Source organism: Lissotriton vulgaris, chromosome 3_2 (assembly GCF_964263255.1).
Source record: "Lissotriton vulgaris chromosome 3_2, aLisVul1.2, whole genome shotgun sequence".
NCBI classification, from domain to species: domain Eukaryota; kingdom Metazoa; phylum Chordata; class Amphibia; order Caudata; family Salamandridae; genus Lissotriton; species Lissotriton vulgaris.
The window spans coordinates 269,514,443-269,802,800 of record NC_141690.1 but is presented as its reverse complement, the minus strand read 5'-3'; the positions used below and the strand labels follow the sequence as shown (position 1 = coordinate 269,802,800).

At 45.7% G+C, this 288,358-nt stretch overlaps 1 protein-coding gene across 1 annotated transcript; it reads right to left on the bottom strand.

Moving 5' to 3' along the window:
- Positions 1-19,325: 19,325 nt before the first annotated feature.
- LOC147725659 (vomeronasal type-2 receptor 26-like) lies at positions 19,326-20,207 on the bottom strand. The gene has a single exon (XM_086964339.1). It carries the CDS (start codon positions 20,205-20,207, stop codon positions 19,326-19,328), a length of 882 nt encoding a protein of 293 aa, XP_086820465.1.
- Between the last annotated feature and the right edge of the window lie 268,151 nt (positions 20,208-288,358).

The following is a 288,358-nucleotide window of genomic DNA, read 5'->3' as shown; positions in this document are numbered from 1 at the left end:
TTTCGGCGTAATCCAAATTATATGTTCTGCCAACATTTAAAAATCCCAATACAGATTGAAAGTTTTTCATAGATTTAGGAGGTTGGAGCATCGCACACTTTTCTAAAAAGTTAAATGCAAGGTGTGATAGCTCGTATCCCAAAAATAGGATATTGATGTTGACTATTTTCGATTTTTTAAAGTTGAATTTGTAGCCCTCAGAGGCAAACCCCATAATTATGTTGCTCACTCTGGTCAAGTGATCCTGTAAATAATCATCTGTCAGATAAATATCATCTACATAGGACAACACCTCTTCATTCAAATTCTGCAGTAACTCTGACACCCTAGCGGAAAACATCCCGGGGCTATTCTTATACCCTTGGGGGAGACGACAAAATTGACCTGAGAGCCTAGCGCTGAAAATGTTAAATATCTGCTTTCAGGAGCTATATTTTGCAGAAGAATCCATTTGAGATATCTAGTGTTGTTTTGTGTTTTTTCCGCACAATGTTATTCATCAATGCAGCATTGTGTGCATTCTGTACTGCAAATGTCTTTGAGCATGTGTTCAGATGTCGGTAGTCTAAAACTAGACAATATGAAATATCGAGTTTCATTACAGGAAACAAAGGATTATTCATTGAGGAGGTGCACGTTTCCATAACACCCTGGTATTCAAGTTGATCTAAGATCCTATCTGACCTGCTTTTTAATTTCTGGTTTTATTGGGTACTGTCCCTGTGGAGGTGGGGTCGTTTTTACTGGGATTACATAGTGTGGTGAGTCAGCATCGCATCCCACCCAACATGGTTGCAATATCGGGCCGGAGCAAGGGCTACCACCCACTCCTGCGCATATGTGTGCTTTAAATATATTGGAACGTGGTCAGAAAAAGCTGGTAAAATTACTGTTTCTCCCTTTGATCAATCCCTAACAATTTCAGGTGGCCAATCTTTTTCAGCTAAAAGGATGTCATAGCTGTAGGTTCTCCCAAAAGTGACCTTTAACTTTTCTGGGTTTGTCCCCCTCCATTTGGAGTGTTATTTCATGTAACCAATTTGGAATACTTACCCTTGTGTCTGTTGTTTCCACCGTGATATGCTCATTCAACTCCGCTGTCAGCAGAAATTCCATCAGGTTCTGGCGAGCTATTGTTACTTCTGATGCGCTGTCTACCATCATCAGAGGCTATTCCCCGTTCAGAAGTTATTCCTCAGAATTCTGGACAAGTCTAACTTTAACAAAGCAAGATCGCGTTCCCGAGCAGAAAACAAAATTATATCATCAGGAAGTCAGTCCAAGAAAATGTCTGTACAAATCTTGTATTGTAATATGTTCCTTTATTTTCTCATCCTCTTCAAAGCCATGGACATTTTAAAAGTGGCTCATGACAGCAAATAGGCGTAGCTGGTATAGCCGAGATGTAGCCAACACGTGTTTCGTCTTCTGTATATCGCCCATCGACTTCCTCAGGGCTACAATAACAACAATAAGAAACATACAATCAGATGATGTTCAGTGTTATTTGTGCACAGATGAATATTATTTAGGTATCAATCAACTAGACATTAAGATTGTCTAGCGCAAGCAAAGTCCATAAAGGGCCTTAAGAAAAATAGAGGAGAAGACCACCAAGAGATCCACCAAGTGAAGAGAAAGGATCTAAAAGAGTGCAGAAGACAATAAATGCAGAGAAGTTGTAAAATTAGAAATGAAATAAAAAGTGCCAATTAACCCGTTCCTTGCAGCCGTGGGCCAACGGCCGTCGCGAGCACTACCTCCGTAGTGCTGCGCACATCCGTTGGCCGACGCGGCCCCTGCCCGCGCAAGAAATCACCAGCACTGCGGCGGAATTTACGCCACGGTTAACGGGTTAAGGATCAAGTAGTCTAGTCAGGCAAAAGGTATAATATCAATCCAATCGAACTGTTGTGCACATATTTGGGCCCTTTGTGGACTTTACTTTGCTAGAGAATCTTAACGTCTAGTTGGTTGCTACCTAAATAATAATAATCTGCAGACAAATAACACTGAACATCATCTGAGTGTATCTTTCTTATTGTTGTTATTGTAGCCCTGAGGAAGTCGATGGGCGATATACCCAAGATGAAACACGTGTTGGCTACATTTCGGCTATACAAGCTACACCTATTTGCTGTCCTGAGCCACTTGTAAAATATCTATGGCTTTGAACAGGATGAGAAAATAAAGAAGAATATTAAAATACAAGATTTGGACTGACATTTTCTTGGACTGACTTCCTGATGATATACATTTGATTTCTGCTCGGGAACTGTATATTGCTTTGTAATCTGCTCTTTGTGTACCTTTGGTCACAAAGGAATTTTGGATATGTGGGTGGCCGTTTCCCAGCTGTTCCCTCGAGCACCCCCCAGATACTATTGGTATTCTGATTATGATAATGGTATTGCACAAGGACTGACCTAGCCACACTCCAAAGTTACAATGTCTAACTTCAAAACCTGTTACTTTCTTCTTTTTAAATTGAGAATTTGGTTTAGGCTTCGCTTCTTTTTTGAAGTATAACCTGAATTGTGTGGCTTGTCTCTGGACTTTGTACGCTCTTCTTGTCTGTGTTTTGACCGTCCTTCCCTTTCGGAGTTTCTTGGTGAACCCTGATAGGAACGAGAGGAACGTGTGTCAGTATTCTGAGACCTGTCATATTTTCAATGTTGTCTCTATTCCTAAGGTTGTATCTCGTTTCAGAGGGCTCCTGTTGAGGAGACCCACTCCTGCATTGAGATATATTCTTTTGTTTATTATTGTTATTATCCCATTTCTTCTTGGAAGAATCAGGTGCTTACTTGGAGATATCCTTTTCAGGACCACCAATGAGTTGAGGTTTTGTTGCTCTAGGTCCCACACTATCTCTACCTAATTCAGAATAGGTGTCTGTGATAATTTTAGGAAATTCATGTTCCTGTTGTAAAGGAGTGAAATCCCTCAGGCGTTGGCGTATTGCCACTGCTGCTTCCGCCTCTTTTATATTTGCTAATAATATAGCGGATAACTAGGCAAAATTACCCAATAATATTATCCCTAAGTTCAGAGGAGGTTCTGCTCCATACTCAGTTTGTATTTGTCTTAATACATCTGGTATTACTGCTAATGAAGGGATACCATGAGTTCTGGTATATATGTCAGCAAAAACTGTACCCTAAGTGGTACAATCCTGTATCTGGGGAGTTATACTCATTGGCAAGCAGATTGTTAGCATTCTGTCTTTTCTTGAGGGCTTGTGTGTGGATATACTGCCTCTAGCTATGTAATTTTCTGAACTATCCAGAATGGCATTTGCTCAGGTTTAGTGGGCATTTTTCCCATAACTGCGTATAGCTGTTGTGGTGTCATTTTATTTGTAGATCTCTGAATTTGACTTGTTTGTGTAGTTCTTGTTGGCTGAAGTGTGAGTGTTCTCATCACAAACTGTGTCAGGTTTCTGTAAAGTTTTATTATTTCTTTATGAAGTGGACATATGTCTGTCAATGGCATTGAGTGAATGTCTGGATGTGGTGTGTAAGCTGCTAGGACAGGCCAAGTGGCTCCATCTCTTCCTAGCAGACCTAGTCTTACTTTGTCTTTTGTGAGGGGGAGGGCTGCTTAAAAACAGTTTATGTGCTCCAGGTAGACTCGTAATCAGGCCCTATGTAGTTGCATGATGTATTGCATTGGCAAATGTACACCCTGAATTGATTATTCTGACACAAACAAATGTTTAATTGCTATGCTAAATGTTATCTTTTAAAATAACTAGAAACTATAATAATCTATCTATCTATCTATCTGTCTATCTATCTATCTATCTAGCTATCTATCTATCTGTCTATCTATCTGTTTATCTATCTATCTTGTTGGGAAGCTTTTTAATCAAGAATTATCTAGACAAAGAACTTTCTGTCTGCTTCCAAATGACTTAAAGTTGCTACAGGTCAAAACCCTATGCTTGGGTTGGCCTTTGAAAATAGGGTCAAGTTTTGGACTTTCAGAGTGCTTTGCATTGGCATCTAGTAAGGGCACTAATAAAGTTTTCTTAGGGCTGCTTTAACTATTGTGGTGTCTGTAACAATCCACCAGTTCTTTGAAAAAATAAAACCAATATATTCACCCCACCATGGGGTTGAAGTGCACAGCATCCCAGTAAATGTAGTTCCTTTTAGTCTATCTCCATCCAATGGTAATCCATTAATATTGATTCTTCTTCTCCTGGAATGAGTTACTCTATAGCATGCATTTGAAATTTAGACTGGTCAGCTAATGTCAGTATATTCCAGAAAGAGAAATGAACAAAAACCACAGATAATACATTCCTAAAAGACATTGTAAACAGTATACATGTACACAAAAGGATTGTACTTAGCAAATGTGGAAGCCACAGACAGGTAATAAAACACATTGACACAGTAATTTCCTTTTTTGATAAATAATTACATACTTTTGTTGATAACTTTTAGTTACTTCATGAGCCTAGTGTCTGGAAAAAATATCAGATAAAAAATATTGTGTTGCAGAAATATTGTGGCAAAAATATTGGGCTCTCCTATATATCAGAGACAGGAATATGGAAGGTATAAATAGCGTTTTCAGTGTTGTTTATACTATTGATGTAAAATATCGATGTACTAAGTATCGTTGGATAAAATATGATTTTATAATGCAAAATAGTATGTAATATATTGTTATTCTATGTGTTTACATTTGTTTAATATGTTTTAATTTTAGAAATATTTGTATTTAATAAGTTGTTATAAATTGGACATTTTGATTGTTTTCATTTTTTTATGATTTGAAATTTTCTTTTAGTAGCAAGTTGTTAGATTAATGGGGGATAAGGGTGAGAATATTTTTAAAACATGTATCATATAATTTATAAGTAATATTTTTTCACATATGCAATTTTTAAATTAATTTGAATATACACATTTGGGGACTCATTACGTTGTCGGGCGGAAAGCCTCCTCCTGACACTCGGAATCTCCTCGACCTTGTTGGAGCTCTTCCGACCTAATCGTTCAGTTTACATTCCAACTGCCTGATTACGATGTTTGCGGCTGGATATAACTGTGTGGTCATTCCAAATCGATTCCGAGTTACTCGCGCAGAGTCTGTGTCAGGACAGTGTTTCCGCCGTCGGGATGTCGATTTCCAACAGCCTTTCTGCATCTGCTTGTCCGACACGGAAAGGCTGTCGGAAAGTGACTTTGGGGGCCCTGGCAGACCCCACTAGCCCACACGGCCTGTGGTTGATGGCTGAGTGGGTACCTTGGGGACCCCATGTAAAACCCTGCACTGTGTGGCAGGCACCATAGGGTGCAGGGTTTTACACACACACCCCATTTCCTCATAAGAGCCTGTCTTACGGCCGGTTGTCAGGTGTAACACAAGCTCCAATAGGAAACAATAGGAATCCGACCGAACAGTGTCAGATCGCATCGTAATCCGGCGGTCGTACCCGCCAGCCGCAAGTTGTCGGTCCTGAACCTGAGATGGTGTCAGTAGGAGGCTTTCCATCCGACATCATAATGAGCCCCTCAATGTGAAATTACACAGAGAGTCAGACTTCCACCGTTCAACTCAGAACCCACAGAGATCAGCTGCGAATTGCCCCAGGGATTCTCCGTCAGCCCACCCTCTTCAATATCTACATGGCCCCTCTTGCAGCCATCGTCAGAAGCCACAGACTCATCATTGTCTCCTAAGCCAATGACACACAGCTGATTCTCTCCCTCACAGATGTGTTCACAGCCGCCAAGAGCAAATTCAACAACGGGACGAAGGCAGTCGCAACCTGGATGAAGGACAGGTGCCTCAAGCTCAACTCAGACAAGACCGAAGTCCTCATCTTGGTCTCCACCTGGGAAAACTCCTGCTGGCCCAAGGGCTCAGAATGCCCTTGGGCCAGCAGGAAGTGGGTTTGCAGAGAAGTGGAGAAAGGGGGCAGAGCCTACGGCGCGTTGCCAGCTTTTGTTTTGTTATTTTTTGAGGGAGGGGGACAGTGTGGCGCCCCTTCCCTTGACCATGCTGGGCCCTGGGGACACCATCACCCAGGGCCTGACCCTTTAAAAAAAATTCTATTAGAAAATGGGAGTGGGCCTGCTCACAGGCCACACACAAAATCTTGCCATCATCCTTGACTCCTCCCTCTCAATAAATCGCCAAATCAACGCCCTCTCATCCTCCTGCTTGCACTCACTCCCACTGCTACGTAAGATCTTGAAGTGGATCTGCAATTAGTCCAGAAAAAAGGTCACCCATGTGCTTGTCAGGTTGTAGATACTTTATAGTTAGGCTCAAGTGTCATTCATACAAAACCAGAGAAATTCAGCCTTTATAGTTAGTGAGCTAACTATATCTTGCGCCCCACAATGCACTGCTCATAACCTCACATATTACATCACTCATGACATGTTCAGTGACATCACGATGACATCATTCAGTGACTATGACTGTTTTTAAACAGTTAAATATATATACAAATGTGTATTGTTGATTCAGAGAGTGTATGAGTGCCTGTATGAATGAATTAACTGACTGTATAAGTGAATGATTAGGTTTTCAGTGAATATGGGTATGGGATTGGTTGTGTGAATGTTTGTATCAATCTGTCAGTGGGTGTCTAAGTGGCAATATGGGTGTGTGCGTGGGTATGTGAGTGGCTGTGTCGGTGATTGATTGTTTGTCTGAGTACCTGTATAGGTGTCTGAGCATCTGTGTGGGTGGTTGAGGCTGTGTGTGACTGCCTGCATGGACGAGTGAGTGAGTGAGTCAGTGGCTGTATGGGTTACTAAGTACATCTGTAAGGAGCTGTATGGGTTACTGAGTGTGTGTATAGATGTGTCAGTGATTGAATCAATGTATTCTTGGTATATGGGTAAGTAGCTGCATATGTGATAGGCAGTATAGGTGAGTGTTAAAGTGTATGAGTGACTGTATGTGTGAGTGAGCAGTTGTGAGACTGACTGTATGGATGAGTGTGTGCTTGTGTCATTGACTGTATGGGTGAGTGAGTATGTGCTGGCATCTGTATGACTAAGTGAGTGGGTGTGTGTATAACTGTATAGGTAAGTAAGTAGCAATATTATTGACTCTATGGGTAAGTGAGTAGGTATGTGAGTTCCCTTATGGGTGACTGGCAGTGTGTAAGTGTCTATATTGATGTATGAGTGGAGGTATTAGTAGCTGTATTAGTGAAAGAGTTGGTGTATGAGTGGCAGTATGGGTGACTGAGTGGGTGTGTCTGTGTAGACCTATACATCAGTGAGTGGGAGTGTAAATACTGGTATAGATGTGTCAATGGTTTTGAGAATAGTGGTGTGGAAGTTGGAGTGGGTATATGAAAGGTTATATTGAGGTGTGAGTGTGAGCATCAGAGAATCTGTAAACAATATAACCAGTAATGTCATCTTTGGTTTTGTACGAATGACACCTGAGCCTAACTATACCATCTCTGTAACTTTTGGCTATTTTAGTGAATTTCTATGTTGCTTTTATTCCATTTATAACTATAATGTCCCTGTAACCTTTGTTTTTGTTCAGTAAATTTCTATGGTTATTTAACGAGTAGTCATGTTTGCAGAATGGTGGAGAAAGGGGCTGGACCTCCGACCAGATCTCACAAGTCCCGCTGTGTAGGACTTACAAGGCGTACCAGGAAGGTTTCTTAGCCCCAAGGTCCCTTGGGAGTAACATGGGCTTCATGTCCGAACCACTAGTGCACCAAAAGCTGCATTTGCAGAGTGGTGGCAAAAGGGGTCGTGGCCGCCTCCGAAGACCTCTTAGCCATTCCTCTGTGTAGGACTTATTGGGGATAACAGGAGAGGTAGTTGGCCCCCAAAGACGTAATTGGGGGCCAACTACCCCTCCAGTTACCTCCAGCAAGTCCAACATAGTGGGTTTGTTGAGAGGTTTTCTGTGGCCACACCCCCTTTCTCCACAAGTCTGCAAACACACCTCCTGGCACACTACTAGTTGAGGTATGAAGTCCCCTTTGCTCTTGAGGGTCTTAGAGGACAACTAGCCCTCCTGTTACCTCCAGTAACACCAATACAGGTAGATTGCTGAGAGGTCGTCAAAGGCCAGGCCCCCTTTCTCCACCAATCTGAAAACATGCCTCCTAGCGCACTACTCATTGGGGAAGAAGTCAACTTTAGTCCTGAGGCCCTCAGGAGCCAAGGGGACCATATCCCTCCACCAGCAGTGCACTGAGAGGCATGTGTGCAGAGTGGTGGGGAAAGGGGGCATGGCCTCTGACCAACTCTCACCAATCCCACTCTGTGGGACTTACTGGAGGTAACAGGAGTTCTTGTTGGACCCTAAGGAGCCTCAGAAGTGAAGGGAAGGGGATTTCATCACCCAACCAGGAGCATGCCAGGAAGTGGGTTTGCAGAGAAGTGGAGAAAGGGGGCAGAGCTACGGCGTGTTGCCAGCTTTTGTTTTGTTATTTTTTGAGGGAGGGGGACCGTGTGGCCCTCCTTCCCTGGACCATGTTGGGCCCCGGGGACACCATCACCCAGGGCCTGACCCTTTAAAAAAACTTTTTATTAGAAAATGGGAGTGGGTCCGCTGCTGACATGCAGCTCCCTGTGTGTAAAAGCAAAGTGTACTCCTCTTTGATCAAGTGAGAGCAAAGTGCTCTTGCTTGCTCAAAGCGGAACACACTGTTTGCTACTGCTCCCATCATGCCATATCAAACTGCAATGTCCTGGGGGAAATTGCTGGAGCTGGCCCTAGGGGTGGCGGTTCCCAAGGACAATTTGGGGCTCCTGGAGGGAGCATTGTGGCTCCTCTCCTTTGTTCACATTTGCCCCAATGGAAGGGATGGTCCCTGGGGCAGGGGTCTTCAACAGACCCCCTAAATTATGTGCCTCAGGGAGGCCCCCACACTTTTATTATGTTTAGCCCCCGGGAGGTGGCACTCCCCGGGGCTGCACAGGCCCCTTTGCATAATTAAAATATTACCCTGGGGAGGTGGCGGTCCCCAGGGTGCGGTGGTTGTTGCAAGGGCAACTCCAACATAAATATAGAAAGATGCCCCGGGGAGGTGGCTGTCCCTTGGGCTTTAGGCATTCTATAAAGGGGGGACAGTTGACCCCTTCCTACACATTAAAAGTTAACCCCCAGGACCTGGCCTATGGGGCTTAAATTAAACAAAGCATAGGAGTCTGTGCTTAATTTTTTTTTCATTTTTGTTGGGAGTCGCGAATCGGACGTGACCCGCCAAAAATCTAAAAAAGAAAGGCTTTTTAGTCCCCCAAGAGGGCTAGGGGGTTTCTACAATGTCACCTTTTCTGTTTTTTAATGTTTTTTCTTTTTACTCAATTCTATCGAGTCACAAGATGGCTGCCAACGCACCCTGGTTTGAAGTGTTGGCAGTCAATAAGATAAAAGGCCCGAGATTGGGAGTATATTCAACTGAAAGTTCCATTACACTTCTCAGCAACTGCTGAACGGATTTACAGCATTTAACAAAAAGAGTGCTTTCTGGACCAGGAGCTTCCTTTCTGGAAAATTTGGTGTAATTTCGTTCAGCAGTACAGGCTTTAACCATTGCTAAATTTACCTATGGAAATTGACTTGGAAAAAAAGCGTTATGGGACCCCTCCCTTTTTCTCGGTCCCCTCTTTACAGGTCACCCCAAAAATGTTAAAACGGATACTGAAATAGGCGTCAAACTAGTTATGAAAATTTGCAAAGATTCATCAAACAACGCCAAAGTTAATACCAAATGAAAAAAAAAACTTCATATGGAAACTACATCCTACCTATAACTACCTACTTGCGACTAGGTGTGTGTGTGTGTAAATAATATATATATATATATATATATATATACATACATATATATATATATATATATATATATATATATATATATATATATATATATATATATATATATATATATATATATCCCTTTTTAAACGGCGTTCCTAAGCGAGCACTCGGGCATCGTAAATCAAACACAGTCCACGTACCAGTCCACCAAATTGAGATTTATTCCTTCATAAATCCAACATGACGCATTTCGCACTCCATAGAGGGCTTGATCACACAATTTGGCCTCACCATTACAGACTGCTTAAATTTCCCGTTCTTCAACATAGAAAGCAGACTACCTTTTGGTGCCGCCATGTTGGAAAGGTCAAAAGTATATATACATATGATTACACATTTTTCTTAGTTGTGTTGATTCATATTATTATACTGATTGCATATTATTGTCATTCCTTCTTTGTATTACATTTGCAACAATTAACATGTAAATTAATCTAGTATACCTTTGACACACATAAATATTGTTAATGATCAAAACTGTTCCGGGTTTGATAACCAGGTCAAACGGGTACTGTCAGGGGTATTGAATCATAACGACAGATTAGATTTAAGTTAATAATCGTTTCCCAAGGTCCGTCATATCATGAACCCAGGGGGCGTGTCTGCACAAGTGGTTTCTATGACAACCGCGGCGACTCATAGTCACTCCCATTCCCACGTAAGCCTCTGTAACTTGACGGTGGGAATTGGCATAGTGACGGAAAGAAAGATAAAATAAATACCCAGGCACTAATCACCTGATTGAGGAAAACGTAAATATATACTTCAGGAGGCTCCCTCATTCTTTCCAAAGTTGGTTATTCTAAAATGGCAGAATACATGATTTAACAACCAATGGTTTTAAGTTGAACATCCTGGTTAGTGGATTAAACTAGTTGCTTTGACAATCTGTCAAATGTTACCCCGTTTTTCTGGTATTAGGTTGCTATAACTATAAACATTGATTGGTCAACATTCGCCATCCAGTTCCAATGTATCTCATTTTGGGTTATTACATTTGTTGCTCAACATTATATTTTCCTTTTGTATAACCATTGTGTGCAACCTGAAACAACAACAGTCTTTGACTCTGGTGATGACAACAGATTTGCATGATTAATTAAAATTCAATTGCATACTTTCATTTGCGATGGAAGAAGATAAACACAGTGAAAGGATTAGGGTACTTGTGTCGTAGATCGAGGACACCTTCCCTCCCTTTACATCTGTGGGAAAGAAGAGAAAAGAAAAGGGAAGTTAGATTAGATTATTAGATAAAAAAGAAGAAGACTAATCATGTATTCATGTCAAATACTTCATCAACTACAGATATTCTATACATTATTCTTCCACATTATTATTCTTGAAGATGTAGATTATATTCTTTGTCAATATTATGGCCTTTGGGATAACGGGTACATAATCCTATAATGTATCTGGATTCCTTTTGTCTCAGCTTCAATAAACGATTACCCCCTCTTGGGCCTAAATTGACCTGTTCTAGAATATATTATGCCAGTTTTTTAGGATCTGAGAAATGATGACTTTCGAAATGGCGAGCTATGGGGTATTGTTGGTCCAGATTGCTGATAGCACGGGTATGTTCTAGTACCCGTTTCCTGGCCATGTGTGTTGTGCTGCCAATGTAAATTAAATTACAAGGGCAGACCAACGCATATATGACAAAGATGGTGGTGCATGTCAAGAATTGCTTGATCTGTTGCATTTTCCTAGTGCTGGGGTTCCAATATTCTTTTACCATGTGGCTGTTTGCACAGGCTTTGCAATGGCCACAAGGGTAAAAACCCTGTAGATTAATCCCTCTAGGGATTGTGCTCTTGCCTATATCATTGTGTACACGAATATCTTTAAGGGTACGCCCTCTTTTGTATGTTATACTTGGTCGTGAGGGAAGAATATCACCTATGATGGGATAGTTCTTTAATAGATTCCAGTTTTTAATCAAACTTTTCTTAATTTGATTTGAGTTCCCATTGTATGTTAAGATGACTCTGGTTGTACCCAGTTCCTCTTTATCATTTTCATCCTTCTCTCTGATAGAGAGTAGGTCTTCCCTTTTGATTACTGCTACTTTTTTGCTCGCATTTTTAATCGCCCACATCGGATAACCTCTTGTGAAGAATCTCTGTGTCATGATTTTTTCTTCTGCTATGTAGTCTTGGTTTTTGCTACAATTTTTTTTCGCCCTGAGTAATTCCCCAAAGGGGATGCTCCACTTGAGGTTTTCAGGATGACTACTCGGAGCATGAAGCAGGGTATTCCCTGCTGTACTTTTTCGGAAAAGTACAGTGTGTATAGTGTTCTGTTTAATTTGGATTTTTGTATCCAAATATTCTACTTCTTTAACACTGATGTTACTAGTAAGGATGATGTTCCTGTTATTCATATTTAGTCTCTCTATGAATTCCAATGCCTGTCTTTTCCCACCTTTCCAGATGACGAAAATATCGTCTATGTACCGTAGCCATAATTTGACTCTTTCAAAGTCCGCATTGTATCTAACATCATTTTTGATGTCAGCCTTCCATGCTCCCATGAAGAGATTCGCTAGGCTCGGTGCAAATGAAGTACCCATCGCAGTATCATGGGCTTGGACAAAAATGTTGTCATTAAATGCAAAGAAATTGTTCTCTAGGCAATGTTTAATCATGTCTAGTATCATGGAGGTGTGTCCTAAAAATGTAATATCTCTGCTTTTGAGGAATCTTGCACACGCTTCCATACCTTGTTTGTGTTCAATTATAGTGTATAGGGCATTTACGTCCATGGTTATTAATAGACAATCCTTATCAATGACAACTTTATTGATTTTGTCAAGGAAATCCTTTGTATCTCTTACATACGTGGGAAGTCCAGTGACAAAATCTCTCAAGAAATGATCTATATATCGTGAGATATTTTCCAAAACACATCCCCTGGATGAAATTATAGGTCTTCCTGGAGGATTAGTTTTACATTTGTGTACTTTGGGAAGAAGATATAAAATGGGGAGGATCTGGTGGTCTCTTTTCAGATAGCAATATTCCTCCCATTCTAACCAACCCTTTTCTCTCCTTTCTCTCAGTTTGTCCCATATTTCTTTGATACTTTGATTGTATTCAGTACGATTAAAGATTTTATACATTTTGCCATCGTACAACTGTCTTTCTGCCTCTGCTATATACATTTCCCTTGGCATGATGACGATATTCCCGCCTTTGTCTGCGGGTCTGATGAGGATACTTTCATCCTCTGCAAGGGCTTGCATCGCTTTTTTCTGTGTAGCAGTCATGTTGTATTTAACTTGTTTCATAGTTTTTGTCCAATTTTGACTGCGTAGTTCTAAGTGTTCTTTTCCTATCTGCTCTTGGAAGGTATCAATACTATCATGGTTCATTTTAGGAGTAAAGGTTGACTTGGGCTTGAAAGTAGTGCCAGCAGCTTGGTCGTGTTGTATTTCTAACACATCCAGAATTCTTATAGCCTCACTGCTGAGGTCAAGATCCTCTTGGTCATTAGTCAGTTCATCAATTGCCACTAAATTATATATATCCCCTATGATCATGTTATCATTTGATGCTAATGCATCTTTGTTCCATTGTTTTCTGCTCCTGCTCGGTTTCATTTTGTGCCATTTTTTTTTAATTTTAGTTTTCTGCAAAATTTGAAAATATCGATTTTTTCATCTACATAGTTCATGGGGACCGTAGGGCAACATGACAGACCTAAACAGAGGGTTCTTTTGTCTTTTTGGCTAATCGGTCTCTCCGATAAATGAATTATGGTTTGATTTACCTGTTTTTCATCCATAATTATTTTCTCTTTTGGTATTGAGCCCTTTTGGTTCCCACTGGCTGCTGGTTGCCTGCTGTATTTATTCCTCTGTTTGCGTTTCTTCCTTCTCCTGATCTGGTATTTCTGGGTCTTCCTCTTGTGGTTGATGTTTGTGGGTTGTTCTTCTCCTGTAGTCTTGTCGAAGATCTGGTGGCTTGCCGGCTCTGTTTCATGAGCCGGTAGTCCACTAAAAAATTAACCACAAGAGGAAGACCCAGAAATACCGGATCAGGAGGAGGAAGAAACGCAAACAGAGGAATAAATACAGCAGGCAACCAGCAGCCAGTGGGAACCAAAAGGGCTCAATGCCAAAAGAGAAAATAATTATGGATGAAACACAGGTAAATCAAACCATAATTAATTTATCGGAGAGACCGATTAGCCAAAAAGACAAAAGAACCCTCTGTTTAGGTCTGTCATTTTGCCCCTACGGTCCCCATGAACTATGTAGATGAAAAAATCAATATTTTCAAATTTTGCACAAAACTAAAATTAAAAAAATGGCACAAAATGAAACCGAGCAGGAGCAGAAAACAATGGAAAAAAGATGCATTAGCAGCAAATGATAACATGATCATAGGGGATATTGATAATGTAGTGGCAATTGATGAACTGACTCATGACCAATAGGATCTTGACCTCAGCAGTGAGGCTATAAGAATTCTGGATGTGTTAGAAATACAACACAACCAAGCTGCTGGCACTACTTTCAAGCCCAAGTCAACCTTTACTCCTAAAATGAACCATGATAGTATTGATACCTTCCAAGAGCAGATAGGAAAAGAACTCTTAGAACTACGCAGTCAAAATTGGACAAAAACTATGAAACAAGTTAAATACAACATGACTGCTACACAGAAAAAAGCGATGCAAGACCTTGCAGAGGATGAAAGTATCCTCCTCAGACCCGCAGACAAAGGCGGGAATATCGTCATCATGCCAAGGGAAATTTATATAGCAGAGGCAGAAAGACAGTTGTACGATGGCAAAACGTATAGAATCTCTAATCGTACTGAATACAATCAAAGTATCAAAGAAATATGGGACAAACTGAGAGAAGGGGAGAAAAGGGTTGGTTAGAATGGGAGGAATATTGCTATCTGAAAAGAGACCACCCGATCCTCCCCATTTCATATCTTCTTCCCAAAGTACACAAATGTAAAACTAATCCTCCAGGAAGACCTATAATTTCATCCAGGGGATGTGTTTTGGAAAATATCTCACGATATATAGACCATTTCTTGAGAAATTTTGTCGCTGGACTTCCCACGTATGTAAGAGATACAAAGGATTTCCATGACAAAATCAATAAAGTTGTCATTGATAAGGATTGTCTATTAATAACCATGGATGTAAATGCCCTATACACTATAATTGAACACAAACAAGGTATGGAAGCGTGTGCAAGATTCCTCAAGAGCAGAGATATTCAATTTTTAGGACACACCACCATGATACTAGACATGATTAAACATTGCCTAGAGAACAATTTCTTTGCATTTAATGACGACATTTTTGTCCAAGCCCATGGTACTGCGATGGGTACTTCATTTGCACCGAGCCTAGCGAATCTCTTCATGGGAGCATGGGAGGCTGACATCAAAAATGATGTTATATACAATGCGGACTTTGAAAGAGTCCAATTATGGCTACGGTACATAGACGATATTTTCGTCATCTGGAAAGGTGGGAAAACAAAGGCGTTGCAATTCATAGAGAGACTAAATATGAATAGCAGGAACATCATCCTTACTAGTAACATCAGTGATAAAGAAGTAGAATATTTGGATACAAAAATCCAAATTAAACAGAACACTATACACACTGTACTTTTCAGAAAAAGTACAGCAGGGGATACCCTGCTTCATGCTCAGAGTAGTCATCCTGAAAACCTCAAGTGGAGCATCCCCTTTGGGGAATTACTCAGGGCGAAAAGAAATTGTAGTAACAACCATGACTACATAGCAGAAGAAAAAATCATGACACAGAGATTCCTCACAAGAGTTTATCCGATGTGGGTGATTAAAAATGCGAGCAAAAATGTAGCATTAATCAAAAGGGAAGACCTACTCTCTATCAGAGAGAAGAATGAAAATGATAAAGAGGAACTGGGTACAACCAGAGTCATCTTAACATACAATGGGAACTCAAATCAAATTAAGAAAAGTTTGATTAAAAACTGGAATCTATTAAAAAATGATCCCATCATAGGTGATACTCTTCCCTCACGACCAAGTATAACATACAAAAGAGGGCGTACCCTTAAAGATATTCTTGTACACAATGATATAGGAAAGAGCACAATCCCTGGAGGGATTAATCTACAGAGTTTTTACCCTTGTGGCCATTGCAAAGCCTGTGCAAACAGCCACATGGTAAAAGAATATTGGAACCCCAGCACTAAGAAAATGCAACAGATCAAGCAATTCTTGACATGCACCACCATCTTTGTCATATATGCGTTGGTCTGCCCTTGTAATTTAATTTACATTGGCAGCACAACACACATGGCCAAGAAACGGGTACTAGAACATACCCGTGCTATCAGCAATCTGGACCAACAATACCCCATAGCTCGCCATTTCGAAAGTCATCATTTCTCAGATCCTAAAAAACTGGCATATTATATTCTAGAACAGGTCAACTTAGGCCCAAGAGGGGGTAATCGTTTATTGAAGCTGAGACAAAAGGAATCCAGATACATTATAGGATTATGTACCCGTTATCCCAAAGGCCATAATATTGACGAAGAACTTAATGTACATCTTCAAGAATAATAATGTGGAAGAATAATGTATAGAATATCTGTAGTTGATGAAGTATTTGACATGAATATATGATTAGTCTTCTTCTTTTTTATCTAATAATCTAATCTAACTTCCCTTTTCATTTCTCTTCTTTCCCACAGATGTAAAGGGAGGGAAGGTGTCCTCGATCTACGACACAAGTACCCTAATCCTTTCACTGTGTTTATCTTCTTCCATTGGAAATGAAAGTATGCAATTGAATTTTAATTAATCATGCAAATCTGTTGTCATCACCAGAGTCAAAGACTGTTGTTGTTTCAGGTTGCACACTATGATTATACAAAAGGAAAATATAATGTTGAGCAACAAATGTAATAACCCAAAATGAGATACATTGGAATTGGATAGCGAATGTTGACCAATCAATGTTTATAGTTATAGCAACCTAATACCAGAAAAACGGGGTAACATTTGACAGATTGTCAAAGCAACTAGTTTAATCCACTAACCAGGATGTTCAACTTAAAACCATTGGTTGTTAAATCATGTATTCTGCCATTTTAGAATAACCAACTTTGGAAAGAATGAGGGAGCCTCCTGAAGTATATATTTACTGTTTCCTCAATCAGGTGATTAGTGCCTGGGTATTTATTTTATCTTTCTTTCCGTCACTATGCCAATTCCCACCCTCAAGTTACAGAGGCTTACGTGGGAATGGGAGTGACTATGAGTCGCCGCGGTTGTCATAGAAACCATTTGTGCAGACACGCCCCCTGGGTTCATGATATGACGGACTTTGGGAACCGATTATTAACTTAAATCTAATCTGTCGTTATGAATCAATACCCCTGACAGTACCCGTTTGACCTGGTTATCAAACCCGGAACAGTTTTGATCATTAACAATATTTATGTGTGTCAAAGGTATACTAGATTAATTTACATGTTAATTGTTGCAAATGTAATACAAAGAAGGAATGACAATAATATGCAATCAGTAGAATAATATGAATCAACACAACTAAGAAAAATGTGTAATCATATGTATATTAAGGGTGGGCGTAAAATCCGTTTCGTGGGCGAATTTGCGGATTTTCCGCGATTCCGCGATCCGCGAATCTCGCGAAATCGCGGTAAAATCCACGAATCAGCGGGGACGAATTTTCAGCCAAGCAAGGGTTACAGCAGCAGGTGCAAAAGTTGAACCTAATTTCTTTGTAACCTTTTACAAAAGGGTTACAAACAAATTAAATTCAACTTGGACACCTGCTGCTAATTGCTTCCTGGCGCCTCGTTGCCTACTTGCAACTATTCTCTGACCCTGCTCTGACCCTTGAAGCAGGGTCAGAGAATAGTTACAAGTAGGCAACGAGGCACCTCTCCAAGGAATTAAACCTCATCAGGAAGCACTTACAGATATAAAAAACAGGAAGAAGGGAGAGGATGGCAAATACACCCATTTTGAGTTGTCAGGAGGGGTTAAACTAAAAGAGACCTTTACAGCACAATTTTCATATGCATTTTGCTAAAAATAAAAAGCTGTATGCTCTGTAGGGGCAACTCAGGAATCTGGCCCTTCAGAGATGCGGCCTCTCTTTCTTTCTCTCGTTCTCTCTCTCCCTCTCTCTTTCCCTCTCTTTCTCTCTCTTTCTATCAATCTATCTATCTACTATCTATCTCTCTCTCCCTCTCCCATAAACAACTGCATGGGTAACTTCGCTATGCAAGCGGCTCGCGAAGACGCAAAAATCCCCGCGAACACGCAAAAAACCCCGCGAACACGCAAAAAACCCCGCGAACACGCACAAAACCAAAAATCCGCAAATTCGCACAAATTCGCGAATTTTGCGGATCGCGAATTCGCAAATCCGCAAATTCGCGGATCGCGAATTCGCAAAATTCGCCCATGCTTAATGTATATATACTTTTGACCTTTCCAACATGGCGGTACCAAAAAGTAGTCTGCTTTCTATGTTGAAGACCGGGAAATTTAAGCAGTCTGTAATGGTGATGCCAAATTGTGTGATCAAGCGCTCTATGGAGTGCAAAACGCGTCACGTTGGATTTATGAAGGAATAAATCTCAATTTGGTGGACTGGTACGTGGACTGTGTTTGATTTAGGATGCCTGAGTGCTCGCTTAGGAACGCCGTTTAAAAAGGGATATTGTGCCGGTGGCTCCGCCGGGAACGAGCCACCCCAGCTGAAGGCGAGGGGTTGTCAGAAGGAGCGAATTGCCACAAGATATATACGATATTGTATTCATTTAATGTATTTGTTTTGGCATAATATTTTATATTGTTATTTGTATTTATATGTTTACAGTTGATAATAATATTTTAGGTGTATTTTTTCTATAATTTATAGGTGCACTCTTGTTTTCGGGCTAATGTTAAATTTTTCTGTGATGAAATATAGTTTCATTTAATTATAGGTGTTTTTTCATAGAGTCAGGATTTATTTAAAGTAGTTAGTTTATGTGAAAATAGGGTGTTTGGTGTATTTATTGAATTTATTTCTTATTTCGACAATAGTTTTGTAGTCAATATTGTGATCATAGATATTTTTGACATGGGAGTTTTCTATAGATAATGATTTTTAACATCTGATATTTTTGTTATTGATATATGTTTAAAAACAATATTTTTGTCGATGATGTTAGTGATTTGTATAGTTATGTATACATCAATATTTTTGTTCTTGATATTTAATTTCTGATATTTGTGGTTCTTGAGATTTGCTGGATCAATATTATGTCACTGATCCATGAGCCTATGTGCTGAGTACTATGTTTGGGATACGAGTAAATGATTCCTTTTGAAACACTAATACATTTTCTAATGGAAGAAGATGGAAAAGCAGGTGGTCTTCACCACATGCCATGTTGATCAGGTTTTACATTTGTTATTGTGATTGTAACTTATTTCTAGCTTCTAAATGCATCTTTTGTTGATATCTGGTCTAAACAAAATGATGTAACACTTGGGAATGAATATACACCCCAGAAGTCCAGCACTGGAAGCCAAAATGGCAAAAATCTCTACTGCCACCATGTATCTACCCTTAGTGCTAAGGTAGGCTGGTAGGAAGGACACCCAGACGCTGCAGAACACAAGCATGCTGAATGTGATGAGCTTGGCCTCATTGAATCTATCAGGAAGGTTCCTGGCTAGGAAAGCCACAGTAAAGCTGGCAAAGGCCAGTAGACCCATGTAAGCAAGCATCCCATAGAAAGCAGCGATAGAACCGTTGTCACACTGTAGGATCACCTTTCCAATTTCAGACTGAGTGTCAGTTGCTGAGTAAGGAGAAGAAGTAAGCAGCCAAGTGAGACAAATTACTACTGCCCCCAGTGTGCACACGAGGACCATAGAAGCAGACATGTGAGTTCCCAGCCATCTGCTTAACCTGCTACCCGGCTTGATGGCATTGAAGGCAATCACAACAGTGATGGTTTTCACTAATACGCACGACACAGCTGCAGTAAAAATAATCCCAAATGCAGCTTGTTGGATCAAACATGTCAATCGGGCAGGGCGTCCAATGAATAGAAGAGAGGTGAGGAAGGCCAGCAGCAGAGTAACAAGGAGAGCGTAGCTGAGATCCTTGTTATTGGCCTTCACTATTGGGGTGTCCCGATATCTGAGAAAGATTCCCAACACACCAGCTGTGGAAATGGCTAGTACAATAGATACAGATGCCAACACTGCTCCAAGAAAATCACCATAAGAAAGATAAACAATGGCTTTCTGGATACAGCCATCCTTTCGATCAATAGGCCACTGGCCCTCTGGGCATTTTACACAAGTTTCCATATCTAAAATATAAAACATAAGAATAACATGAAGTTAAACATATAAATATTGCAAATAGTTGTTCTACATAGCAAACCACACCTCAAACTGAACGTGACATTTGATAAGAAATGTTCTAAAAGTTTGCCCCTGAAATCGCTATAGCTGCTCTTGGCCTGTAAAGCATGTTGATAGTATATGATCAACACATCATACATTTATATTGGTGCAAACAAGGTAGCTCTAGCACAGCACAATCAATTCAACTTGCCTTTGCATTTCTCAATGTAGACAATCTGGTGTTCAGTTTATACAATCCAGTTTCAGATCCAATCCGATGTAGAAATATTGAACAATGTGTTGCTGTACGATAGCGATAAATCATTTAATGCTGTTGTGTTACCGCAAGACAGAAGCCCCCCTCTTATTTCAGACATTTCAGGTTTTTGTGATGAGTGAATGCTATTCTCCATCTATAGTATTTTTATTTACAATGAGACTACTAAAATAAATGTTCAGTAAAAAACATGGGTCTAGATGTATGAAGCATATTTGAAGTCACAAAATGCCTAATTCGTATGTGACTGTAATATGCTTTTTTTATGTACAAACAAAAAACTGCAATTCTACTCAATAACATTTTGGGTTTGCAATTCAGTATTTAGAAGGAGCTAATACTAATGCTGAATCTCAGTGGTATGTATTAATGCTTTGGAACAAACTTCCAGTAGTAAAACATTTATGTTTTACCACCTGCTCAAAGGAGGTGGTAACCCATTCACAAATGGGAAGGGGTCCCCTGTGGATCCCTTCCCCTTTGACAATGATAAAAAGTATATTTTTTAAGAGCAGGTAGTTTTCCAATTTAAAAATAAACAAAGGGTAAGCGTTTTTGTGACGTCGAGGCACAGGTCTCCGTCGAGATCAGTCCAAAGATCTTCGACATCGAGGCACATGACCCCTTCTTCGACGTCGAGGCCGAAGTCTCCATCGAAGACAGTCCAAGGATCTTCGACTTCAATACATAGCTAGTGTAAAAATAAAAGTTTTAAAAATAAGGAACGCATTTTCTAACTCTCTCCTTCTCCTGCAATGCAGTGCAAACATTTTAAGTAAGTAAAGTAAGCAAGCAAAGGTTTTGCTGATTGCGAGAATACCAAAGTGTCTTGGTGCTAGCGGAACCTCAGAAAACAACCAAAGTAAACAGAGTTATTTAGAAGAGATGACATAAAGCCATGTCTTTAGTGACCTCCTAAAGAGAATATTACTGGGTTGAGTTCTTAAAGATAGGGGCGGACAGTAGTTTACTGGCTATAAATGAAATTTTCTTCCAGGGGATCCTCATCAATAGTCATAAGCACTGAATATTCCTGGCCATGTGCGAGACCCCGGAAATAATAAGAATTATATATGAAAAACATATATATACAGCTATATATATATATATCTATATATATATATATATATTACCTACTGGCGGTCGCCAGTAGGTAGTTATAGTTAGGATTGGCTACCATAGGAAATCCGCAACATTCTATTGGGAATAACTTTGGCGCCGATTGAGGGATCTGCCTGTAATTGTCCTTAAATTTGCCTCGTTGCGCTCCGCTCCTTCCCTGGAAGTTTCGGGGGGATTCGTGAAGTGGGGGCTGAGAAAAACCTGCTTTCCCCATGTTAATTTCCGTAGGACGGTCTGACAAGTCTACAGCCTGAACCGCTGAATGGAATTATGCCAAACTTGGCAAAATTGTAGGGACTGGTAGGCAGATGTGCCTTTGCTATATTTGGTGGAAATTGCTCCAGTGTTTTTTTTGAAAATTAACTTCAAAAACAAATATATATCTATAGGCGCGCTCCGAGCGCTCACCGGTGCGCGTACCGGGGAGCGCACCCGGCGCGCTACGGGAGTGCGCGAGCGGAAAGCTGATTGGCTGTCGGGTGTCTGTCAACATTCTAAACAGTCCGAAGAGTCCGCCATCTTGTGTCTCGGTAGAATCGAGACACAAGAGGTGAAAAATAAAGGGGGAAATATTTAAAAGGGGGCAGAGTAGACAACCCCTGACCTCCTAGGTTTTCTGAGGGGGGTCTAAGGGCACCCTGAGCGCACCATGGGGAAGAACAGTGTGAAAAAAAGAGAAAAAAAATAAAGTAGAGTGTTTAGAGGAAAGTGATGCATTGCTGGAGTGTGTCAAAAAAATGATGCAACACCAGCAATGTATCCTTTCAAATGGGGCTAGTCCCATGTGAAAGGGCCTGCGTCAGTTTTACGCCTGCTGTGAGGCAGGCGCAAGAAAAGTGATGCAGTGAAATCTCATAGATTTCACTGAGTCACTTCTACGACCCTTTCTTGCATCGAAACGCCCCCTTTGCATACATTACATCTGGCGCAGGTATAACGTGGCGCAGGGGTTTACAAAGTGATGCATTTACCTAGATGCGTCACTTTGTAAATATGACTCAATAAGGTGCATTTTTTACACCACTGGTGCGTCTTAAAAAGTGACGCACCGGTGGCGTAAAAGTGATGGATGGCCTCATAAATGAGGCCTTCAGTCTTCTACTCATGTGTCATATTTAATTTATGACGCATTATGTTGTAAGTACTTACAGATACGTCAGTATTTCAGACGTATCTGTAAGCTCAAAAGTGATGCATTGCTGGAGTGTATCACAAAAGTGACACAACTCCAGCAATGCATCCTTTCACATGGGGCCAGGCCCATGTTAAAGGACCTGCGTCAGTGTTACGCCTGCTGTGAGGCAGGTGCAAAAATGAGGCCTTCAGTCTTCTACTCTTATTTTTTCTTTCACTTTCGCTGTTTCTTCACTGCCTTACTTACCTGTTCTCACACTTACTTGTCTTTATCCAGTCTGTATCTCCACTCTTTCCAAAACATCACTGCTCTTTTCTTACCCTTCCACACCCCCGTTCCTTTACTACATTTTCTTCGCATATCCACATTCCCCATGTTCACTCTCCTTCTCCTCACTCTCCTTCCCCACACTCACCTTCTTTCAGTCCCCCTACTTCACTTCCCTTCATTTGAGATGTCATCAGTGATGTCATCACTGACCATGTCATGAATGATGTAATATGTGACATCATCAGCAGTGGACTGCGGGCGCGCGAGTTATAGTGAGTCCAACTAACTATAACGTGGAAATTTCAATGGTTTTGTATGAGTAAACTGTTCAGCTAAATATAACTGGTGTGAAACCTATGGTTTTTTCAGTGAATATATATATATATATATATACATATATACATATATATATAGATATTACCTACTGGCGGTCGCCAGTAGGTATATATAGTTAGGATTTTTTCTCTATGGGATTTTTGAAAATTCTATGTCTAATAACTTTGGCGTTTGTGGACGGAATTGGCTGAAATTTTCAGGAAAATGGAACATTTTGTTTCTGAGCAGCCCCTGACAATTTGGGGGGGTTTCATCAAGGGGGGGCCGAGAAAAAAGGGGGGTCCCAAAACGCGTTTTTCCCATGTTAATTTCTATAGGGCGGTTGGCCTCACTTTTAGCTCGAACGGCTGAATGGATTTGCACGAAACTTGGCAAAATTGTAGGGACTGTTAGCCCGATGTGCCTTTGCTAGGTCTCAATATATGTGCTCCAGTGGATTTTGAGAAATTAACGTTCAAAATAAGATATATATCTGTAACAGCGCTCCGGGTAGCGCTCCGGTTCGCGTACTTTTCGCGTAACGGAACTTTGCGATGCGAAGCTGATTGGCTCTCCGGTGTCTGTCAACATTCTAAACAGTCCGGAGCGGTCGCCATCTTGTCTCTCGGTAGGATCGAGAGACAAGAGGAGGCCAAAACAAAGGGGGAAATTACCATAAGGGGGCATAGTAGATCCTCCTTGACCCCCTAGGTTTTATGTGGAGGTTTTAAAAGGGCCCAGCAGGGCAAAAAAAAAAAAAGGTTTTTTTTTTTTTTGCGTGGTGAGCGCCTAGTATGCGAACCGGAAAGCGTTCTGGGCAGCGTACTATAATGATAAAAGAATGATAGACTTTTCTAATACTGTATGTTAATTGTTTGTTGTTTTTGTTGATTTTTTTTTGTTTTCTTTATTTTTAAAGTATTTTTTTTTTATTTTGATTGTGTTTCATAATTTATTAAACTTTCTAACATTTCATTGTCAGAAATTTCATAATTGTCATTGAATATATTTTGTAGTCTACTACACTCACACACCTAGTCAGTCATGCAAAGAATCAATCACACCTCCATTTCCTCAACTATACAGTTATACACACCTTACTTATTCAAACATATACTAACACATATTTACTCTCTTATACAATCCCTGATACAAGTTCACAATGATCCATACAGTCACTCACACATTTACTGGCTCTTATGCATAGTTATTTATATATGTCAACTCTCACATGTACTGTGTTTTACATATGTACTTACTTTGACATGTAGCACTGAGATATCCATTCACTCACCAATACACTCATGCACACAGTCAACCGCCCATACAGCTGTTTCCACATGCACTTTTGAACCCATACATCTAGTGACTTAACTGCTCACACATCTATGCACAGAGTCATACACCTCACAGCCACCCCCACACACACTCAGTCTCCCATACAAATACTTGGGCAACCAATCAATAACCCATATAGTTACTCATATAGCTACTGATCAACACATGCAGCAGTTTACAGAACAACAGACATAATGATGCACAAATTAAGACAGTTTAGTCACTAACCCATGCACTCAGTGAGACACATTTAATCACTCACTCATACAATCAGTCATGCACCTACTAAATCCTTCATCCAGACACTTATACATCCACTCATTCTTCAATATGTAAGACATATTTTAACTTTACAGAAACATACAGTCACTGGATGTTGTCATCAGTGATGTCAGCAGTAATGTCAAATGAAATGTCATCAGTGATGTCATCAGTGATGTCATTTGAGATGTCATCAGTGATGTCATCAGTGATGTCATTTGAGATGTTATCAGTGATGTCATCAGTGATGTCACTGACCATGTCATGAATGATGTAATATGTGACATCATCAGCAGTGGATTGCGGGTGCGCGATATATAGTTAGTGCAACGACTATATATGGAATTTCAATGGTTTTGTGTGAGTAAAATAAGGTTTTGTAAATGCGAATCCCTAACTATATATGGTCTATAACCTATGGTTTTTTCTGTGAATTTTCAAGGTTTTGTAAATGCAAATTCCTAACTATATATGGTCTATAACCTATGGTTTTTTCAGTGATATATATATATATGAAAGCTCCATATTTACCCCTCGGCAAGAACACACTCCGACAACAGCTGGCAACCAGTACCTTTAATTGGTAAAGACAGAAATGGATTGTGATGCCTGTTTCTGTCTTTACGAATTAAAGGTACTGATTGCCAGCTGTTGTCGGAGTGCGTTCTTGCCGAGGGGCAAATCTTGAGCTTATATATATATATATATATATATATATATATATATATATATATATATATATATATATATATATATATATATATATATATTACCTACTGGCGATAGCCAGTAGGTGTATATAGTTAGGATTTTTTTCCTATGGGATTTTTGAAAATTCTATGTCGAATAACTTTGGCGTTTGAGGACAGAATTGGCTGAAATTTTCAGGAAAATGAAACATTTTGTTTCCGAGCAGCCCCTGAAAATTTGGGGGGGTTTCGTCAAGGGGGGGCCGAGAAAAAAGGGGGGTCCCAAAACGTGTTTTTCACATGCAATTTTCCATAAGGCGGTTGGCCTCACTTTTAGCCTGAACGGCTGAATGGATTTACACCAAACTTGGCAAAATTGTAGGGACTGGTAGCCCGATGTGCCTTTGCTATGTCTCAAGATATAGGCTCCAGTGGTTTTTACGAAAATTAACTTTGAAAAATATATATTGGGCTACATTGGGCTATATATATGTTGGAGCCCAAATGTAGCCCAATGTAGCCCAATGTAGCCCAATGTAGCCCAAAGATGGCCACCAGAGACAAAAAAAACAAATGTAGCCCAAATATCAGCCAGATGTAGCCCAACTATAGCCCAATGACAGAATGTCCCAGAGTGTTCTAAAGAACAACTAGAGTGCTAACAGTCCTACTTATTGCAAAGGTATGGCACACCTGAAGCCATCTTGATTGGAATAAAGTGGTAACTCTTAAAACATTTAATTTAAAAAGGAACAAAATGAGGGGGTTCATTTTGCCATAGAAAGTATGATTAGCGAATATATGACGAAATCCCGCATACCATCAGTCCGCAAAAAAAATCCCGCATGTACTATTAGGCCGCAAATTAAAATAACGAAAACTTTTAGAACGAATATGCCTTTAGCATACACTAAATAACTAAACTACCCTAAACCCTAAAACACTACCCCCAGCATGACCCTACACTACACAAACAGTACAACACTACCCTAAACCCTAAAACACTACCCCCAGCATGACCCTACACTACGCAAACACTACAACACTACCCAAAACCCTAAAACACTACACCCCAGCATGACCCTACACTACGCAAACACTACAACACTACCCTAAACCCTAAAACACTACCCCCAGCATGACCCTACACTACACAAACACTACAACACAACCCTAAACCCTAAAACACTACCCCCAGCATGACCCTACACTATGCAAACACTACAACACAACCCTAAACCCTAAAACACTACCCCCAGCATGACCCTACACTACGCAAACACTACAACACTACCCTAAACCCTAAAACACTACCCCCAGCATGACGCTACACTACGCAAACACTACAACACTACCCAAAACCCTAAAACACTACACCCCAGCATGACCCTACACTACGCAAACACTACAACACTTCCCTAAACCCTAAAACACTACCCCCAGCATGACCCTACACTACGCAAACACTACAACACTACCCAAAACCCTAAAACACTACACCCCAGCATGACCCTACACTACGCAAACACTGCAACACTACCCTAAACCCTAAAACACTACCCCCAGCATGACCCTACACTACGCAAACACTACAACACTACCCTAAACCCTAAAACACTACCCCCAGCATGACCCTACACTACGCAAACACTACAACACTACCCTAAACCCTAAAACACTACCCCCAGCATGACCCTACACTACGCAAACACTACAACACTACCCAAAACCCTAAAACACTACCCCCAGCATGACCCTACACTACGCAAACACTACAACACTACCCAAAACCCTAAAACACCACCCCCCAGCATGACCCTACACTACGCAAACACTACAACACTACCCAAAACCCTAAAACACTACCCCCAGCATGACCCTACACTACGCAAACACTACAACACTACCCAAAACCCTAAAACACTACCCCCAGCATGACACTTCACTACGCAAACACTAAAACACTACCCAAAACCCTAAAACACTATACCCCAGCATGACCCTACACTACGCAAACACTACAACACTACCCAAAACCCTAAAACACTACACCCCAGCATGACCCTACACTACGCAAACACTACAACACTACCCAAACCCTAAAACACTACCCCCAGCATGACCCTACACTACGCAAACACTACAACACTACCCAAAACCCTAAAACACTACCCCCAGCATGACCCTACACTACGCAAACACTACAACACTACCCTAAACCCTAAAATACTACACCCCAGCATGACCCTACACTACGCAAACACTACAACACTACCCAAAACCCTAAAACACTACCCCCAGCATGACCCTACACTACGCAAACACTACAACACTATCCTAAACCCTAAAACACTACGCCCAGCATGACCCTACACTACGCAAACACTACAACACTACCCTAAACCCTAAAACACCAGCCCCAGCATGACCCTACACTACGCAAACACTACAACACAACCCTAAACCCTAAAACACTACCCCCAGCATGACCCTACACTACGCAAACACTACAACACTACCCTAAACCCTAAAACACTACCCCCAGCATGACCCTACACTACGCAAACAATACAACACAACCCTAAACCCTAAAACACTACCCCCAGCATGACCCTACACTAAACAACCACCACAACTCTACACTACACTAACACAACACTACACTACACAACACTACACTACACAATCACTAACCCACGAAAAAATTAACACAAACCCACTTACCTCTCTCGTCATCGTGGTTTTCACAACGCAAATGCATTTACCATACATGCCTTTAAAACGTAATTCTTTGTAAAGGCATGCGCGATAAATGCACATGCGTTTTGAAAAAATGCGGGATAATGGTATGCGAGGTCAATGACCTTGCGGGATAATGGTATGCGGACTGAAAGTCTGCGGGATAAAAAATGCGGGAAAATGGCTGCAAACCATGATTAGCAGCAGACTTCCCTGGTGAGCACTAGCTTTACTACAGTGATCTAATGAGCAACTAGAGTGCTAACATTCAGAATTTATGGCAAATGTGTGAAACATCTGAATGCCTTCTTGATAGAACCAAAGTAAACAAGCATTGAAAATGCAATAGATCTCGCCCTCGTTTAAGTTAAAGCCATTCTGTTTGTAATGAGGTGGCTTTTTAGCTTTGCTTTTATTAGTGTTTTTAAAACTTTCATGTAAATAACATGCATATGTATGCATATATGTATATGTATGCATGCATTTATATTTATATAGATATGCAGATTATATATGTTTATATATGTATATTACCTACTGGCGATAGCCAGTGGGTATATATAGTTAGGATTTTTTCTCTATGGGATTTCTGAAAATTCTATGTCTAATAACTTTGGCGTTTGTGGACGGAATTGGCTGAAATTTTCAGGAAAATGGCACATTTCGTTTCTGAGCAGCCCCTGAAAATTTGGGGGGGTTTCGTCAAGGGGGGGGCCGAGAAACAAGGGGGGTCCCAAAACACGTTTTTCCCATTAATTTTTCCATAGGGCGGTTGGACTCACTTTTAGCTCGAACGGCTGAATAGATTTACATGAAACTTGGCAAAATTGTAGATATGGTTTGCCCGACGTGCCTTTGCTATGTCTCAATATATGTGCTCCAGTGGATTTTGAGAAATTAACGTTTAAAAAAATATATATATCTGTGACAGCGCTCCGGTTAGCGCCCCGGTTTGCGTACCTGACGCGTAACGGAACTTCGCGAAGCGAAGCTGATTGGCTCTCCGGTGTCTGTCAACATTCTAAACAGTCCGGAGCGGCCGCCATCTTGTCTCTCGGTACGATCGAGAGACAAGATGTGGTGAAAAACGAAGGGGGAAATGAAGGAAAGGGGGCAAGGTAGACCACCCCTGACCCCCTAGGATTGATGAGGGGGATATTAAAGTGCCCCGCGGGGCAAAAAAAAAAAAAAAACTTTTTTTGCTATTTTACGCCGTAGAGGCGCGTCCCGGTACGCGAACCGGGCAGCTAACCGGCAGCGTAGCTGTCAACATTGTAAACAGTCCGGAGCGGCCGCCATCTTGTCTCTCGGTAGGTTCGAGAGACAAGATGTGGTGAAAAAAGAAGGGGGAAATGAAGGAAAGGGGGCAAGGTAAACCCCTCCTGACCCCCTAGGATTGATGAGGGAGATATTAAAGTCCCCCACGATTTTTCGCGGTAGAGGCGCTTCCCGGTACGCGAACCGGGCAGCTAACCGGCAGCGTAACGGGAGTCCGCCATCTTGTGTTTTTGGAGCGTCCGGTTCGCGTACCGGGTAGCGTCCCGGTAAGCGTAACAAGGGGAAAACCAAGAGAAACAGTAAAAAAAAAATTAAGGGAATAGATTTCCAGCAAACTTGACAAAATTGTAGGGACTGTTTGTTTGATGTGCCTTTGCAAGGCCTCAAGATATGTGCACGTGTGGATTTTGTCTAATTAAGGTTAAAAAAAATATATATATCTGTAAGCGTGCTCCGGCACGCTTACGTTACGGGTTTTGTTTGCGCTGCAGAGCCGATACGTCACGGTTATGCGACGCGTCATGAGGCGTCTCACGTGGCTACGTGATACGTCACGTAATAAAGAATATATTTTACAGCTATATATATTAGCTTTTAAAAAACCAATGAAATTCACTGAAAAAACCATAGGTTATAGACCATATATAGTTAGGAATTTGCATTTACAAAACCTTGAAAATTCACTGAAAAAACCATAGGTTAGAGACCATATATAGTTAGCTGGACATTTTATTGACATAAAACCAATGAAATTCCATATATAGTTAGTTGCACTAACTATATATCGCGCACCCGCAATCCACTGCTGATGATGTCACATATTACATCATTCATGACATGGTCAGTGACATCACTGATGACATCTCAAATGACATCACTGATGACATCACTGATGACATCTCAAATGACATCACTGATGACATCATGACACACCAATACCAGTTACTACATACGCACTCACTGATTCCTACGTCTACACACACATTCACTCATTCACCCATACAATCACTCATACATACAGTCACTCATTATTACAACACTATCATATGCACTCATACACCTATGCAGACACTCACACACTGCCACTCATCCATGGAGTTACTCACACATCTAGTCAGTCCTGTAAAGAATCAATCACACTTCCATTTCCTCATCTATACAGTTAAACACAGAACACCATACTTCAGTGACATCACTGATGACATCTCAAATGACATCACTGATGACATCATGACACACCGATACCAGTTACTACATACGCACTCACTGATTCCTACGTCTACACACACATTCACTCATTCACCCATACAATCACTCATACATACAGTCACTCATTATTACAAGACTATCATATGCACTCATACACCTAGTCAGTCCTGTGAAGAATCAATCACACTTCGATTTCCTCATCTATACAGTTAAACACAGAACACCATACTTTTCACACATATACTAACACATACTTACTCTCTTATACAATCACTGATACAAGTACACATTGATATGCACAGAGTCACACACCTCCCAGCCAGCCACACACACACTCAGTCTTCCATACATCCACTCATTCTTCAATATGTAAAACATATTTAAACTTTACAAAAACACACAGACACTAGATGATGTCATCAGTGATGTCATTTGAGATGTCATCAGTGATGTCATCAGTGATGTCATTTGAGATGTCATCAGTGATGTCACTGACCATGTCATGAATGATGTCATATGTGACATCATCAGCAGTGGATTGCGGGTGCGCGATATATAGTTAGTGCAACTAACTATATATGGAATTTCATTGGTTTTATGTCAATAAAATGTCCAGCTAACTATATATGGTCTCTAACCTATGGTTTTTTCAGTGAATATATATATATATATATATATATATATATATGCAAACTTCTCCTCCATTTCGGATTAGAAATCACAGGACACAACGGAGCTTAATTTGTAGTTTTAATGGGAGGCTTGCATAACCGGTTTTGGCGAGATGCCTTTATCGAATGCTACAGTCCCAACAGCATGTCACCCGCTTGTAGATCTTTGTAGCAGGCTCCTCCTTTCCCAGTGATGGTTGGCTCACTTGCACTCAGCCCTTTATTGTCAAATGGAGTATTCTCCATATAGTTACGCATCACAATCAACTCTCAGGTAAACAGAGAGCTGATTATACACGCACGTGTGTTCACGTGCGTTATAAAGCGCTATTGTCCTAGTTAACTGGGGACACGCTTTCACATGCAGTAACGCCAAACACCGCCCTGATGCTGCATAAACCCACGACATTTATATAAATGCGATGGCAATAATATTGTTATAACTACATGTCCCAGCATGCCTCAAAAAATAGGGGCGTGCTAAAAGGCCCAAATGTATAGAAATAATGAAGGGACCACACATACAAGCTACCGTGAACACGAACTACGGTTCGAAACGCGTAGGTGTTTGTCACGTTTTGAAAATAAAGAAACTGCAACCAATATCAAGGCAAGTGCGGCGAGTTATTGGTACTTTATGCAAATTGGGACACTGCCCTGGTCCCTTCGCTGGCACCGGCTGAGGAGCGCTCCCGCTGCGACAGGACAACTTGTATGCGGTAATCATATACAGCGGAGAGCCCGTCTTCCTACCCACCGCGGAAAAGACATCGAGCGGAGCGGATCTGCCTTGTGACTGAAACCGGCAGAACCAATAACAGCAGCGTGTACACACCAGGTTGAGCGCCGAACGCGCCGAGTCGGAGGACCCAGCGCGATCCGGGAGTCTCCCAGGTAAGAGACACGCATTTAACACACTTCACCGTTAGGAAGACGCAGCGAAAAGAGTCATGTGCTAAGGATTAAAACAATTCAACAAGACTAAAATTACAGACTTGACTGCAGCACTCGAAAGTGACAAGGGGTATACTACAAATTTACCCACCTTCCTAAAAAACTAACATTAAGCTGACAGTGAAACGGTGCCCAAAACGCCTGTATAAACAAATACAACTCGACATAGTGTGACAGTGATAATCAGCATAAGCATGGAGGAAAGGAGAGTCAAAAGAGTGACTAAAGCAGAGAGCATCTTCCAAACAGATGCAGCCCGGGAAAATAAAGATGAAACAGTTACAGCACCACAAACGATCCCAACTACTTGTAAAACGCTATTCACCCAACTTGAAAAACTAATGAGGAAAGAAATCTCAAGAGAATGGGAAATCCTAACATTAGAGAAATACGTGGAACTCAAGATGGTACCAAGAGGTCTTCGCATCTTCACCTTGCCAAACCACCCAGATACCAAGCCTGAAATGCTTGAAGAATGGGGTAATAACAACATGGGGTGCTCCAACAACATGATGCTTATAATTATTAAATATGCGAGAATTGAAGTCGAAGAACTACATAAGAAAATCGCGGAAATAGAGTCTAAAATAACAGCCTTAAATGAAGATACCGGCACAATCAAAAAACGTAGAAGTGACATGGAAAAAAATCTAGATAACCACGAGGAGGATGTACAAAACCGCAAACAACGCAAATTTTGCAGAGACCAAGACGACTACAAATATGGCACCATTTTAACCTTTGCAAGAAAATATGACATTTATAAACAACAGTGGGCAACGGGAACACTGACACCTGGTGAACAAACAAGCGGTTCCGAATCCGATTTCAGTGAAGGCGAACAAAGACGCCCTGGTCTACGCAGAATGTCTTTTTTAGACGAAATTCAGCTGCTCTATCATGTGCAGCAAACGCCACAAAGCAGCAGCAGGGGCAGAGGGCAATACCGAAATCAATCCAGAGGGAGAAGAACACAAGCTCCAGGAAACGCAAGCGCAAAACAAGACGCGGCAAACGCGGATGGAAGCAGATACAACCTCAGAGCCCGCACGATCAAGAGGAAGTAGGACAACAATCAACAGACACCCCCAACCTAGTAATAAATCTTTCTAAATACAACCCAACAGTAACAGAAACTAAATTACTAAATAAGGGGCTTTCCTTTTGTCCTGAAACTCATCATGACGCAACGGAAACTAAAATAGACCTATACAAATATACAAGAAAACTGAAATTGAAAAAATTCTTCGCCAAGAAAACAACTAATAAAACCAATCTGCCGGAAGACAACATTCCAAGTGAGACAAATTTAGAATACCTAACGTCGGAAGTTCCACAGCTAAGAGTGGCCTATGAACTGGCTAACGAAATCGAACAAGCTGAAATCACAGACACCCAAGTATTAGATGAAATGAACATCCAATCTAATAAAAGACAACCAACGGATTTCAAACCCAAATCGAAATTCTGTCCGATCCTGTATCTAGGCAATAAAATTGACATTTTTTATGAACTGGTTATCAATGAGATTGAAGAAATACCCAAGAATTATAACAAAAAAAGAAAAGAAAATCTAACCATTGGCGAACGTCAAGCAATATCCAGCCTGAAAAACAACGTCCAAATAGAAATAAAACCTGCGGACAAAGGCGGGAATATTGTGATCATGGATAAAGAACTTTATGTAGAGGAAGCGATGCGACAGTTAAAAAACACCAATAACTATACAGTACTAAATAAGAATCCAACCGAAGCTATGAAATGTGAACTACAAACAAAGTTGAATGGCTGGTACTCAAATGGTCTCATCACAGACACAGAAAGAAAATTCTTAATGGTTGAGAACCCAATCCTCCCAACCATTTACTTTTTGCCAAAAGTACACAAGACCCTTAACAAGCCCCCAGGAAGGCCCATAATATCTAGCTGCGGAGGCTTGTATGAGAACGTATCCAGCTATGTGGATTACTTCATAGCCCCATTGGTACCAATCCTTAGCTCCTACATAAAAGACACGGGCGATTTTCTTCGCACCTTAATGGAAACTGAATGGCAACCAGATTACCTGTTAGTGACCATCGATGTGGTATCGCTGTACACGTCAATAAATCATGACATCGGCCTAACAGCGATCAAATATTTTTTGGACCAACAACCTATAACCCGGAGAGAACACTCAAAAATGATCATGGAAATGATCACGCTGTGTCTACATAACAACATCTTTCTCTTCAACAAAACCATCTACAAACAATGCTGTGGCACAGCTATGGGAGTTTCTTTTTCTCCAAGCTATGCGAATCTCACCATGGGCTTGTGGGAGAAAAGCGTAGCTTGGGGAGAGGAAAACGATCATCACATGGCTAAGGTAGCCCTTTGGCTACGCTTCATAGACGATTTGTTCCTCCTGTGGAAAGGCACTGAAAATGAATTCCTTACATTTTTTAATATCCTCAATCAGAACTCAGTGGGACTAAAGTTCACACAGACCATCAGCCCCAAAGAAATTGTATTCTTGGATACAAAAGTGTATATAGCAGATGGCAAAATCCAAACAACTGTTCATAGAAAAGAAACAGCGACAAACAGTATTCTTCACGGTTTGAGCTTTCACCCACAGAAATTGATACAAAGCATCCCGTATGGTGAGCTCCTACGGATGAAAAGAAACTGCTCTGAGGACAAAGAGATGGAATTGAAGTTTAAAGAAACAAAAGAACGTTTCAAACAGAGAGGATACAAACGAGCAGATCTGAATGCATGCGAAACAAGGGCAAGATGTAAATCAAGAGCAGACACCCTTATCAGCAAGCAAAACTTTATTGCCACACAAGAAGTTGAAGTCAACAAAACAGCAGATCAACCCAGGATGATAATGACTTTCAGTAAAGAAAGCTATAAAATTCAAAAAGCGATGAAGAAGTACTGGCATGTACTACGCAAAGACCCAGACATTGGAACAACGATAGGAGACCATCCCCTTGTTTCCTACAGAAGGGCACGCAATTTAGCGGATGAGCTAACTCAGAGTCATTTTGAAATTAAGAAAACAGCATCCTGGCTTGACATTAGAAAACAAGGATTCAACAAATGCGCTATCTGCAAGGCGTGCAAAATAGGACGCAATATGAAAAATCTTAAAGATGCGGGTGGAAAAAACTTCACAATCAAATGTAACATTAACCGTGACTCGTCCTTTGTGGTGTACATGATCCAATGCTACTGTGGCAAATCCTACATTGGCAGCACAACGTGTTCTATAAAAACACGCATACTCCAACATATTCGAGCCATCCAGAATCATGACCACTCTTATGCCATTGCGAAACATCTTGCTAATCATGAGAACAAAACATGGCAGGATGTGAGATATTTTGGACTCGCAATGATACCCCAACATGAAAGAGGTGGCAACCGCATTCAAAGACTGAGAAGGCTTGAATCAAAATTAATCATGAGGTTCAAAACCAAATAGCCCGCTGGCCTCAATGGCGATGAGGAACTTTATGTACACTTATAAGGAGCATGGCACAGACTGAATTTGCACCCAGCATGATATCAGCATCCTAGATCCCTCCTTTGACAACGCAAGACTCTTATGAATCACTCCTATAATTTGTAAAATTAGTCCCCTTTTGCTTATCACAGTCACGATAACTGAGTTGTATGTGGTTATCCCCACCTCGACAAGCTAATGTTGCCAGTCAATTGAAGTTAACATAATAATGTCGTGAGTAGCTGCAAGTATTAGGGACGTAGGGCACTCAGCCCTTTATTGTCAAATGGAGTATTCTCCATATAGTTACACATCACAATCAACTCTCAGGTAAACAGAGAGCTGATTATACACGCACGTGTGTTCACGTGCGTTATAAAGCGCTATTGTCCTAGTTAACTGGGGACACGCTTTCACATGCAGTAACGCCAAACACCGCCCTGATGCTGCATAAACCCACGACATTTATATAAATGCGAAGGCAATAATATTGTTATAACTACATGTCCCAGCATGCCTCAAAAAATAGGGGCGTGCTAAAAGGCCCAAATGTATAGAAATAATGAAGGGACCACACATACAAGCTACCGTGAACACGAACTACGGTTCGAAACGCGTAGGTGTTTGTCACGTTTTGAAAATAAAGAAACTGCAACCAATATCAAGGCGAGTGCGGCGAGTTATTGGTACTTTATATATATATATATATATATATATATATAGATATATATATATATATATATATATCTATATATATATATATATATATATATATATATATATAAGCAAACTTCTCCTCCATTTCGGATTAGAAATCACAGGACACAACGGAGCTTAATTTGTAGTTTTACTTGTAGAGGCTTGCATAACCGGTTTTGGCGAGATGCCTTTATCGAATGCTACAGTCCCAACAGCATGTCACCCGCTTGTAGATCTTTGTAGCAGGCTCCTCCTTTCCCAGTGATGGTTGGCTCACTTGCACCTCGTTACCCCCGCTTGCATGAATAACGAGGAACTACCAGTCCCATAATGCTGCAAGCTGATACTTCGGTGCGGTGGGGAAACATACTGAAAATTAAAATTAACAACTTAATGTCCCTCCCTTACTTTCTTCTACCAACCTCAGTATGTAAGAGATCTTAGAGGCGCAGGTGCAGTGACGGCGTCTCTGAACACATAGAGGTCCGATAGAAACAGTCATTTCATTACACCTCAGAGGCTGCGGTGGCGGGCCAGGAAATATCTGATCCATATATAATTTTTTCTCATACCAATGCAGCTCCCATGTAGGAGGCTAAATAATGTAATAACACACTTTAAAACTGTATTTGCAAACATATAAAAACACAAGAGGGCAAGTAGCACTTGAACTCTGTTTTTTAATGAGTAAAACTCCCGAAGAGTACACTGCAAATAAAGTAGACGTTGTTAGCCTACATGCTGCATTGTAAACCAATAGAATAGAAAATGAAAGCCTTTCCACACAAAACTGGCGCTGTGCCTTTAAGGCTGCCATGACCCCTAGCTTCCCATCATGCCTCAGGGGTGACAGTTAGGTCAGTTTTTCTTTCCGGCTCCTTCAGTCAGGACCTTGGATTCAGAGCTCTTCCTTTTTTGACTTTCTGTCAAAAAATAACTTACAAATTTCTAGTTTTTATACTTTCACTCAACGTCTTTTTGCCTTAGAGTGACAGTGATACCTTTTTTGAGTTCCAGAAAAGGTTTATTTTCTTCAAAAATGCCTTCATTATTTGATCCTTGCCCTGCCTGTGGCAAGAAGAAGGCCTGATCAGACACACACCCTGTGTCTATTCTCTGCCTCCCTCATTCTCACTCTTCAACCAACTGCCATCATTGTAAGAAGTTGTCGAAAAGGGCCATCAAAGACAGGGAGAAAATTCAACTTTATGGCCTACCTGAAAGAGGTAGGTCTCCTGTGAGGCAGCAGAGAAAGAGAACTCGGTCGATGTTGAGAGGCAAAGTCCCGACCTGTTCTCCATCGGCGTCGGGCTCGACGTCAAAGCCGCCGACAACGATGAAATTGGCGTCGAAAACTTTGGTTATGCCGGCGCATCATCAGACCGACAACGAGATCAACGTCGACAAAGGTAACAGGTCCTCAGTTGACGTCAGCCAGGCGGCAATCAACGTCGAGGGACAAGTCTCCGTCGACGCTGGTTAGGCGATCGACGTCGGTGCACATCACTTCGTCTCCGCCTCATCATCGGCAGTCAACGTCGCGGCACAGGTCTCTATCGAGATCAGTCCAAAGATCTTCGACATCGAGGCACAGGACACCATCTCGATGTCAAGCAGTCCAGTGTCCAGGGGACACCAGGATTCCCCAGCCTGACCTGCGCAAGAAGAGGTGAACTCTCCTCCTCCTACACACTCTCCTAAGGGGCAAGAAGGACAAAGATCGCCGTCCATCCATCTTTCACCACAATGGAACAGGTCATCACATCATTGGGCCCCAGTTCCAGCCACAGCGGCTCAACATTATTCGAGCCCTCTCCACAGAACTTCATTGGCTCGTCTGGTACAGGCTGTGGATAGAGAACGTACTCCTTTGAGAGCCAGAGTTCGCAGCCGTACTCCGGCGCATTCGCACAGAAGGAGGTCTAGATCTAGAAGCAGGAGGAGAAGGCACAAATCTCCGACTCTGTCCTCCTCTTCTACTCGTACGTCCCACAGGGACTACTCACCTACCCTTACTGACAGTCCGCAGTCGAGGGTCTCTCCGGTGAATGATGTTTACACTTTTCAGGAAATTCTTGGTAGAGGGCCAACGAAGCTAGGCATTCCTGTGCTGACTCGTCAGAGTAAGTCTTCTGTGATGTTTGAGATCTACACCAAAGGGCAGTCTCTCAACCTCTGCTACCATTGGTACCGGGCCTCATAGAGCCAGTGAGGGACGTCTTTCTGACGCCGGTGGCAGTTAAGACTGCGCCAGCTAGAATTTTAAAGAAGTACCATTCACCAGAAGACAATCCACTCTTCCTTAGAGCTGATGCTCCTCCGGATTCTGTGATAATTGCTGCAGCAAAAAAGAACCATGCTGTTGCTTCCTCCGCTACTGTTCCACCAGACAAGGAGAGTAAAACACAGGATTCGTGGGGAAGGAAGGTTTGTGGCACTTCATCCTCTATGTTAAAGGTCTCTAATGCATCGGCTCTCTTGGATCGCCGCTATGCAAGGTCTCTGTGGGACTCACTACAGAGATTTACAGAGAAGTTGCCGCAGGAAGACCGCAAGGACTTTGAAGAGATCTTGCAAGAGGGTAGCTTGGTGTCTAACTAAGTTATCAGCGCTGCAGCTGATGGGGCTACTCTTTCGGCTCTTGCCTATGCGCATGGAATATGTGCTAGAAGAACATCTTGGCTCTGACTCACAGCGCTCAAGCCAGAAGCTCAGTCACGCATCCTGAATCTTCTTCCCTTCTCCGGTTCATCCCTGTTCGGGGCTCACATGGATGAAGTAATATCATGGATGAACACAGAGCTGGACACACTAAAGGCAGTGGGTCTAAAAAAAAAAGGAATCACGCAAGCGATTCAGGCCTTACAATCGGCCATCCTCTAAAAAAAAGTGTTCAACCCCCTCATTGGCAGGAAAATCAGGATCAGCAAGGTCAGCAAAGATCTCAGTATCAGGGCAGGCATTCCTCCAGAGGAACAGTAAACCAGCTCAAGGTAACAACTCCGCCAAGACGCAGACAAAATAATGAGTACCCACTTCCCCGTCGCCGTTCAGTATTGTATGTTCGAAGTATTGTGAATCATGTCAAAGAGCGGTGAGCTATCACAAAGGACCAGTGGGTTATAGCTACGCTGCAGAATGGGTACTCTCTACATTTTCAGAGCCATCCTCCCTCAATCCCTCTGGTTCAATCATCGTGTCACCAGCTGAAAATCTTACAGAAAGAAGTTGTTGCCCTTCTGCCAAAATCAGCCATCGAGAAGGTGCCAATATCTCAAAGAGGTAGAGGGGTTTACTCAAGGTTCTCTTGGTAAAGAAGAAGGGTCGAAAAGCAGAATACAGACCCATTCTGGACCTGCGAACACTCAACAAATCAATCAGAAAGAAGTTTCGCATGTTAGCTCTTCATCAGATATATCCACATCTCAGGCATGGAGATTGGATGTGTTCGCTGTATCTTCAAGATGCATACTTTCACGTTCCAGTCACTAAACATCACATATTCCTAGTGGGATCTTCTCATTACCAGTTCAAAGTACTACCCTTCGGTTTGAAGTCAGCTCCCCGAGTGTTCACGAAGTGCATGGCAGTAGTGGCAGCTGCACTGCACCGCAAAGGCATCTTCATTTACCTGTACTTGGACGACTGGCTGTTGAAGGGTCCCTCACCACACAGCGTAAGGAGTCATTTCCTGCAATGCCTAGAACTTTGTCACCGGCTGGGCCTTCATGTGAACTTTGACAAATCGACTCCGCAACCAACAAAGAGAATTCATTACTTAGGTGCTCTGGTAGACTCCGAGGTACGAAAAGTGTTTCCTTTGGAGGAGAGACAGTGTTCCATCATACAGAAATGCAAGCTGGTTCTGGACAACAGAAGACTGTCAGTTCGTCAGATTGCCTCCATGTTAGGGTCGATGGCATCCTGCATCTTCCTGGTTCCCAATGCCAGACTACGAATACGTCCTCTTCAGCAGGATCTGGGGGACAAAGGGGACCAGCAGACAGCTGGCTGGGACGAAAAAATAAGTCTCTCAAACGCAACAAGATTCTCTATTCCTTGGTGGATGAGAAAGGAGAATATGCAAGTCGGGATATCTTTTCATCAAGCACCGCCCTCTCAAATGCTGATAAAAGACGCTTCTCTCCAGGGCTGGGGACCCCATTTGGGATCTCTCCAGACACAAGGTCTGTGGTCACCAAAAGAGTGGTCCTATCACATCAACATGCTGGAGCTGAGGGCAGTACACCTGGCCCTAAAGACTTTCCTTCCCTCGATTCAGGCAAATTCAATCTTAGTACAGACGGACAATACCACCGCCATGTACTACCTGAACAAATAGGGGGGAACTCGCTCATGCACACTGTCACTGGAAGCTCAAACCCTCTGGCATTGGCTACTGGCACAGAATCTATCAATCACAGCAGTCCACCTGCCGGGAGAACAGAACGTGTTAGCGGATGCTCTCAGTCATCACTTTGAAGACAGAGAAGACTGGGTGCTCAACGACGAAGTCATAGAAGGCATATTCCAGACTTGGGGTCATACCACCATCGACCTCTTCGCGGATGACGAAAATACAAAATGCTGAGACTTCGCCTCAAGGTTCTACTGACCAGGGTCGAAAGGGAATGCCCTTTTGATTGACTGGTCTGGGGCATTTGTGTACGCCTTTCCACCCCTGGTGACCAAGCTGTCTCATTCATGCACAAGGATGATACTGATTGCCCTGGACTGCCCGAGACAATGGTGGTACCCGGACCTTCTGCACCTGTCAGAATGCCCCCACAGGAGGCTGCCGTGCAGACCGGAACTGCTTGTCCAAGATGAACAGGAGGATTCATCACCCCAACCTTCCTTCACTGAACTTGGCGGCATGGCTCCTGAGGTCCTCCATTATGGACATTTAGGACTGCCACAGGACTGCATGTCCATCTTAAAAGAAGCAAGAAGACCGTCCAGTAGGCACTCATATGTGTGCAAGTGGAAACGTTTTTGTAAGTGGTGTGTTAAAAACTATTGTAACCCAACCAAAGGACAGAAAGTGGTCATCCCTCCATACCTGCTTTATCTGGCAAAAGCAGGCTTGAAGTTTCCTTTCATTAAGGTGCACTTAGCAGCTATCACTGCAGATAGACGTTCACCTTCTCAACCTTTTTTCTTACAATTACAGGTTGTTAAATACTTTTTGCAGGGTTTTAAGAAGGTCTACCCTCTGGTCCGGCCCCCGTCACCACCCTGGGAGCTAAACCCGGTGCTATCAAAATTGATGGGTCCGCCTTTCAAGCCCATACACAAAGCAACCTTACAGCACCTTACTTGGAAGACAAGTTTCTTGGTAGCGATCATGTCAGCTCACAGAGTGAGCAAAATTCAGGCTCTCTGCTCTAAGGAGCCTTATACCATCTTCCATCTTAATAGGGTCGTATTGAGGACTCACCACTCTTTCCTCCCTAAGGTGGTGTCAGATTTTCATGTAAATCAGACCATATCTCTGCACACCTTTTTCCTAAATCCCTGCCCTCCAGCTGAGAGGGCTCGACACTCTCTAGACCTGAAAAGAGTTTTAAAATTCTATCTGGATAGGTCTTTGTCCACACGAAAATCTGATCAACTATTTGTTAACTATGGGTCGAGCAGAACTGGTTATTCAGCTTCAAAGCGGTCCATCTCCCGATGGATAGTTTCATGTCTCAAGCTAGCCTATCAATTAGCACAGAGGCCCCTTGGATTTACTCCCAAGACGCATTCTACCAGAGGAAAAGCAGCTACTACTGCTTTTCTTCATAACGTGCCCATATCTGAAATCTTTAAGGCGGCGACTTGGAAGTCCGTCCATACATTTACGAGACAATATTGTCTGGATTCAGACACCAGAGCAGACACCCAAGTAGGCAAGGCCTCCCTGATGAATCTGATCAACAGCTGATTTCGGCTGTTACTTTATGTTTGGTCATTTTTACCCTCATTTGCCTGAAGGTGAAAGATGGGCTCGCTATTCTGTTCAGTGCTTATGACTATTTATGAGGATCCCCTGGAAGAGAAGGATAAGTTACTTGCCTGTAATCCTAGTTCTCTTCCAGGGGTATCCTCATCAAAGTCATAAGCAACCCACCTGCCTCCCCAGGCAAATGAGATTCTCTTCATTGTTAAAGGATATCTTTGTGCCCTTATCTTCAGGGTTACGCAAAGAACAACTGACCTAGCTGTCACCCCTGAGGCATGATGGGAAGCTAGGGGTCATGGGTGCCTTAAAGGCACGGTGCGGGTTTTTGTGTGAAAATGCTTTCATTTTCTATGCTATTGGTGTACAATGCAGCCTGTAGGCTAACAATGTCTACTTTATTTGCAGTTTACTCTTCATGAGTTTTAATCATTAAAAACAGAGTTCAAGTGCTACTTGCCCTCCTGTCTTCTTATATGTTTGCAAATAGAGTTTTTATGTGTGTTGTAACATTGTTTAGCCTCCTAGATGGAAACAGCATTGGTATGAGAAAAAACAATATATATATATATATATATATATATATATATATATATATATATATATATATTACCTACTGGCAGTCGCCAGTAGGTATATATAGTTAGGATTTTTTCTCTATGGGACTTTTGAAAATTCTATGTCTAATAACTTTGGCGTTTGTGGATGGAATCGGCTGAAATTTTCTGGAAAATGGCACATTTTGTTTCTGAGCAGCCCCTGAAAATTTGGGGGGGTTTCGTCAAAGGGGGGCCGAGAAAAAAGGGGGGTCCCAAAACGCGTTTTTAACATTGAGTTTTCCATAGGGCGTTTGGCCTCACTTTTAGCTCGAACGGCTGAATGGATTTGCACGAAACTTGGCAAAATTATAGGGACTGTTAGCTCGATGTGCCTTTGCGGGTCTCAATATATGTGCTCCAGTGGATTTTGAGAAATTAACGTTTTAAAAAACAGATATATCTGTGACAGCGTCCCGGGTAGCGCTCCGGTTCGCGTACTTTTCGCGTTACGGAACTTTGCGAAGCGAAGCTGATTGGCTCTCCGGTGTCTGTCAACATTCTAAACAGTCCGGAACAGCCGCCATCTTGTCTCTCGGTAGGATCGAGAGACAAGAGGAGGAGAAAAACGAAGGGGGAATTTAATGAAAGGGGGCAAGGTAGACCCCTCTTGACCCCCTAGGAATGATGTTGGGGTTATTAAAGGGTCCCGTGGGGCAAATAAAAAAAATTAGATTTTTCGCGGTAGAAGCGCTTCCCGGTTCGCGAACCGGGTCGCGAAACGGGAATTCACCATTTTGTGTTTCGTTTTAATTAAATTACAAGATGGAGGAAAAACAATGTGAGAAATGGGTATAAGGGGGTACGGGAGACGTATCCTGACCCCCTATGTTTTCTGAGGGTGGCTGAGGATGCTCATATATGTTGATACATGTCTTCCAGCGGCTGCGCGTGAGCGGTTTTTTTTTTGGGGGGCTGCGTGACATCTGTTAACGTTCAATTCGAAGGAAATCAGGAAGTGTTGACCGCCATTTCGTCACTGCGAGTAAATATTTTGTTAAAAATAATTGTTATAAATTAATCCGTATTGATAAACATTGTCTGCGCCATCTTGCCTTTTTTCCAATGCCACACTTTTGTCGTGCACGGCAGCCATTTTAGATGCCTTGACCAGACCCACTCTCTGCACGCCGCCGATCCTCAGCATGGCTCCCCACCCTCGCAAGCATCTCCCCCACGCACTGGTCATCCCCGTTCTCTCTCTCATGCATGGGCCATAAACCTCCCCCCATCTGCGCTGCTTTTCCATGAGAATCACACCCTGTGCCCGCCCGACACCTCCCTTTCACCCTATTCACTACCGCACCCTCTGACACTCCTCTTCCTCTGTGTCTGATTGTCTAGGCCGGTCCCAGGCTATTACCTAGCCGTGCGGATGTAGTTTATGGCCCCAACTGTAAAGAATCACCCCTCTTCAAAGGAGTTACAGTAGATCAAGGCCCCCACCTCATGAGATCCGTTACACCACACGCGTTCCTACTATCTGATAACGATCCTGTATTGTGATTGGGGAGGGGATTCTCACTGTAAGGGTGTGTGGGACCGAGCCTGAAGCGGAAGATTCCAAGGATGCCTTTTTGTACATCAAAGTCTTCACAATTATGTGTCACATTAAAAATATATAGCACTCCAACAAAGTAGTAGGATTATAACACTTTAATAACTTATAAATATATACAACGCTCCAACAAAGTAAACACGTTAAAAAAAAAAAATTTAAACAACTATTTACATGGCAGTCTGCTGCAACATCCATCTCAAAGCAACAATGGGCTGCTTTGGTTTGTCTTTTAGTTAGTAGCGGTCCGTTGTGCGAATAGCCCGCAGGCAGCACAATTCGCCGAGATCCGGACGGCATCCAGGTGGTGTCCAGTAAGTGGTCGCACTGGTCTGGCCATCCTACAATGCTGCGCCGAAAAACGGCGTGGGGCGCCCCGGGGGGCGGGGGGGAGGCGGAACGAACGGGCCTCCCCCGCCTCCCCAGGTGGAGGCTCCTCTGCTGCAATGGGGCGCCCTTTAGCGGTTCAGTCACCATCCAGTTGGACGGCACCCAGGTGGTGTCCAGTAAGTTGTCGCACTGGTCTGGCCATCCTACAATGCTGCGCCGAAAAACGGCGTGGGGCGCCCCGGGGGGCGGGGGGGAGGCGGAACGAACGGGCCTCCCCCGCCTCCCCAGCTGGAGGCTCCTCTGCTGCAGTGGGGCGCCCCTTTACCGTTTCAGTCACCATTCAGCTGTTTACCGCCCGCTTTTGCTGCACTGTGCCTCATCCGCCATAGAGGCTGAGTTGCGCCCGCTCTTGCGGCTACAGCGTCTCGCCCATCATCCAGTTGAATTGCGCCCACTCTTGCGGTGCAGCGATAGGCGGCTGCCACAGGACTCTTAAAATGGCGGCCGGCTCTTCGGATTTGGGCCTGGTCCACTAAAATGGCCCTGGGACACATTTGAACTCGGACATTTGCCTGCTACGGCTTGGGCCCCATTCTCGAAAGCGTCCCCTCAGCCTTGAAGATTCTACAAAAGTCATCGGGCCCCGACTCCCGCAGGCTTCCGGTGGGGAGCGGCTGCCATGATTGCTTGCGGAATGGCCACGACGGAGCCACGAGATGGTGGTGCTCTCATGCTGACGCCAGCTTCAGTCTGAAACATCCAGAAACACTGTAGACTACCAATTCGATGACTTCCGGTGGAGCCCCAACGTGACCCGGTAGGGAAGAACTTGCCCTCCCCTCTTTTGACTGATGGTTCTTGTTGCCTGTCCCCTCTGTTGTTATCTAACGGAACCTTTTTGGAATGCCGAGTGAGAAAAAAAAAGGTAGGGTTTTCATCATTTGGGAAAAAAAATGTTTCAATCCAATGAAAAGTGTTATTTTTAGGTCATATGATCAAGCCTTCCATCATTAGGAAACCAAAAGTAAAATGAACCAATGAAAAGTTTTATAAACAAGACACATGACCTGTTATGCGGCTTTGGGCTATAAAAAGCCTACAAAATCCGTTGGCCTGTGAGGCGGTGTCAGTAGCGGACCGATGTGCGAATAGGCCGAAGGCAGCACAACGCGCCGAGATCCGGATGGCACCGAGGTGGTGTCCAGCAAGTTGCACTGGTGTGGCCATCCTACAATGCTGCGCCGAAAGTCGGCGTGGGGTGCCCGGGGGGAGGCGGCGCAAACGGGCCTCTCCCTTCTCCCCAGGTGGAGGCACCTCATCTGCAGTGGGGCGCCCCTTAGCCTTCCAGCAGAGTGGCGCCCGCACTTGCTGCTACAGTAGGCCGAAGGCAGCACAACGTGCCGAGATCCGGATGGCACTGAGGTGGTGTCCAGCAAGTTGTTGTACTGGTGTGGCCATCCTACAATGCTGCGCCAAAAGTCGGCGTGGGGTGCCGGGGGGGGGGGGGGCGGGGGGAGGCGGCACAAACGGGCCTCTCCCGCCTCCCCAGGTGGAGGCACCTCATCTGCAGTGGGGCGCCCCTTAGCGTTTCACTCGCCTTCCAGCAGAGTGGCGCCCGCACTTGCTGCTACAGTAGGCCGAAGGCAGCACAACGTGCCGAGATCCGGATGGCACTGAGGTGGTGTCCAGCAAGTTGTTGTACTGGTGTGGCCATCCTACAATGCTGCGCCAAAAGTCAGCGTGGGGTGCCCGGGGGGGGGGGGGGGGGGAGGGAGGCGCCGCAAACGGGCCTCTCCCGCCTCCCCAGGTGGAGGCACCTCATCTGCAGTGGGGCGCCTCTTAGCGTTTCACTCGCCGTCCAGCTGAGTTTCGCCCGCTCTTGCGGCACAGTGCCTCACCCGCCATCCAGTTGAGTTCCGCCCGTTCTTGCGGCTACAGCGATAGGCGGCTGCAACAGGACTCTGAAAATGGCAGCCGGCTCTTTGGATTTCGGCCTGGACCATTAAAATGGCCCTGGGACACCTTGAAACTCGGACGCTTGCCTGCTAGGGCATGGGCCCCATTCCCGAAAGCGTCCCCTCTTTTGACTGATTGTTCTTGTTGCCTATCTCTTCTGTTGTCATTTAACGGAACCTTTTTGGACTGCCGAAAGGGGTTCTGGTTCGACCGCTGGTTGGTGGAGACATTTTGATTATATCCTGGACCTGCCCGGCCTGGCCCAAAATGGCGCCGGTATAAATGGGACTCGTAACTCCTTGTTGTGTACTGGTTGCCCAACCTTGATATCACGAGATACGTATGCAGTTTTGAAGCACATGGCGGGCGGGGACGAGTACTGATTGAACATTTGGACATCCCTATTGATATTAAGTTCTGATGTGTTATTGATTACTGTACTATTGAAAGTTCGAATTAACGTCACCCATGGTACTTGCCCGCAAATGTATATCTAGATAATTTTATTGTAACTGGCCCTGTCGTACTTTAATTATAAAATGTACGCCCACCGATTCCGCAACTGTTAGACACCTTAGTTCTTGCAACCTAATGGCCCGCCCGTTACGTTCTTTTACAGTGTAAATGTCCCCTCATCATATACGATTCCAGTTTGCTCCGTGGCCGGCCCACGTGGTTATAGGCCCGTATTTGTATACTGACATTTTCACAATAAAGGTTTTTAAAACAAAACATGGTAGTAGTACCTAGATTGGTAAAGTTTTGAATAATAGCCACTGTTTTCGAATCAGTAAAAGGCAAGTGAAATAAAGCAGCCCGATTACATTATGGTTAAAAGGTATAATACGCAGGAACGCAGTAAAGATAAATGGTCAAGGGCTGTTGTGTTTTCCACTCCTGCAACATAAAGTGATCGATAAGAATCCGATATTGATGCCTATCAGCGACTAAGACAGCAGGCCGAGCCTCTTTTGTTCAACGGTTCCCTCATGGGACGAAGAAACGCCCTTTTTCTCGAAATAGGAATATTTTACTTGCAGGACAGTTGTAAATTTCCCGGGAAAATACATTAGCCTGGAACATTGTTAGTGATAAACTGTAAATGCATCTGGGTCCTTTGCTTTACAAGTCAGAGTGAGAAAAAGAAAGGTGGGGCTTTCATCATTTAAGAAAAAAAAATGAAAAGTGTTATTTTTAGGTTATATGACCAAGCCTTCCATCATTAGAAAAACAAAAGTAAAATGAACCAATGAAAAGTTTTATTAACAAGTCACATGACCTGTTATGCTTACGTTACGCGCTGCGCGCTGCGCTCTGGATCGCTTCCGGGAAGCTGCGCCTCGCGCCCCGGAGCACTTCCGGGTGCGCTAACGCGGCGCGTCATATGACGCATTACGCGACAACGCAGGTCCAGAATATAGTCAAAATGTCTCCACCAACCAGCGGTCGGAACACAACCCCTTTCAGTAGTCCAAAAAGTTCTGTTAAATGACAACAGAAGGGACAGGCAACAAGAATCATCAGTCAAAGAGGGGAGGGCAAGTTCTTCTCTGCCGGGTCACGTTGGGGCTCCACCGGAAGTGATCGAATTGGTAGTCTACAGTGTTTCTGGATGTTTCAGACTGACGCTGGCGTCAGCATGAGAGCACCACCATCTCGTGGCTACGTCGTGGCCATTCTGCGAGCAATCATGGCAGTCGCTCCCCACCGCAAGTTTACGGGAGTCGGGGGGTCCCGGTGACTGTTGTAGAATCTTCAAGGCTGAGGGGACTTTTTTGGGAATGGGGCCCATGCCCTAGCAGTCAAGCGTCCGAGTTCCACGGTTGCCCAGAGTCATCTTTAAAACACTCAATTGTTTTTACCTACCACGTACTTGACTTTTTAAAGCTTTTGATATTTGCTATTAAAAAACCATTGAAATTCACTGAAAAAACCATAGGTTATAGACCATATATAGTTAGGAATTAGCATTTACAAAACCTTGAAAATTCACTGAAAAAACCATAGGTTATAGACCATATATAGTTAGGAATTAGCATTTACAAAACCTTATTTTACTCACACAAAACCATTGAAATTCGCATATATAGTTAGTTGCACTAACTATATATCGCGCGCCCGCAATCCACTGCTGATCATGTCACATATTACATCATTCATGACATGGTCGTTGACATCACTGATGACATCACTGATGACATCTTAAATGACATCACTGATGACATCACTGATGACAACATCCAGTGACTGTATGTTTCTGTAAAGTTAAAATATGAAGTTGACATGAATTGGCACAGAACAACATAAATGTTGCATAAGGTATTTATACCGTGATTTTAACCACATCGCTGCTGTGCATTTTCCCCTCCTGTGCTGGAAAGTGTGATTTTGGTACTTCCATGACGAGCTCAGCTCGTCATCAGCACAGCTCCACTGTGCCTCATGACGAGCTGAGCTCGTCATGAGCATGGAAAGGGTTAATGCTAAAAATTGCACATTCGCATAAATTTGCACATATAAGTGTTTTTACTAGAGAGGCACAATTTGCACTTTGTAAAAGGCAGCTATATGCAGTAATTTGCACATGAAAATATGTACTGTATTGCGATATTTGCACAAGCGTTATTTGCACAAGTGTCCATGTCAAGAGTACAACAAATATGAAAAACATCTGTGAAGACTCACTGTAAAAGTAACAGAGAAATTACTAAAAATTGAACTAAGATGGCACTAGACCGATACTGTCACTTTAAAGAAACTACCAAGTAGCACTGTTTTAATGTAAAAATGAGCACTGTCACTTTAACACAGCATCACCAGCAAAATGAAAAGAAAAAAAGTGGTGGGTTTGGCATTTAAGGGGTCAGGTGACGTTATTACGTGTCATGTGATCAAGGTACTTTGTACCGAAACGCGTAATGGCCGACATCTGCACAGCTAAATAAAGAAGATTCTAAGCACCTACTTGGGTCTGTGCTCCACGTTCTTTTCAAAGGAGAAAGGCGCAGGCGACTGCTCGTGCGAGTGGAGTGGTGCGATATTGTTTGCCGGTGAGCTTCCTTCTCCGGCAGTACACGGACCCCTCGTCAGAAAAGGAAAAGGGCTGGATTTGTGGCAAGAGGAAGCAGTCTGGCAACGGACCAAACCCGACAACGGATTCTGGAGGATCGTAAACACAGACAGCCCCCCAATTATACAGGACGTGCACATTTCCTCAAGAGTAAGCAGACCAACGGAGCCGAGTGTCGGAGGACGCAAGGAAAGTCGTTGCGAGCCGAAGGTAGGAAAACGGCACTGTGTAAACAATTGGGTGACGAGTGTGCAAATAACAGACACGCGACCGGTACTGCTGGAACAATTCTGAGTAAACGCAGCCGGGGATCGGTAGTGTCTGTATCTAAAGAGTGACTGATTCAGCTGTGGGGATGTCGGCAGACACGCTAAAAGATCGTGAGGCCAGGGCGGTGGAATTGTTTGATGATGAGTCAGCACCGCTAGGAAGGAACAACAAATCCCAGAATGCATCTGGGGCTTTGAAACCACAATGTGAGACTCTGAGAGATAAATTCAGGGCACTAGAGAAATTGTGCAAGCAAGAACAAAGCAAATGGTGGGAGGGTAGATCACTACAGCGCTATTTGGATGTAAATCGCGTTCCAAGAGGGTTACGCATTTTATTAGCGCCTAGTTACATGACACCCGACCCCAATATGCTAAAAGAGTGGGCAGAGACTAACTTGGAGTCATCTCGCAAATTATTAGTAATTCTGGTCAGATATGCGGAAACAGACCGCGAAAAAATACAGGAAAAAATTGACGAACTGAACAAAGAAATTAAAGATATTGGACAAACAGAGGAAGAGGAGAAACTGAGAAAAGAGATGTTAAGCAGATTACAAAAAGAAGAGGAAAAAATCAGGGAAAGGAAGGCATACAAGTACCATCGAGATAGAATGGACTATGAATTCGGTAGAATATTTACTTTTGCTAAGCAATACGAGAATATGAAAATCTCCAAATTCAGTGGACTAAATACAAATGCGAGTAGAGCTGATCTGCATACTAAAGCAGGGCACTCTTCTGCGTCAAGTCTAAGCTCAGCAGTTGAGAGTGAAACAGATGATGCGCGACAAGGGAGAGTCCCAACGTCCATCTCATTAGTGGAAGAAGTGGGTTTTCTGGTGGAAGAACAGAACCAAACCCTCCCGCCAAACAAACAAACCCTTGGCAAAACCAAAAGCCGCACCCGCAAACGCAGAGAAAGGCGACGGGCAAGACAAAGGAGAGAACAACAGAAGATACCCACGGAGGTGGAATCGCAAGTAAGACAAGAAATAAACAAAAGGGATGAAAGGAATACAAATAAAAATATAACAGTAACCAATTTGTCAGAGGTAACACTAAATACAGCTGAATTACAACTCTTATCTCTGGGATTGTCCTTTGCTCCTGAAAGCACTTTTGACTACGCATCCACAAGAATGGATATATACAAAGGAATACGGAAATTAAAACTGAAAAAATACCATCTACTCAAAAAGAATTCCGAATTAAACAGCACAAGTGAACCTGCCCCTGATGAACGGATACAAAGTGAATCAATATTCAATACACAGGAGAGGGAGTTCATTCAAGACTTAGATGACATGAGATCTACACAAACCCAGGAACTCATGACACTAGGAGCATGTGAACCAAATACTGTGTCTCAAAAAATTGACAAATGCTTCACAAACTTCAAACCCCAATCAAAGTTTGTTCCAATTATGCCTCGTGATGGGATCGATATATATCATGAACAAATCATTAGAGATCTCAAAGATTTGAATACAGCCATAAATAAACCCAAACAAAGGAAACAAAGGAAAATGGAAAAAAAGTATAACCAGTTGATGACAAAATTATCAAAAAACCGACAGATTGTTGTGCGCAATGCGGATAAAGGGGGCAATCTTGTAATTTGGAAAAAATATGACTATATACAAGAGGCCCAAAATCAACTGGCAGATACAAATTGTTACCGTCGCTGTGACCAGGCAACATTGAAAAAGACAAATGAACAGTTATACAATAGACTGTTGGCCTGGAAAGGACTGGATTTAATAAGTAAAGAGGAGTTTTTATTTTTAAAAAATGACAAACCCACGACACCGGTGTTATATTTTATACCAAAGCTCCACAAAAATCCTCTAAATCCTCCGGGACGACCAATTATCTCGGCAATGAACAGCTTGACGGAACATATGTCGCAATATATCGACCACTTTTTACAAGAGTTTGTGCACAAACTGCCCTCATATTTAAGAGATACTGGTGACTTTTTAGCCAAAATCAACAACATAGATTGGCAATCAGATTATTTACTGATAACAATGGACATTACATCATTGCACACCAGTATCAGCCATAAAGATGGTTTGAGGGCAACAGAATTTTATCTTAGACAGAGACCAGATGAACATAAACAACATAGCAAAATGCTTTTGGACATGATTGACTTCTGTTTATATAACAACATATTTTTGTTTCAACATGTTCTTTACCAACAAATACGAGGTGTAGCTATGGGGGCCAGTTTCTACCCGAGCTACGCCTGTCTCCATATGGGATGGTGGGAGGAACTGGTCCTCCATAGAAAATTTGGAGACATACTCGATGAACATGTAAAATGTTGGTGGAGATATATTGACGATTTATTTATTGTTTGGAAGGGTACAAAAAGAGAGGAGTGATGAGTGATGTCACTGACCATGTCATGAGTGATGTAATATGTGACGTCATCAGCAGTGCATTGCAGGCGCGCGAGTTATAGTTAGCTGAACTAACTATAACGGGGGAATTTCATAGATTTTGTATGAGTAAAATGACCAGCTAACTATACCTGGTGTGAAACCTATGGTTTTTTCAGTGAATGTCAAAGGTTTTTAAAATGCTATTTCCTAACTATAACGTGTGTGAAACCTATGTTTTTTTCAGTGAATTTGCAAGGTTTTTTAAATGCTAATTCCTAACTATAACGTGGCTGAAACCTATGTTTTTTTTAGTGAATTTCAAAGGTTTTTTAAATGGTAATTCCTAACTATAACGTGGCAGAAACCTATGGTTTTTTCAGTGAATTTCAATGGTTTTGTAAATGATAATTTTTAAATGTAATAATTGTTATATTTTTTATACTGATTTACTACATTATTATAAATTATTTATTTTTACATATATTATTTTTTTTAATTACATTACATATTTTTAATATAAATTGAAAAAAAAATGTTTGTACACCTCTCTGCAACGCAGCCCCCTGGCGTGTTTGCAGAAGGGGAACTAATTCCCCTTGCAATCTGGGGGTCCCTGGGGACCAACTAGCCCACCTGGAACATCCAGTATGCGCCTGGAGGCTGCATTGTAGAAAGGTGTAATGAGGCCACACCCTTTTTTATACTGCTCTGCAATGCAGCCCCCGGGGAGCGTTTGCAGAGGGGGAACTAATTCCCCTTGCATACTAGGGGTCCCTGGGGGCCAACTAGCCCACCTGGAACCTCCAGTATGCGCCAGGGGGCTGCATTGCAGAGAGGTGTAATGAGGCCACACCCTTTTTTACACCTCTCTGCAACTCAGCCCCCGGGCACGTTTGCAGAGGGGGAACTAATTCCCCTTGCATAGTAGGGGTCCCTGGGGGCCAACTAGCCCACCTGGAACCTCCAGTATGCGCCAGGGGGCTGCATTGCAAAGAGGTATAATGAGGCCACACCCTTTTTTACACCTCTCTGCAACGCAGCCCCCAGGCATGTTTGCAGAGGGGGAACTAATTCCCCTTGCATACTGGGGGTCACTGGGGGCCAACTATCCCATCTGGAACCTCCAGTATGCGCCAGGGGGCTGCATTGCAGAGAGGTGTAATGAAGCCACACTCTTTTTTACACCTCTCTGCAACGCAGCCCCCTGGGGCGTTTGCAGAGGGAGAACTAATTCCCCTTGCATACTGGGGGTCCCTGTGGGCCAACTAGCCCACCTGGAACCTCCATTATTCGCCAGTGGGCTGCATTGCAGAGAGGTGTAATGAGGCCACACCTTTTTTTACACCTCTCTGCAACGCAGCCCCCGGGCACGTTTGCAGAGGGGGAACTAATTCCCCTTGAATACTAGGGGTCCCTGGGGGCCAACTAGCCCACCTGGAACCTCCAGTATGCGCCAGGGGGCTGCATTGCAGAGAGGTGTAATGAGGCCATACCCTTTTTTACACCTCTCTGCAACGCAGCCCCCGGGCGCATTTGCAGAGGGGGAACTAATTTGCATTGCATACTCGGGGTCCCTGGGGGCCAACTAGCCCACCTGGAACCCCCAGTATGCGGCAGGGGGCTGCATTGCAGAGAGGTGTAATGAGGCTATGCCTCTTTTTACACCTCTCTGCAACGCAGCCCCCTGGCGCGTTTGCAGAGGGGGAACTAGTTCCCCTTGCATCCTGGGGGTCCTTGAGGCCAACTAGCCCACCAGGAGCCTCCAGTATGCACCAGGGGGCTGCGTTGCTTTGCGCTGGGGGTGGCGGTCCCTGGGGCAGTGTGGAGGGGATTGGGCACCCCCCACACTTCTTTATCACTATGCTGCCACGATTTGGCCCCCCTGGGGGGTAATTTGGAAAAAAAACATACCATGTTAAAAAAAAAAAGTTTGTCCTTGGGGGGGTCCTTGTGGGACCACCTCGGCAGGCCTAGGGGTCAGGGTGTTTCTACCCTAACCCCCTTTTTGTGTTCTACACATTTGTTTTTCTGCTTTCTGATGCCTCGGTCTACTGAGCACAAGATGGCTGCCAACACTTCCTGGTTTGGAGTGTTGACAGCCAATGAGCATGCAGCTTTCTCGGAAAGGTACGCGCACGTACGCGTACCGTACGCATACGTACGCGGACCAGTGCGCGCAGGGTACGCGCACCCCGCGATTTTCCGAAAAAAATAATAATTTTTTCTTGCCCTTGGGGGCCCTCGTGGGACCCCCTGAGCAGGCCTACGGGGTCAGGGTGCTTCTACCCTGCCCCCTTTTTGAGTTCTACACGTTTGTTTTTCTGCTTTCTTGTGCCTCAGTCTACCGAGGCACAAGATGGCTAACAACAATTTCTGTTTTGGAGTGTTGACAGACATTAGCAGCCAATCAGCATGCACCTCGCGCATGCGAAGGTCCGCGCACGTATGCGTGCGTACGTACGCGCACGGTACGCGGACCCGTGCGCGCGCGTACGCGGACCCTTGCGCGTATGGTGCACGGTTATAGATATATATATTTTTTTTCTTTTGATTTTCTCACGAACTACTTGAGGGATTTACACAATTTAAGCAAAAGGGCGATCTGCGTACTGAACTCTACCTCACTGCCAAATTTAGTGTAATTCCGTTCAGCCGTTCGGGCTGTAGCCGTGTCTAATCGTCCTATGGAAAATAACGTGGGGAAAACACGTTTTGGGACCCCCTTTTTTCTCAGCCCCGACTTGACAAATCCCCCCAAAACTTTCAGGGAAGGAGCGGAGCGGGCCATCTTCTTTGAGAAATTCGCGAAGATTCATCAACCGGCGCCAAAGTTATTCCCAATAGAATGTTGCGGATTTCCTATGGAAACTAGGTCCTAACTATAACTAGCTACTGGCCAGTAGCTAGCGACCGCCAGTAGGTAATATATATATATATATATATATGTATATATATATATATATATATATATATATATATATATATATATATATATATCACAAACACGAAGATTGCCTGGGATGGATGGAGCCCACAAACAGGTAGGTTTTTGCTGATGAATCTTTAATGAAGGTACCGTGTAAGAAGGACAACTGGCAGCCACACAGGTTTGAAAAGAAGTCCTGCCCGACGCGTTTCGTGCTCCTGTAGCACTTCTTCATGGGCTGTGGCTTTCAAATGCAGCGTGGAGGCATCGGCAAAGTTACACGCACTTAACAGTCCCCCGCCCCTGTGGGCGTGGCCACACCCGTGGCCTGCTGGAACTCGTAGTATCTTGGAGAGTCGTGATATTACCCCAGTGGGTTATGCTGCCTTCACGAAGTTTTGCAAATGTTAAGAAATCCAAGTGGGTTGTGGCATCACAGTGGAGACTTCCATCGGCATCTTTCTCCCCCATTAAACAGCACCTGTTCTCCTATGCTTCCCTGCCGGTTGACAGAGAGGCAGGACTGTTGAAAACAGCGGGACTCCATCCGCGGGTCAGGCGGCACCGCTAACATCACAAACACGAAGATTGCCTGGGATGGATGGAGCCCACAAACAGGTAGGTTTTTGCTGATGAATCTTTAATGAAGGTACCGTGTAAGAAGGACAACTGGCAGCCACACAGGTTTGAAAAGAAGTCCTGCCCGACGCGTTTCGTGCTCCTGTAGCACTTCTTCATGGGCTGTGGCTTTCAAATGCAGCGTGGAGGCATCGGCAAAGTTACACGCACTTAACAGTCCCCCGCCCCTGTGGGCGTGGCCACACCCGTGGCCTGCTGGAACTCGTAGTATCTTGGAGAGTCGTGATATTACCCCAGTGGGTTATGCTGCCTTCACGAAGTTTTGCAAATGTTAAGAAATCCAAGTGGGTTGTGGCATCACAGTGGAGACTTCCATCGGCATCTTTCTCCCCCATTAAACAGCACCTGTTCTCCTATGCTTCCCTGCCGGTTGACAGAGAGGCAGGACTGTTGAAAACAGCGGGACTCCATCCGCGGGTCAGGCGGCACCGCTAACATCACAAACACGAAGATTGCCTGGGATGGATGGAGCCCACAAACAGGTAGGTTTTTGCTGATGAATCTTTAATGAAGGTACCGTGTAAGAAGGACAACTGGCAGCCACACAGGTTTGAAAAGAAGTCCTGCCCGACGCGTTTCGTGCTCCTGTAGCACTTCTTCATGGGCTGTGGCTTTCAAATGCAGCGTGGAGGCATCGGCAAAGTTACACGCACTTAACAGTCCCCCGCCCCTGTGGGCGTGGCCACACCCGTGGCCTGCTGGAACTCGTAGTATCTTGGAGAGTCGTGATATTACCCCAGTGGGTTAAGCTGCCTTCACGAAGTTTTGCAAATGTTAAGAAATCCAAGTGGGTTGTGGCATCACAGTGGAGACTTCCTTCAGCATCTTTCTCCCCCATTAAACAGCACCTGTTCTTCTATGCTTCCCTGCCGGTTGACAGAGAGGCAGGACTGTTGAAAACAGCGGGACTCCATCCGCGGGTCAGGCGGCACCGCTAACATCACAAACACGAAGATTGCCTGGGATGGATGGAGCCCACAAACAGGTAGGTTTTTGCTGATGAATCTTTAATGAAGGTACCGTGTAAGAAGGACAACTGGCAGCCACACAGGTTTGAAAAGAAGTCCTGCCCGACGCGTTTCGTGCTCCTGTAGCACTTCTTCATGGGCTGTGGCTTTCAAATGCAGCGTGGAGGCATCGGCAAAGTTACACGCACTTAACAGTCCCCCGCCCCTGTGGGCGTGGCCACACCCGTGGCCTGCTGGAACTCGTAGTATCTTGGAGAGTCGTGATATTACCCCAGTGGGTTATGCTGCCTTCACGAAGTTTTGCAAATGTTAAGAAATCCAAGTGGGTTGTGGCATCACAGTGGAGACTTCCATCGGCATCTTTCTCCCCCATTAAACAGCACCTGTTCTCCTATGCTTCTCTGCCGGTTGACAGAGAGGCAGGACTGTTGAAAACAGCGGGACTCCATCCGCGGGTCAGGCGGCACCGCTAACATCACAAACACGAAGATTGCCTGGGATGGATGGAGCCCACAAACAGGTAGGTTTTTGCTGATGAATCTTTAATGTAGGTACCGTGTAAGAAGGACAACTGGCAGCCACACAGGTTTGAAAAGAAGTCCTGCCCGACGCGTTTCGTGCTCCTGTAGCACTTCTTCATGGGCTGTGGCTTTCAAATGCAGCGTGGAGGCATCGGCAAAGTTACACGCACTTAACAGTCCCCCGCCCCTGTGGGCGTGGCCACACCCGTGGCCTGCTGGAACTCGTAGTATCTTGGAGAGTCGTGATATTACCCCAGTGGGTTATGCTGCCTTCACGAAGTTTTGCAAATGTTAAGAAATCCAAGTGGGTTGTGGCATCACAGTGGAGACTTCCATCGGCATCTTTCTCCCCCATTAAACAGCACCTGTTCTCCTATGCTTCCCTGCCGGTTGACAGAGAGGCAGGACTGTTGAAAACAGCGGGACTCCATCCGCGGGTCAGGCGGCACCGCTAACATCACAAACACGAAGATTGCCTGGGATGGATGGAGCCCACAAACAGGTAGGTTTTTGCTGATGAATCTTTAATGAAGGTACCGTGTAAGAAGGACAACTGGCAGCCACACAGGTTTGAAAAGAAGTCCTGCCCGACGGAAGTCTCCACTGTGATGCCACAACCCACTTGGATTTCTTAACATTTGCAAAACTTCGTGAAGGCAGCATAACCCACTGGGGTAATATCATGACTCTCCAAGATACTACGAGTTCCAGCAGGCCACGGGTGTGGCCACGCCCACAGGGGCGGGGGACTGTTAAGTGCGTGTAACTTTGCCGATGCCTCCACGCTGCATTTGAAAGCCACAGCCCATGAAGAAGTGCTACAGGAGCACGAAACGCGTCGGGCAGGACTTCTTTTCAAACCTGTGTGGCTGCCAGTTGTCCTTCTTACACGGTACCTTCATTAAAGATTCATCAGCAAAAACCTACCTGTTTGTGGGCTCCATCCATCCCAGGCAATCTTCGTGTTTGTGATGTTAGCGGTGCCGCCTGACCCGCGGATGGAGTCCCGCTGTTTTCAACAGTCCTGCCTCTCTGTCAACCGGCAGGGAAGCATAGGAGAACAGGTGCTGTTTAATGGGGGAGAAAGATGCCGATGGAAGTCTCCACTGTGATGCCACAACCCACTTGGATTTCTTAACATTTGCAAAACTTCGTGAAGGCAGCATAACCCACTGGGGTAATATCACGACTCTCCAAGATACTACGAGTTCCAGCAGGCCACGGGTGTGGCCACGCCCACAGGGGCGGGGGACTGTTAAGTGCGTGTAACTTTGCCGATGCCTCCACGCTGCATTTGAAAGCCACAGCCCATGAAGAAGTGCTACAGGAGCACGAAACGCGTCGGGCAGGACTTCTTTTCAAACCTGTGTGGCTGCCAGTTGTCCTTCTTACACGGTACCTTCATTAAAGATTCATCAGCAAAAACCTACCTGTTTGTGGGCTCCATCCATCCCAGGCAATCTTCGTGTTTGTGATATATATATATATATATATATATATATATATATATATATATATATATATATATATATATATATATATATATATATATATACATATTGATTACCAGTCCACATCCACTCCAATCAAGGAATGCACTGACACCGTGAAATTCAACTCAAGAAAGGTGATTTATTCCATCATGCTGCAAAAAGACGCGTTTCGGCGGAAGCCTCCACCTCGCTCACTCATAGCTCTATATATATGTTTTTCATATATAATTTTTATTATTTCCATTGTCCCCGCACATGGGCAGGAATATTCAGTGCTTATGACTTTGATGAGAATACCCCTGGAAGAAAACTAGGATTACAGGTAAGTAACTTATCCAACTCCTGCCTCTCCAGATGGCCCTTTTTATTTCTGGAATGACCACCAATTTAGCAAGAGAAGATCTTAGGGCCAGATGTCCTCCCGTTTGCGACCACAAAAAAGAGTAATGGAATGTAGAAATGTTATATTGAGAGTCACTGACTCGCAAAATAGCATTTGCGACTCCCACTTTTAGAGAGGGGCGTTCCTTCCTATAAGCGAGTCACCATGCCATGGGAGCACTGCCTGCTTTAAAAAAAAGAAGGAAACTGAAAAGTGTTCTTTTTTTTTTTTAAATGCATCCTGTTTTCCTTTAAGGAAAATGGGCTGCATTTAAAAAAAAAATGCTTTATTTAAAAGAGTCCCAGACATGGTAGTATGCTGACCCCAGTGGGCTACCATTCCTGGGAGTGTTAGCCATTCCTACTGGGGTCGCAAATTGCGACAGCCTAATTAATATTCAAGAGGCATGCTTTTTGCGACCCCATTTGGAATCGCTAACAGTGTCTGAGACACAGTTATGCATCCCGAGTCGTAAATTGCGGGTCGCAAATGTGACACAATTTGCGAGTAGCAAATTGGTGGGTCGTACATCTGGCCTTTAGTTCTCTTTGCTGGGACTACAACTTGACGGTACAAAAGCGGGTGGTGCTGGACGGAGCATCTGAACCAATCAAACACTCACACCCAGTCAACAGATCTGGGTTTAATCCATCACCGTTCTTTAGCCCACTCTGCCACCCCAGTTCAGACATGGCCATATGCAAATCAGTCTGACCCTGTGCCTCATGGGAACAGTCCAGCCCGAACTGCCAAGCCATACCTTCCCTGGACCGGAAACAAGCTTCCTAGGACTGGTTTCTGGCATTACAGCCGTCTTCAGCCAGGCTTGCTTGAATCCAGTGGCAAAGTGAGCAAGGGACTCACGTCTGAGCATACCCTGCCAACTTATGGCGAACAAAGCGGCACAAAAGGGGGTGGTGATGGACGGAGCATATGAGCCAATCAAACACTCACACCCAGTCAACAGATCTGGGTTTAATCCATCACCGTTCTTTAGCCCACTCTGCCACCCCAGTTCAGACATGGCCATATGCATATCAGTCTGACCCTGTGCCTCATGGGAACAGTCCAGCCCGAACTGCCAAGCCATGCCTTCCCTGGACCGGAAACAAGCTTCCATGGACCGGTTTCTGGCATTACAGCCGTATTTAGCCAGGCTTGCTTGAATCCAGTGGCAAAGTGAGCAAGGGACTCACGTCTGAGCATACCCTGCCAACTTATGGCGAACAAAGCGGTACAAAAGGGGGTGGTGATGGACGGAGCATCTGTACCAATCAAACACTCACATCCAGTCAACAGATCTGGGTTTAATCCATCACCGTTGTTTAGCCCACTCTGCCACCCCAATTTAGACATGGCCATATGCAAATCAGTCTGACCCTCTGCCTCATGGGAACAGTCCAGCCTGAACTGCCAAGCCATGCCTTCCCTGGACCGGAAACAAGCTTCCATGGACCGGTTTCTGGCATGACAGCCGTATTTAGCCAGGCTTGCTTGAATCCAGTGGCAAAGTGAGCAAGGGACTCACGTCTGAGCATACCCTGCCAACTTATGGCGAACAAAGCGGTACAAAAGGGGGTGGTGATGGACGGAGCATCTGTACCAATCAAACACTCACACCCAGTCAACAGATCTGGGTTTAATCCATCGCCGGTCTTTATCCCACTCTGCCACCCCAGTTCAGACATGGCCATATGCAAATCAGTCTGACCCTGTGCCTCATGGGAACAGTCCAGCCCGAACTGCCAAGCCATGCCTTCCCTGGACTGAAAACAAGCTTCCTAGGACCGGTTTCTGGCATTACAGCCATCTTCAGCCAGGCTTGCTTGAATCCAGTGGCAAAGTGAGCAAGGGACTCACGTCTGAGCATACCGTGCCAACTTATGGTGAACAAAAGCGGTACAAAAGGGGTTGGTGATGGACAGAGCATCTGAACCAAACACTTACACCCAGTCAACAGAAACCGCTCCTCGGAAGCTTGTTTCCGGTCCAGGGAAGGCATGGCTTGGCAGTTCGGGCTGGACTGTTCCCATGAGGCACAGGGTCGGACTGATTTGCATATGGCCATGTCTGAACTGGGGTGGCAGAGTGGGCTAAAGAACGATGATGGATTAAACCCAGATCTGTTGACTGGATGTGAGTGTTTGATTGGTTCAGATGCTCGTCCATCACCACCCCCTTTTGTACAGCTTTGTTCGCCATAAGTTGGCAGGGTATGCTCAGAGGTGAGTCCTTTGCTCACTTTGCCACTGGATTCAGGCAAGCTGGGCTGAAGACGGCTGAAATGCCAGAAACCGGTCCTCGGTAGCTTGTTTCCGGTCCAGGGAAGACATGGCTTGCCAGTTCGGGCTGGACTGTTCCCATGAGGCACAGGGTCAGACTGATTTGCATATGGCCATGTCTGAACTGGGGTGGCAGAGTGGGCTAAAGAACGGTGATGGATTAAACCCAGATCTGTTGACTGGGTGTGAGTGTTTGATTGGTTCAGATGCTCCGTCCATCACCACCCCCTTTTGTACCGCTTGGGACTACAACTTGAGCATATTCAGGAAGTATTAAGGACCCAAGCCATGCAAGGCTTCGTGAACCATACAGAGCACCTTAAATTTCACTCTCTCAGCCACAGGCAGATAATGCAGATCCTGAATGATTTTGGAGTCAGGACAAAATCTAGGCAGCTGCAGGAGTCGCCGAGCTGCAGCTTTATGTAGATTGTAAATTCGACTGAAGTTGTTTGTTTATCGCTAAATAAATGGCTTTACAGTAATCTATCCAAGCGAGGGTCAGAGCTGCCACACCATTTTGTGCAGTTCAATGGGAATGAAACAGAAAAGCTTTTGCAGTATCTTAATTAAATACAAGCAAGAAGATGTTTTGCAGTTGATCTGGCCTGAAAAGTTTATATGCTTATCAAATATGATTCCTAAATGTTTAACCTTTGGGCCAGATAGGGTAATGGGCCAAGATTAGCAGGCCATCATGGATTGTTCCAGAACAAAGTGTTCCTACCAAACAGAATGACCTTCGTCTTCTCTGTATTTAGTTTCAACCTGTTTTCCTGGAACCAGACTGAGGAAAATGGAGTCAAACAGTTGTTAAATTATTAGCTAGCATCCAGGATTGATAGGATTATTTGCACGTCATCTGCATAGAAGAGGGCAGAGAGACCAAATGATTGAATAGGTTGCACCAGGGGAGTGATATAAATGATAAAAAGCATGGGAGATAAAGAAGACCCCTGAGGCACCCCACAGGGCTAAGAGAAAGTAACAGATTCAAAATTGTTCATCTCCACTGCTGGTTCCCTGTTACCTAAGAAGGAGCTTAACAGGCTGCTGCGCTGCGTGAGAATTTGGGTAATAGTGAGAATTTGGGTGAGAATTTGGTTAACTGACCCCTAGGTCTCTTGACTCTCAAATATTATTTATCAGTGGATGTGCCCTGGAAGATGACAGTGATAGTAAACATTTCTTCTTGATATGCCACTTATGTTATCATATTTGTCTTTCACTCTTCAGCCTAGTATAACATCAGTGCTATTGCATTAATCAGACATAAAACAGTCAGTAGTATACATTTTAATAGCCTCTTTCACCTGTGCTATTTGAGAACTCCCCTTCTGCACATGGCACACAGTAAAAGCAGCAAATGGGCCTCCTATCAATGGGAACTTTACGGTACCCTGGAAGGCAACTCTCAGTGCAGACTGAGCGGGGAATCTGTAACAAAACAAGTGAAGGACAAGAAACATACCTTTTAGAAAGAGTGTGATATATAAACCAAATCCCTGCAATAGAGCAAGGGAAACACATTCAGTGACTCACCAAATAGATCTTTGTTACAATCATCATCTCACATTGTAGTTTTAACAGCATACACCGTGGGCTAAAAATAGTAGCAGAACATTTAGGTTCAAGAACATGCTGTTTGGTGGGTTTTAAATGAGGCCAGAGGTTCCTTTCACAAAGGGGAGTTAACACTAAACATCAAGTAGGTTACATGAGGACAACAGACACAAATATAAATTCTTACTTAAAAGGATCCTTTTTTCTTGAAACCCATGCTTAACATAACTCTACACCAGTTTGGTTTTCTGCAGGATTGGTTTTTCAACAGTAGTTGTGTTTAACCCTTTCGATGCTCATGACGAGCTCAGCTCGTCATGATGCACGGGTGAGCTGTGCTGATGACGAGCTGAGCTCGTCATGAAACAATGGGTGCCACAAAATCACAGCACAGGACGGGAAAACGCCTAGCAGCCAAGGTGATAAAGACCTAGGTGATGATTTATCCACTGAACAATTGATTGGGGACCTATTGGGTTTCTACCATGGGTCAAAGCTGATGATTGTTCCTAGGGTAAAGATAACTTTTATTGGAAGCTTAATTTGACAAAGAAAGAAAACTGATTCAACCTTAAAGTCAACCATAGGATTTGGAGTGAGCAATCAACAGTATCTAAGAGCTTCATCTTTAAAGAATCCAAGTGAGACATTTTAGAATGTAGTACAATGGATGCAGTAAATGATGTTGCAATTTACGCTCCGACTTCTACTGAAAACTTCGGTATTTTAAGAACTGGCATATGTACCAATAGGTCAGTTCACAAAATACCGAATTGTAGTGGGTCACAATTTGACCTCCCTCATGAATGTGCATGAGTTACATTGCAAATTGTGACCTACTACGATTGGATACAATCAGAGGGACAGTGATCTGATGGGGTCAGCAGACTACCATGTTTGTGATTGCTTTTAAATAAAACAATATTATTTTTTAAATGTAGTCCACTTTCCTTAAATGAAAACAGGATGCATTGAAAACAATGAAAAGTTACACAAACATTTCTTCTAAAAAGGTTTTGCCCACATTCACAACAGGGTAGGAGGTCCTTCTCCGAATGGTTCACCTCTTCCTTTAAGTTGTGGAAAAATAGTTTGTAACAGGATTTTGGTTGCAGAACATTGATACATTCCATATGGAATTGGTATTTGGAGAGGGCAGCCTAAATATGCCCTTTCCAAATAATGATTCCTAATGGATCCCTAAACCCATTCAGCACTCCAGGAAGTCTTTTTAGGTCTCGCCTAGCTAACGCGTAAGCGTTGCTCTACGAGATATTTAGTAAGGGGCTTTTGAAAGTGGTCCCAAAGGCTGCAGGCGGATCAGGTACAGTGCATGTGCGCCGGGAGAGCGCACCATTTGTCACCCTGCGAGATCACTTTCGCGGCTGCTTTGATGTTCTCAGTGAGCCGGGCGGCAACTGAGAAAATCAAAGCGGCCGCAAAAGTGATCACAAGCATGTGTGCGGGACGCACGCACCATTTGTCAGCCTGCGTGATCACTTTCACGGCCGCTTTGATGTTCTCAGTGAGCCGCGCGGCCACTGAGGACATCAAAGTGGCCGCGAAAGTGACCACAAACAAAAAAAAAAAACATCCAAGTTGCTCTCTTTACTTTTTCTGCTATATCATGCCGTGTCAATGCATCTTGGTCAAAGTTATTTGGTCCCTTTTTGAACCTCCTGATTCATGTGTCCCATTAGTAATGTTGTACATGTGCATCACGAGCTGCAAATCTTCTGTGCCGTTGGCCCTGATGTGTGATACACTTTAAGCAGAAATAATGGGCCTCAACTTTAGCTGTGTGGTTTAAAGCATTTTTCTGTTAGTATTCCTGACTTTTTCCATAAGGCACAATAACAGTTCCAGTCTTAAAGAAGGGTGACAAGATTGATGCAGAGAACTATTGTTTCTTGTCAGCGACTAGCTTCCTTGCTATGATCTTCTCATGCTTACTGTTGAAGAATTTCACTCCTTGCTGCATACCAGCTTCTCAGAATAGTTTTGTGAATGAATGGCTGTAACATTGCTAGACAGTCATGCATTAGAACACAGCAAACACCCTTAACAAAGTGACGTAATCAATTTTAGGAAAGTATTTGACTGAACACAAAGTTCCTTACAGAGGTCTAAATTACTTGAATGAGTCACCACACAAAGTCTGATTTATCTTATTTCTGAACTCTACATTGACAAAGGAAAGTTGTCCCGATGTTCAACAAGCATTGGCATAGCCAATAGGTCTCGCCTTTGGGACCTTATAAGTGTTTAGTTATCCAGCACAATATCCTTCGTGCAACAACATCAACTGTTGCATGGCTAAACACTTACTCTTTGAGCTGATCAAAACCCAATCTAAGGAAGCACCTCATTGACCACAAGATGTTGAATGCTCGCAGCCAAACTGTGAAGAATTCTCCACCTTCTTCTCCCTGAAGACCAACACCATCAAGAAAGACCTCCTAAAGGATCTAACCTTATATGTAGGCCTGGGCGAAGCACTATGCTACGCTCGCAGAGTTTGCAAAGTTTGCGCAACTTCGCACTACCGAGCTGCACGTAGCACAGTGTGAACACGCGTAGTGCAGCGTAGCGTGGTGCAGAGCTAATTTTTTGCTTGTTCGCGGTCCTGAACGTCATGTTCGCGACCGCGAGCAAGCAAAATGACATCCCGGTGAGATTCTCAAAGCGGGGAGGTAAGGTTTCCCATTGTGAGTGGTTGCGCATGCTCGTGACCGCTCTCAATGAGAAACTACCAGTTCGCGTTGAGAAAGCTGCAGCTCGAGTAATAATCTACTCGAGCAGCAGAAAACTACAGCTCGCACTGTGCAAGATGCCGTTTTCAATGATTGCACAGTGCCGGATGCTTGTCCGCACTGTGCAATCATTGAAAACACTTCTTGCACAGTGCGAGCATGCTACTACGCAGCTCGCGTAGTGCTACGTGAAGTTCGCGAAGTGCACTTTGCGTAGCTTCGCGTAGCGCTACTTCGCGAACTACGCCCACCCTTACTTATATGGGAGACCGAATACACTTACCTCTCCTGCTCCCAGTACCACACCAGGCCAACCCCCATCAAGACCTACTCCTAAAAATATTGCAAGCTGGTCATCATTTTCATCCTACTCCGAAGTGGCCCTAGGCAAAATTCTCAGGGCATTGAACCCAGCCAACCACTCCGCTGACCCGCATCCGGCAAACGCAGTCAAAGACCTTACTCCACTGCTTCTACCTCTCTGGTCTAAGATCATAAATAGTTCCCTTAACAAGGATGCATCCCAGACATCCTGAAAGTAGGCCAGGTTTCACCCATACTAAAGAAGCCCACAGCAGACCCCACGGACTTAAACAACTATCGCCCTCTCTCCAATATCCCTACCCTAGCCAAGCTGCTGGAAAAATGGGTACATCTACAGCTAACGAAACATATTGATCATTTTGACCTACTCAACAAACACCAATCAGGGTTCCGTGCTGGTCACAGCACAGAATCAGCCATGACTCACATCATTGACGATGAGCTGCAAATACTTGATCAAAATGGATCCTGTTTGCTCATCCTACTTGACCTATCTTCAGCCTTTGATACGGTTAAACACGAGAACCTGTTAGACCTCCTGAAACACAGAATGGGCCTATCTGGGGCAGTGCTAAGCTGGTTCACTTCATTTCTCAAAATCGGACACAACAATTCAAAATCAAGAACACCCTGTCCAAACCAGTCCCAGTGACCCTGGGGGTACCGCAAGGATCAGCACTATCTCCAACACTGTTCAATCTCTTCCTAGAACCTCTAAATGAAATTCTACAAACCTCTAGCGTGCAATACCACATGTACGCAGATGATACACAGCTATATCTCAAGATACACTCCCTAGAGGACATCAAACTACTTAACACAGCTCTTAGGAACACCCAAACTTGGCTGGCAGAAAATCATCTTAAACTGAACGCCCTTAAGTCGGAATTTCTTCTAATAGCCCCGCCGGCTCAAAGTCCCGAAAATGCAAGATTGGATCAAACATATCACGGCGTTCAACGTACAACCGACCATTGTAGACTCAGCGAAGTCACTTAGAATAATTTTAGACAGTAACCTCAACATGCAAAAAACAAATCATCAATGCTACAAAGGGAGTTAATCTTCAGATAAACACATTGAGGAAACTAAAACCCTTCCTACCACACAATGACTTTAAGCAGGCAGTTCAAGCTCTCGTTATACCCAGAGTGGAATATGGTTGTGTCACCCTTTGTGGCCTGCCCAAAGCATCAACCGCACCCCTTAGAACTTCAATCAACACGGCAGCAAGGCTCATAACTGAATCTAAACGTAGCTCCCACATTACCCCGGACCTTCAATCCCTAAACTGGCTAGTATTCCGCTGAAAATTGCGTGCATGACGCACAGAGCCTTACATCAAAAGACCCCCAGTTACTTGGCACAGAAACTGACGATCTCTGGTGGGACCAGATCCTCAAGAAATGCTGAAAAATTACTACTGAAACCACAAAAATTCCATAAGGAAAAAACCTGTAACAGATCCTTCTCTGGGATGGCACCCAGAATTTGGAATGCCTTACCCCCAGAAATCAGACTTACCCCTTCCACTACTGCTTTTAAAAATGAAGTTAAATCCATCCTCATGGCTAAATACACATGAGTATGGTCTGCTGAATCAAGGTGGTGAAAGGCAGCTAAGTTCTTAACCACAAGACACTTATTAATGCTAAATATAACTATATTGTCTTTCTTTATTATATTCTTTGTACTTCTGTGTGGATCTACTATTATTGCTTGTATATGTAACATTTACTGTTTGTATAGCGCTCTGATATCCGCTAGGATCTTGTTTGCGCTTTATAAAACTTTCAAATAATAATAATAATAATACGGTCCCAAAGGCGAGACCTATTGGCTATGCCAATGCTTGTTTGAATTGGCAAACGAGTTTATAAATTTCAAAAGTGTTATTCGCATTTGCAAGCTCTGGTGTGTACTGAATTAGAGGGTCTGCAAACATTAAGACACTCAGGCCCTAATTAGGATGTCAGTCGGAGTTACCTCTGACCGACATCCATGCAGTTTTGAAACCGACGGACCTCGGGTCGGCGGTCCTAAACCGCAATTATTATGCAGCCTCAGATGGTGCTGTCGCAAACTCCCATTTCCCTATCGGGGCATGTGAGGCGAAGGAAAACCGGCCACAGCACAAGTGCCCATAGAGAAATGGGAGTCACTGTAAATCCTTGCACCGCGTGGCAGACACCTCATGGTGCCTTACACACAGTGCAGGGATTTACAAGAGGACACCATAGGGGCCCCCTCTGGCCCTAGCCGGAGGCTACTGAGGAAGTCAACCCCAAAGTTGCTTTCTGAAAGGCTTTCCATGTTGGTAAATGACATCATAATCCTGGCGGTGGAAACACAGTCTAAATGGGATTATGGTGGTGGTTCCGACTGGCTGATAAGCTCCTTGAGCCCATTGGAAGCCAGCTGGAATGACCAGCTGGTTTGAATTCCGCCATAATTGTAATACGGTGGTCGCAATTCAAACCAAGGATGGCGGTCGGAAAGTCTTTCAGACCGACATGCTAATTAGGGCCATAGCACTAGTCTCTAAATCTGCAATGGATGCCTCCAGACCATTTCCTGAAATAAACAATATGTCTGCCTCCCATGCCTATCACATGCTCATCTGCAAGTGAAGATGCAAAGAAATGGACTGCACATCTTACAAATTCCTGTAGAAAATTACCATCTTTTGTGCGGTGCACCCTCATATATCTTGCCCTATATATTTTTGATGGCTGTAGAACGATGTGCACTTTGCTCCCGCTAACCATTGATAAAGTGCATGTGCTCCTCCTTTCAACCTGATGAAGTTGGTATGCCCTAAGTGGCATATTTAATTTACATATAAGTAAAGACATATAATATACAGTTCAAAAGGTACATACGGCAGGGTACATGGTATTTAATGTACAACAGGTAGAAATGTATTGTTATACAACCCCTTGGAGTGAAAAGGACCCAAGAGCCATTATCACTGTAACACGACAGGCTGTTCCATAGGAAAATACTGAGATGCAATGTTAAATTTATTAAAACTATATTGGGCTAGGCAACATGTAGACATTTTGTTCTTGGACTCTGGAACATTTATTGGAAGCCCAATTTACTGCTGTTGGTGGATATTTAATAAATATTAAGGACACAGGTACTATTAGGAAGTAACCTTTTCACTGCCCAAGGCATAAAGAGACTCATTTGCATTAGCCTCCTGTTGCAGCCTTGTGAGAACGTAACCCTGAATGAAGTGCAAAGAGTGTTCCTAGAGCAAGATACAAACGATTGAGTATGAGTGGGTGTTTCTGCTCCTCCAGCAGAATGGCCATTTGGACAATGCCCCCAGAATGAATTGCCTTCAAAGAGATATTTTCCAGTCAAAGACAGTTTTCAGATGATACACTCACTGGCACTTTCCTTGTTCACCCAGTCCACCAGACTACGATCATAGTGGGCAAAAAACTGCTCTCAGAACTGGATTTAGGTGTCAATTGAGGAAGGATTGCTTATTTCCCTGCCAACATCTCTGGGGTTGGCACTTATGATCTCCACAAGGAGAGCAGGGTTTGACTATCTTTGAATTAGGCAGCAAGGAACTCTTTTGGATTGTTTGCAAAAAGGCATAGAAAATACTACAAACATGGGAAGGGTAAAACATGAGTATTTTTATCCAATTGGTTAGTGAGGAACCTGGAGTCACACCTACCCACCGCCTACTGGCAGGCATAAATATAGCACCATTCTTAGCTTCCTCAGTAAACTACTAGACCTGTGAAAGATCAGACGGGAGAGGGGTTATAGGTCCCAGTGGTATCCGTTCAAGTTTAATGGGTACCATTTCCTGAGATCCAGATGTCCAAAATGGAAACCCTAACCCATTGAAACAGAGAACTTGAATTGGATGAAGTACAGGACTGGACTGGAAGTGAGATCTTCTGGCTAAATAATATTCCCAATGACAAACAATAAAAAATGGTCACAAGTGTGTTTATGTTTTTTATTGTGTATAATCTGATAGTCCAGAAAGGTAAAACAAACTGAAAGACAGTCAGCACGTGTTTCACCAGCTATCGGTACGCAGGCAAGGTTTTTTCTTAAGGTGTAGGTATTGGGAAGTCAGCACATTAGTAGGTAGGCATCACATGTTTAGGGTCAAATTCATAACGGAAATATGGAGCATTGTGTAGCCCTGGGCAGAGCTCGCTGAGTTTCACTCTGCGGAATTCTGTGGAGTTACCATAAATCTCCATGAGATTCCATGTAGTGCCGCAAGCAGGCAGAGTTGTTAAAAAAAATATTCTGGTCATTCCAAAATTCCTACAGTCATGGTGTGTGCTCACCACCAGAAATAATAATTTGTTGGCAAGAATGGTATAAACTTTATATATCAAGAATCAAGGCCATAGGTATGAACATAACGCCAGAATGAATACCTGTATGTGCTGGCTCAAGAGACTCCAAAATGGCTGCAGGGTCTGCAGGGCAAAGTGAGGCCCAGATGTAAACAGAGAGAAGAAATCACATGACAAGCAAAACGTGTGTCCGAATATTAGAGCGCACGTGGTCATAGAACCAACCTCTATTGGAATTTGCAAAGAATAAAAAAGAAATAAATAATACACCTGCAGACCTGCCACATTTAACCAGCCTGGTACACAACAAAACACCTGTGTCTGCCATCAATTGTGCAAGTACAATGGCTTTCAATGGGGAAGGGGATTCCTGTCCTCATGAAGGGATGACCCTTTGGCTGCTGCTTGCATCCTGTGCTCTGAAAAGAACAGATGCAATTCATGGCTCGCTGTGTGCCGTCCTTAGTCATTCTCAGCTTGGGAAGTTATCTGAAATGACCCACCCAGCCACTCCAACCCTGGCAGCCAGCAAGAGGTCGCAGAACTGTCCCACGTGACAATATTTGTGCCCATAGTACCATTGCAATTACTAGTAGTGTAGGGAGGTCACTGGAAGGAGAGAGTGATGTATACTTTAGTCGCCTTTGAACAAGGACCTGGCATTTTGTCATTGTCGCCCTGTTTTTTTCAGTGACCAAAGTTAACGTAATATAGCGCTTCCTGGTGTGGCGTAAGTGTCAAGCACAAATGTAGTGATGTTGATGTGGTGGTTGCTTCCACTTGGAGTGATGTGTCAGTTTGGAGTGCCCTGCACAGTAAGCCAGTGCCCTCTCCCTCACAGAAGTTCTCCTGCTTTGCCTAACCTTCATTTGCCACAAAAATCAGGGTTGCACACTTTAGTCACTAAGCATCCTTACTTTAACTCAGAGTACAAGCTGTCAATCATTCCCCCAGCCCTCCACTTTTGCCTCTTCCAACTGCTGGCAGTCACTCAACGTACACAACGAGCCAGGTGGGGAAGAGATATCCAGGGCACCAGGGCACTGCATGCCCCTCTTCCTGGACCACACCTTACAGGTGACAACTTAACCCAGTCCTGCTTTCAACCAGCGATTCACTATGTTCTTCAACTTGTTGTTTCACATTCAAGGACTTCTTTGGATCTCAACATTGTAATTGTATTATAAAGTGCTTACTACCCCTGATGCTTCAAAAACCACAGGATGTAAAGTGCAGATGGTCAAAACTTCAGGACTGGTTTAAGGTGTCTCACATGACATGGGGCTTCTGGGTAGACATGGGCACTGATAACTCACCTTGCCTAATGATGTTGACTTACACAGGGGAATGTTGACGGCCATGCAGTGCCAGCCAGGAAGATGCTTACTGTGATTAAACTCTTCAAAAATGTATCTGCCATTTTCCTAGCTAGGCCGGTGATTACCTGCTTTGCAACATTCTTTTTCACGAATTCACAAAATATTAAAATGGGTCTACCATTCCCCAGTTAAATGGTACTTCTCCAAATGAGCCATTACACTGTCAGATCACCTAGGTTGTTCTTTGTCAGACAACAGTAATTTACAGATTGTTGATTTCTTTTAACCTTCCTGATCTGGCATTTGTAGTTTGATTTACAGCTAAGTCTCGAAGGGTCTCTACCCTCCTCTCCATAGGTCAAGTCCCCAGGCTTTCTTGCATATGCCAAAGCCACCACTCAACCTCCCCCAGCCTTACAAGCTATTTGCAGAGCTGTAGCATTGACGTTACAAATGGGCTGCGAGAGGAGAAGTGAACAGTGAGAATGCATGGGCAGCAGCTCTCACAGGATGCACAAGATGGAGGACAGAAAGCAACCATGAACAAAGTGCCCTGTCAGTTGTTCCCTTTCATCGGCTGTACACACCTTCATATATACTGTAAGAGGCGATAGTGGCTGAGCATGCTGGTAAACTCTGCTCCACAGCAGTTGCAGAGTTTTTGCCAAACTTCACACTCCAAGCGGAGTACAAAGTGGCAAAAACTCAGCAAACTGCACCGGTGGAATGTTGTTCCCCACCCACTCCTAATAAACTGTTTCATCAATATACTAATAATCAGTATAATACCACTCGTATTGTGGCAGTGTTGCTAAAGTTGTAGACCATGCAGTCTAGAACTACTGCAGAGGCGCGGTTCCTCATTTAAGCCTAGCAGCCGCTGTATGATCTGACGCTTATGGCTGCTTGCCCTGGTGCACAGGAAAGTGAAGAGTCAACATGGCACACAGTCTGTGCCATACCTAACAGTGCCGCATGAGGTATAGCTAAGCCATCTCTACTGCAGGCCTCACAAGTCCTAAGGCAGGGGGCACTATATCCCTTGTGTGGGCATATCTGCCTCAGCAGATATGACCCTGCAATATCTGAGCCCATTCTTGGACATTGCAAGTGCCTAGGGAAACCATAGAGAGTACAGGTTATAAATTGTTTACATAATTTTTGTTAATGTTTTTTAATAATGTGTTATTTTTAGTGCCATAGCGGGATGTGGGTTTTATAGGGGTACTGGGTGGGAAGTAAATTTATTATAATTAATTTTTGTTATTTTTAGTACCATAGCTGGTTGTGGGATTAATAGGGGTTCAGGGTGGGAAGTAAATTCATTAATTATAATGAATAAATAATGTTTTATTAATATTTTTAAGTAAATCATGTTATTATATATTTTTATTAGGTATTATTTGCCGGTTGTACGTTTTGCAGAGGAAGAGGGTGGGAAGTAAATACATTATAATTAAATAATAATTATTTGTAATTAATATTAATTATTTAATTGATAATCAATGATGTTAATTGTATAGTTATTTTTTTAAATTACATTTCAGGTGTGGGTTGTGTGTTTTGTAGGGGTATACAGTGGGAAGTAAATTAATTATAATTAATGATCATTTATTTTATAATTATAATAATTTAACTGATAATTATTTTAATAGTATAATTAGTAGTATGCTTTGTAGAGAAGTAACTAAATAGGAATTATTTATTAAATAATTTTTAAATAATAATTATTATTTAAATGATAAAAATGTCAATTGTGTATTATATTGAATGTTTTTTCTTTTGTTGGTGTGTGCTGTTTTCTATGAGTGAAGGGTGTGTAAGGAGAAAATGATAGTAATAAACAAATATAACATATGTAAATAAAATATTTTTTACGTTACATATTACGTGTGAGTTGTTGAACTTGTAGGAGTAAATGGAGTAAATGTTATTCCTTTATTATTAGTTAATTATTAATAATAACTGTTTAATTGAAAATTAATTATGAAATTGTTGAAATAGTAATTTCTTATTCATATATTTGATGTGTGTTTTTTGTTTTGTAGAGATAAAGGGTAGGGTGGTAATTAACTAAAATTATTTTAGAAAGAAGTCATTGTTATTAATAATTTAACCAATATTTAATAATTTACCATGTGTAAAAAATATTATTTTATAAATAATCTTAGATACATGTGTACTTTGTAGAAATGTAGGGTAGAAAGTTACTTAAACAATAACAAAATAAAAAATTGTTATTTTTGTATTAAGTATTGTATGTGTTAATTGTGTTGTGTGTTTTTTCAAATGTATGTATTAGTTCTTATTATTTTCAGAAGAAAGGTTTTTATTTTGATTTAAACAAAATTTGTAGTAATGTATTTAACCCCTCCCATGCTCATGACGGAACCGTTCCGTCACGAGCCTTGGGTGGGCTGTGCTGGTGACGGAACGATTCCGTCACGGCCGCCGCGCCGCGCTTGCGCGGCTCGAATTCCGCGCCTGCGCTAACGTTCTCTAGCGCGGGCGGGGCAGTGACGGAACCGTACCGTCACAAGCACAGCTCACCCGCGTGCCGTGACGGAGCGGTTCCGTCACGAGTACGGGACCGCCGCGCGGCCCCCCCACCCCTTTAGCACTGCGGCGGAATAGCCGCCGCAGTGAAGGGGTTAATGTATTAAATATAGTAAAAATGATGTATTTACCGTCATTTTATTAAATGTATTTATTTATAATACTTTTTTTTTACACATTTATATTTTTAGCCATTTGGTATGCACCTGAAATTATTGTATTATGTTGAAGAACATTAGTTTGTTTTTAATGTTGCATTAACTAGAGCGGGAATAGTACATTTTACCACTTTGCAATCCAACACTTTCCCAACTATTGCACAGACTGTAATGGGAATAGGACATTTTACCCCTCCGGTATCCAAAACTTTCCTACTGTTGCACTGACTGGAGTGGGAATAGTAGATTTCACCCCTCTGCAAACTAACACTTTCTCTAATGTTGCACTGAGTGGAGTGAAAATAGTAAATTGTACACCTCCGCAATCCAACACTGTCCCTACTGTGGCATTTAGTAGAGTGGGAATAGTACATTTTACCCCTCCGCAATCCAACTCTTTCCCTACTGTTAGGCTGACTGGAGTGGGAATAGTACATTTTACCCTTCAAAAATCCAACATTTGCTGTTGCAGTGGTTGGAGTGAGAATAGTAGGGGCCTATTACAATATGGCCTGTTAAGGCTCCGAACTTTGGTCCAAGCATTTAGGGCCCCACCATAATGGGCCAGTTGGTTTCCTTTCCGACTGCCTCATTACGATGGAGGTGGTCGGAAAGGAAACCGGACAGTCTTTCTGGTTGGCTTCCAGCGGGCTCAGAGAGCCTGACGGCAAGTCGGAATCAGGCCTGTAATCTGAAGGACAGGTCTTTCTGCCCTTGAGATTACGATCACGGTTTCTGACATAGTTTCCATGTTGGTCTGTCCGACATGAGAACCATGTTGAAAAGCTTGTTTGGAGGCCTGCAGCAGGGCCCCCTTTGGTGCACGGCCTCTGGTTGGAGGCCGAGGGGCAGGGGCGGCTCCTCCATGTGGGCAGAGGAGCATTGCCCAACTTCTTTCTCGCAGTGCGAGAAAGCAGAAGAATGTTTGGTTGGTGGCAGGTGGGCGGGTCGGGGAGGAGTGGCTAGCCCAATGTTGTGTGTGCTGACTGTTTGGTTGGCCCCAGGGCTGACCAAACCAGTCATGCACACTCTCCTGCTTTCTCCATGTAGGCTGCATGCAGCCTGGATGGAGAAAACAGCCTCCCCATAGACGCCTGTGTGGTTGGTGTCCCAGCCAATGACAACGCTGCCATTGCAGCTTTGTGATTGGCGTAGGGGAGGGGACAAAGGCTGCCTGCGGCTGCTTCCTGCGAGGATGACGCAACGTGGGTCCTGACCGCCAAAGGTAAGTTTTTATTTATTTTTATTTAAAATTAGCCCCCCATGACCTCCTCCCCACGCGACCCCCGCACCTTCACGCACAAGGTAATGCCGGCCACGACTGTTAAGGGGGCACCTATGGTGCTCCCCTGTTAATCCCTCACCTTGTGTCAGGTACTCATCTGCCTCAGGGTAATGCATGCTCCCATAATGAAATGTAGGAATGCGACTGAAAAATGTTCGGTTGCATCCTAATGGGGCAGTCAGGACTGCTGACCGGGTATCCGTCGGTCGCATGAGCAAGTCGGTGGCAGGCAGAAGTGATTCTGCCCAATATCATAATGAGCCCCTAAATGTTACTCCTCCACTATCCAACAATTTCCCTACTGTTGCATTCATTGGAGTGGGATTAGTAAATTGTACCCCTCTGTAATCCAACACTTCCCCTACTGTTGCACAGACTGGAACGAGAATAGTAAATTTTACCCCTCCATTATACAACACTTTCCCTACTGTTGCTCTGACTAGAGTGGGAAAGGTAAATTTTAACCCTCTGCAATCCAACACTTTCCCTACTGTTACATGGACTGGAATGGGAATAGTAAATGCTACCCCTCCACTATCCAACATTTTACTTATTGTTGCACTGACTGGAGTGGGAATAGTGCGTTTTACCCCTCCGCAATCCAACACTTTCTCTAGTGCTGCACTGAGTGGAGTGGAAATAGTAAATTTTACCCCTCCGCAATCCAACACTTTCCCTAGTGCTGCACTGAGTGGAGTGGGAATAGTACATTTTACCCCTCCGCATTATAATACTTTTCCTAATGTTGCACTTAATAGCGTGGGAATAGTACATTTTACCTTTGTGCAATCTAACAATTGCCCTTCTGTTGTACTGACTGAAGTGGGAATAGTACATTTTACCCCTGTGTGTGTAATTTTCTATGTTTTTTACTTTTTAATTTGTAATTACAATTGCTTTTGTTTTACATTTTTTAGATTATTGTGTGTGTGTATATATATATATATATATATATATATATATATATATATATATATATATATATATATATATATATATATATATATATATATATATATATATATACATATATGCAGGCAAAGCACGAAGACTGAAATCTGGAGCCCCAGACCCAGAAAACGACACGAGTCCCAAAGTCAAGGCAAGTTCTCTTTATTTTCTTAAGGCAGAGGCAGCACACGAGACTGACGCGTTTCGGGCAGTTGCCCTTGTTCACAGTCACAGATTACCCTACATGCCTGGTTTTTTAAATTGCTAGTGCACACCATGTGATAATAAAAAACATAGAAGAGTTACTATTACGGTTTGTGTTATACATCTTCTGGAGTATGGCTGCTATGTTATTTTAAATGCCCAAAAATCAATTTGGTAGTTCATATACACAATGGATAATGTCACACAGGATTATATCTGCATAAATGCATGTTTATGGTCTAAAACAGTCTCTCATATAAAGTGCAAAGTGCAAAGTGCTATATTGTGCAAATTATAGATCTTTACATCCTGTGCAAAATAGGCATTTTTAGTTATAAAAGTATAAATACTTAAAAACTTTCCATACAAAATTAATTGTTATATCATAAAAATGTTATATCCTATATACACGTTAAAATAGACAAGATCTGTAAACATATATACTCTGTGCAAAATCGCAATATAAATACAAGGACCTTAAAGACCAAAAAATACTGTTATCAATCCTGCAGGGACATCTTAAAATGATGGCAACCCTGTTTATCCTAAATGAATTGTAAGGGACATCAAGAAGTGATGGCAGCCCTATTACTCTCCTTGATTAACACCCCGTCTGGTAGATCTCTATGTCAAAATATTCTAAATGTGCTGATAACACCATAGTGCTATGTGTTAAACTCAAGATGGAACATAAACTAATCCATTTCAATTTGAGTGAACCCCAGTGCAAGAAATATATAAAAAAGGGAAGGGAAAAAAGATAGACTGGAATCGACAACGAGGGAAGGAGTAAGGGCCACAGGGAAGGGAGGAGGGAGAAAGACAGGGAACTATAACAGCATAACCATAAAGCAAGAGACTACACCAGGTTCATCAATAGGTGTGAAGTTTGACAAATGAAGAAATTTACAAATTAATTACAGAAAGTGATAGAGATCCTCCGTGGTGTTGAGTCCATTAGGGACCTTGGTATCTAGCTCTAATATCATTCTAGATTCCATCTGGCGCAGAAGTTTGTCTCTGTCTCCCCCTCTTCTTGGTTGTGCAACTGATGTTAATACAAAATAATTCAGGCATTCCAAGTTGTTGTTATGTACTTGTCTGAAATGCCTGGCGACAGGATAAGCATTGTCGTTATTAACAATTGCACGCAAGTGTTGTAATATCCTGCCATGTACTGCTGGTCGGGTACTTCCAATATATCTCAGTCCGCAAGTACAGGTCAGGACATATACCGCATATCCAGTCCTACAGTTATAGTTCCCCTTGATTTGTAGGGGAGTTGGACTGAATGGGGTGGAATATGAGCATGTGTTAATCCCGAACTTACATGCCCGACAGCTATTACACTTAAAAAACCCATTTCTGGGTGGTAATCGGGTGGATTGTGTAGTAAGTTCTGGGAAAGGGTTGGAGACATGACTACGTAAGGAGGGTCCCCTCCTATATATATATGTATGGAAGAAAAGGTTGCCACCTAGGTGGGAATGCACTTACAGGTAGGAATTAATGCCAGCGCAAGGGCGCGAGCTGCGAACAGAGTCCCTTTCCTGCCAGACGCGTTTCGGGCCAACGCCCTCTTCAGTGGCAGCACATGTGACATGACGGCAGCTGCAGGCACCAGTAAATACCCTCAGTGATTATGCACAGGTGTGAAACCTGAAGCAATGCTTTCTGGGACTGGTGGTTCGATAAAACCCAAGTGGGTCGCCGTCGCCATTCGCATGCAAAAAAAGTTTTAAAGGGATTGCCAATGTCCCCGCAAGCACCCCGCAAGTAAAGGCACCTCCTGTACCACAAAAAGCTGCCCAAATGAGGCAGCCGTGGACCCGCAGTTTGTCCGCGGATGTGCAAACCCGCGACCGTGGCCGGCCGCTAACAAATGGAAGAAAAGGTTGCCACCTAGGTGGGAATGCACTTACAGGTAGGAATTAATGCCAGCGCAAGGGCGCGAGCTGCGAACAGAGTCCCTTTCCTGCCAGACGCGTTTCGGGCCAACGCCCTCTTCAGTGGCAGCACATGTGACATGACGGCAGCTGCAGGCACCAGTAAATACCCTCAGTGATTATGCACAGGTGTGAAACCTGAAGTAATGCTTTCTGGGACTGGTGGTTCGATAAAACCCAAGTGGGTCGCCGCCGCCATTCGCATGCAAAAAAAGTTTTAAAGGGATTGCCAATGTCCCCGCAAGCACCCCGCAAGTAAAGGCACCTCCTGTACCACAAAAAGCTGCCCAAATGAGGCAGCCGTGGACCCGCAGTTTGTCCGCGGATGTTCAAACCCGCGACCGTGGCCGGCCGCTATCAAATGGAAGAAAAGGTTGCCACCTAGGTGGGAATGCACTTACAGGTAGGAATTAATGCCAGCGCAAGGGCGCGAGCTGCGAACAGAGTCCCTTTCCTGCCAGACGCGTTTCGGGCCAACGCCCTCTTCAGTGGCAGCACATGTGACATGACGGCAGCTGCAGGCACCAGTAAATACCCTCAGTGATTATGCACAGGTGTGAAACCTGAAGCAATGCTTTCTGGGACTGGTGGTTCGATAAAACCCAAGTGGGTCGCCGCCGCCATTCGCATGCAAAAAAAGTTTTAAAGGGATAGCCAATGTCCCCGCAAGCACCCCGCAAGTAAAGGCACCTCCTGTACCACAAAAAGCTGCCCAAATGAGGCAGCCGTGGACCCGCAGTTTGTCCGCGGATGTGCAAACCCGCGACCGTGGCCGGCCGCTAACAAATGGAAGAAAAGGTTGCCACCTAGGTGGGAATGCACTTACAGGTAGGAATTAATGCCAGCGCAAGGGCGCGAGCTGCGAACAGAGTCCCTTTCCTGCCAGACGCGTTTCGGGCCAACGCCCTCTTCAGTGGCAGCACATGTGACATGACGGCAGCTGCAGGCACCAGTAAATACCCTCAGTGATTATGCACAGGTGTGAAACCTGAAGCAATGCTTTCTGGGACTGGTGGTTCGATAAAACCCAAGTGGGTCGCCGCCGCCATTCGCATGCAAAAAAAGTTTTAAAGGGATTGCCAATGTCCCCGCAAGCACCCCGCAAGTAAAGGCACCTCCTGTACCACAAAAAGCTGCCCAAATGAGGCAGCCGTGGACCCGCAGTTTGTCCGCGGATGTGCAAACCCGCGACCGTGGCCGGCCGCTAACAAATGGAAGAAAAGGTTGCCACCTAGGTGGGAATGCACTTACAGGTAGGAATTAATGCCAGCGCAAGGGCGCGAGCTGCGAACAGAGTCCCTTTCCTGCCAGACGCGTTTCGGGCCAACGCCCTCTTCAGTGGCAGCACATGTGACATGACGGCAGCTGCAGGCACCAGTAAATACCCTCAGTGATTATGCACAGGTGTGAAACCTGAAGCAATGCTTTCTGGGACTGGTGGTTCGATAAAACCCAAGTGGGTCGCCGCCGCCATTCGCATGCAAAAAAAGTTTTAAAGGGATTGCCAATGTCCCCGCAAGCACCCCGCAAGTAAAGGCACCTCCTGTACCACAAAAAGCTGCCCAAATGAGGCAGCCGTGGACCCGCAGTTTGTCCGCGGATGTGCAAACCCGCGACCGTGGCCGGCCGCTAACAAATGGAAGAAAAGGTTGCCACCTAGGTGGGAATGCACTTACAGGTAGGGATTAATGCCAGCGCAAGGGCGCGAGCTGCGAACAGAGTCCCTTTCCTGCCAGACGGTTTCGGGCCAACGCCCTCTTCAGTGGCAGCACATGTGACATGACGGCAGCTGCAGGCACCAGTAAATACCCTCAGTGATTATGCACAGGTGTGAAACCTGAAGCAATGCTTTCTGGGACTGGTGGTTCGATAAAACCCAAGTGGGTCGCCGCCGCCATTCGCATGCAAAAAAAGTTTTAAAGGGATTGCCAATGTCCCCGCAAGCACCCCGCAAGTAAAGGCACCTCCTGTACCACAAAAAGCTGCCCAAATGAGGCAGCCGTGGACCCGCAGTTTGTCCGCGGATGTGCAAACCCGCGACCGTGGCCGGCCGCTAACAAATGGAAGAAAAGGTTGCCACCTAGGTGGGAATGCACTTACAGGTAGGAATTAATGCCAGCGCAAGGGCGCGAGCTGCGAACAGAGTCCCTTTCCTGCCAGACGCGTTTCGGGCCAACGCCCTCTTCAGTGGCAGCACATGTGACATGACGGCAGCTGCAGGCACCAGTAAATACCCTCAGTGATTATGCACAGGTGTGAAACCTGAAGCAATGCTTTCTGGGACTGGTGGTTCGATAAAACCCAAGTGGGTCGCCGCCGCCATTCGCATGCAAAAAAAGTTTTAAAGGGATTGCCAATGTCCCCGCAAGCACCCCGCAAGTAAAGGCACCTCCTGTACCACAAAAAGCTGCCCAAATGAGGCAGCCGTGGACCCGCAGTTTGTCCGGGGATGTGCAAACCCGCGACCGTGGCCGGCCGCTAACAAATGGAAGAAAAGGTTGCCACCTAGGTGGGAATGCACTTACAGGTAGGAATTAATGCCAGCGCAAGGGCGCGAGCTGCGAACAGAGTCCCTTTCCTGCCAGACGCGTTTCGGGCCAACGCCCTCTTCAGTGGCAGCACATGTGACATGACGGCAGCTGCAGGCACCAGTAAATACCCTCAGTGATTATGCACAGGTATGAAACCTGAAGCAATGCTTTCTGGGACTGGTGGTTCGATAAAACCCAAGTGGGTCGCCGCCGCCATTCGCATGCAAAAAAAGTTTTAAAGGGATTGCCAATGTCCCCGCAAGCACCCCGCAAGTAAAGGCACCTCCTGTACCACAAAAAGCTGCCCAAATGAGGCAGCCGTGGACCCGCAGTTTGTCCGCGGATGTGCAAACCCGCGACCGTGGCCGGCCGCTAACAAATGGAAGAAAAGGTTGCCACCTAGGTGGGAATGCACTTACAGGTAGGAATTAATGCCAGCGCAAGGGCGCGAGCTGCGAACAGAGTCCCTTTCCTGCCAGACGCGTTTCGGGCCAACGCCCTCTTCAGTGGCAGCACATGTGACATGACGGCAGCTGCAGGCACCAGTAAATACCCTCAGTGATTATGCACCGGTGTGAAACCTGAAGCAATGCTTTCTGGGACTGGTGGTTCGATAAAACCCAAGTGGGTCGCCGCCGCCATTCGCATGCAAAAAAAGTTTTAAAGGGATTGCCAATGTCCCCGCAAGCACCCCGCAAGTAAAGGCACCTCCTGTACCACAAAAAGCTGCCCAAATGAGGCAGCCGTGGACCCGCAGTTTGTCCGTGGATGTGCAAACCCGCGACCGTGGCCGGCCGCTAACAAATGGAAGAAAAGGTGGCCACCTAGGTGGGAATGCACTTACAGGTAGGAATTAATGACAGCGCAAGGGCGCGAGCTGCGAACAGAGTCCCTTTCCTGCCAGACGCGTTTCGGGCCAACGCCCTCTTCAGTGGCAGCACATGTGACATGACGGCAGCTGCAGGCACCAGTAAATACCCTCAGTGATTATGCACAGGTGTGAAACCTGAAGCAATGCTTTCTGGGACTGGTGGTTCGATAAAACCCAAGTGGGTCGCCGCCGCCATTCGCATGCAAAAAAAGTTTTAAAGGGATTGCCAATGTCCCCGCAAGCACCCCGCAAGTAAAGGCACCTCCTGTACCACAAAAAGCTGCCCAAATGAGGCAGCCGTGGACCCGCAGTTTGTCCGCGGATGTGCAAACCCGCGACCGTGGCCGGCCGCTAACAAATGGAAGAAAAGGTGGCCACCTAGGTGGGAATGCTCTTACAGGTAGGAATTAATGACAGCGCAAGGGCGCGAGCTGCGAACAGAGTCCCTTTCCTGCCAGACGCGTTTCGGGCCAACGCCCTCTTCAGTGGCAGCACATGTGACATGACGGCAGCTGCAGGCACCAGTAAATACCCTCAGTGATTATGCACAGGTGTGAAACCTGAAGCAATGCTTTCTGGGACTGGTGGTTCGATAAAACCCAAGTGGGTCGCCGCCGCCATTCGAATGCAAAAAAAGTTTTAAAGGGATTGCCAATGTCCCCGCAAGAACCCCGCAAGTAAAGGCACCTCCTGTACCACAAAAAGCTGCCCAAATGAGGCAGCCGTGGACCCGCAGTTTGTCCGCGGATGTGCAAACCCGCGACCGTGGCCGGCCGCTAACAAATGGAAGAAAAGGTTGCCACCTAGGTGGGAATGCACTTACAGGTAGGAATTAATGCCAGCGCAAGGGCGCGAGCTGCGAACAGAGTCCCTTTCCTGCCAGACGCGTTTCGGGCCAACGCCCTCTTCAGTGGCAGCCCATGTGACATGACGGCAGCTGCAGGCACCAGTAAATACCCTCAGTGATTATGCACAGGTGTGAAACCTGAAGCAATGCTTTCTGGGACTGGTGGTTCGATAAAACCCAAGTGGGTCGCCGCCGCCATTCGCATGCAAAAAAAGTTTTAAAGGGATTGCCAATGTCCCCGCAAGCACCCCGCAAGTAAAGGCACCTCCTGTACCACAAAAAGCTGCCCAAATGAGGCAGCCGTGGACCCGCAGTTTGTCCGCGGATGTGCAAACCCGCGACCGTGGCCGGCCGCTAACAAATGGAAGAAAAGGTTGCCACCTAGGTGGGAATGCACTTACAGGTAGGAATTAATGCCAGCGCAAGGGCGCGAGCTGCGAACAGAGTCCCTTTCCTGCCAGACGCGTTTCGGGCCAACGCCCTCTTCAGTGGCAGCACATGTGACATGACGGCAGCTGCAGGCACCAGTAAATACCCTCAGTGATTATGCACAGGTGTGAAACCTGAAGCAATGCTTTCTGGGACTGGTGGTTCGATAAAACCCAAGTGGGTCGCCGCCGCCATTCGCATGCAAAAAAAGTTTTAAAGGGATTGCCAATGTCCCCGCAAGCACCCCGCAAGTAAAGGCACCTCCTGTACCACAAAAAGCTGCCCAAATGAGGCAGCCGTGGACCCGCAGTTTGTCCGCGGATGTTCAAACCCGCGACCGTGGCCGGCCGCTAACAAATGGAAGAAAAGGTTGCCACCTAGGTGGGAATGCACTTACAGGTAGGAATTAATGCCAGCGCAAGGGCGCGAGCTGCGAACAGAGTCCCTTTCCTGCCAGACGCGTTTCGGGCCAACGCCCTCTTCAGTGGCAGCACATGTGACATGACGGCAGCTGCAGGCACCAGTAAATACCCTCAGTGATTATGCACAGGTGTGAAACCTGAAGCAATGCTTTCTGGGACTGGTGGTTCGATAAAACCCAAGTGGGTCGCCGCCGCCATTCGCATGCAAAAAAAGTTTTAAAGGGATAGCCAATGTCCCCGCAAGCACCCCGCAAGTAAAGGCACCTCCTGTACCACAAAAAGCTGCCCAAATGAGGCAGCCGTGGACCCGCAGTTTGTCCGCGGATGTGCAAACCTGCGACCGTGGCCGGCCGCTAACAAATGGAAGAAAAGGTTGCCACCTAGGTGGGAATGCACTTACAGGTAGGAATTAATGCCAGCGCAAGGGCGCGAGCTGCGAACAGAGTCCCTTTCCTGCCAGACGCGTTTCGGGCCAACGCCCTCTTCAGTGGCAGCACATGTGACATGACGGCAGCTGCAGGCACCAGTAAATACCCTCAGTGATTATGCACAGGTGTGAAACCTGAAGCAATGCTTTCTGGGACTGGTGGTTCGATAAAACCCAAGTGGGTCGCCGCCGCCATTCGCATGCAAAAAAAGTTTTAAAGGGATTGCCAATGTCCCCGCAAGCACCCCGCAAGTAAAGGCACCTCCTGTACCACAAAAAGCTGCCCAAATGAGGCAGCCGTGGACCCGCAGTTTGTCCGCGGATGTGCAAACCCGCGACCGTGGCCGGCCGCTAACAAATGGAAGAAAAGGTTGCCACCTAGGTGGGAATGCACTTACAGGTAGGGATTAATGCCAGCGCAAGGGCGCGAGCTGCGAACAGAGTCCCTTTCCTGCCAGACGCGTTTCGGGCCAACGCCCTCTTCAGTGGCAGCACATGTGACATGACGGCAGCTGCAGGCACCAGTAAATACCCTCAGTGATTATGCACAGGTGTGAAACCTGAAGCAATGCTTTCTGGGACTGGTGGTTCGATAAAACCCAAGTGGGTCGCCGCCGCCATTCGCATGCAAAAAAAGTTTTAAAGGGATTGCCAATGTCCCCGCAAGCACCCCGCAAGTAAAGGCATCTCCTGTACCACAAAAAGCTGCCCAAATGAGGCAGCCGTGGACCCGCAGTTTGTCCGCGGATGTGCAAACCCGCGACCGTGGCCGGCCGCTAACAAATGGAAGAAAAGGTTGCCACCTAGGTGGGAATGCACTTACAGGTAGGGATTAATGCCAGCGCAAGGGCGCAAGCTGCGAACAGAGTCCCTTTCCTGCCAGACGCGTTTCGGGCCAACGCCCTCTTCAGTGGCAGCACATGTGACATGACGGCAGCTGCAGGCACCAGTAAATACCCTCAGTGAATATGCACAGGTGTGAAACCTGAAGCAATGCTTTCTGGGACTGGTGGTTCGATAAAACCCAAGTGGGTCGCCGCCGCCATTCGCATGCAAAAAAAGTTTTAAAGGGATTGCCAATGTCCCCGCAAGCACCCCGCAAGTAAAGGCACCTCCTGTACCACAAAAAGCTGCCCAAATGAGGCAGCCGTGGACCCGCAGTTTGTCCGCGGATGTGCAAACCCGCGACCGTGGCCGGCCGCTAACAAATGGAAGAAAAGGTTGCCACCTAGGTGGGAATGCACTTACAGGTAGGAATTAATGCCAGCGCAAGGGCGCGAGCTGCGAACAGAGTCCCTTTCCTGCCAGACGCGTTTCGGGCCAACGCCCTCTTCAGTGGCAGCACATGTGACATGACGGCAGCTGCAGTCACCAGTAAATACCCTCAGTGATTATGCACAGGTGTGAAACCTGAAGCAATGCTTTCTGGGACTGGTGGTTCGATAAAACCCAAGTGGGTCGCCGCCGCCATTCGCATGCAAAAAAAGTTTTAAAGGGATTGCCAATGTCCCCGCAAGCACCCCGCAAGTAAAGGCACCTCCTGTACCACAAAAAGCTGCCCAAATGAGGCAGCCGTGGACCCGCAGATTGTCCGCGGATGTGCAAACCCGCGACCGTGGCCGGCCGCTAACAAATGGAAGAAAAGGTTGCCACCTAGGTGGGAATGCACTTACAGGTAGGAATTAATGCCAGCGCAAGGGCGCGAGCTGCGAACAGAGTCCCTTTCCTGCCAGACGCGTTTCGGGCCAACGCCCTCTTCAGTGGCAGCACATGTGACATGACGGCAGCTGCAGGCACCAGTAAATACCCTCAGTGATTATGCACAGGTGTGAAACCTGAAGCAATGCTTTCTGGGACTGGTGGTTCGATAAAACCCAAGTGGGTCGCCGCCGCCATTCGCATGCAAAAAAAGTTTTAAAGGGATTGCCAATGTCCCCGCAAGCACCCCGCAAGTAAAGGCACCTCCTGTACCACAAAAAGCTGCCCAAATGAGGCAGCCGTGGACCCGCAGTTTGTCCGCGGATGTGCAAACCCGCGACCGTGGCCGGCCGCTAACAAATGGAAGAAAAGGTTGCCACCTAGGTGGGAATGCACTTACAGGTAGGAATTAATGCCAGCGCAAGGGCGCGAGCTGCGAACAGAGTCCCTTTCCTGCCAGACGCGTTTCGGGCCAACGCCCTCTTCAGTGGCAGCACATGTGACATGACGGCAGCTGCAGGCACCAGTAAATACCCTCAGTGATTATGCACAGGTGTGAAACCTGAAGCAATGCTTTCTGGGACTGGTGGTTCGATAAAACCCAAGTGGGTCGCCGCCGCCATTCGCATGCAAAAAAAGTTTTAAAGGGATTGCCAATGTCCCCGCAAGCACCCCGCAAGTAAAGGCACCTCCTGTACCACAAAAAGCTGCCCAAATGAGGCAGCCGTGGACCCGCAGTTTGTCCGCGGATGTGCAAACCCGCGACCGTGGCCGGCCGCTAACAAATGGAAGAAAAGGTTGCCACCTAGGTGGGAATGCACTTACAGGTAGGAATTAATGCCAGAGCAAGGGCGCGAGCTGCGAACAGAGTCCCTTTCCTGCCAGACGCGTTTCGGGCCAACGCCCTCTTCAGTGGCAGCACATGTGACATGACGGCAGCTGCAGGCACCAGTAAATACCCTCAGTGATTATGCACAGGTGTGAAACCTGAAGCAATGCTTTCTGGGACTGGTGGTTCGATAAAACCCAAGTGGGTCGCCGCCGCCATTCGCATGCAAAAAAAGTTTTAAAGGGATTGCCAATGTCCCCGCAAGCACCCCGCAAGTAAAGGCACCTCCTGTACCACAAAAAGCTGCCCAAATGAGGCAGCCGTGGACCCGCAGTTTGTCCGCAGATGTGCAAACCCGCGACCGTGGCCGGCCGCTAACAAATGGAAGAAAAGGTTGCCACCTAGGTGGGAATGCACTTACAGGTAGGAATTAATGCCAGTGCAAGGGCGCGAGCTGCGAACAGAGTCCCTTTACTGCCAGACGCGTTTCGGGCCAACACCCTCTTCAGTGGCAGCACATGTGACATGACGGCAGCTGCAGGCACCAGTAAATACCCTCAGTGATTATGCACAGGTGTGAAACCTGAAGCAATGCTTTCTGGGACTGGTGGTTCGATAAAACCCAAGTGGGTCGCCGCCGCCATTCGCATGCAAAAAAAGTTTTAAAGGGATTGCCAATGTCCCTGCAAGCACCCCGCAAGTAAAGGCACCTCCTGTACCACAAAAAGCTGCCCAAATGAGGCAGCCGTGGACCCGCAGTTTGTCCGCGGATGTGCAAACCCGCGACCGTGGCCGGCCGCTAACAAATGGAAGAAAAGGTTGCCACCTAGGTGGGAATGCACTTACAGGTAGGAATTAATGCCAGCGCAAGGGCGCGAGCTGCGAACAGAGTCCCTTTCCTGCCAGACGCGTTTCGGGCCAACGCCCTCTTCAGTGGCAGCACATGTGACATGACGGCAGCTGCAGGCACCAGTAAATACCCTCGGTGATTATGCACAGGTGTGAAACCTGAAGCAATGCTTTCTGGGACTGGTGGTTCGATAAAACCCAAGGGATTGCCAATGTCCCCGCAAGCAACCCGCAAGTAAAGGCACCTCCTGTACCACAAAAAGCTGCCCAAATGCGGGGTGCTTGCAGGGACATTGGCAATCCCTTTAAAACTTTTTTTGCATGCGAATGGCGGCGGCGACCCACTTGGGTTTTATCGAACCACCAGTCCCAGAAAGCATTGCTTCAGGTTTCACACCTGTGCATAATCACTGAGGGTATTTACTGGTGCCTGCAGCTGCCGTCATGTCACATGTGCTGCCACTGAAGAGGGCGTTGGCCCGAAACGCGTCTGGCAGGAAAGGGACTCTGTTCGCAGCTCGCGCCCTTGCGCTGGCATTAATTCCTACCTGTAAGTGCATTCCCACCTAGGTGGCAACCTTTTCTTCCATTTGTTAGCGGCCGGCCACGGTCGCAGGTTTGCACATCCGCGGACAAACTGCGGGTCCACGGCTGCCTCATTTGGGCAGCTTTTTGTGGTACAGGAGGTGCCTTTACTTGCGGGGTGCTTGCTGGGACATTGGCAATCCCTTTAAAACTTTTTTTGCATGCGAATGGCGGCGGCGACCCACTTGGGTTTTATCGAACCACCAGTCCCAGAAAGCATTGCTTCAGGTTTCACACCTGTGCATAATCACCGAGGGTTTTACTGGTGCCTGCAGCTGCCGTCATGTCACATGTGCTGCCACTGAAGAGGGCGTTGGCCCGAAACGCGTCTGGCAGGAAAGGGACTCTGTTCGCAGCTCGCGCCCTTGCGCTGGCATTAATTCCTACCTGTAAGTGCATTCCCACTTGGGTGGCAACCTTTTCTTCCATTTGTTAGCGGCCGGCCACGGTCGCGGGTTTGCACATCCGCGGACAAACTGCGGGTCCACGCATGCCTCATTTGGGCAGCTTTTTGTGGTACAGGAGGTGCCTTTACTTGCGGGGTGCTTGCGGGGACATTGGCAATCCCTTTAAAACTTTTTTTGCACGCGAATGGCGGCGGCGACCCACTTGGGTTTTATCGAACCACCAGTCCCAGAAAGCATTGCTTCAGGTTTCACACCTGTGCATAATCACTGAGGGTATTTACTGGTGCCTGCAGCTGCCGTCATGTCACATGTGCTGCCACTGAAGAGGGCGTTGGCCCAAAACGCGTCTGGCAGGAAAGGGACTCTGTTCGCAGTTCGCGCCCTTGCGCTGGCATTAATTCCTACCTGTAAGTGCATTCCCACCTAGGTGGCAACCTTTTCTTCCATTTGTTAGCGGCCGGCCACGGTCACGGGTTTGCACATCCGCGGACAAACTGCGGGTCCACGGCTGCCTCATTTGGGCAGCTTTTTGTGGTACAGGAGGTGCCTTTACTTGCGGGGTGCTTGCTGGGACATTGGCAATCCCTTTAAAACTTTTTTTGCACGCGAATGGCGGCGGCGACCCACTTGGGTTTTATCAAACCACCAGTCCCAGAAAGCATTGCTTCAGGTTTCACACCTGTGCATAATCACTGAGGGTATTTACTGGTGCCTGCAGCTGCCGTCATGTCACATGTGCTGCCACTGAAGAGGGCGTTGGCCCGAAACGCGTCTGGCAGGAAAGGGACTCGCAGCTCGCGCCCTTGCGCTGGCATTAATTCCTACCTGTAAGTGCATTCCCACCTAGGTGGCAACCTTTTCTTCCATTTGTTAGCGGCCGGCCACGGTCGCGGGTTTGCACATCCGCGGACAAACTGCGGGTCCACGGCTGCCTCATTTGGGCAGCTTTTTGTGGTACAGGAGGTGCCTTTACTTGCGGGGTGCTTGCGGGGACATTGGCAATCCCTTTAAAACTTTTTTTGCATGCGAATGGCGGCGGCGACCCACTTGGGTTTTATCGAACCACCAGTCCCAGAAAGCATTGCTTCAGGTTTCACACCTGTGCATAATCACTGAGGGTATTTACTGGTGCCTGCAGCTGCCGTCATGTCACATGTGCTGCCACTGAAGAGGGTGTTGGCCCGAAACGCGTCTGGCAGTAAAGGGACTCTGTTCGCAGCTCGCGCCCTTGCGCTGGCATTAATTCCTACCTGTAAGTGCATTCCCACCTAGGTGGCAACCTTTTCTTCCATTTGTTAGCGGCCGGCCACGGTCGCGGGTTTGCACATCCGCGGACAAACTGCGGGTCCACGGCTGCCTCATTTGGGCAGCTTTTTGTGGTACAGGAGGTGCCTTTACTTGCGGGGTGCTTGCGGGGACATTGGCAATCCCTTTAAAACTTTTTTTGCATGCGAATGGCGGCGGCGACCCACTTGGGTTTTATCGAACCACCAGTCCCAGAAAGCATTGCTTCAGGTTTCACACCTGTGCATAATCACTGAGGGTATTTACTGGTGCCTGCAGCTGCCGTCATGTCACATGTGCTGCCACTGAAGAGGGCGTTGGCCCGAAACGCGTCTGGCAGGAAAGGGACTCTGTTCGCAGCTCGCGCCCTTGCGCTGGCATTAATTCCTACCTGTAAGTGCATTCCCACCTAGGTGGCAACCTTTTCTTCCATTTGTTAGCGGCCGGCCACGGTCGCGGGTTTGCACATCCGCGGACAAACTGCGGGTCCACGGCTGCCTCATTTGGGCAGCTTTTTGTGGTACAGGAGGTGCCTTTACTTGCGGGGTGCTTGCGGGGACATTGGCAATCCCTTTAAAACTTTTTTTGCATGCGAATGGCGGCGGCGACCCACTTGGGTTTTATCGAACCACCAGTCCCAGAAAGCATTGCTTCAGGTTTCACACCTGTGCATAATCACTGAGGGTATTTACTGGTGCCTGCAGCTGCCGTCATGTCACATGTGCTGCCACTGAAGAGGGCGTTGGCCCGAAACGCGTCTGGCAGGAAAGGGACTCTGTTCGCAGCTCGCGCCCTTGCGCCGGCATTAATTCCTACCTGTAAGTGCATTCCCACCTAGGTGGCAACCTTTTCTTCCATTTGTTAGCGGCCGGCCACGGTCGTGGGTTTGCACATCCGCGGACAAACTGCGGGTCCACGGCTGCCTCATTTGGGCAGCTTTTTGTGGTACAGGAGGTGCCTTTACTTGCGGGGTGCTTGCGGGGACATTGGCAATCCCTTTAAAACTTTTTTTGCATGCGAATGGCGGCGGCGACCCACTTGGGTTTCATCGAACCACCAGTCCCAGAAAGCATTGCTTCAGGTTTCACACCTGTGCATAATCACTGAGGGTATTTACTGGTGCCTGCAGCTGCCGTCATGTCACATGTGCTGCCACTGAAGAGGGCGTTGGCCCGAAACGCGTCTGGCAGGAAAGGGACTCTGTTCGCAGCTCGCGCCCTTGCGCTGGCATTAATTCCTACCTGTAAGTGCATTCCCACCTAGGTGGCAACCTTTTCTTCCATTTGTTAGCGGCCGGCCACGGTCGCGGGTTTGCACATCCGCGGACAAACTGCGGGTCCACGGCTGCCTCATTTGGGCAGCTTTTTGTGGTACAGGAGGTGCCTTTACTTGCGGGGTGCTTGCGGGGACATTGGCAATCCCTTTAAAACTTTTTTTGCATGCGAATGGCGGCGGCGACCCACTTGGGTTTTATCGAACCACCAGTCCCAGAAAGCATTGCTTCAGGTTTCACACCTGTGCATAATCACTGAGGGTATTTACTGGTGCCTGCAGCTGCCGTCATGTCACATGTGCTGCCACTGAAGAGGGCGTTGGCCCGAAACGCGTCTGGCAGGAAAGGGACTCCGTTCGCAGCTCGCGCCCTTGCGCTGGCATTAATTCCTACCTGTAAGTGCATTCCCACCTAGGTGGCAACCTTTTCTTCCATTTGTTAGCGGCCGGCCACGGTCGCGGGTTTGCACATCCGCGGACAAACTGCGGGTCCACGGCTGCCTCATTTGGGCAGCTTTTTGTGGTACAGGAGGTGCCTTTACTTGCGGGGTGCTTGCGGGGACATTGGCAATCCCTTTAAAACTTTTTTTGCATGCGAATGGCGGCGGCGACCCACTTGGGTTTTATCGAACCACCAGTCCCAGAAAGCATTGCTTCAGGTTTCACACCTGTGCATAATCACTGAGGGTATTTACTGGTGCCTGCAGCTGCCGTCATGTCACATGTGCTGCCACTGAAGAGGGCGTTGGCCCGAAACGCGTCTGGCAGGAAAGGGACTCTGTTCGCAGCTCGCGCCCTTGCGCTGGCATTAATTCCTACCTGTAAGTGCATTCCCACCTAGGTGGCAACCTTTTCTTCCATTTGTTAGCGGCCGGCCACGGTCGCGGGTTTGCACATCCGCGGACAAACTGCGGGTCCACGGCTGCCTCATTTGGGCAGCTTTTTGTGGTACAGGAGGTGCCTTTACTTGCGGGGTGCTTGCGGGGACATTGGCAATCCCTTTAAAACTTTTTTTGCATGCGAATGGCGGCGGCGACCCACTTGGGTTTTATCGAACCACCAGTCCCAGAAAGCATTGCTTCAGGTTTCACACCTGTGCATAATCACTGAGAGTATTTACTGGTGCCTGCAGCTGGCGTCATGTCACATGTGCTGCCACTGAAGAAGGCGTTGGCCCGAAACGCGTCTGGCAGGAAAGGGACTCTGTTCGCAGCTCGCGCCCTTGCGCTGGCATTAATTCCTACCTGTAAGTGCATTCCCACCTAGGTGGCAACCTTTTCTTCCATTTGTTAGCGGCCAGCCACGGTCGCGGGTTTGCACATCCGCGGACAAACTGCGGGTCCACGGCTGCCTCATTTGGGCAGCTTTTTGTGGTACAGGAGGTGCCTTTACTTGCGGGATGCTTGCGGGGACATTGGCAATCCCTTTAAAACTTTTTTTGCATGCGAATGGCGGCGGCGACCCACTTGGGTTTTATCGAACCACCAGTCCCAGAAAGCATTGCTTCAGGTTTCACACCTGTGCATAATCACCGAGGGTATTTACTGGTGCCTGCAGCTGCCGTCATGTCAGATGTGCTGCCACTGAAGAGGGCGTTGGCCCGAAACGCGTCTGGCAGGAAAGGGACTCTGTTCGCAGCTCGCGCCCTTGCGCTGGCATTAATTCCTACCTGTAAGTGCATTCCCACCTAGGTGGCAACCTTTTCTTCCATTTGTTAGCGGCCGGCCACGGTCGCGGGTTTGCACATCCGCGGACAAACTGCGGGTCCACGGCTGCCTCATTTGGGCAGCTTTTTGTGGTACAGGAGGTGCCTTTACTTGCGGGGTGCTTGCGGGGACATTGGCAATCCCTTTAAAACTTTTTTTGCATGCGAATGGCGGCGGCGACCCACTTGGGTTTTATCGAACCACCAGTCCCAGAAAGCATTGCTTCAGGTTTCACACCTGTGCATAATCACTGAGGGTATTTACTGGTGCCTGCAGCTGCCGTCATGTCACATGTGCTGCCACTGAAGAGGGCGTTGGCCCGAAACGCGTCTGGCAGGAAAGGGACTCTGTTCGCAGCTCGCGCCCTTGCGCTGGCATCAATACCTACCTGTAAGTGCATTCCCACCTAGGTGGCAACCTTTTCTTCCATTTGTTAGCGGCCGGCCACGGTCGCGGGTTTGCACATCCGCGGACAAACTGCGGGTCCATGGCTGCCTCATTTGGGCAGCTTTTTGTGGTACAGGAGGTGCCTTTACTTGCGGGGTGCTTGCGGGGACATTGGCAATCCCTTTAAAACTTTTTTTGCATGCGAATGGCGGCGGCGACCCACTTGGGTTTTATCGAACCACCAGTCCCAGAAAGCATTGCTTCAGGTTTCACACCTGTGCATAATCACTGAGGGTATTTACTGGTGCCTGCAGCTGCCGTCATGTCACATGTGCTGCCACTGAAGAGGGCGTTGGCCCGAAACGCGTCTGGCAGGAAAGGGACTCTGTTCGCAGCTTGCGCCCTTGCGCTGGCATTAATTCCTACCTGTAAGTGCATTCCCACCTAGGTGGCAACCTTTTCTTCCATTTGTTAGCGGCCGGCCACGGTCGCGGGTTTGCACATCCGCGGACAAACTGCGGGTCCAAGGCTGCCTCATTTGGGCATCTTTTTGTGGTACAGGAGGTGCCTTTACTTGCGGGGTGCTTGCGGGGACATTGGCAATCCCTTTAAAACTTTTTTTGCATGCGAATGGCGGCGGCGACCCACTTGGGTTTTATCGAACCACCAGTCCCAGAAAGCATTGCTTCAGGTTTCACACCTGTGCATAATCACTGAGGGTATTTACTGGTGCCTGCAGCTGCCGTCATGTCACATGTGCTGCCACTGAAGAGGGTGTTGGCCCGAAACGCGTCTGGCAGGAAAGGGACTCTGTTCGCAGCTCGCGCCCTTGCGCTGGCATTAATTCCTACCTGTAAGTGCATTCCCACCTAGGTGGCAACCTTTTCTTCCATTTGTTAGCGGCCGGCCACGGTCGCGGGTTTGCACATCCGCGGACAAACTGCGGGTCCACGGCTGCCTCATTTGGGCAGCTTTTTGTGGTACAGGAGGTGCCTTTACTTGCGGGATGCTTGCGGGGACATTGGCAATCCCTTTAAAACTTTTTTTGCATGCGAATGGCGGCGGCGACCCACTTGGGTTTTATCGAACCACCAGTCCCAGAAAGCATTGCTTCAGGTTTCACACCTGTGCATAATCACTGAGGGTATTTACTGGTGCCTGCAGCTGCCGTCATGTCACATGTGCTGCCACTGAAGAGGGCGTTGGCCCGAAACGCGTCTGGCAGGAAAGGGACTCTGTTCGCAGCTCGCGCCCTTGCGCTGGCATTAATTCCTACCTGTAAGTGCATTCCCACCTAGGTGGCAACCTTTTCTTCCATTTGCTAGCGGCCGGCCACGGTCGCGGGTTTGAACATCCGCGGACAAACTGCGGGTCCACGGCTGCCTCATTTGGGCAGCTTTTTGTGGTACAGGAGGTGCCTTTACTTGCGGGGTGCTTGCGGGGACATTGGCAATCCCTTTAAAACTTTTTTTGGATGCGAATGGCGGCGGCGACCCACTTGGGTTTTATCGAACCACCAGTCCCAGAAAGCATTGCTTCAGGTTTCACACCTGTGCATAATCACTGAGGGTATTTACTGGTGCCTGCAGCTGCCGTCATGTCACATGTGCTGCCACTGAAGAGGGCGTTGGCCCGAAACGCGTCTGGCAGGAAAGGGACTCTGTTCGCAGCTCGCGCCCTTGCGCTGGCATTAATTCCTACCTGTAAGTGCATTCCCACCTAGGTGGCAACCTTTTCTTCCATTTGTTAGCGGCCGGCCACGGTCGCGGGTTTGCACATCCGCGGACAAACTGCGGGTCCACGGCTGCCTCATTTGGGCAGCTTTTTGTGGTACAGGAGGTGCCTTTACTTGCGGGGTGCTTGCGGGGACATTGGCAATCCCTTTAAAACTTTTTTTGCATGCGAATGGCGGCGGCGACCCACTTGGGTTTTATCGAACCACCAGTCCCAGAAAGCATTGCTTCAGGTTTCACACCTGTGCATAATCACTGAGGGTATTTACTGGTGCCTGCAGCTGCCGTCATGTCACATGTGCTGCCACTGAAGAGGGCGTTGGCCCGAAACGCGTCTGGCAGGAAAGGGACTCTGTTCGCAGCTCGCGCCCTTGCGCTGGCATTAATTCCTACCTGTAAGTGCATTCCCACCTAGGTGGCAACCTTTTCTTCCATTTGTTAGCGGCCGGCCACGGTCGCGGGTTTGCACATCCGCGGACAAACTGCGGGTCCACGGCTGCCTCATTTGGGCAGCTTTTTGTGGTACAGGAGGTGCCTTTACTTGCGGGGTGCTTGCGGGGACATTGGCAATCCCTTTAAAACTTTTTTTGCATGCGAATGGCGGTGGCGACCCACTTGGGTTTTATCGAACCACCAGTCCCAGAAAGCATTGCTTCAGGTTTCACACCTGTGCATAATCACTGAGAGTATTTACTGGTGCCTGCAGCTGCCGTCATGTCACATGTGCTGCCACTGAAGAAGGCGTTGGCCCGAAACGTGTCTGGCAGGAAAGGGACTCTGTTCGCAGCTCGCGCCCTTGCGCTGGCATTAATTCCTACCTGTAAGTGCATTCCCACCTAGGTGGCAACCTTTTCTTCCATTTGTTAGCGGCCAGCCACGGTCGCGGGTTTGCACATCCGCGGACAAACTGCGGGTCCACGGCTGCCTCATTTGGGCAGCTTTTTGTGGTACAGGAGGTGCCTTTACTTGCGGGATGCTTGCGGGGACATTGGCAATCCCTTTAAAACTTTTTTTGCATGCGAATGGCGGCGGCGACCCACTTGGGTTTTATCGAACCACCAGTCCCAGAAAGCATTGCTTCAGGTTTCACACCTGTGCATAAGCACCGAGAGTATTTACTGGTGCCTGCAGCTGCCGTCATGTCAGATGTGCTGCCACTGAAGAGGGCGTTGGCCCGAAACGCGTCTGGCAGGAAAGGGACTCTGTTCGCAGCTCGCGCCCTTGCGCTGGCATTAATTCCTACCTGTAAGTGCATTCCCACCTAGGTGGCAACCTTTTCTTCCATTTGTTAGCGGCCGGCCACGGTCGCGGGTTTGCACATCCGCGGACAAACTGCGGGTCCACGGCTGCCTCATTTGGGCAGCTTTTTGTGGTACAGGAGGTGCCTTTACTTGCGGTGTGCTTGCGGGGACATTGGCAATCCCTTTAAAACTTTTTTTGCATGCGAATGGCGGCGGCGACCCACTTGGGTTTTATCGAACCACCAGTCCCAGAAAGCATTGCTTCAGGTTTCACACCTGTGCATAATCACTGAGGGTATTTACTGGTGCCTGCAGCTGCCGTCATGTCACATGTGCTGCCACTGAAGAGGGCGTTGGCCCGAAACGCGTCTGGCAGGAAAGGGACTCTGTTCGCAGCTCGCGCCCTTGCGCTGGCATCAATTCCTACCTGTAAGTGCATTCCCACCTAGGTGGCAACCTTTTCTTCCATTTGTTAGCGTCCGGCCACGGTCGCGGGTTTGCACATCCGCGGACAAACTGCGGGTCCATGGCTGCCTCATTTGGGCAGCTTTTTGTGGTACAGGAGGTGCCTTTACTTGCGGGGTGCTTGCGGGGACATTGGCAATCCCTTTAAAACTTTTTTTGCATGCGAATGGCGGCGGCGACCCACTTGGGTTTTATCGAACCACCAGTCCCAGAAAGCATTGCTTCAGGTTTCACACCTGTGCATAATCACTGAGGGTATTTACTGGTGCCTGCAGCTGCCGTCATGTCACATGTGCTGCCACTGAAGAGGGCGTTGGCCCGAAACGCGTCTGGCAGGAAAGGGACTCTGTTCGCAGCTCGCGCCCTTGCGCTGGCATTAATTCCTACCTGTAAGTGCATTCCCACCTAGGTGGCAACCTTTTCTTCCATTTGCTAGCGGCCGGCCACGGTCGCGGGTTTGAACATCCGCGGACAAACTGCGGGTCCACGGCTGCCTCATTTGGGCAGCTTTTTGTGGTACAGGAGGTGCCTTTACTTGCGGGGTGCTTGCGGGGACATTGGCAATCCCTTTAAAACTTTTTTTGCATGCGAATGGCGGCGGCAACCCACTTGGGTTTTATCGAACCACCAGTCCCAGAAAGCATTGCTTCAGGTTTCACACCTGTGCATAATCACTGAGGGTATTTACTGGTGCCTGCAGCTGCCATCATGTCACATGTGCTGCCACTGAAGAGGGCGTTGGCCCGAAACGCGTCTGGCAGGAAAGGGACTCTGTTCGCAGCTCGCGCCCTTGCGCTGGCATTAATTCCTACCTGTAAGTGCATTCCCACCTAGGTGGCAACCTTTTCTTCCATTTGTTAGCGGCCGGCCACGGTCGCGGGTTTGCACATCCGCGGACAAACTGCGGGTCCACGGCTGCCTCATTTGGGCAGCTTTTTGTGGTACAGGAGGTGCCTTTACTTGCGGGGTGCTTGCGGGGACATTGGCAATCCCTTTAAAACTTTTTTTGCATGCGAATGGCGGCGGCGACCCACTTGGGTTTTATCGAACCACCAGTCCCAGAAAGCATTGCTTCAGGTTTCACACCTGTGCATAATCACTGAGGGTATTTACTGGTGCCTGCAGCTGCCGTCATGTCACATGTGCTGCCACTGAAGAGGGCGTTGGCCCGAAATGCGTCTGGCAGGAAAGGGACTCTGTTCGCAGCTCGCGCCCTTGCGCTGGCATTAATTCCTACCTGTAAGTGCATTCCCACCTAGGTGGCAACCTTTTCTTCCATTTGTTAGCGGCCGGCCACGGTCGCGGGTTTGCACATCCGCGGACAAACTGCGGGTCCACGGCTGCCTCATTTGGGCAGCTTTTTGTGGTACAGGAGGTGCCTTTACTTGCGGGGTGCTTGCGGGGACATTGGCAATCCCTTTAAAACTTTTTTTGCATGCGAATGGCGGCGGCGACCCACTTGGGTTTTATCGAACCACCAGTCCCAGAAAGCATTGCTTCAGGTTTCACACCTGTGCATAATCACTGAGGGTATTTACTGGTGCCTGCAGCTGCCGTCATGTCACATGTGCTGCCACTGAAGAAGGCGTTGGCCCGAAACGCGTCTGGCAGGAAAGGGACTCTGTTCGCAGCTCGTGCCCTTGCGCTGGCATTAATTCCTACCTGTAAGTGCATTCCCACCTAGGTGGCAACCTTTTCTTCCATTTGTTAGCGGCCGGCCACGGTCGCGGGTTTGCACATCCGCGGACAAACTGCGGGTCCACGGCTGCCTCATTTGGGCAGCTTTTTGTGGTACAGGAGGTGCCTTTACTTGCGGGATGCTTGCGGGGACATTGGCAATCCCTTTAAAACTTTTTTTGCATGCGAATGGCGGCGGCGACCCACTTGGGTTTTATCGAACCACCAGTCCCAGAAAGCATTGCTTCAGGTTTCACACCTGTGCATAATCACTGAGGGTATTTACTGGTGCCTGCAGCTGCCGTCATGTCACATGTGCTGCCACTGAAGAGGGCGTTGGCCCGAAACGCGTCTGGCAGGAAAGGGACTCTGTTCGCAGCTCGCGCCCTTGCGCTGGCATTAATTCCTACCTGTAAGTGCATTCCCACCTAGGTGGCAACCTTTTCTTCCATTTGCTAGCGGCCGGCCACGGTCGCGGGTTTGCACATCCGCGGACAAACTGCGGGTCCACGGCTGCCTCATTTGGGCAGCTTTTTGTGGTACAGGAGGTGCCTTTACTTGCGGGGTGCTTGCGGGGACATTGGCAATCCCTTTAAAACTTTTTTTGGATGCGAATGGCGGCGGCGACCCACTTGGGTTTTATCGAACCACCAGTCCCAGAAAGCATTGCTTCAGGTTTCACACCTGTGCATAATCACTGAGGGTATTTACTGGTGCCTGCAGCTGCCATCATGTCACATGTGCTGCCACTGAAGAGGGCGTTGGCCCGAAACGCGTCTGGCAGGAAAGGGACTCTGTTCGCAGCTCGCGCCCTTGCGCTGGCATTAATTCCTACCTGTAAGTGCATTCCCACCTAGGTGGCAACCTTTTCTTCCATTTGTTAGCGGCCGGCCACGATCGCGGGTTTGCACATCCGCGGACAAACTGCGGGTCCACGGCTGCCTCATTTGGGCAGCTTTTTGTGGTACAGGAGGTGCCTTTACTTGCGGGGTGCTTGCGGGGACATTGGCAATCCCTTTAAAACTTTTTTTGCATGCGAATGGCGGCGGCGACCCACTTGGGTTTTATCGAACCACCAGTCCCAGAAAGCATTGCTTCAGGTTTCACACCTGTGCATAATCACTGAGGGTAGTTACTGGTGCCTGCAGCTGCCGTCATGTCACATGTGCTGCCACTGAAGAGGGCGTTGGCCCGAAACGCGTCTGGCAGGAAAGGGACTCTGTTCGCAGCTCGCGCCCTTGCGCTGGCATTAATTCCTACCTGTAAGTGCATTCCCACCTAGGTGGCAACCTTTTCTTCCATTTGTTAGCGGCCAGCCACGGTCGCGGGTTTGAACATCCGCGGACAAACTGCGGGTCCACGGCTGCCTCATTTGGGCAGCTTTTTGTGGTACAGGAGGTGCCTTTACTTGCGGGGTGCTTGCGGGGACATTGGCAATCCCTTTAAAACTTTTTTTGCATGCGAATGGCGGCGGCGACCCACTTGGGTTTTATCGAACCACCAGTCCCAGAAAGCATTGCTTCAGGTTTCACACCTGTGCATAATCACTGAGGGTATTTACTGGTGCCTGCAGCTGCCGTCATGTCACATGTGCTGCCACTGAAGAGGGCGTTGGCCCGAAACGCGTCTGGCAGGAAAGGGACTCTGTTCGCAGCTCGCGCCCTTGCGCTGGCATTAATTCCTACCTGTAAGTGCATTCCCACCTAGGTGGCAACCTTTTCTTCCATTTGTTAGCGGCCGGCCACGGTCGCGGGTTTGCACATCCGCGGACAAACTGCGGGTCCACGGCTGCCTCATTTGGGCAGCTTTTTGTGGTACAGGAGGTGCCTTTACTTGCGGGGTGCTTGCGGGGACATTGGCAATCCCTTTAAAACTTTTTTTGCATGCGAATGGCGGCGGCGACCCACTTGGGTTTTATCGAACCACCAGTCCCAGAAAGCATTGCTTCAGGTTTCACACCTGTGCATAATCACTGAGGGTATTTACTGGTGCCTGCAGCTGCCGTCATGTCACATGTGCTGCCACTGAAGAGGGCGTTGGCCCGAAACGCGTCTGGCAGGAAAGGGACTCTGTTCGCAGCTCGCGCCCTTGCGCTGGCATTAATTCCTACCTGTAAGTGCATTCCCACCTAGGTGGCAACCTTTTCTTCCATTTGTTAGCGGCCGGCCACGGTCGCGGGTTTGCACATCCGCGGACAAACTGCGGGTCCACGGCTGCCTCATTTGGGCAGCTTTTTGTGGTACAGGAGGTGCCTTTACTTGCGGGGTGCTTGCGGGGACATTGGCAATCCCTTTAAAACTTTTTTTGCATGCGAATGGCGGCGGCGACCCACTTGGGTTTTATCGAACCACCAGTCCCAGAAAGCATTGCTTCAGGTTTCACACCTGTGCATAATCACTGAGGGTATTTACTGGTGCCTGCAGCTGCCGTCATGTCACATGTGCTGCCACTGAAGAGGGCGTTGGCCCGAAACGCGTCTGGCAGGAAAGGGACTCTGTTCGCAGCTCGCGCCCTTGCGCTGGCATTAATTCCTACCTGTAAGTGCATTCCCACCTAGGTGGCAACCTTTTCTTCCATTTGTTAGCGGCCAGCCACGGTCGCGGGTTTGCACATCCGCGGACAAACTACGGGTCCACGGCTGCCTCATTTGGGCAGCTTTTTGTGGTACAGAAGGTGCCTTTACTTGCGGGATGCTTGCGGGGACATTGGCAATCCCTTTAAAACTTTTTTTGCATGCGAATGGCGGCGGCGACCCACTTGGGTTTTATCGAACCACCAGTCCCAGAAAGCATTGCTTCAGGTTTCACACCTGTGCATAATCACCGAGGGTATTTACTGGTGCCTGCAGCTGCCGTCATGTCAGATGTGCTGCCACTGAAGAGGGCGTTGGCCCGAAACGCGTCTGGCAGGAAAGGGACTCTGTTCGCAGCTCGCGCCCTTGCGCTGGCATTAATTCCTACCTGTAAGTGCATTCCCACCTAGGTGGCAACCTTTTCTTCCATTTGTTAGCGGCCGGCCACGGTCGCGGGTTTGCACATCCGCGGACAAACTGCGGGTCCACGGCTGCCTCATTTGGGCAGCTTTTTGTGGTACAGGAGGTGCCTTTACTTGCGGGGTGCTTGCGGGGACATTGGCAATCCCTTTAAAACTTTTTTTGCATGCGAATGGCGGCGGCGACCCACTTGGGTTTTATCGAACCACCAGTCCCAGAAAGCATTGCTTCAGGTTTCACACCTGTGCATAATCACTGAGGGTATTTACTGGTGCCTGCAGCTGCCGTCATGTCACATGTGCTGCCACTGAAGAGGGCGTTGGCCCGAAACGCGTCTGGCAGGAAAGGGACTCTGTTCGCAGCTCGCGCCCTTGCGCTGGCATCAATTCCTACCTGTAAGTGCATTCCCACCTAGGTGGCAACCTTTTCTTCCATTTGTTAGGGGCCGGCCACGGTCGCGGGTTTGCACATCCGCGGACAAACTGCGGGTCCATGGCTGCCTCATTTGGGCAGCTTTTTGTGGTACAGGAGGTGCCTTTACTTGCGGGGTGCTTGCGGGGACATTGGCAATCCCTTTAAAACTTTTTTTGCATGCGAATGGCGGCGGCGACCCACTTGGGTTTTATCGAACCACCAGTCCCAGAAAGCATTGCTTCAGGTTTCACACCTGTGCATAATCACTGAGGGCATTTACTGGTGCCTGCAGCTGCCGTCATGTCACATGTGCTGCCACTGAAGAGGGCGTTGGCCCGAAACGCGTCTGGCAGGAAAGGGACTCTGTTCGCAGCTTGCGCCCTTGCGCTGGCATTAATTCCTACCTGTAAGTGCATTCCCACCTAGGTGGCAACCTTTTCTTCCATTTGTTAGCGGCCGGCCACGGTCGCGGGTTTGCACATCCGCGGACAAACTGCGGGTCCACGGCTGTCTCATTTGGGCAGCTTTTTGTGGTACAGGAGGTGCCTTTACTTGCGGGTGCTTGCGGGGACATTGGCAATCCCTTTAAAACTTTTTTTGCATGCGAATGGCGGCGGCGACCCACTTGGGTTTTATCGAACCACCAGTCCCAGAAAGCATTGCTTCAGGTTTCACACCTGTGCATAATCACTGAGGGTATTTACTGGTGCCTGCAGCTGCCGTCATGTCACATGTGCTGCCACTGAAGAGGGCGTTGGCCCGAAACGCGTCTGGCAGGAAAGGGACTCTGTTCGCAGCTTGCGCCCTTGCGCTGGCATTAATTCCTACCTGTAAGTGCATTCCCACCTAGGTGGCAACCTTTTCTTCCATTTGTTAGCGGCCGGCCACGGTCGCGGGTTTGCACATCCGCGGACAAACTGCGGGTCCACGGCTGTCTCATTTGGGCAGCTTTTTGTGGTACAGGAGGTGCCTTTACTTGCGGGTGCTTGCGGGGACATTGGCAATCCCTTTAAAACTTTTTTTGCATGCGAATGGCGGCGGCGACCCACTTGGGTTTTATCGAACCACCAGTCCCAGAAAGCATTGCTTCAGGTTTCACACCTGTGCATAATCACTGAGGGTATTTACTGGTGCCTGCAGCTGCCGTCATGTCACATGTGCTGCCACTGAAGAGGGCGTTGGCCCGAAACGCGTCTGGCAGGAAAGGGACTCTGTTCGCAGCTCGCGCCCTTGCGCTGGCATTAATTCCTACCTGTAAGTGCATTCCCACCTAGGTGGCAACCTTTTCTTCCATTTGTTAGCGGCCGGCCACGGTCGCGGGTTTGCACATCCGCGGACAAACTGCGGGTCCACGGCTGCCTCATTTGGGCAGCTTTTTGTGGTACAGGAGGTGCCTTTACTTGCGGGGTGCTTGCGGGGACATTGGCAATCCCTTTAAAACTTTTTTTGCATGCGAATGGCGGCGGCGACCCACTTGGGTTTTATCGAACCACCAGTTCCAGAAAGCATTGCTTCAGGTTTCACACCTGTGCATAATCACTGAGGGTATTTACTGGTGCCTGCAGCTGCCGTCATGTCACATGTGCTGCCACTGAAGAAGGCGTTGGCCCGAAACGCGTCTGGCAGGAAAGGGACTCTGTTCGCAGCTCGCGCCCTTGCGCTGGCATTAATTCCTACCTGTAAATGCATTCCCACCTAGGTGGCAACCTTTTCTTCCATTTGTTAGCGGCCGGCCACGGTCGCGGGTTTGCACATCCGCGGACAAACTGCGGGTCCACGGCTGCCTCATTTGGGCAGCTTTTTGTGGTACAGGAGGTGCCTTTACTTGCGGGATGCTTGCGGGGACATTGGCAATCCCTTTAAAACTTTTTTTGCATGCGAATGGCGGCGGCGACCCACTAGGGTTTTATCGAACCACCAGTCCCAGAAAGCATTGCTTCAGGTTTCACACCTGTGCATAATCACTGAGGGTATTTACTGGTGCCTGCAGCTGCCGTCATGTCACATGTGCTGCCACTGAAGAGGGCGTTGGCCCGAAACGCGTCTGGCAGGAAAGGGACTCTGTTCGCAGCTCGCGCCCTTGCGCTGGCATTAATTCCTACCTGTAAGTGCATTTCCACCTAGGTGGCAACCTTTTCTTCCATTTGCTAGCGGCCGGCCACGGTCGCGGGTTTGCACATCCGCGGACAAACTGCGGGTCCACGGCTGCCTCATTTGGGCAGCTTTTTGTGGTACAGGAGGTGCCTTTACTTGCGGGGTGCTTGCGGGGACATTGGCAATCCCTTTAAAACTTTTTTTGGATGCGAATGGCGGCGGCGACCCACTTGGGTTTTATCGAACCACCAGTCCCAGAAAGCATTGCTTCAGGTTTCACACCTGTGCATAATCACTGAGGGTATTTACTGGTGCCTGCAGCTGCCGTCATGTCACATGTGCTGCCACTGAAGAGGGCGTTGGCCCGAAACGCGTCTGGCAGGAAAGGGACTCTGTTCGCAGCTCGCGCCCTTGCGCTGGCATTAATTCCTACCTGTAAGTGCATTCCCACTTAGGTGGCAACCTTTTCTTCCATTTGTTAGCGGCCGGCCACGGTCGCGGGTTTGCACATCCGCGGACAAACTGCGGGTCCACGGCTGCCTCATTTGGGCAGCTTTTTGTGGTACAGGAGGTGCCTTTACTTGCGGGGTGCTTGCGGGGACATTGGCAATCCCTTTAAAACTTTTTTTGCATGCGAATGGCGGCGGCGACCCACTTGGGTTTTATCGAACCACCAGTCCCAGAAAGCATTGCTTCAGGTTTCACACCTGTGCATAATCACTGAGGGTATTTACTGGTGCCTGCAGCTGCCGTCATGTCACATGTGCTGCCACTGAAGAGGGCGTTGGCCCGAAATGCGTCTGGCAGGAAAGGGACTCTGTTCGCAGCTCGCGCCCTTGCGCTGGCATTAATTCCTACCTGTAAGTGCATTCCCACCTAGGTGGCAACCTTTTCTTCCATTTGTTAGCGGCCGGCCACGGTCGCGGGTTTGCACATCCGCGGACAAACTGCGGGTCCACGGCTGCCTCATTTGGGCAGCTTTTTGTGGTACAGGAGGTGCCTTTACTTGCGGGGTGCTTGCGGGGACATTGGCAATCCCTTTAAAACTTTTTTTGCATGCGAATGGCGGCGGCGACCCACTTGGGTTTTATCGAACCACCAGTCCCAGAAAGCATTGCTTCAGGTTTCACACCTGTGCATAATCACTGAGGGTATTTACTGGTGCCTGCAGCTGCCGTCATGTCACATGTGCTGCCACTGAAGAGGGCGTTGGCCCGAAACGCGTCTGGCAGGAAAGGGACTCTGTTCGCAGCTCGCCCCCTTGCGCTGGCATTAATTCCTACCTGTAAGTGCATTCCCACCTAGGTGGCAACCTTTTCTTCCATTTGTTAGCGGCCGGCCACGGTCGCGGGTTTGCACATCCGCGGACAAACTGCGGGTCCACGGCTGCCTCATTTGGGCAGCTTTTTGTGGTACAGGAGGTGCCTTTACTTGCGGGGTGCTTGCGGGGACATTGGCAATCCCTTTAAAACTTTTTTTGCATGCGAATGGCGGCGGCGACCCACTTGGGTTTTATCGAACCACCAGTCCCAGAAAGCATTGCTTCAGGTTTCACACCTGTGCATAATCACTGAGGGTATTTACTGGTGCCTGCAGCTGCCGTCATGTCACATGTGCTGCCACTGAAGAGGGCGTTGGCCCGAAACGCGTCTGGCAGGAAAGGGACTCTGTTCGCAGCTCGCGCCCTTGCGCTGGCATTAATTCCTACCTGTAAGTGCATTCCCACCTAGGTGGCAACCTTTTCTTCCATTTGTTAGCGGCCGGCCACGGTCGCGGGTTTGCACATCCGCGGACAAACTGCGGGTCCACGGCTGCCTCATTTGGGCAGCTTTTTGTGGTACAGGAGGTGCCTTTACTTGCGGGGTGCTTGCGGGGACATTGGCAATCCCTTTAAAACTTTTTTTGCATGCGAATGGCGGCGGCGACCCACTTGGGTTTTATCGAACCACCAGTCCCAGAAAGCATTGCTTCAGGTTTCACACCTGTGCATAATCACTGAGGGTATTTACTGGTGCCTGCAGCTGCCGTCATGTCACATGTGCTGCCACTGAAGAAGGCGTTGGCCCGAAACGCGTCTGGCAGGAAAGGGACTCTGTTCGCAGCTCGCGCCCTTGCGCTGGCATTAATTCCTACCTGTAAGTGCATTCCCACCTAGGTGGCAACCTTTTCTTCCATTTGTTAGCGGCCGGCCACGGTCGCGGGTTTGCACATCCGCGGACAAACTGCGGGTCCACGGCTGCCTCATTTGGGCAGCTTTTTGTGGTACAGGAGGTGCCTTTACTTGCGGGATGCTTGCGGGGACATTGGCAATCCCTTTAAAACTTTTTTTGCATGCGAATGGCGGCGGCGACCCACTTGGGTTTTATCGAACCACCAGTCCCAGAAAGCATTGCTTCAGGTTTCACACCTGTGCATAATCACTGAGGGTATTTACTGGTGCCTGCAGCTGCCGTCATGTCACATGTGCTGCCACTGAAGAGGGCGTTGGCCCGAAACGCGTCTGGCAGGAAAGGGACTCTGTTCGCAGCTCGCGCCCTTGCGCTGGCATTAATTCCTACCTGTAAGTGCATTCCCACCTAGGTGGCAACCTTTTCTTCCATTTGCTAGCGGCCGGCCACGGTCGCGGGTTTGCACATCCGCGGACAAACTGCGGGTCCACGGCTGCCTCATTTGGGCAGCTTTTTGTGATACAGGAGGTGCCTTTACTTGCGGGGTGCTTGCGGGGACATTGGCAATCCCTTTAAAACTTTTTTTGGATGCGAATGGCGGCGGCGACCCACTTGGGTTTTATCGAACCACCAGTCCCAGAAAGCATTGCTTCAGGTTTCACACCTGTGCATAATCACTGAGGGTATTTACTGGTGCCTGCAGCTGCCGTCATGTCACATGTGCTGCCACTGAAGAGGGCGTTGGCCCGAAACGCGTCTGGCAGGAAAGGGACTCTGTTCGCAGCTCGCGCCCTTGCGCTGGCATTAATTCCTACCTGTAAGTGCATTCCCACCTAGGTGGCAACCTTTTCTTCCATTTGTTAGCGGCCGGCCACGGTCGCGGGTTTGCACATCCGCGGACAAACTGCGGGTCCACGGCTGCCTCATTTGGGCAGCTTTTTGTGGTACAGGAGGTGCCTTTACTTGCGGGGTGCTTGCGGGGACATTGGCAATCCCTTTAAAACTTTTTTTGCATGCGAATGGCGGCGGCGACCCACTTGGGTTTTATCGAACCACCAGTCCCAGAAAGCATTGCTTCAGGTTTCACACCTGTGCATAATCACTGAGGGTATTTACTGGTGCCTGCAGCTGCCGTCATGTCACATGTGCTGCCACTGAAGAGGGCGTTGGCCCGAAACGCGTCTGGCAGGAAAGGGACTCTGTTCGCAGCTCGCGCCCTTGCGCTGGCATTAATTCCTACCTGTAAGTGCATTCCCACCTAGGTGGCAACCTTTTCTTCCATTTGTTAGCGGCCGGCCACGGTCGCGGGTTTGCACATCCGCGGACAAACTGCGGGTCCACGGCTGCCTCATTTGGGCAGCTTTTTGTGGTACAGGAGGTGCCTTTACTTGCGGGGTGCTTGCGGGGACATTGGCAATCCCTTTAAAACTTTTTTTGCATGCGAATGGCGGCGGCGACCCACTTGGGTTTTATCGAACCACCAGTCCCAGAAAGCATTGCTTCAGGTTTCACACCTGTGCATAATCACTGAGGGTATTTACTGGTGCCTGCAGCTGCCGTCATGTCACATGTGCTGCCACTGAAGAGGGCGTTGGCCCGAAACGCGTCTGGCAGGAAAGGGACTCTGTTCGCAGCTCGCGCCCTTGCGCTGGCATTAATTCCTACCTGTAAGTGCATTCCCACCTAGGTGGCAACCTTTTCTTCCATTTGTTAGCGGCCGGCCACGGTCGCGGGTTTGCACATCCGCGGACAAACTGCGGGTCCACGGCTGCCTCATTTGGGCAGCTTTTTGTGGTACAGGAGGTGCCTTTACTTGCGGGGTGCTTGCGGGGACATTGGCAATCCCTTTAAAACTTTTTTTGCATGCGAATGGCGGCGGCGACCCACTTGGGTTTTATCGAACCACCAGTCCCAGAAAGCATTGCTTCAGGTTTCACACCTGTGCATAATCACTGAGGGTATTTACTGGTGCCTGCAGCTGCCGTCATGTCACATGTGCTGCCACTGAAGAGGGCGTTGGCCCGAAACGCGTCTGGCAGGAAAGGGACTCTGTTCGCAGCTCGCGCCCTTGCGCTGGCATTAATTCCTACCTGTAAGTGCATTCCCACCTAGGTGGCAACCTTTTCTTCCATTTGTTAGCGGCCGGCCACGGTCGCGGGTTTGCACATCCGCGGACAAACTGCGGGTCCACGGCTGCCTCATTTGGGCAGCTTTTTGTGGTACAGGAGGTGCCTTTACTTGCTGGGTGCTTGCGGGGACATTGGCAATCCCTTTAAAACTTTTTTTGCATGCGAATGGCGGCGGCGACCCACTTGGGTTTTATCGAACCACCAGTCCCAGAAAGCATTGCTTCAGGTTTCACACCTGTGCATAATCACTGAGGGTATTTACTGGTGCCTGCAGCTGCCGTCATGTCACATGTGCTGCCACTGAAGAGGGCGTTGGCCCGAAACGCGTCTGGCAGGAAAGGGACTCTGTTCGCAGCTCGCGCCCTTGCGCTGGCATTAATTCCTACCTGTAAGTGCATTCCCACCTAGGTGGCAACCTTTTCTTCCATTTGTTAGGGGCCGGCCACGGTCGCGGGTTTGCACATCCGCGGACAAACTGCGGGTCCACGGCTGCCTCATTTGGGCAGCTTTTTGTGGTACAGGAGGTGCCTTTACTTGCGGGGTGCTTGCGGGGACATTGGCAATCCCTTTAAAACTTTTTTTGCATGCGAATGGCGGCGGCGACCCACTTGGGTTTTATCGAACCACCAGTCCCAGAAAGCATTGCTTCAGGTTTCACACCTGTGCATAATCACTGAGGGTATTTACTGGTGCCTGCAGCTGCCGTCATGTCACATGTGCTGCCACTGAAGAGGGCGTTGGCCCGAAACGCGTCTGGCAGGAAAGGGACTCTGTTCGCAGCTCGCGCCCTTGCGCTGGCATTAATTCCTACCTGTAAGTGCATTCCCACCTAGGTGGCAACCTTTTCTTCCATTTGTTAGCGGCCGGCCACGGTCGCGGGTTTGCACATCCGCGGACAAACTGCGGGTCCACGGCTGCCTCATTTGGGCAGCTTTTTGTGGTACAGGAGGTGCCTTTACTTGCGGGGTGCTTGCGGGGACATTGGCAATCCCTTTAAAACTTTTTTTGCATGCGAATGGCGGCGGCGACCCACTTGGGTTTTATCGAACCACCAGTCCCAGAAAGCATTGCTTCAGGTTTCACACCTGTGCATAATCACTGAGGGTATTTACTGGTGCCTGCAGCTGCCGTCATGTCACATGTGCTGCCACTGAAGAGGGCGTTGGCCCGAAACGCGTCTGGCAGGAAAGGGACTCTGTTCGCAGCTCGCGCCCTTGCGCTGGCATTAATTCCTACCTGTAAGTGCATTCCCACCTAGGTGGCAACCTTTTCTTCCATTTGTTAGCGGCCGGCCACGGTCGCGGGTTTGCACATCCGCGGACAAACTGCGGGTCCACGGCTGCCTCATTTGGGCAGCTTTTTGTGGTACAGGAGGTGCCTTTACTTGCTGGGTGCTTGCGGGGACATTGGCAATCCCTTTAAAACTTTTTTTGCATGCGAATGGCGGCGGCGACCCACTTGGGTTTTATCGAACCACCAGTCCCAGAAAGCATTGCTTCAGGTTTCACACCTGTGCATAATCACTGAGGGTATTTACTGGTGCCTGCAGCTGCCGTCATGTCACATGTGCTGCCACTGAAGAGGGCGTTGGCCCGAAACGCGTCTGGCAGGAAAGGGACTCTGTTCGCAGCTCGCGCCCTTGCGCTGGCATTAATTCCTACCTGTAAGTGCATTCCCACCTAGGTGGCAACCTTTTCTTCCATTTGTTAGCGGCCGGCCACGGTCGCGGGTTTGCACATCCGCGGACAAACTGCGGGTCCACGGCTGCCTCATTTGGGCAGCTTTTTGTGGTACAGGAGGTGCCTTTACTTGCGGGGTGCTTGCGGGGACATTGGCAATCCCTTTAAAACTTTTTTTGCATGCGAATGGCGGCGGCGACCCACTTGGGTTTTATCGAACCACCAGTCTCAGAAAGCATTGCTTCAGGTTTCACACCTGTGCATAATCACTGAGGGTATTTACTGGTGCCTGCAGCTGCCGTCATGTCACATGTGCTGCCACTGAAGAGGGCGTTGGCCCGAAACGCGTCTGGCAGGAAAGGGACTCTGTTCGCAGCTCGCGCCCTTGCGCTGGCATTAATTCCTACCTGTAAGTGCATTCCCACCTAGGTGGCAACCTTTTCTTCCATATATATATATATATATATATATATCAAAAAAATAAAAATAAAATCATATATATATATATATGTATATATATATATGATTCACCAAACACCCACTCGCTTTTCAGAGGGCACACACAGCTTGCCTGCCATCCAGCATTAATTGCTCTAACTCGCCCCCAGATGCTGGTTAATTTCAATTGCCGACACGTTTCGAGGCACCCTGCCTCTTCTTCATGGGCACATTCACAAGCAGCAACACGGACTCGCTTTCCTTCATTAAGGACAGTTTTTATTTCCTTTAGGGCCCCCTAGTGAGCCTTGCTGGTTTCACACATATCGCAAGGTCCTTACAGCGAGGCTCACTAGGGGGCCATAAAGGAAATAAAAACTGTCGCGTGGTCCTTACAGCGAGTAAATTATCTCTCCTCAGTGGGTGTGTTGCAGTTCTAGTAATTTGTAATTTTCTATGTTTTTTACTTTTTTATTTGTAATTACAATTGCTTTTGTTTGACATTTTTTAGATTATTGTATGTGTGTGTGTGTGTGTATATATATATATACATTGGCTTTGGTGATGGCTGCAATAATGGGCTTTCCAGCTTTCTCCAAACAATCCAATGTTCACGCTCTCAGAGAAACGCCGCACAACGCCAGGAAGTAACTCCAAGGGTGTTTATTCACACCTACAGTAGGTGTGAATAAACACCCTTGGAGTTACTTCCTGGCGTTGTGTGGAGAATTAAATTAAACCGGCGTGCTCGGCCGGAGTACACGCCACCTCCCACGGGGCCATCTGCAATCATAATGGAGCAGACTTGGAAACATATAAATATATATATATATATATATATATATATATATATATATAACCTACTGGCGGTCGGCAGTAGGTATATATAGTTAGGACCTAGTTACCATAGGAAATTCCGAACATTCTATTGGGAATAACTTTGGCGCCGATTGAGGGATCTGCCTGTAATTATCCTTAAATTTGCCTCGCTGCGCTCCGCTCCTTCCCTGAAAGTTTCGGAGGGGTTCGTCAAGCGGGGGCTGAGAAAAAAGGGGGTCCCAAAACGTGTTTTCCCCATGTTAATTTCCATAGGGACATTCTGACAAGGCTACAGCTCGAACGACTGAACGGAATTACACCAGATTTGGCAAAATGGTAGGGACTGGTATGCAGCAGTGCCTTTTGTATGTTTGGTGTAAATCCCTCCAGTGCAGTCAAGTGGATGATGTCATCAGTGATGTCATCAGTGATGTCATTTGAGATGTCATCAGTGATGTCACTGACCATGTCATGAATGATCTAATATGTGACATCATCAGCAGTGGATTGCGGGTGCGCGAAATATAGTTAGTACACTAACTATATAGGAGCAATTTCAATGGCTTTTTAAATGCTAATTCCTAACTATATAAGGCCTGAAACCTATGTTTTTTTCAGTGAATTTCAAAGGTTTTTTATATGCTAATTCCTAACTATATAAGGCCTGAAACCTATGGTTTTTTCAGTGAATATATATATATATATAGAAGTGTGGCTCACCGGTTAGAGGCGGCAGACCCAGAAGCAGAGGTCGGCCCGGGACCAGGGTTCAATTCCCGACGCGGCAGGGTACGGAACCAATGTCAGCGGGCTCGATAAATCTCGCCTCGGTGCCTCTCTAACCATGGGTCTCACGCTGCAACTCTGGGCAATAGCTTGCTTAATCTCCATAATGGCCCCCTCGCTGCCGGGGATGCCTGGCTTCACCTTGGGGATGCCCAATAGGGACCATCTCACAGGGAAAGCCAGGACGGGTTCCCCAGCGGCACACAGCGCCAAGAAACCCTGGGGTGAACGTGCGCTCTACAAATTCATACTAACATAACATATATATATATATATATGCATCCAAAAAGACGATCGTCCTGCACCTCCAGCTGCCACCTGTCGAACAGAGATCACACCAAATCCCAAAGTATAAGGCAAGATGTTGTTTATTAGACCAGAATAATCAGCGCAACATGGACTGACGCGTTTCAGGCGGAAGCCTTTGATCACCAATATACACACACTGAACAGCCCATTATTGCAGCCATCACCAAAGCCAATGCTTTCCCCAGAGAGCAGCTATTACTAGGAACATCCATAGACAGCACCAACAATAGGGACACTCAACCAGAACTGACCACAGAAAGCGAGGTGACCACGCACCTTATTACCACACATAACCCCGAGGCACGGTCACTGATGTCTATCTTTAACAAACTCTGGGGTATCGTTAAAACTGATTCCACGCTAGGACCCATGGTTGCTCCTAGGCCTGATATCACTTACAGGAGAGCCAGCTCTTTGCACGACGCGGTAGTCAGAAACTGCCCTGAAATCACCAATGCAACCAATTGGTTATCAGATGTCAAAGGGTTTTTCAAGTCCATTAGCTGTAGGGTGTGTAGGTTTGGACTTAACACCACCCAAATCAAGGCGGAATTCAGGAACAAACCCCTAGTCATTCAGAAAAAGCTCACTTGCAGAACAGGTTTTGCAGTTTACATGCTTACCTGTAGCTGCAGGCTCAGATAGGTAGGGAGCACTAAGCTCCAAGTGCACCTACAAATCTTGCAACACGTCACAGCAATTGTCAACAGGAACCCAACATATCCTGTCACCAGTCACTTTAAAGATACACACCAGAATAATTTGGACTAACTCAAATACTGTGTAATTGACTGTATCCCACCGCTTAGGCGAGGGGGCAACAGGGAGAAATTGTTAAGACAACTGGAATCTAGATATATAATTGAACTCAGCACTAAGGCCCCAGCAGGACTCAATCTTAGTGAAGACTTATACAACTTCCTTTAATTTGAAGTTGCTCCAGTTATTTCTAGGATATCACTGCCCTTATGGATTTTAGAAGTCGGCTGACTTCGAGTTGGTTGTCCAGTTTTAAACCCACTTATTTTTACACTCTCACCGCTAGGATCTTATTCTAAACACTGCACCAGTCTCGCCAGTTTCCAGTGCGATTTTGAGTTTAACATTCACATTTCACAGCACCTCCACACTTTCCCCCGTCCTCATACACATCTATTTAGAATTATTAATAGTGACTTCACTTTTTAGCACACTTTGTATGTACAGCATTAGCTACACAGGGGCTATTACACATCCCAATACAGACTGCGACATGCTGTGACAGACCCCCCGCTCGAGCTCCTGCACCTAATGTGTACAGCAGCATGACCTCCTAAGCGCACCATAGTAGTATAGGTATCAGTCTGGGCACTCTCATACAAAGGCAACACCAGATGCGCTGTTTCAACTGTTCCCCGTTTAATTACGACAGTACACTTGGTTCCAGGGATTTAATTCGTGCCACTTGGCATGTACGCATGATACCCGGAATGCGAGCATAGGCTGCTCCATTAATTTGAATTTTAATATGATTCAACTACAATCACACCTAGGGACACAACTAATAACATAGCGCCTTGTTAACACACCAATTATGCCTCCAAAACTGCCCACATTTATTCATTGACTCACCTACTCACAATACCGCGTATCACTGAAGTTACAGAATGAGGGACCTTCTGCACTGTTTTAAAGAACACCAGTGTTTTGTCTATGTCTGTTACCAATTCTTGCTTGTCATCCTTGCACCTAGTCATCAGCCGATGGTTAGGCGATTTTACTACATGCTGTAAAATGTGCTATTTTCTGCTATGTCACCACAAACATAAAAGAGTCACTTACAAGATTATAAAATGGATGCCTATTTTCACAATGCGCTATGTGATAAAGACTACAGGCTTGTAGTCGAAACGCGTCACCCTGACATGCTAAGGAAATAAACCAATTCATTATGGGGGTCATTAGGATGGCGGGCGGACTTTGCCAGCCCGCCATCCTGGTGGTAATAGGGACCGTCCGCCATAAGGGCGGGGGTCCCGTGGGGGGTATTAGGATGTGCCCGCCACAGTTGAGGGCACATCCTGTATTTTTAGCATTGTGGCAGGCGGTGCTCTCTGCACCGGCCGCCACAATTCTAAAAATGCTTTTCTGCATTTGCATTTACAAAGCGGCAGGCACCTCGCGGTGCCTGCCGCTTTGTCAATGCAAATGAAGGGGGGGTACCGTACCCCCCTTGTGCACCCCCCTACTCTCCTTCACTCTGGGGGCCCGCAGGGGGCCCCCAGAGTGAAGTCCGCCTGCCTTTCCGTGGCGGCATTGCCGCCACAGAAAGGCATTGCCAAAAGCCCATTATAATATGGGTGGCGGTGTCTGATAGACACCGCCACCATATTATTCCTTTTCCGCCCCGGCCGCAAGGCGACCGGGCCGGAAAAGCGTCGGACGGTCTGTCCATCCGCCGAGGTCCCCCCCGCCATTCTAATATGGCGGGGGGGAAAACGAGAGTGAAAGCCCGGCGGGGGCAATCCGCCCACCATCATAATGGGCCCCTATATCTTCAACTGGAGTCTGTGCCCTTGCTTGACCAACTGTGGTCGTTCTCTGAGATGCTGGTTTTATATGTATATAGGACCAGGCCAGTCCTCTCCCTGACTCGAAATGCCCTACTCAGTATGCCGGCGTGCTTCATGGTGACTGGGCACCATGTAAAAGCGGTGAGGACTATAGGGCTTATTAATGTTTGTATATTGGCCTCCCCTGACCCTGCATAAGTGTAAGTTTACATGGTGAATGCGGCTGCACGAGTGGAGACTTCATGAATGTACGCTTATACGGCTGGCCTCAAACAAACGGGACTACATTATTCATTAACCCCTTGGGAGCCCGGAGTGTAGGCCAGTTAAGAACGGCATGCTGACACAATTGAGGACTAAATGGACAATATCTTCATGAAAAAGGATGCTGTGACGCAGAGCCTTGCCCTGCAGCGCTCTAGTCAGTGACACTGAATTTTGCTCTTCAGCATCCGAGGTCGTCAGGAATAATACAAACTTCGGAGGGTATGCTGTAAGAATAAACGAGCACTACCTTTATGGAAAAATCATGACAGCGTGATACCAAGTCGTGCTCTACAGCGCCCGAGTTCATCAGGTATAATTCGAACCTAGGTGTGTGCATACGCGGCGCATTCAAGTAACTGCTTGATGAAAGACTGAGGCATCATGGTAACGGTAGTCCTGGCCAATACAATTGGACACTCTCCTGTATTTTGGTACCCACAGTAAGGTTTGAACTGCGCAGATGTGGTGTTAAATGGTCAGATGCAATTCAGGTTTAATATTGTGAAGTTAGCATGCGGCACCGAGGGTTAAAGGAGTGCGTCCACCTCATTAATATCCTTCAACAGATAGCCAGACGTGACTGCTCGATCATTTCCTCATGTTGCTTTCATATGTTAAAAATGGACAATAGAACATACAGTGTCTCCCTGGAATAACATGGTTTAAGCAGCGCAAATTTGTACACATTCACAATGTGACTAGTGTGATGGTTTAAGTGAAATGGTTTATAGTGAATATTAGGCTAAAATAACATGAAGGCATTTTATTTTCCAATGTTCAAATACAATTAAGCTTCTGTATTACAGTCGTTCTTTTTTTGCACTATGCACTTCATTAACAAATAATTTTGCATTATGTGTTTTATTTTTAACAATAGCGTTGCCACAATGTATAAAGTATTAATTGTAATATTTATGCTTTTGTCCACTGGTTTTAATGAGTTGGTCAATAGCTGCCCTCATAAACTTTTCTATGTACATGATTTTTTTAGTATATAGGCCTACACCAAAATGGCACACATTAAGATTGAAGAAGGCTGCTGCAACATCCGAAACGCGTCTCTTTTTTGCTGGGTAGGAGGAGGAATGATCTAATAAAGAGGCCTTAAACCCAAATTGCCCTCGTGTACATGCTCTTTTCCTGGTGTGGAGTAGAGTCTTCTGTTTGATATTTATATATATATATGCTCTTCATATGGAAACTTGGTCCTAACTATAACTACCTACTGGCACCCGCCAGTAGGTAATTAATATATATCTATAATAAGAAAAGGTTGACGTTATGGGCACTTTCTCCGCATTCACCTTGAAGGGATACTGCCTCTTTGGACGCAACCCGACTTGCATTACATAGGATTTTGAATTATTTATGGCCAGGTCGCGTTCTGCCATGAAGCTACGGAAGGTGTCAAGTAGAGTCTGCAAACCTCTTGAGGTTCAAGCTAGGAAAACCGCGTTGTCCGCATAAAGCAGAACGGGCAGACCCCTTCGCCCCACAAATGGGAAATCGGCCCCTGTTTCTATCAAGGTCTTGTCTAGATTATTGATGTAAAGATTAAAAAGAAACAGGGCTAGAATGCACCCCTGCAGTACACCCGTTTCAATACTGAAATCCCTAGAAACTCTAAGATCCTGAGCATCGTCCCCTGGCGGGCAACCGTATACTTCCCGAGGATCAGATAAAGGTAAAGGCATTGTGCTAGGGTAGAGTGTCCTGGGCTGAACCCATATTGGATATCAGATAAGGATCTTATTATCTTCCGTCCAGGCAGCCAATGTATTCAATACAACTCCACCCACAACCTTAACCACAGAATCAATAAGGGAGATTGGTCTGTAGTTCAGCATGCTATTACGATCGCTCTTTTTGAACACTTCTACAATTGTAGAGGTACCCCAAGAATCCGGACACCCGGCCTTTGCCACCGCGATAAGCATGGCCACCAAGACCGGGGCCCAGAGGGAAGGATTTGATTTGAATAGATCCGGCGGAATACCATCCGGACCTGGCGCCTTTGATGGAGCAAGGATTCACACGTAAAGCAACTTGCTTGTACTCATGAACCTCGAATAACATTGTAATACTGTAACAGACATGTTTTGTTTACTAAAAGTCGCAATACATTACACGGTAGGCATCTAGGGGAAGCTTTTCTATGTGCTTTTATTAAGTCTAATATGCTTGCATTAAAATGGCTGCAGCTACGCGGGATTTCGTACTGCGCATGCGTCTGTCATACTCACGTGACATGACGTACTTTCGCTTGGAGGGATTCTGTTCGCTTCTGCGCATTAGAATTAAGATGGCTGCTCTGTGTTAAAGCATGCATGAAGCTTGCACTTCTGCTTTGCTAAGCTGTTCGTTCTGCCTAATCCTAACGCTATAGTTAAAAAAAAAGTAATGGGAATAGAGTAGAGATAAGTGGTATACAGTGCATTAATTTATTTCTTGTTCGAAAACTGTTTCTTTTCCACTTCACTATTAGCTCGTATTTGGGCATGAGATGTATCTGAAACTCCATTTTGAAAATAGTCCTGACATCCGCAAAGGACACTCAAGATGTACAAGTCATGACATTGAACGGCTGCCAGAAACCGTCTCATCCAAGATGTGCTTGAGAACCTGACCTTATAAACCCTGGAAGGAAGCTAAATCATACAATGTTAATACAATGTATTTGTGAATAGAACATCCATTGTTGGGTGGAATAAAATTGTTGTGAGAAAATAAATTGATGGGTGGGTTCGAAAATTTACATAAGAGATGGAGAAAACTTACTTTTTTCTATTGGGGATCCTTACACTTGCAACATTGGGGGGTGGTACACTCACCTGGAAAACAGTATAACTAGGGTAGGCTTAGTTAGTAAGATTGTCCGACTTGTCCGAATAGCTGACCTGTCACTGACCCAAAGCCCTCAATAGGCGACTAAGAGCAGAGGGCTGCGAAGCACTCTGTCAGAAGATTCGCTGACCCAATCGGGGTTCCGGGAAGTTGAAGTGCTGGCGAAGCACTTTGTTGGGATAATCGATAACCCAATCAGGGTTCTGACTGATAGCTGCAGAGAGGGAGTAGCGCAGGCGTTGCAACTGAACTGAGGGTGCTGGTCTAAACCTTTGGCTGTCCTGATCTGATCCAAATCTGGCTTTACCTGTCCTGATTCTGAAAGCTGCACCTGCTAGCCTACTGGCAACTGAAACTTTTGGGGTTTTGTCCTTTGTCCAGCCCGTGGCCAGGGTTTGGTCGTCACACCATTCTAGGTAAATATAAATCTGTGTGGGTTTGTCATTATTTAGTTCCCTTCTCTCTCCCTTCCTACCGTTAAAAGTTATACTTTGCATATGTTCCTTTTCTCCCTTCCCTATGGTAAAATTCTGAAGTCTTGATTACATATGTTCCCTTCTCTTACCCTCCCTATAGGTGAAATTATAATCTGTTCATGATATGTTCCTTTTTTTCTTACCTTCCCTCATGTAAGGCTCAATCGTATTTCTCTTAAAAGCATAATATGTTCCTTCTCTTTACCCACCCTTATGCTAAATGCTCGAAAACTGTTTAATTCATCTTTTGCATAGTTATATATTGATTTTGCTTTTTATTATTGAAAGTCTTGTGGTGTTTAATCTTCGGATCATGACCATTTAAGAAATTAGATAAAGAACTTCAAAACTTCCTGAGTTTGTGATTATTTATGAGTGCAAATGTTATTGTTTTACCTATTATTCTAACCCCCTTTGATCAATAGGACTCTAGGTACCAATGACAAGGATTGGTAAGTCAAAGGTATAGGTCCTAAACGTAATCACTGGGAACAGTCCAGCCTGAACTGCCACATCATTGAATCCACATCATTTTCTTATACCCCATTCGAAACCTATACTTTAAACTGTAGGGTATTTCTTTTCCCCAAATTATTCAGGAAAGGGAAGTTCTAAGTGATGGATCAAGGAAAAATAGAAAAGGAATTGAAAAAAGAATTCCGAAGCCAGAAAGAGGGTATATCCATGTTCTATCAGTGGCCAATATAGGACGTATATTAAAACTGACTAAAGTTTTAATCTTAAAACTATTTATTTATTTTTGTTCTGGTGTCCCTAACATTTCATTTTCAACTATCTTCATTTATCGTGTAACAAGCTTACAGTTGTCTAATTTTGTATCTTTAGTGTTCCGTTTTTTTACCTTGTATAAACTTTATTTATTAAAAAACTTCGAAATCTCCGTATAATTGTAGCGAAGAGTGAGGCACCTTTGAATATTTATTTCATGGTATGTGAAATCTGAAAAGACAAGACAAAACATCTAGGTCTTTCATTCTATTTAAATTTTATTTTAACAGATCTAAGCTCTAAGTTTGTATAAACGCGATCTTTTTGTTCATATAGTATCGCATTACCTTTTAATCAAGATTTCACTGCTCCAATCTCACTCTTTGCAATTTAAAAATATGAAACATCTATTCCTTTTTTTTGGAAGAACTGCCTTCTCTGTTGAAAAATATGGTTACATATTAGGTTACCGATTGATGTAACATTTTAAAAATCGGATTTCAAAAGGTTTTGTCAAGTTTGAATTGCTACTAAGTTTCTTACCGCCCCGAGGTCTGCTTTTAATATGAAGCGGGACAGTAAATGAAGCCGGTACACACTGGTTGATGATGATAGATGAATCGCTCGGGGCGTTGCGAAACAAAAGGATATTCCTATTATGACCCTATAGAGATGAAAGAACTCTAATGAATATTCTTATTATTTTTAGACGATTATCGTCAGCGCTATTATCACTTTATCGCAACACGTCTTCCTACCTTAACAAACACTTTTTTTCGGGAGAAAATCCAGAGTCTCGTGTATTTCAAGGACCTCTCGCGTTAGTGAAAAGCCCGTCTTGTTGAGTGTTGCTCAATGTTGCTTTGATGTCCACCAAGACGTAGTGTTCTTCTTAAAGGGATCTCTGAGAGTATAACGGCAGGAAATTAATCTTATGTTGTCCCACTATTTTAAAAGGGCAACTATTTAAAACGCGAGGGCCAGGGGCAGAGTAACGCTTACCCGCAAAGTGTTCTGTTCTCGTATTTTCACCAGGTACCGGTCATTCGTTTCAAGGAAGAGATTTGTAAACCAACTTCCTATTGATATTTATACTCTGGGTTTCTAATGGTCGGCATTCTAGGCCACGCCCCTACTTAAAGTTATGAGGCACAGGGTCAGACTGATTTGCATATAGCCATGTCTGAGCCGGGGTGGCAGAGTGGGCTAAAAAACGGTGATGGATTAAACCCAGATCTTTTGACTGGGTGTGAGTGTTTGATTGATTCAGATGCTCCGTCCATCACCACCTCCTTTTGTACCGCTTTTGGCCGCCATACGTGTGGCAGGGTATGATCCGACGTGAGTCCCTTGCTCACTTTGCCACTGGATTCAAGCAAGCCGGGCTGAAGACGGCTGGAATGCCAGAAACCGGTCCTCGGAAGCTTGTTTCCGGTCCAGGGAAGACATGGCTTGGCAGTTCGGGCTGGACTGTTCCCATGAGGCACAGGGTCAGACTGATTTGCATATAGCCATGTCTGAACTGGGGTGGCAGAGTGGGCTAAAGAATGGTGATGGATTAAATCCAGATCTTTTGACTGGGTGTGAGTGTTTGATTGATTCAGATGCTCCGTCCATCACCACCCCCTTTTGTACCGCTTTTCGCCGCCATAAGTGTGGCAGGGTATGCTCAGACGTGAGTCCCTTGCTCACTTTGCAACTGGATTCAAGCAAGCCGGGCTGAAGACGGCTGGAATGCCAGAAACCGGTCCTCGGAAGCTTGTTTCCGGTCCAGGGAAGACATGGCTTGGCAGTTCGGGCTGGACTGTTCCCATGAGGCACAGGGTCAGACTGATTTGCATATAGCCATGTCTGAACTGGGGTGGCAGAGTGGGCTAAAGAACGGTGATGGATTAAACTCAGATCTTTTGACTGGGTGTGAGTGTTTGATTGATTCAGATGCTCCGTCCATCACCACCCCCTTTTGTACCGCTTTTGGCCGCCATAAGTGTGGCAGGGTATGCTCAGACGTGAGTCCCTTGCTCACTTTGCCACTGGAATCAAGCAAGCCGGGCTGAAGACAGCTGGAATGCCAGAAACCGGTCCTCAGAAGCTTGTTTCTGGTCCAGGGAAGACATGGCTTGGCAGTTCGAGCTGGACTGTTCCCATGAGGCACAGGGTCAGACTGATTTGCCTATAGCCATGTCTGAACTGGGGTGGCAGAGTGGGCTAAAGAACGGTGATGGATTCAACCCAGATATTTTGACTGGGTGTGAGTGTTTGATTGATTCAGATGCTCCCTCCATCACTACCCCCTTTTGTACCGCTTTTGGCCGCCATAAGTGTGGCAGGGTTTTTTTTGTAAATATGATTGTCCTTTGAAGCCAGATGTAATGTAGATATATATAGTAGATTTATTGTTAAGATAATCACATCAGTAAATCACAGGAAGATGGTAAGTCCATATGTTGCCCCACCATGAGCAGCCTCTGCCCTGCTCAGCCTGCACACACCAACTGACACTCACAGATCACCAAGCACCCAACATTCCTCGACATCATCATACATCAAACATTCTAGGGATCTTCAGGCACACCAACATACACACTGGCTGAGCAGTAGAGAAGGGAACCATAGAGAAGGGAAATACAGCAATAGATAATAACACATCCCCCTCCCTACGGAAACCAAACACAATGAAAGGTAATAAAAGATTCAGAACCATGGAGAAGGGAAATGCAGCAATAAATTATAACACACATCCCCCTCCCTAAGGAAACCAAACACAATGAAGGATAATAAAAGATGCATGAAGATACAATGAGCAATTGAATATAGTACATATAACATAAACGAAAATGCATGACAATTCAGAATGCCAATGTAATCACACACCTTGCATCACAATAAAAGAGTTACCGCAAAGTATAAGACTAGACAGTATTGAAATATTCAAGTCAACATAGGTAAGTAAAACCAGAAAATCATAAAAAAACTAATAACACGGTAAAGCCCAAAGTTGCTTCCACACCAACATATAAAAAGTAAGAAGCAAAGAAAGCACACAAGAAAGTGTTAACTGGAACACAGTCTGAACTAGAATTGCACTAAAAGAAAGTACAGGAAAAAACAATCCGCCCACAAACCAAACAGTGAGCGTACACGCAGAAAACTTCACGTGGAAGTACTTAAACTACGCAGACCAAACAACAAAACCCAATAGGAAAACCATTCACCCACAACAAGCAGTGAGCATGCACGCAGAAAACTTCACGTGGAAGTACATACTCTACGCAGACCAAATCACAATATCCAAAAGGAAAACCATATACCCACAACAAGCAGTGAGCATACACGCAGAAAACTTCACGTGGAAGTACATACTCTACGCAGACCAAATCACAATGTCCAAAAGGAAAACCATACACCCACAACAAGCAGTGAGCATTAAGCATGGGCGAATTTTGCGAATCTCGCGTTCGCGAATTTTGCGGATTTGCGAACTCGCAATTCGCAAAATCCGCGAATTCTCGCGAATTTGGGGTTTTTTTTTGTGTGTGTTCGCTCGTGTTTCTGCCAGTTCGCGAGGGTTTTGTACAATTTCGCAAAACGCGAACTTACCTGTCGGGTCGCAAGTTTTGCGAACTTGTTGTTTCTACGTGTCCGGCCTGTTTGGGACACTCTTCTTCATCACTGCCACTCTCTGTCACCACTGCCACTCTCTGACTACTCATGCCACCCTCTGGCCCACCCATGCCACCCTCTGTTTCATCACAGCACCCTCTGGTTGTCCAGTTTTACATTATTGTGGCAGAGCAAAGCACACCTTCCCTGCCTCAAGTGACCTGAATTAATTTGGGGCTGATTAATGTGTCACAGAATATTTTTTTAGCTGGCACCTGCTTCCTTAGTGCTTCCTGATTAGTGATCTTTTGCACTTGCTAAGTGCTTTCATTGTTGCAAAATTAGTTACAACACCTGCCCTGCCCCAACTGACAATAATGAATTAGGGGCTGATTAATGGATTTGAACTTCCAGCCTGGCTCCTGCTTGTCTCCCTTAGCTGTAATTGAGGACCTTTGTGGCATATGTGTATCTATTCTGAGGTTCAGAGCTGGGTCACATAATAGTTGCAAGTAGGCAACTGAACTCTGGAGGGGCCCCTCAGGAAGCACTACAGGAAATGGCTACTAATGATGAGCCTGAACTTTTGAACCTGGTAAGTAGTTTCAGTTTTGCTAAGATCGTATTTCTGCAATTTAGCGCTTATTCGCGGGGCGCGAAGTTGTACTGGGAAGCCGCGAACTCACGCGAACAGTGCGAGCAAGCCATAAAATCCGCTGCTCGCGGATTTGCGGATTTTGCGGGAGATTCGCGAATCTTGCGGATTGCGAATTTACCGAAAATCCGCAAAATCCGCGAGCGAAACGGATTTTCTGCCCATGCTTAGTGAGCATACACGCAGAAAACTTCACGTGGAAGTACCTATTCTACGCAGACCAAATCACAATATCCGAAAGGAAAACAATACACCCACAACAAACAGTGAGCGTACACGCAGAAGACTTCACGTGGAAGTACTTACTCTACGCAGACCAAACCACAATATACAAAAGGAAAACCATACACCCACAACAAACAGTGAGCGTACACGCAGAAGACTTCACGTGGAAGTACTTACTCTACACAGACCAAACCACAATATCCAAATAGGAAAAACCATAACCACAAGTAAGTGGTTGATAAACCAAAGGAACACAAAGAATGTGAACCCAAAACCTAGTACACCCAAACTCAAGGCAACCCAAAACGGAACACAAACCAAATATGCAAGCATAGATGAAAACACTCTCCTCCTCCCTTCCAATAAATATAAGAAAACATACAGAGATGACCCTCCTACAATTGTAACACGCCTCAAAAATAAAGTTGCGAACACCTAGATGTAAATAGGATAAAGTCACAGTAACATAACAAACTAAAACAATAAACGTGGTCACCGTAGACTACCTTTGATGAGCAATTTCTCACCCGAAAATCCATGGAACTTCTCACCCAAAGTCCAGAAAGTATCTGCCAGATCCAGTGTATCCAATGCAACAGTACCATAGTCGCAGTGATGACGACCAAGTTCCAATTGACCACATGCGAGGGGTCGGCACCAACAAGGATACAACAAACCCATCCTGGATTAGAAAAGTAAAACGCTGCATCGCTAGATAGGAGCGAATGATGAGGAGTCTGGACATCAATAAAGGAATGTGAAACACCAAATAACCCGAAGTCCATCGAAAACCAATCTCCAACGTCGTGTTCCACAGCAAAACAAGGAAATCCTTCCCAAAGTGCTAAGATGGCCGCCACAGCGTCGTTCAGCGTCAATTTCTATAGGAAATAGGCCACGTTCACGTTTAGGTGACACTACTGACATCCGACGTCACAGGGGTCACTCTCACCAGTACGCCGGAGAATTCGAGAAACGTCATCAAAAGGAAACAGCAGAGGAACAGAGAGGAGCTCCGCTGGTCAACCGTCACCAACTCCACAACGGTGAGTTAAAGCAGTTAAACGTCCTCTCGCCAAGAAATTAAAGTCCAGCTGCGCTGCGGTAGAGAAAGAAGCTCTCGTGAAGGCAGGGCCAGTGAAGGTAAGAGCGCGCGCCAACACAGCCTGAGAAGAGCCGATTTCAGAGGCAATTTCAAAATGCATGTGGCGGTTGAGAAACACCGCCGGCACAAAAACTCGGTAGTGCAGCATCGAGAGAAAGACTCCCCAAAACGGCATATTCCAGTAGAAATGGTACACTAGGGATCGCATTAAAATCTGACAGTCGATGCTACTAACTGTTAAAACAAAACTGTAACTCTACACGGTAAACAGCAGGGCTTGACAAAAACAACTCGAGGCACAGGATGGCAATAATCTTCGCAGTAGCTATTTAAAACCAGCACACAAAAATGGTCAAACGAAAGTCAAACGCCCTGGTTAGCATGTGAAAGTCAAATTAACTGATAAAGGTAAAACCAATACTTTTGTTCACAGGAAAAACCAAACAAACTTTAAACGCTCTGGACTACAGGCTGTCCTGTTCACCAAGGACACTGGTGGGGCTTACCAGAGCGCAGTTTCATGTAATATTCTTCTTAAGAATATAATTCATGAGTTTCTGTAGTTAGTCAAATCCTTAGTTCCAGGGTAATCCAGGGTAGTCCTTCAGCAACACGCAGTTTCTTTTCGCTCGTCGCCAGTGTTGTAAATAAGATTGTCCTTTGAAGCCAGATGTAATGTAGATATATATAGTAGATTTATTGTTAAGATAATCACATCAGTAAATCACAGGAAGATGGTAAGTCCATATGTTGCCCCACCAGGAGCAGCCTCTGCCCTGCTCGACCTGCACACACCAACTGACACTCACAGATGACCAAGCACCCAACATTCCACGACATCATCATACATCAAACATTCTAGAGATCTTCAGGCACACCAACATACACACTGGCTGAGCAGTAGAGAAGGGAACCATAGAGAAGGGAAATACAGCAATAGATCATAACAGGTATGCTCAGACGTGAGTCCCTTGCTCACTTTGCCACTGGATTCAAGCAAGCCGGGCTGAAGACGGCTGGAATGTCATAAACCAGTCCTCGGAAGCTTGTTTCCAGTCCAGGGAAGACATGGCTTGGCAGTTCGGGCTCGACTGTTCCCATGAGGCACAGGATCAGACTGATTTGCATATAGCCATGTCTGAACTGGGGTGGCAGAGTGGGCTAAAGAACGGTGATGGATTCAACCCAGATCTTTTGACTGGGTGTGAGTGTTTGATTGATTCAGATGCTCCGTCCATCACTACCCCCTTTTGTACCGCTTTTGGCCGCCATAAGTGTGGCAGGGTGTGCTCAGACGTGAATCCCTTGCTCACTTTGCCACTGGATTCAAGCAAGCCGGGCTGAAGACGGCTGGAATGCCAGAAAATGGTCCTCGGAAGCTTGTTTCCAGTCCAGGGAAGACATGGCTTGGCAGTTCGGGCTGGATTGTTCCCATGAGGCACAGGGTCAGACTGATTTGCATATAGCCATGTCTGAACTGGGGTGGCAGAGTGGGCTAAAGAACGGTGATGGATTCAACCCAGATCTTTTGACTGGGTGTGAGGGTTTGATTGATTCAGATGCTCCGTCCATCACTACCCCCTTTTGTACCGCTTTTGGCCGCCATAAGTGTGGCAGGGTATGCTCAGACGTGAGTCCCTTGCTCACTATGCCACTGGATTCAAGCAAGCCGGGCTGAAGACGGCTGGAATGCCAGAAACCAGTCCTCGGAAGCTTGTTTCCAGTCCAGGGAAGACATGGCTTGGCAGTTTGGGCTGGACTGTTCCCATGAGGCACAGGGTCAGACTGATTTGCATATAGCCATGTCTGAACTGGGGTGGCAGAGTGGGCTAAAGAGCGGTGATGGATTCAACCCAGATCTTTTGACTGGGTGTGAGTGTTTGATTGATTCAGATGCTCCGTCCATCACTACCCCCTTTTGTACCTAGAAAGGGTCACACTAAAGAAGTAGCAGGTTCGTCTGAGCTTGTCTGGTTGTAAAGGGGTTCACTGATGAAAACTTTTTTTGGACAAAAATATATCCTGAAGGATAAGTCCAGAAAAGTAGCAGGTTACCTGATACTTGTGTGAAAAGTAGGCGGAAGGGATCTATTTGTAGTGCATGAAGAGTAAGCGGAAGGGATTTATTTGTAGTGAGTAAAAATGATCTTTCCTTTGAAATTAGTTACTTAGGTACAGTGGCGAATGTTTTTACGTTGTTAATTAATGAAAGTGCATTGAAAAAGTAAAAAGAAATACGTTTTCGTACTACCTTGCAATGGAGGGAGTCAGTTGCGGAGCTGTGCTGACGTTACTCAGAGCTGCGCTGGTATTGATCGAGACAGCGGGTGTGTAGCTGAGATAGTAATTGTAAAGGAGGGGTGAGTTCAGGAGCATGAGAACTCGACTCACGAGAAAAGCCGTGCAATCATTGGTTAAGCTTATTTTGAAAACTAAAAGCTGATTTGTCAGTGAAAAATAAAAGCCACGCTGGTATTGGAAGTAACTTGTAAACAAGTTAAGTGTCATCACAAAAGGTTTCGAGTCAAAAGTATATGTGGTAGATAGGTCCAATTACAGGAAATATACCTGATAGAAGATATTTAGGCTTTGCGCAAGAACAGTATATTAGAGGGAAACCTTTTATTATGTACGGAGATAAAAGAAAAATGTCATTTATCAAAAGAATTAAAAATTTCTTTAAGAAAGACAAGCCAATTAAGACCAGAGAAGGAATTATTATTCCACCACCAAATATGCCCGCATCATACATGATGCTTGAAAGGGGCTATCACACTTGTGTGTGGTTAGAGAATTGGATAGAATACACAAAATATGATGGTGTCTTAGCATTTCCAGAAAAGGGTACTTTTAATGGCAGAATTTTGCATAATTTGAGAAACCGCATGAATGATTTAGACCCAAGGCCCAGATTAACCCAATATGAGGCATTGGAAGAATGGGAAACTGAAGCTTTTGAGCGAGACAGACCCAGAATTAACAGGAATTGGAATAAATTATATCCTCGGAACCCAAAAGAAACTAGGGAAAAACAAATGAAACAATGGAGACAGAATATGCTAATAGAAGGGTTATATCCAGTTCGATAATTAAGTGATACCGCAGGAGGTAAATGTACAGAGAAAACAAAGCATTTAATGACTAGTGGAGAGTCAAATGATGATTATCTGGAAGATTTGTTGATGAAAAATCCACCACCTTATCGTGAGGAGCCAAGAACTGTAACTCATAGTGATCCGTTTTTTAATCCGCTATTAGTTCCGCAAGTAGTGCATGAAACCTCACTAGAAAAAGTCCTTCAAGACAGAGAAAAGGAAGCTTTAGAGAAACAAAGAACTGAGTTAATTCAGAAGATTTCCCAATTGAATACAAGTCCTGAAGCTTTGACTATCCCAGTAACTATTAGCCCAGTCGTTCCTTTGTATGGAGATAAACAGTCTAGTCTTAAACCACCAGTCATGACTACACCTGTTGTTCATCCGAGGAAAGAACCACTAATAGTGGATGACCAGGCAAGTGAATGTGAATTGGTAATTTCCCTTATGGATTTACCAATAAAAGAACCAGAAAGAAATACAGTCAGAAAAGATACACCCGTAAGTTCTAGAGAAGTACGGATGGAAACCTCAGCAGGTTCAATGCATGCCACAGTTGTTACCCCAGAAGAAATAGAAAGATGGACAAGGGAAATTGAAAAACCAAAGAATCAGCCAAAATTATTAGATGTATTCAAATTAAGAGTCGAATTAGAAGAAATAATTCTGGGAATGTGGGATTAGACAGATTAAATACATTCAGTGAAGATGAGTTATTGTTTATATGTAAAAGTGTTACTAGAAACATTAAAATATACCACGAAAAATTGACAGATACATCTTCCAATATGGGAATTGACATTTGCAAATCTAAAGTATTACAAAAACCATGTCGAGCTGAATTCTCTGACAAAGATTTAGAAAACATGAATGTGTCAGGTAGGAATTTACAGATTAAGGAACTAATATTGTTATTACAGAAATGGGGTGACATAGAAAGATGGAAAGCCAGGTGGGCAAAGAAGAAGGAAGTGGCCCAGGCTAAACGGCCTACATCTGAATATGTACTAAAAGAGGTAGACAAGGCGGAAAGGTTGTGTCCCATGAGAGGTTATGTGCATGTTCCATGGTCCCGACAAGATATTTTATCATTTACAAATGATCTCCCAAAACTTCGAGAAAAACCTGTAGAGTGGTACAGACAAGTCGAGAGATTTGTAAAGGTTTTAAAATGTCTATTGAAAGATTTAGATGGATTGTTTGACATTGATGTCCCTGTCGATTTATGGACAGAATGTAAAATTGCTGTTGATTGGCCTAGTGAAGGGTACCCTAGAGACCCAAAGACAGGTGCACCTTCTGATGATGTAATGAAGAAGTACAACCAAGTAATACTCTACCTCAAAGGGAAAGTGCCAGCAAAAGAAACTGATTAGACTAAGATAAATAGAACTATCCAGAATAAAGAAGAATCTGTACATGCATATTATGAACAACTTTTACAGGTATTCAAGCAATATAGTGGTTTAGATAATATTGACATGAAGGACATGACACATTTCATATATCGGTTTGTGTCTGGATTAAGGCCAGAAATTTCACAATGGATTAAAGATCACAAGATTTGTTGGCAGATCAAACCGATAGATGAAATCCTAAAATATGCAAAGTATTGTAAAGATGAAATAGACAATAAACGAAAGGAATTAAAAGAGAAAGTCATGTGGGCACAGGTAAAATTGGCAGAACAACAGGAACACCAGTTGAATCAGGTAAATAGTAATCAGGCTCAAGGGAATGGTACTGGATGAAAGCCCAGAGGGAATTTTAACAAGGAGGAAGGCAAGAAAAAGTTCCCTTACCATGGGTGCGGTAAGTTGGGGCACTGGAAAGACAAGTGTAAGGAAATACAAGCCAGTAATGTGCAAAATAATAATTTGAACACACAGGTGCAGGATGGGGTGCCTCGGAAACAACAGCAGCAGGTAATACAGAATCAATTATCACGTGCACCTATGCCAGATCACAGGAGCAAACAAAGCTATAGTGTGGATAGCACGAATTGGGAGGGAGCTGACCAGAAAGACTCAGTGACATCCCAATTTCTTTTGAGTGACACATTTTTTAGCAAAGATTCGTACTGACGGTGCCTGAGAGGGGAGGACGAGGAGTGCGTGCTTGGCACCTCCTTGTCGGTAGATCAGTCTGGTCCATACATTGAAGGAAAGGTTGAAGGAAATGATGTCACATTTCTATTGGACACTGGTGCTACCTGTTCTACTGTGAGAACAGCAGACGTTCCAAACCTACCCCTCTCGGGAGAAGCGATCCAAGTAATGGGCGTTTCTAATAAACAAATTAGTACCCCAGTTACAGAACCAATGGAAGTTAGAATAGGTAATTTCAAAGAAATGCACAGATTTGTTGTGTGCGATTCAAGTCCAGTGAATCTATTAGGTAGGGATTTATTGTGCAAAATGAATTGCACCATCTTTTGTAGCCCAAGTGGTGTTGAAAGTCAAACCCCAGACGAAGATGGAGTTTACAAATTAATTTTGGCCAAACAAGAAACTGAAAATAAAAAGCTTACCCGATGAATAACGGCATACAGTGAATCCTGTAGTGTGGGATTTCACAGGAAAAGATGTAGGATTAATGGCAAATGTAGACCCAATAAAAGTGACAATAAAAGAAGATGCAGTTTACCCAAACACTCGACAGTATAAAATAAGCCCAGAAATAAAAGCAGGTGTTGCGGCAGAAATAAAACGGTTAGTTGAAACAGTCATTTTACAATAAGTAATGAGTAGTCCATGTAATTCGCCCATAATTGGAATAAAGAAACAGAGTGGAAAGTACAGGGTAGTACAAGACCTCCGAAAGATTAACAAGATTGTGGTTCCATGTTGTCCAGTTGTTCCAAACCCTGCAGTGATTTTATATCAGATACCCTGGGGAGCCGGATGGTTCACTGTCATTGACCTATGCCACGCATTTTTCTCGATTCCATTGCATCCAGACAGCAAATTTCTTTTTTCTTTTGAATTCAACAGTCATGTTTATGTCTGGAATCGTGTTCCTCAAGGGTATACTGAAAGTCCTTCGATTTTTAATCAGATTTTGAAAAAGTGCCTTGAATCTTTGGTGCTGCCCGGACCATCAGTCCTGGTGCAGTATATAGATGACCTCTTGGTGGCATCTAAAACCCGAAATGACTGTGTTGTCGATACCACTGTCTTGCTGAACCATTTGGGTGAAGGGGGGCATAAAGTATCACCTGAAAAACTGCAATTCTGTACAACTTAAGTGAAATATCTGGGTCACCAGATAGAAAGAGGGGTCAGGAGAGTTACCACAGAAAGAATCCGGATAATTAGAAACATGACTTTACCTCAAACCTAGAAAGAGATCAGAATGTTTCTTGGAGTTGTAGGGTACTGCAGAAAGGGGATTTGGGGATTTGCAGTCCTAGCAAAACCATTGATACAGATGACAAAGAAAAGAGCAAAATATTCAATAGAATGGGATGATGAAAGTATGACTGCTTTCCTGAAATTACGAGAGTGTCTGTGTACAGCACCAGCACTAGGAATGCCTGACTATTCAAAATAATTTGCACTTTTCTCTGACACTCAAGATAATTGTGCACTTTCTGTTTTGACCCAAATACACGGTCTTATGAGACATCCTGTGGCATATTTTTCTTCCACACTGGATCCAGTGGCATCAGCTTTGCCAGGATGTCTGAGCGCAGTAGCTGCGACCTGTGCAAGTCTTGAGCAAAGTGAGTCTATTATTATGGGACCTCCTGTAACAGTGTATGTTTCACATGCCGTTGTAATCTTGCTGACGAGAACTAAAACCCAGTATCTCACTCCCAGTCGTATGACTAAATATGAAAGAATTCTCGTAGGTGCAGGGAATGTAACCATTGCTAGGTGTAATATTCTGAACCCAGCAACCCTGCTACCAGATTCACATTTTGCAGAAGTGAAAGGCGAAATCGAACATGATTGTATCGATTTGACTGAGTACACTACCAAACCACGTCCTGACATAAAAGAAGAACCATTAATTGATTCAGAATATGAGCTGTTTGTAGATGGTTCATGCATGAGACATGAGGAGGGAGGCCTAAGTGCTGCCTATGATGTTTGCACATTGGGGGCCCAATTGAAGCATCCTATTTACCTGGAGTCAAGTCTGCACAAGTAGCTGAATTGGTAGCACTAACAAAAGCTTGCAAATTTGGAAAAAATTGGAAAGTAACCATTTACACTGACAGTCAGTATGGTTACGGGGTTGTGCATGACTATGGCCAGCTTTGGATGCAAAGGGAGTTTCTGACCTCTTCGGGTACTCCTATTAGAAACAGACAATATGTAAGGGATTTACTAGAAGCAATTCAAATGCCAAAAGAAGAGTCTGTGGTCAAGTGTGCTGCTCAAAAATCAGGAAATGACAAAGTGACAGCAGGTAACCGATATGCTGACCAGTTAGCCCAGCATTGTGCAAAATTTAAAATGGCCCTAAACAAGAAAATTGAAGCGAGAGAAAACAGCTGCCAACTTATGTTGCTTGGAGGTGTGAATACATGGGAAGAAGTGAGCGATTGGCAGAATGGAGCAGAACCAGAAGAGAAAGCAGAGTGGAGGAAAATATGTTGTCAGACAAGGACTGAAGATGGTGTCATTGTTTACCTAGATGGCAGGCCAGTGTTACCAGACTGTATGCTCGCTCCTATGGCTAAGATGTGTCACGGGGATTCTCATTTGGGGCGGGATGCCATGATAAGATTGTTCAGACAGTCATGGTTCAATGCGAAATTCAGGAACATAGCAGAAGCACTTTGCCACAGATGTTTAATATGTCAACGGATGAATCCTGGAAAGAAAATTGTAGTAGTACCAGAAAAAATTGGGAAGGCAGAAGGTCCCTTCATTAGACTACAAATTGATTTTATTCAGCTACCCCCATGTAGAGGTCTTAAATATGTACTTGTTATTGTTTGCCTGTTTTCAAAATGGGTGGAGGCTTTTCCATCCAAAAGAAATGATAGCATCACTGTAGCCATACTTCTACTCAGAGAGCTGATCCCAAGGTTCAGTTTTCCAGTAACAATTGAATGAGACCGAGGCTGTCATTTTAATAATGAAATAATTAGCCTAATTTGGGAAGCATTCAACATTCAGCAAAAACTGCACTGTGCATAACGTCCAGAGGCTTCTGGAGTGGTTGAACAACTGAATGGCACAATCAAGTCAAGTTTGGGAAAGATGTATGAATCTACCCGTCTGGAGTGGCCAGATGCTTTACCTCTTGTTCTGATGGGACTCAGAAGTATTCCAGATCAGAACACAGGCTTGAGTCCCCATGAGATACTGATGGGAAGAGCAATGAGGCAGGCATGGGTGCCAGGACACAAACTGATAAATATATCTGATGATTTAGTCCTGGAGTACTGCAAAGAGCTGGCTGAGCAAGTGCGTTCTATCTCTCACCAGGTTGGGGAAGACGCTGTTGCCAGGCCATCAACTCCTGCACATGATCTGAGTCCAGGAGATTGGGTAGTGTTAAAGAAACATACCCGAAAATCTTGCCTTGCACCAAGGTGGAGTAAGCCACGCCAAGTGATCTTGGTAACCACCACAGCTGTGAAGTGTGTAGGAGTTCTGCACTGGATCCATTCCAGTCACACAAAAAGAGTGACAGAACCTGAAGAACTAGGTGCGGAATGTTGTGTAGCTGAGGGGTCTCAAGAAATTGATCCCGAAGTAGTTGATGAAGAGCAACCAAGCACTAGCCAGGATGATTGGATTCCAGTAGTCGACATACCAGCTGAATACATAAGAACGAGAAGCAGAGCTTATTTAGATAGTCAGAATGAGAGTGAGGATGAGACAGGTCTAGAAGAAGGTACTCGAGTTACTATAAGCTCAATCAAAAGTGACTCTGAGGAGGACCAGATAGGGAAAGGAAAAGATACTCAGACAATCAACGTCTTACCAAGAATTCCAGAGTCTGAGGAGGGACAAATAGATACAAGGGCGGAAACTCAGGCAGAAGAAAATCAAGGGTTCCGAGAGCCTGAGCAGGACCAGATAGGTGAAGAAAATAGTGTTCAGGAAGAAGAAGGTGAAACAAGTCAAAATCAAAGTCAAAATCAGCAAATACCTGAACAAGGCCAGAATAGTAACCAGGCAGAAGAAACAGAAATAAACGATTACAGTGCCATCTAAAAGACTCAGAAAAGGCGACAAGTGGCCTAGATTTGTTAAAAGACTGAAATTTCGACTAAAGACAATAAATGAAGAACCAGACCATGTAAATGAATTATCGAGTCAAACTGGACCAACAACAGTTCAACTTAGAAGGAGAAGTCCACGTTTGAAAAGACTAAATAACACATTCAGAGGCCCTGAATGGACTTATGTCATTCTTGAAAACTTCAAAGACCTAGAAATAAGTAACGAAAGTGATGACGAAATAATTGCTGATCAAACTGACGAAGCTGTGTGACCAACTTGAAAGTGCACAGGTTAAAAATTGTGTGTAAAAGTTACAAAGAGGGGTTGAGTCTCTTTAGTCCGAAATGGCTGGTCATACTGTTAATGGAAGACCGAAAAGAAACTGTTTAAAAACATGCTGTGGAATCTGCTTATGTAGTATAGCAATGGTAGTGCTAATATGGTTAGGATTGACAATAGCTATCCCCTTACTAATGAGTAAAAACATGAAAAATGACACTGAAACTAATGAGAAGATAGTACCTGAAACGACATATTCACATGGTAAAGCACTTAGCAATAGACAAAACAAGGTAGATTTAGAAGCATCAGATGAGGATACATTACACTATAGTAGAGTTAGAAATAGGACACATTTGAACGTATTTGTTAATTTGTTAGTACATTATGTAGAAATAGATGACTGTTATGTCTGTATGAAATTACCAACATCAGTAGCTGAGGGAGTCACATATCATCATTTACCTTTGACCTTTGACTATGAAGAGGTGTGGCGCCGTGGCCAGGGCGACTGACGCTGGAATCTGTGGATCACGGTTTGATCCCCGGCTCCGGAGGCAGGTTAGCCCAGCACCATGTGACTCTGGGCAATAGCTTGCTTAATCTTCCCGACGGCCCACAGCGCCTAGAGACCCTTACGGGTGATTGTCGCGCTTTACAAATGTGGATTATTATTATTATTATTATTATTTGACCTATGGAATTTCATGTAGTATTTTACCTAGTTTATTTTACAAGAGAGGACCTTTACAGTATTATTATTCCAACTCAGATGTGATATTTTCTGAACTTCCTGTACGTAGAAACCTGAACCCTGTACATACTAAGAGTGACGTAACACGTTATATGGTAGAATATTTTCTAACAATAGGTAATATAGATATAACTGAAGCACACAAGAATAATTTAACATGCCTTTTACATGAAAAAGAAAAAATATTTTTGAATTTAGTTGAGAAAAGGAGACAGGATTTATAGAAGAAAGCTAATGATAAGAAACGAAAGATTCCCAAATGGGCTGAGAATATAGGGATTATCACTGATGGCAAAAGTCAAGCTGCTATGTTGCTGGATTTCGAAAAGAAAGGGAAACTGTCTCCACAGAGAGAGAACAAGCTATTATAACAATATATTCATTGGTTCCAGTGAATGTGAGCACAATTATAAAGTCATCGGGGGTTGGGGATTAAAAAATGGAAGTGAACCTGTGTTTCCTGGAATATACTATATTTGTGGGAACAAAGCCTATTTTGAATTGCCTGACCACTGGTACGGAAGTTGCTATTTTGGAATAGTATTTCCAAAAGTGTACCATGTAGATAAATTTACTGGAAGCAATGAAGAAACTAATGGACTAATACGTAGCAAAATAGCTAGTTTTTCAGAAATGATAGGTGGTATATTTAGTGCATTGATACCTTCAGTGGGAGTGGTTCTGAATACACACAGAATTTGTAAATTGTCAACAGTGGTGGATCGCTTATCGACTGGCACTGCTGGAGGATTTTTGATGATCATTACCAAATTGGTTGCGATCAGATCAATGGTTTTACAAAATCGACTTGCTCTTGACACCTTTAGCAAAAGAGGGCGGAGTCTGTAGAATGTTGAAGGCGCAACATTGTTGCACTTACATACCTCACAAAAGTGTCGAAATTTAGGGGTATGTAAAGAATATTGCTTATTTGGAAAAAGAACTAAAAAAACTGGAGGTTGACAGTGCATGTAAGAAACTTACAGATGGTCTCTCCACAATAGGTAGTTGGTTTTCTAATATAGGTAAAAGTTTAGTGGGTAAAGTACTGATGCTAATGGTGGGAATAGCCCTAATGATATTAGGGATAGTAATATGTTGCAAATGTCGCAAACGTCAGAAAAAGTACACAGTAAACAGACGAGGGAAAAAGAGAAATGTTGACGAACTTGAATTAGAAGAGATGAATGGAAATATATACATGAAAGTGAAACATTTTCACATGAATAATGACAAGAAACAAAATCGAAAGTTTGAAGAAATTGAGATGGGTGAAATGTGAAAAGTTGGCCTCTGTTTTGTTAATTAGTGATGATATAAAATATCATTAAAGAGGGGATTGATGGAGCAAGGATTCGCATGTAAAGCGACTTGCTTGTACTCATTAACCTCGAATAACATTGTAATAACGTAACCAACATGTTTTGTTTACTAAAAGTCGCAATATATTACACGGTAGGCATCTAGGGGAAGCTTTTCTATGTGCTTTTATTAAGTCTAATAGGCTTGCATTAAAATGGCTGCTGTTACGCGGGATTTCGTACTGCGCATGCGCCTGTCATACTCACGTGACATGACGTACTTTCGCTTGGAGGGATTCTGTTCGCTTCTGCGCATTAGAATTAAGATGGCTGCTCTGTGTTAAAGCATGCATGAAGCTTGCACTGCTGCTTTGCTAAGCTGTTCGTTCTGCCTAATCCTAACGCTATAGTTAAAAATAAAGTAATGGGAATAGAGTAGAGATAAGTGGTATACAGTGCATTCATTTATTTCTTGTTCGAAAACTGTTTCTTTTCCACTTCACTATTAGCTCGTATTTGGGCCTGAGATGTATCTGAACCTCCATTTTGAAAATAGTCCAGACATGCGCAAAGGGCACTGAAGATGTACAAGTCATGACATTGAACGGCTGCCAGAAACCGTCTCATCCAAGATGTGCTTGAGAACCTGACCTTATAAACCCTGGAAGGAAGCTAAATCATACAATGTTAATACAATGTATTTGTGAATAGAACATCCATTGTTGGGTGGAATAAAATTGTTGTCAGAAAATAAATTGATGGGCGGGTACGAAAATTTACATAAGAGATGGAGAAAACGTACTTTTTTTCTATGATGTGATGACCTCTCCCCATGTCTTGTCCAATCAAAATTGGGGATCCTTACACTTGCATCATTGGGAGGTGGTACACTGACCTGGAAAACAGTATAACTAGGGTAGGCTTAGTTAGTAAGATTGTCCGACTTGTCCGAATAGCTGACCTGTCACTGACCCAAAGCCCTCAATAGGCGACTAAGAGCAGAGGGCTGCGAAGCACTCTGTCAGAAGATTCGCTGACCCAATCGGGCTTCCGGGAAGTTGAAGTGCTGGCGAAGCACTTTGTCGGGATAATCGATAACCCAATCAGGGTTCTGACTGATAGCTGCAGAGAGGGAGTAGCGCAGGCGTTGCAACTGAACTGCGGGTGCTGGTCTTAACCTTTGGCGGTCCTGATCTGATCCAAATCTGGCTTTACCTGTCCTGATTCTGAAACTTGCACCTGCTAGCCTACTGGCAACTGAAACTTTTGGGGTTTTGTCCTTTGTCCAGCCCGTGGCCAGGGTTTCGTTGTCACACCATTCTAAAAAAATATAAATCTGCGTGGGTTTGTCATTATTTAGTTCCCTTCTCTCTCCCTTCCTACCGTTAAAAGTTATACTTTGCATATGTTCCTTTTCTCCCTTCCCTATGGTAAAAGTCTGAAGTCTTGATTACATATGTTCCCTTCTCTTACCCTCCCTATAGGTGAAATTATAATCTGTTCATGATATGTTGCTTTTCTTCTTACCTTCCCTCATTTAAGGCTCAATCGTATTTCTCTTAAAAGCATAATATGTTCCTTCTCTTTACCCACCCTTATGCTAAATGCTCGAAAACTGTTTAATTCATCTTTTGCATAGTTATATATTGATTTTGCTTTTTATTATTGAAAGTCTTGTGGTGTTTAATCTTCGGATCATGACCATTTAAGAAATTAGATAAAGAACTTCAAAACTTCCTGAGTTTGTGATTATTTATGAGTGCAAATGTTATTGTTTTACCTATTATTCTAACCCCCTTTGATCCATAGGACTCTAGGTACCAATGACAAGGATTGGTAAGTCAAAGGTATAGGTCCTAAACGTAATCACTGAGAGAGTAAAGCGCAGAGGTTACCTGTAGTAATGCTGCTATTTTTGTAGAATTTATTATCATGCTCACGTTATTTTAGTGATTTTATATGGGCGCAGGTGAGTATGGTAATAGATTGTGTCTGGTGACCTGCTCGCTCTATCACCTTGTTACACGACAAACCGACAATACCTTTCTCCACTTCACTCTGGGCAAATACAACCATGGCGTTATTTTGATCTCTAGCTTGTGGATGAAATAAAGTTGTGGCACTCTTAAAAATAAGACTAAAGTGAGACACCCATTCCTCTTCCGTTATATTGGTGTCCAAATCTTTAGCTCTGTCCCTTTCAAAAAGGGGGTTATTAATAATACCCCAAAATCTTGTGCTACTGCCTAATGTGCTTGGATCTAGTAATTCCCGCCAGGTTGCCTCCTTCAATTCTGTCTTACAACTTGCCAGTATCTTTTTGTAGTTGAGACGGAGAACACGGATCCGGGGTTGATCCCTCGGGTTTGCTTTCAATGCGGACTTTAAGTCTCTGGCAGCTTTGGAGCATAGTGGGTTAAACCATTTGGAATCACCAGACGAGGTTGGTGTGCGGGGACGGATAACAATGCCCCCACCTTGGAAACAATCCTTTCAAAACCTTTAAGAACGCCCACAGCGGAAGAGTCAGGGGCCACACAGAAAGTGAGTTCTGCAACACAGGATTCGTGTACCTTTTCATAAAAAAGGGACGGGGCGACCTGGGACTACTTGAGGTGGCGCCTGCCATCCGTAGATTTCAGCGCACCCGGCGCTAACACCCCGGCCTGCCTCTTCAGCAAACAGCCCACCAAGTGCACACACAAGGGATTATGATCGCTGAATGCACTCTCCATGATCATAAATCCCCGAAGGGTGGACTGGAGGCTAGCAGAGATCAAAATATGATCTATGAAGGACCCACCGCTACGTCCTTTAAAAGACAAAATGGACTGTTTACTGGACGGTGCTGCAAAAGACATGGATGAGATGAAATAATATTCGTTGAGCAGATCATTAAGTGCGTCTCCCTGCACACAGTGCTCAAAATGGAGACCCCGAATCCTGGCACAACCCATATCGCCCATACTGGTGATTTCAGGATCACCGCACGGGTGAACATTAAAGTACCCTGCTATCATAAGGCTGTGAGTAACATGACCACAATACTGCCTGACAAGACCGTTCAACTGTGTTATCTTACAAACCCCCTGTCTGTTCAATGCATTGTAAAAATTAATTAAACACAGACTAGAGTTTCCACGCTTTAAAACAATAGCTTGGGAGTCACTTTGAGCAGAGAAAAGATCCTTAATCCTGCAGTTCAGGGCTATTGATGTGAATATGACCAAACCACCCCTAGCTCTTCTGCTGACTGATGGGGAGGCGGGGACAAAAAAAGCTTTGTACCCCTCCAAAAATAGGTTCCAGCCAAGTCTCCTGAAGACAGATGACAGAGAATTGCCTGATGAACTGCACCCATATCGGGTCTACGATCTTCTCTGCTAGCCCGGCAATGTTTCAAAGACAGAACATTATAGTCCTCTAATTTGGAGGGATCCCCAGTTGGTGCAATAGGTAAAACCTCCAATAACTCAGGGTTAGGCAACTCAGACATCGACTGTACTAGTGACCCAGCACCAAAAGAAGGAGGATCAGCGGACGCATGGGGCCGAGCAATTGGTTCTAAAGGCTCTGATCTTTTAGTCAGTCAATCACAATCATCCAGCCTTGAAAGTGCTGAGAATCTTTTTGGCCCCAGCGGGATAGATGAGAAATGGCAGTTCCCCGTCAGATTATACCTCCCTGCCATGGGGTTAAGATAACTAGCCCTAGTCGGCTCTGCCGGCTTCTGAGACCACGTATAATGTGATAAATTCAAGTTGTCATGCCTTGGGGGCTCGGCCTTATAGAAAAATCCCAGAGGCAAAATCTGAATACTGTGTTCCCTATTTGCCAGTCCAGCACGGACCTCCCAGAAAATTTTCTCCACAGGCAGTGGGTTATTAAAATTCACCACTAAACAGTCACCCCCCCTTGATTTCTTAGAACTTCACAGCCAAGCAACACATCGTACCATAATAATATTTGGTTCAATCGCTGGGCCCACAGCAGTATTACTAGACAACCAGTGGGTAACCTTGGGGCATATTACCAACAACTAGCGATAATTTTTGTCTCTAACTTGTTTAGAGACAAAAATTATCGCCGCACATCGGCGATTTTTATCGCAGATAAACCTTGCTATTAACAAGGTTTATCGCAAATGCGATAAAAAACGGCCGAAATGCATGAATATCGCTGAAAAGTCAGCGATATTCATGCATTATCGAGCAAATGCTCTTAGCCATGTTATCCACCTCCCATTGGATAACATGGCTAAGAACTGCTCAGGGCAGGTGTTAGCTTTTGGAGATATTCCCGCTTAGCGCGAATATCTCCAAAAGTTGATAATAGGAGATAGCGATGTTAGCGACTGTTTTCAGTCTCTAACATCTTGGCACGCCCACTTTGCATCTCATTAGTGATAAATATCACTGACATGCAAAGTGGGGCCCAAGATGGTCGCTATCTCCTACTAGCTGTCGCTAACTGGTGTTAGCGACAGCTTGGTAATAGGGAGATAATTTTATCTCCGCTTTCTTGGCTTTTAAAGCCAAAAAAGCGGAGATAAACCCTCTTGATAATATGCCCCCTTATTCTTAAGTTGGGAAAAGCCCTCCTTTGAACCTTTTGGGAGAGACGGGACGTTCCCTAGGATAACCACCAGTGATGTTGATTGTGGCGGTGGATCAATAACTGCCCCTGCGGCATGCCCTCATTCTTTCCTGAATCGAGGGAAGCTTGGCCGGGTTGCTTTACTAACAAAGCCTCCTTTGACGTCAAACTATCAGATGCCTTGTCGCGCAACTCCCCAAAACTGCTAAGGGCCGTATTTGTGGCAGGAGATGCAATATTAATTGGAGGGCAGAAAACCCCAGACACCCCCCTGATGGCACAGTGCCCAATACAGTTTTGGGCTCTGATGACACTGACGCAGCATGGCTTTGGGATTGAATTGATTGTGTTAATTTATACTGGTCTGCTATACTTTTCTTAATGCAGTTTAGCTTAGCCATAATTGGGCGTAGCTTTTCTTCCAGCATACTGCACAGGGTAGATTTAAGGACTTCCATCATGGGGAGGTCAACCGCTGATGGGGCTACTGTCAAAGATGCCCTATTATCTAATGCTGGTTTAAACAACACATTAGGTTTAGTCTTTTTGGCTTGGCTACCTATTGCTTTACCTTTTTGTTTCGTGCTACCATAGGACCGGCGTTAGGTCGCTGGATGCCTCTATAGGGATGTAAGGAGTCATCCCACCCTCCCCACCCTTCCTTTTGGTGGCTAAGGGAACGGCCCTCTTCCTATTTTCAATAATTACAACGGGAGACAGGGGCATAGGTGTTACCACCCCCTGGGATTCTAATATGGGGAGAGCACGTCCGTGTCTTGGGTAATACTACCCAACCCCGGTGAAAGTATAATACCTCCAGCCTCACCAGTACAGTCCTCTCCTGGGTTACTCCCACCCAGGAGAGGAAGAAGGCCGCTGGTGGGAGATCTTGATAGACGCCTATTTACCAGGTCGATCTCCCTATCTATAACTGAAGCAGCTCTAGTTAGAAAGGCGTCCATGGTGGTTACAGTTGCTCTAGCTGTACCTATGGTCCCCTCCTGGTTCGCCTGGGTCTTTTGCCTCCCCATGACAAATGAACTAGATGATTATCCCAAGCTTGCCTCAAACAAATAGGCCCTCGGTAAACAGCCAACAGCAAGTTTGACACTAAACTCTCAAACACAAGGGCCACAAGATAAAAAAATGTGTGAAAAGATGTTTGAAAATGAGGAAAAGTCACCATATAATGTAGATAAATGTCCAGAGAACTGTAAACAAAAACTAAAATAACCTGTCCCAGCCCAGCCTCTTCCAGCCACAGACGGGCACAGACGGGCCCGCCCTTGGGCCGGGCTTCGTCCGTGCTGCGTCCCGCGCCGCGGGGGGAGAGGCTGCGCTATGAGCGCGTTGGGCCCACCTCTCCCTCACTCGCTCGCGGCAGCTGCGGGAGTCCAGCAATGCACTCTGGGGGTTGGAGTCCACCCCAGAGTGTAGTGATGGCGTGGCGGTGGCAGCGCTATCTCCTGGGACCCTCGTCTCACCAGGGGCTCTGATGACTGCAAAGGCGGGACTTGCGGCAGGCAGGCAGCGGCAACACAGGCAAGATCAGCTCCCGCGCCGGGGGGAGAGGCTGCACTATCAGCGTTCTGGCCCCGCCTCTCACTTACTCACTCCCGGCAGCTGCGGGAGTCCGGCAATGCACTCCCGGGGTTGGAGTCCACCCCAGAGTGTAGTGATGGCGTGGCGGCGCTATCCCCTGGGACCCTCGTCCCACCAAGGGCTCTGATGACTGCAAAGGCAGGACTTGCGGCAGGCAGGCAGCGGCAACACAGGCAAGAACAGCTCCCCTACTCCAGTCAGTATTTAATTGGGGTAGGTGCTGGACGCTGAACTTAATTGAAGTACTATATCTACTCCACTCTGTATTTAATTGGGGTAAGTGCTGGACACTAAACCTAATTAATTTACTATTCCCACTATAGTCACTATTTAATTAACACATATTCACACTAGTACATATATTGTATAACATTATAATTAATTATTTAAAATTATATTTTACATATTTTTTATTTTTTTATTTTATAATAATTGTTTTACCGTTCCCTATATTTTAAAATGTTTTAAATGTTGTTTATACTATACATATAAAAAAAAGTTTTTAAAATGTACATGGTTTGAGGAGTTCGTTCCAAAATCTAGCATTATTATTGTGTTTCAGGTCAGTGTACAGTTTAGCCCAGAATTCATCATCCTGTTCTCTATCTATTGAGCATTTTAATTTCTTGGTCTGTTATTCATGTTGTCTTAGAACCTCAAGGGCAGTCAAGTTACCTGGTCCTTTTTGCAGAATTCGAGGTGCTTTATTTATTTCGATGTTTTCTCCTGGACTCTAGGATTGTGTACTGCACAGATGTCCTCTTATACACTTTCTTAGCAAAGTTGAGTTTGTTAGCTTTGCAAGTATTTCCCGAAGTGTTTTTATGAGGATTTCCGAAATGATGACCGCATCAGTCTCTACACTTCTGAGATTTGGGGGTATATCCCCTGTGATTGTGGGCAGTTGCAAAAGAACAGCTGGTGTAGTCTTGGTGTGTCTGCAATTTGTAGTATAGGTTTTATCCATTGTCTCAACCATATTTTGAGGGATACTGAGGTTTGAAGAAAATAAAATCTCTTGCAGGAGATGATCGCTGCTTCGTCTGTCTGAAATTTGGATTGACTGAACATATTGAAATATAGAAAGGTGTAGTCCAGACATGTGCGGCTTCTGTTGGAGCGGAATGTGGTGGCTGGAGGGTTATCTTCTGGGAACTTACCATTCAGGGCTCTGAGGCTTAGACACTTGAGATCGTCCAAAAAGCATCTCCCAGTTTTTGTTTGGAGCCCAAGTATGTTTCTGGCTTGGTCAGGTATTTCCTATAGCATGGTTTGGGCAATTGGTAGGTCGCAAATGGCTGTGCCCAGCATATGTTAGCTGAAGCCCCCCGATAAAACACAATGTATCGAGTCTTCTTCTGCGAGCCTTGTTAGTCCTTGAACTATCTTTTAACAGTCTTCGGGATTGCATTTGGGGTAAATGTAGATGTTAATAAAGAATATATCCACCGCAGTGCTGTTGATGAAGAAAGTACATTTCTTTGCATTCAATTCTGAGGATCTGGTGTCCAGGGCTGTTGCCAATGCTAAACTGGCTATCGAGATGCAATTGGCCGGCCCACTTGAAAGAGGCCTGTCTTTGCCTGTTTCAAAGCTGTGGTGAAAAAGTTTGCCTAGCCTTGGATGTAGAGAGGATCGACAAGCCAGGTCTTCCGTAGGAAATGATATGGAAGGCCTCAAGTAATAATACAAGTCTGGGTCGCTTAGCTTTGTGTTCATGCCATTAATGTTCGAAGAGCACAAGCGAAGTCATGCAAAGTAAATGGGAATTGGCTCCAACTTGTGGCTTCTGGGCTGTTTGTGGTCACCTTGTCATTTGAGAACATCTGACTGTTCTGCCTATATCCCCTGTTCCTCCATGAGGTCCTTCATTATCACTTTGCTCTTTTTCCCCGTGAGTTCTATATGCTGAGGGTTCTTTTTCCATTGGGCCCTCTGCACCCTTGAGCACAGATGTGGTTTCTCTTTGCCGCTGGTTTGGATTCATTTTGTAGCTTTGGGGGAGAAGAGGTGAGAGGTATCCTAACATTTGATGTGGGATAAACGTTATTCCCCATTTTTTAAGAGTTGGGCCTCCTGTGAGGACTCGCTTTCTGAAGTCTGTTGTGGTCCATGTGGTCTTACTTACTTCCCCGCCGAGTGCTTCATTGGAGCTTTCAAACTGGATTGCCACAAGGTCTTTTGATGTTAGGTCACTTTATTCTTGAAACGTCTGCTAGTAATAGGAAACTTAGTGCTATGGGATTGTCCTGGATGTGATCCCTCTTGGGGAAGTGTTGAGGTACTTGAAGTGCATTATTGCGGGGTACTGCCGGACATGTTGATTTCTGTGGGACCCTTGGGTGCTGTATCATGCTGATATAGGGTATCTGAACTGGACCTACAGTTGTTGAGATATTTGATGCTTTGCCAGTTGGAGTTATGCAGTTATTCTGCGCAGGTATTATATTTTCAATTCTCGGATAGAGTACAAATTTCCCTGTGCTAGTTCGTTTTGTCTGTTTGGAATCTGTAGAGCATTCAGTTGTTGTTAGAACAATGAGAGCCACCGCCGTTTGTGTTGATGCAGACTTTATAAGGTTGATGTTTGATGTATGAATTTGTCCAGGCAGTTCTTCCTGCAAGCTAGCTGCTGGGGAGATTTGGCTGGATTCAGCCAGCTGTTTACCAGGCCCGAAATGGTTCAAGTTCAGATAAAGCTGCCTTGTGGTTTGTTCGTCCCCCTGTTCCTCTCGATGGGTGGTTTGGACCGCCGTTTTGACCTGTCATGTTTTTGTTGCAAAGAGGCGGGTAGAATTGCTTTTGGTCGACAGATGTTTTATTTCGCCTCTTTCTCCTTTGTGCCCAGCTGCAAAAGGCATTGTTCTTTATGTTTCCCAGTCTGCATGGCCCAGCTTGGTGGATTTTGGTGTCTTGCTGCTGCACCGATACCTGAGATTCTCTTGATGTTCTTGTGTTACATTTTAAGGTATATCAGGCAGCTTTTGCGCAGGAGAAATCTATTGAGTTGCAGTATGTGGCTCTGGAATCCGCCCTCTGTTTCATTGGCTAGCTCCATAAATGGAGGCTAGCCATTGGAACAGAGAGGCGTCCGTCATGGCCGGACCAGATTCGGGGGCGTTCCCGAGAATTTTTGGCTTTTGGCTACGTCATGCTACGTCAGCGAAAAGCCGGGAACACCCCCGAATCTGGTCCGGCCGGGCCGTGCTTGCTGCTGTCCTGCCTTCCTCCGTGTCCCTCCTCCCGCCGTCCCCCCTCCTACTCTCCCCCCTCCCGCTCTCCGTCAGATGCCAGGAAACCGTTTATCAGATATCAGGCAATGCTAACGTCAAAGATACAAGCTAAGAAGAACCAAAATTCGAGACTTTGATAGGTAATCTCTTGTATTTTTAAAAGGTATGTGGGTTATAGTGCTCAAGAACGCGTGGTTTAGAATGTAAAAAAATCCCTTTGAGCTTCTTTAGGTCCAGGCAGCAGCGCGCCTCACTGGCTGACACCTTGACTGTGCGCTTCGCGCGAGGGCGTGCTCTTTGCAGACGCTCCATTGAGCTGGAGTCAGCGCTGCTGCACAATAAGGGCTCCCGTGGTCCGAGTGCGAGGCTGGAAACCGCTGCTCCGGGAACTTTCCTGACCCCTCCGCCAGCCGCAGGCGGACCAGGGATCATAGAGGGAGAAGCCCGGTCCTGGCAGAGCCCCGTGCACAGTGAGCACGGGTGCGCAGTGCACAACGCGGGAGCAGCGTGCGTGTGCTGTGCGCACTGAGCCGCGTAAACAGTGAGCAGCGCACAGCTGGGGAGAGGGTGTGCAGTGGGTGTGATGTAAACAGGGGGGGGAGTGCAGCGCGGGGGGGGGTTGACTCAACATTGTGAGCTGTGCACAGTGAGTGAGGCTTGTGAGCGAGGGTCGGTGTGCACTCTGAGGCGTGCTGGTGTGGAGCAGAACGTGTGTGTGTGCTGCATGCACTGCTGGACGCCGTCCTGTGCAGTGAGATAGGATGGGCGCCTTGTGAACTGTGAGAGCGTTGTACAGTGTACTCGGGTGCTGTGGTTCAGCCTGTGCACAGGGAGCCGTGAATGTGTTAAGTGCGTGTGTGCACACACGTGTACTACGGGTCGGAGTCCGTTGCAGTGAGGTGGTCGCTCTGTAAACAGTTGGAGCGTTGTATTCAGATGCTCGTGGTTCACAGTGTGAGTCTGTGCACAGGGAGGCGCCAATTTTGTTGATTGTGTGTGCGCACACGTGTACTACGGGTCGGAGTCCTGTGCAGTGAGATGGTCGCTCTGTAAACAGTGAGAGCGTTGTTTTCGGCTGCTCGTGGTTACACAGTGTGAGTCTGTGCACAGTCAGGGAGGCTTGTGTGTTGCATGGTGAGCGAGGCATGCTTCCTGCGCTGTGAGGCGTGATAATGTTGTGATCATGTGTGTGTGTGTACTACGAACAGGAGTTTTGTGCTGTGAGATAGGCGCCCTGTACGTAGTGAGCGCGTTGTGAGCTTGTGCGCTGCGAGGCTGGCGTGCAGTGAGCAGCCAGAAGGCACTGCGAGAGTGTGCGGAACTGCAGCTCGCCAGCAGTGACTCTCCCCTCCTTTGCAGGGGGCTGGACCGAGCAGCGCAGGGGGCCGGGTCGGACCCGGCTGTGAGAGACGCCGTGTGCCTAGAGGCTGGGGAGCTGGACGCCACGGGAAACGCACAAGTTTTGCTTCAAGTTTGGGTCAAGCGGCAGCGGCTCGGGCGAGTGGACCGGGAGGAACAGATGCAAAGGGAGAGGCTGGGACGGTGACAAGTAAACCTGGAGGGGACCCGTGAGCCTGGTGCGTGTGGACAACCATCACAGAGAGCAGACGGACGAGAGCTGAAGGGTCCGGTCTGTGTCTGACCACCATCACACCGGATTATACCCCAGCGCCTAGATCAGATTTTTGGAGCTGACATTATAAGGCGCTGGAGTGGTGTCAGTGAGACTGGAGCTGGGAGGCCAGTCTTCGGATGGGCATTGGATGGTAACCAAGCGGACAAGGCGCGTTTCCTGGAGGATATTAAAGACCCTTAGTTTCTGCTGCTTCCGTGCACGGGACTGTTATCTGGGGTCAGTGAGGCCAAGATGGAGGCGGGGTGCCCGCACCGGCCCCGGAGACCTGCAGGGACTCGGACCGCCAGCTGGGCCCGGATCTGCCCCTGGTGGCGCCGCAGGGGTGGTTGCAGGTGCCACACGGTCCGAACGATGTGACAATTCGAGCAGTCCCAGAATGAACAGTGTTATGAGGCCCGGACTCCCGCGCTGGCCACGAGCTTCTGAGCAAAACTTCGGGCCCTGCAATTACTCTTTCACAAATGAAGCCCCGGGGAGGGTGGGTGAGTGACTGGTGCAGGCGTCGTGGATGGCACGTGGTCTGTTGGTAAAGAGGGGCGCAGTCACTGTTGTGCTTCTGTTTGCGGGCTGGACAGGACGGGGTTATGAAATCTTGGGGGGCTGAAGGTTCTTACACACGGAAACGGGTGTTCATTATAACACCGTTTTCCGCAAAGGAAATGCGAGGTTCGTAGGAAATTGTGCGTGTGTATTTCTCCTCCCGCCTCTTCACACCACATCCTCAAACTGTCCGCTTCCCTCCGCCTCTGATTTCTTTTCTGATTCATAAATAAATAGACGGGTCAGTCGCTGTGCGTTTGGTTGGGGGGTGGGGGGGGAGGCCTCACTCCAGTACATCACACAAACTGTTTCAAGTCCTGAACTGTTTCCCTACAAATCATAGTAATCAGGTAAGTTCGTCTAATTATTTAAATAGGAGCAACTACGACACCCAGAATGCATTTGGCTGATACATTAAAGCCTGGGACTGGAACCTGTGTGACATGGCCTGGAGTTAGTTGGTCACTCTGGTTGCTGTGCATTACCTGCATGAAATGATAAAGTCGATGGTTATCCTGGAAATCTACAGTGGCTTTGGCCTTCATAAACCAATGTTGGGCACCTCTGCTTTTCGCTCTGGCTACTTACTCCCTGCATCAGTGCTAGGCCTTTTAGACCTGGTCTGGAGACACCTCTAGTTAATTTACAAGCCAGATCCAATCAAAAAATACACAATTAAAAAAATATACCCACCTACAACGTAGAGGGGCTTTGGGTGAGCTCCCTTCATCGCATACTGCTTTCACCCACAAGAGCTTACAGAATGGGGACATGGGTACCACCAAGGTATTCTTCCATTCTTTATGGATCGAGTTTCTGTGTCTTTGCCTATAAGTCTCATTCCTGTTCAGGTTTTGATGGAAAAGCAATTGTTGGCTAAGTATTTTTCAGTGCGTGGTAGATGACAATAACGGGGTGGCTGGCCGTTGCTTTTTCCTCAGAAACCGTGGATTAGCAATGTATATGGTTACTTGCCTTTCCTCAGAGTGAAAGATTTTGTGTGTTTTTGTGTTAGTCCTAGATTTTTCTGTGAAGAGAGGTAGGGAGAACGTAGCAATACACTCTTAGTCCCCAAATATATTGTTCAAACAGCAAGAAGTGAGATGTGGGCTGCCCTGCCTCTGGGTGGGTGTGTGTGTGTGGGGCTCTGGGTGGGTGTGGGTGTGGGGCTCTGGGTGGGTGTGTGTGTGTGGGGCTCTGGGTGGCTGTGTGTGTGTGGGGCTCTGGGTGTGTGTGTGTGGGGCTCTGGGTGTGTGTGTGTGTGTGTGGGACTCTGGGTGTGTGTGTGTGTGTGTGTGGGGCTCTGGGTGTGTGTGTGTGTGTGTGTGTGGGGCTCTGGGTGTGGGGGTGTGTGTGTGGCTCTGGGTGTGTGTGTGTGGGGGGGCTCTGGGTGTGTGTGTGGGGGGGGGGGTCTGGGTGTGTGTGTGTGTCTCTGGGTGTATGTGTGTCTCTGGGTGTGTGTGTGTCTCTGTGTGTGTCTCTGTGTGTGTGTGGCTCTGTGTGTGTGTGTGGCTCTGTGTGTGTGTGGTAGTAATTGCTGTCTGCTGAGCTCGTCCGTAGGGTACAATAGGTCTCACATTGCGAGAGATTAAGCTAATGGCAATGTAAATGACAAAACCAACACATAAATACAAAGTTTGTCATTTACAATGCCAATAGCTCTAACTTTTCCAAAGGCGAAACCATTGCATTGTAAATGCTTGTTTATCAGGGAGTTTAGCTATAATAATTTTCTGTCATTCCCTGCTATGTAGACTGACAAAGTGTTGAGAATTGAAAATTGAAAGTTCATCTTATTTGATGTAAACTGCGGGGTTTCTGCAGATAGTGGACCATGTTCAAGAGGGTCGCCGATACGGTATCGAGGGAGATTGTTGTTCTGCTCATGACATGAGCTTTCTGCCATCAGAGCTATGTTCAGATCTCAGTTGCAAACAGTGGCGACTGCCTCTGAGCAGAGGTGGTAGGGCGAAAAAATAATGACAACAAACTTAAACAAAACATGGCTGATAAGCCTATGGAACATCGTTATGCATGATATTACAATTCACAAAATCCCCCTGTTTTTCAGGAAAAAACCTGCAAGCATTTTTATAAATAACACACGAGCATCATTATAAGTAACATTGAAATTCAACCCGTTCCTTCATTACATTGGGTTTTAAAGAGTTCATATGGTATATCCAATAGTTCTCTCTCTGTAATAAAGTATTATGATTATCTTTTCCTTCTTGTTTCTCTATTGTTTCCAATATGCAAAATGTTAGTCGCCTGATGTTATGGCTTGCTTCAATGAAATGACTCGCTCCTGTGGATTTCATTTGTTTAGTTCTGATGTTGCTTTTGTGTTCATTCAGTCGTGTTTTTAGTTTCCTCTCTGTCTGTCCTATATAGGCTTTTCCGCCGGGACATTTAAGCATATAAATTACATTTGCGGTGTCACATGTAGCATTTACTCGTAGTTTGATTTGATGTCCCTTCATTGGGTGTGTAATGTAGGCACCTTTGATCACATTGTTGCAATTATTGCAGTTCCAACAGTTCCACAGGCTTATTAACCATGTTTTGTTTATTATTTCACTAATACTTTAATACTTTAAATCAGATACTTCAGATAACAGTTTCAATTTACTGCTTTAGGCAAGTTGAATGTAATACAACAGTATACTTCATGTTCTTCCTCACTCTTGCATTTTTCCAGCCGTATTTCAGTCCGCTTTCATTGTCTAGCACCGCACGAGGTAATCTCGATACATGGACAGTTTTGAGAGGAGGATAAATCTGTTCATAAGTGTTCAAAAGATTACAATTGTGATGGGCGTCCGAGGTGCGCCCTTGAGGTCGAGAGGTCTGGGGGTCCAAGGTGGGCCGTTGAGGTAGAGAGGGTTAGAGGTAATCTCGATACTTGGACAAAGATTAAGGCTGAGAGAATTCTCTGAAGCGGCGGTGGAGCAAAGCGAACAGGTTGGGGAGGGGGGATGAGGAAGGCAGTGGATGCGCATTACCAGATGTCTGATGGCTGGGGGCTTGAGAGTCACGGATTTCATTTCGGGAAGGCACGGTTGAGGTAGAGGACTTTTAGGAGGCTTTTGAATTTTGCAAAGGAGGGGGTAGTTCTGATGGACACAGGGATCAAATTTTGGGTGCGTTTCCTGCAAACGAGTGGGCTGCGTTTTTTTGTTTGCGTGTTTTCAGGGGGATGAGTAAGAGGGAGTTGAAGCTCCAGAGACTTCTAGACTGGCCGGCTTTCTTAAGTTTAGAGGCCAGGTATTCTGGTTTCCCTGTGTGCAGGGCTTTGTGTGTGAGGCATGCAGTTCTGAAGCTGGCACGCAATTCCACTAGGAGCCATTTTAGTTCTCTGAGAGCGGGAGAAATGTGGTTGTATTTTTTGACTCCGGTGACCATTCTGGCAGCTGCATTGAGAGTTGCTTTGAGTGGCGCTAGGTGGGAGAGGGCTGTCCCGGAGAGGACTGCGTTCCCGTAGTTGAGCCTGGACAACACAAGTGATTGGGTGGCTTGTTTGAAGTCCAAGGGTGGAATGTGGGGTTTTATTTTGTTGAGAAGCTTCGGGTTGAGGAAGGCATTACTAAACAACAATGCAAACCTACAGCTGTAAACTATACTAACCGAACCACACACGGGAGAGGAGCACGACATTTTGACATCATCGGTAAGAGGAAAACTCAACACTAAGCATGCATCTTAAACTAATATGGACTCGGGATTAGACACGTAGGGGATTAACAAACAATATAAGAACTCACTACCGAGCACGCGAAATAACAAGCCCTTTAAGCACATGCACTTGAGTTCACATATAGTCTTTGACACAGAAAAACTTTAATACAGTTTGAAGCCTTGTTTACTTAGGAGAGGATAAAGCACTTATCTACACACCGTTATCATTAAGACACCATTAACGCACCAATGGTTCAGGTTAATAACCTTGTCACTACTAACTTCACGCTTGGTGGACATCCTCAGAAGTAATTTAACAATGAATAATGTTCAATTTTCTAGATATTCCCCAGATGAAGGCCAGTGGGCCGAAATGCATTGGGAGGGACAACAAGTAACATGTTAAACCGGGAATGATGCTTTCTGGGAAGGGAAGTTTATTCAAGAAATGAGAGTATTTTGAATAAAACAATACAAATTGAAATGACCTTTTGAAAAAAACCTTTGGAGAAGTGTGTTTATTTGATGCTCTAAAAAACAAAGTGGGAGAACTTTGCAAATAGCACCATTAACCTGTGCCCGGGAGACATACCCCACGTGTATGGGGATGCTACCATAGTGCTATTACCATTATTGGCATCAGTATTCGACCTACAATACTTTTTCCTACATTAGAAAACCAACTACCTACAGAGGAGAGACCATCAGTTAGTCTCTTCCATGCATTATCAAACTCCAGTGTTTTCAATTCTTCTTCCAAATGAGTGATATTTCTGACATATCTTCCAATTTCAATACTTTTGTCAGGTATGTAAGTGCAGCAATGTTGCCCCTTCAACATTCTACAGGCTCCACCCTCTTTTGCCAATAATATGTCAAGAGCAAGTTGATTTTGCAAAACCATTAATCTTATCACAACTAATTCAGTATTAATCAATAAGAATCCTCCAGCAGTGTCAGTTGATAAGCGATCCACCACTGTAGACAATTTACACATTCTTTGTGTATTCAGAATTACTCCCATTGAAGGTATCAATGCACTAAATATATCTCTTACAATTTCTGAAAAACTAGCCAGTCCATTATTTTCTTCATTGCTTCCAGTGATTCTTTTTACAAGATATACCTTTGGGAATACTATTCTAAAATTGCAACTCCCATACCAATGATCAGGCAGCTAAAAAGAAGCCTTATTTCCGCAAATATAATAGACTCCAGGAAATACTGGATCAATTCCCCCTTTTAGTTCCCAACGCCCAATTATCAGGAAATTGTGTTCACATTCACTGGAACCAATGAATATATTGTTATACTCTATTTTTAACCTATGGAGACAGATTTTCCCCTTCTTTTCAAAGTCCAGAGACATAGCAGCATGAGTCTTACCAGGTGCAATAATATCCTCCCTATCAGCCCATTTGGGTAGCTGAGGTTTCGGTTCAGTAGCCCTTCTATGGAAATCCTGTCTCCTTTTCTCTACTAAATTCAAAACTATTTTCTCTTCTTCATGTAACTTACATGCTAGATTATCCTTATGTGCTTCAGCTATAGCTATTGTTGTCTTCGTTAGGAACAATTCACCCATAAACTGCAAATCTGTACTACTAAGGATAGGATTCATGTTTCTACGTAAAGGAATTTCAGAAAAAAATCACATCTATGTTAGAATAATAATATTGTAACTTTCCAGTTCTGTCAAATAAACTAGCTAAAATACTTCATGAAATACCATATGTCAATAGTAAATGATATGTCACTCCTTCTGCTACTGATATTGGTAATTTCATGCATATGTAGCAGTCACTAACTTCCATTGTTTCTTCATAATGTACTAACAGGTTAGCAAAAACAGTTCAATCGGTCTCATTTCTATTTATACTGTGGTGTATTTCTGTCTCATCTGGTGCTTCTAATTCTACTTTGCCTTGCTTAAGGTTAGCTACCTTTTCATGTGCACTAGTGTCATTCTGTCTACTTGCATTCATTAGATAAGGTATTGCTATGGTCAGTCCTAACCATACTGTGAGTACTATCAATATACTACATATGCACATGTCTTTATACAATTTCTTATTGGTTTTCCAGCAGCTCTATTATCAGCCATTTCTGACTAAAAAGACTTAACTCCTTTTTGTAACTTTTTACACAGAATATAAACTGTGAATATATTTTCAAGTTGGTCTCACTTCTTCATCAATTTGTTCAGCAATTCATTCTTAATCACTGTCTCCAGTGATTTCTAAATTCTCAAAATCCTCGAGAATTACTTATGTCCACTCAGGACCCTTGAATTTATTATTTAGTCTTTTTTCAAGCGTGGACCTCTCCTTCTGGGTTTCTCTCTCGATAGCCAGACTGACTTGTAATTTCATCTAGTTGGTCTGGTTCATCACTTATTGTTTTTGGGCGAAATGTCAGTCTCTTGATAATACTAGGCAAAGTATCACCTTTTCTGACTCTCTTAGCTGGCACTGTGCTTTTATTTTCTTCAACCGCCCTTTTGTTTTGATTAACTTGTGGCACACCTTGAATTTTTGCGTCTTCAGATTCCCTCTCTAACTGACTTGGCCCAGGCCTTATTACCTTTGCCGTTTCTGCCTGGATGGGTTCTTCTACACTAGTCTGACCCTGTTCAGGAGGTTGTTGGATTTGGCTTTTATTCTCTTTCTCTTCTTCCTGAACTCGTTTTTCTATACCTGTCTGGTCCTGCTCAGGTCTTGTAATTTCTTGATTGTCTTCTGCCTGAGCGTTTGATTGTGCCATTTAGTTGTTCTACCAATCCTGAAGCCTCTGGCCAGTATGCACAGTGCAGCTTTTGCTCAATTTTGAATGCTTCACAAATTAATTGAATTATTTCATTATTAAAATGAGACCCTCGGTCTGATTCAATCGTTACTGGAAAAACGAACCTAGGAATGAGCTCTCAACAGAAGTTTGGCTACAGTTAGGCTGTCAGTTTTCCTGGTCGGGTAAGCCTCCACCCACTTGGAGAATAAACACACAATAGTACAATAGGACATATTTTAATCCTTGACAAGCAGGTAACTAAATGAAATCAATTTGGAGTTTTATAAATGGACCCTCTTCTTTTCCAATTTTTCCACGGCAAACTACAGTTTTCCTACCTGGGTTCATTTGTTAACAAATTAAGCATCTCTGACAAAGACTCTCTGCTATGTTCCTGAACCTTGTGTTAAACCAATCCAGTCTGAACAGTCTTATCATTGCATCTCTACCTATGTGTGTGTCTCCATGGTACATCCTAGCCATACGTGCAAGGATACAGTCAGGTAACACAGGTCTCCCATCTAAGTAAATTATCACACCATCCTCAGTTCTTCTCTGACAACCTATTTTCTCCCATTCTTCCTTCTCTTTGGGTTCTGCTTCATTTTGTAGATGCCTCGCTTCCTCCTATGTTTCTATGCCCCCTCCCTAATAGCATAAGTTCTTTTGGTAATTGAATTGCTTCAATTAATTCTTTTACAAAATGTCAATTTTTAATAGGGGTTCCTGAAGAAGTTATGAACTCCCTTTGCATCCAAACCTGGCCAAAATCATGCACAACCCCGTAACTATACTGACCGTCAGTTTATGTGGTCACTCTCCAATTTTTCCCAATTTTGCAAGCTTTGATTAAAGCTACCAATTTGGCTATTTGTGCAGATTTGACTCCTGGTAAATAGGATGCTTCAATTATACCGGCCAAGGTACACACAGCGTAAGCAGCACTGAATCCTCCTTCCTCATGACGCATGCATGAGCCATCTACAGATAGCTCATGTTCTGCATTCTTTAGGGGTTCTTCCTGTATGTCTGAACTTGGTTTAGTTCTGTATTCAGTGAGGTCGATACAATCATGTTCGACTTCCTCCTTTACCTCTTCAAAATGTGAATTGGGTAACAGGGTTGCAGGATTTTGAACTGTACATCTGACTATCGTCACATTTTCTGCACCTAGAATAATTCGCTCATACTTAGTCAGCCAACTAGGAGTTAGGTACTGTGTACGGGTTCTTGTTAACAGGATCACAAGTGCATGTGGAACATAAGCTGTCACAGGATGTCCCATTATGACAGTTTCACTTTGTTCTAGACTCATGCAAGTCGCTGCTACAGATTTTAAACATCCTGTTAATGCAGATGCCACTGGGTCCAATGTGGCAGAGAAATATGCCACAGGACGTCTGGTTAGGACAGAAAGAGTACAATTTTCTCTTGCATCACAGAACAATGTGAACTCTTTGGAATAACCTAGCATACCTAAGGCAGGTGCTTCGCACAGACAGTTGCGTAATTTAACAAAAGCTGTCATGCTTTCATCATCCCATTCCACTGGATCTCTTGCTCGTTTCTTTGTCAGTTGTATCAATAGTTTAGCTAACACTGCAAATCCCACAATCCACTGCCTGCAGTAACCTACACCTCAGAGAAATATCCTGATTTCCTTCTGTGTCTGATCAATTTGATGCTTTCTGAAGTCACTCTTCTGACCTCTCTTTCCATTTGGTGTCCCAAGTATTTTACTGAATTGGTGCAAAATTGTAACTTTTCAGGTGACACCTTATGTCCTCCTTCAGCCAAATGATTCAGTAATGCAATCGAATCGACAATACAGTCATTTTTTGTTTTGGATGCTATCAACAAGTCATCAATATACTGCACCAAAACAGACTGTCTGGGCAGCACCAGATATTCAAGACATTTTTTAAAAATGTGGTTAAAGATCGATGGCCTTTCTGTGTACCCTTGAGGAACATGATTCTAAACGTAAACATGCTTGACAAATTTAAACGAAAATGCAAATTTACTGTCTGGATGTAATGGAATGGAGATAAAGGCATGGCATATGTCAATTACAGTAAACCATCCTGCGCTCCATGGTATTTGATACAGAATTACTGCTGAATTCGGTACTACTGGGCAACATGGTACAACAATTTTACTTATTTTCCGCAGGTCCTGAACGACCCTATATTTGCCGTTTGGTTTCTTTACGCCAATAATAGGTGAATTACATGGACTGCTCATTATTTCTTTTAAAATGTCTTGCTCAACCAAACACTCAATTTCTACTGCAACACCTGCTTTTATTTCTGGGCTTATTTTGTACTGTCGAGTATTTGGGTAGACTGAACCTTCTTTCACTGTCACTTTTACTGGGTCGACATTTGCCATTAATCGTACTTCTTTTCTTTTCCTGTAATATCCCACACATCAGGGTTAACGTTATTTTGGATTTCTTCTGGCAAATCCTTTAGGGTCATCTTTTTAAATTCAGTTTCCTGTTTAGCTAACATGATTTTATACACTCCGTCTTCATCAGGAGTTTGAATTGCAAAACCCTCCGGTGTGCAAAAAATGGTGCAATTCATTTTGCACAATAAGTCCCTACCTAACAAATTCACAGGGCTCGAGTCACAGACTACAAACTTGTGCATTTCTTTAAAATTGCCAATACATACCTCCATTGGTTCTGTAATAGGGGTCCTAATCTGTTTATTAGAAATGCCCACTACTTGTATCGCTTCTCCCGAGAGGGGTAGGTTTGGGATGTCTGCTGTTCTCACAGTAGAATGGGTAGCACCAGTGTCCAACAAAAAAGGTGATGTAATTTCCCTCAACCTTGCCGTCAATGTAAGGGCCTGACTGATCTACCGGTAAGGATGCGCCAAGTACGCATTCCTCTTCCACCCTTCTCAGGCACAGTCAGTATGTGTTTTCTTAAAAAAAGTGCCCTGGAAAATAAACTGTGGTGTTACCATATTTTTCTTACCACTTCCCTCCCAGAATTCGGTGTCCACACTGTCTTTGGCTTGACTCACAAAATCTGGCATAGGGGCAGGTGGTAATTGATTCTGTATTACCTATTGCGGTTGCCTCATTGACACCTCATTCTGCGTCTGTGGATTTAAATTTTGAGTTTGGACATTATTATTCTGTATTAATTTACACTTGTTCTTCTTCAGAAGACACAATTTTCCGCACCCTTGAGAGGGAAACTTTTTCTTTGCCTCTTCTTTGCTCATTCTTCCTATAGGCTTGCCCCCACTGCTCTCACCTTGACCTTCCCCCCTTCCTTGATTATTTGCCTGTTGACTTAACTGGAGTTCCTGTTGTTCTGCTAATTTGACTTGAGCCCACATTACCTTTTCTTCTAATTTCTTTCGCCTATTATCAATTTCATCATCATAGTATTTTGCATACTTGAGGATTTCATCTATAGTCTTTGCCTGTCAACATTTATGCTCTTTTATCATTTGCGATATCTCTGGCTTTAGTCCGGACACAAAACGATATATAAAGTGTGTCATGTCCTTAGTATCAATATTTTCCAACCCACTTTACTGTTGGAACACCTGCAATAGACGTTCATGATATGCATGTACTGATTCATCTTTGTCTTGAGTTGTTCTTTCTATTTTTGTCCAATCTGTTTCTTTTGGCGGTACCTTTCCCTTTTAGTAAGTTATTACCTGATTATATTTCTTCATTACTTCATCTGACAGGGCTCCTGTCTTCGCATCTCTAGAGTACTCATCATTAGGCTAATCTACTGAAATTTTGCATTCTGTCCATAAATCTGCAGGAACAACTATGTCAAACAAACCATCTAAATCTTTTAGCAGTACTTTTGAAACCTTCACAAACCTTTCAACTTGCCTATACCATTCTGCAGGTTTCTCTCTAAATTTTGGGAAGTCATTTGTGAATGATAAAATATCCTGTCGGGACCATGAGACATGTACATATCTTCCCCCTGGAACTTCTCTCATTGGACACAGTCTTTCAACCTTTTCTGTTTCCTTCATTAAATACTCAGATGTAGTTCGATTTGCCTGTGCTTCCTCCTTTTTCTTTGTCCATCTAACGTTCCATCTGTCCAAGTCCTCCTATTTTTGTAACAATGACAATAATTCTTTTATCTGCAATTTTCGTTCTGACACATTCATTTTTTCTAAATCTTTGTCAGAAAATTCTGCTCTATATGATTTCTGCAATACTTTAGATTAACCTATATCAATTCCCATGTCTGAGGCCAAATTCATTAATTTCTCATGAAATTCTTTTGTATTTCGAGTAATGCGTCTGCTTTGAATAACAACTCCTCTTCATTAAAGGAAATTATTCTCTCTAGCCCTACATTTCCAGCTATCATTTCTTCCAATTCTACTCTTAATTTAAAAATGTCTAATACTTTTGGCTGTGATTTTTGCTTCTCTATATCTCGTGTCCATCTTTCGATCTCTTCTGGGGTTCCTACAGTGGCACTTCTCGTTCCTGTGGACGTTTCAATCTGTACCTCTCTAGAGCATCCAGGGGTAACTTTCCTGATCAAATCACTTATTGGTTCTCTTATAGGTAAATCCATCAGGGAAATTACTGATTCGCACTCACTTGCCTGTTCATCCACTATTATATTTTCTTTTCTGGGATGTATAACTGGTGTAGTCAGAACAGGAGTTTTAGAACTGGGTTGCTTATCTCCATAAAAGGGAACAACAGGACCTATAGTTACTGGTATTGTTAGGGCTTCAGGACTTGTATTCAATTGGGTTATTTTCTGAATTATTTCACCTCTCTGTTTATTTATTGCTTATTTTTCTTTTTCTTGTAGTACCTTTTCTATGGTAGTCTCATGTACAATCTGTGGAACTAAAGGCATTTTTAGGAACGGGGAACTAGGGGTAACCCTATTTGTCTCTGCCTGATAAGGAGGCGGATTTTTCATTAATAAATCCTCAAAATAATCATCTTCTGAATCTCTGCTACTAGTCATTAAATGTTTTGTTTTCTCTTTACACTTACTTCCTTTTAGTTCTTCTGTGGTAAATACAGGATATAATCCTTCCACTAACATAGATTGTCTCCATTGTTTCATCCGCTTACCTCTTGTCTCTAGGGGAAGTCTGGGATAAAATGTACTTACATTTCTGTCACATCAGGGTCTGTTTCCCTCAAAAGCCTCAATCTCCCTCTCTTCTAATGCTTCATACCGCATTAGTCTGGGTCTTGGTTCTAATTCATTCATACGAGTTCGTAAATTGTGCAAAATTCTCCCATTAAATGTTCCATAGTCTGGAAATGCCAATATACCATCATCTTTTGTGTACGCTATCCACGTTTCTAGCATACACAAGTTTGGTAGCCTCTTTCTATCATCACGTATGATGTGGGCGTTTTCGGTGGTGGAATAATAATTCCTTCTCTCATTTTAATGGTTTTATCCTTTTTAAAATAATTCTTAATTTTCTGCATAAAATTAAATGTTTCTCTTTTCTCCATACATGACGTTTGGTCTTCCTCTAATGTACTGCTTGTGAGCAAAACCGAGGCATTCTCTATCTGGACGGGTCCGTAAATTGTTGGATCTAGTCACCACAGATAATTACCACTATCTATTAACATTGAAAATTCAATTATTGCAATCTAACAAATTGTTTACTTCACTTAAATGCTTCTCCAATATCAGTGTGTTTCTTATTTTAATGACCAATCAACATTTGATTTACAAAATCACTTTAAGCAATTTCTGTGACGTGAGTTCTCTCTCTGCACTTAACTCTCCTTTACAATATGACCTCAGCTACACACCCGCTGTCTGAACCAATCCTAGCGTGGCTCTCTGTGACGTCAGTGCAGCACCCGCAACTGACCCCTCCTTTGCAAGGTAATACGACAACTCAATTTCTTTAAATTTTAAATGCACATTTTAATAATTAACAACATAAAAACATTCACTACTGTGCCTGAGTGACTAAATTCAAAGTAAAGACAATTTCTTTCACAGAGAGTAAAACTTTTCCGTTTTCCCTTCACATACTACGAGTAAAACCTATTCCGCTTACCTTTCACTCAAGCATCAAAGAACCTGCTATTCCTACAGACTTACCCTTTCTAGGTGATATAAGACCAAAGTTTCACCAGCGAACTTCTTTGCTGTCAATCACTCTCACTTTTATACAAGAAAAAATAATCGCTAACAAGTGCTTCAAATTCTACCTAACTTTACGCACTTATTTCATCAGACCAGTAACATCACTGCAGTGTGGCTTCCATTTACCACCCGCTATTCAATATCCCCGGGGATTTCCAGACAACATGTAACAATACAAACAAGTTTTGGTTAATACGTAAATCAATATAAAATCAATATGCAACTAACTACCTATCTTAACTAAACCCTAATCATCCTCTGCTACCAAGAAATACTGATGGCATGAGATTACTGGCTCAGAACACCATACTCACCTGGGCCCATAAACATTCACACTTTGAACCAGTAATCAATTTTCGACCTACCTATCAGAAGTTTATTCACCTTTAGGATTTATGCCTATACACCATGACTTACCAAATCCTTGTCACATATATTTTAATTTCTAATTCTGATGGATCAAAAGGTGTTAGAATAATAGGTAGAGAATAGCATTTACCTTAATGAAATAACCACAGACTTGGGAAAAGTTTAAACACCTTATCTATGCAATATTTTTAGAGTCAAATACCAAACCAGAGAAATTAAAGACTTTTCAAGTAAGAAAATATTTATTAAAGCAAAAATCTTGTGAGACTTAGCAATTTCACTTTTAGACATTGGTACCTGTGAAAGGCGAGATAAGGAAACGGTACAAGGACATACCACACAGATTATATTTACCAAAAATGGTGCAAGGACCAATCCCTGGCCAACGGCTGGGACAAGAAAGGGCTCCTGACTAATCAGGTGCCAACAGGACAGGACAGGTGCGAGATAGGACAGGTACCCTCTTATCAGTGCAACACCAGCGTCACACCCCTCTCTGTAGCTACTTTTGTTCCCATCTACATGACAGTCTTCTCTCTCAACAATCTCCCTATTCTTCTTTCAGAGTGCTCGACAAGCCCTCTGAGGTCTGCGGCATCCACGATTCTTCTTCAGCATATGTTGGGTCAGTAAAAATGTAAATTGATACTTGTATAGCGCACTACTCTCCCTCAAGGGTCTCAAGGCGCTTGTACGAATACCGCTGTGGAACCCATCCTGGCTTTCCCTGTGAGGCGTCCACTCCTGGGCACCACCAAGGTGGAGGCCAGGCATCCTTAGCGTTGTGGGGGCCATTGTGGAGATTAAGCAAGCTATTGCCCAGAGTTGCAGAGTGGGACCCATGATTGGAATAGCACCAAGGCGAGAATTATCAGGTCCGTGGAATTTTGAGCCCAAGACCCGCCGAGGCGGGGAATTGAACCCTGGTCCCGGGCCAGACCTCTGCATCAGGGTCTGCCGCTCTAACCATTGAGCCACACTACTCCACTTTCTCTCAGTGAAAGGTCTGTGACAAGTCGGACAATCTAACTAGCTGAACCTACCTTAGTCATACCATTTTCCAGGGTATGTACCACCCCCAATGTTGCGAATATGTGTATTCCCTTCATTTGATTGGTCAGAAAGACGAGGAGAGGTCATCACACCATTCCAGTATGAGATTGTTTCTATTCGATGTAATTGATCAATGTTCCCGCCCATAAAGTTGTTTTCCTCTCTCCGGGTCATGGGGTGAGGTTCCCAGGCGCATCGCGGGTAAGATGAGCTTTGGCAGGCTTTCAATGCCTGGGATTCAAGGTTCTCAGTGTTCGAGTGTGCATATGCAGCAGATTCAAAATGGAGTTTTCAGACACACTTCAGGCCCAAATACGAGCAATTAATAAAGTCAAAGAAAGACATGTTAGAATACGGATATAAATGAATACACTGTATACCACTTATTTCTACACTAACCCCATTACTTTATTTAAACTATAGCATTAGTGGTTTAGCAGAACACACAAGTTTACTTTTAGGCAAGAGCATATGCGTTAGTATGTGAAATTCGAAGCTGCCATCTTAGATATTACTGCGCAGCTGCAAAGAATTTTGTCCAAAAGCATAGATACGTCACACCACGTAGATGTAGTAGACGCATGCGCAGAAAGGTTCCCGCATTTTCGGCCGCTTTATTAAGGCACTTGGTTTACTGTTAGTAAAAGCACATAGTCAAGCGTCCCCTAGATATTGAAATGTCATGTAATGCGATCATTAGTACTTACAAACGTGAAGTAGTGTGGCTCACTGGTTAGAGGCGGCAGACCCGAGAGCAGAGGACGGCCTGGGACCAGGGTTCGATTCCCGGCGCGGCAGGTTTCTGGACCAGGGTCAGCGGACTCGATAATTCTCTCGCCTCGGTGCCTACTCTGATCAGCGATCACACTCGGCAACTCTGGGCATTAGCTTGCCTCATCTTCACTAACGGCCCCACCAGACTGCCGGGGATGCCTGGCCTCACCCTGGAGATACCCATTAAGGGACCATCTCTCAGGGAAGCCAGGAAGGGTTTCGCAGCGGTCGAAGCGCCTTGGGACCCTACGGGTAAGTAGTGCGCTATATAAATGCCAATACATTTACATTTACACAAAATCTGTTGGTTAGTAAGTTACATGTTATTTCGAGAGGACTGAGTACAAGCAAATTTCTTTACGTATGAAACCTTGCTCCATCACTAATGCGGCATGAGCCTACTACAGTGGACTATGAAGCTATAAGAACATTCTGCCCTATGATGATAGAACGTCCACATTTATCCTTATTGCCCACTGTACCAGGCACTGGCCATTAAATCCCAGCCCTAGCATTATAAGCCCCTGCCAAAGGCGAGGGCCTATGAAAAGGGAGCAGGCCTTTAATGGCTGGTGTATCCCGATACAGTGGATTACAAGGTTCATGGGGCGGAATGCCCTATTTAGCCACACAGGCCTTCTGGGATGGTTGAGCCCTCCTTGTATTTAGAGCCTTTGTTTCACATGTCTTTCTGTGCTTCTATAATAATTACAGCTGTGGAAAGAGAATGAAACCACGGTTCATTCCGCTTTGTAAAGGTGAATTTCACCACTTCAGTACTGTAGCAGCAGACCATTTTTCACATTCATTGTAAATGGTATTCCAAAAGGTTCAAAGTAGATTCAAATTCTATTTCTTTGTCAGGATATAAAAGTGAAAAGTAAACATGACTCTATATGTAATATGTTGCAACACCTTCGATCCTGTGCTAATGCATGCTGTTTGATACACACATATGTTTGCAGACCGGTGCAAGCAACTTTATTTTTAGATTAGATTCTCTTCTCTAACTTACTGCAATTATCATGCAAACCACAAACCCTAACGCTCTACAGCTGTCTGTCTCCATGAAATTATTTTGTATAGTTTTCTGGACTACTTTCAGACTGTCATGCATGTTTTCACAAGCTAGTAACAAACTACATATACTTTTCTTCAGACTTAAACTACTGTCTCTAGTTGTTCAGACGTAGTAGTTCTACACCTCACTCATGTTCAGTGGAAAGTAGAAGTGAAAAACAACTGTTGACTACATTTTTATAGTTGCATCTCACTACTTCCATAGGCCTTTTGGCAGTCCACATTACACTCAATTCTTAAGGGTGTTTCCATAGAGTTCCACATAGGTTTGGCTCCAATTTCCTTCTCAGGGCATAAAGGGGAAGGGAAATAACTCTCTAGCTGGAATAGCTTACATCCTACATGCAATATAATACCAAATTATGCTAAATTTGTGCAATATGCACTTACCCATTTTGATCTCTGTGCTGTTCTGCTCACTTTAAATATGAGCTTTCAGATACCGATATTTCAAACCAAAGATGAGCAACTTTGTTAGAAATTGGAGTCTCTAGTTATATACACACTAAACATTGTGTGCCCGATTCACAGAACTAACTTAAGACAAAATCCTAAACTTACTACTTTTAGTATTCACAGAGGTATACAACGTTTAGCACGCATTTTTTACCACGCACTACCCTTACAACGCAGGCATTACCACGCATACCATTACAACGCATTGCGCTGGGGGGCGCTCTAGGATAGGGAATAAGTTAAATTTTATATCCAACACCTTCCCTAGTGTCCACGGGGACTGGAGTTGGAATATAAAATTATACTTACCACTATCCAGCACCTCTAAGCGCTATGCGTTGTAACGGTATGCGTTGTAAATACCGCGTTGTAATGGTATGCGTGGTAAAAGTATGCGTTGTAACGTCATACATCCATTCACAGAAGGCATTTAATAGTAGTAAAGTTAGGATGTTGTCTTAAGTCTCAAGGTGTTATCCAAAGTAGAGTAAACCCACCTGAGATTGTAGTCTTCCTACAGAGAAGACAAACGATATTCAAAAATAGTGTCCCTCAAACATCAAATGAGGAATATAACTGGTCCCCCATGGGGTTCTAAAGTAACTTAGATCAGTAGGTCCTTCACGACCTCCTTAAAGATCAGGCTTATACAGTAGCGGGGGTAACATATCCGAAAGTAAGGTCCATCAATAGTTGCTTAATGCTTAATTAGGTGTAGTGAACTCCCTCTGGTCTGAGAGACGTTCTAATTGACCTGAGCTACAAGAACACATGGAGAGTCCTTACTATTTTGCACACAAACACACGTTTGCCAAACAACTTGAGAGCTTGTTATTATTTAAGACTCCAACACCAATCTACACAAGTAGTACAGTTTCTACTCCGGAGCAGTAAGGAACCTTATAGATTAGCACAAGTGTACACCACGTAAACCCATAGTCGAATCCATTTAAGTGGATTAAACACGCCTAGAGGCACAATGTCAGAAAATTCTACTCATAAAACAGAAAAACAACAAAATATCCAACTCCTTGATGGGTTTGAAAAATATGATAAAAAGCAAGTCCCATTTCATACATGAATGCACAGAATGCAAAGACACAAGAGGCCCTCAAACACTGATCGTGGGCAAGTAACCTGTTTCATTTTACAAATAAAAAGGTCCGCCACCTCGTAACGGATCAAGCCCGGACCTGACTCAACCTTCCTGATTGCAATCTAGATGTCATGAAATAAGAAGGAGATAAGGATGCAGGTAATAATAACTGCCAGCTCAAATATCAGACACTAAGGGCCACAAAGTCCGCCCGCCATACCAGTGGGAAATGGGTGCGGCGGCTCTGCACATCCCATTAGGATTCACCCGCCACACTGGCAGGCGCATCCCGCATTTCTGACATTGCGGCGGGTGGAGCTGAAAGCACCGCCCGCACACTGCCAAAAATGCATGTTGTGCTTTTCAATGCACAACGTGACAGGCACCGCGCTGTGCCTCCCACGTTGTACATTGAAATGCAGGGGGTACCATAGTTACCCCCCATGTGCAACCCCCAACGCCCGCAACAGGGCCCCACAGGGCCGCAACAGGTTCCCGCATATCTTTCTGTGGCGGCATGTTCCCGCCCACATCTTAAAATGACTAGCGGCGTCTAACAGACACCGCCACCATATTGAACCCTTTTCTGCCTGGTCGACTTGTCGACCGGGCAGAAAAGCGGCGGACCCGGCGGGGGGTCTTTGCAGCAAGGATGGTTGGCGGATCACAGAGTTGCTACGAGCAGCGTGTAGTCCCTGGAGGCAAGGGCATGGGACGTGATGAAGTCTGCCATGGTGTTGGTAAACGGGGCTCGGGCTCCAGGAGATCTGTAGGAAGAGTTCCGCATAGCGTCGTTCTGGGGTTGATCTGGATCTGGAAGTGGAGGTGTTCCATGGGGGGGCAAGGAGTCATTTGAGGTAGCGGTTGTGAGTCGGGGGGAGTTTTTGTGTACAAAGGCGAGGCCACCTCCAGGGTGGTTGAGGCGGTCTTTCCTTTGGATCGTAAACCCGTCAGAATGGCGGTTGCGATGTCTGGTGTGGAGCTGGCATTGGTCGAGGTGAGGAAGGCGAAGTCAGATGAGAGGGTGTCGAGGAGGTCCTAAATTTCTACTGTGTCTGTGTAGGGAGTGTCAATTGAGGAGGATGCACTTCAGGGGTTTCTGTGTGCTGGCGTCCAGTGGGTTGGTGGTAGCTGTAGTGGTCCGGAGGTGGGTAAAGGTGCAGCGGCGGTATCTGCAGGAGAAATGGCCTTTGGTGGTGTTCAGCGTCAACAGCTGGCAGTTTTTGTTTCTTCCGGGGTTGAATGTGTTGGGGGTTGTAGAGTCATAGCAGTGGGAAGTCGGAGGACCAAGGTCCCTGGTACTGGTTGCGGTTGGGTCATGGACGGGCAAAGATGGGCTTGCCTTTGGTGAGCCTTTGGTATACCAGCGTACATTGAGGCGGATGTACTTCAGGGGTTTGTGCGTGCTGGCATCTGATGGGTAATAATAACTGCCAGCTCAAATGTCAGACACTAAGGCTCACCCGTGTGAGGCTCTCCTCACACCACCAACCAATCTGAAATGCCATCAATAGACTTCCATTACAGTCAGTTGCAAGATCAGTTTCAAAGGAAAAATTGGATTATGCTCGACTGACACATCACTTTTGGGCGTGGCCTACTGCTTGGTAGTTCTGTCTTCTCCACCGTATTGCCGGCGAACACATCATAAAAGAGATGCACCTAATCACAAGTTTGAACAAACTTTATTGTTTACTCATATGCATAATACCACAGCAGACATAGAGTGAAACAAATTCATTAGTACTTTAATTATGCGGTCGCATGAGACGATTTTTGTACAGATGAATATTCAGTTGTACATCAACATTTGTTTAAATAACCTGACAGTCACATTAACCAAATAGTTAAGGAATTCCTAGTTCAGTCAGAAGTCTGAGTAGTTCTATACACAGAGAAGGGCAAGTATAAGACCCCTTTGAGGTAGAGTGTATTTGAAGGCAAAATTAGGCTTCATTTACAGAGTAAACAGCCAAAGACAGTCCCAAAGTACCAGGTTCTGCCGATCATAAGGACCATAGGGGAAAGACACAGAGTTGCTACGAGCAGCGTGTAGTCCCTGGAGGCAAGGGCGTGGGGCGCGATTAAGTCTGTCATACTGTTGGTAAACGGGGCTCGGGGTCCAGGAGATCTGTAGGCGAGAGTTCCCCGTAGCGTCGTTCTGGGGTTGATCTGGATCTGGAAGTGGATATGTTCCATGGGGTGTGAGAGGAGTCGTTCGGGGTGGCGGTTGTGAGTCGCAGGGAGTTTTTGTGTACAAAGGTGAATCCACCTCCGGGGTGGTTGGTGTGGTCTTTCCTTTGGATTGTCTACCCGTCAGGATGGCAGTTGCGATGTCAGGTGCGTTGGTCCAGGTGAGGAACGTGACGTTGGAAGAGAGGGTGTTGAGGAGGTCCTAAATTTCTACTGTGTGTCTGTGTAGGGAGCGTACATTGAGGAGTATGCACTTCAGGGGTTTCTGTGTGCTGGCGTCCGGTGGGTTGGCGGTAGCAGTAGTGAGTGGTGGGTAAAGGTGCAGCGGCAGTTTGCGCAGGTGAAATGGCCTTGGGTGGTGTTCAGCTGGCAGTTGTTGTTTCTCACGGGGTTGAATGTGTGTGGGGTTGTTGAGTCGTAGTGGTGGGGGGTCGGAGGACCAGAGTCCCTGGCGCTGGTTGCGGTCGGGTCGCGGAAGGGCTAAGACGGGCAGCTGCACAGCGACCACCATTAGGTAGGGGTCAGGGGAGGGTGAGCAGCTCAGAGGCGGGAGCGGGGACACACATCGGAGGAGGCGGCGCGGGGGCAGCAGCTGTGGGAATGGGAGCGAAAACTGCAAGCAGGGAAAACAGTGAAAAAAGGCACAGAGAGACAAATAGGCACAGAAAAAGGCATGTAGAGACAAATAGGCACAGAAAATGCACAAGGAGGCAAAAAGGCACAAACTTCACAAACAAGGCACAGACAGACAACCATAGCAAACGACAGAAAGGCTGGCAGAGCGGACCAGCAATAGCAAGGCTACTCCACTGGACCACTAGGGATGCGGAGCCTGCGGGTGGAGGAGGGCCTTGAAACACCTACCTGAAACCAGAGAGGTGCTGGGGGCAGTGGCAAAATGACGGAGCGGCGCGAGGGAAGAGCAGTTACCCAGACCAGGAGGTCAGAGGTCTTGCTTAATTAATTATGTAAATTGTGTAATTAATGTAACTTTTTAATTTACATTTTAGGTGCAGGTTGTTGGGTCTGTATGGGTATGGGGTGGAAAGTTTATTACATAATAATTTGATTGATCATTAATTATTGAATTTTTTTTAATTAGCTAATCGTTCATTAAGTATGTAAATTGTATACTTGGTTTTAAGAAAGACTCAAAGACTTGCTTAATTTTGTTAATGTTTTATTGAAGGTATTTTGTGACAATCAGTATTATTTTACATTGCAATATATGGATTATTGAAATATACGTTGGTTATTTATGACTTTGTTGACAAAGCCAATTGATATACCTTGCATAGGCTGCTTTGATGACCCCTTGATAAAGCCAATAGACCCATGCTTTCTTATATTTTGGTGCTCTGCTCCTTTAACAAAACCAGTATGCCTACCTTACTTTATTTTGTTATATGACTCAGTCAGCCATGCGCAGTGGGGAGTGCCCAAACGCATGCCGCGCACTTCAATGGACATCTTACTTTACAGTAAAAAAAAATAGAAATTCACTGGTAAACAAGGTTAAACTGACATAATATATAGGAATTGTAATAATATCTTTTAAAAACCCGCAGAAACTCACTGAAAAAGAGAAAGTTTAAAGTGACATTATAGTTAGGTGAAAAGGTCAGTTAAAACATGCCCTTTACCTAGAGGAACTATAACTCTCTCCCTCGCCATGCATTCCTAATTGTCTCACTGTTTACGTCACTCATTACATTATGAGACCATTGCTAACATGAGTGTAGCTTCTGAAATGACAACACTGTGCATGGAGGGGGTGTTAGTTATAGCTACTTTAAAACATGAATAATAGTTTCTGGAATTACTATAACCGGTTAATTTCAATAGTTTTCCTATTGTAGGACTGTATTATTTGACTGACATTTTCACTTAAATATAACGTCCATTTAGCCTCTAGTGTTTTCAATGAGTATATGTCCCCACCCGTTCTCTGCCCCTCTGTCCATGATCTTTAAATGTACCTGGGCTTTGCCCTTCTACTCAGCATTCCATAGCTTACTCGAGAAGTTTGTACTATGCAAACGCCCATACCTGCACACATACAGGCATGCAAGATGTTGCCCCTTTATGCATCACCAATGTATAAATAATAATGGCCATTCCACTTACTGTTATGCATTCAGAAATCAACATATTTTATTTAGGCAAACCCCTCTACTGTTCACCTTCATGAGGTTGGTTGGTGAGTGTTGGCAATTATTAGATTTTTGTCCTGAATTGTAAAAGCGAGTGAGTGGGTAAGTTAGTGGGTGAGCAACCGAGTTACAAATAACCGAAATCACAGACTCTAGTAAATCATCTTTATGTGCCAAAACAGTCACCCACAGGCACAAATATCATACAGATATTCTGACCATGCATCATATTTACTTGTGTGCCATCTCTAACTTGGGAGAATGCTCATTGGAATGAATTGGCATTGTCCGAAAGGAGAAATAAAAGGGCTTTGACCAGCTAACGCTAACTAAATGGTTCTGGGTTTTCACAAACCCTTAGCTGGTTGTTTCCCAAAAAAAACACAAATAAATATTGGTGTATAGAGAAAAGGAGAAATGTTTTGCCTTTAGAGAACATAAATAAGGGGAACACATAATTTTTGCTAATTTCCCTATGAATACCTCAGCAATTTTGATATAAATAGACATAATGTGTGCACAGTACATCTGTGAGCTAGACACACACACAAACATGGTCATCTATTATTTCCATACGTTCCTGTTCCTCAAAGTCTGTGGATGCAAACGGAATCACAGACTTTGGAGATTATGCATAGATGTATGCACTTAAGCAACAGAGTTATGAAACAGACTTGTTATAATAAATGTTTCCTTTGTGATTACAACACCTGAAGAAAGAGCAAGTCAGCGTAATCACTGTATTCACGTGCACACAAGGGAAAGTGTAGTATCCTCAGGTTGTATATATGTTCCTTTACTCCTCTGCATCTAGCTGCTCAGCCAGTGTGAGTGTTCCGGTTAGAATGTTAGTGTGAATGGAATGCTTGGGTGCATGAGTGTTGTCAGTTGAGGATGGGCTGAGCAGCCCATCCTCAACTGACAACACTCATGAACTTAATAAACGACTTCTACTTTTACCTGGCCTGGTCTACAGCGTCTACTTATGACACCTGAACATGTGGGACCAGCCCACTACAGAAAGCTTAGAAGGGGTACCTGAGGCAGGCTTGCAATGACAGGTCCAGGTCGGGACCCAGTGAGATTCCAGATGATGGAGCTCTCGTTGATGGACAGCTGATGTCCTGGTGGAGCTGAGGGGTCAAAGGTTCCAACTTGGACGCTTAATTTGGTTCCATCAGGAAAGAAATCCCAAGCCAAAACATCATAGAGCGCTGGCACCTCCCCATTGTCATCAAAACCAAACTCGGCTCCAGCCGGTGTCTTGAAATGAATCTTCTGGAGGAATGTATTTATCTAAAAATAGGATGAAATGCATTTGAGGCGGGTGAGAGTTAAAGAATGATAGCATTAATGTTGATATACTTCAGAGAAAAACAGGTATTATTTAGTACCGGTTGTAAATAACACATTTGTTAATAAATGAGATACATTTTGAAGCATTAATATTTCACATTTGGTGCAAGTTATAGTTTGCTCAGTATTGGTGAGTTTCATAGATTTGGTTATACATTTTAGTTTTGAACTTATGTCAACAACATCTAACTGTTTCATCACTTATTAATTATAACTTTGTTGCTGTTTTTTTTTTGGGGGGGTGAATCAAACAAATACCCTTTTGGGTTTACAATGATGCATATAATATGCAAAAAGGAAGGAGTGAACTCTGGGAACTACCCAGAGTTATCTGCTTTTTTAGGGGTCATTTGTGTGGCACTCTGAGCCTGAAAGGGTATTAATTTGACATATAATGTGTGTTCCCTTGCACCTGGGAAAAAACTAAAACTTTCTGAAAGGGTATTGGTTTGCCTTATACTGGGTGCTCCTTGTGTCTAGACATAGCTAAACCTCTCAGAGGCGATGTAACAACAGGGAAACACATGTCAGGAGTTCCTGTAATGACAGTGCAAAATGTGTCAGGGAATGCTTTTATTCAGTCCAGGTTAGCTTGGAAGGTATGTTACCATTCCAAAACTTTCATACTGTACCCGAGTGGTGAAAGGCTGTTGTTATTTTACAGATTGACATGGATGACACGAGCTAATCATATGCTTGAAGACTGTGCTGTATAAATGGCAAAATACTTTGGGGCTGATTTACATGCTCTAGGTGCCACTGTATCACCACTTTTTGTGATGTTTCAGTGGCGCACAGGTCTTAGCAACATCTACAAGGCCATGTAAAGCCTCCCTCTGTGGCGTTTGATGGTCTTGTAGACATGGAGTTAGGCAACACAGTGCAAGTCACTGTGTTGCCTCACACTAAGATGGGGAGGAAAACCATGGGTTACGGTGAGTGTTCCCGTATAACACCCTTGGTATTGGACACATTCCCAGAGTTACAACAAGCTGTAAACCTGAGAATGCTTCAAAAGCCTGCCCCTGTCCGGGGGGGGGGTGTAGGGGAGGCCAATTGAGGAAAAACATTATTTCTCCTGGCTTTTTCCTCTAAATGCAGCACACATGTGTCCTGCACATAAACAATCACTCCTACAATGCAAACACCCATGCACCACTCTGCCAGGAAGACCTGCTGTGCTACTACAAGGACTACTACTCTGCAGGGCTCTGCTGGCTCCTGCTTTGCTGCGCTGACCTGTGCCTTCTGCCTTGCTGTGCTGACCTGTGCCTTCTGCCTTGCTGTGCTGACCTGTGCCTTCTGCCCTCTTGCCTGGGAGTGAAAAGGACTGGACTTACATCTCTACAAGCAAGAACCCAGAGTAACTCCAAGGGCCAGCTGACTGCTCTCCTGTGTTCTGAAGGCTCAGGGTCACAAAAGACTTCCAACCAATCTGCTCCTGTACCTGGACTCTGCAGTCTGTGAGACTGCCCTGCCAAGTGGTACCATCCCCGTCCTGGACCCTTAAAAGTGGGCCTAAGGTGCTCTGACCTCTGTGGGCCTCATTGGAACCATCATGTTAAAGTGATGCCAAGCCTGGAAAAGCCTGGCTGCAACGCTCACAGGGACCAACACAAAGTGACGCCAAGCCCTGCAAAGCCTTTCGCATAGACTTCACACCAATATTTAGGGTACTGTGTCCGCAGGCACCAGTGGGACCCTGTAGCTGTCCTGCGCTCCATCACGGTGGGCCTGAACATATGACTTTGTGACAGTTGCCACTTTGCACTTTTATGTGCTATTTTCACCTAAATCTCAAAAATTGCATATCTCAGAATCTACTTATTGGACTTTTGTTGGTTTGGTCATAATCTATTTTTCTAACCAGGTGTGAAGTCATCTGCGGCGTCCCTCAAGGATCCTCGCTGAGCCCCACCCTCTTCAACGTCTACATGAGCCCCCTCGCGGCCATCGCACGCCAACACAACCTCAACATCATCTCCTACGCTGACGACACCCAGCTGATCCTCTCCCTGACCAACGACCCCGCCGCCGCCAGAGCCAACCTTCATGAAGGGATGAAAGACGTAGCCGAGTGGATGACGACCAGCCGCCTGAGACTGAACTCACACAAGACGGAAGTCCTCAACCTGGGCTCCTCGCCCTCCGCCTGGGACGACTCCTGGTGGCCCCCCGCCCTGGGCACCGCACCCAAACCGACAGACCACGCACGCAACCTGGGCTTCATCCTGGACTCCTCCCTCTCCATGACCAGACAAGTCAACGCCGTCTCCTCGTCATGCTTCAACATCCTGCGCATGCTACGGAAGATCTTCCGGTGGATCCCCACCGAGACCAGGAAGACAGTCACCCAGGCCCTCGTCACCAGCCGACTGGACTACGGCAACGCCCTCTACGCCGGAACCACCACCAAGCTCCAGAAGAGACTCCGGCGGATCCAGAACCCCTCAGCCAGACTCATCCTCGACATCCCACGACACAGCCACAACTCCGGACATCTGAGAGACCTGCATTGGCTCCCCGTCAACAAAAGAATCACCTTCCGTCTCCTCACCCACGCACACAAAGCCCTACACGATCAAGACCCGAGCTACCTCAACAACCGCATCAACTTCTATGCTCCCAAACGCCATCTCCGATCAGCCAGTCACGCCCTCGCCGCCGTCCCCCGCATCCGAAGAACGACAACAGGAGGAAGGTCCTTCTCCTACCTGGCCGCCAAGACCTGGAACTCCCTCCCGACCGACCTGCGCCTGACCCAAGACCACCTCTCCTTCAGGAAGAAGCTCAAGACCTGGCTGTTCGAGCAGTAGCAGCACCCCCCCCCCCCCAAGCGCCTTGAGACCCTCCGGGTAAGTAGTGCGCTCTATAAATGTCTTTGATTGATTGATTGATTGATTGATTGAGTCTTTTTGTGGTGTTGTCACTGTGTTACGGTTTAAATAGCTTCAATCAATCAATCAATCAATCAATCAATCAATCAGGGGTTTTAGAGCTCACTAATCACCCATGAGGGTCTCAAAGCGCTGGTGAGGAGGAGATCGTGCTATCAGCTATATTGGTTATTTGAAGAGCCAGGTATTGAGGTCCTTTCTCAATTGGTGCAGTGTCGGGCTTTGTCGGATTCAGAAGGGGGAGTTTATTTCAGGTCTTGGCTGCAAGGTAGGAGAAGGATATGCCACCTGCTCTTTTCCTGTGGATGCGAGGCATCTCGGCTAGGGTGAGGTCAGCAGAGCAGAGGCTTCCCTTGGGGGCGTGGAAGGAGATTCATTAGTTGAGGTATTAGGGTCCGGTGTTATGGAGGGAAGTTTGAAGGTTATTCTTCTTTCGTCAGGGAACCAGAGAAGGCGGCGGAGCTGATGGGTGATGTAGTCATGTTGTGGGATGTCGAAGATAAGTCTGGCTGAGGCATTCTGGATGGTCTGGAGTTTGCAGAATATTTTTGATTATTCCAGCGTAGAGAGCGTTTCCGTAGTCCAGTCTGCTGGTGATGAGTGTGTGGGTGACGGTCTTCCTGGAGTTGGTGGGGATCCATTTGAAGGTCTTGCGAAGTATGTGCAGGCTGTTGAAGCATGTGGAGGACACAGCGTTGATCTGGTGGTTCATGGTGAGTGAAGAGTCGAGTATGATGCCAAGGTTGCGTGTGTGGTCCATTGGGATGGGTGGGTTTCTAGGGGCGGGGGGCCGTCAGGTGTTGTCCTATGCGGAGGGGGTGGAGCCGAGGATGAGGACTTCTGCTTTCTCTGAATTGAGCTTCAGACAGCTATTGTTCATCTAGGTTACAACGTCTTTCCTCCCTTCTTGGAAATTGTGCCTGGTGATGTCGGGTTCCTTGGTGAGGGAGAGGATAAGCTGGGTGTCGTCGGTGCATGAGACTATGTTGGGTCAATGGTTTCTGACGATTGTTGCGAGGAGTGGCAAGTAGACGTTGAAGAGTGTGGGGCTGAGGGAGGATCCTTGGGGTACTCCGTAACTGATCTCTGTTGGTTCGGAGAGGAAGGACGGGAGTCATATTCTTTTTCTCCTGCCTGAGAGGAAGGATCAAATCTAGTTTACAGTTGTGCCTTGGAAGCCGGCGTAATGGAGCCTCAAGAGTAGTGTGTGGTGGGAAACTGTGTTGAAGGCTGCTGAAAGGTCCAGGAGGATGAGGGCTGCTGTGTGCCTTGGTCGAGGAGGACGTGAATGTCATCGGTGGCAGCTGTGAGGACAGTCTCGGGGCGGTGGTTGCTGTGGAATTTAGATCAAGAGGTGTCTAGGATGTTGTTGGTTTGAATGTATGACATTTTATCGATAGACAAAATATCGACACAAAAATATCGACATCAAAAATATCGAAGTTCTATCTACATAAAGGTAAGTACAAAAATATCGAGAAAAAAAATATCGTGGTTCAAAAATATCAAAATAAAAAATATCGTTTTTTAAAATGTATTATTAATAATGTAAAAATTACTTAAAAATACATATAATTAAAAAAATTATAGATATAAACATTAAAACATATTTAAAAAATAAAAACTAATACATATACATTTAAAATAAATTGAAAACTCTACATATAAATTCTCCAGAGTGTGCAACAGTAGGAAAAGCGCTGGATAGCGTAGGGGTAAAAATTACTATTCCCACTCCAGAGGGTACAACAGTAGTGAAAGCGTTGGATAGCGTGGGGGTAAAAATGATTATTCCCACTCCAGAGGGTGCAACAGTAGGGAAAGCGCTGGATAGCGTAGGGGTAAAAATTACTATTCCCACTCCAGAGGGTGCAACAATAGGGAAAGCACTGGATAGCGTGGGGGTAAAAATTACTATTCCCACTCCAGAGGGTGCAACAGTAGGGAAAGCGTTGGATAGCGTGGGGGTAAAAATTACTATTCCCACTCCAGAGGGTGCAACAGTAGGGAAAGCGTTGGATAGCGTGGGGGTAAAAATTACTATTCCCACTCCAGAGGGTGCAACAGTAGGGAAAGCGTTGGATAGCATGGGGGTAAAAATTACTATTCCCACTCCAGAGGGTGCAACAGTAGGGAAAGCGCTGGATAGCGTGGGGGTAAAAATTACTCTTCCCACTCCAGAGGGTGTAACAGTAGGGAAAGCGTTGGATAGCGTAGGGGTAAAAATTACTATTCCCACTCCAGAGGGTGCAACAGTAGGGAAAGCGTTGGATAGCGTAGGGGTAAAAATTACTATTCCCACTTCAGAGGGTGCAACAATAGGGAAAGCCCAGGATAGCGTAGGCATTATATTAACACACTTATCAATTACATATTAAAAAAAATGAATGCAATATTTTATTTACAAAATATATTACTAAATACCAAATATTTATAAATAATATTTACTTAAATAACAAAATATTACTTCCCATGCTACTCCCCCTTTAACACACAACACACTACACATACACACAAACACAATTAATCTAAATATCAATTAATCAATTTATAACAATTAATAATTTTACATTGATATAATTATAAATTAACTAATTAACAAATATTAATTACCAATTAATGATCAGTGACCAATTAATAATTAATTCACAAGAATAAACAATATTTATTAATAAATTATTTATAATTAATATTATAAAATAATTAAAAAATACTAATTACCAATTAATTAATTGCCAATTAATTAAGAATAAATAGCAATAAATAAATACAATCTCTTTAATTAATTTAATGTAATTATTTCACACCCTATTCCCCTATAAACAGACAACCCACTACACATAAATAAATCACATCAAAAATGTAAGTATCATTTAATCACTTAATAATTAATTACCAATTGATTATTGATTAACAATAACAAAAAATAAAAAATATTAATACATTAACTCTAATTAATTTAATTAACTAATTAATAATAATTAATTACCAATTAATTATTAATGAACCCTTAATTATTAATCAATAATATGGAGAAAATGTTTTTTATTAATTATAATTAAATTACTTCCCACCCTATTCTCCTATAAACCCACAACCCGCTCTGATACTAAAACGCAAAATGTAAACACAATTAATAATTTCTAAACAAACATTAAAAACATGTTTAACAAACATATAAAATACATATTTAAATACATAACACTAAACAAAATTTCGATATTAGTAGCATTGATATATTTGATATCGATATTACTAACTTCGATATTACTTACCTTAAAGTTGATATTCTGTCCATCGATATTATTGCACATCGATATTCTGGCCCATCGAAATTAAAACATCGATATTGTTGTATATCGATATTTTAATTCCGATATTTTGTCTACTTACCGTTGGTTTCTATGAAGTATGCTAGCTGGTTGTTGACAGACTTTTTGATGACTTTGGCTGCAAATAGAAGCAGTGAGATGGCCCTGAAGTTCTTGAGGTCCATCGGGTCTGCGGAGGGCTTCTTTAGGAGGGGGTTGACTTTGACACGTTTCCAGTTGTCAGATAATGTGGCGTCTCGAAGGAGCAGTTGATAGTTTGACATAGTTCTGTTGCAATGGCATTGGCGGCCCTGTGGAACATGTCTGGCGGGCAGGGGTCAGTAGGTGCTCCGGGCAGGGGTCAATAGGTGCTCCGGAGTGGATGCTTTATATTGTCTTTGCGGTGTCTTCTGTGGTGAGAGGGGTCCAGGTGAGGAGGGTCTATTGTTTGGAGTCACTGAGGGCAGGAGTTGGGGTGGTGCCGTGGTCTTGGTCATCGAAGTTGTGGAGCCTCTTGATCTTGAGGTGAGAAAAGGAGCTGAGTTTGTTGCAGAGGTCTTAGGAGGATGGGACGCCGGCTGTTGCGGTGTTGGGTCTGGCGAATTCTTTTATAATGGCAAAGAGTTCCTTGGAATTGTTGGAGTTGGAGAGGATTATGTCTTGGATGACGTTTCTCTTTGTTGATTTGATGAGTTGGTGGTATGCTGTGGTGGCTGCCTTGTGAGCGGAGCATGTTTCCGGGGTTTTGCTGTTTCCCCACGTCTTATCCAGTCATCGGCAAGATCGCTTGGATTCTTGGAGGTCCGCGGTGAACCAGTTGGCCTTCTTGTTGAGTCGTCTCGTTGTGTTCTGAAGGGGGACGAGAGCGTCTTTCTTCAGGATCTTATATCCCTCTGGGATGGCGGTTGCAATGTTGGATGAGGAGCTGGCATTAGTCCGGGTCTCTGTGAGGAAGGTAACGTTGGGGAAGTGGGTGTTGAGGAGGTCCCAGATTTCTATGGCGTATCTTTGTTGGGAGCGTATGTTGAGGAGGATGCGGTTCAGTGGCTTGTGTGCAGGGGCGTCCAGTGGGTTGGGGATGGCTACCTGGGTCCGGTGGTGGCTGAAGGTGCATCGGCAGTGTCGGCCATAGATCGGACCCTGGGTGTTGCTCTGTGTCTAGAGCTGGCAATTGTTGCTGCATCCGGGGTTGGGTGCTGAGGTCGTAGCTGAAGGGGATCAAGGGACCGGGGTCCCTGGCGCTGGTCACAGTCAGTTTGCGTACAGGCACTGATGGGCTTGTCTTTGGCGCACCTTGGGTAGGCCAGCAGTGCACCAGCTGCGCACAGCCACATAGCAGCCGCCATTAGGTGAGGATTGGGGAGGGTAAGCAGCTGGGAGGTGGGAGTGGGAACATGCTGGTGGGAAGAGGCTATGTGGGCAGCATGCGGCGGGAAATACAGAAAATAGGCAAAACCAAAAAAAGCAAGATAAAAAAGGAAGAACAGGAAAAGGCAAAACAGAAAATGCAAAACAGAAAAAAGATGACAGACACAGAGCGCGGGGGAAGAGTAGTGACTCCTTGGCACGCAGTAGCCACCATTAAGTAGGGCTTGGGGAGAGGGTGAGCAGCTGGGAAGTGGGAGCGGGAACAGGCTGGGGGAGGGGCCATGAGGGCAGCTGCGGTGGGGAAAACGGAAAACAGAACAAGCACTGGCGTTGCCAATAGGTCTCGCAGTAGGAAAGTTGGAGCTATTGGTTTTGTAAATGACATTTTATATTTATGTTTTGTGATTTACAATGCCAATACTTTTAACTTTAGCATATGTGACACTTTTAGTATTTGTAATGTCACATGTTTTGTATTGCCTTTGCTTAGATGTATTGATATTACAATTAACATTGGCTTTTAATTTTTTTAATTAATTAATATTTAAATAAAAGTGATTGTATTTTTTAATGGCAATAGCTTAAACTTGTGTAAATAACTGTTGTGAAAATTATGTTCATTGACTAAAATCCAAGAACAGAGTGAAATATTTAAAAAAAATTGTGACATTTGCAATAAAGCTTCAAACATTGAGAGAACATATTTGAACCAGTAATGCTGTGGTAGTGCTGAGTGATGCTGTGGTGGTGCTGAGTGATGCTGTGGTGCCCCTGAGTGATGCTGGGGATGGAGCGATAGATAGATAGAGTGCGATAGATAGATAGACAGAGTCACGGCGATAGATAGATAGACAGAGTGAGGGCGATAGATAGATAGACAGTGAGGGCGATAGATAGAGTGAGGGCGATAGATAGAGTGAGGGCGATAGATAGATTGATAGAGAGTGAGTGCGATAGAGAGATAGAGTGAGGGCAATAGATAGATAGAGTGAGGGGAATAGATAGAGTGAGGGCGACAGATGTGTGTGTTTGTGTGTGTGTGGTTGTGTGTGTAGTTGTTTGAGTGGTTGTGTGTGTGAATGGTCGTATGTGTGGGTGGTTGTATGTGTGAGTGGTTGTATGTGTGGGTGGTTGTATGTGTGAGTTGTTGTATGTGTGAGTTGTTGTATGTGTGAGTGGTTGTATGTGTGAGTGGTTGTATGTGTGAGTGGTTGTATGTGTGAGTGGTTGTATGTCTGTATGGTGGTGGGGTAGGAAATTAAACAGCAATCGAGTTTTGCATGCGGTGACTGTTGCCATGTTTTCGCCGTGACCTTGTTTATCCCCTTACCACATTTGCCCAGGAGTTTCGTTGGCTGTGCAATTTAAGGATATCCCTGCCTGTCTTGGCCCCCGGTAGCAGGGAGGAGAGCGCGTCGGACCGGTCGCGTGGCCCTGCTATGGACCCCCGTGTTATTCTTCGAGAGCAGCGCTGCTGATTGCCTCAGCAGACGGCCGGGTAATTATCTGCAGGTGGCGTTGCCTAAAGCGCTGCCATTATTATAAAAAAAAACACAGAAAGCTAGAGATGACAAAGCAAATAGGCGTGGCTAGCATGAAATCTACACTAATATTTTTTAAAAGCACCAGCGAGAAAACGGTTTGCTTTTTTTCAAAAACACATCTATGAAAAAACATGCTATACCGTGTTATGCTATTACGCTTTGTTATGATGAACCGAGCTATTGTGTCATGCCTTGCTACACCCTTTTATGTTAAACTATGTTGTGAAGTCATTCTTTGCTGTTGTGCCCCATCCAGTTGGAGCATATTCATATTTTACTGATCCGTTTATATAGCATGCCTGCACCGGTTGATATGAGGAGGCTTTACACTACAACTATATTAAAATGTTGGTATTCCATGGAGCAAGGGATAGGATTTCCAAAACACAAAAGGTTGCTTTAAAGATCTTAGCCATGGAAATGTCAGAAAAAGGTGAGCCTTGAGTTGAATGTAAAACATTAAGAGGGGCTCAACGTTCTGAGATTGGGAGGTAAAAAGTGCTTGATTAAAAAAAATAGAGCCAGGGCCCAGGGTGTCGCCAAGGATGTAACTGCAACTTGCACCACCCACTGCCTTGCTAAATATCGCGTTGCCAAATAGATGTAGTCTCCTAAAAACAGGCAGACAAACACCGTTTAGTGGACTGTCATTAAAAAATGGTAGTGTTAGGATTTAAATGTTGGTGCTGAGCACCGGCACAAATACGGCACTGGAGGTAAAGAGTTCAGGGCAACAGTGGCTACTCCGGAGAAAGATGGCTTCTGAACAGCCAATGTTTTGAATCTAGGAGTTTCGAGAAGAAAGGTTTTGTGACTTCTGAGACCCCCTTGAGCCGCCTGAAATAGTTAGTGGCTTTGTCAGGTTATGTGATGCTGTTTTACGATATATTGATATGCTATGCTATGCTATATCAGGCCCCAATATATGTCATCTTAAGTAAGCAGTTATGCCATGCCATGGTGTTACATCATTCTCATCTGTTACACCATCCTGCTATAAGATGTCATGTTGTCTTATGTTAGAACACTACACTATATTAGGTTAGGTGACCGTATATTATCGTAACGTAACTACTTATTTATGCCATGCTTTGCTTATCTGCATGTCATGGTATACAGTATTCGGCTAGGTTATGCTACATTCAAATATGAAGGTCTGACGGTCTGTTACGTTGCTATGCTATAAACTGATATGTTATACTATTTAAGTAACTAATTACTGTACAGTCTTCAAAGCCAGTTGGTATCCAACAGCTTGTCAGGGACAATAGAGGGCGCACACATTTGGAAAGATGAGCATGTTTGTTACCAACAGCTTTACAAGGCTCCAGGGCAACCTCAGATGCAGCCAGCTCCAGGTTGCTTCTTTCTGCAGCCACATTATATAGGAGCAACTAAAATGCATGTATATTTAATGCACAAGGCACTGGAGGCAACGTGTCCCTTTTACTGACTCAATGCAATATTCAAAACAAGCAGAGAATAAAAAGCAGCCGAGCTGCTCAAGTCCGGAACTGCTGCTTCCATTTTTAGCTGGAAAACTGAAAGGAAAAATGTCTAATATATTGCGTGATTCAGAAACACAAAAAAAACACACATTTTAATCCAAAACACATGATGAAAACTCTTACTTGTTATGCAGAAAATGTAAGGACCTAGAACCGTAACATGTCTTTTACATACAAATAAATATGCATAGATTTTTAGTAAAGGATCTGGCATGCAAAGGGCGACAAACTTTTTCGCAAAGTTACAGTACTTTCCGTGCATGACTCACCGCGCGCCAGAATCTCGAGACCTCCCTAAATGAGTTTCCTAATGTGAGATCCCTTTGGATTTGTTGTCGTTGTTGCAGGTCCTCCTCATCAATAAAGTTGAAAGAATCGTTGCTGGAGCTTGCATGCGCTCCCCACCCACACCTCGGGGCTCACCTCCTCGAAAGTAAACCCCCCTCTGTGAATGGATCGTCCTGGCTGGCTCACGCAGAGGGCGGGACTCGGCGATTCTTGTTGCAGCTCATCCTCAAACAAGTACTGAAAAGAGGGGCGGGCCGAAAAGGCACGCGACAAGCGGTATCTCTCAGTGGGATATTTTGTGTGAACGTCATGGATATAATATTACAGCATTTGCCCTTTGAAAATAATAAAAATGAGGTAGCTGTTTGCCAAAGACTGCCATTGATGGTCCAAGGTTGCTCCTATTAGGCAGACACACTAATTTAACTATATAACACAGCAATATCTTCTCAGTATTTTCTGTCAACATATTGTCCTAGGTAGTTGTTCAAATGGTCAAATTTTAACATAAGGATACTGAGTATGTATTTTTAGCAAATTTAGACATACAGGAAATATATCAAGCAGTCATTGTGCACACATAAGGAGCTCACACGTTGGTGGTCATTTTGTAAAACAATCCTTATGAGTTTGCATCTCCTAGCAATGCTTCAGCTGTGTCCTGTAAAAAAGCCTGCGTATTAGACCAAATTTCACCCTGACTCCCAATATTATTTATTTATTTATTTTAAACATTTGTAAAGCGCGGCTGACACCTTGCAGGTTTCCTGGCGCTGGCGAATACTCTTAACTAAGGGGAACAGACGGCGAGGAGCAAGGGAAGTTGGGGGTTTTCTAGGAGAATAACCACGTTTTGATGCGTTTCCTGAAGGGGAGGAGTTGTGAGATTTGACGGATATCAGGAGGCAGACTGTTCCACAATTTAGCCGCTGCGACTCTGAAAGATCTGCCCCCCGTCCTGACTTTGTTGTATCTGGGAACAACTACCAGACAGGCTGAGGCTGAGCGTAGAGTTCTGGTAGGGGTATACCAGGTAAACATGGCCTGCAGAGGTTTGGGCCCAGCTCCGTGGAGCGCTTTAAAGACAAGGCAGAGGGACTTGAAGGCCACTCGTTGTTTAAGCGGAAGCCAGTGTAATTCAGCTAGGGCCGCTGAAGCTGAAGATCTCCTGGTCCAGCCCAGAACTAATTTGGCTGCGGCTGACTGAACTCTTTGAAGTCGGTCAAGTAGAGCAACTGGGGACTCAAGTAACAGCGCGTTGCAATAGTCCAGGCGAGTGAGGATGGTGCACCTGACTATCAGCTCCCGAGCTTGTGCGGGAAGCAATGGCATAATTTTGCGCAGGGAGCGCAGGAGAGCTGTGCAAGTTCCCACAGTTTTAGCAACTTGGGTTTCTGTGTTCATATTATTGTTCAGTGTGGCCCCTAGGTTGCGGACCGATGTAACTGGCCGAGGTTTATCTGGTGTTTCTGGGGGCCAAAAGTCGCCGGGGAATTGCCGAGGAATGCGACTTCCTGCACAGTACAGAACCTCCGTTTTGGAGGAATTAAATTGCAGCGAGATATTATGTAGCCACCCAGCCGTCTCCCTTAAGCAGTCATGAAAGGCTGCAAGGGGGGTAGAGTCTTCTCCCTCCCAAGAGAGGATGAGCTGGGTGTCGTCCGCATAATTTATGGTTTTTAACCTGTGGGCCTTTATTAGCGTGATCAGAGGTTTAAGGTACACGTTGAAAAGGATGGGGCTGATGGAGGAGCCCTGGGGCACCCCGTGGGGGACAGAAGAAAAGGTAGATTGATAAGGGGGGAGAAACACCGCCTGTCTCCTGTCCCGTAGGAAGGAGTGGAACCAAAGTAGGGCTGTGCCGTCTACCCCAGCCACCCGGAGTCGCTCCAGCAGGATCCCATGGTTGACCGTATCGAATGCGGCAGACAGGTCCAACAGGATCAAGGCTACTGCCTGGCCCCTGTCTGCCCGCATACGGAGGTCCTCCATGGCTGTCAGGACAGCTGTTTCGGTCCCGTGAGCAGGACGAAAACCAAATTGAAAATCATCCAGGATCTGATTTTGCTCCAGATGAGTGGAGAGACAGGTGCTTACCCAGCGTTCGGCAATTTTTGCTGGGAAAGGCAAGAGGGAAATAGGCCGGTAATTAGACAAACAGTCAGGATTCAAGGAAGGTTTTTTCAATAGTGGGGTGATAAGGGCTTGCTTCCAAGGGGATGGCACCAGTCCGCAGTGTAAGGATTGATTGCAGATCCTGCGGAGGGTGACAAAGAGGTCGGTACCAAAACTTGGCTAGGCATCAACATGTCTCTGCAGCACTTTCAGCAACTCAGTTACATGCACTGACCATCTGCAGTGTGACTGAAGTACTGTCCAGTGACATCTAATGCCTGTGTTAATTGCTGCTATTTCCGTCCCTGGGTCTCATATGTTGGACACTTGGCCCCCTCCATGCCCACCTCAAGGTCTTCGAGACAGTCCCATGAATGGTGTAAGTAAACCCAGCTGAAAGTGCCCGTTCGGCCTCTAGCTCTCACACAAGCTGCATCTGCCCAGAGTGCCAGTCAGCAGAATACAGAGGTCTCCCAGAGAACGAGTGGCGCACACATGTACTCATGCCTGTACACAATGTGTGATAAATTCAAGTGACTGCATAATGTCAGAGTATAGCCACCTATCTTATGTCGATTTCTTCTGTGTGCCTCCACAGATGCTCCAGAGCGCTGGATGGATAAAACTTTATAAATAAATAAATAAGGAGAGAGCTGAGGGAGGGTCAAGAGAGTCAGAATGAGGGTACAAGAAATAAATAAAGTGACACAGGACACAGAAAAAGAGATTGAATCCTGAAACAAAAGGCAGAATTAGGCAACATTAGATGGAGGAAGTGTTTGATATCCTAGAGCAGGGGAGATGCAGGCTGTCGCGTGAGATGTTAATGAATGACACCAGCATCTCTTCCTCAACAAAGAGCAGAGTAACATCTGAAAACAAGAGCGGCCGGGAAACTGAAAGTACGGCCGGCCACCGGCCAGCCATGAATAATTAGGGGAGGAGAAGCTGCACAGCACACGCTGGGAGAAGCCCTTTGATGTGCTGTGCGGCCGTGAAAAAATGAAATTAGGAGGGAGGGAGGGAGGCTGATGCGCGTGCTTGTTTGGTCACGTGATTCACGTGAACTCAAAGAAAACCGCACCAAAAAGCCTTTGGTTTGACGAGCATTTTGAGCACTTGAATTCTCGCTCCGCTCAATGCGCTTGCGCGCATTGATAGGTCGCGAGACCTAAAAAAGGCAAGATAGAAAAAGGCAGAACAGAAAAAGGCAAAACAGAAAAGGATGATGGACACAGAGCGGACTAGCAGAATAGCAGGCTCTTCCACTAGACCACCAGGGATGAGGTGCAGGCAGGAACCTGCGGGTGGAGGAGGGCCTAAAACACGGTGAAGCTGAACGGGATAGAGCAGTGATTTGGTTTCACAAATACTTTACACATTCCCTCTTAAGTTAACCTTGACTGCTCTGTGCCAAGCACACATGTTAATAGAAACCCAATGATGGATGGATGGATGGATGGATGGATGGATGGATGGATGGATGGATGGATGGATGGATGGATGGATGGATGGATGGATGGATGGATGGATGGATGGATAGATAGATAGATAGATAGATAGATAGATAGATAGATAGATAGATAGATAGATAGATAGATAGATAGATAGATAGATAGATAGATAGATAGATAGATAGATAGATAGATAGATAGATAGATAGATAGATAGATAGATAGATAGATATTAGGGGCACATTTAAGAAAAGATCATCCAGCACAGCGTAGCAAGTCACCTTGCTGCCCTGCACTGCGTAATAGGGAAAGGGCAGATATGCACCACATTTAACATAATACAGCACATCCCTGTGTTGCGCCAATGTGATGTCTAGGGCCAACGTAGGCACCCTTGCTCCAGGGTGCCTGTCTGTGAGCAGGATTGTTTTTGGGCAGAAAGGGACATCTTCTTTTGACTACCCTGAGATTTAAGACAATTCATTTATCATCACAAAGGAGAAGAAATGGACCTTGGGATACTCACTTTTCTAGTATGTTTTTGTTTCCCTTTTGCTTAATTATTTTCAATTTACAGGTTTAGATATTTTTCTTTGTCTCTATTCGCCTGTTTGCTTTGTGATTGTTATATGTTTACCCTAATAAAATATGGTTCTCTAATGATGTGGTTTTCCTTCACAGGTATACTTTGTTTAATACGGATTCCCCTCCTTGCTGTTCTCTCTTCATTGTGCCTCCCCTCCTACTCCTATTGTTTATAGTACTTCACGTATTGGTAAGTGTTTATCCCTACTTAATGAATATATGTTTCCTATACTTGTTCTCATTACGCTTCTCCCTTTGAGTATTTCGCCTATCATGTTTCTGTGGCTTCTGTTCCCTATTTTATTATATTCTTTTTCCTTTACATATATATTGGTCTTTGTAATTTCTCTTTGATTTTGTTGGTTCTCATCTGTCCTCCCTTCATGTTTTCCCGCCTCCCTATGTTAATCTTTTCACTCTGGCAATATGTTCTGGTTATTTTGACTAGAGTCCTCCGACTTCTTGTCAATCTCTTTTTCTCTTTCACTTCTTTCTTCTTCTGTTTTCTTTCTCTCTCTCTCTCTCTTCTTCTTTCGTTTTTTTTTTCCGTTTTGTTCTTTTCTCTCTGAATGTTTCCAATATATCATTTTTGATCACTTTCATCTCTTTCCTTTTCTTGTTCTTTACTCTTTTACTGTTCCTTTTCTCTATTTGATTTTATTGCCTAACATCCTGCTTGTTTGTTCTAAAATTTCTGCATGTTCAATTTACAGTTTTACCAATTTTACAATGCTCATGGTGTTGCTTAACCCCTTGGCTGCGGCGGTAATTCCGCCGCAGCGCTAGGGGGGAGGAGGGGGCCGCGCGGTGCCGCCATGCTTGTGACGGAAACCACTCCGGTACGAGCCTCGGGCGCGCCGTGCTTGTGACAGAGTGGTTCTGTCACGGCCCCGCCCGCTCAATAGAACGCACCGCGCAGGCGCGAAATCACTGCAGCGCAGGCGCGGCAGCCAGGCCGTGACGGGACCCCTCGGTCACCAGCACAGCGCGTCCGTGGCTGGTGACAGAGTGGTTCCGTCACCAGCATGGATGTGGTTAATGTTTTTCACCTCCCATTATGACTTACAATGTTCGCATGATATCCTGGAATGTGAAGGGTCTGTGTAATCCTGTCCAGAAAAAAAGGGTACTTACCCACTTATCTAGATTACATTGTAAAATTGTGATACTTCAAGAGACTCATCTTAGTGAAAGAAATATTAGTTCTCTTAAAAAACAATGGGTAGGCCATGTGTATTGCTCCCCAGCTAAAGACAGAAAGAATGGAGTGGTGACATTATTTCGTAAGTCCCTTTCTCTTATTAAAGATTAGGAATAGAAGGATGTTGATGGCAGCTGGCTTCTTTTACATCTCATTATAAATGGTTCCCTATTTCTCTTCTTAACATCTATGGTCCCACTGGTGTAGACTCACGATTTTGGCAGTCTATGTCCCACACTCTTCACTCCTGCCCTAGTTCTAATCTCCTGGTGGGCGGGGACTTCAATCAGGTCATGGATCCCTTCACTATCAGGGAATCCACTGCAAAATACATTCCTAATAAAATGCAAAAAAACCTTTACTAATACTATTCACTCCAGAGGTCTGGTGGATGCCTGGAGAATATATAATCCGGATAGTTTGAAACTTACCTTTTGTTCTCCCACTCATAAATCTACATCTAGAATTGACTAATCTTTTTTGAGTCCTCATCTCATTCCCAATTTAATTCACACTGAAATTGGGTCCATCCTCATTTCCGACCATGCCCCTGTTTTTATTAACTTAGATCTTTCTTCGGAGCCCTCCAAATCACGTAGATGGCGCTTTAATAACTACTTACTCAAAGATCCCACTTTTATTGGACATCACATTTTTTTCTCATTAATGCTAGTCCTGATATACTATTTCACACCATCTGGGATGCTTTCAAAGCGACAGCCAGAGGTTTTATTATTGACTATGTTGCTGTCAAAAAGAAACAACTTCTCAAGGAGTCGGATTCCTCATTATCCTCTATTAAGCAGCTTGGACATACCTATTTCTCTTCTAAAAATGATGATATTCTCAAGAAATGAGTCCAAGCCAAATTGAATTTTAACAGGAAATCGACGGAAGAAGCCTCTGGGGTGTTACTTAAAATTAATTCTACATTTTACGGTGGACGCAATAAAGCTGGTAAATTGCTCGCTAATTATTTGAAGGTCAAATCTCAAAGATCCAAAATAATGAATATTACTGATGATGAAGGTGCTAAACATTTTGAAGATGAGGAGATATTAAAATGTTTTACAGATTTTTATAAAACCCTTTACACTCCTGAATCTTCTCCTTCTGACACTGCTTTGGAGTCAATTTTTTTAAATCGTTACCTCCTTGCTCCTCCTCCTCTCCTAATTGCTTGGTATTAGAGAAATATATGTCCCTTTCTGAACTTAGGTCAGCCCTAGCTCAGTTACCTAAAGATAAGGCTCCCAGCCCAGATGGGTTTACCCCTGAATTCTATTCCTGTTTTTTACAGATTCTTCTCCCTTATCTTCTATCTCTCTGTCAGCATTTTATTTCTCATAATGAGGCTCGTGGCTCCTTCCTTGAAGCCATGATCTGTTAATTGCAAAGAAGGATTAAGATCCCTCATCCTGTGCCAATTATTGCCCTATCTCTTTAATCAACTTGGATTGCAAAGGTTTTGCTAAGGTGCTGGCCCTCCGTATTAATCAGGTTATCCCTGATTTGATTGGCTTCGAGCAGACCGGGTTTGTCAAAGGCAGTATGGTGGCAGATAATTCAAGAACCTTTCTAAATATTATACATCTTGCGTCTAAGAGTTCCTCGCCTGTTTCAGCCATCACCTTAGATGCGGAGAAAGCTTTTGATCGCATTCACTGGCTCTTTATGATGCGCGCACTGAAGTGGCATGGTGGTGGTCCCAATATTTTATCTTTATAAGTTTGTTATATTCTTCTCCTACCACCTCTGTTTTTGTGAATGGATTTCAATCTCCTTGTTTTATCCTCCAGCGAGGCACTCATCAAGGCTGCCCTCTTTCACCTTTGCTCTTCATTTTATCTCTTGAACCCTTCTTCATTCTCTACAACATTCTTCGGCATTTCAGGTTTTTTACACAAATCAATTGAAATCAAGTTCACTGCTTATGCAGATGATATCCTACTATATCTCTCGGACCCTTCTAACTCTTTACTTGCTTTAATAGATCTTTTATCTTCTTATGCTGCTCTGTCGGTATATAAATAAAACATTTCTAAATCTAAAGTGCTCCCATTAAATAAGTATTGTTTAAGAAGTATATTTGAAGGGACTGATTTTAAATGGAACACCAATTACATTACATGTCTGGGAATAAAATACGCTTCTTACATTGCTAGAACGGTTCAGCTAAATTTGGAAGATGTTTTATTAAGAATATCTGGTATGGCAGAGTAATGGTGTCCCTTATTTCTGTCATGGTGGGGCTGGCTGGACGCTTCTAAAACGATGATGCTCCCTGTTATTAACTTTTATTTGTCCATGCTACCAGTGATATAATCCAAACAATGGTTCTTGAGCAATATAATCCAATACGGAACAGACTCACCCAAAAAGTGAAAGAGAAAAAATGTAAAGGAAAAGATTTAAAGAAAAAAGCCTATGAGTGTCACAATGTCACAAAAAACATTACTTGAATCAGTGCAAAAAATATTTAATATAGTCAAATGAAAACATGGGTGCTCAAAACAATACACTCACAATTACTACATTCAAAAGACAAAAACATATAAAATCCAAAAAACAGTGGCAGAGAATAATAAACAAATCACAATATGCACAATACACAAGAGACAAGAAATGTGGTCTCTGATTTATGCCATGTACAGTGCTTCGACGGCGTTTCAACCCAAAATTTCTTTAAGGGTCATCATCAGGACAGAAATAGTTTCAAGAGAGAAAGCGACCACTTGACGGACTTTCTTGGCAGTCTTTCTACACGCAGAAAACATCTTCACCTGTTGTATCCATTAAATTCCAACAGGGAACCTGGCAGAATGCAAAATTGCCACAAATTGGCAAACCTTCCAAATAAGCAATTTCAAAAGGTGTCTAACCCTGTCATCAAACGATTGCGTGGACAAGCCTCAATGGGCAAAGAATTCAAATAATTTCAAAATTTTTCAGGTCCAATGATCGAGTATTACACTTTTTGGGTGGGTCTGTCCCCGTTTTGGATTATATTGCTCAAGAACCATTGTTTGGATTATATTGGTTGTTACCCCTGGTTCTTGTTCTAGGGTCGCCCTTGTGGTTAGTTACCATGCTACCAGTGAGGCTTCCCTTAAAACATTTTAAAAATCTTAATGGTGTTTTAAATAAATTTCTCTGGAATGGCCGGAAAGCTTGTATAATCTTATCTTTCTTGTCTTCCCCCAAGGATAGGGGAGGTGTTAATTTTCCCAACTTTTGTCAATACCACTCCTCCTTTTTAATCCATCAAGTTGACCTTATCCGTCTTCTTCAGATGAACCCTCAATGCCGATATGGTATAGATTGGAGGAATCTGTGGTTCACCTGTTCCCCTTTTCCTAGTTAGCCAAATTTACTCATTCCCCTCGTTCATTTAACTCCCCAACTATTTCACAATTTATATTGACCTTTAACCCAGTCCTTAAAAAAAACTTTCACCTTGTCAAATATTCCTGGATTCGCCTGTATGGCACAATAAGTCCACTAAACTTTCCAATCGTACCTTTTTTTGGAAAGATTGGGCGGCTAAAGTGATCATCCAGGTTCAACACTTATTACAAGATATGCATTTTCTATCCTCTCAAGAAGTGCAATCTATATTCTGTTCTTTAAGATTGATCCTAACTCAACAGCTTTCTCTTCTCTCTGGAACACCTTTTGCTCCTTCTGACCGCATATTAGAAACATTATCTACTTTTCTTTCCGTTCGGGCCTCCTGTACATATAAATATCTTCATTTCTCTCTTCCCACTCGCCCAAAGAGTAAAACTGAAATGTTATGGGAATCTGATTTGCAACGCACTCTCCCTATACACACACGCAACTCAATTTGGACACGTGTACATCACACTTCCTGTAATGCTAGTACCACTCAAACTCTTTATTATTTTTATCAAAGGTTGTTTTTAACCACATTATCTATTTCTAAGTTCAATTCTGACCTATCCCCAACTGTTGGGCCTGCAAAAACACTCAAGGCACATACATACACTCTTTTTTCCTCCGCCCTAACATTTCCCTTTTCTGGACAAAGATATGTAAATGAATTATCTCCATTTGCTCCATCAACTTTCCTTTTGATATATACTCTATATTTTTGGGTAGTAATTCCAATCACTGGTTTGGTGCTCGCAGGATGGGCTCCTTTGTGGATTTGTTACTTGCCATTGTATTTCAGGTTATCACTTCCAACTGGAAGGATGCTTCCAAAGTCACTTTTTCTGCTTGGTGGAATGTTCTCTATTCCCATCATAGGCTTCATAGAGCCTCTGCAAATACCTCTCAGCAACTCCTCTGAAAAGAAGCCTTCTGGTCTCCACTTCCCAATTATTTATCTTCTTCTCGATTACGTAACAAAGACAATACTTTTGTTTTTCAACCGCCATGATTATAGTGGTAAACCTTTTTTACAATGTTCTTATTTAATTGCTATTATTTTGCTATCTGAGATTGTATATTGTTTATTATTTGATTTGTTTATTCAATATATCTGGTAAGGATGTTCACTTTCTGTTTTTCCTATCCTATCCTCTTTTCTTTCTTTTTCTCTCTATTTTTTCTTTCTTTCCTATAAAACCTAAAATGCTAAACTGTTAAGGGGCATAACTCTTTAATTTCTCTCAACCTTGGTTTTATTGTTTGATAAAGTTCGCTACATTAGGTTTTCACCTTTCCTTAAACATATACATTTTTACGATACCTGTTGCACTTCCTTTATGACCATTGATATATTATTGTACCTTGTTCTTTATTTGCTTCAATAAAGCTCTTTAAACTAAAATAAAAAAAAAAGAGTTGCATTGCTCCTGGTCACGAGTGTGTGGCACAAGGATAACTCAATTCTTTAATAAATATTCCCCTAGATGTATATGCAATTGGATGTAAAGGTTGATCTTCTCACACATTTTTTATTAAGTTCCCCTTTTTGTCCTGCAATGCAAAGAGATACAATTAATGTCTACTGAGACATAGTGGTACATGACATCAAGAAGTTGCATATTTAAACAAGTTAAAAAAAGAAGCTTTCCATGAACTCAGGGGAAAAGCAATGCACTGATGCTCAAACTAAAAAATGAACTGACCGTACAATAAGACGCTCTGACATAGGCAGCCATATCGCCTTTTAGGCCCTTCATATGTGTATGGAGGAATGATACAAACAGTTAAATTAATAAATATGTTATGCGAGTGTGTTACACCAGACAGGTAAGTGTTAGAGCACATACTTTATTGACTGTTCGTCTCCACAGCTTCCAGGAACTGACAAACTCCTGGGATTTAAACCATAGCATTCCATTGTCATGACAGTGACATCATTAGAATACAGAATGGATGAACAGCATGTTACAGAGAAACTACTACAACATCTCCTCTCTTTCCATAAATACACATAGGAAAAGAGAAAAAAACACATTAAAGAGGAAAAATAAGAAAATTCCCCAATGAACTGGAAGAAAAATGAAAATAAAAATAAACATAACAAAAATAAGAAAAAAGAACTAGATCAAAAATATAGCGTGACAGAAGTAAAATGGATTGAAGATTTAAATGTTTCGGCGGAACACTCGTCCTGCCACTCCTCCGTGGAGGAACATATCTCAAATCAACATGAACTGTAGATTTGTTGGGGAAATGATTCATCTTGATCAATGTTGTTTGTCTCCAGACCCATTTGCAGAACAACCTTCATTGGAATTTTATAAATCCTAGAGAGAATCCACCAATTTTTTTCATTAACTCTTACAGCAAAACGAGATATAGCATCCACCTTGACAGAAGGACCAAACTTTGACAGACCCTTTGGGACATTGACAGGGGACTTAATCCTGACCCAATCTCCCACAGAAACTGAGGACTTAAAGTTGGTCACATCTTGAACAATAGGCTGTTTTGGGACCATGGGAAGAAAAGGTATGTCACTCTCCCCCTGTGTCTCCCGGCACCTTGACACCAAACCCCCCTTTTTCATTCCGGCAGGACACATGTGAAAAGAAGCTTGTCTACCCCTAAATAAAGCAAAGGGACTTGAACCTGTGATGGAACTAGGGGTAGTAGGATGTGCCCACCACATACTTTGGACAGCTTCCTTGATGTCAACTCTAGATGAAACAGCCCACTGAACACACTCAACCAACATGCGGTTGTTGCGCTCAATGAAACCATTGGCCAGTGGGTGATATAATGCCACACGACGGTGGGTGATACCACACTGAGACAGAAAAACAGACATTACCTTGGAGGTAAACTGTACCCCATTATTGGATACAATCTCCGTGGGGAACCTCTCTCTGGCAAACAAACTCTGAAGAAATTTTATAACCTCCTGTGAATTAGGAACTTTCATGAAATGAACCTGCCACCAATTGCTGAAATAGTCAGCAACTACAAGAGCGAACTTGTATTTATTTCCCAACCCATTAAAAGGTCCCACAAAGGCGATGGACAATCTCAACCATGGGCCATCAGGTGCCTCGATCTGTTGGATTGGGGGAGAAACAATTTTAACAACCTTATCACTGGTCGGAAAAGTCAGGCACATCTCCACAATATCATTGATTTGATGGTCCATGGAAGGCCTCCAATAAACACTGTGAATCCTTTTCTTAGTGTTCGTCTGCCCAAGATGTCCTTCATGGCCATAGTCGATAATATGACGTCTGAGAGATTTAGGAGGAACAAACTTATCCCCACACATGATTATCTCTCCATCCTCCAAAGTAAGTTCATCATTGACCCTAGCGAAAGCATGAAGATCACCATCTAGATACTTTTCCTTGGGCCAATCAGAAACAATAAACCCCTTTACCTTCTTAAGAAGAGAATAAGACTCCATACCACAAAACCAATCACGTTTAGTGAAACAACTCACACCATAACCATCAATTGCAGCAGTCAAGCAATCTTCATCTGCATCGTTGTCATGTTCAGATTTCCCAAGGGGTATGGGAGACCTAGATAGATAATCAGCACATGTGTTTTGCTCACCAGGAATATGCACTACTCCAAAATTGTACTGCAACAACTTTGAACTCAATCTAGCGATCCTGGTAGTGTGATCCTTGACAATTCTATCCTCTAAGATGAGAATGAGGGGCTTATGGTCAGTAAGAAGTGCAAACGTTTTCCCCTAGAAAAAACACTTGAAATGTTCAACAGCCCAACAACATGCAAGCAATTCTCGTTCAATGACCGAGTAGTTTTTATCTCTCGGCTGTAATGCTTGTGAAGCAAAACCAATCGTGAACTCTTTTCCTTGCTTGACTTGAGACATCATACCACTGAGTCTATCAAGTTTTAGAAACAACAAAGGTCCCCAAGAGTATAAAAATCCAAAGTCTGATAAATAATAGTCCACAATGGGAACTACCTTGACCACTGTCCAGCCGGACAGGGTAATTTTTTTTTTCAATGATAAAGATACTGGGGTATGGAAGGGCACAGTCCTGTACCGTTTCCAGGAACAAACAGGGGGAGTTTTTAGGCAAGAAGGAGCATAGTTGGCCACTTATATTTCAGTAGACATTGGAAGTAGTGCCAAAAAACAGTGCTAGACACAGCATGAGTTAAACATAATAGTAAGTCTGTGAAAACACTTAAAACAAGTCGACGTTTCGATCCCATATGCTCAATGTTGCGGGACCATCATCAGGACTAACAATACATACATTTGCTTGCCTGGTAAAAGTTAAACACACAACCGCCCATATGGGTCGGTGGGGTTTACAGGGATTTTTATAAGAGGGTCCTCGTTTTGATATCGATATTCGCCTGTATGGTACAGGTCGCACCGTTATGTCCACCTCACTGTCCGTTACTGGCAACAATATCTCTCGGAGGGGATCGGCCTGAAAGGTCCGGATATATTCAAAACGAGTCGAGGGGAGGAAATGCCTCCGCGGTGTCGCTGGTCCCTGGGTGCCCTGCCGGATCGTCTATCAAGACTAGCTTCAACATGTATCGTACATGTAAAGACAGTATCAAAAGGGGTAGGAATGTTGCATGACCCCAACTCTATTTTGATCTGTACAAACTCTTCCTGATATGAGTTATCCCAGAGGAATAGAGATTTTCTCTTGAGGAGACCCCTCATGTGGACAGTCTTGGCAGCAAAATTAGAAATACATTTCGTGTAGAATTCACACAAACATAGGAAATAGGAAACTTGCTCTTTTGAGGTGGGACATGGAGCATTAGAAATAGCTTTGATGAGAACTTCTCTTGGCACAATACCATCTCCTGAAATACGGTGTCCCAGATATTCAATGGAATTAACCCCAAAAACACAATTGAGTTTGTTAGCAACAATGCCTTGTCCTTTCAACTTCCCCAGAACATCAGTAAGATTCTTGTCATGCGATTCCTTTTTTGTCCCAGTCAAAAAACTATTGTCTTGGAAAACAACAGTATCATTGACACCCTCCAAAACCTTTTCCATTACTCGCTGGAAAACTGAGGCTGCCGAGGCCAGCCCAAAAGGCATCTTTCTAAATTGGAAAGTACAAACTGGTGACACTAAAGACGTAAAATCAAAGCTGGATCAAGCTCAACCTGATCAACCTGATCAACCTGATGGTTGATCTTAGAGAAATATCTGACACCAGCACACTTTGAGAGTATATCATCAATACGGGAAGAGGGTGAGAATCCACCCACATCTCCCTATTGAGACTGTGCAAATCAATGCAAACACTAAGGGTACCATTCATTCTACCTGCAACCACCAATGGAGACAACCAGAGTGAGAACTCAATGGGTTCAATGACTCCAGACTCACACATTTTCTTAAGTTCCAATGAGAGATCATCCCTGATACTAAAGGGCACATTACGTAGTTTGTGTTTGATTGGGAGAGCCCCTTCCTTAACTTTGATAAAGTATTTGAATCCTTTTACACACCCAAGTTGATCACCAAAAACTTTGGGAAACCTCGTGGACCAGGAAACTAAACTCTCCCCTTCAGATTGTTCACCAACTACTGAAACCTGTTCAGAAGTACCAGGCCTAAGAGTAATCCCGAATAATCCCTTCATAAGAGACCGGACTTCTTTGAGGAGGATTGAGGAGTCTGTTACTCCAAGTGCTCTCAAACAACTCTTCGGTAATCATAGTCATTCGTGCCCCTGAATCCACCATTAATTGCAAACACTTCCCATCTACCAACACATCAACGACGGGATCAACACAGTCTTCAGAATCGTCTTCGAAAACCACTACAAAGTCAGTAAGAGAGCTAATAACTTCAGATACAGAATCACTCTTTTGTTCCTCGGAATACACAACATTTAAACTCCCCCGGAAACCACACATTATGGCGAAATTACCTTGTTTCCCACATTTACGACAAGAAGTATTCTTTGCCGGACACACCTTTGAATTAGGAAAATGGGAAGGAAACCCACATTTATTACATACATTTTTAGGAAAATACCCTTTCTTCTCAACTTTAGTGGACACAAACCTATTCCCTCTTTGTTCAGAATACAGTTTATCTTTGTCTATCTGATTTCTCTCACTCAAATCTTTCTGATCTTAGCTACACCTACAACATTCTTCTCAGTTTTGAGTTCTTTTGATGCTTTTTGAGAAAGCTCAATACTCTGAACAATAGTGATTGTTTCATCTAACGAAGGATAGTGAGTAATTTTTCTTGAAATTTCTTTTCTCAACAATGTACAACAATCTGATCTCTAATAAGTTGTGATGTAAAATGTTCAAATTCACATTCAGAAGCCAGAATGCGTAAAGCAGCTACATAGGACACAATGCTCTCATCACATTCTTGTTTTCTTGTAAAGAATTTGTGCCTAGCGACGACTACACTGCTGTCTACCTCAAACTGTTTCTCTAGCATCCCCACAGCTTGATCATATACATTAAATTCCTCCTCATCCTCAACAACTAAAGGAGGAAGATGTTTCAAAACAGCTTGACTCTCGAACCCCAGATTGCTCTAGGATGAAACGCTTCCTTTCAGCGCTAAACCTCAACCCCCCCCATAGCACCAAGATATTTCACAAAAGCTCTATACCACACTTTCCACTTGACTGGTGGATCACCTGGAAGCTGTAAAAAAGGAGGAGGAGGCTGTATGTTTTGCAAAGTGACAACAAAAAAAACAAAGATTAAAAACAGTGAAAACCTGAAGACAATGACTTTAAGCAGTCGAATACCTGTGGAGAAAAGAAGTTAATTCAAGTACCCAACAGTAAAATTAAAAAAACTAGATAGTCCACCTGTAAAAAAAAAATATTACTAAAGATAACTGAACAGGGGAGCTCCACTGAGATTGACAAATTTCAGTGCAGGAATAAATACTACGTGGTTTGGAAAGACAGTGCAAAAATTCTCATGACATGAAAAAAAAACAGTTGCTGAAATTGCTTGAAAAGTTTTTCAAATCTCGACCACTGTGTCTCTTGAATAATAACACACTGTAGACATTGGAAAAAAAGGTGGAGTCTCACTAGGCAACAGGTCCCATAAGAGCAACAATGCAAGAGACACGCACAATGACTTTCTTTGCTGTGTACTCGCTCTGAAAAGGAGCTCGCTGTCTCTAATGACAACAAAGGATAGAAAATACAGAATACAGAATGGATGGATAGCATGTTACAGAGAAACTACTACAGTTATGCCAGGACAACCACCCAGGAGATGAAGGAGGCTAAGTTCAAATATCCTGAGGAAATAGTAGAATGGCTAAATATGGGACTATTGAGCCTGGAAGAGTATTTGTTCCTATGTAAGGATTATACAAAGATGCCTGTTTTCTACTTTTTCAAAAAGCCCATATGAATTATTTGCAAACTGACTAGTTATCCGATCATTACAGCTATTGATGGTACTTTTGAGAATACTTTTAGATTGCTCCCTACAAAATTACATTAAAAACCTACCATTGTGGAGGGTGGAGCGAAGCGGCCAATCATGGCAGACGCGCTCTTAGCGCGCTCCGCTGGCCCGCTTCAACATCCTTCCAAATCCTCCTAGATGCAGCCACTTTTGACGACCCACAGAATCCCGACTGCCTAGCGCCAGGTAGTACGGCATTGTGATCTGCTTTCGGGTCGGAGCAATGAAGAGAGTACGCCCTGTGCCCGTGACTCGGTGGGTGCGGCTCGCTTCCTGGGCCCTCCTGTGGGGGCTGGGCCAGTGCGGCAAAGACGCTCACAGGGCCCGATCCGGTGATGGGCTGGCCTGAATCGGTGGCAAAGTGGCGAGCCTTGCGTGGCCGAAGACAGTGTGACCGGCTGCCCTGGGAAGGCCCGGTAGGGTTGGCAGTATTCATTCCTTCGGACGCCATGGATCGACGAACACCTGACATCCAGTGCGCAGTGGTGGTGGTGCAGCAGCACATAAAGGAGTTGCTCGAGGTGGTGAGCCCAAACGCCCAAGACAAAGATGAGGCACCCGTTGGGGAGGGTGCTCCCGGTTACAGAGGTGGTTGAGGTAGGCCGGTGCAGCGTGCAGTCAGGTGGGTCCTCCCTAGGCCGCCTCTATAGTAGAGCACAGTAGTGGCACACTTGTTCACGGCCCATCCATTTCAGCAGAGTGAGTCGGTGACAGTCTGCCTTGTGAACTGTGTGCAGGGTGCCACAGGCCTGGGCGAGATGGTAAGGCCCAGTGCAAGCAGGCTCTGGAGAGCCCTCTGCACATCATGCCCAAAGATAGGGCCCTGGGTCAGGGGCCTAAGCACAGCATCCTGGATCAGTTTATGGGGCCAGTGGCGCATTCAACAGATACTGTAGACAATGCTGCAGGGCTGCCAGACAATGCTGCCCTACTAGCCATCATTACTCAATTGTGGCAGGCACTTGAGTCCCAAATTGGCGAGCTAGGTACAAAAGTGACACTTCTATTCCAGGGTCTACACAATGCAGTGGATCACATTACTGAAGCTGAGACCAGGGCCTGGGGCTTGGAAGATACTGTGTCTACACTCCAACATAAAGTTACTACCCATGAACAACTGACTACGGGTCTGGCATTACAGGTCGAAGATGCAGAAGGGCGGGTATGACAGAATGACCTCCACTTCGTAGATTTTCACGAAAACTGCAAAGGAGATGACATCTGGAAATTTCTCACCTGCTGGCTTAACTCTTGGATCCCAAACAACGCATTATTCTCGTGCTTTGTTGTTGAGCACATACATATGGCCTCGCAGTAACGACATCCGCCAGGATCTAGACCATGGCCCATGCTTGCACAGATCATGAACTTACATGACCGATATGTCATCGTGAAACAAGCGAGGCTGCAGTCAGATCTGCAGCGAGTGCCCCTCCTGCCCGCTACTTCACTCAGCCTCGCTGAGCCTGCCACCTCAACCCAGCCCCCCGCTGCCCTAGCGGGATCGCTCTCTCTGCCTGACTGTTGCCGCGCTAACCGGATTTCTCCCCAGTGTGCTCGGTGATTTCGTGCTTTTTTTCTCCAGTGTTATTTGTTGTTTTGTATCCCCCTAAGCTTGTGACTCTTGCTTAATCCCCGTGTTATTGCTCCCCCTGTGCCCCTGTGCCCCCCGCACCGCTCCCCGCTTCCCGCCGCCGTGCTCGAGGCCACGCCCCCTTTTCTTTGTGTACCCTCCCCGCTCCCGCCTCCCAGCTCCTCCCTCCCTCCCACTTGGCCATATATGGCGACCGTGAAGCGCAGGTGAGTGTGTCCTGCTCCCAGGACACCCCCGCACCGCACGGCCACCAGCTGCAGCGAGTGCCCCTCCTGCCCGCTACTTCACTCAGCCTCGCTGAGCCTGCCACCTCAACCCCGCCCCCTGCTGCCCTAGCGGGATCGCTCTCTCTGCCTGACTGTTGCCGCGCTAACCAGATTTCTCCCCAGTGTGCTCGGTGATTTCGTGCTTTTTTTCTACAGTGTTATTTGTTGTTTTGTATCCCCCTGAGCTTGTGACTCCTGCTTAATCCCCGTGTTATTGCTCCCCTTGTGCCCCTGTGCCCCCCGCCCCGCTCCCCGCTTCCCGCCGCCGTGCTCGAGGCCATGCCCCCTTTTCTTTGTGTACCCTCCCCGCTCCCGCCTCCCAGCTCCTCCCTCCCTCCCACTTCGCCATATATGGCGACCGGGCGAACGCGCAGCGGGCGCGCCGATTGAGCGCCGAAGGTGCGCCAAAGGTAAGCCCGTCTGAGCCTGTCCGCGCCTGGACCGCGCCCAGTGCCAGTGGCCCCCGCAGCCACCCGCCCACCCGCTGGACCTACGACACCACTGAACTCAACGCACTCAACGCCGGCCGAATCCCGGGCTGCTACCGAGCCACCCTGAGACGCACCCACGGACCCTTCTGCTGCCACTCCTGCAAGTTCACCTGCATCCGGACCTGCACTACTCCAGCACCGACCAAGACCAAGACGAGCAACAGCAGCAGCCACCTGAAATGCATCCTGCTCAACACCCGCTCCGTCCACAGACACGCCGTCGAGCTCTGGAACCTGCTCGACACCACAGCCCCAGATGTCTCCTTTCTCACGGAAACCTGGATGAACGCCTCTTCAGCGCCTGACATCGCCATCGCCATCCCAGACGGCTACAAGATCATCCGGAGGGACCGCATCAACCAGACTGGAGGAGGCATCGCCATCATCCACAAGAACACCATCCGCATCACGACCAACACCGACGACACCCTCGCACCCGCCGAGCACCTGCACTTCCAGGTCCACATCAACCCCAAGACCACCCTCAGAGGCACCCTCATCTACAGACCCCCGGGACCACGCACACAATTCAGCGAGGACATTGCCGACTTCGTCAGCCCGCACGCCCTCCCCTCCGCTGACTACATCCTCCTCGGGGACCTCAACTTCCAACTGGAGAACAACAACGACCGCAACACCACCACCCTGCTGGACAACCTCGCCAACCTCGGACTCAAGCAGCTGGTGACCACCCCCACCCACTACACCGGCCACACGCTTGACCCCGTCTTCTCCTCCAGCAAGGACATCTCCTTCAGCCACGCCACCGGACTCCACTGGACGGACCACAGCTGCGTCCACTTCAGCTTCAGAAGGACCACGATCCACCACCACCAGCAACAGGTTGCACGCAGAAACTGGAACAAGATCACAGCCGACCAGCTCGCGACTTCACTGAGCAAGAACCCTCCCACCGGCGCAACGAACCCCAGCCAAGCGGCCACCAACCTCACGAAGTGGATCAGCGACTGTGCAGATGACCTCGCCCCCCTGAGGTCCCCGCCTAGCAGACCCGGCAGCAAGAAAGCCCCATGGTTCACCGACAAACTCAAGAGCTCCAAGAAGAACTGCCGAGCCCTCGAGAGAGCCTGGCGCAGAGACCCAACACCGGACAACATGACTGCCCTCAAGCTCGCCACCCGAAGACACCACCAACTGATCCACGCTACCAAGAAAACCGCATTCAAGGAACGACTGGACAACAACGCACACAACAGCAAAGAACTCTTCAACATCGTTAAAGAGCTCTCCAACCCCAATGCCGGAAACAACGACATCACCCCGTCGCAAGACCTCTGCAACTCCCTCGCCTCCTACTTCCACAACAAGATCGCGGACATACACAACAGCTTCAGCACTCAACCGACGCACGCCACGACCGAACCATCGCCCCCCACCACCACCCTCCGCGCCTGGACCCGGATCAGCACCGAAGACACCGTCCGCACGATGAACTCCATCCACTCCGGATCTCCGACCGACCCCTGCCCTCACCACGTCTTTAACAAGGCCGACGCTGTCATCGCACCCCACCTGCGGGACATCATCAACACCTCCTTCGACACCGCCACCTTCCCGGAGAGCTGGAAGCACGCCGAACTCAGCGCTCTACTTAAGAAGCCATCAGCCGACCCCACGACCTCAAGAACTACCGCCCCATCTCGCTGCTCCCGTTCCCTGCAAAAGTCATCGAGAAGACCGTCAACAAGCAGCTGGCCGCCTTCCTCGAGACGAACGGATCCCTCGACCTCTCGCAGTCTGGCTTCCGGGCCAACCACAGCACCGAGACCGCCCTGATCGCAGCCACCGATGACATCCGAGCCCTGCTTGACAACGGAGAAACAGCAGCCCTCATCCTCCTAGACCTCTCCGCGGCCTTCGACACTGTCTGCCACCGTACACTAGTGCAGCGCCTCAGCAACGTCGGAATCCAGGAGAAGGCACTGGAGTGGATCATCTCCTTCCTCGCCGGAAGGACACAGAGAGTCCGCCTCCCCCCGTTCAGATCGAAAGCCACCTCGCTCAGTCCAACCCTCTTCAACATCTACATGAGCCCCCTCGCAGACATCGCACGCCAGCACAACCTCAACATCATCTCCTATGCCGACGACACCCAGCTGATCCGCTCCCTCACCAACGACCCCGCCACCGCCAGAGCCAACCTACACAAAGGGATGAAAGAGGTAGCCGAATGGATGAAGAACAGCCGCCTGAAACTGAACTCGGACAAGACGGAAGTCCTCATCCTGGGATCTTCACCCTCCGCCTGGGACGACTCCTGGTGGCCCCCGCCCTAGGCAACGCACCCAAACCAACAGACCACGCACGCAACCTGGGCTTCATCTTGGACTCCTCCCTCTCCATGACCAGACAAGTCAACGCCGTCTCCTTGTCGTGCTTCAACATCCTGCGCATGCTACGTAAGATCTTCCGGTGGATCCCCACCGAGACCAGGAAGACGGTCACCCAGGCCCTGGTCACCAGCCGTCTGGACTACGGCAACTCCCTCTACGCCGGAACCACCGCCAAACTCCAGAAGAGACTCCAGCGGATCCAGAACGCCTCAGCACGACTCATCCTGGACATCCCCCGCCGCAGCCACATCTCCGGACACCTGAGAGACCTGCACTGGCTCCCGGTCAACAAGAGAATCACCTTCCGTCTCCTCACCCACGCACACAAAGCCCTACACAACCAAGGCCCAGGATACCTCAACAGCCGCCTCAACTTCTACGCTCCCAAACGCCAGCTTCGATCGACTGGCCACGCCCTCGCCGCCGTCCCCCGCATCCGAAGAGCCACCACAGGGGGACGGTCCTTCTCCTACCTCGCCGCCAAGACTTGGAACTCCCTCCCGACCCACCTCCGCCTGACCCAGGACCACCTCGCCTTCAGGAAGCAACTCAAGACCTGGCTGTTCGAGCAGTAGCGGACCCCCCTCCCCTAGCGCCTTGAGACCCTCTGGGTGAGTAGTGCACTATATAAATGCTTTGATTGATTGATTGATTGATTGATTGAGATCTGATCTATGATTCTCATTGTATCATGATTTTCCCAGACTATCCAAAAATGGTCCACCTGAAGCATCAGTCTTTCACTGCTGTTAGTCTCACCTTCGGGACCTCAAGATCATGGTTCTGTATCCAGCCCGCTTGCGAAATAGTCTTCAAATCTCGCACTATCTTCTTTGACACCTCAGAAGAAGTTTTCATGTGGACAGATGAACAAAGAACCCTACAACCACATACTCCAACGTGAAGAAACTCTGACTACACAGCCGGAGAACCCAGTTGCCCACAGCAAAAACCCTAGGATAAGCCCAGACACCAATCCAGATCGACATGCGTTCTAATAACAGTAACATCGACCCGAGAAGACACCGTCCAAAAATATATAATGACTATAGACTTTTAAACCAGACTCCACGGGAAGGCAGCCTTGAATTCTTCAAACACACAAGGATGCATTCAGGCTAAGCATAGGCCAATCGTTAGGGTGTGCTTCGGTCCCCCATAGTGTTTGGGGTATCATTGGGACTTTCTGAATCCATTGGGTAGACCGCGCTCCACCTCCTTGTTGGTGGCGGGGTGTGGTGATTCCCACTATAGAAACGTCAGCTGTTTTGAGGTATTGGGGTGGGATTGGGGATGTTGTTCATGTTTATGTTAGTTTTGTTAGTACATACGAATGCTGCAAAAATCCCTGGAATTGAGCTTTCCATGCCGTCCCATGATTACTGTCTCTCCACCCTAGAACAATGGTGACTCAACCTACAGCTATATATAGTTAGTTGGAATACCCAGGGTATGCTCGACAAGATCAAGCATGGTGCAGTGCTCCGACAGGCCAAGCAAATAGGCGCAGGCATTTTCCTGCTACAAGAGACACATATGTTGGACACTAAGACCCCTTGCCTAGCCAATTGTGGGTTTGTACATACATTCCACTCAGACTTTTCATGAGGCTCCCAATTATAGACCCTGACTGATATGGTTGGGTGGGTTGATACTTGGAGTACCCGCGGTCCTACTGATGCTGGCTACACCTTTTTTTTCCACACCCACTCATCTTACTGCAGAATCGACTACATATTTATCCCCCGGTCGTCTGTGCACAGTGTACCGATGGAAATGAACCTCACCAGAGGTCTATCGGACCATTCCCCTTTGGCAGTACAACTCCTGATAGGCCCGTGTTGATCCTCATTTAGATGGCAGCTTTCAGTGTGGCACCTGCAGGCCTGGTCGTATTGCACGCATATCTGCAAAGCGCTCCTGGAGTTTGTCTTCCATAACGAGAAAACTTGTGTATTATAGGAAGCCATGAACCCCATGATTCTGGGGGTGGACATCAGTCACTGCATGGCCAAATTCAAACAACATAGACAGTCACTAATTGATTTAGGAGCGTGCATTATGGCACTGGAGCAATAATACCAAAGAAGGCTGATGGATGAGGCATGTCGGGCATGGCCCGCGACACAGAGTAGAACTTACCAATGGGGCGTCAAGTCAGGGAGACTCCTCTACCGGTTATCCCAACAGGCACAGACGCATACCCCACTTCAGGTAATTCGGGACCCGGAAAATGTACTCGCAAGTAGCTTTGGTGCCTACTACCAATCCCTATATAGACCACATGAGGTCCTAGGTGTTCCACGATTGAGTGCTTTTTTGATTAAGTTTTGCCAAAGGCCCTCGCCTGAGGAAGCCCGGGAAGCACTAGAGGCCCCTCTTTCATTGGGGGAATCGACCACTGCATTGGCAGATCTACGCACTGGGAAAGCGCCAGGCCTCAACGGCTTCCCCAGTGAATTCTATAAAGCATAAATGGCCCATGTAGGCCCATTTTACTTAGCTGCTGTACAAGAAACAGTCCAAAATATGTTCATGCCTCCAGACTGGAGACATGCTGAAACCAGGCCGACCCCCGGAACTCCATGTCTCTTACGGGCCAATCTCCCTTCTTAACGTGGAGGCGAAGCTCCTCACCAAAGCGCTTGCCACTAGATTTCTAGCTCATCTTCCCAAACGGATCCACCTGGATCAGACAGGATTTATGCCACGGAGGGCTAAGCGACACAACATATGTCGTGTCTATATTCCAATAGCTGCCGAGGGTCGCATGCATCGTCCAGCAGCTCTACTTCTGGCCGACAATGACAGAGTGTTTGACTCTGTCAGCTGGACCTACTTGTTTTTCCTCCTCAAATGATAAAATCTTGACCCTCGATTCTCATCATACATCTAAATGTTATACCACAGAAATGTATCTCCAACCCTCCCTATTGGCCGGGGCACCAGGCTAAGCTGCCCACTATCTCCATCACTATTTGCATTGGCCATTGACCTGCTTGTGACTTGGGTTCGTTTGGCTGCCCAGATTCTGGGCTTTGAGTGGACCGCCGAAATTTCAGATCAAATAGCATCAGTCCCTTCACCATATAGGCTGGCAGAACCGCCTTACGTGGGAGGCCCGCTGTGGCTCAGCAGACTCCTCCCCAACTACAGCACCTACAGGGTTTTCCAAGGATGGGACCGGATTTGGATATCCTCCCTGGGGGATGTTCTCCTGTTGTAATCGAATCCAGGCCCCTAATGTAATTTTCCCAATTTATGCCCTTATATAGGTATACTTTATCATATCCTTATATAGGCATAGAAATCACTACCCTATTTGGTCTAAACCATACAGCCCAAATACGGCATGGCTACTTCCACTAGGTTCCAAGAATTAACAACGTTTTCTTGGAAAAACCCGCCTTCAGCAGCTCAGGACTTCCCCCTGCTTGAATATTAAGTTCTCCCAGAACTCCCGGCATTTTCCAAGAAATGAGCCTTTGAGTGACGAGTCCAAACATGAGTCAAACTCGGCACCTTCAAAGTATAAATATGCCCAGGTTTGCCCAATCAAACACACAGTGGTCTGAAGCAGATCGACTATCTACTTACTCAACGAACCTGCAGCAGCAAGTGCCGAAGGAAGCCGACCCTCCAGCTGACGCACTGAGAGACGCTGTCTTTTCTCTTGCCGAGAAATCCAGCTCCAGTGTTTCCAGGCTACCCTTGCGGGTATCTGGGAAATCGAGTCCCGAGAACGATATACAAGACCTCCTTCATTCTAAAACCAAGGTACGGAGTTGATTAGACCTCTTAGAGAAATCTTGGAATAGATTCCTGGCAGAGAACTACTAAACTTAAGCTACTCCTCACTTACTTCTTCCCTTGTACTAGACTTAGGTTAGGTACAAAGGGGTGGGCGTATTTTAGAACCACCAGTTGAGTACTTTTAGTAATTATTTATCACTGTATGTAGTTTATACATTTTATGCACTTTTATGGCTTAGAAACCATATCATGCTTTCACAGTTCTACTTTATAATACTGTTCGTATTATATGCCTTGTACTTTATAACCAGTATTACTATTGTAGAAGTTCATTTCTTATGCTTGAGAAGGAGACTGTTCAATAAATACTTTTATTGAAAACGCCTGTCTCTCTATTTCTCTGCATCTCTGGTGAAACGAAGCATGCACGATTGACTGAGTGAAATAGCTATCTATTGTTTCCGCGACTCTAGAGATTTGATTTCTTATTCTTGGGAAACAAAGTTGTCATGTTTATCCGGTTGTCGAAACGAATCCCTTCTTGTTTATTCGAGAAAGTTTCTAGTGACCTCTGAGCAGGCTGGCACTCACTATTTAAGTTTAATATATTCGGTAGAGACCTAGTAGACCTCAGTCCTACGTCTAAACTACAGTATATGTTATTCCAATGCGCAGAGCCTATTGGGAATATAGGAACTATACTACATGGTGCCCAACGTTTGGTAAGGCGATAATTTCACGCTAGATACTAGAGTAACTCAGTCGTGCTTTTCACACAGACCCCCTTTTTCCCGTAAAAACTCCAATACACGTCTGGAGTGGGTAAAAGGACATAAAATCCGCCAAAACTGAGTAGGACGAAAATCCTATGTATTAGTTCTTTGGTTTATTCAACGTTGAAGGATACAGTGTTCCAAAATATTGTGCACCTAATCTTTGTATCCTTAAACCTTGCTCTGCAAACTTTCAGTCAATAAAATTTCGGAGAGTGACGACGAAAGGGAGATGTGAGAAGTTGGCCTGATATATAATGTTCACTATTCTAGTGAGCACTTTGTATCAGTCCAAACAACCCTTATTGATGATTGGTTGTAAGTCAACCTTATAGACCAGCTATCCTAGTAGCATGGATACGAGCATTCTTCGGGCTAAACTCTAGAGGGCGTGTTAAGCCAGCTGTTATACCATCACATATACCCTTTGAACACCAAGTGAAAGGACACCACACAAGTGTTATGAAAATAAACAGTGTATTTATTTAGATCACAACAGCCCTGTACTCTTTATGAGGACAGGGTACTAAGCACACAACAAAACTCTTACGAAAATACTTTAAGTTGCACAATTTACACAAATGCCCGAGGGGCACCAAAAACCATATACTATGAAAGTGGAATGCGAAATTACTAGCAGGTAAGTACTTGACTAATAGGCTTTGGAATCGCTAGGACTACATTACTGAACCTTCAGATTACTAGTAGGAGGCCTAGGGGACTCGGGTGCAGAGTGTGCACTCTCACGCGGGATGCGGGACAAAGTCTATGGAGGCTAGTAAAAGCAAAGTTAGTGTTCTCGGGCGAACCCGACTAGGTAGGTTGAAAACGAAAGTGGATCTGGACCCTTGGATAGTGAGGCTATGCTGAAACACCGAAATGCCGAAGTTACCTAGCCCAGGGGCTGCAGCTGCACAGGTCTGAAAAGACGTCGGGAATCCTCGTTGACGAACCAGGAGCCTGAAGAAAGAAGTTGCTGGCAGGCGACCAGTGAAGATTGTTCGAGTGATCCAAGCCTTGATCGAAGATGAATGACACCTGAAAGCAGAGGGGACCAAGTTCTTAATCACTAGCCAGTGATTGTGTGGGCACCAGGATGGCATCGGGCGAAGTCACCTCGACCAGGTGAGTGGGCGACGCTGGGCTCTGCAGTCTCACGGACCAGGAGTCGTTGTCGGCAGGCAGGATGGAGGTGCGAGCTGTCCCACGATGGTTGATGCTGTCGATGTCGCTGGACCCAGGATTGGGGCAACAAGTCTTGGCAAATTCAAGCCCACGCGGTGGACCTAAAATGGCGTCTGGAGTGAACCAGGAGGGTCCGGAGTGCTCCTCTTTTGGAAGGGAGCAAGGGCCAGTCTGGAGCAACCAGACCAGCAGTGTTGTCGTCGTTGATCGTCGTCGGGAAGGCCACAAGCCAGCGGGCTAGTAGCCAGACAACGCGGTGAGCAGCCAAAAAGCAGAAGGGCCCCACGCAGATCATGGAGATGCTGAGGGGCTGGACTTCGGTGCTGGAGCTGCTCGGGGTCGGGGCTTCTCGCACCCAAAAGCACTCACCAGAGGATCCCTCGGCGGTCGTGCTGGATAGAAGTCGTGCAGTTCTGATGATGGCCGGTCCCTCGAGGTCTCGTCGCACCTACGGTTCTCAGCTTAGCTGTAGAGGTAGGTAGAGGTCAGAGGTGCCAGGGAAGCTGGGTCTCGTCGAGCTGGTCAGTCGGATTCCGGAGGAAGGACGTGCAGCAAACCGCAGAGTTCTTAGATGGTGCCTGCGGATGCAGGGTGACTACTCCTTAGCCACAAGGGAGAAATCTTGAGAAGAAGTCAAGAGTTCCTTTTGTAGAAAGTAGTTTCTTGATTCAAAGATGATCTAATTTGGAAGGGTCCCCGCTCCTGCCTTTATCCTAAGGAAAGGGGTGGGTACGCGACTAGTCCTGCCCTAGGGGTGGGACCAGGAAGGGGGGTGGTTACACCCCTCTCCCATGCCGGACTTTCCCCAGGCCAGGGGCTGGTGTGCCCCTGGAACTGGTTCTAGCCGGAAGATGCGTAGTGAGCACCGGGGTGCCACTTGCAGTCACCTTCCTGTAAAGCCCTGCCTACCCAGGATACACAAAACCCTGTCTGGGATGGTGCTAGCACCGCCCCTGACAGGAAACCCTTTGTCCAAGCTCCCCTCGCTGGAAGGACTCCCAGCTGCAGGGGGTCAGACTCGTGTCTGTGGTGGCAGCATCCATTTTGTGGAGCTGAGGCTTGAGTTAACTTTAACCGGGGTTCACAGTTACATACATGTCGTGTCCCTCTAGAAGGGTGGAATGCTAACCCCGTCGCCAGAATTGGCGAGGGGTTAGTATTCCAATTCGTATGACACCTTACTCGACATGTTTTGATAAAGGAATACCAAAGATAGCATTTAACCGCGAGGATTATAATGCACTTAAGAGTATATGGTATGCGTTATCATGGAACAGCTATTAGGACTTGGTTCCGAAAGCTGCAAACGGGCTCAGCTCATGCCAGAGCACCATCTCACACGATCCCAAGCACTCTGCCTTCAGGATTGTCAAGGCCTGCCATAGGAGTGACTGATAGGAATCTGTGTGTCCATTTTTAGGGTTAGATATAGGTATACTATATCTACAGCAACGGGTGATTACACCACCTTGCCCCAGCTGTCGTGCAGCCAGTTGTGTCAGATTTAGATGGCCATCCAGGGGTGGCATAATACATGCTTCAGCCCCTGGTAGGCCCTGGGTACACCTATGCCCTGAGTTACAGGGTCTGATAAGGTGGCCCAGTACCAATTGGATAATGCACCTAAGGTACACATGTCAATTTAGTGAGAGAACAGCTAGGCTGTGGGTCTGATTGGCAGGCCCACAGCCAGAGAAAGTCGTAAACCAGTGAAACAAAAGCAAAAAATCTGGGTGATCATAGGATTGCAGACCCTACTCTCCTACATGACCCCCCCCCCCCAAAACTTTGGGACAACAAACTAACCTTGACCAGGTGAGTCTTCTTGCTCTAAGTGGAAATACCTGGAGAGCCCATCTGCATTGCCATGATCATTGCCAGGTCTATGCTCCCCTGTAAAATCCATCCCCTGTAGGGAAATGGACCACCTAAGCAGTTTGGGGTTTTCACCCTTCATCTGATTTAGCCACAAGAGGGGCTTATGGTCGGTCTGAATCTTGAAATGAGTGCCAAACAAGTATGGCCTCAGTTTCTTCAGGGCCCAAACCACAGCAAAGGCCTCCCTCTCAATAGCTGACCAATTTTTCTCTCTGGGGGTCAGCCTTCTGCTTATAAAAGCAATGGGCTGGTCTTGACCATCAAAATTCAGTTGAGATAGAACAGCTCCCACACCCAACTCAGAAGCATCTGTTTGGACAATGAATGGTTTGGAGTAGTCTGGACTCTTGAAGATAGGTGCTGTGCACATGGCCTGCTTTAGGTCATCGAATGCTTTTTGACAGCCTGCTGTCCACTGAACTTTCTTTGGCATTTTTTTACTTGCCAGTTCATTAATTGGAGTCACAATTGATCCATAATTCCTGACAAACTTTCTGTAATAACCAGTCAGGCCCAAGAAAGCTCGAACCTGAATCTGGGTGGTTGGAGGAGCCCAGTCCCTGATTGACTGTATTTTGCTCTCCAGTGGCTGAACTTGGCCTCCACCTACAAGGTGGCTCAAGTATGCAACCTGTGTCTGCCCTATCTGGCACTTTGTGGCCTTGATAGTGAGACCTGCTGCTTGCAGTGCCTCTAACACTTTCCTCAGGTGGACCAGGTGATCCTCCCAGGTGGAGCTAAAGACAGCTATATCATCAAGATATGCTGCACAGAAGTCATCCAGCCCAGTGAGAACATGATTCACCAGCCTTTGGAAGGTGGCAGGTGCATTTTTCAAACCAAGGGGCATTACCACAAATTGATAATGCCCACCGGGGGTAGAAAATGCGGTCTTGGGCTTAGCATCCTCAGCTAACCTGATTTGCCAATACCCAGCTGTCAGGTCAAATGTACTTAAGTAGTTGGCAGAAGCCAATCTATCTATAAGTTCATCTGCCCTTGGTATTGGGTGGGCATCAGTCTTAGTGACTGCATTGAGACCCCTGTAGTCTACGCAGAACCTCATCTCTTTCTTACCACCCTGGGTGTGAGGCTTTGGCACTAGAACTACTGGACTAGCCCAAGGGCTATCTGAGGGTTCAATGACTCCCAACTCCAACATTTTCTGCACTTCTGTTTTTGATGCAGTCTCTAACATGATCAGGCTGCCTGTAGATTTTACTCTTGACTGGCAAGCTGTCACCAGTGTCAACCTCATGGGTACACCAATTGGTCTGACTGGGTGTTAGAGAGAACATATGCCTGAAGGATTGAAGAACTTGTTTGCAATCCTTCTGTTGATGTTCAGAGAGGCTGCCACAAAAGACAACACCATCTACTGATCCATCATCAGGATTCTGAGTGAGCAGGTCTGGGAGAGGGTCACTCTCTTCCTCCTGTCCCTCATCTATGGCCATGAGCAAGCTCATGTCCTTCCTGTCGACATATGCTTTGAGCCTGTTGACATGGAGCACCCTGTGGGGGCTCCTGGGAGTTCCAAGGTCCACCAGGTAGGTGACCTCTCCCTTTTGCTCAAGGATTGTGTGGGGCCCAGACCATTTGTCTTTGAGTGCTGCTGGGGCCACTGGCTCCAACACCCACACCTTCTGTCCAGGCTGATACACAGTCAGGACAGCCTTTTGGTCATGCCAAGCTTTTTGGAGTTCTTGGCTGGCCTTAAGGTTTTCAGATGCCTTCTCCATATACTCAGCCATCCTGGAGCGGAGACCAAGTACATAGTCCACTATGTTGGTTGCAGGCTTTTTGAGAGGTCTCTCCCATCCTTCCTTCACCAAACACAGGGGTCCCCTTACAGGATGCCCATACAAAAGTTCAAAAGGGCTGTAGCCAACCCCCTTTTGTGGGACCTCTCTGTAAGCAAACAGAAGGCAGGGTATCAGGACATCCCATCTACGCCTGAGATTTTCAGGTAGTCCATGAATCATCCCTTTTAGGGTCCTGTTGAACCTTTCAACAAGCCCATTGCATTGTGGATGATAGGGTGTAGTGAACTTGTAGTTGACACCACATTCCTTCCACATAGCAGTTAAGTAGCTTGACATGAAGTTTGCACCTCTGTCAGAGACAACCTCCTTAGGGAAGCCCACTCTGGAGAACACTCCAACTAGGGCTCTTGCCACTACAGGTGCTGTAGTGGTCCTAAGTGGAATAGCTTCAGGATACCTGGTGGCATGATCCACTACCACCAGTATAAACTTGTGCCCTGGTGCTGTCTGGGGTTCCATTGGACCAACAATGTCAATCCCCACTCTTTCAAAGGGCACCCCCACCACAGGCATTGGTATAAGGGGGGCCTTTGTTGTGCCACCTGACTTACCACTGGCTTGGCAAGTGACACAGGAGCGACAAAACTCCTTGGTATCCTCATTCATGTGAGGCCAGTGAAAGTGTGAGACAAGTCTGTCCCAAGTCTTTGTCTGGCCTAAGCGTCCTGCTAAGGGAATCTCATGGGCCAAGGTAAGAAGGAAACCTCTCTGAGACAAGGGGATAACCAGCCTCCTGGCCATGCCAAGCTTGGGGTCTCTTGCCTCAGTGTACAGGAGTCCATCATCCCAGTATACCTTGGCGTTCCCAGCAGCCTCAGCAGCAGCCTGCTGTCTGAGGGGTTCAAGGGAAGGGCAGTCTAATTGTTCCTTCCCCATGGAGATCAAAACTCTACCTTCCCTGGATCTTTTCAAAAAGGCCTTAAAAACATGGTGCTTTTCTAGAGCCTACATAGGTTGAACTGCAGGTTTTTTGTTATGAGCTGGTTTTTTGGAATTAGGCGCCTTGACGCCCATTGGGCTAAGTTTGCGCACGACAAGATTCCTTTATTATTATTATTATTATTAGGTCATCTCTTGAGGGTCCCCCTGAGCCCAGAAACTCAACTTGATCAAGTTCAAGTTCTTTAGGCTCAGTTTCCCTCAATTCCTGTAGGTCAGCCTCCTCTGAGACTTGATCCACAACCTGGGGCAAGGGGGAAGGCAATGCCTTAACCCTACTGCTCTTCTTCTTGGAAGGTGGCTGGTCCATTGTTCCAGGATCCAGCACCTGTTCAGTGGGGCATTTTCTGGCCTGTGACCTAGTCACAGCAAGCACATGTGCTGGCAAGCCTAACATCTCCATGTGAGTCCTCTGCTCCACTTCTGACCATTGTTATGACTCCAAATCATTGCCCAACAAACAATCCACTGGGAGGTCTGGGCTAACTACAACCTTCTTTTGGCCATTTACCCCCTCCCCAGGAGAAAGCAACAATTGCCATACTATGACTGGTAGTGACATTGCTTGCATTGGTCACCAGGAAATCTGTACCTGGCATGATCTGTCCAGGGTCCACAAAGTTAGGTGTCACCATTGTGACACTGGCACAAGTGTCCCTATAGGCCTGAGCCATTTTGCCATTTATCAAAGGTGTCTGCCTGTATTTGCCCAAAGTATTGGGACTGACATAAGGGGATATATCCACATCCCCTGTACAGACAAGGACAGCCTGAGTGAGTGTGCCAACTAAGTTGTCAAACCCCTCAGAACCCAAGGTTAACCCAACTAAACCCTTGGGAGGTGCATTACTACTGCTGGCTGTACTAGGGGGCACAGGTGCCTTAGGGGCTGCAGTAGCAGGAGTCTGCCCTCCTTTCTTAGTGCACTCACAAAACCAGTGAGTTTTACTTTTACAGTACTGGCACCACCTTTTTGACTGGCCTTCTTGAGTCTTCTTCTTCTGGGAAGCCTGCCCCCCACCCTCTTTGGATTGTTGGGGACCTGTTGAAGACTTCTGGTCATTTTGTTCACCTTTAGTATCTTTACCCTTCTGGTCTGCTTTCTTCTGACCACCCTGGTTCTGGCCCTGGTTCTGCTTAACTCTTGTTCTGACCCATCTGTCTGCCTTCTTTCCCAAATCTTGGGGAGAGGTCAGATCTGAGTCAACAAGATGCTGATGCAACAACTGGTTCTGACAATTGTTTAAAATCTATTCCCTCATGATCAGATTATACAATCCTGTGTAATCAGTAACCTTATTGCCCAGCAACCAGCCCTCCAAAGCCTTAGTGGCACAATCTACAAAATCAGACCAATCCTGAGACTGAGTTTTCTGGGTATCCCTGAACAGCAACCTGTACTGCTCAGTGGTTAGGCCAAACTCATCTATCAGTGTATTCTTCAGGACTTGGTAATTGTTAGCATTCTCAGCTCTAGTAGTGAGGAGCTTGTCTCTACCTTTACCCTCAAAGGAGAGCCACAAGATAGCTGCCCACTGACTCTGGGGGACACACTGTACAGTGCAAGCCCTCTCCAAAGCAGTCATCCATTTGTGGATATCATCCCCTTGTTTAAAGGGGGGCACTATCTTACTCAGGTGTCTAGTGTCTAAACTCCTGTCTTTTTCTCTTGGGAGAATGCTGCCACCAGTGGAATCTAGTCCACTTAACTTTTGCTCTCTAGCAAAGGCAAGCCTCTCTTTGGCCAGGGCAAGTTCTTCCCTTTCAATCCTCAGATTGACTTCCCTCATCTTAGCTTCATGCTCCCTTCTCTTAGGGGATGACATCCCTCTATGAGAAGAGGTCTGAGAGCCATTGGTTCGAATGGATCTGTTAGAGCCTCTGGATAGAGACCTAACTCGTCCATTCCCAATGTTAAGCTGGCCTGAGAGGGGCCCCAGGGGTCTCCTAGTACCATTCTCATGCCTGCTTAAGTTGGCCCTAGTTAGCTGGCTAACTACTTCTTGACCTTTGTCTGCCTCGTCCTCAGATGGCTCTAGATCCTCATCCTCCTCTTCACCTTCTGCAGAGAGATGGATAAGGTCAGGGTCACCTGAGGTTCCCTCTAGGGGAGGCATGTTCCCATCTGGATTATAAGGGTCTGGGTTACCAGCCCTCCTGGCATCATAAGTCTCTAAGAGACCAATCAGGAATGGGATTGTAGGGTTAGAACCCTGTTTTAGCTTCCTGGAGGTACACACTTGTCTCATCTCCTGGAAGCTAAGAGCAGCATATCTGGAAGTGACCTGTGGAGGGTCCACTGACACAAGGGGAGACTCAGAGTTTCCTCCTTTGTCTGACATGCTGTTTCTAGTGTGGTGTAAGTGATGCACCTACCTACACTATTTGTTTGCCTACTGATCCCTTGCTAAGAGTTGTAGCCAAGGTGTGCTAAGCCTTGAGGAGCTACAACAGCTGGTTCAGTAGAACTCAGAGTATTCTAAGCTAAGTTATATGTACCTGGAGTACTTATGTGATCTTTCACAAGATATTCTTAGGATACGTGTGGTAAAACAACAGCAAGCTCAAATCCCAACCGCTGCTCACCAATGTGAGAAGTTGGCCTGATATATAATGTTCACTATTCTAGTGAGCACTTTGTATCAGTCCAAACAACCCTTATTGGTGATTGGTTGTTAGTCAACCTTATAGACCAGCTATCCTAGTAGCATGGATACGAGCAGTCTTCGGGCTAAACTCTAGAGGGCGTGTTAAGCCAGCTGTTATACCATCACATATACCCCTTGAACACCAAGTGAAAGAACACCACACAGGTGTTATGAAAATAAACAGTGTATTTATTTAGATCACAACAGCCCTGTACTCTTTATGAGGACAGGGTACTAAGCACACAACAAAACTCTTACGAAAATACTTTAAGTTGCACAATTTACACAAATGCCCGAGGGGCACGAAAAACCATATACTATGAAAGTGGAATGCGAAATTACTAGCAGGTAAGTACTTGACTAATAGGCTTTGGAATCGCTAGGACTACGTTACTGAACCTTCAGATTACTAGTAGGAGGCCTAGGGGACTCGGGTGCAGAGTGTGCACTCTCACGCGGGATGCGGGACAAAGTCTATGGAGGCTAGTAAAAGCAAAGTTAGTGTTCTCGGGCGAACCCGACTAGGTAGGTTGAAAACAGAAGTGGATCTGGACCCTTGGATAGTGAGGCTATGCTGGGGCACCGAAATGCCGAAGTTACCTAGCCCAGGGGCTGCAGCTGCATAGGTCTGAAAAGACGTTGGGAATCCTCGTTGACGAACCAGGAGCCTGAAGAAAGAAGTTGCTGGCAGGCGACCAGTGAAGATTGTTCGAGTGATCCAAGCCTGGATCGAAGATGGATGACACCTGAAAGCAGAGGGGACCAAGTTCTTAATCACTAGCCAGTGATTGTGTGGGCACCAGGATGGCACCGGGCGAAGTCACCTCGACCAGGTGAGTGGGCGACGCTGGGCTCTGCAGTCTCACGGACCAGGAGGCGTTGTCGGCGACCAGGATGGAGGTGCGAGCTGTCCCACGATGGTTGATGCTGTCGACGTTGCTGGACCCAGGATTGGGGCAACAAGTCTTGGCAAATTCAAGCCCACGCGGTGGACCTAAAATGGCGTCTGTAGTGGACCAGGAGGGTCCGGAGTGCTCCTCTTTTGGAAGGGAGCAAGGGCCAGTCTGGAGCAACCAGACCAGCAGTGTTGTCGTCGTTGATCGTCGTCGGGAAGGCCACAAGCCAGCGGGCTAGTAGCCAGACAACGCAGTGAGCAGCCAAAAAGCAGAAGGGCCCCACGCAGATCGTGGAGAATCTGGGGGGCTGGACTATGGTGCTGGAGCTGCTCAGGGTTGGGGCTTCTCGGACCCCAAAGCACTCACCAGAGGATCCCTCGGCGGTCGTGCTGGATAGAAGTTGTGCAGTTCTGATGATGGCCGGTCCCTTGAGGTCTCGTCGCACCTACGGTTCTCAGCTTAGCTGTAGAGGTAGGTAGAGGTCAGAGGTGCCAGGGAAGCCGGGTCTCGTCGAGCTGGTCAGTCGGATTCCGGAGGAAGGACGTGCAGCAAACCGCAGAGTTCTTAGATGGTGCCTGCGGAAGCAGGGTGACTACTCCTTAGCCACGAGGGAGAAATCTTGAGAAGAAGTCGAGAGTTCCTTTCGTAAAAAAAGTAGTTTCTTGATTCAAAGATGATCTAATTTGGAAGGGTCCCCGCTCCTGCCTTTATCCTAAGGAAAGGGGTGGGTACGCGACTAGGTCCTGCCCTAGGGGTGGGACCAGGAAGGGGGGTGGTTACACCCCTCTCCCATGCCGGACTTTCCCCAGGCCAGGGGCTGGTGTGCCCCTGGAACTGGTTCTAGCCGGCAGATGCGTAGTGAGCACCGGGGTGCCACTTGCAGTCACCTTCCTGTAAAGCCCTGCCTACCCAGGATACACAAAACCCTGTCTGGGATGGTGCTTGCACCGCCCCTGACAGGAAACCCTTTGTCCAAGCTCCCCTCGCTGGAAGGACTCCCAGCTGCAGGGGGTCAGACTCGTGTCTGTGGTGGCAGCATCCATTTTGTGGAGCTGAGGCTTGAGTTAACTTTAACCGGGGTTCACAGTTACATACATGTCGTGTCCCTCTAGAAGGGTGGAATGCTAACCCCGTCGCCAGAAATGGCGAGGGGTTAGTATTCCAATTCGTATGACACCTTACTCGACATATTTTGATAAAGCAATACCAAAGATAGCATTTAACCGCGAGGATTATAATGCACTTAAGAGTATATGGTATGCGTTATCATGGAACAGCTATTAGGACTTGGTTCCGCAAGCTGCAAACGGGCTCAGCTCATGCCAGAGCACCATCTCACACGATCCCAAGCACTCTGCCTTCAGGATTGTCAAGGCCTGCCATAGGAGTGACTGATAGGAATATGTGGGTCCATTTTTAGGGTTAGATATAGGTATACTATATCTACAGCAACGGGTGATTACACCACCTTGCCCCAGCTGTCGTGCAGCCAGTTGTGTCAGATTTAGATGGCCATCGAGGGGTGGCATAATACATGCTTCAGCCCCTGGTAGGCCCTGGGTACACCTATGCCCTGAGTTACAGGGTCTGATAAGGTGGCCCAGTACCAATTGGATAATGCACCTAAGGTACACATGTCAATTTAGTGAGAGAACAGCTAGGCTGTGGGTCTGATTGGCAGGCCCACAGCCAGAGAAAGTCGTAAACCAGTGAAACAAAAGCAAAAAATCTGGGTGATCATAGGATTGCAGACCCTACTCTCCTACAGGAGAGAGCTAGAATTGCCGCTTAAATAGTCTTAGATGACACAAATCTCCAACAAAATGACGCGGATGCAATAATCATCCTCGTAAATATAAGAAAAACCATAACTATAAAACTTATAGAAAATGGGGTATCATCGAGAGGTGGTAAAGTAATCTTTTTTATAGAGGCACAGAGCTATTCCTTTCATGGATTCTGTTTCCTGCAGCAAATGCAGTAACACCCGAGTTCCACTACTACAAAGCAGAGGAACCTCCAGTGGAATACGTTCCTTTCGAGGACGTTGAAATTCCACTAACTTATCAGGAGCATCAGCTCTGGTTTAATGGCGCCCTAAAACATCAAAATCACATCACCAGGCTCGGTCCACTAGGTAGACCAGGAGCAACATGGCCGGTACTAGCCAGCTGCACACCACATCCTGACATTAATGGAATGACAGGTCCAGAACTATTAGCTCAGCTGAAACAGTTCATTAAAATACATAGACAATTGGTTCAATATGTCATGCGGACTTTAACAGTCCAACCAGCTGTAAGGATTCCATAGCACACCCCTCACCAGGGGAATACAAACAAAATCATACCACAGACTATACAATCAGTCATTGGTAAATTGCCCGCAAAAAGGGAACAAATTCCGTTCTGGTTAGCTCAAAAAATTACTCAAATAGAGGCAGTATTCCCTGATAGTACACCTCATGAGAAACACAGAATTCTAACAATATGTTTACCAATGGGGATCACACCACATGTGGAGGACTGTGACACTTGGGGTACAGTCTTTGCTTCAATCTACACAAAAACACATGGTGTGCCGTCCATGGCGGTGATACCAGACGTTCTGCGGCAGATTCAAAATGAATACGGCCCAGAACCGGTCTTAAATCTAGGTATGAAATTACTAAAAGATTTCAAACAGGTCTCGGCTATACTATTAGCTAACATTAAAGGTGAAGCAGCATCCGTGGCAATCCGCTAAAAATTCAAAGAAACATATATAACAGATCAACCATATGAGCTTGCTAGAATTATTGAAAAATCTTATGAAGAATTAGGAAGAGATAGTTTGGGTAAGTAACCAGTAAAACCCGAATTAACAGAAAATCCTGAAAAGGTGTTTATTAAAAATAATCTCACCGCTCCTAAAAAGAAGTGGGAAAATACTGAGGGGCGTGGCTTGGATGCCGAGGAGGTAGGCTGCGTGAGCCCGGAGCTCCGCGCCCGATCCCGAATATCATCCTGATTATCCACGCGAGTTCCAGTAAAAATTGGATAATCTGCAATCTAAAGACGTCACGGAGGCTGCGGCGTTCAGAGTGGACGACCTGGAGCTGTTCCTCGTCCTGAAAATCGGCTTTGAAGGCCAGCACCGGGTGTGATGCCGTCGATCTAAGATGGCGCCCTGAGGCCTGGACAAAGCAGCGACGGGGGTACGAGGCCTGACTCTCCTGCTGATCCAACACTGGCAGTGATTACTGGTCCGGAGGGCCCCTCCTAACCTTCTCGACAGGCGCAGGCGATTTTTCCTCGCTCTGGTGCGAGCTACTGGGACACGCGACTACAAGTACATTCGCAGGGGAAGCCCCAAAATGGCGGCGGCTTTGTGACGACGGCCCTGATTCCCCGAGCACATTCTGGCACCTTGAGACACCGCTGCAGCAGAGGACCCCCGGGAACTGAACCAACTAGTGCGATCAGAGCAGAGTCCAGTGCTCTACGGGTATCCTAGATCTCTGATCCTATTGCCCGAGGGGTTATCCAGTGGCGGGGCTCTGCAGAGCGGAGACAGCGAGGGGGACAAGGGGCCCTAGGGGCCGGTGCCGGCCGCAGCTAGGATGGTGAAACCGAAAGGGAAGGGGGACGGAGCGGCTGAATCAGAGGTGGTGGATGGAGCGGATTGCGACCAATCTGCTCTCCAGAGCATGCAGGACCGTATACTGGAGGCCATCGCGACCACGAAAGATGCCCTGCAACAGGACATCGCCCAGGTGGCGACGGGCTTGGGTCCCCTGAAAGCGGATCATGACAAACTTAAAGACAGAGTCAAGTCTATGGAGATCACTATTCAGGAATTGACCCCGGACCACGCAGCGATGAAAGCTCAGATGGCGGAGGCTCTGGACAGGCTGAAGGTGTTGGAGAGGAGGGCCGAGGATGCGGAAAATAGGAGTAGGCGCAATAATGTTCGCCTCATGGGACTACTGGAAAAAATTGAGGGCGATGACATGGTGGGCTACCTCGATAATTGGCTACGCACTGAGGTGGCGCCAGAGGGACTATCTCCTTTCTTTTCCCTGGAACGGGCCCACAGGGTTCCGGCTCGACCTCCGGCCCCGGGCCTGCCGCCTCGCCCGGTGGTGATCAAGCTGCTCCACTACAGGGATCGGGACTGGCTACTACAGAGGGCGAGGGAAGCTGGACCCTTTCAAGTTGACAACAATAGAGTCACCCTGTTCCCGGACTACACTTTTGAGACCGAAAAACTCAGGGCCAACTTCTTGTCCCTCAAGCGGGAGCTCCGTGGGGAGGGCATAAAATACTCCCTTCTCTTCCCAGAGAAGCTGAGAGTTGTGGTGGACGACAAGTCGCTTTTTTTCACTACCTCGGCGGACGCTTGGGCCTGGTGGGACACGTACAAAGCTGGAACGGACGGAGCTAAGGCCAGGGCGGAGGAGGCTAGAGAGACCCAGCCGATCAGGAAGTCGCAACGGATTCGTAAAAATCGCCGGAGAACTGGAAAACCATTGGTATCACAGACGGAGACAGAGAGAAAGGCGGCCCTACAGGCGGTGGTGGACCTTTCTGGCACGGCAAGAAGTCAGTCCGGGAAGGGCACGGACTCTGAAGAGCAGGGCACGGGATCGGAGACGGGACTCTCGGAATACGGAGGAGCCAAGGGCCCTATAGTCACGCCTCAGACGTCTGGGGAGATAGTCGAAGCATGAACCACTGGACTTGAGGTGCGACCTGCTGGTCAGACACTGGGGCGCTGTGCCCGTGTGCGCAGTCTACTACTGTTTGTGGGACTTCGTGAGTCTGTTATGGGGGGATCATGGGGCGGGATATGCGGGACTGATTTGTTTTAACGTACTCTCTCGGCATCGGTCCGCGCCTTACTGGCCCTTACGGTCATCGCAGTGGAGACTGCGAATATTAGTGCCTTTCTTTGAGGGGATAGTTGGTTGTGATAGTTTGGATGGGTTCACTTCCAATTGCGGGGGGGCCTGTCCTGGGGGGGGTGGGAACCGAGAGTAGTTGGGGATGCTCAGGTTGTTTTTGGGGGGTTGAGGGGATCACTTGTTTGGAGTGGGAGGGGGGGCAGCGCGTTGTTGGCAAAAGCGCATGGTCGATGGCTATCATTGTTCTGTCTGCGGGTGCAAGAGGATATGGCTAATACGGGGGCTCTGAAATGTGTGACCTGGAATGTGCGGGGTCTCCATACTATGGTGCGTAGACACAAGGTCCACGCGTATCTAAAACGTAAGGGGTGTGCATATAGCTTTTCTGCAAGAGACGCACCTCACCAAGCAGGAGGGAGTAGCGCTACAAAGGAGGTGGAGGGGGCAGCTCTTTAACACAACGTATTCGGCCTTTGCGAGGGGGGCATTGATTTGGATACGGGCAGGGGTTCCTTTCCAGGTCACTAAAACGGTGGTGGACCCAGGGGGTAGATTTGTGGCTGTAGAGGGGAGACTCAGGGGCCGGGTGGTATCTCTCTGCAGTGTATATGCCCCAAATGTAGATTTGCCCGCTTTCCTAACAGCACTCTCGGGCAAACTGGCGAGTTATTTGGCAGGGCCGATGCTCATGGGGGGGGATTTTAACTCGGTGGTGGATACTGATTTGGATAGATCTCATCCCCCACTGCATGCCTCCCCAGTACACAGGGTAGCGAAGCGCCGATTGGATTGGCAGGAGAGTTGGGACCTGGGGGACGCCTGGAGAGTACTACACCCCACCACGAGGGATTACTCCTTTCATTCAACTTTACATGACCTACATGTTAGATTAGTTGCGTTTCTGTGCTCGTCGCATATGCTCTCAACAGTGGGTAGCGCGGAGTATTTGGCCAGCACGCTGTCGGACCACAACCCTTTGTTGTTGTCCCTGAACTGGATGATGGAAATTAACTGTGTACCAACATGGCGGCTGCAACCTGATACATTGGATGATTCGCTCTTCAGGGAGGCCTTGGGAGAGCGAGAAGCACGTTACTTTGAGGAGAATAGTGGCTCCGCCTCTACTAGAGCTGTGGAGTGGGACGCGTTTAAGGTGGTGGTCAGGGGTCACTGTATTGGGAATACTGCAGGGGCTCGTAAAACTTTGCTGGATGATCTCGAGAGAGCGGAGAAACGATTGAGGGAGAAGGAGAGGGAACGCCCAAATCACCCTGAGCTCCAAGAGGGGGTTAGTGGCGCCAGGGAAGCGCTAGCGGTGGAGTTAGAGCGGCTGCGTAGCTTCGACCACAAGGCGTATATGACAAAGGCGCATGCGGAGGGTGATAAGGCGGGGTCGATGCTGGCGTGGCTTGCCAACCCGATCAGGCGGAGCGCTCCGATCATGGCGATTCAGGCAGAGGGGGGGGGGCTTTGCCACACCCAAGCCAGAATCCTGGATAGGTTCAGGGCGTACTACAAGGGGTTATATGAGAGCGGGCTGACGGGCGGGGCGGAAGAATTGGGCACCTTTCTCGAAGGGTTGCAGCTGCCACAATTAGAGGAATCGGGAGCAGAGGAGCTGGGTCGGCCTATAACGATCGGAGAGATAGGGAGTGCGGTGAAGCAGATGGCTAGAAATAAAACTCCAGGGCTTGACGGTCTCCCGATAGAGTTTTATAGCAAATACTTGGAGTATCTGGCTCCACAACTGCAATTGGTCTATAATGAGGCGCAATCACGAGGTAGACTCCCGAGCTCCATGTGCGAGGCCCTTATGATCCCGTTGCTAAAACCTGGCAGAGTGAGCGATGCCCTTTCGTCCTACCGTCCATTATCTATGCTCACGACGGATTACAAGATCCTGAGCAAAATCCTAGCAAATAGGTTGTTGACTCACATGACGGGTCTGATTCATAAAGATCAATGCGGCTTTATCCCGACACGTAACACTACCCACTATATCCGTAGGCTGACGAGGCTGATGGGGGCTCGGTTGTCGGAAGACACTTCTCCATTCGTGCTCTCTATAGATATCGAGAAGGCCTTAGATAGTCTTGAATGGGACTATCTGTATGAGGTGATGAGGCGTTTTGGGCTAGGGGACGGTTATATCAACTGGACCAAAGTCCTATATACAGAAGCCACGGCTAGAGTCAGAGTGGGTTCATTGATCTCGAAGCAATATCCGGTACGGCGCGGCACTAGGCAGGGGTGCTCCCTTTCTCCCCTCTTGTTCGCTTTGGCAATGGAGCCTTTTGCAGCGGAAGCCAGGTCCGGCCGCCATTATAAGGGGTTGGTCTACAGGGCCAGGCCGCATGTCATCTCATTATATGCGGACGACCTGCTGATGTTCCTGGCCGATGCGGAAGCGGAGTTGTTGGGGGCGAGACGTTTGCTGGAGTTGTTCGGGCGGCTGTTGGGCTTGAGGGTCAATTGGCCCAAATCTTGTCAATACCCGTTGAGACAGGGAGAGCCGTGCCCTCTCATGGCGCAGGAACTCCGATGGGAACCTCATTGTCTGCACTATCTCGGCGTTTATATCTACCACACCCCAGCGGATATGCTGGATGGTAATATCAATCGCTGTATTACTGCCCTGAGAGGGTGTATGGACTTCTGGGCCACTCTCCCACTCTCACTAGCTGGTCGGGTCTCCTTGCTTAAGATGGTGGCTCTGCCTAGGCTATTGTATTATTTTAGGACTCTTCCGATATGGGTTCCGAGCTCCGTCTTTCGGCGCCTGAGATCGTTGACCATAGCGTTCTTATGAGTCACGGGCAGGCGACGAATTGCGCTATATACCCTCTTGCGACCCAAGGATGAGGGAGGCATGGCGGTGCCTGATTTCGAAGGCTATTATCTGGCGGCTCAACTGCAGACTTTCACTCAGGAAGTCGCGAGGGTGTATCGAGGCCCGGAGCATTCTAGAGATGAGGGCACTCCGCGGCATGTGTTGGCATATATCACGCTGCATCAGAAGCTATTGCTTAGAGATTTGACGGGGGAGGAACAGACGTTCCGACTTTGCTGGAACCGGGCGCGCAAACGAGCGGGTGTCCGCTGCATGTATGCTCCGGAGATCCCGCTGGGAATGGTCACAGCCCTGCCTCATGGTGGGGACTGGTCGAGATTGTTAGGTTGGGAAGAGGCTGGGGTTCAAATGCTGGGCGACTTGTATGAGGATGGAGCATTGCTTCCGTTTCAAGAGTTGCAGGAGCGGTTCGACCTCCCACGAGGAGATTACTTGTTACATGCGGCGATAACGGGCGCCATGCAAGACCACTGGGGAGAGGGATTGCAGGAACCTGCGACCTCCATGGCGTGCCAATATACAATGATGGCGGCCGGGACCTTTAAGGCGGTAACCTGTCTGTACTCCAGAATGTTGCGGGAGGCCTTGCAGCCGCTCGCAGCTTTAAAAGCTAAGTGGGAACTGGACCTCCAAATGGAGATCCCTGACGCAACTTGGGGCCAACTATTGCGGAGGGCGCGGAAGAGCTCAAGGAACGCTAGGTTCCAACTCATACACTTCTATATTATTCATCGGGCATACCTCACGCCAGGGAAAGTACAGCAGTACTTTGGGGTGGAACAGGCGGCCTGTCTTAGGTGCAACACAATTGGGGCGGATCTGGGGCACATGCTGTGGGATTGCCCTACCTTGGGGGAATACTGGCAGGAGTTTGGGAGGGCCCTGAATAATGCTATGGATAGGGAAATACAGTACACCAAAGCAGTGGGGGTGCTACACTGGTTTCCACACACGTCCAAAAATAAGAATACCAGCCGCTTCATAGATTTGGGGCTGATCCTGGCAAAGAGGGAAATAACAAGGAATTGGAAATCGAAAGTGGGACCCACGTATAAACGATGGTATGGTGAATGTCTGAGGTGGGCAGCCTGTGAAAGTACTTTGAGGTACCAGATGGCTAGGAGGACCGAGGATGAGAAAGCCATGGAGAGGGCGATAGCGTGGGAAATGATGGTACAGGCGCTCCGGGATGATAATGATGAAGAGGAAGGAGAGGATGAGGACTCTGTAGCAGCTGACCCCACTAGCGCACCTAGGAGCACACCTTATGTTATGTTATGTTATGTTATGCGTTTTTATTTGGCGCACAGATGCTCCAGCAAAGGAGCGTCCTGGCACCCGACAAGGCAGCAGCACAACACAACAAAACAATAATCAAACAGTGTACAAACTAAGGAAATAAGAAAGTTTTCACCGTACGGCGAAAGGAGAGCAGGTCCCTCTCGGCACGAATCGCCGGGGGCAGGGAGTTCCACAGAACCGCCGCGCGAACTTGAAACAAACGCCCTCCTGCCCTACTCCGTTTAAAGCGTGGCACAACAGCCAGTTCCAAGTCCGCAGATCTTAAGGCTCGGGTTGGAGTGTAATGGGCTAGAAGAGCCATAAGAATCGTTGCTGGGGACCCCTTCAGAATCTTGTAAGCGACACAGAGGACCTTAAACTGGATCCGCTGGGCCACCGGGAGCCAGTGCAGTGAACGCAAAGTGCTAGAGGTAGGGCAGAATCTTGGTAAGCCTACCACCGATCTTGCTGCGGCGTTCTGGATCCGTTGTAAATGCCCGATCTCTGCCTGATTCAGTCCAACCAGTAGGGAACTCGCATAATCCAGCCTAGAGATGACAGTGGCTTGGATCATGAGCTGCCTCGTGGGGGCATCGAAAAACGTAAGCACTGGACGAAGCCCGCGCAGGATACCAAAGCAACAGGCCGCCGTACGTTTGGTATGACACACAAACGTAAGGGTAGGGTCCAGCCAGACCCCGAGGTTCTTAATCTCGGCGACTGGGATGGGAGCAGGACCCAGGTCCCCTGGCCACCATCTCTCTCCCCAAAGTTCCGGTTGTTTGCCAAAGACCATGACCTCGGTCTTACTAGCGTTCAGCTGGAGACAGTTGGATGTCATCCAGCTGGCGACCGCCCGCAGTCCTTGTTGAAACCTGGGGGCATCGACTTCGGCATCCCCGCTGATCGTAACCGCTAGCTGGGTGTCATCGGCGTATGACACCATCGTCATACCCCATTGCCTGACAACCTCAGCCAGCGGCCTTACGTAAAGGTTGAACAACGTAGGACTCAGCGAGGAGCCTTGGGGGACCCCCAGGTTCAACGGATGGAATTTGGACTGGAAAGGTGGGATGGTCACGCTAAAGGCCCGATTGGCTAAAAACGACCGGAACCACTGGAGAGCGATGCCGGTGACACCAGCCTCCTCTAAGCGCCGCAGAAGGATCGGGTGCGAGACGGTGTCAAAGGCAGCGCTCAGGTCTAATAGCACCAGCGCTGCCGTTTGTCCCGCGTCAAGCACGGAGCGAAGATGCTCCACCATATAGAGCAGAGCCGTCTCCGTGCTATGACCGGCCCTAAACCCATTCTGCGTAGCATCGAGGATATCTGCATGGCGGAGATGTTCCGAGAGGACTGCGTTGACATGCGCCTCAGTCACCTTGGCCGGCCACGGCAGGAGTGAAATTGGCCGATAGCTCTCAGGCTTGCTACCATCCAAGATAGGTTTCTTGAGGATAGGACGAACCATGGCTCGCTTCCACCTCAGTGGGACCTCGCCTGATGTGAGAGACGAGTTGATCAGAGAGCATAGCGGCGAGATATCATGTACCGCTAGGTCTTTGAACACAGCTGGGCAAAGCGGGTCCTCTGGGGACCCAGACTTCACCTGACGAGCCAAAATGTCGAGACTATCAGGTGTTAGGATAGGAAAGGAATGCAACCCCTCAGATGATAACGGCTTAAGAGGTGGATTAGCCGAGGGAGTGGCCACCGGAAAGGCTCGATAAATGGCATTAACCTTTTCCAGAAAGAACTCTGCCTATTTTTCGCAGTGCTCCACCGAGGTCTGGTGCGTCGAAGTTACCTTTTTGGCCGTGAGGTCTTTCAGCACCTTGAAAATAGCCTTAGACGGGTTCGAACTCGTCCTAAATTGTGCAGCATAGAAGGCGGCACGGGTTCTGCACACTGCCCGGTGATACAGTTTCACCGTAGACAGGTAGAGGACCTTCTTCATGCTGTTATAAGACTTGCGCCAAGCCCGCTCTGCACGCCTACAAGAATCCTTCAGTGCCCGTAGCGAGTCATCGTACCAAGGGCTGGCTTTGCCGGTTCCAGTTTTACAGCATACCATGGGAATGAGTGTGTCTAAAGCCCTGGATACCCAATTACAAAACCTGTCATAGACCTGATCAGCCGACCCCGTGATGTCAAATGAGTCGGCCGATAGGAGGTGGAAAAACTCGTCCAGCTTGAGTTTATTCCAGGACGTCTTGGGATAGAACACACCACTGGTTTAGGTTGTATAGCCGGTGTAGGGCAATGGATCTGTATCAAATAATGATCAGTCCATGCTAGAGGTGTGTAGCTGGAAATGCAGGCCTCCCCAAGATTGGTAAAAAACGGATCGAGGGTATGCCCCCCTGAATGGGTGGGCTGTGCCACCAGCTGAATCAGCTGGAGCGCCTCAAGATCGGCCACAAAACTGGACACCGTGGGGCTAGCTATGTTATCAAAGTGCAGATTTAAATCTCCAATGATGGAAAAATTGGAGCACCCCGCAGCCAGTTCACTAATGGCGTCAGGTAGCGCCGCTCTAAAAGCCACTTCACTCCCTGGGGGCCGATATATCAGTAGCCCGACAGGGTGAAATTAGGTGTAATAGCTACCTTAAACATTGCACTTTCGCAACCCGGGATTTTTTGACCATGCCACGTACATGAATAGCAGGACTTAACCGCAAGGGCTATTCCTCCGCCTCTAGAAGCTCGGTTCAGAGTGAATACCGAGTATTCCAGCGGGAAGGCCAGATTGACAACGGCCGAGTCGGCATCCTGCAGCCAGGTCTCCGTCAGGCAAAATAAGTCAGGAGAATCCTTATCTAGCAGGTCGAAAATATCTAGATGGTGCCTGACAAGCGACCTAGCGTTTAAGTTCCAGATGCTGATACAAGACTGTGGGCTGATGGCCACAACAATATCATCCCTACAGTCCCTACTTACGGGGGCAGAAAGTGTGAAACATCGGCATCCACACGTAAAAGGGCCGCATAAGGGATCCACACGGGCGCAATACAAGTCACCCAGGACCGGTTGATGGCAACCAGACTGTCTCTGGTGTAACACAGCATGATAAACAAGAGAACGGCCAGGAGAGGGGTCAGAGTCCAGCCACGTCCAGCGCGTCCTGTCGCGGACGGGCGCAGACGGGCAGGACTCTGGCACGACTCCGGCCACGCGAGGACGCGCCCGCTCCGCGATCCCGCTACGCTGGGGGGGAGCATTAAGTGGGCGTCCCCTCGCTGGCTCATGCGCAGTCAAGCGCTGGTGGAAGGAAGCTGCTCTGCCCCTCTCTAAGATGGCGCCCACCCCAGGAACCAAGCCCGCCAAGCGGCGGTGAGGGGCACAATTTACGGTGCAGGTGAGGGGGAATTTTAAAAAGCCCAGCAGTCTGCTAAGCGCTAACGCGCAACACAAATCACACACAAAAATGCAAATTTTTAAAATGCGGTAACCACGCCACGCGCTCCTGCAGCAAAGCGCTCCGCTACCTTGTCAGATGGAAAGAGCCGGGACTCGCCTTAAGTAGGTGTCCCCTCGCTGGCTCATGCGCAGTCAAGCGCTGGCGGAAGGAAGCTGCTCTGCCCCTCTCTAAGATGGCGCCCACCCCAGGAACCAAGCCCGCCAAGCGGCGGTGAGGGGCACAATTTACGGTGCAGGTGAGGGGGAATTTTAAAAAGCCCAGCAGTCTGCTAAGCGCTAACGCGCAACACAAATCACACACAAAAATGCAAATTTTTTAAACGCGGTAACCACGCCACGCGCTCCTGCAGCAAAGCGCTCCGCTACCTTGTCAGATGGAAAGAGCCGGGTCTCGCCTTAAGTAGGCGTCCCCTCGCTGGCTCATGCGCAGTCAAGTGCTGGCGGAAGGAAGCTGCTCTGCCCCTCTCTAAGATGGCCCCCACCCCAGGAACCAAGCCCGCCAAGCGGCGGTGAGGGGCACAATTTACGGTGCAGGTGAGGGGGAATTTTAAAAAGCCCAGCAGTCTGCTAAGCGCTAACGCGCAACACAAATCACACACAAAAATGCTAATTTTTAAAACGCGGTAACCACGCCACGCGCTCCTGCAGCAAAGCGCTCCGCTACCTTGTCAGATGGAAAGAGCCGGGACTCGCCTTAAGTAGGCGTCCCCTCGCTGGCTCATGCGCAGTCAAGCGCTGGCGGAAGGAAGCTGCTCTGCCCCTCTCTAAGATGGCGCCCACCCCAGGAACCAAGCCCGCCAAGCGGCGGTGAGGGGCACAATTTACGGTGCAGGTGAGGGGGAATTTTAAAAAGCCCAGCAGTCTGCTAAGCGCTAACGCGCAACACAAATCACACACAAAAATGCAAATTTTTAAACGCGGTAACCACGCCACGCGCTCCTGCAGCAAAACGCTCCGCTACCTTGTCCATAGTGAATGTATATGTCCTCCCTGCACACAACAGACCTTACTCTCACTGGGATTCTAATGCAGCGCTGCCACGGGGGGGGGGGAGTTCGGAACAGTAGGATGTTGGGGGGGGGGTGGTTGATGGGGGTGGGGGAGGGGCGAAAATTTCAAAAGCAGTCCACGTCTTCCTGTGAATGTGGATATGGACATTGAACTATGAAGCGGGGAATGGACTCAGTGCAATGGTTGCTTAGTCTTCTGCCTGGAGACGTGCTTGGCATGATGGGGGGAACGAATTGATAATGTGCCTTCCTGCTATGTTTACTGGATATGTCATGAAGATATTGTCTGTACAATTATTTTGGTGCTGCAATAAAAACGATGTTACAAAAAAAAAGAAGTGGGAAACCACTAAACAAACTCTTCCTAGGGAAAAATATTCTCAGCCCAGAGGAAGATCTCCCCAACAGGGAGGCTGGTCTCCCCAACGGGAGCCCTCTGAAGAAAGGTATAACCTTAGGAATAGGGATAGTTTCAAAAAACCTGACAGATATCAAGATAATGATACACGTCCCTCTTGATCTTTTCAGACTTCCTCGCAGAAATCGGAAAGAAGAGGATGGTCAGAACAGAAAGAAGAACGCGTCAAGTCCAAAGACAAAGAACCCGTTCACCAAAGCAAAAAAGCTCAATTCACCAAAAAGAAGGTAGCAAGCATAAAGATCAGACATGCCGAGGATCTTGAGGACACAACTCAAGAACGGGGAGTGGGCTCAAACAATGCTAGACAGCGCAGCAGGAGTCACCATAGTTCGCAGGATCCTGAAGGATCATCTGGAGAAAGTGGACTTGAATGATTGCATTCAGGTTGAGACTGCCGACACCAGGGTTAGTGTACCCCACAAGTTATATGAAATAACACTCCGGATGGAGGGGTACATAACTAGAAAAATAAGAGCACCCTTTTTGGAGAAGCTCTCTAAGGGTTATGACATACTTCTAGCCGAGGGAGACTGGCCGCCTGAATTTGTCAGGGAGTGCCCACATGGCGAAGAGATAATTATGCGTCTTCTCAAATCACATTCCAATTCATAAAAAATATACTTTCGCCAGAAAGTGGGCTGTGGCCCAGGCTCCAGCAATATATAAAAACAACGTAGGATGCACAAAGGCAGTATCCAGTTAAGCAAGAAGCTAAAAAACAAGTCAGGGAGATTTTAAATCAACTTGAATACCAAGGGGTGATTGAAACATGCACCTCGTCAATGAACAATCCTTTGTTTCCTGTCTCCAAACCAGACATTTCATATCATCTAGTATTGGATTACAGACACTTAAACTCTTGTTGCAAAACATTTGCAGTACAAAATGCACACAGTGCAGCACTGATGAATAACATTGTGCGCAAAAAATATAAAACCACATTAGATATTTCAAATGGGTTTTTCTGTCAAAACATTGCACCTGAAAGCAGGCATCTGACCGCTTTCTCAATTATGGGGACACAGAGACAATGTTGCCGTCTCCCTCAAGGATTCAAGAATAGTCCAGGGTTATTTTCAGCTAGGGTAACAGAGTTACTCCAAACGTACGATGATGAGGCATTATCTTATGTCGATGACATCTTTCTTACAGATGACGACTTGGATAGACACTTGGAAAGAGTGAACACCATAATACTTGGGTTCGCCTCTGGAGGGTAAAAATTCAATTTTAAGATATCACGAATTGCCCACCTCAATGTCCTATTTCTAGGATACGAGTTATCAAGTGAAGGCAAGAGCCTTGCAGCAAACTTTCTAGAAAAATGTGCGCTGCTCCAAACTCCAAGAACGCTGACAAACGTACAGTCAATTCTAGGTTTCCTGAATTTTGGAAGAACTTACGTTCTAAATTACGCAGAAAGGGTTAAACCTCTCTATGAACTAATCAAACCTGATTTCAAATCAACTAATTGGACACAAGGACACACAGAAATTCTGCGTTCAGTCCAAACAGACATGTTAACAAAAACACAGTTACAGACATGTGAAAACATTCGCAATCTTGTAATCCGAATCATCCCAGGGAGATGCAGATTCACGTACCTGACCTTTAATGAGGGAGAAACGGTACCAATAGTATGCAAATCACACTTGTACACACAAGCTGAAATGAAGTTCACTTCTACTGAGAAAATTCTGACAGCAGTTCAAACTGCTGTAGCAAAAGAGAGAGCTCTTGCACAGGGTAAACGCGTAATGATCGTTACACCTGCACCTGCCTTAGAGGCAGTGACAAAAGCAAGCATACCAAATGCTAAAGCTTTACATACGAGATGGATACAATGGGTTAACTCTCTTGCTGCAACAGACGTTGAATACAGATTTGACCCCAGCTTGAAAACACAAGACTTTCTCCAATACGAGCAAGAATGTCCTCTGCCGACCGAGATTCTACCTCTAGAACATTACGGCTGTATAATATATACAGATGGATCAGCACAACCCACCATTGGGGGTAACCAAGCTTATAGTGCTGCGTGCGCGATTGTTAAAGGTCGCTGGCGCGAAGGCAAATTTAGACTTATGGTCACTAAAACTCAATCACTCGGAGACTGTACAGCTCAGCGAGCTGAACTACAGGCTTTCAAGATGGCGCTTGAAAATACCGATCGCGAAATCCCCACACTCATAGTGTGCGATTCGTATTACTGCGTCCAATCTTACAATGAGTATCTGCAGAACTGGGTTCAAAACGGTTTCAAAGACGCAAAAGGTGGCACAATCAAGCATAAAATGCTTTGGGAACAAGTAGTTCTTTTACAGAAAGAACTACAAAAGACTCACGTGATTCATACACTGAGTCATCAGCGTGATGGCGTTCTCGTTGCAGGGAATAAAAAAACACCAGTTGATCGACAGAATGCAGAACAATGTCATACATTCACCCCACTACAGAGATCTGGGCCTAAATCCATCGTTTTTTGCACTCCACACCACCCCAGTTCAGACATGGCCATATGCAAATCAGCCTTGATCCTGTGCCTCATGCGAACAGTCCAGCCCGAACTGCCAAGTCATGTCTTTACTAGACCGGGATCAAGCATCCTAGGACCGGTTTCTGGCTTCAGCCGTCTTCAGCCAGGATAGCTTGACTCCAGTGATGTGGAGAGCATGGGACTCACGTCTGAGCATACCCATCCCACTCGGGGTGACAAATGCAAAAACAACAGTTGAAGGACAGAATGCAGAACAATGTCATACATTCACCCCAGTACAGAGATCTGGGCCTAATTCCATCGTTTTTTTGTACTCCATACTACGCCAGTTCAGACATGGCCATATGCAAATCAGCCTTGACCCTGTGCCTCATGGGAACAGTCCAGCCCGAACTGCCAAGCCATGTCTTTCCTGGACCGAAATCAAGCATCCTAGGACCGGTTTCTGGCTATCAGTCGTCTTCAGCCAGGATAGCTTGACTCCAGTGATGTGGAGAGGATGGGACTCACGTCTGAGCTCACCCATCCCACTCGGGGTGACAAATGCAAAAACAACAGTTAATGGACAGAATGCAGAACAATACCATACATTCACCCCAGTACAGAGATCTGGGCCTAAATCCATCTTTTTTTGCACTCCACACCACCCCAGTTCAGACATGGCCATATGCAAATCAGCCTTGACCCTGTGCCTCATGGGAACAGTCCAGCCTGAACTGCCAAGCCATGTCTTTCCTGGACCGGAATCAAGCATCCTAGGACCGGTTTCTGGCTATCAACCGTCTTCAGCCAGGATAGCTGGACTCCAGTGATGTGGAGAGCATGAATCTCTAAAAGAATTACAAGAGATGTACTGGTGGCCAGGAATGAGCGTGCAAGTTTACGAATTTGCAATTAATTGCCAAAACTGCAGCAGAGATTGCAGTAATGAACCGCCCCAGATACCTGACTACAGAGTAGCCAGCCAGATACAGAAACGTCTGTTAGACAGCATTAGACTATCTACCTGCAGACGTCCCACCAGACAAATGCGGCCCAATAACTACTAGGACGAGATTCATTTGGATGTGGCCCCAGCGCTCGGCTGACGCCAGAACTGTTATAAAGGATTTGTGAGTCTTTATCGGCACATACGCAATCGGCACGCTACATTCTGACCAGGGTCCTGCGTTTAGCTCTCGAGCTTACAAAGAGGCCATGGCTAGCTTGGGCGTTTCATTGCGGTATTCTAAATGTAAATGTAAATGTAGTGTATTTTATATAGCGCACTTCTACCCGGAGGCCTCGTAGCGCTGTATTCATACCGCTGTGGAACCCATCCTGGCTTTCCTGTGAAATGCCCACTCCTGGGCACCCCCAAGGTGAAGCCAGGCATCCACAGCGCTGCTGGGGCCGTTGTGGAGATTAAGCAAGCTATTGCCCAGAGTCACAGAGTGGGACCCATGATTAGACTAGGCACCGAGGCGAGAATTATCAGGTCCGGGGAAATTGAGTCCAAGAGCCGCCGAGGCGGGAATTGAACCCTTGTCCCGGGCCAGACCTCTGCATCAGGGTCTGCCGCTCTAACCATTGAGCCACGCTTCTCCACATTCTATTCTATTCTAGTGCCTTCCATCCTGAGGGTAATGTGGTAGTGGAAAGAAAAAACCGTGACATAAAGCAATCTATAACAGCTAGGGTATTAGGTTCGGGTGATGGGTGGGTCAAACACCTAATCAGTGTCCAAAGTAGTCTTAACAATCTGCCAAGAAATTCTCTGGGGGAATCACTTCTTATGAATTACTGTTTGGTACTAGAATGATAATCGAAGATCTCAATAGTCAAACGTCAGTGGTGGAACAAAAACGCATTGATGTCAAAGATCGTTTGGCTGTCTTACAGGACTTAAATGAAACAAGAAGAAGTCTGAGTAACACAATACAAAAGCCAACAGCCACTGAAGAAAAATCACCTGTCCCAGCAAGACCTGTCTGGATTCCAAAGATTGGGGATTTAGTCAGGGAAATGATAGCGGTGAAGAAGAATTTGGGCCTTCTTACAGAAAAGCAGTACCTGTCTTGGCAATTCAAAGAACAAGATCAGTAGTACTACCTACCGCCCTTTGCTGGTAAAAGGGAGAACAGAGTTGTGTCCATCAACCTCGTCAAACCACAATCATGTGGCCAATAATAAGTAGTAGGCCCAGTGGACTCCCAAGATGTAGCAGAAGACCAAATCTTGTTATTATCCAAGAGGTTCAAACTGAAAGACTTATCACGTTTGATAAACCTGCAGTAAGAAAAGAAGGACTATGCAACAAAGCCATGGAACTCGTGCCTTTTGAAACCCAAATAACAGTTCGTCAAGAAAAACCTGTCTACAATGATGTAGCCTCTAAATACACCAATATGACAAAGAAAGAAGCAACTCCAAAGATTAATAACAATCCTGATGCAATTCCAACAATTGACAGAACTGCCTCTGGCTATTTCATCAACGTTGATACATTTTCTGAGGATCCCAGTGAACCGGAAGAAACGCCAGCAAATAAAACTCTCAAAGAAAAAACAACAGAACTCTTTCATCAACTTGGAAAAATATATCTAGTTTCACCATGGATTGAATTTTGGATTGGTTTGGGCGTATTTTTTCCCCTGCTCTGGCTGATTTTAGTTTTAAGCTTGGGACAAATGATAGATGGAAAATACAGTACAATGGACACAGCAAGTTAGAAAATCAACTTAGTCCTAAAACTTCACAAATCATCTCATGTTCAAAAAGAGACCTGTCATCAGTGAACATCACAACCATCCCTATACCAGGTGGTATAGCATGGGATAGAACTGACTATGACATCTATGGCCCGGTGGAGCTGCTAAAGATTCCACACCAGTTCAAGGTTTCTTTAAGTGACTTTGTATCACCCAGCACATTTTCTGATGATTGGGACTTTGAGACTATTATTAATATGGTGTCAGATTTAGAAATGTCTGCAAAATTTACTGAGCATGACTATTTAGAAGGGTCATCAGACTATGAACAAATGTATTGTTTCAATGACTATGGCCACCACTATTTGCACAAATCTGCAAGTCCTAGGAATGTTTTTACATATAATCAATGGGAACATTGTCCCACGCCACCAAAAGGCAACTCAAAAACATTCAATGAAAAGTTTTCTTACTTCTCAGGGTTTAATGTTACAAATCCAGAAACGTTTTATTTCAAAAATATAAATAAGACAGGAATGAAAACAATGTTGACCAACACTAAACAAATTTATTGGGCAAACTTTTATGCTCAGCTGTCTACATTAGGTTTTGACTTTTGGAAAGACAACATTGAGACAAAAATTATCTGCGGCATGAAAGAATGGCAGGTACAAGGTTTAGAGGCCTTGTTCAGAGCCTGCATTGTACCAGAACTAATAATGTTTTTAAATGACACTGTTTAACAGACTTCTTGGCTTGGCCTGGCTAAGATAAAAGATTTAAATAAACCGTCTTTACCTAAACCCACTTCTGAAATTCGTGACACAACAGAAAAGGAGGTAGACGTACCAGCTATTTTAACACAAAACAGAACCAATCCTGATTGGAAAAAGTGGTTAATCTGGCCCACAGACACCAATATCTGTCATGATAGATTCCTGAACAAAACATAGGGGTTAAAACTGAACAGGCCAGATCCAAGATACTCCCAGAGACAACATCCAGGGATAGTAACAACATATAGTGTAGGAAAGCTATGCCTTGAGTGGCTAAAGACATCCACACTTCCGGAAATCAAACAACACTTATCTTTACTTAAAGAAAGCAATGATTTGCGAGATTTCTTAATGGGACCTCGCAAAACACGGCAAAAACATTTTATATACGCCGGTATATATGCTGCGTACAACGAAGCTTGGAAAATAACGCAATTAGAAACTGCAGAAAGAATACGAGAAATTGATCATATTAATTTAGAGAAAGCACTCTCTGTAGTGGACAATGGGTTAACGACTCTGTCCTCCAGAATATATTCTTTGGACAGCATTGTATCCTCTGCAATTGACATAATAGAACAAGACTTGCTAATGTTACAACATGGCCAGTCTCAATTGCGTTCTATAATGCAGTTAGGCTGGACGTTGCAAAATCTGCGTTCAGGCTACGTGCCATGGCGTCTAATCAATACAACGTCATTGTTTGCTGTATTTAACCTTACAGATAAACAAATCTCTTTGGCACAAAGAGGAGCAGACTATACGGTGCTGAGCATTGAAAAGCTGGAAAGATTACCATGGACAGTTTCTGAGAAACCTGTCATCGAATGGATAATTCATGGCACCATCATGATACCAGTGACTATTTTCCAATTTCAGTATTGTCTACAGCATATGCCAGCAGGCCTGTATAAAAGGTTTGGTAAAGAATACATTAAGTCGACATGGACTTTACCTTACTCACACAAATGTTGGAACAAGGGAAAAGAGGTATTCCTTAATGGAAAAAATTGTAAAAATTCACTAAGTGTTACACTTTTGTGCAAAGGTATTAATTTACACGGAGCCTGCGACGGTTCTGCAAATAACCTTTCTTACCACCTGCACGGTACTCCCTTCACCGTGATAGAGCCCATTTTCAGGCAGCTATCCAATGGCAGTTACGTTATGTTGAATGATCACAGCTGCTGTGGCATGATGCCAGGAAAACTTTATCTCGTTAGTGTGCCGTCCATGTTCACTTGTTGTATGCAAGTATTGTATCCAACTCAAAAGACAGACAGGGGACTACATTATGGCCTTCACTGAATATCTCTTCTATACAAATTGATACTTTAAGCAGAATAAAAGCCATTCTTTTGCAAAAATCTGTGCCACTGACCTCGTCTAAAGAAACGTATTATCTGCAAGTTGCGAGGACATCTGCAGAGATACATGCATTATTATCAACGAACTGCCCAGTACATTTCGCAGAAATGTTAAGTCAAATCTTAAATATGTCTGATACCAGTGGCATCGCACATGTATTTAAAACTATTTTTTCGAGACTGTTAACACCATTTGAAGCAGTCCTCTGCCTTTTTCCAAATTTCATGCACTCTGTGTTCGGCGGCCTGCCTCTCATCTTGGGACTTGTAGCAGGAATCCTATTTTTATTCCTATTGCTCCGATATGGCAAGTCCGGTCACCAACGATACCCAGACTACAATGGAAGGAACGCTCCTTGCAATGAGGTATCGTGAGCGAATAACACAGATTCTCGGCTTGGCTCGTTTAAGAGATCTGAACACCACCTGGATCCTATCGTTCCGACCAATCTGCCAAGATTGCATCTTACCTGTTCTACGATGCCTGCTTTGCGGAGAAGAATGCGTGTTTGACAACCGTTTTACACTTCCATCAGTCCTGCCATCTGATGTCGACACTTTGCTAGGTCCAGTAACGGCTCATGCATCGTGTTGTCCCCAACGGCTACCAATTCTGATGACAGCATTCATTGAGATCTCACCAGTAAGTCTAACTGAGGGTGAGATTCGAGGATCAACGGGCACACCGGTACCATCTGATTTGAACAATGCTAATGCGGCACCTGGTGTTGACGGCAATGCTTCTCATCTTTGCACATTTGATCTGCTTGATCAAGTAGTTCCACTTTCACCTACTATGGTAGATGATTTCTTTGCCAGCCTAGACAATCTGATGTTTTCTCCTGACACTGAGAATAATTTTTGATTCATGCACACAGCGTTCCCTGAACTCTGAAATTCGGCCTTCAATTTTTGAAAACAAAGACTTCTAACTTTGGAAACTCTATTTTTTCACAACTAATTGAAATTTTCTCTCCAAAACATTTAAACGTTTTTGGCACAGACTAATCTGCTTAAAGTAGAACTATTCTTAGAGAACAAGAAATTCTTTTTGAACACTTCCTAGAGAAAGTATTTGGCCTTGTCCTCATATAACAATTGACATGATATGTAATGAAATGGTCTCAACCTTTTTTTTCTGTATTTAAGAGCCATTTTCATGAATGTAATTTCATGATTCATTCAGTTTGCATATTTAGATACTATACTATATGCTTAGAATGCCATCACTTCCTTAAAATGCGTACTGTAGAAATGCTCAATATTTTCACATGTACAACCATTTTAAAGTACAATTTTTGTATTTTTTGGGGTGGTATTGTAAACATTAGCTTTAGATATGTACAGTGCTTATTAGGTTAGCTTAATTGAACTTAAGATCGTGGAGTGGGTGTTGTAATCGAATCCAGGCCCCTAGTGTAATTTTCCCGATTCATGCCCTTATATAGGTATATTTTATCATATCCTTATATAGGCATAGAAATCACTACCCTATTTGGTCTAAACCATACAGCCCAAATACGGCATGGCTACTTCCACTAGGTTCCAAGAATTAACAACGTTTTCTTGGAAAAACCCGCCTTCTGCAGCTCAGGACTTCCCCCTGCTTAAATATTAAGTTCTCCTAGAACTCCCGGCATTTTCCAAGAAATGAACCTTTGAGTGACGATATTAAGTCCAAACATGCGTCAAACTCGGCACCTTCAAAGTATAAATATGCCCAGGTTTGCCCAATCAAACACACGGTGGTTTGGAGTAGATCGACTATCTACTTTCCCGATGCCCTGCAGCAGCAAGTGCCGAAGGAAGCCGACCCTCTAGCTGACGCACTGAGAGACGCTGTCTTTTCTCTTGCCGAGAAATCCAGCTCCAGTGTTTCCAGGCTACCCTTGCGAGTATCTGGGAAATCGAGTCCCGAGAACGAGATACAAGACCTCCTTCATTCTAAAACCAAGGTACGGAGTTGATTAGACCTCTTAGAGAATTCTTGGAATAGATTCCTGGCAGAGAACTACTAAACTTAAGCTACTCCTCACTTACTTCTTCCCTTGTACTAGACTTAGGTTAGGTACACCGGGGTAGGCGTATTTTAGAAGCACCAGTTGAGTACTTTTAGTAATTATTTATCGCTGTATGTAGTTTATACATTTTATGCACTTTTATGGCTTAGAAACCATATAATGCTTTTACAGTGCTACTTTATAATACTGTTCGTATTATATGCCTTGTACTTTATAACCAGTATTACTATTGTAGCGGTTAATTTCTTATGCTTGAGAAGGAAGACTGTTTAATAAATACTTTTATTGAAAACGCCCGTCTCTCTATTTCTCTGCATCTCTGGTGAAACGAAGCATGCACGATTGACTGAGTGAAATAGCTATCTATTGTTTCCGCGACTCTAGAGATTTGATTTCTTATTCTTGGGAAACAAAGTTGTCATGTTTATGCGGTTGTCAGAAACTAATCTCTTCTTGTTTATTCGAGAAAGTTTCTAGTGACCTCGGAGCTAGCTGGCACTCACTATTTAAGTTTAATATATTCGGTAGAGACCTAGTAGTCATCAGTCCTACGTCTAAACTACAGTATATGTTATTCCAATGCGCAGAGCATATTGGGAATATAGGAACTACACTACACTCCAAGGCTGTAATTCTCCATGCCCGCACCCAATTCTATAAATACTTACAATTTTGTCACACGCTACCACCATATCTTAAAAACTCATGGCCCTCCACCAAATCAGCCCACTCGAAGCAAAGCTCCTCATGGGGGATCTAGGGAAAATAACATTTCCAAAATATACCAGGCTTTAGTTACCCATAGTGCCACTACACTGGAGACACTCAGAGAGATGTGGCAGTCAGATGTAGGCCCAATCGACAATGATGATTGGAGGGAGGTTCTAGAATCCCCCGGGATTCCTCACACTTGTGCTTGTTTGAGCTTAAATATCTGCACAGAACATATTACACACACTTAAGGCATTGGAAGGTGGGGCTCCTAGCCTCCCAAGAATGCTTACGCTGCAGTGGAAAAGAAGCCACCTTTCTACACACAGTGTGGAGCAGCCCTGCCCTAGACATATTCTGAAAGGGAGTATTCAGGTGACTGGCCGAGGTACTGGGCTGTAAGCTTCACAGCTCACCACGGCTTGCATTATTACACATCTCAGAGGATATAGGTGGAAACAGGTATAAGTGCCATTTGTTGTTCCTTGGCCTTACCCTTGCCAAACGAGACATAGCCTGCCCATAGAAAGCAGAATCCCCACCCCTGTTAGGCGTTTGGAAGAGAGGGATGAACCTCTGTATGGGGTTGGAAGAGCCAATGTTTTAGCCTAGGGATTGCCCCCAAAACACAAATGCATCTGGAAACACTGGGGGATTACTGAGGCATTGTCCTGGCCCCACAGTCATAAAGATCTGCATTATTAGACTCAGAGATACTCAGATCTACTGCTATATGGCTAAAACTCAGACCATAACCGCCACCAATAGGCTGACGACAAGGATTAGTAGTTGGGGTTGTGACAAAGGAACACAGACAGCCGTCTTGGATATAGGCCATTCTTATTTCATTTCTACCCATCATGTTTACTATTCAACCACAAATACTATTCTGTTTAATTCTGCATCTCTGCATGTGCGTGCATATTATGGCTCATGGAGCATGATGATGGCAAAAACTAAAAAAATATGCTATTTAAAAATATCTACGATTGTATACACAGAATACTGGTGACTTTCCAAAATGAATTTTTTATATATTGCGTGGGAGGAATAATATGAACTAATGTCACTAGACAAAGAAAAATTGTCTCACTTGGATTCCAAGACTACAGAGGTTGAGCAGAATGTTAGTGATGCTCAAAATGTAATGGACTGAATAGATTCACTGTCCAAAGAAGTTGCTCTATTAAAAAAAACAGACAGAGGACTTAGGTGACTGCAACAGATGCAACAATCTGAGAATTTCTGGCATCAAGGAAGGTACAGAGGGATATAAAATCATTATGTTCTTTAAGGTAAATATCCCCAAGATTGTCGGCATGACAGATTTATCTGAACTTAATATTCAAAGCATTCATCATCTGGGCCCTCAGGATATGTCATATTCTATTTTGGCCAGATCACGAGGAATCATTGTTTTGTTCTGCAATACTTCAAAGACTTCTCACCTGTCAAGCAACGTAAACAATGGTATGGTCTTTTCATAAAACATTTTTTGTCAGAATGTAGCCAGATCAATGCCCGCCTGCAGGAAAAAAAAATGGAATTGCATCAGGCTCTTTGCTCTGCTCCATGATTGCAAGATATGGTCTTATATACCCCAGTTTTTTAAGGTTACATATAAGGAAAAAACAAGTACCTTCGATAGACCGGTGGACCTCAAACAATTCATTTGTGCACATGAAGGTAAAGAGATACATAATTTCCTCCTTCCTATATTCTACGCAGGTTTACATTATACCCATGATGTTATGACTGACGTGTTAGTTAATTACATTGCCCTCTTACTTATATCTTATTTCTAAATCTGAACTGATGCAAGCTTTGTACAAGGTACACTTTCTCACCTGGAACTCTGTACTTTGCTGGTCTGTTTAATTGTGAGATTTCAGGTGTCAATGTTTAGAAGCAGAGGCAATCTGACCTTTTAGTCAAGATTCTCTTCTTTTAAGCTCTGCAATAATGATGCAAATCACAAGAAACACTCCACCCCTTTGTCATTTACTATATCCTCCATTTGACACTGATGGCCTGTTTACGAGTTTGGCAGTATTGCAGCGGGCCACCACACCATTGCCACCCTGCAACATTGCCAAACTCATACTCAGCCCGCCTGCCATATTCCAACTGGAAAACAGGTCAGGTACTCCTTTGGCTGTAGTCCCAAGGCTGTGAGAGCACCGCAGCCCATTCCTACATTTACCAAAATGAACAAAGTTGTGCATTTCATTCCGCTCAGGAAGAGGGGGCACTTACAAATGGGGGGCACACCATGCGCCCCCCTGCATGAACCCAGATGCACAGAGGCAAAAGTGGGCTATGTAGGGCCCCCTTACTTTCCTCACAGCCAACCTTTTTATGGAAGGCCATGAAAAGGGTCGCACTGGGGAAACTAGCAATATGCTTGGCAGCATTGCAGCAGCACCACCAGCATATTACAGCCTCACTTCGCTGCGTCACTGCCGCAGGAGCCGGGATCCAAGGTGGTTGTAGCAGTCCTGTGTCAGTCCCACCGCCGCAGTTGTGATTCGTCGAGTAGCCCACCAGTCTGGCAGTTCAGGGACCGCCACCCATGGTTTGGCGGCCCATGGACCGCCGAACCCGTAATTAGGCCCTAACACTCATGTCTAAAGTCTATCACCTTTTTGTCATATTTTCTACTCTAATAATTGGGAGTTTCTGTAGCGTCCTCCTTAGCTTCATTCCCTATTACAGTGTTTATATCCATAAACAGCCATTTTTTGCTGATGTTTTATTTGTTCATATTTTCTATATTCTTTTAAGGTTATTCTATTTAAAAATATTGGTATATTTAATGTTATAATGACTATCGTTCTTTATCCATGTCTCTCATGAGTAATTTACGTGTTGGTTCTTGAATTGTTGAACGACATCTTAACACCATTAAAAGATAAATAGTTCTAGCTCATTCATCCAGATGACAATGTCAAATTGCTTCATTACAAGAACCACATCTTAAAGAACAGGGCATTGTTTCTCTGCAAAAAACAAAGGGCTGGACATGCTTTTTGCCTCCGTGTCCTTAAAGACAAAAACTGGGTTGTCATTCTCATTCATAAAATTTTTAATTTTTAGATCAAGAATGAAGTTAAGAATGATAAAGGTAGATGGATTTTTTTGATGAACAACATCTATCTCTCTCTGTTTATAATGTCTATGGCCTCACAGGTGTTGATCAACAATTCTGAGAACACTTTACAACAATTATTGTCTTGCCCAAGCTGAGAAAGCAGATGCTATGGTCTGGTCAAAAGGTCTTCTTCTCTCAAGATGTGGCTCGTGCCACCGCCGCCCGTTGCAATGAGTTTCTAACTTTTCATCTGGCTCTTCGCGCCATGAATTCCAGATATGGTCTAGTGCATCTCTGCTTCTTCAAGCTTACCTACAAGGAAAGTTCTTACTCTTTTGACCCCCCTGAAGACTTAAGACAGTTTATTTTGCGTCACAAGGGCGAAGATATGGGGCCCGATTCACAGAACTTACTTAAGACAAAATACTAAACATACTACCATTTTGCTATTCACAGAAGGCACTTACTCATTTTGGTATTCACAGAAGGCACTTACTCATTTCGGTACTCACAGAAGTTAGGAGTGAATACCGAAAGTCTTAAAGTTAGGATTTTTCTCAGTTAAGGAATAGTAAAGTTAGGACTCCTAAATGCCTTCTGTGAATCCCGAAAGTCTTAAAGTTAGGATTTTTCTCAGTTTAGGAGTAGTAAAGTTAAGACTCCTAACTTCTGTGAATATCGAAATGAGTAAGTGCCTTCTGTGAATACCGAAATGAGTAAGTGCCTTTTGTGAATACCAAAATGGTAGTAAGTTTAGGATTTTGTCTTAAGTTAGTTCTGTAAATCGGGCCCATGGTGTTCGGACAATCCTGATTATGGACTTGTTCATTGTGTTTTTGTCACTTTTTCACATACCCCTTGTTTTTTTATTCCACAGGATAGACTGATTTGTGTCATTATATATTTGTTTTATATGTAACTGTTGTTGGTCTGTTTCCTTGGTATGCTTTCTCATAACCAATATTTGTATTCTCCTTTTTATAGGTGTCTCTTGTTTAGCACGAATACCCTTCCTTGATGTTTCTCACCTCCCTGTGCACCCCTTCCTTGTCCTAATGTTCATAATTCCTATATGTATGTTAGTAAGTGTCAGTCCCATTGTTACATTTGCCTCTCTCTTTGTTTTTAGTGATATTTCTTTACTCAATTTCATTCCGCTCTTTATTTTATTCTCTCTTCATTGTCGCTCCATATTCCATTCTAATTATACTCTTCTCTTTTCCTTATGATGGTCTCTGTCGTGTTTCCTTGTCTTCGCTATATCTGGTGTCTGTCCTCTTTTTTTCCATCCCTACCTCTCCATGCTATCACTTTTCTATTTTTATGGTAATTTGTCTTCTTTGACTGAGGTCTTATGGCTTCTTGTCAACTTATTTTCCTCTATCACTCTCACTGCTTTCTCTCTCTTCCTCCCCGTTTTCGTCTTTTGCTTTTCATTTGCTATATTCTTTATTTTTTAAGCCCTATTTTCTTTTTCTTCTCCCTTTTTTCCTGTTTTTTACCTTTTATTTCTCTATCTGGTAACTCATATCTTCTTTATTCTCCCCTTAATGCATCATTTCGGATCACTTTCATTTCTTTCTCTTTTCTTATTTTTCTCCTTTAACATCCTTTTTTGGTTTTCATTGCAAACTTCTTTGTCTGGTGGTTTACAAATTTCCACATGCTTAAATCTCAGTTTCATCAATTTTAAGAATGCTTATGCTGTTGCTTATTGTTTTTATCCTTCAATATGACTGATAACGTTTGCAGATTATCCTAGAATGTGAGGGGATTGCGTAATCCCGTCAAGAAACAGAAGGTGCTTACCCATTTATCTAGATTACACTGTAAAATTGCAATGCTTCAGTAGACTCATCTTAATGATAATGATATTAGTTCTCTCAAAAAGCAATGAGTAGGTCATGTGTATTGTTCCCTGGCTAAAGACAGAAAAAATGGAGTGGTGACATTATTTCATAAGTCCCTTTTCCTTTTTTAATAGAGAAAAAGGAGATAGATGCTTAAAGTAGATGGGCCCTTTCACACCTTACTATAGATGGTTCCCATTACTCTTTTCTTAACATTTATGGTCCCACTGGTGTTGATTCACAGTTCTGGCAATCCATATCACATACCCTTCACTCATGTCCTGACTCTAACCTCTTGGTGAGTGGGGACTGCAATCAGGTCATGGATTCCTTCCTAGATAGGAAATCCACTGCTAGGTATATTTTCCCAATAAAATGCAGAAAACGTTTGTGAATATGATTCGCTCAAGAGGTTTGGTGGACGCTTGAAGGAGATATAATCTGGATAACTTTTTATTCCCCGCCTCACAATTCTACATCCAGAAATTATTATATCGTTTTGAGTCCCCGTCTCCTTCCTAATCTGATTCATGCCCAGATTGGGTCCATTCTTATTTCCGATCATGCTCCCATTTTGATCAGTCTAGATCTTCATTCTAACAACCTCCAAGCCCCGTAGATGGTGTTTTAACAACTACTTACTTACTTAAAGGTCATACTTTTCTAGAGCGTTTCAAAGAGTTTTGGTCAGAGTTTTTTCTTTTTAATCCTGACATCCCCTTTCACACTGACTGGGATGCTTTCAAAGTCACAGCTAGAGGATTTATCATTGACTATGGTGCAATTAAAAAGAAACAACTTCTCAAGGAATCAGCTACCTTATTAACCTCCATTAAGCATCTTGAACACACCTACTTTTCTTCTAAAAATTACGACACTCTTGAGAAATTAATCCAAGCAAAATTGAATTTTAATAGGAAATCGACTGAGGAAGCCGCTGGGGTGTTACATAAAGTTACCTTAAAATTTTATGGTGGCCATAATGGAGCTGGTAAACTGCTTGCAAATTATTTGAAAGTTAAATATCAAAGATCCAAGATAGTTAATATTGTTGATGATAATGGTGTTAATCATTTCAAGGACGAGGATATACTATATTGTTTTACGGAGTTCTACAAGACATATACTCCCAAATCTTCTCTTTCTGATACTGCCTTGGACACTTTTTTCAAACCACTGCCTCCTCGCCTCTCCCCTTCTCCTCATTGCTCCTTATTAGAGAATAATGTATCCCTTTCTGAACTTAAGTCAGCCCTCGCTCAGTTACCCAAAGGGAAGACTCCAGGCCCAGATGGCTTTACTGCAGAGTTTTACTCCTGCTTCTCACAGATCCTTCTTCCTCATCTTCTATCTCCCTTTCAATATGTTATTTCTCATAAAGAGGCCTGTGGTTCCTTTCTTGAAGCCATGATCTGTTTAATACCAAAGAAGGGTAAAGGCCCCTAGTCATGTGCCAACTATCGCCCTATTTCTTTAATTTACCTAGATTGCAACATTTTTGCTAAGGTTCTAGCTCTTCGTATTAATAAGGTTATCCCGGATTTGATTGGCTACGAACAGACAGGGTTTGTCTAAGGCAGAGCATTAGCAGATAATTTTATAACTTTTTAACATATCATCCATCTTGCATCTACGAGTTCCTCCCCTGTTTTAGCCATCATCTTGGACGCCGAAAATGCTTTCACTGGCTCTTCATCATGCGTGCACTCAAGTGGCATGGTTTTGGACCTGTTATTTTATCCCTTATACGTCTGTTATATTCCTCCCCAACTACTTCAGTCTTTGTTAAGGGATCTCAATCCTCTTACTTCACTCTTCAGCGAGGCACCCATCAAAGTTGTCCTCTTTCACCTGTGCTCTTTATCTGATCTCTAGAACCTCTTCTTCATTCTTCGCGGCACTTCTCTGCTTTTCGGGGCTTTACTCATAAGTCAATGGAGGTCAAGTTCACTGCTTATGCAGATGATATTCTGTTATATCTCTTCGATCCTTCTACTTCTTTACCCGCCTTAACGGATCTTTTATCCTCTTATACCGTCCTGTCCGGATATAAATTAAATGTTTCTAAATCTGAAGTCCTTCCATTAAAGAAGTATTGCTTAAGAAGTATGTTTGAAGGTATGGATTTCAAATGGAACACTAATTACATCACATATTTGGGAATAAAACACTCCTGTTCAATTGCTAGATCGGTTCAGCTTAATTGGGAAGTTGTTCTATTAAAGGTATCTGGCTTGGTAGAGAAATGGTCTCCTTTATTTCTATCATGGTGGGGCAGGTTGGACACCTCCAAAATGATGATGCTTCCAGTTATCAATTTTTACTTGTCCATGCTACCTGTGAGAATTCCTTTAAAAAAAAATAACACTCTTAATGGCATTCTGGGTAAATTTCTATGGAACAACCGGAAAGCTTGTTTATCTTTTTCTACTTTGTCTGCTCCTAAAGATAGGGGTGGTATCAATTTTCCCAATTTCCATCAATACCACTCTTCCTTTTTAATCTGTCAGGTTTTACCTTATTTGTCTTCTTCGGAAGAACCCTCTGTATCGGTGTCGTACAGATTAGAGGAATCTGTGATTCATCCGTTCCCCTTTTCCTCATTAGCTTACTTTAGTTACTCCCCTCGCTCCTTTAAGTCCCCAACCACTTCACAATTTATATTGACCTTCAACCGGTCCTTATTAAAACTCTTTCACCTCCACAAATATTCCTGGATTCCTCTAAATGGCATTATAACTCCATCAAACACTCTTACCATACAAGTTTTTGGAAAGATTGGGTTGTCAAGGGGATTATTCATGTGAAACACCTAATACGGGATATGCAATTTTTGTCCTCTCAGGAACTACAATCTAAATTCTACTTACCTGTCACGTCCCTCCTGAAGTATGACTCCTTAAGATTACTTTTAACTCAACAGCTTTCTCTGATCTCTGGAACATCCTCCTCTCCGTCTGACCCCCTATTAGAACTGATACTCCCTTTCCGTTCAGGCCTCCCACGTATATAAGTATCTCAACTTTTCTCTTCCCACTCGCCCCAAGAGCAAAACTGAAATCTTACGGGAATCCGATTAGCAGCGTACTTTCTATATTCACACATGGAATTCTATTCTATACGCCATACTTCTTGCAATGCTAGTACCATTCAAACTCGTTATTATTTTTAGCAGAGGTTGTTTTTAACACCATTATCTATCTCTAAATTTAGTTCCAACCTGTCCCCCAACTGTTGGTCCTGTAAAAACCCTCCTGGTACATACTTACACTCCTTTTTCCTTTGCCCTAACATTTCCCTTTTTTGGACAAAGGTATGCAAATCTATTTCCGCCATTTGTTCCACCACCTTTCCTTTTGATATTACTCTGGGTTAATTCCATAAATTGGCGGGGTGCTCGTACCCTGGGTTCTTTTGTGTATCTGCTACTTGCTATTGCTTTCCAGGTCATTACTTCCAATTGGAAGGATGCTTCCAATGTTACTTTTTTTGCCTGGCGGAATCTTCTCTGTTCCCATCATAGGCTAGATAGAGCCTCCGCTACTAACTTCCAGCAACTCCTTCGAAAAGACGCCCTCTGGTCCCCACTCACTAACTAATCATCCTCTACTGCACTGCATAACAAAGACAGTAATTGTGTATTCCAACCGCTGTGAGTATTGTGTTAAATCTTTCTCGCATTGTTCATACCCTATTGATAATATTTGGTTTCCTGAGATTTTATAATGTTCATTATTGCTATTTTTGCTAAATATTTGATAAGGATGTTATTCTAAATTTTTTCCTTTTCTCCCTTTTTCTCTCTTTTCTTTTTATTTACCCTTCTTCCTTATCTTACAAAATTTAAAAAAAGGCTAATTTATTATGTAACGTAATGTAAGACATACTTTTATAGCGCAAACTGTCACCCAAAGGGTATCCTGGCGCTTTGACTCTACAAACATCACACACAGACAGGATCACACAGCCCTAGGGAAAAGATGGGACTTCAACCCCTTTTTGAAAAGAGATAATTCATTCAAACTCCTCAAGGAAAGTAGGAGAGAATTCCAGAGTTTAGCGGCAGTAAAGCTAAAAGAGCGGCCGCCTATCCGTGTCCTCTGGATTCGAGGAACTGCCACTAAATAAGCAGAGGAGGAACGTAAAAGTCTGGATGCCGAATACCATGAAAAAAGTTCCTGAAGTACAATAGGCCCCTGTCCATGGAGTGCCCTGAAGACTATGCAGGAAGCCTTGAAGCAGATCCGCTGATGAATAGGCAGCCAATGGAGGTCTCAAAGCGCCAAAGATGATGAGGTTGAGCGCATCCGAGAGAGGGCCAACTTGGCTGCCATATTCTCGATCCACTGCAATTGCCTAATCAGGGAACTAGGGCCACCTAGAAGCAATGCATTGCAGTAATCAAGTCTACTGAGTATGATACTACGCACTACTTCAGGTCTGGCTGATACAGGTAACATGGGGAGGATCTTACGCAGTATTCGTAGCAACAACATGCAGGTGCCAATAGTCTTGTTTACAAAGGTATCCAACTGTAGTTGTGGGTCAAAGATGACGCCGAGGTTGCGAGCAGCGTTCGCTGCTTCGACAGTGACCAAGGTGGTTGGTGGCCAAAAGTCCACAGGCAAAGGGCGAGAAATTTTATCCAGTGAGTTGTAGGCGGTATGCTGTGTATGTCTCAGACTGTATTAATAAAGGTGTTTAAAAAAAAAATAATAATAATTTTATCCAGTGAGCAGTGCAGCACCTCTGCCTTCGATCCATTGAACTGGAGGGAATTATGTCTCAACCAGTCCGCAGTGGCTAGCATGCACCGATGAAAGGTATCCTTACCCTCAAAAGAGAAGATAAGCTGCGTGTCATCGGCATAGTTTATTACAGAGATGCCGAAGGATTTATTCAACCTAATCAGGGGGCAAAGATAAAGGTTAAACAAAATGGGGCTGATTGCTGACCCCTGGGGCACTCCTTGCCCCACCTTTCTGGAGCCGGACCTAAATGGAGGTAAGGCCACCACTTGATGCCTATTGTGAAGGTAAGAGACTAGCCAGTCCCGGGTCAAGCCGACCACCCCATTTTCTTCCAATCTACTGATTAGAGTAGAGTGGTTTACCGTGTCGAACGCGGCCAACGTGTCGAGTAGCACCAAAAATGCTGCTTGACCACTGTCGACACGTGAAGGAAGATCGTCCAGAACCACCACCAGTGCAGATTCCGTACCGTGAGCTGGCCGGAAGCCGAACTGGGCTACATATAAACAGGCATTGGTCTCTATAAAGCTAGACAGAGATTTGGTGACATATTTTTCCAAGATTTTAATTGGAAAGGGCAATAAAGAGATGGGCCTGTAATTCGCAGGACGGAGGGGGTCCAGTGTGGCTTTCTTTAGTAATGGAGATACCACTGCCAGTTTCCAGCTATCAGGAACCATGGCAGTGCTGAGGGACTGGCAGCAAATAGAATATAGAGGAGGAAAAAGCTCCTCTTGAAACAGCTTCCAAAACTTGTGTGGCAAAAGGGTCCAAAGGAGAACCCGATGAGACACAGTTGGCCAAGATACAGAAATCCGTGTAGGAAGGAAGGGTGAAGCTGGACAGCGTTGGGTGTGCGATAACTTCCCTGGTGTCAGCTGGAGTCAAAATGGACAGTGGCTCGAAGGTGGACTGGGTGTTAAGAGTACTAGAAGCAGAGAGACCACTCACAATAGTGGTAATCTTGTCTTCAAAAGTAAAGGCCAGGGAATCGCATAATTCCTGCGAAGCAGGAATGCTATTAGTGGCACAGGCAGGGTTAGAGAGATTATTAACAATTTTAAAAAGGGTTTGCGACTTGTTAGCTGCATGTGCCAACGTGTCCTCGGGGTACCTGGCTTTGGCGCATTTTATCTGTGCTTTATCCCAGAAGTGATTGTTTAAAAATAATTTTATCTGCCTCAAGATAGTGCTTCCTCCAAGTTCTTTCAGCTTGTCTACAGCATAGTTTCAGCTGAAGGAGTTCATTAGAATGCCAAGGGGCAGCGTGTTTGAATCTATCCTTTTTCCTCAATGGGACCATTTTATCTAAAGATTCTGTAATCCGTTGGCAAAGGCCATGGTAGCTCTCCTCTACTCCTTTCTCCAGGGTAAAACCACAAGGTAGCAAAGCAGGCAAAGTAGAGCATTTCAAAAATCTAGACCACTGTCTGCTAAGTTTGATGTTACCTACGCAGTTATCTATAAAAGAGTCATTAGGAAGTTGTAATGAAAATTGTATAAGGGCATGATCAGTCCAGCATTGAACGGTTATATCCCCGATCTTGACCCAGGTGTTTTCAGTAAAGACCAGATCCAGGATATGACCCTTCAAATGAGTTTGGGATAGCACCAGCTGCTGAAGATGGATGTTGCTGCAGGCCTGGCATAGATCTTTGCATGCTGTATCCAAGGGGCCATTCGGCCAGAGATGAAAGTCACCTAAAACCATGAGCCTGGCATGAGTGTTTGAAAGGTCATAGATGAGATCCACCAGGTCGTGTGGAACTGTCGTGGCACTGCCAGGTGGTCTATAACAGAGCAGGCCAGAGTACAGAACTCCCTTATGACCTTTAAGCGAAAAGCCCATCAGTTCAATACCTTGAACGTTTTTTACCTCAAACTCTGTCAAATCAAGTATCTCCCTGAAAATAAAGCCCACACCTCCTCCTCTGCCACCCGCTCGGGGATTATGCCTGATCTTATAGCCAGGGGGGCAGGCCAGCCCAAGCTCCACCCCACTGTCAGCTCTTGTCCAGGTCTCCATGACAAACAGCACAACCAAACCCTGAAAATCGGTTAGGAGTGATATTTCCAAATGATGTTTACACAAGGACCTAACATTGAGCAAACCGCAGGATAACACCGTTGGACTTTGGTGGTTGCTAAAGACTGGCCGACCAAGCAAGATTGCTGGCCTACCTGAATAAGTTCTTCCCTGGAGTAGACGTATCGAGCCAGAGCAGGATTGGCGGAAAGAACAACACAAATGCCAATACTGAACTTTACTTTCTCTACTTTCCCCTGACCTATATGAAATAAAACATACCGGTCTGTTTTTTATAACGTCACTATTTATTTATATATTTATTTAACTAGTCCGATTATTTTTGTTTTTGATCATAAACACATTTTTTGTGCATACACATAATATGTACAATTGAATACAATAATATACACTCTCTTTACATATCTACAGCTCATACACTCAAAACTTTGGCCAATCCATGCAAACTACACTCAAATTCAAATTCAAATTCAAAATCACTTTATTCGGTTTTTCAAAGAAGACCATAAAAGTTCATAGAAATACATTTCATACATTAGTTCAATTTAAAAAAGACTATTAAAAGATCATGAATTTAAAATACATTTTGTAAAATCATTAAAAAAAGAGGATAGACTCTTACTACCAACCCTTATAGTCTTTTCATACATTTGATTTTGATTTTCAGAGATTAGACCTATGGCGTATGCAAAATTTCAGAAAACGTACAGTTGCTTTTGCTATCAATTCATTTTCCAGATATTGTAACGCCAGGTAGGCTGGGCGACATTGGCGTAGGCCCCAATATTTAAATATGGGCAATAGCCATTGTCTGCGGGGTGCCTCAAAGAATTTACAAAATAAGACTGTATGTATCGTCGACTGCTTTGATTGGGAGTCACAAGGGCACAATGACAGTTTTGATGACCAATCATTTTGTGTGGGAAAGCAGACCATTAAGTGGAACATGTTAAACCTGAAGCGTGTCAGAAGTAGTTTTTCAAATTGGGTCATGTTATACAGCAAATAAGGTTCGATGGATGATACTGTTTGGACTAATAGACTTTGTTGTACAGAGGATTTATGGATTTCTTTTAGCAGACGTGTTTGGTGCAGATGTGATAGACATGCTTTCCTCAGTTCTAGTTTGGAAATACTGTTTAGAGATGATGGATCTGTAAAATAATGACTATGTCCCATATCTGTAAGAAAGGCTTTTACGTAGGCTGTCCATTTCATCCGCCCATAGTGCTCAAGCGTCTGAATGTCTTGAATAATAAGTCTGGTTAAATTGCATTGTTCAGTGACCCAAATTCTTCTCCAGAGCATTATAGGTTGTGTTCTTATAATGTCCTCTAGGTGGTCTATGCCCAGCTCTTCGTGACAGGCGTATGTTGAAGAATTTTTCGGCAGCCCCAATAGGGATCTTAAGAAGGCGTTTTCTATTTTTTGTAGTTCGGTCACGTTTGCGTAGCCCCATATCGCTGCCCCATAGATAGCGGTACTGACACATTTTGCCTTGTAGATTTTTAAGGTTTCTAGAGGTGGCTTGTGACCCAGTTTTTGAACAAATGATCTCAAGGCCGCTGTTGTTTTTAAAAATGATAGTTTTCTCGCCGAAATTGCCGCTTTCCACTTAAATTTGTCATCGATGACAATTCCCAGGTATTGGTAAGTGGGTGTTCTTTCCAGAGCTTCCCCTTTCACAAATAGTCTTTTAGGTTTCATGTTTTTCCTCCCCGCATGCATAGTAAAAGTTTTTTTAACGTTTAAAAACAAGTTCAAACTTAACATGAATTCACAGTATCTATCCAATTCTCGCTGCAGTTCCACAGATGTTCTCGCTAAAATGACCGCGTCGTCGGCATATAGCAACGCGGGTATATGCCGACGACCGACCGAGGGGAGGTCTCTACTTCCCTCAAGTAATGCTGTCTCAAGGCCATTTGTGTAGAGGGTGAATAGAAAGGGGGCCAGTACGCATCCCTGTCTGACCCCCTTTTCTACACAGAAGATATCTGACAGTTGACCCTTTGTCCCGAATCGCACTCTGCCTGTTGTTCCAGTATAGAGTTCTCGTAGGAAATCTACGATAGGGGGATCTACTCCCATATTCAACAAGATCATCCACAGCCTTGAATGTATGACACAATCGAAGGCTGCGGATAGGTCCACATACACCATGTGAAAGACACTCCCCTTGGCCTCTAAGTATTTTCCTGCCAATAGGGTCAAGTTTAGCGCTTGATCCACAGTGCCTAGACCTTCGCGGAAACCATATTGTATATCTGATATGACATTATTAGTAACAGCCCACTCCTGGAGTCTCTCGAGAACTATCCGACCAGCGACCTTCCCGAGAGAGTCCAGGAGGGAGATAGGCCTATAACAAGTTGGTGAGTTTCGGTCTCCCTTTTTAAAGATCGGGACGAGTACAGAGGTCTTCCATGATTTTATCAGGCCTTCTTCTCGGGATGCGTTTAAAACATTTGTCAAGAGCGGGGACCAGAGTTCTTCCTCGTATTTATAAATGTCAACGGGAACCCCGTCGGGCCCCGGGGCTTTGCCTAATTTTGTGGATCTTAATGCTTTCTGTACCTCGTCATGCGTAAACTGCAGGTTTAGCGGATAGATAACTTGCTTCAGCAAGTCCGTTGTTTCCATATTATCTGATGGACTCAAACCAAAAACATTTGAGTAATGTTTTACTCATTCAGTGTTGGTGATCGCGACGTCGATAGAGGGTATGTCCTCCTTCCCTGTGAGGTATGGTGACCTTACTATTTTCCAGAACTCAACACTATCTTTGAGTTCTGTACTTTTTTTTAGACGCTCCCAGAGCTCAGTTTTTATCTCGTGTTTTCTGTTTTTAATTGCTAAAGCATATTCTCTCCTTAGAGCGGTAATTTTCACCCTGTCTCTATACTTACTGGCCAATGCTTTTTTTAGTTTTACGTGTGCTTTAGTACAAGCTGAATTGAACCAGCCTTTCTTATCACAGTTAATCTGTTTGCAGGATCTAGTTAAAGCCTTTTTTATCTTTTCTGTGATAGTATTGAAGCTAGCTATTGTCTTAGAGCTTTCTGCCTCATGGTCTAGACAAAGTGATATCTCTTTTTTACATGCTGTAACAATTGTTGAGGTGGTCGCTTTTTTATCAACATTTCCCCATTTTAGGGTGTAGCCATTAAGGGACCCCATCTCTAAATTTTGCTGATGCAGTAGGGAAAAAGTATCAAAATCTTTTTGTTTTCTTTGTTCTCTTAAGCTGATTACAATCGGAAAGTGGTCGCTTAAAGGGTTTTTGGCTACTTCGAATAATTCTATATTTGGACCTTTATGTGCTGAGATCATAACGTAGTCTATCAGACTCGTCAGTCCCCTGCCATTAAAGGTTGGGGTAAAAGGTACTTGGGAGGTTTTTAGTTCGTTTGCAAAACCCAGTTCTAATTCAGTTACAGCCTCATTCATTTTTTCACCTTCATGTGAATGAGTAAAGTGAGTGATCATATTACCATCATCTTCTACTATCCCACATTTATCTGTATTATTGTTGTCACATAGGTGGATGTTAAAGTCACCGCCCCATAGTATGGTGCATGTTTTATTAATAAATTTCTCTTTTAGATTTTGTAAAGTACCAGAGATTTCTTGAAGAAGGTTAGTTAGATCATCTAGCTTTTTGTTATTGTAAAAGTTTACAATAATGTATAACGTCTGTTTAGTTGTCTTTAGAATAACTATTTGGTAATTCTCATGTAGTTTAACTGGAACTATCTCTTCATAATGTAGGGTGTTGGCTATATAGATAATTAAACCGCCACTGTTTCTTCCAGATGAAGATTTTTTTGCTGAAGAAAGGAAAGTCTTGTATCCCATTATATGTAGTGGGTCGATAGCCCAAGTTTCCTGAAGGCAGATAATACTGCTCGCAGTCACTTGGTTTAAAAAGTTAGGATTTGATACTTTAGCCAGCAAGCCTGCTATGTTCCAGAAAATTATATGTATTAAGGAAGTACTTTTGTTATTGCTGTGCGAACTTTTCTTAATTAATGAGTTTCCATGAGGTTGGTGGCTAATTTTTGATTGAGCTAAGTTAGTTTCGTCATTTGGTCCTACTTGATTTTGAGTATTTAAGGTATTCTCTGGTATTATGTTCTGCATGTCTAATCCATAAGTATTAGGGGGGCTATCTGACATCTGGCCTTCTGGGTTTAATGTATGGTTCTCTAATTCAACAGGGTAGGTATTTTCTTGTCAATCATTAAAGTCAAGAGTAGAGAGTGCAGCAAACCTATTTTGAGTTGGAATACTATAAAGATTGCCAGGTGCCGCGGCAACATGTTGCCAACGAGGGTCCCTATACTCTTTGTTTGGCATTGTAGACAAGTAAGGGTGAGGTGTGAAATGAGAATGGACCTGTGGATGATGTCTTTGCATATGGATGTTCGGATATGTAAATTTGGGATACTGCTGTAAAAAGGGGGAGTTGTTTGCAAACATTGGATGATGATCGAAGAAAGGTGTGGCTAGGTTAGATTCCGTTGTTGGTACATCAGTGATCAGATGCCTATAGAAGTACCCCAGTGGGAGTAAGGTAGTATTAAATTCCCAAACGGAAGGTGGAGGGGCTCTGGCCAGAGTTTTCTCGGCCCATTGTGGATTCTTGAAACTAATAGATACACAATCACCTTCAATTTTTTTCTTTAAAGGGCCTATCCATCCTACTCTCTGTACATTGTTTATTTCTCCTGTGCATTCTATCGGATAGTTACAGTTTGCTATCAACCAATGCAGGATCTTGTTTTTCAAAGATGAGTGAGTTTCCTCTTGATCGTTCCTAAGCCTAGGCACATTAACTAAAATCAATACATAAGCACCACATTCGGGAGGAAGATTAATTCTTGAAGGGATCTGCCTTGAATTATATGGTGGATCGTGTGTTAACCGGGGTTTTTGAGAGTTTGTGGTAATAGAGGTTGAATGATGTTGTCTCTTTTTTTGTTCTTGAGATGATGTTATCGTCTTTCCTGGAGTAATGTTTACCGCCTGAGTACTAGTGGTTGTACTTGAAGTTGGGCCACTTCCTGTGGTAGAGTTGTTTGTAGGCTTATCTTTGCTTACTAGGATGGATGAGTTTGATTGCGGTTTTGTTGTTCTAGTTACAGATGATGTCACTTTTTCTGTCTGTTTTGTAATAGTAGTTTTACCGGTGTTTGGTTTTCCTGCTGTATTAATAGGTACAATGTCTCTCGTGAGAGTCTTTTTGTTAACAGCGATGAGTTCCTCCAGTTTCTTTTCAATTCTAGTCAGTCTAGATTCGATTGGTGAGATGTAAATTGCCAGGAGATTGCCGACACTTTCTATCAGTTGGTCATCTTTTATTAGCTTTACTGATGCGTCAAGGTTATTTATATACTCCTGGACCTTTTCCTGCATGGCTTCAGTTGAAGGGTCAGGTTGTTTAGTTATTCCATTGGCTATGGGGTACTTGATTGTGGTTTTTCTAGATTGAACTTTAGATTTTTTGCGTAATTTACCCACAGAAGGGATGCTTATTGTTGGTTGTTGAGTCTGTTTACGAATAGCACCCTCTTCGGTGGGTCTTATTAATATGGGACTATTCGGTTCTGTGTTTTCCGGAGTAAGATTTATGTTTAGATCTGGTGTCTTTTCGAGATCATTGCTCGTGTCAGAGTCGCACTCAATCAGTGGGTCTGTGGCCGATAAATTGATTTCATTAGGAATGGTATGAATATCAGGCCGTGTTTCTTGCAAGCATCCTGGTTGTTGTTCATGTTGTTTAACAGGAGTTTTTGCCAACAAAATGTCGCCAAGGGAGGAACGTTTAGTTGTTAATAGTTCATATGAGGCCCTACGCTTGGCAGCTTCTAAGTCTTGTGAGACTCTTCTTTCAAGGAGAGAGATGCTTAAATCAATCGCGTCGTGTGTTCTCGTGATAAAGTTATCAATGGGGCCAATGATGGATGTACTGTTTGCAGCAGCAGTTTTGCTTCTACTTCCCCTGGTAGACATTGCGATATAATTGTGGCCAGGGTGTGATGGCAAGCAGTGATAGGTAAAACCAGAGATCTCTCAGTCAATCTGATACAGGGGAACTCAATATCGTGCAAGCAGTTTTGGCTTAATATACTAAGGAGCGAGGGAGGCTTTTAGACACATGTAGGTAATAATAGATGTGTACCTGGAGTGACGTTGTGCAAAGATGATAGAGGGGTGTATCCAACCCAACCTCCTCGACCTCAGAGGGCCCGCCCTTTGCCCGGGCTTCGCCCGGCGTCCCGCGAGACGGGGATGATGGTTGATTTATGCGCCTCCTGGCGCCGAAATATCGCGGGATGTCCCGCTAAGCCTGCTGGGTGTTGTGGTCCTGTGCCTGCACCACGCCCACACTCCACTCGTCAGCCGGACTCCCGAGATGGCAGAAGGGGTCCCACGGCGGGAGGCGGGCGGGCTGGGTCTGAGTGAGTATCCCAAACGTTGTCCCAGGGCAAAAACAGGCAGCGCCTGTCCAACAGTGAAGGTTTCTGGTTTTTTACAAATGAATCACCCCCTCGACCGGGATGATGGTTGATTTATGCGCCTCCTGGCGCCGAAATATCGCGGGATGTCCCGCTAAGCTTGCTGGGTGTTGTGGTCCTGTGCCTGCACCACGCCCACACTCCACTCGTCAGCCGGACTCCCGAGATGGCAGAAGGGGTCCCACGGCGGGAGGCGGGCGGGCTGGGTCTGAGTGAGTATCCCAAACGTTGTCCCAGGGCAAAAACAGGCAGCGCCTGTCCAACAGTGAAGGTTTCTGGTTTTTTACAAATGACATTCACAGACACATAAATAACATAGATTTATAAGGTGAGGCCTTTTGTCAAAAGGTTTAGTTATTCTGTTAATGAACCCAATATTTTGATTCAGTGAGCCTATGTTACAAAAAGCAATCAATTAGAAACCAATTTTGTGATTTTCAAGCATATCCCTGTACTCTTTTTCAGTTGGCACAAGGCCAGGTCAGGTCAACCTGACCTGGTATGTTTTATTTCATATAGGTCAGGGGAAAGTAGAGAAAGTAATGTTCTGTATTGGCATTTGTGTTGTTCTTTCCTTAGATTTGACTTAGCCTTGCTGGGTTAGGAGTTTAGACCCTGTGTTGTTTACCTGAGAGCAGGATTGGCAGCATGGCTGGCGCTGGTCGCGGCCTGTGCATGGACGGGCGCAGACGGGCTTGCCTCTGGCGCGCCATCGGCGCGCCCGCTGCGTGCGTGCGCGTTTGGATGTTCTGCATTATAAACACCATGAGGCGCAAGAGTCCTACGAGTCAACCTCTGGACCCGCGACCAAGATGGCGCCTGAAAACCGGCACTTTTCTGGTTCCCACACCTAAGATGGCGGCCAAATCGCCGCAACGCGGTTCAAGTAAGCCCTAGATCGGCCTAAATCCCGCAAATGCGTGGTGAAAAACCTTTCAAAGTGCGGGTAAGAGCTAGGAGTGATTTTGCACAGCAAAAGCGGCGAAAGTAAAAAATGCAGCAGCGCTATACAGCAGCTGCGCGATTATGCAATGATGCTCCTTGAAAGAATAACATGGTTGTCAGCTAAGAACAGGGGTTGCAGAGTGAGCGAGCGCGCTGCAGGTCAGGTAAGCAAAGTCTACCTGTGCATGGATGAGTTCCTGCTTTTGAATCCTTCTACAAGCGCGAGAGTCCTACGAGTCAACCTCTGGACCCACGACCAAGATGGCGCCTGAAAACCGGCACCTTCCTGGTTCCCACACCTAAGATGGCGGCCAAATCGCCGCGACGCGGTTCAAGTAAGCCCTAGATCGGCCTAAATCCCGCAAATGCGGGGTGAACAATGATGAGAGCGCAGGTCTCTGGGTGTGGACAGCTTTACTATTCTCACTACAGCCCAGTGAACAATGATGAGAGAGCAGGTGTCCTGGTGTGGTCAGATTTACTATTCTAACTACAACCCCATTCACAATGATGAGAGTGCACTTGTCTGGGCTAGGTTAATTTAGTATTCTCGTTACCACCCCTTGAACAATGATGAGAGTGCAGGTGTCTGGATGTGGTCAGATTTACCATTCTAGTTACCGCCCTGTGAACAATGATAAGAGTGAAGGTGTGGTCAGATTTATTATTCTAGCCACAGCCCTGTGAACAATAATGAGAGCACAGGTTTCTGTGTGTGGTCAGATTTACTAGCTGCAGCCCAGTGGCCAATAATGGGAGCGCAGGTGGCTGGGTGTGGTCAGATTTACCATTCTAGCTACTGTACCATGAACAATGATGAGGGTGCAGCTGCCTGGGAATGGTCAGATTCACTATTTTAACTACAACCCCATAAACATTGATGAGAGTGCAGGTGTCTGAGTGTGGCCAGATTTACTATTCTTGCTACCACCCCATGAACAATGATGAGAGTGCAGGTGTCTGAGTGTGGCCAGATTTACTATTCTTGCTACCACCCCATGAACAATGATGAGAGTGCAGGTGTCTGAGTGTGGCCAGATTTACTATTCTTGCTACCACCCCATGAACAATGATGAGAGTGCAGGTGTCTGAGTGTGGCCAGATTCACCATTCTAGGTACCACCCTGTGAACAATGATAAAGGTACACATGTCTGGGCGTGGTCAGATTTACCATTCTAGCTACTGTACCATGAACAATGATGAGGGTGCAGCTGCCTGGGAATGGTCAGATTCACTATTTTAACTACAACTCCATAAACATTGATGAGAGTGCAGGTGTCTGAGTGTGGCCAGATTTACTATTCTTGCTACCACCCCATGAACAATGATGAGAGTGCAGGTGTCTGAGTGTGGCCAGATTCACCATTCTAGCTACTGTACCATGAACACTGATGAGGGTGCAGCTGCCTGGGAATGGTCAGATTCACTATTTTAACTACAACCCCATGAACAATGATGAGAGTGCAGGTGTCTGAGTGTGGCCAGATTTACTATTCTTGCTACCACCCGATGAACAATGATGAGAGTGCAGGTGTCTGAGTGTGGCCAGATTCACCATTCTAGGTACCACCCTGTGAACAATGATAAGAGTGCATGTGTGTGGGTGTGGTCAGATTTACTATTCTAGCTGCAACCCTATGAACAATGATAAAGGTACACGTGTCTGGGCGTGGTCAGATTTACAATTCTTGCCGCCACCCCATGAACGATGATGAGAGTGCAGGTGTCTGGGTGTGGTCAGATGTACTATACTCATTACAGCCCTGTGAACAATGATGACAGTGCACGTGTCTGGGTGTGGTCAGATTCACTATTTTAACTACAACCCCATAAACAATGATGAGAGTGCAGGTGTCTGGGTGTGGTCAGATTTACTATTCTAGCTGCAGCCATGTGAACAATGATAAGAGTGCAGGTGTCTGGGTGTGGTCAGGTTTTCTATTCTAGCTACAGCCCGTGAACAATGATGAGAGCGCAGGTCTCTGGGTGTGGACAGCTTTACTATTCTCACTACAGCCCAGTGAACAATGATGAGAGTGCAGGTGTCCTGGTGTGGTCAGATTTACTATTCCAACTACAACCCCATTCATAATAATGAAAGTGCACTTGTCTGGGCTAGGTTGATTTACTTTTCTCGCTACCACCCCTTGAACAATGATGAGAATGCAGGTATCTGGAAGTGGTAAGATTTACCATTCTAGTTACCGCCCTGTGAACAATGATAAGAGTGCAGGTGTGGTTAGATTTACTATTCTAACCACAGCCCGTGAATAATAATGAAAGCGCAGGTTTCTGGTTGTGGTCAGATTTGCTATTCTAGCTGCAGCCCCGTGGCCAACAATGGGAGTGTAGGTGGCTGTGTGTCGTCAGATTTACCATTCTAGCTACCCTACCGTGAACAATGATGAGAGTGCATATGTCTGGGCATGGTCAGATTTTCTATTCTAACTACAAACCCATAAACAATGATGAGAGTGCAGGTGTCTGGGTGTTGCCAGATTTACTATTCTTGCTACCACCCGGTGAACAATGATGAGAGTGCATATGTCTGGGCATGGTCAGATTTACTATTCTAACTACAAACCCATGAACAATGATGAGAGTGCATGTGTCTGGGTGTGGTCAAATATACTATACTTATTACAGCCCTGTGAACAATGATGAGAGTGCATGTGTCTGGGTGTGGTCAGATTTACTATTCTAACTACAACGCCATAAACAATGATGAGAGTGCAGGTGTCTGAGTGTGCCCAGATTTACTATTCTTGCTACCACCCCGTGAACAATGATGAGAGTGCAGGTGTCTGGGTGTGGTCAGATTCACCATTCTAGGTACCACCCTGTGAACAATGATAAGAGTGCAGGTGTGTGGGTGTGGTCAGATATACTATTCTAGCTGCAACCCCATGAACAATGATAAGAGTGCACATGTCTGGGCGTTGTCTCATTTACTATTCTCGCCACCACCCCATGAACAATGATGAGAGTGCATGTGTCTGGGTGTGGTCAAATATACTATACTTATTACAGCCCTGTGAACAATGATGAGAGTGCATGTGTCTGGGTGTGGTAAGATTTACTATTCTAACTACACCGCCATAAACAATGATGAGAGTGCAGGTGTCCTGGTGTGGTCAGATTTACTATTCTAACTACAACCCCATAAACAATGATGAGAGTGCAGGTGTCCTGGTGTGGTCAGATTTACCATTCTAACTACAACCCCATAAACAATGATGAAAGTGCAGGTGTCTGGGTGTGACAGCTTTACTAATCTAACTACAACCCCATAAACAATGATGAGAGTGCAGGCGTCTGGGTTTGGTCAGATTTACTATTCTAGCTGCAGCCATGTGAGCAATGATGAGAGTGCACATGTCCGGGTGTGGTCAGATTTACTATTCTAGCTACTACCCTGGTAAAAATGATGAGAGTGCAGGTGTGGTCAGATTTACTATTCTAGCTAGCGCCCTTTGAAAAATGATGAGAGTGCAGCTGCCTGGGTGTGGTCAGATTCACCATTCTACGTACCACCCTGTAAACAATGATGAGAGTGCATGTGTCTGGGTGTGGTCCGATATACTATTCTAGCTGCAGCCTTGTGAACAATGATAAGAGTGCACATTTCGTGGCGTGGTCACATTTACTATTCTCACTACCACCCCATGAACAATGATGAGAGTGCATGTGTCTGGGTGTGGTCAGATTTACTATTCTAACTACAACCCCATAAACAATGATGAAAGGGCAGGTGACTGGGTGTGGTCAGGTTTACTATTCTATCTACAGCCGGTAAACAATGATGAGAGTGCAGGTGTCTGGGCGTGGTCAGATTTACTATTCTAACTACAACCCCATAAACAATTATAAGAGTGCACGTGTCCGGGTATGGTCAGATTTACTATTCTATCTAATACCCTGTGAACAATGATGATAGTGCATATGTCTGGGTGTATTCAGATATACTATACTCATTACAGCCCTTTGAACAATGATGAGAGTGCACATGTCTGGGTGTAGTCAGATTTACTATTCTAACTACAACCCCATGAACAATGATCAGAGTGCAGGTGTCTGGGTGTGACAGCTTTACTATTCTAACTACAACCTCATAAACAATGATGAGAGTGCAGGTGTCTGGGTGTTGGTCAGATTTTCTATTCTAGTTGCAGCCATGTGAGCAATGATGAGAGTGCAGGTGTCTGGGTGTGGTCAGGTATACTATTCTCGCTACAGACCCATGAACAAGGTTTCCTGATGTGGCCATATTTACTGTTCTCTTCCAGGGGATCCTCATCAATAGTCATAAGCACTGAATTTCCCGCCCATGTGCGGGACCCTGGAAACAATATAAAAATATACATGGAAAAATATATATATCGCTCCACATATATGTATGTACATATATTATTTTTTCTCATACCAATGCAGCCCCAAAACTAAGGCTAAACAATGTAATCACTCATACATGCACTGAAATTAGCAAAGAAATAAAAAACACATTAGGTCCAATAGACCATGACTTTGTGTTTTAATGAGTAAAAACACTCATAAATCCAGAAAATTGCTAATAAATAGACATTGTTAGCCACAGGCTGCATTGAAAAGCAATAACATAAAAAATGAAAGCATTTTCCACAAAAACTGGCACCGTGCCTTTAAGGCAGCCATGACCCCAGGCTTCCCATCATGCCTCAGGGGTGACAGTTAGGTAATTTGCTCTTTCCGGCTCCTTCTGTCAGGACCCTGGTTTAACAGCTCCCACCTTTTTTGACCTTCTGTCAAAAACTCTTGGTGTTTTTCTTCAATTTTTGCTTTCACTCGACGGTTTTTGACCTTAGAGAGATACTGCTGCCTTTTTTGTGCTTCAAAAAAGATTAATTTTTGTCAAACTGCCTTCGCTTTTTGACCCCTGCCCTTCCTGTGGGAAGAAGAAGGCTAGGACTGATACACATCCTATGTGTATACTCTGTCTCCCTGCAGAAAAATGTGAACACTGCAAGACTTTGTCAAGGAGAACTCGCAAGGATAGAGAAATAATTAGAATTTACGGTCTTTCTGAGAGAGGTAGGAGACCTAAGAGACAGAAAAAGCGAAGGACGCGATCGACGTCGAGAGATGTCCCGACTTGCTCTCCTTCGGCGTCAGGATCGGCGTCGGAGGTTCCGCCGCCGCCGACGATGAGCCACCTTCCTTCGACGACGAAGACTTCAGCGTCGAGAGTCAAGGTACCTCCGCTGCCGTCAACCGGGCGATGTGCAGCGCTGAGAGAGAGGTCTCCGTTTGAGCATAGGAGCTCGATGTTGAGACAGCTGCAGTCGAAGCCTCATATCCAGTCTTTGACATCGCAGCTTCCTCCGTCGACGCCCAGCCATCGGCGTTCGACGTCGAGGCAGCCTCCGTCGGCGTCCTGTCATCGACGCTCGACGTCGAGGCATCCTCCGTCGTCACCCAGTCAGCGGCGTTTGACGTCGAGGCATCCTCCGTCGCCGTCAAGTCATCGACGCTCGATGTCGAGGCAGCCTCCGTCGGCGTCCAGTCGTCGACGCTCGACGTCGCAGCATCCTGCGTCGTCGCCAAGGCATTGGCGCTCGACGTCGAGGCATCCATCGGAGTCCAGTCAGGGCGCTCAGCGTCGAGACACCCTCCGTCGGCGTCCAGCGATCGGCAATCGACATCGAGAAGGTCTCCGTTGACGTCACCTCACCGGCTTTCGACGTCGAAGCATATGTCGTCGAGACAAGTCTCTCCAGCACGATCCCAGAGGGCAGGGTCTCCGCAGAGAGTTTGTCAACCCTCGGCACAGTCTCAACCAGCAGTGTTGCAGCAGACCAAGACGTCGAGTTTGCCAACTCCGTCTCCAGGTCAGGGGCCTCGGTCGCAGAGGTCTCCAAGATCGGCTTTAGCTGCGGAAGGAGAATCGGTCTTAGGGGGACTATCTAGATCAATGGAACGCTCTCCAGTGAGCATGGGCCATCCTGCTAAACGAAAGAGAGCTTCAGAGGATCGTGGTTCTCTGAGTCTCACAAGATCTCCAACGCCTCCTGTGAGCCTTTCATCCTCGTCAGGCTCTTCTTCTACCCACCATCATAGGTCTCCGGATGTGGTCATTTATTCATTCGGCAGTGAAAGATCAAGGCGTTCCCCTGCACGTTCGCTGCATGGGCAAAAGGATGTAACACCTCCTGCACGTTCACCAGCCAGGGACAACGCACAGAAGTCTCCTTCCGTCAGGCTGTCCCCAAGATGGTATAGGCCTCTTCATCACTGGACTCCAGACAAGGAAACAGTGGCCAGGATGCAAGAATACAGGCCAGTTTTTAGGCACAGAGAACGATCACACTCCCGGGTGCGTTCCAGCAGGCGAAGAACTTGATCTAGGAGCAGGAGAAGGGAACGAAGATCTCCAACTACATCTTCTTCTCCAGCCCGCTCTCATAGAGATTACTCGCCTACTTTGACGGACACTCATCCATCAAGGATATCCCCGATCAATGGCATCTTCACTTTTCAGGACATTCTAGGCAGAGGGGCTCTGAAACTGGGAGTGACCTTGACAGTTCCCCAGATTAAGACCTCAGTGATCTTTGAAACCCTGCATCACAGGTCTGCACCCAAGCCTCTGTTGCCTTTGGTACCTGGGATTATCGAGCCAGTGATGGAGGTATTCCTCACTCCAGCAACGATAAAGGCTGCGCCGGCGAGGATTCTCAAAAAGTACCGCTCGCCAGAGGAGGATCCTCTGTTCCTCAGGGCTGATCCGCCCCCAGACTCAGTCATAATCGCAGTGGCGAAAAAGTCCAGTGCGGTAGCCTCCTCCTCCGCAGTACCTCCGGATAAGGAGAGCAAATCACAGGATTCATGGGGAAGACGAGTCAGTAATACTTCAGCCTCATTTCTCAAGGTGTCCAATGCGGAAGTCCTTTTTGGGGTGATATGATAGATCCCTGTGGGATTCCCTGCAGCGTTTTGTGGAGAAACTCCCTCAGGAAGACCGTAAAGACTTTGAGGAGATTCTCTTGGAAGGCAGCCGAGTCTCCAATCAAGTCATTAGCGCCGCAGCGGACAAAGCTACCCTCGCAGCGCATGGCTATGCGCATGGAATATCTGCAAGGAGATCCGCCTGATTGCATTTCACAGCTTTGAAACCAGAGGCTCAGGCTCGGATCTTGAACTTAACTTTTTCAGGAACATCATTGTGTGGGGCAAGTACTGATGAGGAAATGCAGCGCATGAAGGCAGAGTTGGACACTCTCAAAGCCGTAGGGCTCGAGAAAAAGAAGGATTTAAAAAAGAAGTATCGCTCCTACAAAAAGGGCTCTTCTAAACAGCGTGTTCAAATCCCTCACTGGCAGAAGGGTCAAGACCAGCATGGACAGCAGAAGTCTCAGTTCAAAAGCAGGCGTAATTCCAGAGCAGGAGGGAATCAGAGCCAGGGAAACAATTCCAACAAAGCCCAGTCCAAGCAATGAGTCCTTCCTTCCCCCAGCGCCGTGGACCACTCCAGTGGGGGGAAGCATTGCGCATCACATGGAAGAGTGGCAAGCCATTACGAAAGACCGTTGGGTGTTGACTACACTTCAGAATGGATACTGTCTTCGTTTCCATCGTTTGCCTACATCAGTTCCTCCAATGCCAACATCAAATCATCAACTACACCTTTTAAAAAAAGAATTAGCTACACTCCTCGAATAGTCAGCCATCGAGCGGGTGCCAGTGTCTCAAAGGGGGAAAGGAGTGTACTCACGATATTTTCTGGTCAGAAAAAAGTGCCAAAAGACAGAATACAGACTCATTCTGGACTTGAGAACACTCAACCTGCATGTCAAAAAAGAAAAGTAGCAGCTGCACAACGCCGCAGGGGGGTCTTTGTGTACCCATACCTGGACGTTTGGCTGTTGAAAGGTCCTTCCCCAGACAGTGTAAGAAGTCAATTCCAGAACTGCATCGAACTCTGTCAGCGGCTGGGACTACATGTCAACTTCAACAAGTCAATCTCTCAGCCCACCCAGAAGATTCACTTCCTAGGAACTCTGCTAGACTCCGAGGTAGGAAATGTGTTTCCTTCGGAGGAGAGACAGTGTTCTATAACTCAGAAGTGTCAGCTGGTACTTCGCAGCAAGGCTCAGAAAGTGCAGAAAATTGCCTCCCTGCTAGGGACGATGGCATCATGCATTTTCCTGGTTCCGAATGCCAGGCTTTGGATGTGTCCTCTTCAGCAGGATCTGGAGGACAAATGGGACCAACAGTCAGCTCGCTGGGACAACCAGATCATTCTGTAAGAAGCAGCTCGAACTTCCATTCCGTGGTGGACAAAGAAGCAGAATATGCAGGTGGGAGTTCTGTTCCATCAACCTCCTCTTGCACAGACATTGATCACAGATGCTTCTCTGCAAGGCTGGGAAGCGCACATGGGTCAGCTCCAAGTGCAGGGTCTGTGGTCTTCCAAAGAAACTACCTACCATATCAACATGTTGGAGTTGAGAACAGTCCACCTAGCCCTCAAAGCATTCCTTCCCTCGCTTCAAGAAGCTTCAGTATTAGTACAGACGGACAACACCACCACAATGTACTACTTGAACAAGCAGGTGGGAACACGCTTAAAGACTCTTTCATTTGAGGGGCGCTAGAGGGCGCACTGCGGGATGGCTGGCGCCTGAGTCAGCTCCGCCGGACGGGAGACTGCTGTGACTGAGAGCGGGCTGTCAATGAACTTAAAACGGACGGATATTGCTGTATGGGCTGTTTAAACATGTGGGGACCCGCAAGCGTGCGCTTCCGAGGTGTGGAACTGCCTAAATAGGCAAAAACGGAGGTGGACAGAACGGACCTCGGACGACCTCCCAAAATGGCGGCGATCGCGGTATGAAGTACCGCCATAACTGAGCATCCCCTGGGCAGTGGCTGCACCTTCTGGTCGTCAGTGAGGATACATGAGGTGTCCCACAGTGATGTAGCGCGGAAAATCGGGAGCAGACCGGACAGTCAACGAACAGTGAGTGAATTGCGATATGCGTTCCACGGGGCGCAAGATGGCGGCCAGCGTGGAACGCACAAGGGTGAAGCACTCCATGGCAATGTACGGACCCTAAATATGTGGCTTTCTTCCACTAAATTAACGACAGCATCGTTCTGACCCTTCTCTGGGGCGCCTGCGACTATCGACTGTGTGTTTGCCATAGAGCGACGTGGAGTACGGCGGCGGCTCACTTAGACGTGCATGCCAGTGACACAAGAGACATTGCGGTGCTGCTGTCGAGCGAGTCCGGAGGGTTGGTAACCATTCGGGACATGCTGGTGCAGTGTTCAAGGAGTCGATGTTGGCCAATGCGAGGGGAAGGTAGGGGACGGCAGTAACATCGGTCATGTCCCCCTGTGCATAGTAGTGTGATACGACCGTGGTCTGCTATAGGAGGTGAACCACTGTTGGCGCAGCAACCAACACGCATCTAGTGGGCCGCCCGCGCCATCCAACGGGGTTCTGTGAATACGGCGAAAACTATGCTCGGTCGAAATTAGCATAGAGCCTCTGCAAACAGGCAAACATTATTTTTGGAGACAGACTGCCAAGTTTACTTCGAACGAAATTTGGAGCTGGAGCTGGCACGACTGCATCCTCGGTGCTTGTGGGCTCCACAGTCAGCCAATGACAACGGTAACAAGAAAGACTCACACCACTCAAGTCCAACAGCGTGCTAGCCGCGGATCACCTGGTGCACCTGTCGTCATGGGCAAGCCAGAAAAACAACAGACAAAGCTGCAATTCGAGGTAAGGAAACAAACCAAAGGGGCAACTGGAGGCTCGGAATCAGAAGCTGACCATGAAACAAATGAGAGCGCCGGAATGGAGGGAGTTCTGAGGGCCATACAGCGAAGCCTATAAGAAATGAACGGCAAATTGGATACCCTCGCGCAGAGTCGACAACATGGCAGCGAAAATGGACAAGCATGGAGAAAGACTGGTGGAGGCGGAAACGAGGATATCGGCAGTGGAAGATGTTTCTAATACCAACACCACAGTATGCGCCGCCATGGAGAAAGCGATGGACACACTGCGCAATAAGACGGAGGATTTGGAAGCGAGGTCCCGCCGCAATAACATTCGCATAGCGGGGCTTCCAGAGACGACCAACACAGGAAAGATGGAACTGTATGTGGAAAAACTGCTCAAGGAACTCTTTGGTGAGGAAGCGTTTTCCACGGTGTTCTTGGTTGAACGGGCCCATCGCTCCTTGGCACCTCCCCCGAAACCAGGGGCGCCTCCACGCATCATAATAGCACGTCTACTGAACTACAGGGACAGAGATATGGTCCTGCGGAGGGCGCGTGAAAAAGGTGCCATTCAACACCAGGGCAACAAACTTGACTTCTATCCGGACCACACTGTGGCTGTACAGTTGGCCCGCAAGGAGTTCCAGACGGCGAAAAAGAAGCTCAGAGATCTCGCTGTGGATTACTCCATGCTCTACCCTGCAAAACTCAAGGTAAATCAAGACGGGAGATCGACGGTTTTGGCAACACCGCAAGCGGCTCATGAATTCATCAAGAAGCTGATCAAGAGAAGAAAGACGCCAGAGCGAGATGAGCAGCAGGAAGACGAGAGCTGAGCGGAACTGCAGAGGTAGTGGGGATTTCCTTTGCTCGCAAAAAGAGACGCACGCCATGCTGACTTCACCTATGTGAACCATGTACTGTGTGAATGGCACGCTTGAACTATGGAGGTAAGCTGGGGTTAATCAGAAAAGATGGGGTTTCCCTATCTCCAGTAGTGCCCACAGCATTTGCACAACCGTTCCGGCATATACACTTGGACCTGCATTGGATAGTTAATGTCACTTATGAATATAGACGGTTAGATTGCCCTGAGTGGTTCTGTTTCGCACACACTGTGTTTAGGGGCATGTGTCGTTTTACCACTAGAGGGGTACAAACAAGGGGCAGCATAGTGACCGTGGGATACTCTTCTAACGCAGCCCAGCTGCACTGAGACGAGAAATATGCGTGCACTCTGAGCGGGAGGGCAAGGAAGACTCTGGAGGCAGGGTCGAGGACATTGGTGCATGGCATTGCATGGCACAGGTACTTGGTACAGATATGGTTTATTGACACCACAATTTCCGCTTAACGTGTTGTAGCGGTCTACCCATCCACATCCATAATGTGGATGGAGTTGTGTGAACCTGGCGGACCTCAACCTGGGTGTCCCCCAATGCATGTTGGTTTTACTGTTTAACCGGTTTGGGGTATTTATTTATTTATTTATTTATTGTAGAGTTTTATATAGCGCGAACAAGACCCCTGGATATCAGAGCGCTTAACATCAGAATAGATAACCAACACAAGTGTTGACATTATAGGAAACAAACAGATATGAGGTATATAATAGAAAAAATACAATTATGTGAACAGTATATATGCAAACAAACACATGTGCAAATCGCATTAATAGGTGTGATAAGGCTAAGCTTATATCATATGCCCATATTCCTAGCCGAGGTGAGGTAGGCGATGGTAAAGTTTTGGCTTAACAAGTGTTAATCTTTTCTAAAAACAGAGCCGTTATGAGGTAGATAGTGTGGATATGAATATGAGAGATAGTATATATGCGAAGCACAGGTACCATGCAATTCGTATTAAGATGTGGGGTGAGGCTAAGCTTATATCATATGCCATATACCCAGTCAAGATATGTTATCCCATTGCCCTTCAGGTCATAAGGTAGGAGTATCTCTGCATCTTATATAAATCTCAAGTCTTGAGTCATCCAATAGCTTTGATAATATTCCAGTTGGAGCTTCTCCTTCTAAGAGCAGCTCAAAGTCGGAGCAGCTTATCTAAGCAAGGTATTTTCTCATCATGAAGCTCTTCACTTCCCGCTTAAATGATGCAATATTGCGAATTTTCCTGATGCATGGAGGAAGAGAGTTCCAGATTCTAGGGGCCGCTCCAGAGAATGCTCTGTCGTAAGTCTTTTTCTTTCGGAATCTGGCTGGCCGCAATAGTAGACCAACGGCACTCCGAGCAGGTCTGTCACCTCCAGATATCTTAATTTTCTTGGCTAGATATCTAGGAGTGTTGAAGTGAAGCGCTTTGTGGGTTATACATGCTAACTTCATTTGGATTCTGGCTTCATAAGGTAGCCAGTTTAATGCTTTCAAGTGAGGGGATATATGATCAAATTTCCTTGATCCTGTGATCAGTCTTGCCACTGCATTGAGGCAGGCTTTTAGCGGAGCTGTTGACATTTTTGGTAGACCTGCTAAGGTGGAGCAGCCGTATTCAATCCTAGAGATAACAAGAGATTGGATAGCTAACTTTAGATCAATTTCAGAGATGTAGGGTTTCATTTTCCTTAAGTAGTTAAGGTGAAAGCGGGCACTTTTAGCCATTGCATTAATGTGAACTTTCATGTCAAGGTTCTCGTCTAGGGTGATACCAAGCGATTTAGCTGATTCTACTAATGTTGGGGTGCAGTTTAGTGCAGTCACTAGTTTGGTCCATTCCCTTATTTCCGACTGGCACCTTGGTGGCGAAATTAGTAGGAACTCTGTTTTGTGAGCATTTAGCTTCAGGTGGTTGGTGGATAACCATTGCAGCGCTCTTCCTAAGGACTTGTTCATCCGATCAATGTCTTCAATGGAGGCTACCTTTATGTAAATTTGCGTATCATCCGCGTACATGTGGTAGGATATCTGTGATTCGCGGAGAATTTCTGTCAGTGGTTCAACATATAGGTTAAACAGGTCTGGAGAAAGTGTCGATCCTTGTGGGACTCCTATTGTGTTAGGACATGGAGTTGAGGTAGAATGATTGACCAGGAATCTTTGTGTCCTGTTCCGTAAGAAGGAGTCGAACCAATTCAGCACATTTCCAGTTAGTCCCATCCTATCTCGAAGTCTGGTCAGTAAGGCTTCGTGGTTTACCGTGTCAAATGCAGATGACAGGTCCAGGAGAATCAGTAGGCATGCTCGATTTTGGTCTAGGGCTTGTAGCGCGTCGTCCACAATATGTAGTATAGCCGTTTCCGTGCTATGTCCTGCTCTGAATCCTGATTGGCAGTCGTCTAGTAGGGAGAATTTGGTGATGCGTTGGCTTAGTTGCCCTTGCACACATTTCTCGATTAGTTTGGCCAGAAGAGGGATGTTAGTCACTGGGCGGAAGTTATTCGTATCTGTTGCGTCCGCTGTAGGCTTTTTGATTATGGGAACCACTTGTCCTGTTTTCAAGCAGTCAGGGAGAATCCCTTGAGATAGAGATGCATTTATTATTTTGGTCCATATTGGAACCAAAATGTGGCTGATATCTCTTACACATTTTCCGGGAAGAGGGTCTTGGTAGTGGTTATTAGGTTTAATTTCTGACAGCGTTTTGGCGATCTTATACTGGTAGTATAGTTTGAATGTGTCCCAGTTTGCCTCGTTTTTGGTCTTTGTACCTTCTAATGACTGGATGTCATCGTTCGGGGGCAGAGGATGTATAGTGGTTGCCGCATTTGTGAGTTCTTCTTCCAGCGCTTTTGCCTTCTCTGTAAAAAATGTGGAGAATTCTTCACAGCCTAACGGAGTCATTGTATTCTCATGAGAGGATTTAGCTAGCTTGTTTGATTGTTGTTTAAGGATTTCAAAGAGTTTTCGGGGTCTGTTTTTGGCATTGTCCAGTTCTGATCGGATGAATTCCTTTTTGGAATTGATGATCTTTTTATTATACTGGTTTCTGATTTTTCTTAGAGCTTTCAGCTCCGGGGATGAGGGGTGTTGTCTCCATTTCCTTTCAGCCATTCTCAGTTTCCATCTGTCTTCATTGAGTGCTCCACTAAACCAAGGATTTTTTGTCTTCTCTGTGACACTTTTCAGTTTTAATGGCATGGTGTTGTTGACAATATTTTCGATTGACGTCATGTAGTGATCTGTAAGCTCATTTACATTCTGTAAATGGTTAGGTGGCTTTAAGTCTCTCTCACATCTTTCAACCAGTAGCTTCATATTAGCCTCTTTCGTGTCGCGGGTCCATTTTTTGATCTTGAGGGGTTGCACCGTCGTGCCCTTTCTCACTGTGGGTATCGCAAATGATATTGCATGATGATCGGACCAATCACACGGGTCTATAGAACGGATCAAAGCATTTTTGTCTCTTGCAATAATCCAGTCTAATGTCGATCCTTTCAGGTGTGTAGGTAACGAGCATGCTTGAGTTAGATTTAGCTCGTCGAGGAAATCTTTAAGCTTATTGACCAGCTTATCATTGTGGTCGTCCCAATGTAGATGGAAATCGCCTAGGAATATATTATTCACATCCGTACTGGGGTAAGCAGTTATGATCTCCATTAATTGCTCTGTGAACTTTGCGTTGTCACCTGGTGGATGGTAAAATGCATGCAAGTTGCATGTTTGATTGCTTGCCGCTTTTATATTAAGCCCTAAGTATTCGCATGATTCTAAAGGGTCAGCTTGAATCTCTTTGACCTCAATCTCCGATCTGTGAATGCAGGCTATACCTCCTCCTGTTTTTATTGGTCTGTCTTGTCTCACAATGTTATATTGAGGTGGTACTAAACGATCCATGATTGGACCAGATGATTCCGTTAACCAAGTTTCAGTCAGGATTGCCAGATCAAATCCCTTATTGATAATGAGGGCTGCTATATCTGATGCATGATTTGTTGCTGATCGACAATTGAGTAGAAGGCACGACAGGGATTTCTCTGAGTTACTGACATCCCTATCAGTGGATTCAGTTGTTGTTAACTGGACTTGTTGTAGATTGAGGAGGTTGGGTTTTCTGTTGTTCTTTCTGGATGTTCTGTTGGAATCGATAGCTACCGTTTCGATTTTCTCCTCACTCCTGGGGTCAGACGATTCGTATGTTTGGAGTAAACCTAGTATTTCCTCTTGCGTCAAGGATTTCGTCCTCTGTGGTTGATTCAATCTGTTAGCTAGTGCCAAGGCCCTCCCATTAAACATTATATTTGAGGCGTGTAAGACATTCTGGATATTTGCGATCTTAGAGTGGGTGCTTGCCGTTATCTCCAGGATTCTTCTAATTGCTTGGGAAGTATTATTAGCTTCTAGTGCGAGGTTGCTAACCAGATTCTGGAGTTCTTTAGTATCTTTCTGATTTCGGGTCGATTTCTTAAGTATGTTTGGCCTGACTATCCGGGGTTTGCACTCAGTTCTTATCTGTTTTATATCAGTATTCCGAGCCATAGTCCTTTTCTTTCTCTCCCTTGATATATTGTTGGTTTCTAGATTATTTGTGTTGACAAGAGTGGTATCAGGTTTCAGTGCAGCCAGTGGTGGTGTTTTTGTAGGATTGGCAGGATTGGGTTTCTGAAGTGGGTGGGGGGAGAAGAGAAAAAGTTGGGGAATTTCATTACAATTCACTGTATCTAAGAAACATTGCGAACTCCGAACAGCATGATCTAAAGGAGATGGTAGCTTTTCGTGACACTGGTATGAGGCCGCCATGCACACCACATGCAAGACACAGCGCCGTGGAACTTAGATGTAACCGTGACACACATTGGTGATATGAAAGAAACTAACCTAAATCTTCTCACCTGGAATGTCAGGGGAATGAATCACCCCAAGAAAATACGTCTAATCTTCGCTTACCTTACCAGGCAAAAAATAGATATTGCTTTCCTCCAGGAAACGCACATCGCAGCACACACCTCAGCGACCATAGGGAGTAGATGGGCGGAATCTGTACATAGTTCAAATTACTCGTCCTATGCCAGGGGCGTCAGCATATTTGTCCGAAAGGGGCTTAATTTCCGAGTGTCAAGGGTGATTAAAGATCCAGAGGGCAGATTTGTCATAGTGGTTGGCCTATTAAGACGTCAGTCTATAGCTTTCATTAACACGTATGGGCCAAACACGGATGACCCCAGTTTTTTCACTAAGTTATGGCACACTATTTCTGACTTACATGTTCCACATCTGGTGTGGGGTGGTGATTTTAATATAGCCCTACACGACGGGATGGACAGATCACCGAACACTGTAGAAACACACAAGCAAGCACGCACAGAATTACTAGACACTATTGAAGAGTTACATTTAGGTGACATTTGGAGAACTCGTAATCCAGGAATAACACTCGCTACCCATGTGTCGGCGATACATAATCGTTGGTCAAGAATTGACTACTGGTTGGGATCGAGAGATGTGTCTTTGTGGACAGCAGATATCAAACACTTGCCCCGCACACTATCGGACCACAACCCAGTATTATTGTCGTTGCGGCTGCCCCATTACACTCCGCCACCCTTCGCCTGGCGATTTAGTGCGACAGCGCTGCATGACACTGTATTCACGGAAACCATACGCAAGGCCATAGCAGAATACTTTGACCTCAACACTCCCACGACTGATGACAAAGGGGTACTATGGGAAGCGTTTAAAGCAACAATCAGGGGGAAGTGTATTAGTACTACAGCGGGGATACTGAAAGACATCAGACAGCAAATACGTATTAGGGAATCCAAACTGAGCGAACTACAGCTGCGATACGAACACATTCAGGATGTCACCATACTAGGGGATATCAAACGGATTCTGATTGAGCATCAGGAACACGCCAACGCGGAACTTAAATACATATCGGAACGGGGTATAGCGAGGGCGTATGGTGAAGGAGGGAGGCCCGGGAGGGCACTGGCTCACAAAATATGTACAGGCCACACTCCGCAGCACATCAACACAGTGCGTGACGATGCAGGGACTAATAGGTATGACATGAAAGGGATATTGGAAGAATTCTGCACAACGTATGGCCATCTATATGAATCAAAACTCTCCATGTCACCTAATTCCATTCTAGATTATATGGCAGATGTCGAGATAGCATGGCTGTCTGATGGGCATAGAACATACTTGTCTAGCCCGATCACGGTTGAGGAAGTGTCCGAGGTCATTAAAACTCTCCCAAACGGCAAGGCGCCGGGGCCAGATGGCTTCACTGGGGAATTTTACAAAGCTTATGTGGACCAGTTGGCCCCACACTTGGTTGAAATGTATGGGGAAGCATATGAGAAGCAGACCCTCCCAACGACCCTACGTGAAGCGATGCTTGTAACACTACTCAAGCCCGGTAAAGACCCAGACTTCTGCGAATCATACAGGCCCTTATTGCTTATTAACGTAGACGTTAAAATACTTGCCTGCCTGCTGGCCACACGGCTTAAACCTCTGATGTCATCACTAATTAGGCCTGACCAGTCGGGTTTCATACCTGAGAGGTCAACAACGCACAATACGAGAACGCTGTTTGCAATCTCACACTATTTGACACCAGCAACCAAGGCAGCGGCGATCCTCCTGGACGCCGCAAAGGCGTTCGACACAATTGTATGGGAGTATTTACACGCAGTTCTGAGACGCATGGGTTTTCCTATGATGTTTACGCAATGGATATCACTGCTTTATACAGGTCTGTCCGCTAGGATAAAGGTAAAAGGATATATATCGGACCCCATAGAGATAGGCAGAGGGACTAGACAGGGGTGCCCCCTGTCCCCCCTACTTTTTGCGCTGGTGCTGGAGCCGTTGGCATGTAAAATCAGGCAGCACCATCATTACTCAGCCCTGCAGTTTCCGACGAGGCCACTACACATATCGCTTTATGCAGATGATATGGTGTTATACGTAAGGGACCCCGCCCAAAACCTCAACCCCCTGCTGAGAGAATACATCAAATTTGGTCAGTACTCTGGCCTGCAAATTAACTGGGCCAAATCTCAAGTACTGGCATTAACAGATAGCACCGTCCCATTCACATTGGATTACCCGTTAGAATGGCAAGATGAACCAACGAGATACCTGGGAGTCTGGTACCACCGTGACCCTGAACTGGTCATTCGCACAAATTATGGGAGGGTGATATCGGAATTGAAGGAGAAAATAAACAGATGGAAAAAACTGCCACTTTCACTAGCGGACAGGACCGCAATAGTAAAAATGGTCCTACTACCCAAATTCCTTTACTTATTTAATAACATCCCCATCAAACCGCCTGCAGCAGTTTTCCGAAATATAAATAAACTGGTGCTAAATCTTATTTGGGCAGGGAAGCAGGCTAGGATACAACTTCAAACACTAACACTACCATATGCGCAGGGTGGTTTCATGGTGCCCGACCTCTACCTGTATTACTTATGTGCGCAGGCGCAGTTCGCGTTCTTTTGGTACCACGAGATACCATTCATGTCCCACGTTGCAATAGAAGCGGGGGATGCATACCCCATACCACTGGCCTCCATACTACCGCATAAACGCCCTCCACTACACGCAAAAGACATAAACACGATTGACACCACTAACATGGCATGGCACCAGATGGGCAAAAAGGCGAATAAACTCCCATTATACGCGCCAGATTTACCCCTAGCTCATCACCCAGAACTCTCTATCACGCAAGAAACAGTAGGTATGACACTCTTACAACAGGCAGGTATAGATAAAATGGGGGATCTTTATGAGGGTGGACAATTCAAAAAACTAGAAACGTTGACGTACATTAGCAATCAGACGATGCTTTTCACATCCACCTATTATCGACTACAGAGGGCAATGAAGGACCTGTACATAGGGTACCCTGACGAGCCTAACCATCTGATCTCCCTACAGTATCTGCTAACGACTCCAACAGCGGCACATATAGTCTCTCGGTTGTACGCCAGGTTGCAGGAAGACATCGCACTTAACACCGACCGTATGAGACGCAAATGGAATACTGTTATGGTTGAACCGCTTTCCATTGAAGACTGGGCCAGGTCATGCATACTCACTGACATGTTAACCCCGAATGGGAACCTGAGGATAATCCACTATAAATACCTACATCAAATTTACCACACACCACGCAGATTGCATCGCTGTGGGCTGAGGGAAGACTCAAGGTGTAAAAGATGTAGAATGGAGGACGCTGACTTTCTACATTTAGCATGGGACTGCCCCAGGGTAGCCGATTATTGGAAAGAAGTGACAGAGACACTGGGTGCTATGTTGGGCATGACAATGGAATGTTCTGTGAAAGTGTGCTTATTGGGACTAGTTCCAAATGTGCGTGCGACCAAGCGTAAGTACTGCGTGATAGCATTGTTAATGGCTAAGCGTAGAGTATCGCTACATTGGGACAGCAAGCGATGCCCCAAGCTGAAAGACTGGTTAGCAGATCTAACATATTGCAAAGACACACTGAATACCTATGAGGAGGATCTGCCTATGGGCTCTAGACCCAAAGATTACTGGATGTACCTGATTGACTATTTGCAGGGGAGAACGCAGCCGGCTGCGGAGTCTGATGTGGAGTGCTAAATGGGCTGGCGGGTGCGAGGAATGGCCGGGTCAGAGCTCCATAGCGTAACACGAAATGTACAGGAGGAGTGAGAATGTTGTGATGCAGTGACAGTTATATAGTTGTAGGTAGATTATATACAGTTTTTTACATGAAACTAGAAAATGTTCTACTGTGCTGTCATGTCAGACTTAGCGTGACTATGGTACATGAAATGATGCAATGAAATGTACTGAAACACCACCGGACCTCCGGGTTGTCGGTTTTGAGGCCGTGTCACACTGTTCAATACCACATACTAGATACTATTGATGGGCTGCCGGCTTCCGGGTTGTAGGCGAAAAAGCGGTGTACTGAAAGCAGCTTACAATAAAACAGTTTGAACGACAAAAAAAAAAAAAAGACTCTTTCATTGGAAGCCCAATGCTTTTGGCATTGGCTTCTGGCTCGCTAGTTGTCCGTCACAGTAGTCCACCTCCCAGGAGAGTAGAATGTGAGGGCGGACGCACTAAGCCGGCATTTCGAAGACAGGGAAGATTGGGTTGTCAACGACGCAGTAGTAGAAGACATCTTCCAGTCTTGGGGTCGACCCACCATAGATCTGTTCGCGGATGACGAAAACACCAAATGCCGAGACTTCGCCTCAAGGTTTTACCGGCCAGGATCGAAAGGGAATGCCCTTTGATAGACTGGTCAGGGGAATTTGTGTACGCCTTTCCACCCCTTCCGCTGATCCCGAAGGTGGTGAGCAAGCTGACACACTCGTGCACAACGATGATCCTCATTGCCCCCGACTGGCCGAGGCAATGGTGGTACACGGACCTGCTTCACCTGTCAGTGACTCCTCACAAGAGGCTACCATGCTGACCGGACCTGTTATCCAAGATGATTGGGAGGATTCATCATCCCAACCTTCCATCACTGAGGATTCATCATCCCAACCTTCCGTCACTGAGCTTGGCAGCATGGCTCCTGAGGTCATAAAATATGGCCATCTAGGACTGCCGCAGGACTGCATGTCCATTCTTAAAGAAGCAAGGCGTCCTTCCACAAGACATTCTTATGCATGCAAGTGGAAGCGCTTCTATATGTGGTGTATGCAGAATGATAATAATCCTATTAAGAGTCAGGAAGAAGCAGTTCTTCCCTTTTTATTATAACTTGCTAAGGCAGGTTTAAAGTTTAATTCTATTGAGGTGCATTTAGCTGCTATAACAGCTTATAGGCGGTCACCTTCACAACCTTCTTTTTTCCAGTTGCCAGCTGTAAAGGACTTCCTGCAAGGGTTGAAAAAAGTGTACCCTCCAGTGTGTCCTCCTTCTCCTCCCTGGGAGCTGAACCTGGTGCTATCAAAGCTAATGGGTCCTCCTTTTGAATCCATTCATAAAGCTACTTTGCAGCACCTTTCCTGGAAAGGTGCTTTTTTGGTGGCAATCACGTCAGCTCGTAGGGTGAGCGAGATCCAAGCTCTCTGTTCCAAAAAACCCTATACTGTGTTTCATTTAAATAGAGTGGTACTAAGGACACATCCGTATTTTGTTCCTAAAGTGGTGTCAGATTTCCATGTCAATCAGACCATTTCTCTGCCCACTTTCTTTCCCAATCCCTCTACTCCAGCTGAGAGGGCTTTGCATTCTTTGGACCTGGAAAGGGTTTTAAAATTCTATCTGGATAGGTCCAAGTCTATACGTCAGTCTGATCAACTATTTGTAAATTATGGATTGATCAGAACAGGTCATGCAGCCTCGAAACGTTCTATTTCGAGATGGATCGTTTCGTGTATCAAGCTTGCTTACCAGTTGGCGCAGAAGACTCTGGGGTTTTCTCCCAAGGCGCATTCCACCAGGGGGAGAGCTGAGACTGCGGCTTTTCTCCATAATGTGCCCATGTCTGAGATCTGTAAGGCGGCGACCTGGAGGTCCGTCCATACATTTACCAGACATTACTGTCTTGATTCTGACACTAGAGCAGGTCCCCAGGTAGGCCAGGCCTCCTTGCGGAATCTGTTAACAGCTGAGTTCTTGGCTGTTATGATTGGTTATTGGTTGGATCAGGTACTTCTCATTTACCTGCAGGTGGTTGATGGGCTTGCTATTCTATTCAGTGCTTATGACTATTGATGAGGATCTACTGGAAGAGAAGGATAAGTTACTTACCTGTAATCCTAGTTCTCTTCCAGGGGTATCTTCATCAAAGTCATAAGCAACACACCCGCCTCCCCAGGTAAATGAGATTTTTTGTACGTCTCTGACTTATGGTTGAGCCCTGACTTCAGGGTTATGCAAAGAACAACTGACCTAACTGTCACCCCTGAGGCATGATGGGAAGCCTGGGGTCATGGCTGCCTTAAAGGCACTGTGCCAGTTTTTGTGGAAAATGCTTTCATTTTCTATGTTATTGCTTTTCAATGCAGCCTGTGGCTAACAATGTCTATTTATTAGCAATTTTCAGGATTTATGTGTTTTTACTCATTAAAACACAAAGTTCCAGGGCTATTGGACCTAATGTGTTTTTTATTTCCTTGCTAATTTCAGTGCATGTATGAGTGATTACATTGTTTAGCCTCAGTTTTGGGGCTGCATTGGTATGAGAAAAAATAATATATGTACATACATATATGTGGAGCGAGATATATATGTTTTTCCTTTTTTTTAAAAAAAAATATTTTTTTATTGACAAACTGATGAGGAAAACATACCAATAATAAAAAAAACAAAATAAATGTAAATCGTTCCCAAGACAGAACTTGTTTCGATTTCCACTTGGAGCACATTACAACATAATTCATTTTGTTCATACAGAAGGCAAAACAGCAAAAATATTACAGTCTGATAACTGTCTACAGGAAAACAAAGTATCTACCAAATAGGCAGTGTTACTGCATAACCTTCAAATAAAATTACCCCAAATTTTCTCAAATTTTTTTAATGAACGGGCTCCTCTAAGTTTTGCCAGGGCTAGCTCCATAGAGTAAATTTCATTTACTAATGACCACCATTCCCAGATGTTAGGGGGTTTGGGGCAAATCCAGGCTCTAGCCAATATTAGTTTAGCACAAGATATAAGGATCGTCACAAGAGCAGGCCGGGGTAAGGAGACAGGATGTATATCAAGTAACACTATTGAAGCGGTTATAGAGGGTAAATGAATCTTTTTAATTTCCAAAACTTTATGTACTTCCCCCCAAAAGTCCCTCAGAGTTGGACAAGAGAACAGCATATGTTACAGATCTGCTGCATCAACTAAACATTTAGGACATTTGGTACGATATTATTAAGGGACCACTTGGAAATCCTTTCCGGTGTGTAGTACAACATACAGGTTGTTCGAAACTGTTGCAGCCTTAAGCTAGATGATCGTACCGAGTTGTTAATATTGGATAAAGAATATGTTATCTATTTGGGTGTTATATTTAAGCCCATTTTACTGCTCCATTTCTCGGCTAGTTTTAGACAATCGTCGGTTTTGACAGCACAAAGATGCCTATAAGCCTCGCTTATAACTGATTTGTTTTTGGTAGCGTATAAACAATTCCAAATATCACAGTCTAGAATGTCATAAATTTGATTTTTTCCTTATCAGAAAGTCGTGTATTTGTAAATATTTGAATCTCATTGTTTCCGGCAAGTCGTATAAAGTTTTGAGTGTGTGAAAATCTAAAAACCCTTGTGCGCCGTATAAGTCTCCCAGAACGTTGATTCCTTGAGTAGACCATCTAAGGGCCATGCCATCATTGAAAATCCCCGGAAGGCCCGGGTTACCCCATAGCTGAAGTTTCGGATGGTAGAAGGAGATCTTACAAAATGCTAATATATTAACCCAGATCCTGACAATGTCCTTGGCAGTCTTAAATTTCACCCTCTTAAAATAGTTGGGGTCGTTAACTCGAAGCAAAAACATGTTTGAGTCAGATTTTAGCAAGAATGAATGAAAAAAGAATGTGTCTTCGCTATTAAGCAAAGACCGGAGACGGCTAACAAATGAAGACCAAAAATATAGCTTGACATCGGGAAAGTTGAGACCACCCTTATCCGTACTATTTTTAAGGAGTTTCAGTGATCTTCTAGCTTTTTTATACCCCCAGATAAAACTGCTGAATATTCCATCTAATTGCTTGAAAAAAGAATTATTTAATGCTAATGGGATGGAACGGAAAAGATACAAGAATTTAGGTAATACCTTCATTTTGATTAAATTAATTCTGCCAATTAAGTTCAGGGGCAATCTATGTCATTTTTTCTAATAACAAAGTAGTAGATTTAATTAATTCGTTATAATTGATATTATTTATTTCCCTATTTTAGATGTAATTTTGACGCCTAAATATGTAGCGCATTTACAAATCTCCGGGACCATTACCACGGGTACATAATTAGCTATAATTTGTGTCTTGTTTATATTTAACTTGTAGCCAGATACTTTCCCAAACTTACAAGCCTCAGTGGTGATCCCTTGTAGTGCCTCGATAACATCGGAAGAGTAGATGGCAATGTCATCGGCATATGCCGTAATTTTCAGTGCCTGTAAACTAGACCTGAAAGGTACAATTCGGGATTGTGCCTGAAGAGCGTGCAAAAATGTCTCTAGTGAAAGGGCAAATAATAAAAGTGATAAGGGGCAGCTTTGGCGGGTGCCCCGAAAAATCATAAAGTCTGAAGAGGTCAGCCCCCCCATAGCTGATACAGGCTGAGGGATTATCATACAATGCCTGTATCCCCTTTAAAAAGTGCCCACTAAACCCCATTTTCGTCATAGCGTGCCAGAGATAGTCCCACCCCACTCGGTCAAAATGTAAAAGATGAGCCCATACTAGTATCGATGCCCGGGCTGCTGGCGCAAGACGCCTCTTAGTTCCCATGTTGAATAATTACCAAATAAAGAGACGGGCGCTGAAAGCAGGAATCAAGAACAGAGTTTATTACTCATGAGGAGAGCCTGTCATTTCGGACACGAAACACAGTGTCTTTCGGGAGGTGCTCTAACAAGTGAGCTGCAACGTCGTCTTTTATACTTTACAGAACACTTAGCATTACAATCATGACATTGTGAAACACGGAAAGGACATCCCCATGATCCTCGTGTCAATCCTACCCCACATATGTTCACAATAGGGACCCTTTGACCTGTCGATAAGAGGGGAGGGTAATCACGCAGCTGAGTGTTCCGCCAATTTTTAGGATGTGTGCGCCTGATCATAGCCCAGGGGGTGGGGTGCCCAGGATCAATAGTGGGTCCTTTGAAGGGGAGTGATTCCATACAATAAGCAGTAAACAGTATCTCCTGGTTTTAGGCGATGACCTCAGACATGTGTGGACAGTCAATCGCGGAGGGAAGGTTTACTAACAGAGGGGTTATTCATGAAAGGAGAGGAGGTGCTGGTCAGGCGCGGCCGTGACTCCCAAGGACAGGGTCTTGCAGAAGAAGAAGGTTTATGACTTGCCCGTGTGAGGGAGAAGGGAGGGGGGGGGCCAGGGGGTGTACAGGGACAGAGTCGCACAGAGGGAGAGGGAGATCTTATGACTTATGCGTGAGAGAGCGGGGACAGTCAGGTGCAGCTGGGGAGGGCTATGTCAGCTAAGGCAAAGGATGCCTCTCCAAGAGGGAATGGGGGGTTTGCGTGTGTCAAGCAGGAGGGTTGCCTTTCAGGGCAGGGTCGTGCAGAGGGAGGGGGGCTCAGATACGCGCAGAAGGGAAGCCAGTGATTCTAATGAGCAGGAAAAAAGGCCAGGGTGCCTAAAATGGCTGTCATGTACATATGGGTGCGGGCTTTTACTGGCAGAGTGGTGCGGTCAATAGTTTACGGTATTCATGCTGCTTACAGGGAGAGGAGCGGGAAAATGGAATAATGAACGCTGTTTATGTACATCAATTTCTCAAATTTCCACAGTCGCCCCTTTTTACATTACAGAGTTCATTTTTGTAATTGGTGGGGGTACAAAAATACACAGGCGTGAATGAAGAATTAGCATTTGTCAATATTAACATTTGCATATAATCATGGACAGTGTGGTTGACAGGATGTAGCACATAGAAAATTGCATTTGCCGAGTTCCTAATATTCAACGCACTACATAGCATAAATGTTTCTGACTCAAAAATGTGACCAATGAACATCTTGACCAAGTAGTTGAGGGCGGAATTCAGTTCAATACACAAGATCTCTTCGTCACAGTGTCTTTTTAGCAGTGAGCCATCACTGGTAGGCTCTAGTCCGTGTCCTTTCGTTGGCGCTGTTGAGCACCGGCGGTGGAGCTATAGGTCCAGCTCGTATTCAACCTTTCGCGTTGCAAGGTGCGGTCTGTCCTCTGCTGTTAGACCACAGTCCTGTTCCCTAACCAGTCCTTTTAGTGGCGCCTTATGCTCGGCACCTATATTTCCGTGGCAACACCCTATTCCCACCTGAATGCCGTTCTTCTTTTTGGCGTGAAGTCACATGGAAAAGAGGGTGTGTGTTGTTCAAATGGTCTATAGGAGAGAGGAGGAGTTGGGTCAGAGTTCCTGGGACACACAAAAAGGGACCAAGGGAGCAAAAGATAACAAGCAGGCAGGCCCATTAATCGGGCCCAAAGAAGGGGGACGGAGACTCCAGGCACACGTGGGTTAGCAGACGGAGGGCTTCAAGGCAGCCCGTCATTTTTCGTTTCCCACGTTTGAAGTTGCTGTCTCGTCCCGTATCTTGTTGCTCTGTGGCTCCACCTTTGGTCGAGGTCGCATGTGTCTCAAGGTCTGCAGCTAGGCTGTACGTCACGTCTGACCCTTCTCCTCCGGTGATCGTAAATCTTTGAATAGGTATAAAACAAGCTTTAGAGAACTGGCAGAAGAAGACATTTATGCATGTGAATTCCTCCCTCAATCCTACGCACTTGGGAGATACGCTCATCGGTCACAGTCAGAGGTCTATTACCAAGCAGTGCATATGTCAACATTCCTACTGTGTTCATACCAAGTGTATTCATTGTCTATTCATGACATAAATGTATAGAAATAATATTCCCATCAACTTTGCATTTCATCAATTTCAACATTTTGGAGCTTCCAGTGGAGACTTGCCTTTCAAAACCCGAGCCTTTAACAGTCTAACATTTCCCTTCAAGGCTGGCTAACCTTTTCAAAACAGGGCGGGGGCACTACCATGGAGAGTCAGGGTAAAACAGGTTTTTTTTTCTCGAGGGGCGACAGTTACTCATGGTCATCATGTTTATATCCGGGGCAACAGCTGGGGACAATCAAGTGGGGTGGGGATGCTTCGGGCATTCGCGCTTGGGTGCGAAGGGGTGGGGCAATCTGGGCATTGGGGGTCAATTCTAGACGTTGGCGTTCGTCTCTGATGAACAGAAAAATAAGGTGCCATTGACATACAGTTCCCCTATAAAAGGCCAAATTGGGGGACCTTAGTCGTCTTACCTGTCCTTTCCTTCTCAGCCAATTCGAGTTCATTCATTTTGCAGAAGGGAGAGGTAGTAATATGGCGAGATACAATAATTTTAGTTTCGGTCAATTTCGCTGAACACCTTCGCGTTCAATAAGTATCCAATCAGACTGGTGCCAGCGAGGCACGATTTTACCACAAAAAGGAAGAGGAAATAGGGAGAATCTCATAGAGAGAGAGAGTCGTCCGCAATCTAAACGAGCCATTCGGTACACGTATGACATGTAGATAGAGATAGATAGACAGAGAGGGAGAGAGAGAGAGATAGAGATAAAAAAAAGGGGGGAGAGAGATAGAGAAAGAGAGAGACGTGTACAAAAATAGGTCATTTAGTGCGTTCACAACACAGAACAGCAGGGGGTCAGGTAACGGAGAGACGCAAACAGAGGGAGAACATAAACCCCTACAGTACACACACACACACTCAGACAGAGGAAGACAGTACATGTATTACATATATATAAGACATTCACGACAAAACAGAAAACAGTTGTTGGCCAACAAGATCTATTTTTATATCCTTCGTATCTTTACTATCCTATTTACCTACATGCTTAGCTCTTTTTACCTTTCCCTCCTTTTCCCTCTCGCTTGTTATTTCTGCGAGTGTTCTCAATTGCCAATACTTACACCTCGGTCAGTCGATCAGAAATTAACCTGGTCGCGCTATTTACCCATGGTTGGATCTTAAACCATTTTTCAGTTCCTTCCTTTGGTGGAAAGTTCTCCAGGCTGAGGCAACGGCGAGTATTGATCGGGAGAACTGTCGGACAGCTTGGCTATATCTATAAGAGTGTGAGAAGGGGGCAGTATATTTTGAACATCAGCAACATTTCTAACTTCCCAGACGGGTGCAGTCTTGGTAACCCTTACCCATGCACTTTTCTTTTGTCCTTTCCCTACCTAGTCAAACGTCTAGTTACATTCTCTAACGTGTTATTTCGAGTCAATTTTCGTCATACAGTACCCGTCAAGTTTCTATGTCAGTCCATCCTCCCAGTCGCTACGTT

Excerpts from the sequence above, each read along its gene's own strand:
- LOC147725659 (XM_086964339.1), bottom strand. The coding sequence starts at position 20,207 with ATGGAAACTTGTGTAAAATGCCCAGAGGGCCAGTGGCCTATTGATCGA.